Source organism: Gymnodraco acuticeps, unplaced genomic scaffold (assembly GCF_902827175.1).
Source record: "Gymnodraco acuticeps unplaced genomic scaffold, fGymAcu1.1, whole genome shotgun sequence".
Taxonomy (NCBI): Eukaryota; Metazoa; Chordata; class Actinopteri; order Perciformes; family Bathydraconidae; genus Gymnodraco; species Gymnodraco acuticeps.
In genome coordinates, this window is record NW_022991201.1 from 1203330 (window position 1) to 1453773 (window position 250444).

Consider the following 250444-nt stretch of genomic DNA (forward strand, 5'->3'; position numbering starts at 1 on the left):
TATGTGACGGAGAGTCATGGAGGTAACCCTGGGACACACGATGGTGCCCTTACATTTCTCTGGTGTTACGTGAAGCGGTATTACTTTGTAGCTATGATGACAATGCTCAAGAATACAAGCACACTCAGTCTTAAATAATCTTGGTTCAAAGTTGGTAACTTTATCCAATTATAGAAGCTTAACTAGGCGGTTGAAAAGTGCAGACTTCCACAAAAGCCGTTTCAAGGGGTGAAAATAAAGTGTGTTTTCACCCTGTGATTCAGATCTGCTTTTAAATTAAATGTGTTTGCCCTTGACCCAGGCTACTACCTCCCAGCAAGTTTCATCAAAACCAAGTTGCTAGTGCCACCAAATGTCCTTTATTTGTGTCACTTTGTTTTGCCTTCAAACTATGTGTCACCCTTTTCTTCACCTTGATAGACTGACTGAGCCCACATTTAATAATACACTCTGTATGGAAGATGTGCTTTGTCTCATACCAACAATTTTTCAGTCCAGCCTGATAGAAAATTGTGCTCATTAGCCATATTTGGAGCCAATATAACAAGGATGATTTGGAGATGGAATGTGACACTTAGCTCATGTGAGAAATCAATAAGCGCCAACCTACGCCATATGTCTGTGTGATGGTTGGTAATTGGACAAAAAAACCTGGGAGGAATATGGATACATACAATTATATATCACATTGGGTTTCTTTCTGCAAGTGTGTCATTTGTCAGCAAAATCACTGGCCATCTCAACTCACAACAGCAAGCGTTATTCAAGCTGTAAATCTTGATAGAAGCTTGTTATTCCAAGTGGTGGTTGTTTGCTGCTGAGAGGCAACAATCCCCTTGTTAAGGGACTCTTTGTGAATACGTCGGGGGGACTTTGGAACAGAGAGGTAGGCTGTGGTGCTGCACACTCAAAGATGACTGGAGATTTTGATTTGAGATTGCCTGTGGGCTTTACTAGTTCGCATTTGTTTGCATGCTGGAGAGGGATGGAAAGAGTAGGGGGAACAAAAGCTCAATCCATACAGACGACATTAGACCATGTCAAAAAGAAATGAGAATAGGTTAGTTTCCCACACAGCACTTTTCAATTCCAGGAATGAAAGGCACATGAGCATGCATGGGACATGTGGAGCTATTTTATAACAAGTGCAGAAGTAACAAAATGGAGCATCAAGACATGGAATATCGTCAAATATAAGTCAAATCTTACACCACAATAGTGGTTCAGCATATGTGTTCTTTACTCAGTTGGTCTCTGAAAAACGGCTGCCAAGGGATAGTCAAACATGAGAGCTTTTTCATCTGACTGCCACATCATATCTTAATTATATTAGGATAGTTGAAAGTAATAATATTAAGTTAAAATAAAATGTAGGTTCAACTTAATATTATTGCTAATACAATCATGTGTGATCTATTGACACAATATTATAGGCAACCTTTTCAGTGTACTATTCATTATTTTTAACATACCATATTGTTCTCACTATATCACCCAAATCCCAAATGTTAAATGGAAAGCTGCATTGATCGATACATTACATTACATTACATTGCATTTAGCTGACGCTTTTATCCAAAGCGACTTACAATAAGTGCGTTCGACCAACAAAATACAAACTTGAAGAAAACAGAATCATATAAGTACATCAGGCTTCATAGAGCAAAAACATTTCAAGTGCTACTCAACTGGCTTTAGATAAGCCAGCCCTTTATTAGTATATAAGTGCTTTGTTAATAGTTATATCGCTCGAAGTGGAGTCAAAAGAGATGAGTTTTCAGTCTGCGCCGGAAGGTGTGTAAGCTATCTGCTGTCCTGATGTCAATGGGGAGCTCATTCCACCATTTAGGAGCCAGGATAGCAAACCCACGTGTTTTTGCTGATGGGAACTTGGGTCCCCTTCGCAGCGAGGGTGTAGCGAGCCGTTTGGTTGATGCAGAGCGGAGTGCACGTGCTGGGGTGTACAGTTTAACCATGTCCTGGATGTAGGAAGGGCCAGATCCATTCGCAGCATGGTACGCAAGTACCATTGTCTTGAAGTGGATTCTAGCAGTTATCGGAAGCCAGTGAAGGCAGCGGAGGAGCGGCGTGGTGTGGGAGAATTTAGGAAGGTTGAAGACCAGGCGAGCAGCTGCATTCTGGTTGAGCTGCAGAGGTCGGATGGCACATGCAGGTAGACCAGCCAGGAGGGAGTTACTGTAGTCTAGGCGTGAGATGACGAGAGCCTGGACCAGAACCTGCGTCGCTTTCTGGGTCAGCTGGGGACGCATCCTCCTGATGTTGTAAAGTGTGTATCTGCAGCAGCGGGTTGTAGCAGCTATGTTTGCAGTGAAGGACAGGTTGTTATCTAGGGTCACACCCAGATTCCTTGCAGTCTGAGTCGGGGAAACAACAGAGGTGCCAATGTTGATTGTTAGGTCAAGAGTGGGACAATCTTTTCCCGGGAGGAAAAGCAGCTCAGTCTTGTCAAGGTTGAGCTTGAGGTGATGATCAGACATCCACTGAGAGATGTCAGCTAGACAAGCAGAGATGCGTGCGACGACCTGGGTCTCTGAGCGGGGAAAGGACAGAATTAATTGGGTGTCGTCAGCGTAGCAGTGGTATGAAAAACCTTGCGGGCTAATAACTGATCCGAGCGAGTTTGTGTACAAGGAGAAGAGGAGGGGACCAAGTACAGAGCCCTGAGGGACCCCTGTAGTTAATTGACAAGGGTCGGACTCGGACCCTCTCCAAGTAACCCTGTAGGTGCGGTCTTTGAGGTATGAGGTGAGGAGGGAAAGTGCAGAGCCTGAAACTCCAAGTGCTTGGAGAGTGCGAAGGAGGATCTGATTATTCACCGTGTCGAATGCAGCAGACAGGTCCAAAAGGATGATGACAGAGGAGAGGGAGGCTGCTATAGCAGTGTGCAGTTCCTCAGTGACAGCAAGGAGGGCAGTTTCTGTGGAGTGACCTGCCTTGAAACCAGACTGGTGCGGATCCAGAAGGTTGTTCTGATGGAGATAGCAGGAGAGTTGTCTAAAGACAGCGCGTTCAAGTGTTTTAGACAGGAACGGGAGGAGAGAGACAGGCCTGTAGTTTATAACATCAGACGGGATGAGAGTGGGTTTCTTTAGGAGAGGGTTTACTCTTGCCTCCTTGAGACTGTTTGGAAAGTGACCAGAAGTTAGAAAAGTGTTGATGAAATGGGTGAGAAACGGTAGAATATCAGGAGCGATAGTCTGAAGGAGGTTTGAAGGGATAGGGTCCAGAGGACAGGTGGTAGGGCGGGCAGAGGTAATGAGGGTAAGAACCTCACTTGGAGAGAGAGGGGAAAAGGAGGTCAGTGCACTGGTGACCCAGCGGTGAGTAGAGGTGAGTCAGAAAAAGAAGAGCGAATATCATCAACCTTTTTTTCAAAGTGGTTAACAAAGTCGCTTGACAGAAGGAAGGAGGGGGAAGGGGCTTTGGGGGGGTCTAGGAGGGTGGAGAAGATGGAAAATCGTTTTTTGGGATTGGAATAGGAAGATTGGATCTTATCTTGAAAGAAAGTGCTTTTTGCCTGAGAGATCGAAGCAGAGAAAGAGGAGAGGAGAGCCTGATAGGTTAGGAGGTAGTCACGGTGTTTGGATTTCCACCATTTCCGCTCTGCTGCCCTAAGGACGGTTCTATTAGCACGCAGTGCATCATTTAGCCAGGGAGCAGGAGGGGACTGACGAGCCTGCCGAGATGTGAGAGGACAGAGAGAGTCCAGAGTGGATGAGAGAGTAGAGAGGAGAGTTTCTGCAGCAGAGTTTGGAGGCAGGAGTTGGAACGAGTCAGAGGAAGGGAGGGCTGAGAGCACCGATGAGGCAAAGGTAGAGGGGGAGAGGGAACGAAGGTTACGGCGGACAGGTGCAGGATGGGAAGAGATTAGTTTGTTATGTTTGGAAAGGGGTAGAGAGAATGAAATGAAGAAGTGATCGGATGTGTGGAGCGGGTTTACAGTGAGGTTAGAAGTAGTGCAGTTCCTTGAGAATATGAGATCAAGGACATTGCCAGCTTTATGAGTTGGTGGGGATACATATAGATGTTTACAAAATAGATAGATGTATAGATGTGTGAAGATGTTTATTACCATATTGAAAATAGTTGGAGTAATTTCTACAATATTATTTTGCATTTATTTTAATTTAGAGGAGAACGTAATGCAAGGTGTGAAAAAACACACACACAGTGCCATCAACATTCAAAGATTTGAAGGGAAGTGATGCCAGACGCCCTCAGTAGGTGGTCTGGTCTCAGCAGGTGCTTGTGCGCTCTACTTGGTGTTCTCATTTGTGAGAGATTCCTGCCCTCTGGCTAGAAGACTCACTCTGAAGTTTGCCATCCGCTCATTAAAGAGCTCCTGCAGAATCTGTTCCTATCAGTCATTACTCCTTTCCCACATCCTCTTTTGGGTGAAGTGTCGCAGTGTTCATCATTTCAGTTGCCTCCTTCAGAAGTGTGATGAACATCTCTCTGTTCATTTAAAATGAAAAGCTGTACAGGATTCAATCTACCATCTTGGTGCCCTACATCTGCCATGTTCAGTTGAGATGGCCTCCATTCAACTGATGTCCTGCAAAAAAAGTAAGGTCTAATCAAAGTAAATAATACTTCACACAGGTAAGACGCAAATGTCTTTGAAATGTATTGATTGTACTGATCATTAATCTGAATAAGGGCATCAAACAGTTTACAAAGTCCCTATCCCCTAATGTGTCTTTACTGTATTTATTCCTAAAAAGTATTTTAATTTGTTTTGTAAAGCACTTTTAATTGTCGCGTACAGAAAAGTGCTATATAAATAAAATGGCCTTGTCAATTTGCATGATGGCAGACAAACTAATAATCTTTTACAAATCCCTAGGGGATGCTGGTCATGGCTGTCATTTTATAGCAATTTCACAAGATTGGTTGGGTAGATCTTCAGAGAATTGTTTCAAAGTATACTGGAGCATACATGCAACAAACTTTGTTAGAAGACTAACAGCATGTACATGTTTACATCAGAGTCACTCACAAGATGAACCTGAAATCAGTACAGCCTTCTAAAAAAGTTTCTTCAAATCCAAAGCTGTTTTAATTCATTCTGAACTTTCACCTTTTGCTAACCTCTTGCTCACAAACTCATGTCTGTCTTCTAAACCTTTCGGTAATCCACACTCACTTCTTTCCTATTCTCTCCGTCCTTTGAATATTGCTGCATAATCATCACTCTCCATCTGTGGCTCTCTGAGGCGCAGCACAACCCTCTGTCCTCATCTCCATCACGACATCTCTTTCAATACTTCACTCTCTCACTTTTAAATGACGAGGACAAGCGGTGAAAAGGACCTTGTCCCATTCTGCTTCATTTCTTTTGCAAATTAATTTTGTTTTGTTGTTTCTTGTTTGTTTTGTTGTTTTGCGACAATTTCTACTTTCAGTTCCTCCAACTCTTTGTCCCTCTTTTGTATCTTAGGTAACATGACATGGGTTATTGAAATCAAAGTGTAATCGCCATACATTTTGTTATAAATGTTACTGATATCCATTTGAGATGGGAACAACATCTGAAGGTTATCGTAGGTACACTGTGTGTAGACTGCGAAAAATATTAATTGGTGTGCACATATTCAGTCAAATCCCTAATCCAATTCAGACAGGCATCAGCACACTTGTCAAAAAACGGTCGAAAGAGAAGTTTATATTCACTACAACAGGATGGGAAAAGTATTTTAGTAGGGGAAATGAAAATAGTATTCATTGTGTATACAAGATGGTTATTTTAATGCCAGGCGTGTATGTCAATGAAGTTGTCTAGCTCAGTGTTTTTCAAAGTGAATCAATGTATGTGTCCTTTGATGCCAATCTTTTAATATATTTTGTTTTTGAATCACACGACGACCCTTCAAGCCAATCAGAATCGAGCTGCCGCTACTGAGAGTGAAACTGAGTATCTGCTCAGCTTTTGGAGCAAGTGAGAGCTAGTGAATATTTCGCTCTGCAGCTGGATGAGAGCATGGATGTAGCAAATGTCGCAGAATTGCTTGCATACATCAGATTTATTTCAGAAGACAACTTTGTTGAGGAAATATTATTTTGCAAAGCACTGGAAGGTAGGACCACATGAAGAGACATTTTCCAAGTTTTAGATGAGTACATCATCTCAAACAGACTTGACTGGTCTCGTTGTGTGGGTGTGTGTTCAGATGGGGCAGTGGGGCTATGACAGGCAAAGAAAGCGGAGTGACAGCTTCGATCAGGCAGAAGGCCCCAAATGTAGTGGCAACGCACTGCATGCTCCATCGCGAGGCACTTGTACACATCATTTAAAAAAATAAATTGCAACAGGGGGGGTCCCCGCCAGAGGATAATGCTATATGGGGGTCCTTGGCATGGCAAAGTTTGGGAACCCCTGGTCTAGCTCACACACATATGAAACGATTATATCCTATATTTCCTTTTTTTGTTTACCCTCCCCCAACCTCTCTCTCTCTCTCTTTCACTTTGGCTTTCTTTCTTGATTAAAGTAAATTATAGCGTGCCAACATGAAATCCATTGGAATTACTGCAAAAGCGACAACAGAAACAAACAACAGATGATTAAAACATGTATGACAGTGTCATATTAATAACAAATTGGTTCAATAAATGACACACTTAATCAGTTTGTTGTTTTCTAAAGCTGGGTATCAGTACTCTAAACCAAAACAAGAAAACAATGACGTTGTTTGCAGCCAACTACAGGCAACATCTACAACCCATACGGTGTGGTGAGGTCATGTGCGGTGAATTAAAGTGATGCCAATTCAGTAGAACATTTCAGAAAATTCAAAGACAGGTTTTGAATTATTCACTTCTTTATCAGTATACATCTCCCACCTCTCCCAGCTGTCTTCCTCACTTTCCCTCTTCCTTTCTGTCCGTCCCTCCATGTTTCGCTGAGCCGATTTCATGCCCCTGAAATCTGGCGCCGGTCGCCTGGCTGCCATATAGCTCCTCTCGTCCCCCTCCATATTGCTCCATCGTTCCGCTCCATCCATCCCTCCATCTCTTCTCTTCTCCTCTTCTCCTCCCCCTCTCCTTGCTACTCTTGCTTCATTCGGCTCATGATGAGGTGTCACCGCTCTGCCCTTGAGTGGGCGAGAATCCCCTCTGACAAAAAGTGTGTGTGTGTGTGTGTGTGTGTGTGTGTGTGTGTGTGTGTGTGTGTGTGAGGATGCCAGCGTGAGTGTAATGTGATTGCTTGTTCCTTTTCCTATATGTGTCTGTGTATGTGCAGTATGTGTGTGGCCTAGCCTGGCCTGTGGAAGTGACAGACATCAGGATTGTGCTGTCACAGCAGGAGAAGAGATGATTTACTTGTCAGGGGGTTGAGGGAGACGAAGGCAGATACAGAGTACAGATAAATTCACCGTTCTGCAAGAAGGATAATGTAAAAAGAGCTGGGCTATACTGCTGGGACGTACAGCAGTAAAAGGACCATCAGTGCAGAGTGAACTGTGGCACGTATTTGTTTTATCGGGTCTCACATCATGTCATCCCCTTGTCCCTATGGTTCTTCTGACTGGGTGTTACTCTCCACCCTGAATAGGTAGAGTCTCAAGGGATCCAGCGATGTGAGGTTTGACTGAAAGGACTCATTGCACAGTTTCAAATAAAGCTGAAGTAACATTCAAACTAAACTGAACTGGACTAATATGCTGACTGAACTGAATACACTCACTGGACTTAAAGACAGTTAACTGAACTATATTTACCATGAAATAGCTGCAGTGAAGTTCTGTACTGATATAAACTGTACTGGTGTGAAACCAGACATAACCTTGTTGGCAGTGAAACGTTTTTTTTATTATTATTGAGGCAAAGACCATAATATTCCCTTTGACTTTGATCTTGAGCTGAGTTCATGTCATGAGTGGCGGCAGGGGCTGTGGTTTGGATGGTGACAGACAGGACAAGATGGCGGCTGAAAAGACGAAATATTGGCCTGTCATTCCAGTGTCACATCCACAGTATCTGTAAATGATAGCCAGGCTGGGGCACATGATAGGTGGCTTGCTGCAGGGAAATGACAAACTAAATGTTATCAGGGGAATAAAGTGCCACATGTGTGAGATGGAGGTCGAGGAAGTGGGGAAGGAAAGCGGTCCGATAAGCCCCTTTTCTGCTTTGGAATATGAATATCTCCCATTTTATTAACACAGGATTTGGAAAGTCATTTCCTTTAAGCTTTCTGGTTTGATTTAGGTGAAAATACCATGCATAGAGGGTACTCAAGAAAGCAAATTACCATGCATTAATTCTCTTTTTAAAACTAAAAATGACATTGTCTTTATTTTAAGCTTCAGTTGAGGACAGTACACATTAAAGAACAGGAAGGTAAATCTGCCCCTGCAGCTAAAAGCATTGACTTTCATTAATTATCCTTGTTTAGAAGTTCTTTATCGGCCTATTTGTTTGCAATAAAGCCACACTAAAGAGGCATTGATTTGTGTAACTAACAAAACACAGGTGATCCTTAGCCCCTCGTTGAAGGAACAGGTAATAATTACCCCATCATGATTACCTTGTCATTGTTGCATAATTACATTTTAAATGATAATGTTGTTGACAAATTGAGTCATATTTCAATTATCTCAAAATGATCATGGCCATTTGGGGGGAGTTGCTGAGATTAATTATGGATGTAAGTTGCTGTTTAGCCCCGGGGCAAAGCAGTCTATTAACTTGTCATTGCTGGACAGGGGGACATAGCCTGCAGCAGTGCACACATGAAAATGTAAATGTCCCTTTAGTGTGGGATACACCTCATTTTAAGATCTAATACTTATGATATGTTGTGAACAGGTTCGTAGTAGGAGCAGGGATTTAGACAGCAAAGGACATGAAGCACATATCATTCCAATTGTATGGACTGGAACATAAATGTGACATTGTCTTGAAACGACTTAAAGGGGTAGCAGGATGAAAGGCTCATGTAGAATAAACCTAAAATCCATATACCTAAACTAACCTGACATGTTTAATAAGCAAAGGAATCCTAGAGATGGTAATTGCAATATTAGCAATAATGTATGCAGCATGTCAAGCCAGCTGAGCAGTTATCTCTCAATGCAAGAATCAGAGAATAGACCGTGCTGTTGGGAAATGAGATGCAAGCCGTCAACCAATTTGACATTTCAAGGATAACTATTGCCATGAGCCTTGATCACTATGCTAATGTGACATATAATATACACACCATTACAGTATAGACTGCATGAATCAGCTAAACAAACTTTGATCGTAGAAAAACAAATGGCATCGAAGCATGTGCAACTTTTTGAAACTATTCAATAGTACTATATTATCTAGGTAGACGAAAACCAACCAAGAACACCAAATAATTAAGGCAAAAAATCTAGTGTTACTGTGACATGTGATCACAGTGACAGCTTACATTTTGCCTTAAAGTTTTCATTCATTCACTATTCTCTGTTGAGGCACTACATTGTGATTCAGGAGAGTAAGGTGGCTGTAATTGTATATCAAAATCTTGCCTACTGCAGCTGTGATCATAGACCAGCTTAATCCACATTTCCTCTAAACGCCAAGAAAAATGACAGATTTGGGTAACTGATTTATTGAAGCAATATTGTACAGACCTCCAGCTAGCACTTCAGCAGACATTTCACCCAGGCCAGGGAAAGAAACCCTAATTCTCTTTGAGTGCATAATCTGGTTTATTATTTTTGTAGTTTTAGCTGCTTTGCTTTTGCTGGGACATGTAGCAAAATGATGGTCCCCACCCACACGGACACGCCCACTGTGTTACCTGAAACTACTGTAGTGACAGTTTTGAAAGTCAAAATAGGACTGTGAGTAGAATGAAAGTAGAGCAAATATCATGGGGAAATGGAACACGAACGCAATGTAACACTGGATAGATTATATAGGCTGTAATTTACTGCAGAGAGGGAAGTGTTATATGATTTGCAGTTGATATAATGTATACAGTATGCGCGATACTCGCACATTAGGCCATGGGAACACACACGTTCACACGCGCGCACACACATATAAGCGTCAAAACGACTGCAAGAGAGACTAATGTAGCCGCAACAATATGTCAGAATGGACAAAGAATTTCCCCAAGTCAAGGTTGGCTAACATGGCAAATGAAAGGCAAACATACATGAAATGACATACACACAGTTACACACACCCCAAGGCCAACAGTGGAAAGGTTGAGTGGCAGGTAGTGAGGTGAAGCATTTGTCACTGTTAAAACGGAATATGTGTATGTGTGTTTGATTACTGCCATGAGTGGTGATCTGTTGATCTGGGGCAAAGTAAATGTGCCTTCGGCAATCGTGTGTTTTTGTTTGTTTCTGTATCTACACTGAACAAAAATATAAACGCAACACTTTTGTTTTTGCTCCCATTTTTCATGAGATGAACTCAAAGATCTAAAACATTTTCTATATACACAAAATAACCATTTCTCTCAAATATTGTTCACAAATCTGAAAAAATCTGTGATAGTGAGCACTTCTCCTTTGCCGAGATAATCCATCCCACCTCACAGGTGTAGCATATCAAGATGCTGATTAGACAGCATGATTATTGCACAGGTGTGCCTTAGGCTGGCCACAATAAAAGGCCACTCTGAAACGTGCAGTTTTGCTTTATTGGGGGGGTCTGGGGGGGTCCGAAAACAAGTCAGTATCTTGTGTGAGGGGTAGGATTAGGGTTAGGGGTAGGGTTAGGGTTAGGGTTAGGGTTAGGGTAATGTTGTGAATCGAGTGGCCCATGGTGGTGGTGGGGTTATGGTATGGGCAGGCGTATGTTATGGACGACGAACACAGGCCACTCCATTCACAACATTACCCTAACCCTAACCCTACCCCTAACCCTAACCCTAATCCTACCCCTCACACCAGATACTGACTGGTTTTCAGACCCCGCCAGACCCCCCCAATAAAGCAAAACTGCACGTTTCAGAGTGGCCTTTTATTGTGGCCAGCCTAAGGTACACCTGTGCAATAATCATGCTGTCTAATCAGCATCTTGATATGCCACACCTGTGAGGTGGGATGGATTATCTCGGCAAAGGAGAAGTGCTCACTATCACAGATTTGTTTCCGATTTGTGAACAATATTTGAAAGAAATGGTTATTTTGAGTATATAGAAAATGTTTTAGATCTTTGAGTTCATCTCATGAAAAATGGGAGCAAAAACAAAAGTGTTGCGTTTATATTTTTGTTCAGTGTATATGGGAACGCAGGGTGCTATTTTGTGAATGCGTCCACATTTTTATTATTGTCATTAAGTGATGGGGCTGCAGGGCTGCATGGTGTGTGTGTGCGCGTGCGCGTGTGTGTGTGTGTGTGTGTGTGTGTGTGTGTAACTGTTACGACTGTATAGTGATGTGGACCCTGGAGCTTTCCCACGGCCTAGTTCAACACCATCGTGTTTTCTCTCCGCTTATTAAAACACCTCTGCAATCCACTCTGCCTGCACTTCCCCATGTGCACCTCAACTGCAGACCAGTGCATTCACACACACACACCTTCCCTGTCTATAATTGAATGATAAATGCCTTACAACTTTAATTGTGACTCTAAGGATGCTGACTGTGTCCCTGAAACTTCTCGGATGTAGTCAGTGCTCACTGTGTAAGTTCATGCATAGTATGTTTTGCTTCCAACACCATTTACTTGCAGAGCACACAGCCTAACTGGCAGCACTCACTGGGTTCTGTTAAACATTGGCTTGGCAGTGCCAGTATTTCTTGAAAGTAATTACATTTGCCCTATTCAGCCCAGAGCTCATTAACCTTCCCTTTGACCCCTAAAGTATTTGACGTTATACTAATAATGGTTATAGATGGCATGTTGAGTAGTCTTCTCAGGCCTGTTTTCTAAACATAGCACGCCCCTACACCTGCTGCTTTCTGCACCACTGTGCCTGCGCTCAGAAGATTATTGTTGGTCTATAATCTATTCCACCAAGTAAACTGGAAATCTGCTTTGGTTGCCAGACACCATCCAACTTGACCCAATAAATGTTCCCCATCTGAATTTGAAGGCTTCAAATTGCATTGATATCAGATGATACAAGGTTTTTGAGTTTTAAAAACTAAACCAGCTGGTGCCACATTAGGCATCTGTGTGTGGTGAGCTACGCCATTCCAATCTAGCCCACAAAAACATGATTGCCCATCTAGTGTTATGACAACCTTGGTTACTATAATATGTTAGTTTTAAAATGCACTCCCACCCCTGTTGCAAAAGCCAGTATCCAGAATCAGGATGGTAAGATGATACACCAACAACCAAAGTCCTTACTAGAGTTAATAGTAGCTAAACTAATTAAACATAAATGCAGTCAGTTGAGGGAAAAACACTATACAAATATGAAGACCTAAAATAAAACATTTATTGCAACCCCAACACCCACGCGTACAGACTCAAATGTAATATTGTTAATGACCTAAGGCAAGATTGAAGAAATTAATTCCATGGACACAGTGTTCATGAAACCAATAATAAATAAATAAAAGTGCTTTTTGTTGGCTTGATTTTATTTGTTCTATTATTTAAGCCTCACTGAATTAGAAAAGTTACAGATCCATAATTGTTCTGTATATGATGTTTGTTGGTAAGCTAGCTAAAAGTACATTTTAGGTCTATACCCCAGGACAGGGCTTCTGTTATTTTATTTTCACCATTAACACCCACCAGAAGATACTTGCTCTGACACTTTGTCTGAATGAGCTTAACAGCTCAGTCTGACAGCCATAGAGTGAGGAGGATGATCAACGGACGGAGATAAATGTTACAACTCTTGCTGAAATAAAGATCCAGGGTCCACCCGGCCAAAAGGTTAGATCATTTAATAAAAGTTGTATCTTTGTCATGATAGTTTCCATCTCACAGACACAGTAAAAAAAAGCTAAATTCTCCATCAATTTCTACAGTTAAGTCACCGGTGCTTTTCTGAAATATTTTCAATTGGAAGCATTTGGTGCTCAGAATAAAATGGTGCGCTCATTTATTGAGATGGCTGCTTGCGACTGGATGCGCTCTGTTGTCATTTAAATGACCTGAAAATATAAGCTAGAGAACAGAAAAAGGTGCAATGTGGATATGGGCTTTTCTAAACTCAATATTTTCTTTCACTTCTCCTTCATCAAGGCAAACTATTGAAAGGTATAATCTCTTCTAGGTACTGTATCAGATCACTAGACTGATTTATTCAGTTCACAATATTTTCATAATATAATAATGTCAAACATTCAGAGCAATGACAAAAAAGGATATATGCATCATATATTTAAAGTTTCCTGAAGTTCTTTGTAGAATGTGTGATCTGTTTTTCGGTTTTCACAGCTGTTCAACCATTTGGCAAGTTGTAGCATTTGTTATCAATGTAATGTCACCCTCAGTAAAGCCAATACATCATAGGCTATCTGATACCGTTTTCACATGCAGATGTTTTGAAGGCTCCATTCCAATAGGAATGAAGTCTCTTTGGCTCGAAGGGAGACGCGCACGTTCCAATGTTTGCATCTGCCACACTGGAAGCTTTTACAAACCTAACTGTCACCAAAATAAAATGTATTTCACACTACAGTTAATGCATGGTTTATGCTTGTGCTTGTTAGATGGTTAAACTCAACTGCTAATACACAGATTAGCAGTTGAGGGTTTTTCTCTGGAAGTTTTTCCTTGTACGATGTGAGGGTCTAAGGACAGAGGTTGTCGTTTTTCTCATACTGATATTCTGAACAATCTGTGCTGTTGTATTTGCTGTAAAGTGTCTCTACTGTAGGCTAATTGTATTATATGTACAGCACTTTGGCTCGACCAAAAATCGTTTATAAATGTGTTATATAAATAAAACTTGATTTGATTTGATTTGAGATGAGGAATTGGGCTTGCCTGAAGGTTAGAGGAAGGCTTGGGGCTGGCTGGCTTAAATGAATGAGTTGTGTTCTACCATCCCTCAGCAGCTACTGTTGAAGTGCCCTTGGAAGAAGCACTGAACCCCCAATTGCTCCAATTGAGCTGCTCAGTGGCCAGAAATGCAAAACTGTGACTGCACTGGGTGATTACCAAATGGGGCTGTTTGAAAGAGTGCAACCAGGGTGGGAACACGGCCACCATGCAAATGCTGGTTCATTTTGGCTCAAGTTGGTACCATAAGTTAGTTTACTTTGCCAGCCACTTTGGCAGGATAACTAACCATCAACCGGAGGTTCTGCTCTATTCTGCAAATCTAGTTACGATTAAGTGGAAGTATTTCACTAGTACGTCTAGACCAGGGCTTCTCAAACTTCGGACCAAGGTCCGGATCCGGACCGAACTGCAAATCAATCCAGACCGAACCCTGTGTCCCATTATAAAAAAATTGAATTATACAAAATAAATTAAAAAAACTTTCTGATTCTGATGTAAATTAATGTATATTTTCTTGTGTCTGACGTGTTGTGAGAATTTACTGGCATTGATCCGGACCAGTGACCTTGTATAAAATTCAAAGTGGACCTTTAATAAAAAAGTTTGAGTACCCCTGGTCTAGACTAGCGGCCACATTGTAAACTAGCCAATCATTAGAGGTCTTATTTCAATTTAAGGTTTTTGAATGGGTGGAAATATCAATAGAGGGCATTGTAGGTTGTCACATCACAATATTTTGTGTGATGCTATGACAGAATGTTACCGGTAGGTATTGACTTCTTCAGTTTAGTCTTTCTTGATTGCAGGGTTAATATATACGTTTGATCTTGCACTACCAAAATGAAACCACTCTTGGTTTTTCCAAGATCTGTTCCTTTTACAAGTTGAGAGCCTCTGATCCTGAGGGTCAAATTCAATCTGACTGCCTTTATTATACTGCATATAATTTATGGTGCAGCTATTACTAAAGATCAATAGCACTTAAACTACTCCATTGATATTGAAACCTGCACTGATTTACAAGCAGATAGATCTTTGGTCAAATCCAGACATACACATACACAAACACACTTTAGAGCAGTGGTTCTCAACTGGTGGGTCGCGACCCAAAAGTGGGTCGCGGACCCGTTTCGAGTGGGTCGCAGATGTGTGAGTGAAGAAAGAAGTCAAACTTTTATTTTGAAGGCCCGATTTTCTAACGCTGTGCATGCAGTGGGCGTTGGACTGGAAGTACCAGAGACGATAAACGGTTTTGAAAACTTCTGTCACGTAGTGATCATCTTCTCAATAAACATCTTTGCTGATGTTTTTTCGAGTCTTCTGGCCAATCAGAATCAAGATTGTTGCCGGAAGTCCCCACGGAGAATAACTTTGCGTTAGAACTATTCTTTATACATCCATCGGTTCAACTTCAGATAGAAATGAACACATAATGAAATATGTCACCCGGTTTGATGATTGACATGTCACAGAACAATGGGAGCTATCTACCCTTACCCACAAATGAAAGTAAGTCACACAGACTCTCTCCTCTTTGTTCTTATCTCTGTGTGGAGCAGCAAGTTCAGCTGTCAGAACAAAGTGAAAAACAAACGATGGCATAACATATTATTAGTATGTCGGGTAGTAATACATTTATTTATTTTCTTCTCAGAGTGTACCAGAATGCGTAGTTTATATGTTAGTATTTCTAAAAATCTCCTGGGGGAGAATCCCCCCAGCAGGGGGTGCTGGGGTTAGGTTTTCAGCATGCGTGCCTTTTTATGTTATACAGTTCAGTTTTGATTCCATCATCTCATTAAACCTTTTTTAAAAGCATACTTTAGTTCTGGGAAGGGATATAAGGGATATATGCACTGTACTTCACTTTAATTAATATTGTATGCTAAAAAGCGTATATATTACAGCACAATTTCTTGTTGAATAGATGTCAGTGGTTCAAAATTTCGGGTCGCGATTTATTGACAAAGGAAAAAATGGGTCCTGAGGCCTGACCAGTTGAGAACCACTGCTTTAGAGGACAATGTATTGAGTAGCATTAATAGCTAAATATTATATTTGAAAGTATGGTTGTAAGGATTGATACATACACAAGCAGGTAAACATGGCTACACCTACAAGAACAAAAACACACATTTATGTCCTTCACTGCAAATAGAAAAGACTGCAGAAGACTGTGAGTTTGTGTTTGTGTGTGTATGTATGTGTGTGTGTGTGTGTGTGTGTGGTGTGTGTGTGTGTGTGTGTGTGTGGTGTGTGTGTGTGTGTGGTGTGTGTGTGTGTGTGTGTGTGTGTGTGTGTGTGTGTGTGTGTGTGTGTGTGTGTGTGTGTGTGTGTGTGTGTGTGTGTGTGTGTGTGCATTTGAGTGCCAACTACCAATGCACTAAGACTCAGGGATTGTCAGCACTGCCAAGGATATGACACCAGCTCTGCAAAAAACAACCAGCAGATGGATAGATAGATGGACTGGTGAAAGTGGACGGAAATCCTTTACACTCAATGTGCAAAGCAATGGACTAACACTGCCAGGGTTCAGATTTGTTTGTTAGCAACCCGTGCTTTAACTTGGGGTTAAAGAGGGATATTGGGGCCCACAGCAGGAGATGTTGCACAATCATGTTGACTACTTTGCGTCTGAAATATATAACCCATCATATGGAATCACTAATCAAATTGTGACATGTTGTTATTGTATGTTATTGTAAAACTCTTGCATTTTGCTGAGTGTTTGTTTCATAACTGTGGCTTCTTTGACTATGGGGCATCCTCAGTCTGCCTATACAGTATGGTCTTTATGCAGTTCCCTAATCCAGGGGTCTAATTCCTGTGTATTATTTTGGTTATACCCATAAACAAGTGTTTAATTGTTAGTCTTCAGAAGGCTTATGCGGCCGCCCCGAACAATAAGTGAGTACCATCTTCTAACTCATTGAAATTGAGGTGATGAGTTCAAAGTAAGCAGTATGTTTAAGTCAGAGTGGCCACAATTATGGGAATAAGAGCCTAGGTTGAAACAGAAAACCAAAATCCCTTCAAGACATCATGATCTTGGAGTTTTGTTAGGCAGTGCAGTTCTGAGTTAAAAGTATAAAAGCAGGGATATAAAATCCTATTACCATTAGGTATTCACTTTTGTTATGTTCGACCTGCCAAGGTTCTTACAATAACACCAGTAAAGCAGGAATTTAAAAGATGACAAATGGTTGGATAACTCCGTTTTGAAAAATACAATTCAAAAAGAGCCTAATTTTAATCTCATGGGAAGAGTTATATTGAACTAAATGCAAGATATTAACCCTCTGTATACTTTATGTCTGTGCATGTTATACTATCAGATTAAATGTAGAGGATCAAACATTAGAGGATCAAACATCGTATACATGAGACAAAAACATCAATACTCCCACAGTTCTGCAGGTCAGGCTCATTGGCTAACAGTTAAGGCCACTTTAAAACAAGAATGTCAATTTTCATATTGGAATATGCAAACATCCAGCTGAGTGAAAGTCCAGCCAGGAATCCTGGTTTCCTTCTCAGAGATATGATCACCGAAAATGCTGAAATGTCAAACCCCTGGGGAATGTTATCGATTTGCTGATTTATCCAATCACTGGTTATTGGGATCAGCAGGGGCACTTAAAACATGGACATTTCCACCTACAACTCCTGTCAGCATTTCCTCTGATGTTATTGTTGCTTTTTCTAAACTGTAGCATGCATGTGTTTTTGATTCTACGTATTTTTGTAAGGATATATTGTTCTGTTTAAATGTATTTAAGTAAAACACACCTTGTTATTTCGTTTTTCTCATATTTTATGTGCAAAGCTTTTCATATTGAGGTAATCCAACAGTGAATCGAATCAAGTTGTATTATTTGTGTAGTGGTACTTATCTTAGGTTACTGATTACATGTTTTAAAGGTAACTATTAAGAAATTACACATGTTAAAGGTCCCATGTCATGCTTTTCTGGTTATTACCCGTCCCCTTGTGTGTTATGAAGGTTTTTATGCATGTAAACGAGTCAAAAACCCTCAAAGTACACCCTGTAGCGAGTAAAACTCTAACACAGAAAATACCTGTCTGCTGCCTCATAACGCCTCGTTGGAGATTTCTCTTTTTTCATTTGTTTCTTCCGGGAACCGCATGACGATTCCCGGAACCAAAATGGACCAATCCGTGGAGCACCTCACACACCAGGAGGGGTGGGGACCTTTAGCGTACATTTTCAACTAACCCTGGTTGGTAATAGATGGAGGAATGCTCTCCGCAGACCTATTCTCACAGCGTTTATAAACCTATTTCTTACTCAATATCAAGCCACACTTATTGTTTTTACTTCGGCTGTGAGTGTTTGTGTGTGCTCAGGATGAGTTTCGCGCTGTCCCGCTATATCGCCGACCCGGAAACCACACCAGTAAGCCAGCTCAGTGAGCAGCGAGCCTCGCAACGTCCCGACCAATCAGAGCACACTGGGCTCACAGGGATGGGGGTCAGGAGCTCCAACAAGCCGTTTAGGACAGAGTGAATACCGGTGAATACACATACTTTACAGAGATTCTGTATGAGAAACCAATGTGAGTTTGGAAAATTGCACAATATAAATCTATTTTAGTAGATCTCAACAATGGAATTATTATGATCCGTAGGAAATGGCCATGACATCGGACCTTTAAGTAAAACAAACAAACACACACACACACACACACACACTGTAAAACGCACGCGCAGTCACGTAGTCGACAGGCACCAGTGCGCACAGGTCGTATACTTATTCGTGCCAGTTAAGAATGAACGTTTAAGCAGCAACACATTACACTGAATTGGTCAATTACAAACAATGTGAGACTAAATAGAGAGTGAGACAGAGGAGAGAGAGAGAAAGAGGGGATGCTAGTGTCCCATTGACTTCCTCCACTCTGCTTGTAGGCTGTCTCACATTTTTACCCAGACACTCTGTACAAAGATGCAGCCACGTCGGGGAAATCCTCCCCGCTACCGAGCGTCCCACCGACGCCCACGGCAGCTCTCTGCATCAACTCTCTGTGCAAGCAAAGCATTTTGAAATTCACCCCACGCTCCGGACACCGACATGCAAACTCCCCCTCTCTATTCCCTCACCATCAACCTAGAAAGAGTGTGGATTTTTGTTTATGTGCGATGAAGGACCAGATGTTCTTGCAGAGTGCTGCATCAACCCGGAGCTGGGTTCTTCGATACATCATTCGTTTATTGAACCTCGAGAGGTTCAGCATCCAGGTGCCCTCCTTAGCATCCTGCCATTAGGTCAATAGCCCAAACAGCCACCCGTCACCCATCGAGCCACCCAGCATGACATTTGCACCCATCATCCCAGTCACTCTGCTGCGGATTAATCCAAACTGCCACCCTGTTATAACAGTTATCCGACCAGCCACACATCTTCCCCAGTCACCCATCAGGCCACCCAGTCGTCACCCACCCAGCGGAGGATTGCAACTATCTCCCCTGGAACAATTTCGTGAGCGTCCTTACCTTGAGCGCCTCTATATCCAAAGACGTCGACCGTTCCATGATAAAGAAGTGAAGTGCTGCAAATCAGTCACGAAAATAGAAGTCCCACTGGCGAAGAAGATGAGAGGGAAAGAGATTAATAGCGGAGACCAAAAAAGTTGGTGTGCTCTCTAGAGTCCCGAACTCTGCTGCAACATCCCCCGGATTATTGTCAGGATTAGGTTATTAATAATACTCCACCACGGCGACCGATGTTCTCAATTTCATTCCTCCCGGTGGGTCGCTTGGTAAAATCAGGACTCCATACAGTCGTCTTAACCTCCGCTCCCCGGTTTGTCCGTGCAGGGGATGGAAGGAATTGAAAACAATATGCAAATAAAACAATTAGCTGTGCGTAATGTTTCGGCCGCGGCTTTTGCACACTTGACAATCCTGCACGTCTTGTTTGTTGTTACATCTAAGTAATAAATATTCCCCCCACTGCAGGAATGACGCTCGGAAGTAGACTCTCCTGACCGTGTGTCAGCGGATAAATGCCGTTATTCCAGTTGGTTCCCAGTACATGTCACTGAGGTGTTGTGTCTGCTCGTGCAGTGGTCGGCAAGTGGAGAGAAGGAGTCCGGATCAGACAGATGATATTCTGCCTTGCCTGGGCGACTTCCATGCGGCAAACCGCCAGAGATATCAGCTCTCCCCGAAAGAAATAGGAAAGAGGGAGAGAGAGAGAGCGAGAGAGGAAGAGAGAGAGCGACCTGCTGGGAGAAACGTTGAAGAGGAGATGAGGAGGGCTGCGAGAGTTGAGACGAGAGGAGAGAAGGAAGGAAGGTTTATGCTGTATATTATTCCAATGACTGACGCACCGGTGTGTGCGCGAGTCTGTTAGTGTTTGTGTGTGTGAGAGAGAAAGAGGGTGAGGAAGGGAGGGAGTGAGAGGAGAGGTAAAGGCTTGCTCTAATCAAGTAGATGAATGGAAAATGCTGCTTTGCCACTGAAGACAAGAAGATTTAAATGCATGAGGCTGTTGGAAGGCTGTTTCAGAAAGTCTGGGGTTGGTGCCTGTGCCTGTGTGTGTGTGTGTGTGTGTGTGTGTGTGTGTGTGTGTGTGTGTGTGTGTGTGTGTGTGTGTGTGTGTGTGTGTGTGTGTGTGTGTGTGTGTGTGTGTGTGTGCGCGTGTGTATTGCATGTGAGTGTGTGGACATATTCCAAAAAAAGATTCATATTGAGGTAAAGAAACATAGATGAGACTTTCCTTTTCTTTCTTTCTCTTATACTTTCTTTCTTGCCTTCTCTCTTTCTTATGTATGGTCATTGAAAATGTGTTCTGATGTATGTTCTTCACAGAAAAGTTTTTTGAAAAAATAATGTATCATATAATTTTTCTTTTGTTAAATAATGAAAACTGGTCCCAGACCCAAACACCATACAAGGGTTAATGTAGGACAGCATATTTTCTTTGGCCTTGAATCCTTGAATAGTGTGCTGTTTTTAAAACAGACTTGGATTAGATTCTTTTTTTTCACCTACTGCACCGTGTACAAATCTGCAGAACCAGCTATCTTCATCAGTTGCAATTTCCTCATACACATTTACCCTGTCTTCCTTACCTATAGTATAAGATATGATGACTGCAGGCAAGGCCAGGCAGGCAGGATATACTGAATAATGTTCCCAGACTCAGACCTCCTCTGCCAGCCAAGCGGAAAACACCTTGCCATGCTGTAACAAGAAGGGATATGATTATCACTTCTAGATTACATTCTGCTGAGGATGTAAACCGTGAGGATTATTATCCGTTTTATAATTTATCAATATTTTGTGAGTCGGCGAAGCTTAACGTGTGTGTTTAGCTGCATCACCAGTTTATCTTTTATTGGCCAAAACAGGAGTGTATAAAACTCATTATGTTTGTCAGATGCAGGGGACAGGATACCAAAATGTATTAGATAGATTCTGAATTTGGAGCCACTATTATAGTATTTCTTTAGCTTTAACATTATGTTGTTGATGAACCTCCTCCATGACTTTTGCTGCAGCTTCAGAGCCTTTATATTATCACTTTCAATCCCTTTCCACTGTTTATGTGATGTCAAAATGCGGCTTCAAGTGCAGTACGCTTGTGTTCAATCTAATGAATATGGCAGTGAGAGAGGTCACACGCATGCATTTGTACAATATTGCTAAGATACCTAATGAAAACACACACACACAGCTATAGGCCTATTGAATAGCACACACAGAGGAACATTTGTTGAGGGAGTTGGTCAGAGATAACGAACATCATATTAATGAATGCCTCACTCATTCTCTCTGCTCCTCCCTCTCTGTTTCTATCGCTCCTTTGCTGCTTTCCTTTTTTCTCTCACTTCCCCTCTTCCTCCCTCTCGCTGTCTCTGTTGTTGCTTGCCTATAATCCCTCTCTACTTACCCCTCTCTTGCTCTCTCTCTGTTTCTATTTTGATGTTGCACTCCCCTGTTTCTCTCCCTCTCACTTGCACTGTTTCGCTATTTTCTGCTCCTGTGTAACTCGGGGACCCCCGCCACCTCCACCTCCCTCTCTCTTTCTTTTCTATAAACTTTGCTCTGCCGGGCAATTAATCATTTTCCCAAGGATTCGTTCTTTTTATAAGGGAGCGGCTTACATCAGATACAGGCACCCAGTCCTGTGCCAGCTGAATATGACATCACCCATCTCTCCCCTCCTCTCTCTCTCTCTCTCTCTCTCTCTCTCTCTCTCTCTCTCTCTCTCTCTCTCTCTCTCTCTCTCTCTCTCTCTCTCTCTCTCTCTCTTCTCTCTCTCTCTCTCTTTCTCCCTCTCTCTTTCTATCTTCCTCTGCCTCCACACCTCCCCTGCATTTTAAAACACCATAAACAGCTTTTCTCTTCCTCCATATTATCTCTCATTTACTTGGCTTCATCTGCTGCTTGTCCACAAATGCAAATGTTTAGCATCCCTCTCACATACATGTTGATGTCATAATGGTTCAGCAGAAACAAATATTAGCATTACGCTATTGTCATTTCCCATATGAATATGCACTTAGCTAAATTAATCTTGTTTGTCTTTGCATTTCTCCTCATTCCTTAATGATGTTAGACACCCTCAATACTATAGTGTGTCGTTTTACCTGCATGCCCCTAATTTGCTCTAAAGAGCCATGCAGCTGTGCACTGGCAGCAACTGACTTTAACAGGCTCTCTGTCTCTCTCTATGTCCCTCCGCTCTCTCCCTCTTACAACACTCTCCTAGGCTGGGATCAGATAGGAGCTGTATTCTTCTGCTTCATGCAAAGTGCAGCTGTTGGCTTTGCTAGCTGCACAGAGAGAGTAAAAGCCTATGAGGGTCACTCCATGTTGCCATGCAGAAGAAATGTTGACAGCAACTTAGAAGTTACTGGTTATCATTTCCTTGCTTACCTGAGATAATGTAGTGGATGCATGTCAAAATGAAGACGAGCAAGTTTAAGGAGGATGAAGGGAGCAGCACAATACAGATGTGCAAAATTCATTTCAACAAGTGAAACATTTATTTAAGTTTGCACATTTGGAACAAAAGCTAAACTGTAAAAAGTCCACTATTGCTTATTGTAGTGAATATGTTCTGCTTTTGGTAATCCTCTATGATCTTTGAGTTTTGAACAAAAGCTATTTTAAAATGTCAACTTGGATTTGGGAAAAGGTGCAGGGCATTTTAATTATTTTCTGATATGGACCAAATCATTTATCAGAAAATAGTAAATAATAGCCTGCCGTCCCTCAAACATAATGTTTTCCGAATCCAATCTGTGCTACAGTTTATTAACTCCTGTGACCTTTACATTGAAAAAGTTGTTCAACTTCCGTCCTATTCTAGCAATGCAAAGTAATGCCACGGGAGTCATTTGACAAATTATGCAACCAAACCTAGCACGTCTGGGGATTTTCAGTGATGGAGTTTCCATAGAGCGAATGAACTGTGGTTTAACAAGACTGCAACACGTTCTGATTGTTTCACGGTGCATTGGCTTTAATATTCCTACATGAGTTTCATTTCAACAGTGTGTGTGTGTGTATGTGTGTGTGTATGTGTGTGTGTGAGAACAAGAGTGAGAGAGACGGGGAAGAGCTTGAAACTATAGTAGACTTCATTCTTTATAAATAATCACTTCATACAATGCTTGCTGATTAATATTTTTTGTGTGATATTCACACCCTCCCCCTCCACTACCTCCGCATAGAAAAATACGTTTCTTTTGTCTGTATTTCTTTCTTTTTTTAAAAGATAAACAGGTCTATTGGTTTTCAACAATATTTACTACCTGAAAGTAATTTGATGTGGCTCGGAGCAGAAATGTTGTCAACAGAGGGGTTATCTCCTGAGTAGGCCTGCAAACAAAAAGACAGACAGAAAGCTGTTTTGCACCAAAGGGTAAATGCAAAAGTAAACTGTATTAGCCACTTCCTCTATCTTGACTCTTGGTTAGAGCCATAATACTACTCCAAGCAGCAGGACAAGTAGAAGCCCATGTACAATCTATAGAATCCCATACAATAACCACTGTATTTTATTGTTATTTATATATTGTATTGTGTATATTCTCCATTTATATGTATATGTTTTACTTGATTTAACTTTTTACTGTTTTGAAAATTAGTAATTTTATAAATGTTTTGTGTGTGCAGCATGGAGGGGGCTGTGACTGCATTACATTTTGCAATCCTGGTTTGTATAATGACATAAAGCTGGACCTTGAACTTTGTAAAACTGCCATATAATCATTTGCAGAGTTTGGGTTAGATCAATGAAGCTGTATTTTGTTGTGGTAATGGCCACAAACTGGATTATATGATATGTGTAAAGCATCTGCATACAAACATATCAATTATCAAAAATACAAACAAACTAAAACATAGCACCACTGCTCAGAATATGAAAAGTTATAACTGTTATAGTAATGTTTTTTGCAAGGCTAATGTACAGCACTGCATTAACCAAAAAAAGTGCTGAGGTGTAATTTCATGAGGTGACAGTGAGACATGTCAGCCCCAATGAGTTACCATTAATCATTTGTCCCCCTCAATTAACTCTATGAAGTGTCTGCGACAATCTCACCACTCCCAGAAAGTATTAGAGAGAGTAACAGAGAGACAGAAATATGCAGTCCTTGGTTCAGACGTTTCATTCCTTCCAACTTTTGATGAATAGCAGGCCAAGCTGAAGACCAGTAACTTAATCAGGGGGGACATTTTCGCTCAGTCATCCGTCTAATCTCTGTTCTAAGATTGAAACAAGTCTTGTATGGGAACATAATAAAATGAAGTAAACTAAAACATTGGCAGCATGTGGATAGCTATAATACCGAAAATGTGTTAAAGTTACCCTTTGTCTGCAACTTTGTATAAATGATGATGTATGCACGATTAATGTAATCTGTTACATTTCTATCTTAAATACTGACATTTGTTTGATATTGGAGCCCCATACAATTTATCAAGCATTCATTGTTATATTCAAATCAGTTTATTTAATCATCAGTGACAATAGGCATTCAAATGGGTGAACGATGCCTTTTTCTTTACTTGTTTGTATTTTCATCATTCCAAGGCGACAGATGTCCCTTTTCCACCTGACCTGTGCAGGCTTTTATACAGTAGCTTTCATAGTTAGGCTACTTATAGTGTTTTACAATTGAATAGCTTATTTTAATGAGGCTATACTAATCATGTCTTAAACTGTTCACATTAGATGCCTCACCCTAAGTTAAAATGAACAGTATGACATGTGTTTGTGTGAATAGAAAGTAGTATGTTGGTAAATTCCTGTTAGCCTTAACAACTACAAAACCCAGAGGCTTTCCACATTTAAACTCTCTTTCCGTTGATTGGTTGATTCAGCATCCAATCACTGGTCGGAGACGTGTCTCGCAGTCAGAGCATCCTTCCGTCATGGCGTCTGTTTGGGCTAAAACCTCCGTTAACCTGCCGGTTCTGTCTGTTTTCTTCCTTTTGCTGCTATGTATGCCACCCGGGGGAGGACAAAAGAAGAAGGAGGTAAAGATTGTTCTGCTTAAATACGTTTTCCAGTGAATATTGATGTGCTTTTATTGAGACGATTGTGCAGGTTGAATCGGCTGCTGTGCGTTAAGCTAGTGAGCATCAGTCAGGATGACCAGGAAGGATGTCGGAGTGACGTGCCCGTTATCTACTGTAAACGTAACTCTTTTGATGTAAATATAAGAGACACTGCTTACAGACGGTATTCTTACGTTGTGTGGTGGACTATTTCTTGTGTGATTACGTTTTGTAGGCGTTCTGCAAGGAGGAAACATCCGTGGCTAGGCATAGCAAGCTAATGTAGCTAACGTTAGCTAATGTGTGTACAGTGTTCCGTAAACAAGTACATTACATCTAAGTTGCCTACAAGACACACTTGAATATATTATAGCTACACAAACTACACAGGAATGCATTGCTGCGTTGATGCCAATACACATTTTATTCTGAAATTCGTGCAAGGAGGAAGTGCTGTGTTTTTACTTCTTGGTAGCTTAACAGTGTCATTCGACAATGCTGGCGATAATCTAGCATTAACCACAAAAGCTGCGTTATGCTAACTGAATGATGTTGTATTTTACCGGAACAGCATAAATCCTTCAGGTTTGCTTTCAAAGATCGTCATGTGGTTAGTTTTATTTGAATTATTAGGTGATGTATCGGCTTAAAGGGTAGTCAGGCGGAAGCTATTAGGCTTGAATGAGAATAGCCTTCTTCTTCTTCTTCTTCTTCTTCTTCTTCTTCTTCTTCTTCTTCTTCTTCTTCTTCTTCTTCTTCTTCTTCTTCTTATTCTTCTTCTTCTTCTTCTTCTTCTTCTTCTTCTTCTTCTTCTTCTTCTTCTTCTTCTTCTTCTTCTTCTTCTTCTTCTTCTTCTTCTTCACCACTCGGTTTGCATTTATAAAGAATGCACACATGTGTTTAATCGTTAATGTCAGATATGTACTAAGTAAATACATTTGTTCCTGCTCAAGATTAGATTCAACTTTATTGTTATTGCACATATTACAGGTACTGAGACAACGAAATGCAGTGTAGCTTCTAACCAGGTGCAACAAGCAGTAAAGTGAAAAGTAATGTACACAATCTACAGAATAAAATATAGAATGATGAATAAACAGTGAGGGGTATGAATACACTAGATACACAGCAGCCTGAGAGCAGTATGAACAGTGTGTATGAATATGCTAAGATATATAAAGTATGAAAACGGTAAGCAGTGCAAGTATATTATAACATATATAGATATTAATTTCATGATGATAAACATTGTGGAACAATGATGAAAAATGTGAATGGAAGTGGCGACGTAAAACTGACACAAAACAACAATAAACTTTTGCCGAGCCAATTGGAGAGTTTCATCAGCAGCACGTGGAAAAAACCACCAATGAGCGCTCAGCTCGAGATACCAGCGAGTCGTTTCCCATCAAGCATTTCGCTTCCGCAGCCCGTGGAGAGGAACTGCGCCGCCGCGCCGCGCCTCGCCGCGCCTCGCGCCTTTGTCCCGCGAGATTTCAACGTCTCATGTGGGCGAGCCTCCAGAGCAAGTCGGACAAAATGACTAACCATCATGCAACGCACTAGCAAGATGTTGATCGCAACTGCGCAGGTCTGCGTCGGTCTCGCTTGTCTCAAACAAGCATAGTATGTCTTATCTGCACGTGCTTTGTGTTGAATCGACTAAAAACGACGATTTACACATATGTTGATGTTGGCTAGATTAGTAATTTGCCATTTTCGAATGGAATCTGTAAAAACATAGTCTTTATTTGTATCCTCTGCTGGTTGTTCCTACTTTTTGTCAAAAAGACTGAAAAATATCACTGGAGCAATTTTAACCATCTCACATATTTATGGTAAATGTCAAATAACACGTTTTTCCACACTAAATGCAACATGTCCAGTCACAGGTTATATATTTGTGACTCATGATTTATGCCTTTGCCGCATACCAAAAAAGTGTGGTCCTCATCATAGTTTGTTAAAAACTCCATGGGGCTCTGGTCCCATGTGACTCCTAAAGGCTGCTGGCAGGGATTCAGACTGGACAGAGCCCAAAGAGTTGTTCCTTTGCTGTTAAAACAACAAAATAATCTTTGAAATCCAGTTGTAAGAAACATACCAATGTGTTTAAAGGCTTTTCAGACATAAAAAACACTTCGTAGTAGTTATATTCACAGAAAGGAATTAATTTCTCTAAATTGTTACCATGTGAATCGCAAGAAAAACAGCTACAGCGTATGTATCACTCAATGTTTTTGATTGTCCAACATAGCTAGAGGACCTCATTGCATCAAGTTGAGCTGAATATGTAGCAGAAGACCCTGCATTATTTAGTGCACTCTAATGGCGCATTTCCACTAGAGCGCGGTTTAAGCGTGCCGATGCCTGGCCCGTTTTTGGTTGCGTTTCCACTAGGGCTGTGCATCTTCACTGGTCTCACGATTCGATTCGATTACGATTATCCAGTCAACGATTCGATTCAATTCGATATCCCGATGCATCACGATTCATACCAATGCGTTGCATCCTCAATTTTCTATATTACTGCACATGGCTTATTTTTCATCAATGCATACATGCAGTAAATACATATGAACTATTTTTATTATTTAGAAAGTGCTTCAGAAATCAATAACATAAATGTCTTGACATTCATTTATAAACCAAAATAAATGAATTGTATAGGTCTAGCCTCCCTATATCTGTGTGTGAAGTTGTTCCATCCTCAAAAACAAAAAAATAATGCTTCTGCAGTCTAGCTGCAGCTTCTAGCAACGGTCTTCTGTTAAAAAAAGGACACTGAATGTCCTGAATGTGGCATCACACACAGGACTTGAGTCTGAACACAGCAGACAACAGGAGTATTTACAATAGCATATACAAACAAAAATACTGCATGTGGGTGCACACTTACATTCTCTGTCTTACTGTTACATAAATCCCATGAATGTATGAGATTAAATTAGCTTCATCATATCTCAGTGAATAATAAAGTTTCTATCGGGTCACTATCAGCCTGTCACTCATTATTTTCAGGAGGGGGCGGGGTTTGGAGGAACGGAGAGGAGACGGTGATCGCGGAAGCTTTTTTCCTCCTGCCTTCACAAACTTTACACACGTATATATCGTCTGAAAATTGCTAGAGGACATTCATACTTTGCAATCCAAGACTTAATTAAATCCACCAAAAACCTGACATGATTGTAACGTGATTATTTTTGAAAAACATAAATCCCTGTTCCGCAGCGACACGGAGTGATTCAGAGCGGGTCCTTCTGCTGTTGGTTCTGGACTGGTGGTGTTGGGTTGGTGGATAAAGCAGACTGCTCCGTGTTTGGTGTTGCTGTGCCGCTGTCACGTCTGTTCCCTGATCTCTGCGTCACCGACCGATTTGATATTAAAGTGACAGAAAAAAAAAAACGTTATAGTAAAGCCGCGGCCGGAAAATCAGGAAGCAACGTTACTACGCTATAACCGATTATCTTCTGTCACTGCATCGAGACCGAATTGTCCACGTCCGCATCGCAATGCATCGTAAAAACGATTATTTAACATTATTTAACCCTAACCCTACCCCTAGTTTCCACTAGGGGTAGTTCCGGCTAGCGGGTATTTTTTCACAGTTTTTCTGGCTTCACAAAATCGAGAACCTTTTTAAAATGCGTGTTTTCTGAATGGAGACCGGCTAAGCTAACGCAGTATATGCTCCGACCGTCCACACTCACAACAACGGCCTATACAGACATAAATAAACCAGCGACTGTATTCTCCATGACACAGACAGTCTGTGGTTTGTACTTGTTTAACTTTTGTCTAGTTTCTGAACAGATATGAGGAGCTGTGAGCTCTGAGTGCTAAGAGCTAACGGCTGATGTTGGTTTTCTGTGGTTCGCATTGAAGATGACGTCACGGCTCCGCCTACACTGTGTTACTATAGTTACTACCCCAGCTACTAAACTGTAATGGAAACGCAGCATAAAGTGAGCCTGGCCTACCAAGGCCTAACTATACCGTACTAAGCCGAGCGAGGCCCTGCAGTGGACATGCGCCATTAATGCACTTAGTACTTTGGCACCCAGGGCGCACGTCTGTGGCCTCAGTCAATATGGTAATCACATTAGATGGCGGAACAGGAAGCTGTGCCTGAGTCTGGTCTGGTTCAGGTTTATTGAGCTTCACTTGCTAGCTTGCTAGGAAAAAAAAGTGTGAAATAAGGTCTCCTCTTCCATCACCTTCTTCCCTAAAGGCAAGTTTGCAGCTAGGTCTTTTTGAGACAAGACTCAATTGGCTTGCTATACTGTTAAAATGTTTATAATTTAGCAAAAATGAAAGTCTGGTTCTTAAACTTCAACAAGAAGGTCACATTGGAGGCTGAAATAATCAATGTTTATTGGTTGGCCTGAGTTTGTTTTAATATTTGGTTATGAACTAAGGATTTTTAACCAAATAACAGTATGTTAATGTATGCACTACCTCATCTGCAGCTCTACTGCAATTCATTTAGCATACGAATATAAAATTGATGAGTGGACAGTACACACTTTGAAATTAATACATGATGGGATGCATAGACAAATACATGACAAGTGAGCAATTATTTGAATGAATGAATAAAGAATTGAACATGTCCACAAATGGATGAAGAAAGAGCTGACTGAGTGGAAGAATAAACTGTTGAATAAATGGACAGATTAACCACTGAAAGCATTTGAATGAAAGAGAGATTGAATGAATAATTGAGACTGACAAATTTGCCCTCCAGTTCGCTGTAAACACAATCTCGGCTTGCGAGGTGTATATGTGGTGAATATGTCCCAAGTCAACCACTGTGGGGATTCTGGGAACGTTTTAATTTGAGAGAGGGGACCATCTCTAATAATATAATAACATTTTAGCTACATTTATTTCATTTATATTATTTAGCATGACCTATAGAGATGGTTTACATGATTATGTAATGCCACAAATCATTTGAATCACTTTATTGAAGATATCATTTGTGTGTACAATTATACCTTGCAAATTAAAACACAAAATTCTGAGGAAAGTTGATGCAGCTAATGTATACTTTATTAACATTGTTTATTGCAGCAGACATATACTCTTGATGTCCTTGCATTATTTATTGTCTTAACAAACCTTAGAAAGTTCTTTGGTGTTCATATTTTATAGTTCAGATCTTTCATTTAATTTCAAACCTTTATTTAATCAGATTGGTCCCATTGAGATCATAGATCTCTTTTTCATGGGAGACCTGCAGCATATAGGTTCCACATGAAACATAAAACAATAAAGGACATCATACATTATATTTACAGGATGCATTTATATAGTTATAGACATTTACAAGTGCCCATAGTATAAACGAGCATTTCATTTAGCCTAGCTTTAAAAACATGCAGAGGAATGAGATTGCTCAGTTTCAATTATTGCTGAAGATTGTTCCAAGCAAGTGGAGCTGCGCACATAAAAGCTGTCTTACCTAAGACAGTCCTTGCTCTTGGCACATCTAACAATACTACATCATGCGATCTCAGACAATAGCTGCTTGCAACTCTCTGTGTTATCAGAGAGCAGATATAATACGGGAGTTTACCCAACAAAGCTTTATAAATAAACGTGTACCAATGACTGAGCCTCTTTACAGTAAGTGATGGCAAACATGCCTTGGTATACAGGGTACAGTGATGTGTAAGTGCTTTACAATTTGTGACAAATCTCAGTGCGCTGTGATAGGCGGCATCTAACTAGCCAGTACATAGCTGGCCAGTGCGGAGCTATCAGGATAAGTGTGTGGCGTTGCTCTCTCACTCTGGCCAGAGTTGGGGGTATCAGAGCCAGGGGTGGGAACGCGTACAGAAGGCCCGGGGGGCAATTTTGCGCGAGTGCATCCACGCCTAACGGTGCATTTAGATCGCGCATCGAAAAGAACAGCTGACACTGAGCATTGTCTTTCGATGCGAACAGATCCACCGCGGCTCTGCCGTAACGCACCCACAGCTGGCTCACAATCCTTGGATGTAGAGTCCAGTCTGCATAAAGTGGTATACCTCTGGACAGTAGATCTGCCCCGAGGTTCATCACTCCCGGTACGTGCGTCGCTCTCAGAGAGAGGAGACGTCTACCGCTCCATAGGATCAGTTTGCGCGCCAGTGTGTGTAACTGGAGAGAACGCAAACACCCTTGGCGGTTAATATACGATATTGTGGTCGTATTGTCTGTCCTCACAAGGACGTGATGTCCCCTGAGGAAAGGCAGAACGCGTTTTAGGGTGAGAAACACCGCTAAAAGCTCCAGGTAATTTATGTGCGCCCGCTGGAGGTCTCTGCTCCAGAGACCCCTCACCGGGCGACCTTCATAAATACCTCCCCAACCTGTCAGACATGCGTCCGTGGTGACCACTTTCCGTGAAAGGACAGCACCCATAGGCACACCTCGTACTAGAAAAGTCGGGTGCAGCCAGTGGCGCAGTGCCATTACGCATTTCACAGTAACCATCAGTTACTGTGTTTTAGGGCGGCCACCCAGCGCTGAAACTCCCTCCCCCTGTAAGCGTCCCAGTCGTACGACCAGGATGGCTGACGCCATGAGCCCCAGCAATCGCAGGCATGATCTGAAGAGAACATGTTTGCGCAGCTGGAAAAGAGCGAGACAAGCTCTGAAAGCTTTCACTCTTTCCGCTGACAAGCGAGCTGAAAAGGGCACCGAGTTCAGGTGTAAACCCAGGAAGAGTATAGTCTGCGCGGGGCACAACATGCTCTTCTCTGTGTTTATTATGAAACCCAGGTTGAGCAGGTGCTTTACGAGGACATTTGTCTGCGTAACAGCCTCCTGCTCCGACTGTGCGAGAAGCAGCCAGTCGTCCAGGTAGGTCGCCAGGCGAATACCCTGTTGTCTTAACGGGGCTATCGCGGCTTCCGTACATCGTACAAACACCCTTGGACTGAGAGACAGACCGAAGGGGAGTACTCTGTATTCATAACAGATCCCCTGAAATGCGAATCTCAGATATTTCCTGTGTGGGTAATATACTGGGATGTGAAAATACGTATCTTTCAGGTCGACTGATGTAAACCAGTCGTCTTGTCGCACGAGCCACAGCAGAGATGTGTGAGTGAGCATTCTGAACTTATATCTTCTTAGATATTTGTTCAGAGCCCTCAAATCAAGTATTGGCCGAATTCCGTTCCCTCCCCGTTTGGGAACGAGGAAGTACTTGGAATAGAAGCTGCCCTGACTCTGCTCGGCGGGTACAATAGATATAGCCCTCTTTTCTAGGAGAGAGAGAATCTCTCTCTCCAGAATATGGGCTGACTCTCCTCGGGCCTGCGAATGCAGAATGCCCGAGAAGCGAGGGGGGGTGACAGCGAATTGGAGTCTGTAGCCCCGTGTTACTGTCTTGAAAACCCAAGCAGATGATGTGAGCATCTTCCACTGCATGCTCCTTAGAGCCAGTGGAGATGTCACGTCTCTTCCCCTCTGAGTCTCTATTTGTTGTGTTATGGGGCCCTCTAGTGTCTGAACACAGTGGTGCCCCTTTTCGACAATCCCCACCGACACTGCGCATGACGGTGGTGCCTTCACAACCCCAGCCGGCACTGCGCATGCGCGTGGCGGTGGTGCCTTTAAAGCCCCAGCCGGCACTGCGCATGCGCGTGGCGGTGGTGCCTTTTAAAGCCCCAGCCGGCACTGCGCATGCGCGTGACGGTGGTTCCTTTAAAGCCCCAGCCGGCACTGCGCATGCGCGTGACGGTGGTGCCTTCACAGACCCGCCTGTAATCCGCCTTTTGAGAGACTCCGTAGCTGCTCTCAGAAGGGGAACAGTTGACGGGCTGTTTATTGGTTTTATTGTTTTTCTTATAATTTTTTTGAGCTGCGCCCTCGGCCTGAAGCCTGGATGCGTCAGCGGCAAATGTTTTATGACAGAAAAATCAACAAATGTGTGACATGTGTTTGTGCGGACTTGTTGAGGATGGTGTTGAGGCATCTCTCGAGGCGGCGGGAACACATTTAGAGCTGGGGAACCGTGGACTTCCAGCTCTGTCACAGAGGGGAGAAGGAGGGGCTGTCACGCCGCTCGCTTCTTCTTCCTCGACTGCTGGCCGAAATTCTGGGTTGGCTGCGCCTGAGCTGCAGCCGGAACCGGAGATTTTCTAGGCCAGCTCGCAAAGATGGCACTGTTTGTCAGAGCACTTCATCCTTCTGGGATTTCATGAAGAACAGCTCCAACGCCTGTGTGTATGGGAATGCCTCTGGTGCTGGTCCATTAACTGCCAGTGTTTCCCACAGATCTGAAATATACTTTGGGGGGTGGTGGTAGCGGGGGGGGGGTTGAGGTGACGTGCAACAACATTAACCTTGCTGTTGGTCGCTTGTTAGCAGACCCTTCACGCGATGGCAGAGCGAACAGGTACAGGTACAGGCAGGGTCCATAATGATAGCCCTATAGTTTAAATCTACTACCCACACATGAACATATGGAAATGGGTTACTATTTAAAAAAATATATTTAGGAACCTATCCATGTGATTTTTAGTGGGGGTCGACCTCAAATCCTCTAGGGGGGTCCAGGGGCATGCCCCCCCCGGTAAGATTTTATTTTTTATTTTGGAGTTAAATGCATCAATCTGGTGCATTTTGAGGGGAAAATAAAGAGACTAGATCTATGGAAACACCTATATTTAACAGAACTGTATACATTTCAATAATCATAAAATCAAGGCCATAACCAATAACATACCATTTCCAATATGAAAAAAACACTGAAACTTGTTTATTAATTTAGTTTTGGTTCATTTATAGTTGTGAGTGTGTCTGTGCTCCTGAATCAGCCTCTCCTGTCTCCCTCCTCTCCCCCCTCTCCATCCTCTCCCCCTGCTCCTCTTTGAGGCAGCAGCAAAGACTAGTTTTCTCTCAACAAGTTTTAAAAGTGTATCTTACCTTTTTTCACCTAGTTAACTTTTTATTTATTTATTCATGCATATTTTACTAATCACATTACATTTCATTTAGCTGACGCTTTTATCCAAAGCGACTTATAATGACCGATTTCAGGGACATTCTCCCTGGAGTAACTAAGGGCTAAGTGCCTTACTCAAGGGCACACTAGTGGTGGTGTTCCTGGCGGGATTTGAACTCACAGCCTTCCGATCTTCAGCCCACCTCACTATCCATTAGACCAATCACTACCCTCTCAAATGGAAATATGTGTTTACATAAATGGTGACCACACCGTTTGAGACCCACTGAGAACTTAGACTAAGTTAACTATCTAAACACTCAGAGAGTCCTTTACCTCACCTGAGCTGAGGTTATCCCGAGCTTGAATGACACACAGAGACCAATCAAGGGCTTTGATTTATGATCTGTATGACAGTGGCCATGTCGGCAGGCCACATCATGTGGACAGCCAGTCACCCTGTGTGAGGCAGGCCACTTAACAGGCCAGAAGGAGGCGAGATCAGAGCAAGGGAGCGAGGGATCATTGTCTACAAGTTAATCGATCGCAGATGGCGTCGTGGTCACGGACGAATAAAAAAAAAAAATTTATTAAAAAAAAACTAAATGGGTCGCGAAATATACTTGGGCGGCCGTTAATATACCTGGGCGGCCCGCCCAAGTATAGTCTATGTGTGGGAAACCCTGTAGCGGGAACCGGAGGTCTCCTTGGCCATTTCAGGCCACGGGATGTCGAGTCTGGCCGCGGCGCGTTTACACACGGCCTGCAGGTCCATGCTCAGACAGGGCGAAGCTGGTGTGCTATCGCCCGGGAGAGCAGCCCTCGCTCCAGGCTTTGCAGCCTGAGCCGATGACATGAAGATGTCCTCTTCATGTTCATCCGACTCGGACAGGAGGAACACCGAGGCGTCCTCTTCGTAGTCCAGCTCGAGGACATCCTCCGCGGGTGAGACCATGGTGAGGTCTAACCGGGAGCCCCAGCTCGGTAAAGCGTGGGGTCCCGTTCCTGCCGTCACCGGGTCCCGGCCTGCCAGGGCGCGGGATTCCGGTTCTGCAGCCATCGCAGATAATGAGCCCCAGACCGACACGGAGAGGGGTTCACTCTCTGCGGCGGACGCCCCCGCGTCTTGACTGCCGGCCGGCAGGTCAGTGGACATGGGGGGGTCCTGCTCCGACAGGCTAGCTTGGCGTGCTAGCCGTCGGCGGAGGCTCTTCACGGTGAAGCGGACACAATGTCCGCACGAGCCGGGGTTGTCGATAGCGCCTCGGGCGTGTTCCAGCCCGAGGCAGGACGAGCAGACCTGGTGTGTGTCTGTGCCCGAGATCTTCAACCCGCAGCCACAGAGTCAAGCCACCGAGTCCCTGACTCCTCTGGTGTGAGGGAGAGAGGCGTCCATCTTGTTCGCCTCGTGGCGTGGAGAGGACCCGCTCTCAACAGGTAGGTTGGGAGAAAAAAAGGTAACCACCCTGTCCTTAATCCGGAGAAAAGGACGGTGTGGGTCTTTTATTCCCGGAGAATACTGACTGGTGTGACAGTATGCTCCTTTAATCCTTTCCTCCTCCGTGGGGAAGAGAAAAGAAAGAGCTTCCTCGCTACCGTGGTGTCGATAGTGAGGGAGCGAGCTAACGCTAGCTTGAAAAAATCAGACCTACCTTACTTTCCGGGGAAAGAGAACGGCGAGGTCGATTTCAATACTAACTGGCGTTAGTATTACCGTCTTCCTGCGAAGCAGAAGGAGTAGCCGGCGAGCGCCCGTCGACCTAAATGGTTATTTGGGTTCAGTCTGTGGACCGTTAAGCTTGTCCGGCTACTATAGAGATGTGCTCTGAAGCGAGAAGAGGTGTTTGAATGACGCATGCGTCGTGGCGCAAGCTACTTATAGGGGGTGAATTCCCTGACGCTGACGTCAAGATCACCAGCCAATCAGGATTGGCGTAATGAGATTGATGCTTCCGTTTGCTCCGCGATGAGGCGCATCCCATAGTGAGACATTGAACGGAGTATTATGAATGAGAACAGGACTTGTTTCTGAAAAAGAAACCTAGTCTAACCCTCAGCTTTTTAAGCAGGTTATTGACATGAAGTTTAAAAGTAAAACGAATCATCAAGCCAGATACCTAGGTATTTATAACAGGCAACCACTTCGAGTATTATTCCTTGCGCAGTTACAATATCCAAAACAGGCTCTGGTGTCTTTTTAGCTTTTGAAAATAGCATTACCTTGGTTTTATCAACATTTAAAAGAAGCTTAAGCTCGGCGAGCTGAGTCTGAATAATGTTAAAAACAGCCTGTAATTTAACACTAGCCTCCTTAATGGAGGGACCTGCACAGTACATCACGGTATCGTCCGCATAGAAATATCTAATTTAATTGTTCCAACATTCTGCTTTAAATATATCTGTTTACCAACTCATCAAGCATAAAAAAGCCTACAATAGTGTCGATGAAAGCAAATTATAATATCTCGAGCAGTTGAAAGTAGGAGTTTAAAAAAAAAAGAAAAGTTTTTCAGTTATTAATACATTTTTCACCCAGGGACAGGCTGCTAACATCAGTGTTTTTTTATTTTATTTTTTTAATTTAACCAGATAAAAGCATTGAGATACAATCTCATTTTCAATGCTGACCTGGCCAAGAAGGCAGCAACGTTACATATAACACAAACATATAAAATACAGAGAACATAACTAAGAAAATAAAAGACAAAAAAGCAGTCACTACATTGTGCACATTAGGACAGTAAGAAAGGTACACTACTTATTACTGCAAGAGCAGCTGGTTGTAAGGACTTCAGACAACTTCAATTTAAAACATGCTATAGGGACAATTGCCCTCAGTTTTAGGCGTGATTGAAGGTCATTCCAAGACCAAGGACCATAATGAAAAAGACTCTTTTTTCCAGCCTCAGTCCGCACAGCAGGTACCTGGAACCGTATCCAGGCACTGGATCTGAGGTTGTAAGAGTCACAAACTGGGGCAAATCTGGCACATATGTACAGTGGAAGCTTACCTAAAATGGCTTTATACATTAATAAAAACCAATGCTGCATCCTACGCATAGTAAGTGAGGACCATCCAGTTAGACTATACAGTTTGCAATGATGAGTCCTATAGGGTGCATTTGATATATAACGCAGTGCAGCATGGTAGAGTGGGTCAAGTTTGGCCAAAACAGTGGGACAGGCAAATCTATAAATGGTATCACCGTAGTCCAGCTGGGACAGGAATAAGTCAGAGACCAACCTTTTACGGGATGAAATTGAAAAACAACATTTAAGGCGAGACACCCCAGGTGAATAGGGTAATTTTTTTAACTTAAAGGTATCAGCTAGACATTTCTCCAGTTAATTACTTACAATAAGGCAATTCTCTTTTGTATTACAAGTTTTCTGAAATAGCATGTTTAAATATGCAAATAACCATTATCTCATTAAATATGCACATATTTTAACACATTTCAGGAATCGAAATCTGAACTTTGGATAAAGCCAGGTTCAAAATTCTTGTTTAATTTTGTAGTCATATTAGTATCTAAGGCTTTTACAGAAGGGATATTGGATATCTCTTTTTATCACTCCATAAATCAGAAAATACTGTCAACAGCCCTAAAATATCAATTTTCGCCATGTTTTTAGGTATACAATGTTGTATAATTCAGGCTATGAATGATATATAAACAAACCCTTCTGTAATAGCCTTCATAATATTGATAGGAATATAACTGGAAGGTTTGGTGTCTCTACGTGCTACTGAAGTTGAAATTTCGAACTCAGAGTAGGAGAAAAAACTCATTTGGAGAAAACGACCTTAAAAGATTGGAGTGAGGCGCTAGCTAAACCCTCCTGTTCTTTGGATGATAGCTTGCACATCGACGCACTCCGTGAAGGTATTTCATGTTCGGGGTCATTTTTTTTTTGTATAACCTTGCTTCGTGCAAGTGACAATTGTTTTCGTCTTCTCTGTGAACGTTTTTTCGCCGTTCTTTTGCCATTTTGAGATTTCAATTTCTAGCGGAAAGCTAACCAGGAAGTGTTTTAGCACACCACGTGACGCAGCTGAACGAATCACAATGAGATTTCGTTTCTTGGTTTAAGACCCCTTTGTGCTTTCACGATTGGTTGCTGATACAAAGGAAATGACCATATTTCGATCCAATGAGATTGTGCAGGAGAGACACAGCTTTCCAACGATATCTCTGTTGACATGGTGCACACAGCGGTCGCGGTACTTTATGTTACGTTAGAATGCTAACTTTTGGTGAATTTTGGAGAAATCTACAGACGCAAATAGACAAACTATAGTAAAATAAACACTTAAATGTGTATTTTGTACGTTTTCCTTCCAAAAGCCTGAAAGAAAACATGTTATAGAATCAAAATAGCACAAAATCTCAAAATTGACCAGTACTTGAAAAACGATGTTTTTGCCTGCCATGTCTCGCCTTAAGTCAGCAAAGGAAGCCAAGAGTGAATTTCAATTTCTTTGTTAGAACTTCAATGTGATGTTTAAAGTTCAGATTACTGTCCAACCAAAAGCCCAGATATTTGAAGGTATCGACAAACTCAACAGAGAAGCCATCAAGGGTGTCAATGGAGAGGCAAGAGGACACTGACTTGGGAGCAAAAAGCATTGCTTTGGTTTTCTTACTGTTCAATAGCAGTTTAGAATCAAGAAGAGCATGCTGCAGGGTGATAAAATCAGATTTTAAATTGGAAACGGCCATATCCAGAGAAGGAGCACATGAGTATACAATAGTGTCATCAGCATACATATGAGAAGTAGAAAATTGCATCTGATTACAAATACTATTTACATATAATAAAAAGAGCATGGGCCCCAAAATAGAGCCCTGTGGAACTCCCTTCTCCAAGGTGACAGGGTCAGAGACAGTACTACCCAACCTAACGCATTGAGTACGGTCGGTTAGATAACTCTGAAACCAGCAAATGGCTTTATGACCGAAACGAGACACCAACATAACATTATACATAATGTGGTGATCTACAGTGTCGAATGCTTTGGCTAAGTCAATAAACAATGCAACACAAACAGATTTTGTATCCAAAGCAGCCTTAATATCGTCTAAGACTTTCAGACTGGCAGTCACAGTACTGTGCTTTGATCTGAATCCAGATTGCATAGGGTTAAGGATGTTATGTGAATTTAAAAAAAGTTTTAGCTGAGTAGAAACTAGGGACTCAAGAATCTTTGATAACACAGAAAGATTTGAGATAGGACGTTAGTTATTCAACTCTGTGGGATCACCAGCTTTCAAGAGGGGTGATACCAGAGCTTGCTTCCACACAGCTGGCAGTGTGTGAGTGGACAGGGAGAGATAACAAATATCAGTCACTGGTTGTGCTATAATCTGAGCTGCAATTTAAAAAAATAACGGGTCGAGGCCATCAAGCCCGGCAGACTTTTTAGGATCAATTGAGTACAAACCCTGTAAGACGTCAGAGACCGAGAAAGAAGCAAAATCAAAAACAGGGGAGTTCATCTCTTGACTAGGGCTGTGAGTACGACCATTTAGAGTCATGCCTTTGCTCATCGAAAATGTGACAAGCCTTTTTGAAGTGAGCATTGAAAGCATTAGACATACCATCTCAATCTGAAATAAAATAATCACTGACCTTCAGTTTTTGTGGGAAACTAGAAACCTTCTTGTTCTGAAGTGATTTAATTGTTTTCCAGAATTTAGAATGGTCATTAAAACAATCAGTGGTTAAGCTCAGATAGTAATCAGCTTTAGCTTTTTTAATAAGGGCTGAACATTTATTTCTGAGGACACGAAAAATAAGCCAGTCATCACTAGTGTTAGACTTTCTAGCTAAGGACCATTGCTTATTTCGATCATGAATTAGATCAGATAGTTCTCTAGTAAACCATGGAGTGTTCCTATTCTTAACTCTGAATTTTCTAAGGGGGGCATGTCTATTAATAATCGATAAAAAGCGATCAAGAAAAAATTGGACGGCAGCATCGACAGATGGAATTAACGCTATGAAGTGCCATTTAACCTCCGCCAGATCGTGTAGGAAAGCCTGCTCAGAGAAGTGTGTGTTTTCAGCAATGCATTGATTCATATTCACAAAACACCAGGGAGCTGCCCATTATAGCCAGGTGTGTAAATGAAGCCCTGTAAATACGATGTCCTTTTGTGTTCTGTTGTTTTATGTTCATGTTGTAACCTACTTGCTGCCATGTTGGACAGGTCTCTCTTGAAAAAGAGATCGATGATCTCAATGGGACCACCTGGTTAAATAAAGGTTTAAAACAAAAAAAAGTGCTTACATTTTTTTTTTTTTTTTAAATTAATTAATTAAAAAAAGAATATCGCGGTAGATTTTGTCAGTCTCACGACGGTCTTGGGACGTTTATTTACCGCAATACCGCGATATTCGGTATATCGTAACATCCCTAGTCAATACCATTTCATTTTGGCATAATGGTCTGTTCTGTATGACTCTGCATGACACGCACACACTCTCACTCAGTCACAACTCACACACTCTTTCGATGAGCCACAGGAGAGATATTGAGGGGTTATAATGTGAGAAATGTTCTTTCCCAGTTGCCTGCCTGGGGCCATGGTAGAGGAGGTGGAAAAGGCGGAGGAATATCTTATTTAGCTGAAAATGGACAAAATGGTGAAGCAGCATTTTGTATTCATCCCACCAACTGCCCTTCATCTTCCCCTGGCCATTACAAGCTTTAGTGCACACCTGTAAGGCTAAAGGTTAATTTAATTAAGTTAGTCCGAAAATGTTGAACATTTTACGTCTGGGACAAGGATATCCAAATTCTTAACCAGTATTGAAAGCATATTTTATCTAATGTTTGTCATCTTATCCTTTCCTCTACTTTTCATCATTTTTGCAGTGAAAGCTACATGGCAGGGACAAGATCATGTTTTTATTTCACTGTTTCTTTTAAATACATTTTTAGTCTGCCTTTGCGGTGAAGAGAAAGGGTGAGGAAGGACAGAAGAGAGAGTTTAAGACTTAAACATTTACACATTTCAGTTTAGTTGATGTATGAGTTGCTGTTGTTGCTATTTTTAATCAACTGTTGATTGAAAGACTTTTCACCAATCATAGTGGCTGCTTACTCTCCCGGGCGTTTGAAAGTGTAGTAAAGTTTACTGTGTTGTCCTTGAGCTAATGGTAGCCTAATTAAAGGTTATAACCAGTTTAATGTTTATCCTTGCATTGGGCTTCTTTAACCACAGGAAATCTGTATGCACTAATCTTATTAATCAAAGCTAATGAGGCATTAATGTTAATTTAAAGTAACTTATGTTTATTGGCAGAATAACATATTATTTGATAAGATTATAATTGTAATGTTACATTTGCTTTAGTGTTGTTAATGGATCTTTGGCAAATCATTTGACTGACAATGAGGTTCAGTGAAAGATGTAAATTACCTTTTTATGGTAAGGACATTTTCATTTAACTTGTTTTCCCTAATCAGGATTGATGTGCAGGTGTTTGAATAGATAGCTATACAAATTGTCTAAGATAAGGAAAAAGAGACAAATGATCCAGATTGTGAAAGGCACGGGGAAAAAATAAATCAATTTGAAAGGAAAAAAGGTTTGGTCAGCAGTGATAGACCCCTGCCTGTTTTAAATCCTGCTATATGTCCCTCAGGGGGTGGACAAATAGAGAGAAATGATATTTATATCCTTTCAATACTTCCTCATTCATCACCCCTGCTCTGCTAGATATTATATCTAGCTTGTGTTGTGTTTCTGTCTTAAGGCTGACTACAGCACAAAGTAAGAACCAATGTAAGCACTTCCTTTACCTAGGCCTATATAGTCAGGGGAGGTAGAGAGAATAAAAGTTGAGGACAGCAGGTCTGAGGCAGGGAGAATTATATATCTAGAGGGTTATATATCTAAAGAGAAATAGAGATTTCAAAGTAGTGGGCTTGCTACCACACCCAGGGACGAGTCAAATAAGTGGATCGGAATAATAAGAGCCTACCTCTGCACACAGAGGTGCAATAAACTACTGGGTTGGCCCTTCAGGGCATAGCCCAAGCCATTGCTGAGTTTAGACTGGGGCTTATGAAGCTAAACACTGCGTAAGCACTAATGACTCTCGGTTTTCTGTTTGACCTGTTCATTGGAGGATTAACCATAGCTCACAATTAACGCAATCTTTGTTCATGGATTTTATAGTACAGGCAGGTATTATAAGAAAAGGTAGCTCTTTCCTACTAATTGTTGCCATTTAAAAACCATGCTGTAAAAATGAATGCCTTTTATCATGCTGTGTGGGGAGCGTAGATTGTGGTTTCAGTATTGGCCCTGCTGTGAAGGTGCTGTTGTCAGTGCTTTGAGATGGGAGGAAGGAAGTTGTTGACTATGTGTGCAGTTTGTGTTAGTTACAGTCATCTATCCAATGTCAGGCACCATACTGGGTTTGATTTAGTCTAAGTGCTACCACATAGTGCTTCCTGGGTTTGTCTTTAACTTTCTGTGTCTCCTGAACTCCAGCTGTTTCCACCTCCAATAGTCTCTAGGCGACAACCTATTCTCTTCCCTTTGCATCTTACTTGAACACAGTCTTTGATTTATTTCTGACTTTTGCCAAATGGGAGTTTTTCTTTGGTTTTCCTGTTCATGGCTTCCATGCTCGCCAATGCTTGCTCTTGTGGATTCTCCCTTTTCCTCACCACAATAGATGTAAAGGGTTCAATGATTTGAGGGATGAACATCGTATCCAACCCATTTCCCCTTGTTGCCAGTACACCAAACTGTAGCTATAATGGTTTCTATTATGCACAGGAAATGTTTCAATGTTCTTCCAGTAAATTCAGAGGTGATTTGTTTGGATCTCGCTCATTAGCCGTAGTAATCTGAATTATTGATGCAGTGGTGTCAGGCCTGCTTTCTCAATGACTGATGGCCTGTGTTACCAAGTCATTTTCCTCCTCAGTTATTCCTCCCTCTCCTCCTCTTTCCCCCCCCTCCACCTTCCCAATACTTCAATAACATATTTTCTGTGTGGCAAAAAGGATTTCCATCTCTTGCTTTCCATCACCTTGTCCACCCCTTATCCATCCTGCATCACCTCCCATCTGTTTTTTTCTTTCAACCTCCCTTGTCTCTGAACTCCTTTGACATTTCTATAATCATATGGTGTCATGAAATGATTTCTCTCTTTTGCCTTGTTCCCTAATGTTCTCCTCCATTGGGTCCTTCCCTTGTTCCCTTTGCTTTCTTCTTACATCCCCTTGTCCCTCCTTCCTAACTTTTGCCATTTTCTTTACATATCTGTGGCTAATTTCTTGGCGAGCTCTATTAAATCTGAGAGAAGTGCAGCGTGTTTCCTTGCTGTTGTTAACATTGAGTTCTCAATGTCATTCTTCAGAGTTATTGGCAGCTGCTCCTTTTGAAATGTCTTTCTCTATTTTGCTTCGTTTCTCTATGAGTCAGTTATTTTCTCAATCAGGAAGTCAGTTACTTATTCAATACGCAGTCAGACTTCCTCTCGCTTAATCCCTATTCAGTCAGTCTGTTACTTTGACATGACCTCTTAATGTCACTCAGTTACATATTGTTCATCGCTCACTTATTACTTGTCGATCGCTTGGCCACTAGCAACAAGTATATGGTCTGATAGTTGATCACTTTCTTACTTGCATCCAATCAGTCACTCAAAAATTGAAGTCATTCATACAGTCAGGTTTTCCTTCACTTTTTAACCTGTCAAAAAATCACAAGACAGGGAAGTCAACTACTGTATAAGTGATTATTAATTTAGTGAGTTATTAAAGACTTAAAATTCATGTTAAAATGTTGGTATTTACTAGGGGTTTAGTGCATCACAAGTGTTTGAAATGCTTCAATCACATTCATTTTGTTACATTTTTGCTAAATCAACTGCATTACTATAGTCCTTGTCAATTTCTTCTGGGTTTTGGCCTGTATTCAGTGTTTTGCCCAAACTTGAGAGGCTGGAGGGCAACAGAGGACGCTTGGACAACTCAGATTCTTTCTTTTTGTCTTTATTTTCTGCACAGCAGTTATTTATAAGACACTTCATCAGATTCTCATCAGGTTGAAAACCTTCAAACACAGAGAACAAACAAATGTTAGCACACATGCAAACAAAATCACAAACATTTTGTATACCTAATTGCATTATTTCTAATAATAATAATAATAATAATTCAGTCACATTCCATTTTCAGGGTATTATAATTATAATGATAAATTGTGAGTTACCTACAAAACATCATTAACTTAAATGAATTAATAAGAAAGTCTCTTCTACTTGAAACAAAGCAACCCAGAAAACCTCACTGAACACCATCTGCGCTGCCTAAAAATATACACTAAACAAAACGGAGCGCACATCATAATTCCTGCCCCTTTTGTTGCCGTGTTACCGGAAGCGGCATTCATGTTTTTTAATAACAGCTTGCTTATCATTAAGAAAAATAGACTACGCTATTCAAAATAAAACAAATACCCCCTTGGTATTGAACAATACTATCACAATAATAACCTGAACGAAAATACATACAAATAATTATTTATCCGTCCGTTTTTCTCAGATATTATTATTTTTCTTTCAATATTGACTTTCGTCTCGACAGTCCTCGAGCTTCTTTGTAGTGACAAACAATAGATGACCAAAAAAACAAGTTAAAAACAACATACACCAAGAACAACAACTTGGGATCTCCTCTGTGATATTTAGCCTAACCCCAGTATTTAACACTTTTTGGCTTGTTAGCCAAGATCTCTCCTCCACAGTGACAGTCCTGGCTGTAGTGTGTGTGTGTGTGTGTGTGTGTGTGTGTGTGTGTGTGTGTGTGTGTGTGTGTGTGTGTGTGTGTGTGTGTGTGTGTGTGTGTGTGTGTGTGTGTGTGTGTGTGTGTGTGTGTGTGTGTGTGTGTGTGTGTGTGTGTGTGTGTGTGTGTGTGTGTGTGTGTGTGTGTGTGTGTGTGTGTGTGTGTGTGTGTGTGTGTGTGTGTGTGGTTAGAGATTTAAAGGGATATCTGGTCCGCTTTTCAAATCTCCGCGCGTCCCTATCAAGCTGGTTATAATACAGGAAGAAATCCAGAGCTACCAAGTAAACAATAATCTACTTTAATGGTAATATGACAATGCAATACAATCAATACAGTACAAATTCAATACAGTTATTCTTTGGGATCCCGAATTTACCTGCACGTGAGCCAGCCAGAGGAAAAAGGCTGAACACCGTGTGTGTGTCTGTGTTTATACTCTTTGACAATGGGAGGAGTTATCAGATCCTCCCATTTGGACCTCCTTGATTGGCAGCCCCAAATATCCCTAACACCTTAGACCTTAGGTTTCCCCAATCACTGTAGCTAGATCTAAGTTGAATGCAACTCAAAACATGCTCTCACCTTCCCCCATCTTCCTTTGTCCTCAAAAACACATGTCAACAGGCCCCACATCCAGCTCACAGTTTTACCCAAATTATTCCCATTTTAAGCTTATCCATAGTTTGCTAACATGAATACATACAAATATTTCACTACAAATCCCCCTTTTTATCTCCTTCTCCAGAGATAAACTTAGACAAGGCATTTTGAAATATACCCACTGTCATTCTTTTCTACTGTGTCCGTCCCCCAAACATTGTATAAATCCATCCGAAGCTGGTATTTAGAGTACTTGAAAACTTCATGGAGACAGAACACCACTTTCCATGGCATTGAAGGAACCATGAGGGGGCAGCTGAGTGCTAAAATCATCAGCCCCCCCCCCCCCCTCGGAGGAATAGCCCACAAGGACAGCTAATAGGGAGGGGGAGATGCGGCTTTCCCTTCACGGGTGGAACTGATCAGAGAGAAGTAGACTCCTCTGCTGCCTCGACAAGTCCCCTGTGCCGTCCTGGCTTGCCGTGTCTTTGTCCCCCCGATCCGCTGACAGCAGCTTCTGGGCTGCCTGCTAGAGAGATGTCTTCCTCCTCCTCCTTCTCCGGCCCGCTGATGATGCCTCCCGGGTCGTCTGCTGTAAGGATCTCTCCAGGGTCCTGCTCCTCCAGTCCGCTGCTTCCGAGTAGTCCACGTCTGCCAGGGCCACGTCCGTCCTGATGTCGTCCCCTGGTCCTAGCAGGTGGTTTCCCCGCCGCACACTGGCTCCCGTGGTACGAGCTGTCCCCCTTTTCTCCCAGGCAGACGGCATAAGAGGTCCGCTGGGTCACTCAGTCGGGGCCGGAGAGCCTGGGGTTGAGCCACTTTGTCCTGATGACCTTCAGCCAGACGAACTCTGCTGTGTCGGCCTCGTGCTTCTCGGGTCCCCCTTTTTGCGCCAGCAACCTGTGTGGAGAAATCTGATACAACTCCCTCAAGCCTACGCTCAGCTGTTTTGACCCACTTGGAGCCTGTTGGTGGGGTGTCTTGAAACAACAGCCGTCTGTGAACAGGTTTTCTAAATTAATTGTAGACCTCGTATCTGCCAGTGCAGCTTCAGAATCTTAATACTTGGATTGTGCCAACTAAATAAGAACCTCAACATCTTTAGGTAAACTAAATAACATATTTCAATAGCTCTGAATTTCTGACAAGCATCCGTGTTTATTTTTAAATTAAATCCTATTTAAAATCCAAATATAATATGAACTGCTAATGTTTCTGGTAAAGAAACACACTAATGTTATGGATTCAAAAACAACCAAAATCATGATACTAACAAAGTGAATGATTTCCTGGTGATACTGCTTCTACCTGTCAGTGCTTAGATATTATCACGCTGAAAAAATGAATACAGAATTCCAACAAACTGTCATCAAATGTCTTTCTATTATACATTTAGATGAAATGTATATCCCCATAATAACCTAAACAATAAAGTCTATGGCTTTTACTTCTTTACCAGGCTAGTTACATGATGTTGTCTAAATTAAATTCTGTCTCAATACACTACTATGTTTTAGCTTTAACTGTAATATGTTCTTTCTACATTTCAAACCTCAGTTACTCTAATGTCTGTTAAACTATTACAAAATTGTTTCATTATCACAGGTCAACTTCTTCGGTATTCCATTCTGGAATTACATCTCTCACAGTAGCCCCTTGGCCACTGCTTCTGTGTTACCTGTTATAACTCAAATCAATATTTAGAAACATCTCAACATTCATCAAACAGTATCTTATCCCCAGATATGGAGCAGGTTAATTACATTCAATGCTCAGTTTGAACATCTGGGTTGGGGCGGAAGGTTTCTGTCAATCCTTAAAAGAACAATTTAAATTGTGAATTTTACAGCCATGTTGACATTTATACATTATACACACTCCCTCCTTTTACACATGAAATCATGTGTAACAAAACCCTGTAATGGGAGGGGAACAAAAACTGTCAGGTAATTGGTTAGGGACATAACGAACATTATTTACAATTTGACATCCATTATCATTATTTCCACAGTAAACACTTCAGTGAAAAGAAGTGTTCCTCTCCGTCCTTCAGGCCTAAAAGAAACAGAATCTTCAGATTTTAGTTTTACATTTGCAAACCGCCAACTCATGTGAGAGTAAAATATAACCGGGTCACATGTGCGGTTTCCCCTTTTTGTGGAATTTTTAGGAAACCTCTCGTTTCCCTTGGAGCACCAAAATAATATGTTAGTCCAAAAACATGCTTGGTTGGTTATTGTTTTAGAATCATGCAGTTACACTGATCACATGGCGGCATTCATTCACACTCACACTGTCTGGTTGTCATGTCAAGTTTGGTCAGCTTCACCCCAGAGTCAGTCATCCACAGTGCCTTGTCAAGTTACACTGTCGGTCAGGGTCAAAGGTCAGTTGGTGTCATTCTTTTTTGGCCATGTGTCGTGCTCTGCAGAGACTTTGACATTTCAGCATAGGCCAGTATCCTTTGTCTACAAAAATATGTCACGATTTCAACTATGATTTTCAAGATGATTCTCACTTGTCATTGGGACTTCTGCCTCCCACTTTTCCTGAAACTTGGTACAAAACTCACTTCCTTCGAGTACTACTACTACTGCAATCCATTTACACCTAATTAGTATTAAAAATGTCTAATGATCTATTTCAGAAACTTGTGTACATAACTATTATCTTGAGTCAAAACATTACTAGGATCTGTGTCGCTCTGCATTTCATAGCTCATTATACTCATTTATCTTTAATTCTGCTCTACTTAAAAAACAATGTTAAACTCTTTAGCAGTGTGTGGAACCTTGGGTGTCCGAACATGCAACAATTACTCCCTCCTTTATCAAGGATTTAAAACCGAAGTTGTTTTATATTTCCATCTTAAAGCCCTCTTATGGTAATAACTATGCTACAATGGTGAAATCAACACTTTAGATTGGAATTTTATATGTGGCTTGGCACCAGCTCTCCCTTTAACATTATTAATACAAATAAAGATTTGTCTTATAGAGTGGTTCCTAAAACTATCCTTTTAATGGTGATCAATATTGTAACCAATGAGATCGCTACTTTATTCACACGTGAATAAAAATCTCTTAAAGAATGATTTGTTAACATGATGAAAATATTGAAGAATATGGTTCTACTCTGTCAGTGTGTTTTAGGATGATTATCCATCCATCCATCCATCTTCTCCCGCTTATCCGTGGTCGGGTCGCGGGGGTAGCAGTTCCAGCAGAGAGCCCCAAACTTTCTTTTCCCTGGCGACATCAACCAGCTCTGACTGGGGGATCCCAAGGCGCTCCCAGGCCAGCGAAGAGATATAATCCCTCCACCTGGTCCTAGGTCTACCCCTTGGTCTCTTCCCAGCTGGACGTGCCTGGAACACCTCCCTAGGGAGGCGCCCAGGTGGCATCCTAACTAGGTGCCCGAACCACCTCAACTGGCTCCTTTCGACGCGAAGGAGGAGCGGCTCAACTCCGAGTCCCTCCCTGATGACCGAACTTCTCACCTTATCCCTAAGGGAAACACCAGCCACCCTGCGGAGAAAACCCATCTCGGCCGCTTGTATCCGCGATCTCGTTCTTTCGGTCATGACCATAGGTGAGGGTAGGAACGAAAATGGCCCGGTAGACAGAGAGCTTTGCCTTCTGGCTCAGCTCCCTTTTCGTCACAACGGTGTGGTAAAGCGACTGCAGTACCGCTCCCGCTGCTCCGATTCTCCGGCCCATCTCACGCTCCATTGTTCCCTCACTCGAGAACAAGACCCTGAGATACTTGAACTCCTTCACTTGGGGTAAGGACTCGTTCCCTACTTGAAGTGGACAGTCCATCGGTTTCCTGCTGAGAACCATGGCCTCAGATTTGGAGGTGCTGATCCTCATCCCAGCCGCTTCACACTCGGTTGCGAACCGATCCAGTGAGTGCTGAAGGTCGCAGACCGATGAAGCCATTAGAACCACATCATCTGCAAAAAGCAGTGGTGCAATCCTTAGTCCACCGAACTGCAGACCCCCTCCCCCATGACTACGCCTCGAAATCCGATCCATGTATATTACAAACAGGATTGGTGACAAAGCGCAGCCCTGGCGGAGGCCAACCCTCACCGGAAATGGGTCCGACTTACTGCCGAGGACCCGGACACAGCTCTCGCTTTGGGAGTACAGAGATTGGATGGCCCTGAGTAGAGACCCCCTCACCCCATACTCCCGCAGCACCTCCCACAGTAACTCCGCATTGTTCCTCCTCAATCTGAGGTTCGACAATCGGCCTGACCCTCCTTTCGAGTACCTTAGAGTAAACTTTCCCGGGGAGGCTGAGTAGTGTGATGCCTCTGTAATTGGCACACACCCTCTGATCCCCCTTTTTAAAAAGGGGAACCACCACCCCGGTCTGCCACTCCTTCGGCACTGTTTCCGACTTCCACGCAACGTTGATGAGACGTGTCAACCATGACAGTCCCTCAACACCCAGAGCCTTCAGCATTTCCGGGCGGATCTCATCCACCCCCGGGGCTTTGCCACTGTGGAGTTGTTTGACGACCTCAGTGACCTCCCCCCGGGAGATTGGTGTTGATCCCCCGTCATACTCCAGCTCTGCCTCTAACATAGAGGGCGGAGTTGTCGGGTTCAGGAGTTCCTCAAAGTGTTCCTTCCAACGCCCTAACACTCCATCAGTTGAGGTCAACAACGTCCCATCCTTACTGTACACAGCTTGGATGGTTCCCTGCTTCCCCCTCCTGAGGTGTCGGACAGTTTTCCAGAACAACTTTGGTGCCGCCCGAAAGTCCTTCTCCATGTCTTCTCCGAACTTCTCCCACACCCGCTGCTTTGCCTCGGCCACGGATGAGGCTGCTGCCCTTCGGGCCTGTCGGGACCTTGCAACTGCCTCGGGAGTCCCCCAGGATAACAAATCCCTGAAGGCCTCCTTCTTCAGTCGGACGGCTTCCCTGACCACCGGTGTCCACCAGGAGGTTCGAGGGTTACCGCCCCTTGAGGCACCTAGGACCTTGAGACCACAGCTCCCCGCCGCGGCTTCGGCAATAGAGGCTTTGAACACCGACCACTCTGGTTCAATGTCCCCAACCTCCACAGGAATGCCCGAAAAGCTCCGCCGGAGGTGTGAGTTGAAGGCCTCCTGAACTTGGGCCTCCTCCAGACGTTCCCAGTTCACCCGAATTACACGTTTGGGCTTACCAGGTCTATCCAGAGGCTTCCCCCGCCACTCGACCCAACTCACCACCAGATGGTGATCAGTTGACAACTCCGCCCCTCTCTTTACCCGAGTGTCCAAAACATACGGCCTCAGGTCCGATGATACGATAACGAAATCGATCATGGACCTTCTGCCTAGGGTGCTCTGGTACCACGTACACTTATGAGCATCCTTATGTTCGAACATGGGGTTTGTTATGGCCAATCCATGACTAGCACAGAAGTCCAGTAACAAACCACCACTCCGGTTCAGATCAGGGGGGCCGTTCCTCCCAATCACGCCCCTCCAAGTGTCTCCATCATTGCCCACATGTGCGTTGAAGTCTCCCAGCAAGATTAAAGAGTTCCCTTCAGGAGCCCCATATAGGACTCTTTCCAGGGTCTCCAAGAAGGCCGTATACTCTGAACTGCTGTTGGGTGCATAAGCACACACAACAGTCAGAGTTTTCCCCCCCATAACCCGCAGGCGTAGGGAGGCGACCCTCTCGTCCACTGGGGTAAACTCCAACAACGAAGCACCTAACCGGGGACTTGTGAGTATCCCCACACCCGCCCGGCGCCTCACACCTTGAGCAACTCCGGAGAAGAATAGAGTCCAATCCCTATCCAGAAGTAAGGTTCCAGAGCCGACGCTGTGCGTAGAGGTGAGCCCAACCAGATCCAACTGGTAACGCTCCACCTCCCGCACAAGCTCCGGCTCCTTCCCCCCCAGAGAGGTGACGTTCCACGTCCCCAAAGCCAGCTTCTGTCGCCCGGGTCTGGTCCGTCGAGACCCTCCGCTTTCACTGCCACCCTTCTGGCAGCGCACCCGACCCCATCGATGTTTCCCGTAGGTGGTGGGCCCGCGGGACGGAGAAGCGGAGGTGTTGCCCACGTTGCCTTTTCGGGCTGGGCCCGGCCGGGCTCCGTGGTAAGCCCGGCCACAAGACGCTCGCCGACGAGTCCTCCTTCTGGGCCTGGCTCCAGAAGGGGACCCCGGGCTTCCTCCGGGCCGGGTATCCTCACTTCTTGTGTCGTCTTTCATGAGGTCTTTTGGACCAATCTTAGTCTGGCCCCTTGCCTGAGACCAGGCAAGTCTGGCCCCTTGCCTGAGAGGATGATTATCATTTTACTTTAATAGTTTCCTCTTTACTGCTATTTTTAATTTACCAATTGATTAATAAATCTTTCTGTCTTTACGTATTTATGAAGTTAATTCAAGTTATTTAAATGTGCGTTTTGTGAATAAGTGTTTATGTGTAAACTCACTCATTCCCGTTCTCCTTTTCTCCTCCCCTGGTTTTCTCAAGCCGTGACCCCGGCCTCCTCACTTCTAATCAACCATGCCAACTCCTCTGATTCTGTCTTCTCTTCAGTCCATCAGCTGTAACTTTTTTAGGCAGCCATTGGCCCAGTTACATCTGCAGCCCCATCATGCCACTGTTGTTGCACTCCTCCTTTACAGTCTCTCTGCTGTTTTTATGGAGGGCGGATTCTGCTCTCATGTCCTGTCTGAGGGGCTGATGAGAGTATCTCTCTGTATGTCAGCATGCTCTTTGGTTCTGGATGCCACAGGTGGAGATAGTTCTGGCTGCAGTCTTGATGTAGTCTTGTTGTTGTTGTTGGTTCAGCTCTGGTTCTCTGTCTGTACGATGGAGAAGGAGGAGTCTCCTGTTGGGTTAGGTCTTTTGTCTGCTTGGAGGGTCGGGATCGAAGCCTTTCTAACTCAGAGGGGGAGTCCAGGTCTCGGGACACCTTACCTATAAGAAGTCTAGCACACTGATGTTAAATAAATCCAACCCTTTCCACTCGGTCTCTTTCAAATCATACTATCTGTCTTAGTTGTTAAATGCCATCTAAACAACATAATTAATGTCTACTAATGATATTACAAAAACTCACTCCAAAAATGGTTTCATCCATTGCTACATATTTACCCAACACAACTCTGAAATACTTACATGTATCCAGCATCACATATTCCACACACTACGGAAAAAAAACATCCCCATATTTTCTCTCATTTTAAATCCCACTGTTACTTCGAACAATAGTAAACCTGCAGAGCACACCAATCGGATCACAGTAATGACATTTGAATCAAGTGTAGGCCTATGTCTACTTTCTGAACATTTATTTATATTGTCTAAATTCCTTGTCTATGATGTGCAAACAGTTCGAGTGTAAAATGTGTTTTTCACAATGTATTTACACTCTACAGATTCTTGAGTTTACTCATCTCCTGGTGCTGTCGTTGTAAAAAATGTTCAATTCCTTATTGTTTTGTACCAGTTTTCCAAAATCAGTTCTAATTAATATACTGGGCTATTGTCGTTGTTACTATTAACGTGCTTCCCGTCTTCAATACCGGCCAGCAATGTAATGAAAAATGTCAAGGGTGTGATACCCCCTTTCAGCCACTAGATGGCAGCAGCAGAAGTTTACAGATTAAACTCGAAGCTCGAAGCTAAACCATACAAATGTCAAGGGTGTGATACCCCCTTTCAGCCACTAGATGGCAGCAGCAGAAGTTTACAGACAAAGGGAAACGCTCTCCCCCGATTTAACATATAACAGACCTCTGGCTTTTAGCTTTCAGCCTTGGTCTGTTATTTAACCCCAGTTTTAAACGGCGACCCGATCTAAAATATCGTGTTTCCAGGTTTTGTCGTGCAGGAATCAAACCTCGCACCGAACAAACTGCACCGTCTCCACGCCACTCAGGAATAAACTACCTGCAGATCCGCGCCAAACTGCTCTATTTACGTTACGCAGGACTTTCTGTCTACCTGGCGATCAACGTTCACGTTTTGTATATAACTTTCCTAACATAGTAAAATATGCATTGTATATTCCATTTAAACTTTCTGGTCGTCTGGATTCTTCCTCAGCTTTGTTATATCTGGCACGTCCGGGTCACCATTTGTTAGAGATTTAAAGGGATATCTGGTCCGCTTTTCAAATCTCCGCGCGTCCCTATCAAGCTGGTTATAATACAGGAATAAATCCAGAGCTACCAAGTAAACAATAATCTACTTTAATGGTAATATGACAATGCAATACAATCAATACAGTACAAATTCAATACAGTTAATCTTTGGGATCCCGAATTTACCTGCACGTGAGCCAGCCAGAGGAAAAAGGCTGAACACCGCGTGTGTGTCTGTGTTTATACTCTTTGACAATGGGAGGAGTTATCAGATCCTCCCATTTGGACCTCCTTGATTGGCAGCCCCAAATATCCCTAACACCTTAGACCTTAGGTTTCCCCAATCACTGTAGCTAGATCTAAGTTGAATGCAACTCAAGACATGCTCTCACCTTCCCCCATCTTCCTTTGTCTTCAAAAACACATGTCAACAGGCCCCAAATCCAGCTCACAGTTTTACCCAAATTATTCCCATTTTAAGCTTATCCATAGTTTGCCAACATGAATAAATACAAATATTTCACTACTGTGTGTGTGTGTGTGTGTGTGTGTGTGTGTGTGTGTGTGTGTGGTGTGTGTGTGTGTGTGTGTGTGTGTGTGTGTGTGTGTGTGTGTGTGTGTGTGTGTGTGTGTGTGTGTGTGTGTGTGTGTGTGTGTGTGTGTGTGTGTGTGTGTGTGTGGTGTGTGTGTTGTGTGGGTGTGGTGTGTGTGTGTGTGTGTGTGTGTGTGTGTGTGTGTGTGTGTGGTGTGTGTGTGTGTGTGTGTGTGTTGGTGTGTGTGTTGTGTGTGTGTGTGGTGTGTGTGTGTGTGGTGTGTGTGTGTGTGTGTTGTGGTGTGTGTGTGTGTGTGTGTGTGTGTGGTGTGTGTGTGGTGTGTGTGTGGTGTGTGTGTGTGTGTGTGTGTGTGTGTGTGTGTGTGTGTGTGTGTGTGTGTGTGTGTGTGTGTGTGTGTGTGTGTGTGTACTCTGGGGAAGAGCCGGGACGGAAGTGCCCACACACTGCAGTTCATATATTGGCCGATAGGCGATGGCTGCAGAAAGGAGCAATTTCCATAGACCCCCATGTTAAAATACCCAATTTTACAGCAGAAAAAAAACATGTGTACCCCTGGCTCCATACATTTTATTATCGATATAGTTGGATTCCACCTTCATGATTATGGATCTGTGAGTGAATTGTTTTCTAACACGACCCTTTTATTTATATTAGGTCTTAACGTTTTTGCATAAATTAGGGCGTGGTCACATTGAGTGACGGCTCTGTCAAGTGACTGCTGCTGCTAGCTTCTTGTCTCTCTCATGGATGTATAATAAGAAATAAGAATAATAAGGTCTCTCTGCTAGCTACTCCGTGAAGCTAGCTACAGGGACTCTGCCTGGTCAGTTCATCCAGGAAACACAACTTGAAGCCGGCCGTGGTTGTTTGTTCTTCATGCTTATATATCGGACTATTGTGACTCGCTCTGCGGTTAAAACAGACGGTGCATGAATGCGGTTTTGCGGTAAGTGAAATTCGAGTGCTTTATTTATGTGTTAATGATTTTAATCAGCTACGTAATGAATGTTAAGGCTTGGGTTAGCGTGTAGGGAGTGGTAGCTACATCGATGCTAATCGTAGCCTCCAAGTTAAAATAGACTGTATATATAAAGGTTAAAACGAAATAGACGTTAAGTGGGATAATACTGTTGAACAAACGGCTTCTGTTTGAGGTTGATAAAATAAGGTCATCCTTGTAACGTAGAGATATGTTATTATGTATGCATAGCTAAAGTTAAAATAAATTGGCTATGCTCAAGTATGTAGACAAGTTAACGTTGAAGTAGTGTATGTGAAATCAACCTCACAATAAGATGTGTATATTACAATTATTAATGTCATATTTCAAGATGATTAGTTAGATATTACAATATGGTTGGTTGAGATTGAGTTCATTATTGAGCTTACACGTTAACGTTACAGTCATCTGAAGAACGAACCCAAACCTTGTTGTTTTTATTAATTGCATTACCAAATGGGTATCAAATAAACAGTAAGCATTGGTAACACAACTTCCAAAGTTACAGTAAAATAAAAAAGGACCCTGACTCGGACAATACACAATCCAACATGTTCAACAGAAGATAATCAGTTATATTGTTTGTTTGTACACATGGTACTTTACATATATATCTGTTTGTTTAAGGCAGGGGTGCCCACACTTTTTGGGCTGGTGAGCTACTTTTGAAATGACCAGCTCACCGAGGTCTACCAACCAAAAATAAAATCCCAAATTGCAAGGGTTGCTGAATAACACGTTTTATTTATACATGGGATAATAGGGCTGCAACAAACGACTAATTTGATAATCGATTAATCTATCGATTAATGAAACGACTAATCGACTATTCAGACTATTACTGTATGCCTTGCACAATTTCTCAAACCCTCTTGTTTAGCCATCAACTTTTAGATTTAGCTTGAGGTTGTTTTAGGCATGTGGAAACTAACAATGAAGACAATAAAGATGAATACTTGATTCAAAAATACATATATTATTAAATTAACAAATTGTAAACAAAACTAACATTGCTTTTTATTTCAATTAAATAAATAATATTTCACATCAAAAGAAACAACAATGTTTTAACAAATCGTATTAAATAATCTGATGACAGAACTGTGAACAGAATAGCTGAAACTTTAACAAAATAAAGAGTAACTCAGTTTCCTATAATCATTAACCCATGTTTGAATCATTGAGTTAACTGCGTGTGTTGCTGCTAGCATACATAACACCCAGTGACGTGCGGTGAGGTTCATGGCTGGTGAGGCACTGACTCTTTCAGAGTCAGATTTACAAATATTATATTCTGACCTTAATCGAAATATTCTGTTATTTTCAAAAGCTTTTTTGGTCTGATGTTTCGATTCATTTTAAACAGACCGTTCAACAAAAGGATACCCACAATCTAAATATTGGATTGTTCTTTCTTAGTAAGAACCAATTTTCATTACCAATGTGGTCTTACCTTGACTTGAAGATGAAGTCCATGCTATCCTTCTGGACAACAATCTCTATTACTTTTTTGTAAAAGTCCTCCGTATCTTCCTCTAGTTTCAAAAGTCTAGTTTGTTGTTCGCGTCTATACTGTCTCTGCGTAGAATAACAGTAGCAACAAGGACCTGTGGGCTCATGTGCGCCCCCTTCAGTGCGGCAGAGGTTATGGCTGCCTCCCCTGGTGCTTTTTTCATTGCCGTTAAATATCATATATACGTGAAATAAGTTATTTAGACTATGGATGGCGAGGATAAATGTAATAAAGGGATCTACAAACATTACATTGGTGACCTACAGTGAGATGGTGCAGGCATACGCTTAGGGTCCGCTTTCCAGCCAGTTTCTGTGAGGTGACGCATTTTGAGGTGAGGCAGAGCTCATCTGTGCCTCACCTTACCACACAGTAACTGGCTTGAGCGCGCTCACAAAATAAGTGCCCGCGCTAAATTAGTGCCCGCGCTCCAGCAAGTTACTGTGGGCTTACGTGAGGCAGAGCTCGTCCCTGCCTCACTCCTCATCGCTCCCATGTAGTTGTAGAGGAGCTCGGCAAATTTGCTGATTTTGACTATAAAAAGCGATTGGAATCATACAGAAATCACATTTACAACACAGATCAGTGGAGACATGTTATTATTATTACTATTTAGTTTTTCTTTAGTTGTTTTTCCGTTACATTGGAGTATGGCCAGTCTATGAGTATGACAGGTGAGGCTCTGCCTCCCCTGCCTCCCCTGACTGCACGTCGCTGATAACACCTGACGTGGAAACGTTACTCGTGGATGGGGCTGCAGAGCTGCTAGAAAGACAGTCGAACCCGGTGCATTCCTCCGTCTGGATGTGGTGCACTTTTGCTAAATGTTTAGACAAATTGCTCGTGTTACCGCCCTCACATGCTGAACTCTCTTGGCAAGGAGCATTGTCCACCTCAAGACGGGTAACATTTAACCACACCTTGGAGCACTTCTCTCCGCCATCTCCTCCGTGTGTTGCTGCTTGTAGCAGCCGCGTGTGTGTAAACTGCCCCGCCCCCTCGCGCACAGACGGGGGAGAGAGATCTCGTCTCGATTGGAAAGATCGAAAATACACCGACATTTGTTTGTCTTTTTGCATGTTAGAAACGAGTTGGCGACACTAAGACTGCGAGATAATGTTTGTGTAGCAATAATACATGACCTTTCTCTTTCTCAACTCGCTACTCGGAGGGAAGTCGCTGTCATATGCCTTGTGAACACTCCGATAATGCCTCTCCACGTTACCTTTCTTTGGCAGAGCGACGCTTGCTTTACAAATAAGGCAAATAACCTTTGAATGTGACATCACAAACAAATATTCTTCCTCCCATTCTGGGTGGAAGTGGTATGTCTTTAGCTTCTTGCTCGGTCCCGCACTCATTTTGTTGTTTGTCTCTTGTTTGTCTCTTTAACTTAATTTGAGTTTTCCCGGCACTTGACTGATTTTGTATCGCTTTGCATTCTGGGTTAACAGACTGGAAAGCAATAGGTCGCTTTTTCTGTCAATCAAGTAAACTCCTCAATTAAGTGGCAGGGAGGCCAAGGGAGGAGGGATCAAAACCTGTTTTGTCTATTTTAACGGAACAGGATTTTTTTTTTTTATGAATGACTCGCGATCTACCAGCATTGCCCCCGCGGTCGACCGGTCGCCCGCGGTCGACGTACTGGGCACCTCTGGTTTAAGGTGTCCAGGTGATGCAGACAGGCTGGACCAGAGAGTGAGAGACAGAACTGGACTCCTCACAGCAGTGAACTTCAGCACAGGTACAAAGACTCTTTTTTTCATACTGTACAAAGAATCAAGAAAGATATTGACTAAGTATTGACTTGAATAAACTGATATACATTCCATTAAACAATACTAAATACTAGATCACCTACACATCAGTTAAGTTGAGGGTTTTTTCCATGCAAAAAGTTACATTTAGATGTTAACAAGCACTATGATTTTGTCAGCTTTCTAATTTAATGTATTGAAGGCAAAGATATTTAACACACAGTGAGAACTGCTACTATTTATCACTCAATATTGTCTGTAAAAAAACGTGGTAAAAGTTATTCTTTCAGTGAGACAACAGAGCAAGCTTCTACAGTTGCACTACGTTTTGTAACAGTTCAATATTATTTTGATAATAACATATATTTCAATGTTGATGAACTTCATACTGTTCATTCGGTCGATCCTACGCTGTCATTGGAGGCAGTTGCAATTTCCATAGGCTCGCACTACCTGTTAGCATCTGGCATCTGTTAGCATCTAGCTCTCCTGCTTACAAACTTTTAGCCATCCCTGCTTATACAAGTAGTAGTTTTAGTTGTCTGCGATCTGCCGAGGCCTACTCCCACCTGTCGAGTACGGCTGTACTGAGGTGTTTTTCCTCCGGAGACGTCGCAAAGAGACGGAGCGGCTCCACCTGTTGCTGCATGCGATCTGCGATTTACGGAGGCCTGCTCGTCGCGAAGAGACGGAGCGGCTCCACCTGTTGTTGCCTGCGATTCTGCGATCTGCGATCTACGGAGGCCTGCTCCCACCTGTAGAATACGGCTGTACTGGAGAGGTTTTTACCCCGGAGTCGTCACGGAGAGACGGAGTGGATCCACGTCGTCACGGAGAGACGGAGTGGATCCACGTCGTCGCGGAGAGACGGAGTGGATCCACGCTTCGGGCTTGGCCTGCTTCCACCGGGCGTGTGCTGCTGTACGGAGGAGAATTTTACCACCGCTGGGGCCTGCTTTCCACCTGTCCTGGTTCTGCTGTTGCAGAGGCCTGCTTTCACCCCGGGGATACCACGGAGGGACCGGAGCGCTTCCACGCTGCTGTTTTTGTCAGTCCTTTGCTGCTGTGCTGATTTCGCTCCAGGAACATCGCGGATACTGTGTGCTGGTCTGGGAAAATGGCCCATATCGGGATTCTGCTGTGCCTGTTAACTGTTTTGGACTATGAGAAGATCTCTAGTCATTCTGAGAAGTCTACTGGATTCAGGTCTGTTCTGCCACCCGCAGTGGGCATCCCCTGCAAAGGTTCGGATGTGTTGCTCAAACAATTACCGGTTGCCTTGTCACAGACAATATGCTCGACAAAATATGTTTGTCTTTTTTGTTTTCCTGCGATGATGGTTCTTCAGGACTGCTTCTTAAGCTCAAATCACACTCTCGCAGACTTTTCCGGTGATTCTAAAGTAGATGACAATGTATGTGTGTCGTTTAAGAGGAAAAGATGCCTGTTTTTTGTTGTTGTTATTACTGTCAGGAAATGTACAAACTAACCCTGGTCCGCCCAGTAGTAGTAGTCAGATCGCTACTCCTGCTGATTTTAAAGCTAGGTCTGGGTTGGGTTTCATCCACTTGAATGTGCGCAGTCTGTTAGGTAAACTAGATTTTGTCCGTATCTGGGCGAGCTCAACTGACGCTGACGTCATTGTTTTATCAGAAACATGGCTAAACAAATCTATTTTGGCCTCTGACATTGCCTTAAATGGTTTTAATGTGTATCGTACTGACCGGCCTAATAAAGGTGGTGGCGCAGCCATTTATGTTAAGAATAAGTTCAGTGTAACCACATTAGTTTCCAAATCGATCAGTAAGCAATTTGAATTTTTAGCCATAAATATAGAAGTGGCAAAGGGTCAACAGGTCATGGTGGTGGGCTGTTACAGACCCCCCTCAGCTGTCAAATATTCCTTGTCTTCACTAGCAAATTTGTTATCACAACTAGACTACAAGGAAATAGTGCTACTTGGAGATTTTAACTGGGACTGGTTAACTGCAGTGTCAGAGGATTTTAAAAACCTTTGTATCTCTTTAAATGTTACTCAAATTGTGGACAGTTCTACTCGCCCTAATATTAAGTCCCCTAATAAATCCTCCCTAATTGATCTCATTTTAACTAATGTTCCCCATAAATATTCATCTGTGGGATTATTTGCAAATTATATGAGTGATCACTGTGTTGTAGCCACAATTAGGGACACTAAGGTCCAAAAGGTTAAACCTCGCATTATAAATAATAATAATTATTTCAATTTATATAGCGCCTTTCACGAAACCCAAGGACGCTTTACAATGGGAAGTAACACAACAAAAAGTAATAATAATCATACAGATACATAGGCTGAAGAAAACAAAACAGGAACAGGTTGCTGAGTACTGTATATTAGTTGAGGCCAAAGGCCTGAGTGAACAGATGGTGTTTGAGGTGTTTTTTGAAGGTGTCCAGAGTGTCTGCATTCCTGATTGCAGAGGGCAGAGAATTCCAGAGGGTGGGGGCTGCGACACTGAAGGCTCTGTTGCCAAATGTTTTCAGCTTGGAGCGCTGGATGGAGAGCAGCCCTTTGTCAGAGGACCGCAGGTGACGAGAGGGGGTGTAGGGCTGAAGGAGGTCAGAGATGTATGGAGGGGTTAGGGAGTGGAGAGATTTGTAAGTTAGCAGGAGGAGTTTGTACTGGATGTGTGACTTGACCGGGAGCCAGTGAAGGTGGATGAGGGTAGGGGTGATGTGTTGCCAGGGCTTAGTGTGGGTGAGGAGCCTGGCTGCAGAGTTCTGGACGTACTGAAGCCTGTCCAGGGCTTTGCTGGTGACCCCGAACAGAACTCCATTGCAGTAGTCCAGACGAGAGGAGATGAAGGTATGAATTAATGTTTCTGCGACGGGGTTGGGGAGAGAGGGCCGGAGTCTGGAGATGTTTCGTAGGTGAAAGAAAGCGGTTTTGACAGTAGACCTGATGTGGGAGTTGAAGGTGAGGCTAGAGTCCAGAGTGACGCCCAGGCTGCGAACCTCAGGGGAAGGGTGGATGGAGCCGCCATCGATGGTGAGGAGCAGATCTCCAACCTTCCGGAGCAGTGTTTTCGGGGCCACAACCATGAGCTCTGTTTTGTTATTGTTGAGTTTAAGTAGATTTTTTTACATCCAGGCTTGGATGTCGCGGAGGCAGTTGACAAGTGACAGTGGGGGTAGCTGGGATGATGGATTGGTACTGATGTAGAGTTGGGTGTCGTCGGCATAGGAGTGGAAGTTGAGACTATGTCGGCGGATGATTTCACCGAGGGGGAGCATGTAGATGTTGAATAGAAGGGGGCTGAGCACCGAACCTTGCGGCACACCTTGGTTGACAGGGGCTGGGGGAGAGCTGGATTTTCCGATGGTCACAAACTGTTGCCTGTTGGAGAGGTAGGAATGGAACCAGGAGAGGGCTGTACCAGAGAGGCCAAGGTAGACGGATAGGCGGTTGAGTAGGATAGTGTGGGAGACTGTGTCGAACGCGGCGGAGATGTCCAGGAGGATAAGGATGCTGACGAGGCCTGAATCGTTGGCTATGAGGAGGTCATTGGTTATTTTAATAAGGGCCGTCTCTGTGCTGTGGTTGGATCTGAAGCCTGATTGGAATGGTTCGTAGAGCTCATGGTCGGACATATGATGGTGGAGTTGGGCAGCAACTGCTCTTTCCATGATCTTACTAAGAAAAGGAAGGTTGGAGATCGGCCGGAAGTTGCTGGGATCCTCGGGGTCGAGACCAGGTTTTTTGACGATGGGGGTGACAGCTGCTATCTTGAGGACGGCAGGAACCTTGCCTGAATCCAGGGAGGAGTTGATAATTTTAACAATGGTGGAGCAGAGGATGGGTAGGCAAGTTTTGACCAGGGCAGAGGGCATGGGGTCATCATTAAGAGAGACAAAAAACATTTTGTGTAGCATGATCTGTTTGATTTTGATTGGGGTAAAATCGATCCGTGTGCTGATGTAGAAACCGCACGGTCTTATTTTTATCTTGGTTTTATGGAGATCATTGATAGACATGCACCCCTGCGTACATTTAGAGTAAAGGGACGAGACAATCCTTGGTTTTCTGCTAATCTGTCCAGTCTCCTTCATGAGAGAAACAAGGCCTGGGCAAATGCTAGGAAATCAGGCTCAGAGGTAGAATGGCTGCGTTTTAGGCAGCTAAGGAATAGCTTCACATCGCAAATCAAAAGTGCTAAGTACTATCTGTCAGTAACCACAAAGAATCTGAATAATCCCGGAAAATTTTGGAAAGCCATTAAATCGTTATCCACCAGCAATATCCGTAATGAGCTACCTCCGTGCATTACCACAGCATCTGGCACTATATCGGACAGGGCTACTATGCTAAATTGCTTTAATGAGCATTTTGTGTCCTGTGGTTCTCTTTTTGATTCTGTCACTAACTCTGCTTCTGTGAACACTACAGTATGTGACTCTGAAAAACGTGTGTTGGAAAACCCTTTTAGTTTTACCCCTTTTACTGTTGATGTTGTTCGTGAAGCTTTAACCTAAGTTAGATCCTAAGAAACCGGCTGGCCCGGACAACGTAGAACCTTTCTTTTTAAAGATAGCTGCAGATTGTATTGCTCCACCTCTCACTACTCTTTTTAACCTCTCCCTCAGCACTAACACAATTCCAAAATTGTGGAAGTCAGCGTATGCCTTTGCTAAAAGGAGGGGAGGCCACCTTATCAAATAACTATAGGCCAATCTCTAAGTTGTCAGTTCTGGCTAAGGTTCTTGAACGCTTAGTGAGTGAACAGGTAAAGGTGTTTTTATGTACAAATGACATCCTGTCTAAACATCAGTCAGGCTTCAGAAAACAACATAGCACCATCACTGCCACAATGAAAGTGGTGAATGATGTGGCGAGTATTTTAGATAATAAGCAGAGTTGTGCAGCTCTATTTATTGACCTTTCAAAAGCGTTTGACACCGTCGATCATCGCATTTTAAAGCAGAGGCTTGCCAGTATAGGCATGTCCAGCCATGCAGTAGGGTGGTTTGTGAACTACCTCTCTGAAAGGTCCCAATGTGTTCACTTTGATGGGCTGTCTTCTGAGTGGTTAAACATTGCTAATGGTGTTCCCCAAGGTTCTGTTTTAGGTCCACTTTTATTCTCCATATATATATATCAACAGTTTAGGTGAAAATGTGGATGAAGCTACTTTACATTTTTATGCGGATGATACCGTGATTTACTGTGCAGGTCCCTCCATTAAGGAGGCTAGTGTTAAATTACAGGATGTTTTTAACATTATTCAGACTCAGCTCTCTGAACTAAAGCTTCTTTTAAATGTTGAGAAAACCAAGGTAATGCTCTTTTCTAAAGCTAAAAAGACACCAGAGCCTGTTTTAGATATTGTAACTACACAAGGAATAAAACTTGAAGTGGTTACCTGTTACAAATACCTTGGTATCTGGCTTGATGATTGTCTCACTTTTAAACTTCATGTCAATAACCTGCTTAAAAAGCTGAGGGTTAGGCTAGGTTTCTTCTACAGGAACAAGTCCTGTTTCTCGCTTGAGGCCAGGAAAAGGCTAGTCACTGTGACCTTTTTACCTGTGCTGGACTATGGTGATTTGATGTATATGAATGCACCTGCCAATTGCCTGGTCAAGTTAGATGCTGCGTATCACAGTGCACTGAGATTTGTGACAAACTGTAAAGCATTAACCCATCACTGTACCCTGTATGCAAGGGCTGGTTTGCTTTCACTAACTGTACGGAGGCTCAGTCACTGGTACATTTTTATATACAAAGCCATGTTAGGGAAACTTCCATCTTATATCTGCTCCCTGATCTCACGGAAAATTGTAAGTGGCTACTGCCTGAGATCGAATGCTGTGGTTTTATTAAATGTGCCAACTGCTAGGACTGTCTTAGGGAAGACAGCTTTTAGATGCGCAGCTCCTCTGTCTTGGAATAGTCTGCAAATTAAATGGAAACTGAACAATCTGATGCCACTAAATGTTTTTAAAGCTCAGTTGGATGCTACTCAATCAGAAGCTATTGGTACCTGTTTATGTGGATAATTATGTAAATGATGCTGTATGATGTCCTTTTGTTGTTCTATTTATGTTTTTATGTTTCATGTGGAACTACTTGAGCAGGTCTCCCTTGAAAAAGAGATCAATGATCTCAATGGGATTTATCTGTCTAAATAAAGGTTTGAAATGAAATGAAAATTCATAATCTGATTGTCTTTATAGCTCACTGTTGAAATTAAAAAAAACATTACAATTACAAAATAATTATATCTACAGCCCCTAAACACACAAACACACTGCTTTCATAAATAACACACTTGTTCTGCAATAATATGTTTTATGTTTCCTGTAATTTTTGTTAGGAAAGGACATGCCTGAAAGACACGACATCTTCTCCTTCTCTGAGGGTCAAGAAGAACATCCAAGAGGAACATTAAAAGCTGATGTTATGAGATTTTAAGACCAGTACAGGACATTCACTAAGAAACTACTTTTATTGTGAAAACAATCAGCTGATCGAATGCACCTATTTCCACATCTACACTCCATCAGCTGATTATTTATATTTGCCTCACTTTATGAGCTTCACATCACTTGTGCCTTGTACTGCAGAGTTTGCAACGTCACAAATAAATGGGGCCAATCTTCAGTCAGATGTGAATGTGTAATCTAACATTTTCAGTAAGAATAATGGACAAAAGGAGTGCAAATACAATTTATTGAAATGTGAACCAAAAGTTAATCAAATGTTTTAAATAAAAAGCACATATGGACAGAAGGTGTAAACCTATTAAATGTATAAGTAAACACATTTAGTCAAATAAAGTGACAGACTAGGCCTGTGCAGTTGGTATCAGCTTTGCCCAGCATGGGCTCCTCCATCAGGCCTGGTCCTCCTCGCTGAGGAAAGACCCTCAGTCCTCTCCAAACCAACAGACAGGACGTCCATCACACGGAGGTTTCTCCCTGAAGTCTCTGCAGCTCTCTGGACACCATGCTGTCTCAATCCGTCCACACTGAATATGAGAGGGGGAAAATGAAAATAATAAATGCTTTAGACAATAAGAAACATAAAGTTGACTGTTGAGTTGCTCAGTTTTTTTAGATTGTCAATACTATTACTGTATAACTAATATCTCAGGTTAAGAGGCACATTCAAATAAAGATAGGTCTTTAAATACATGTTGTCTTTTGAATTGTTTGTCTAAAGTCAAGGATCTAGAACTGGTACTAAGTTTGAATGATACAGTCTGGTTATTATGCTGTTTGGAGGAGGCCTCACAGGTAAGAGCACTAACTAGCTACCATCACATGTACCTTAGCTTGACTTAAATGTATTACACGTATAGTTAAGTGATATCAAAATACAAATAACTAATGTCATGAAAACATATTAATATTTGCTTGATTCCAGTGTTGAATTTAGCACAATTGCATACAAACATTAAGGGGTTTTAAGATTCTGAAGTATTATGCTAAAAACTCAACTTAGATTATTATAGTTTTGCTGAGTAGTTTCATGTCCGCTTACCTTAGAAACGTAAAATGTGACGGCAGTGTGCAGATGGGGAGCATGTTAGCTTAGCTTGGTAGCTTCAGCTAGCTCTGGAACTTCCAGCTCGGTGGCAGCAGGTCCCGCCTCGGCTCCGCCTCTTTGCCCTTATTTGGAGCAGGCTGGAGCAGGCGGGAGTTGAACTCTGACGTCACTGTCGAGCCGTTAGTGGCCGACTCCGCCTACTAAGGGCTTCTCGGAAACTCTGCAGAATCCTATGGGTGACGTCACGGACCCTACGTCCATTTATATATACAGTCTATGATATGAACTAGGGATCGACCGATATGGCTTTTTCAAGGCCGATACCGATTATTAGTAATCAATGAGACCGATAACCGATATTTGGAACCGATATACATTTGCAGTAAAATCAGAACATCTTGGTGTCAAAATGTAGAATAACACAAACTCCAACACAACTCAACACAACTTCTTTGAAATGCATTTAAGCATATATTATGTTTAATTAACTTTTAAACATCTTACAACTGGTTTCCTCTCTGTGCCCTTTTCTTTAGTTCAGTCATCTGCAATGAGTTAGAGAGAGAGACAAGAAGTAGGGCTGCAGGCTGACATGCTTAACTAACAATAATGCTTAATTTATTAGATCTGTCTATCTAGCATAAAATCCCAATAAGCTGCTAGCAACTGCAAAACACTAGTGCTAGCTAATGTTTTGCAAACTATAGTGGTGTTTTTGCAACTTCAGCATAGGGGATAGGGATGTTTATTGAACTTCGGTTTTACACATGTATGGCTCTGCCGCTCAGCGCTGCTGCTTGCTTCAGTCTGTGTCTGTGTTCTTTCGCACCTGCCTGTAATCTGAGAAGGTCCCGCCTCTCTGGCTGGCTCCCGCCCGGAAAATCTTCAGTAATAGCCTATCAGATAGCGCTGTGGGCGGGACATTGCTCGTGTACACAGACTAGAGTGGTGACTGCAGCCAGAGAAACGGCCGCATCAGAGCCAAAGTTTTATCTGCAATTTGATAAAAAAAAGGCCGATACCGATAATCGGTCAAATGCGGAATATCGGCCGCAATAATCGGCCAAGCCGATTATCGGTCGACCCCTAATATGAACATACGACACATAGTCTTCAATATGTACTACATTGTGAGATTAAAAGCGATATACTGGAGCTCTGTGTACATGTTGCCTGTCTCAGATAACTGAAGATTCTGTCTTATTACACTCTTATTCTTTCTGCTTCACTGGCATAGAGCTCTGCACAGGGCTAAATACTGTGTCTGTTCATTTGTGTGTCTGCATGGTAGAGAGGCTGTCATCACACTGCCTTATTGAAAACACTTGTCATGAGATGGTGAGTACAGACAAGGAAAGGGGGAGAGCGGAAGTTAGCAAGTCCAATTTTTAGTTTTCCCAGACTCCTGTCTTGCCTCGTTTGACCTGAGGACAGTGCTCTTGTGGCCAGAAGTAATAGAGTCCTTGTTAGGTAAAGCTAGACAGAAATAATCAAACTTATGAATTATTGAATCATATCAAGATAGCGTTTGGAGTGCATCTATCTTCCCAGGGAATGTCAAGTAAAAGCCATGGCTCCTCTCCTGCTTCTCATTTGCTCAGTCAAACAGTCACACCAGGGAGAGGTTGGGCCTCAGAGCTGTTTTAGAGATGGAGCCAGAGGAGGTCGTGGGGGGGTTGTGGTGTGTGTCTGGCCTTAAAATGTTGTTAGATAATAAGGTAGACATCATCTGAATGTGAAAGTCCTGAAAGAAACAGTTGGAAAAGTGCTTATCCTCCCCCCTGATTACTTTGAGATTTATTATGAATTACATCTCCGTCTAACTGACAGGATATTTATGGAACCCAAATAAGTCATTAAATACACACACACTGAGCAATAAGGTGATACAACATGATGAACTGAAGCATAAAAGCATCAGGATAAAAGCTAAATGCCATTTCTGTCAGACCTGGTCTTTTTCTCTCTTCCTCTTAGTTTCTCACTTTCTTTGCCACCATTTTTTCCCAACAACGGTTTTGATGTTTTACACTTTAAGAATATCCTTAAAGTGACATTAACCTCAACAAACACAGGGGACATATTTAATTTGGCAACCACAATGCACTGAGATTTTTTTCAATAGCCTATACATGCATTTTCTCGAGGCTTTGAGATTGCAAGTCTTATACAGTGGCTACAAACTGCAAACTATTCAGCATCATAAACACAGGCACGCATATCGTTACCTTGGTTAGGATGCGTAAAGTTGTGAGTCAGTCGTTTTGTATCGCCTCCTACAAGGCCAATTCAGTTATCAATCCAACAGAGGAGTTAGGAGAGTCAAGTGATGGAACAAAATTAAGCATTTTGGGTTTAAAATGGTTGAACAACTTTAAATGCTCACACTTTTTTTTATCATTGGCCTTGGGAAATCTCCTCTTGAATAAAACGGGTCAAATTAAAGAGTGATAGTGATGAGAAGTACGTCTGTCTTTATTAACAGTTGTGGGGGACTGCGGCACATGAAGCAAAGGGTAGATCTGTTACATTTATCTTTTTATTTTGTATTACTGTAAAATATTTATACAAATTCGCAAGAGGACATCGGAATAGGAAATGATACAACATCTGAATGTATGAGTATGGTTAAATAAAATCATGGCCAAATCTGTTTTTATATTGAACAAGATTTGAATCCCAGAGTTTATAAAGCCCAGCTGGAATTCAGTAAAAGCCTGTTAGAAATAAACAAGGAGAGTACAAGGAGGCTCTTTGAACTATGGCTGACAGATCATGTCTTTAATGAGGAGCTTGATTTGTAATGATTGTTGCGCTCCTTGTTTGAACGGAGCAACTGGTGGTCACTCCCCTTCCCAGCTGTTCATATTATTGACCCACCAATTAGTCGAACCAGCCGAGCTCCATGCGTGATATGATAAGTGCAACTATCTCACCATTTCCCTTGTGAGACAAGGGGCAAGGGACATTACAGTTGGTGGTAAGACAACTGTAGCTTGCTAGCTTGTTATTTCAGAGAAGCTTATAATGCATGCATTTTTTTCCAGGCAACAAAATAAGTACATTTCTCGTATGCAGCTTTTCTTTTGTGCCTTTTTTTGTCGGCTGTACCCAAAATGAGTCAGTAGGCCAGGCCAATCAGGTCTGAATGATTTTCAAACCAAGGTTTTAATAACGCGGCACAAGTGTGTATTTGTAATATACAAGATGCTCTCAGCACATCATTTTGTACATTCTTCTGAGTTTCAACATTGTGTAACAACAACTTAACGAAAGCCATAGCGTAGTCGTTATATTATATCACCTTTCTTCATGTGTAATGTTTTGCTTGGGGAAAAAAAAAAACTATGCCTGACTATCCTACTTTTTCCAAAGCATTGCACAACACTTTTTAGGCAACAGGTACCAAAGGTAATATTTAGTTTTATGGCAACAATATGATTAATCACCGTTTCCTCTCCGTGTGAAATTAGTAGTATTTTCTCTCTGTGGGGGAGAGAACAACTCTGAAATACACTGTGGGAGTCATTAAACTAATTTAGCACTTTGTGGAAGAGCAAAAGCTTAAGAAGTGGCCAGCAACTATTGCTGGCCACTGGTATGATAGCTTTTTTTAGTATACATACATATTCTAATGTATGCATTGTACACGTAAGAATAACAAAAAAATGCTTCACAGTGACACAAGAGTTAAGAAACAGACAGACACTTACACATTATTAATGTAAGAATATGAATCGTGTATCAATCTATCTATGCAAAGCAGCTGTCCTTATGTTTTCCATTTTCACCCAATCATGCAACATATTGTTTATAAGAAATGGCTCATCCAACAAATGGCACACTGCCCATAGTTGTAGGCAGCACATTTACCTGAGGTGAAGATCTATCTTAGTTATGTATCCTTTTCACAATAAAGTCAGGTATACTTGTGATATTTTTAGAGATTATCCTCTGAAGGGCACTCAAAAGCTGTTATTTTTCTACATGTAATAGGTCTAGTGAGACTGAATGCTCACCTAAGCAGAACCAAATAATACATATAAATAGCTTATGAGGCTAATTAGAAGCACATTAGGCTCACATCTATTAGGCACCATATAAGTTGTAGTTCCAAAGGCTAATGAGGTAGCATACTAGACCAATTACACTTGTATTTCTAATATGCTTATATGTGCATAGTGCACTTGGCCTTGACTTCAACCATTAAAAGTGTTCACTGCTTGCAGATTGGCAGGTGCATGAAGCTCAAAGACAGACAGAGAGAGCTGTAAATGGAAGGTTCAGAGCTAAAGGTCACACAGTAGAGAGACACATCCCACCTGGGAAGCAGAAACGAGAAAGGCAGCTGACCTGGTAGTCAGACAGGACTAGGGATGGGTATCGTTAGGATTTTACCGATACCGGTACTGCTTATCGGTATCGGTATTTTTCCGATACTTTTCAATAATTTGGTGCTCAAAATTATAGACATGAATACAAGATGTGAAGATTAAAAAGTCATTTTATTGTAATTTTCTTGCAGAAATAACTGTATAACTTATACATTAGCTTCTCAGAAGCAGACACAAATAAATAAATAGCTTAAAGGGGCCTGGCTCGCCCTATCATGCTTTTTGGGGTTTTCCCTCAGACAGAGGATGAAAAGAGTAAATCAGTTACATCTTCATCCAGACATTTCAAACAGACAACCGAGCTCGACAAGAGATCCTTAAAACATTGTCCTACAGTGACATCATACAAAACTGTGATATGAAGAAATTGGTAAAAAGACTAAGATGGCAAAAAGATAAAGGCGAGTACGTATATTATTCTGGATTGTACTTTTAAATCATCACAAAATAAATGATGTGCTGAACTGAAACACGTCAACATGTGTCTGAAGGTTTAAACATAGAACAAAGTATTTGAGCTTAAAATATGTCAATTCCTAGAAAACGACCAACAATTGCTGAACCATACATTGAAACGTTGACCTTTAATAACATTTAAATGCAGTTTTCCAATTCACAATGACATCTGTAAGTTTAACTGGTTTATAAAGCATTCAATGAAAGGCCAAATTAGTATTAGGTGTAGGAGCTCACATTAATACACTGTCAGTGTTAATAAACTAAAAAAAGACAAGGCGATTTGCCTGCAAGACTCCACTCAATCAATCAATCAATGTTTATTTATATAGCTCAGGTAAACAACACATATTACCCGTACGAAGCAGCTAACCTGCCTGCGAGCCTTCGCTCAGGTCACATTTACACACGGCGCGGCTGAAGCCCGCTAGCAGTGGCGAAGTCCCTCCCCTTCCGGTGGACCTCCATGGGACCTTATTTCGAAAAAATTATGTATTGAAGTCAATGGAGAGAGAAAGATTATCTTTCGATCCCGTTTGAATTTTGCCACGAATTACACGTATGATGTTTGTCAATTTAAAAGATAATTTTGCAAGTCAAAAAAAAAAAAATGTGTCGTAAAACTGTGAAGTAACACATTTGTTTGTGTGAAACGCTCAATGAACTACATCTCTGGTCTCGCAGAACAACACACTTCACCAAGATGGCCGTCACTACTGTCTTGTCAACAAAACGATTGACTACCCTCACTATCACCAAAATGAAACACGTCCAGAATAATGTCATGCAAAGCTGCCTGCCTTCCTTCCTTTGATTCTCTCTGAACTGCCTAATCTTTTTAATGTTGAATGTCAACCATTTGTGCAGATAGCATGAAGTAGAAAAGATCGGCGATCGCCGATGCTAGCGTTAGCATTTCTCCCCCGGGCTTAAATTGTGTATTATAGAACGATCACACCGGTGACAGTACTTTTCAAAGGGTTCAAGAAATATGACTACTACTCTTACTGTTTAACATTTTGGGTTACTTAATGTTACTTCATATTAAGGCTAATAAAAATGACAAGGCTGTAATGCTAACTAACGTGCTAGTTACTAGCTAGGTAGCTAACTTGATCCAGCCACTCCTGGGTTGCATTCCAATAGTCCATTTAGCTTAGGAACCTTCCTAACCAAGTGAAATGACCCGGAAGTACGTCAGTGGCAGCCATGTTAAGTGCCGTTCCAATTCTCCAAATGAAAGGAAAGGAGGTTTCAAACTTCCTTTATAACTTCCTTTAGCTTAGGAACCACTGGACCTCCCTTTCCGAAAGGAGAGGAAAAAATGCTGCCCCACAATGCATTGCAGCCGCAGCATTTGCCGTCACTCAACAGTCGGCCGTTCAGGAAAACAACCGATTATGACGGAGAAATTATATCATAAAAGTTACGGTGCTTATTAAGCATTTTAAAACGTATGTGGTAAGTTGCCAAAGTGCTTTGTTTTGAACGTGCATCAGTATTATAATCAAAAAGAGAAATATGAACGTTAGTTTTTACTGAAATGATCAAATAAAGTCAACATTTCACAGTCTTTACTGAGCTGTGGGGTTTGTTCAACTTTTAAAAGATGTTTGAATGGTGATATACACAGTGATAGATGTTAAGGACTAACGTTTATAATAAATACATCTGTATTTATTTTAAGATATTTTCATAGTTCATACAATCATACGTATTGGGATCATTTGTATTAATGTGGACCGGAGGGAGAGGGTGACGAGCATAAGTTTCACTTTCCTTTTTTATTTCAATTCCAACTTTGGTCATGAAGAATATGTTTCTCTGTTGTCCACGTTCATAAAGCATAAAACAACAGCATCAGATCACGGTGCAGAGTCTCTCGATGAGTTTACAGTAGTCCCTCCTTCTTATTATACATCCATGTTGTAGTCCGCTCTATAGAAAACTGTAGTTTCCATAGTTTCCCCACAGCAGCAGCAGACACACACAATGACGTCCGCTGGCGCATCATAAACACGTCGGATAGTGAAAGTGCATTCGGATTCTCTAAAGTACCGCAGTCTCTTCTCCTAAGTCCTTTTGAATTCTCCTATCCACTATCCCTTAACCCCGTGACGTTTCACTCAGAGGTCAAGGAATAGGAGATAGGGTTAGAATTTAGGAGCTAATTTTTGGATTATCGGAACGCAACCCTGGTCCTTTCATCAGACGGGAAGCGAAAGAACGAGCAAGACCCATTGTTGGTACGATAACAACCTGGTACTAAGCACACAGGCATCTTGTTAAAGTTATCTTATCTTAGCCAGCGCCTTATAGATAGATTATATCTATATGGCGCTGATTTTAGCTATCTCTTGGAGGAAAACAATTGTCACATCACTTACGCGACTCTGGGATTTGTAGTCTTTCTAGTCTTATATTTCAACAGTTTTACGACAAACTGTGACTTTTTTGACATGGAAATGATTTTTTAAGATTGACAAACATCATATGTGTAATTCATGGCACAATTCAAACGGGATCCAAAGATAAGTTTTCTCTCTCCATTGACTTCAATACATTATTTTTCCGCCGATCCGATCGAGTGGGCGGGGCCTAAATGGAAGATTTAAACATCACTTTAAATCTTCCATTTAAAGTGATGTTTAAAACTCAGTTAATGGGGCTCATTCACTGGAGCTTCTACAAACAACAATCAACTTAATTATTACATTCAAATGATGTACATTATTCAAGTTTACATTCACTTTGGATAATAACACGGGAGAAATGAGCGGAAGCGCTCTCTTTTCCTCTCTCCCTCTCCCCCCTCTCCTGACAGCCTGTCAGTATCTCATGCGGCTCACTGATCCAGTAATGAGTGACCCGGCCGACAGTGAAGAATACATATATTTATAATGACTAGTTTAGCTTGTTCCAGAGGTAGATAAAATAGCTAAGTGTGTTAGGTCTAACTCTTGTGTGTATCGCTCCGCTTACCGGTCCGGCGGGCGGAGCTGCAGGATTTCTGCTTCACACACGTTGCATACCGCTATTTTACTGTCTTTTTCGGATACCTTAAAATAATGCCAGACCGATGAAGCCATTTTGACGAGCTTGTTTTGCCGCACACAGAGAAAAGTGTATTTTACGTCATGCGATCGGCTCTCGCGATTGGCATGTTTAGAGAGCACCGATCGATCGGTAGAGAGTGAGTATCGGCCGATCTCGATCGGAGCATCCCTAGTTCTTTTATTTGGGGTTAAGTAAATTGTCAGAATAAGTGAGAAATGAATTTAACTTCTGTTAGACAGATATATGCCATTCATTTTTGCATACATTCACAGTAAATAAAGTAACACAACCAGGTAGGTTGTGTTTCAGGTGCAGTTTAAGGTTGGTCGTATTGCTAGCTTTTGTTGCTACCTTTTTTTAAACAAATGCGACACACCGCCCGGCTCATTCAAGTCCGTAGGTTCGCCTCGTTGATTTGGCTTAAATCCAACATATTCCCACACCGGAGATGTGGTATTAGGTTTTGCAACCACTTCCATTTAACTTCAAATTCCCCTCGTGTCCACACAGCAGCTTTGACCAAATCTTGAAAATCCTGGAGCTGGGCGTGTCTGACAGCTTGGGGATTTCGCGACCAACAACCAATCACATGAATATCACATGAATATCCCGCCCCCGACATACAAAGCAAAAAAACCCGGTTCTTCTACACTATTGTCAAATAGGAAGGGCTATGATGAACATTTATTTTTTTAACATTTTGAACATTTATGAGATTAATGTTTATGGTGCTATTTTATGCTACATTCCATGCTGGCTAATGATACTGTCTATGCTTGCTAGCAACGAAGTAAACTAGCAACGAAGTAAACTGGATATAAAATCCCCAAACAAGCGAAAACCTACCAGTTTCACCCACTGCCTCTGCCACCTCCCGCCTGGTTCCTCCGGTGTGTATCCCGGTAAGTAAATAGGGACTGGTCATAAAGAACCGGGTGATTTGCTACCGCAATAACTAAGTTCTCCTCCATTTTTGTGGAATATAGAAATGAACTGCGGGTCTGGTTCTCCCAGCTTGCACGTGGTTTGATTGGCTAGCGCTTGAACTGTCAGATTTGCATAAACGGATCTGATTGGCTGTCGCTTCCAGCTCAGCCTCAAAAGTTGAACATTGTTCAACTTTGGAATCCTGAATATCCTGGAAATCCTGGAAATCTCCGCCTCGCCCCCCCACAATGCAGTTCGGCGACAAGCGAGGGAAAGTGACGTCATCCCCATTCAAAGTCAATGGGCGGAGACGCGCTGGAAGCGGTGGACAAATCGCCAAAAGCTGCTGTGTGTACGGGCCGTTGTCAGTACCAGATATGTTCGGGCTACCAGATATGTTCGGGTGTATTTCCGTCGCATCCGTCATATTCGTCATATTTTACGGCAACTCAAGAGGGCCATCACGGTCAAATTCCGAACATTTAAACATAGTCGACACTTAATTCTTTACTTTGTCCGTTATTATATGTAGAAGATTATACTTTTTCTCCGTCATGTTGTTTCCTTAGCAACAACTTCAAACAGGCATAGCCTACACTTCATTCTTTACTTTGTCCGTTATTATATGTAGAAGATATTAATTTGTTCTCCGTCATGTTGTTTCCATAGCAACAACTTCAAACAATAACAACTAACCGCTAGCCGCAAAGCTAGCATCACAGCCACTGCTCCGTTTTCGGAGACTTTGCACACGTTTTTCACAAACATTTTCACACGCTAGGAGTACTTCCAATAGCTTCGTCTTGATCTGTAGATGTGATTTGATGTGTCGTGTGTCCCCCAACTCCTCTCCAAAGTTCAGATATTTAATAAAATACTCAGGGGAGTTTCCTGAATTGTCATGCCCAAAGCCAAGCACTAGGCCCTGGGTAAATTAAGAGGCTGATCTCGGGCACTTTTGTCCACTTTCCCTGGTGGCCGAAACTCAAGCCAGACATCCATGGAATCGTCTCAAAGAGTAGATGATCAGTGGGGCCTTGTTTTTACTGAATGATGTGTTTTTTTATGGGGAATTCAAATATGAGCTTATTTTTAGGATTTTCGGAGACTTTGCACACGTTTTCACAAACATTTTCACGCTAGGAGTATGGGAGTACATCCATTCGCTTCGCCTTGATCTGTAGATGTGATTTGATGTGTCGTGTGTCTCCCAACTCCTTTCCAAAGTTCAGATACTATATAAAAATACTAAAAGGTAAATAAAACATTAAACATAATGACAAAATAACAACCTGAAATATATGTATTCTATCTACACATTTCGTAATGATCTAATCTAGTGGCCTTATAAAAGTGTTGGCTAAAGTAACGCAGAATATATATTTTTTTTAATTGTAAATAATTAGAAACATTATTTATGTGCACAAGTACATGGGACCCCACCATAGCACCCCACACATAACAAGCTGTCCCGAGTTCCTCCGGCTGCAGTTCCGCAGACGGCCGGTGTGTGGCAGCAGAGCGCTGGGAGCAGAGGGAGGTGAGTATATGACTGATATGACGGATGACGGATGCGACGGAAATACACCCGAACATATCTGGTAGCCCGAACATATCTGGTACTGACACCGTAAGTCACACGTTGTTTCCTGCTTGTCTCTATATTATTAATTTGGCTGCTGCACGCGGAGTGTCCTGACCTGGCTGTGTCATGGGCTGTGTGTGAGCCCCGCCCCTCACAGCGCGCCGGGCTGGCAGCCACAGCCGCCGGGTTAAAATGCTGGTCACATCCTTATGTAAACAAACACGCATGTAAACGGCAATTTATCGAGCTCAGAAAAGTTATCGAGTCAATTTGTATTGATCGTACGATAAGTCAATTTATTAATTATCGCAACAGGCCTATTTGTACTAACAGAGCCTCACTTTAGCACGGAGTGCAAACTGACCTTGCGACATGTGTTTGTGAGAAGAAGCATGGTCAATATGAGTCAACACAAAAAAGAAAAGAAAGAAAAGCTAAATCTCTCTGCTCTGTTGAATTACTCTAGTATTTGGGTAGTGCTCTTCTAAATCTTGCCTCAAACCTCATATGTATTTGTTGGTCTAACTCTACCCACGTATCCCCCTTTGAAACGTACTGAATATTTGATCAGTCTCTCCATATAGTCTCCATTTCTCTGCTGGTTACTTTCAGGGTGTCATATGTTAATGATAGCTTTTAATTGCTCAAAATACGTTTAAACACAGCCTTTCATTCCTTCACACACACACACAGCCTTTCGTAGCCTTGAGTAAACTTTTCTTTCTAATTCAAGTAAAATGGATTAAAAAGGATGTGTCGGTACATCAAGCATGGGTCTATTTGTTTCTCTTTTCTCTGCAGTGCCCAATTAAACCAAAAGAGCCTCCCCAGCTGACCCGTGCTACTAAAATCACTAAGCGAGCTGAATGCACAATTTGGACTATTTATGTCTGAATCATTGGATCACATATTGACATGTTTGAAGCTGAACTCTTATTGGAGGTAAATGAACACTTTGCACACACAGCCACGCTGAGTTGACCCCATGCAGAACGTTGAATTTCTGTGATTACTCACTCGCCCACAATTGATAATTATTTCCGAAGTGGAAAGAAAATGTATCTTTTACTAAAGCCTGGTTCAGGGTTAGAGGAGGAGTGAGCTGAAGTAAAGATGTTAAGGCACAGAAAAACTTGATGGTAGCATGTCCCAGAGATGGAGTACTCAAGTCCTGGACTCTGACTCGAGTCGGACTCGAATGCCGATTTTCGGGACTCGTGACTTGACTCGGACTCGCGCACTGATTGACGCGACTCGGACTTGGACTCATGAATTATCGCGTACGCTGACTTGGACTTGGACTCGTGGATTTCCCCCCCCCCACGATGACTTGGACTCGACTTGCACATTGACGCTCGGACTTGGACTCGGACTCGAGCAAATTTTCTCTGGAGTCTGATGTCCTCTATCCTAGCGTGTGCACCTGCGATGCGAGTTCACGTACTGGGCCCCGCTATTCCAGTCTAAAGATGTCTAGAGACACACCCTGCATCGTGCTGTATGCTTTCACACATTCTGCTTCCACATTGGAAAAGAGCAGCGCAAAATGCTCGTTATATGGAAACAATATTGAAGACAAGGCTCCGTAACACATTACTCTAAGGATCGAGTTCAGACATATATATAGGCTGTCTTGAACACTAGCATCAGAGTAACGTGATCTAATCAATAAATAAAGATTCAGCCGATAACACGAAAGCACATGGCTACTTAACATGCAGAATGACATCATTTTGCATGCTAAGTAGTCATGTGCTTTCTGGGGCTAAATATTTATCAGTAAACCCATTCAACCGGTAAAAGTTCCTTCAAAATAAGAGTCCCAATCTTATTACTATCAAAATAAAAGTGCAAAATGAAAACTTTACCATAGGAAAATATTGGCATACAAATATAATCACTTCTCTAAAAGGTAACTCATTTTAAATATAGTTTGATTATATATATATAATAATAATAATATTAATATTAGTAATAAGCTTTATATTTGTATAGCACATATTACAAGAATTGTAGCCAAACTCGCTTCACAGCAGTTCAATAGACAGATTAGTATAACATGACAGGATAAAAGCAATGTAGAGGAGCAGCTACATTTCAACACATATATCCACGAAGATTAATACATGAAGACTTGTGACTCGGACTTGACTTGGACTCTTCTTAGGTGACTCAGACTTGGACTCGGACTCGAACACAAGTAATGATGACTCTGACTCGACTCGGACACTCCTTGGGTGACTCGGACTTGGACTCGATTACGACTCTCCCTTGGTGACTCGGACTTGGACTCGAAGAGTGGTGACTCGAGAGTGACTTGGACTCGTGAATTGATGACTTGACTACAACACTGGCATGTCCCCTACATTGCGATGAATTAGGCATGTGTCGGGATGATGAAGGAGCCCCCAAATAAGCTTTATGCTCTTTCGAACTTAGCTGCAACCGACACATCTCTAGGGCTCCATTTATGTTCTTTACCTTCTTTTTCCTGAAGTTTCATAGTAGTTTTCAAACCGTTAAATTGCATTTTTCTTTATTTCTGAAGTTGCTATTGATTGTTTTGTTCCTTTATTTTTCTAAGTGCAGAAAAGCAATGTTAGTTATGCTGCTGGTGCTTTCTAAAGTGTCATTGTTAGCTTTGATCTGAATTGGAAAAGTTACTCTTTATGGTCAACTTATCACATATGACCTTCTCTGGGTTTGAAGTCAATCCAATAAATGTGTATCCATTGCACCAGCCTTGGGGATTGTTACACAGCTTGCCTGTGTTTCTTACCTTTTTCTCCTCACTCAAGACTACCAGAGATTGTGCGTTACGAGACAGAAAAAGCCTCCCTTTCTTTCCAGCCATGCATAGATGTTACTTCTTCGCCCCTGAAGGATTTTTGAATTACTTTTTTCAAATCCTGTGATGCACTTTTTTTATTATATTTTCACCTGCTGTTGACTGCTGTAAGCTTTCATAAAATTCCCCCAACCACTGTAAATCCTCCAGGAAACTAATTTACACACAAATGTGTTTTCCTTTGCATTTTGCTAGATAATCATGTGCTGACTTTTATAACATGCTTTTGGCTAAAAAAAAGAAAAAGTAAGCAAACAATTGTGAGGGCCTGAGATCGACAAAGTTGGAGAGAAGACCTATTGTGATTTTGTTTTGTTTTGGTATCATTTGAGCTTGTCTGGTTGTTGGTGCCAAGGTGAACACAGGGTATGTGACAGCACTGAGACTTTAGACAAACTGCAGGCTGTACATGTCATGGATTTAGTTGGAAATACGAGTGGGTTGCGTTGATATATAACTTGAAGGGAAGTAACATCTTAAGTCCTTAACTGTCACACTCCAATATCCAGTGGCGGAGCCAGGACATTTTCAGTGGGGTGGCCAGGATGGAACCAGTGATCATTTTGGGGTGGCATTGAAATTACTATTATATGAACATACAAATATATCTCACTAGAAAATAAGGGGTTATTTAAGGCACCTGCTACAACACACCTCTACATTATTTGGGATTAAGTGGTGGAATAGATCAAATAATATTCAGTATATCTAACAATTTTTTTCGTATTCCCGCAGGCAAAGTATCAACAAAGCTTACATTATACAAATGTAATGCAATATACAGACTGTTTAGTTTATGATGATCAGCAGCCCTATGAGCTCATTCTCTCAGTGTATCATCAGGAATACAGAGACACACACACATTAAATGATAGGCATCTATTGCACGTCTGTCCGTCCTGGGAGAGGGATCCCTCCTCTGTTGCTCTCCCTGAGGTTTCTCCCATTTTTCCCTTTAAACTGTGGGTTTTCTTCGGAAGTTTTTCCTTGTACGATGTGAGGGTCTAAGGACAGAGGGTGTCGTATTGTCATACTGATATTTTGTACAAACTGTAAAGTCCACTGAGACAAATGTAACATTTGTGATATTGGGCTATATACATAAACATTGATTGATTGATTGATTGATAGGTTAAGAATAAACATCTTAAAGTAAATAACAACAAACGATAGCCCTTAACCCTGTAAGTCCCCCGGTTGTAATTTTACAACATTACTTGAAGCTATCCTAAACAAGTCAGTAAATGTTTTGTTTTTTTAAAAGACTACATTTACATAGTCAAAAGGTCCTTTTGTTCAGCCTCACAATGCTATTGTGTAGTAAATGTGTTTATAGGTCCTGCCCTCTGGCCATACACACCAGGGATTTTGGGCCCCATGGAAATATATCACATTGGGCCCCACCACCAGGCCCAGGCCACGCAAACCAAGCACAATTGCTGTAACCACACCTCCAGAACCCAACCGACTCATTTATGCTTTAAATAACTCTACCTGTACAGGCTTGCATCTATCTTGTAGTCCAATACTAACTGCACAATATTTACTGACACTGAGCTGTGAAAATATAACACTTATGGGGGACAGGGCTGCTAAGTCTAGAGATGGATCTGTTGGTCCTAGCAGCAGGGGGAGGGACAACTGATTTAGTATGAATAGCTGCTAAAAATGTACCTGCATTTACTAAATGTCAGCTAAAAGAGGAGTGAAATTAAAAACCTGTATAGATATTAACAGTACTTAATGTCAGCTTACTAAAAAAAAAACATAACAATTATTATTTGCAATGGACTAGGTTTAGCTAACAGACACATTTCCACCACTCATAGACCACACCCACCTTTTCTTTGAAAAACTGGGTGACATACTGGCCGTTTCTCAATCGCAAGTAAAACTGCTGCAGAGCAACTATTTCAAGTATACTACGTCATCGAGTGGCGCCGAAGGACTGTTTAAATGCATGTTAAATGCCCAGCATTCTGCGCCACTCTGACGTAGTATACTTGAAATAGTTGCTCTGCAGCATGTGTACTCGCGATTGAGAAACGGCCACTGTCACTCTTTAGTCCCTCTCTCTTGTCTTTCTCTCCTTTCTTTTCTCTTTTGAAAGAGACATGGTTCACACGTAAGTACTAGCATCCCTGCTCCTAACATGCTCTCACTCTCTGCTAGAAAGTGCCGGCGGTGCTGCACCGCGTTTGGAGGCAGGACCAAACCATTACATGTAAATAGAAAGGGGTGTACAGAGGCTTGGATAATTAACTTTTGGAAGAAAATAAGTTAAATGAATTGTAAGTTTAGTGAGTACATTATCAATATAACGTCCTATTAGGTTACTAAACATTTTGTTCTTAATGTTCTAAAATTGTTTGGGCCCCCGTGGTGAGGGTGTTTGGGGTGGCCAATAGGGTGGCCAGGATTCAGCTGGGGGTGGCCGTGGCCACTCCCAGCCACCCCCCAGCTCCATCACTGCTAATATCATCTTTGCCCAGAAGCCACTGGGAATTAGGTATCTATATCCAAGATTTATCTTTTTCAGTGAACATTTTACCAGCATCTAATATTGTATGCAACACATAATCCCACACGTCACAGTTTCTGCATATCAGTGTCACCATATTCTGCTTATACAATGTTTGTTTCCACTATGATATCTTTATGTATTATACAACTACAGTTTATTGCTTTATGTGTGTCTGTTTTTATATTTGTTTCTCTCTTATTTACTTGATACTTTCCCAGGCAATTTCCCCTCTTTTCTTTCTCATTCCTCCCCCTGTGTCCCTTCATATTTTTCATTTACTTTCCCCTCCTCCCTCCATCTCTTGACTTTATTGTGGGGAGCTCCATAGTGACCATATGTTCCCAGAGTGCCTGCATTGGCCCCTTGCCCTATTCAATTCAATTCAAAACCTTTATTTATCCAGGTAAAATCCCATTGAGATCAATGATCTCTTTTTCAAGGGAGACCTGCAGCAGTAGGTTCCACAAGAAGACATAAAAACATAAACAACAGAACAACAAAAGGACATCATACAGCAAAATGTACAGGGATTACAATTTACATATTTAACCACATGTACAGGTACCAACAGCATCTGGTTTTGTAGCATCCAACCGAGCTTTAAAAACATGTAGTGGTACTAGCATGTTAGTGGAGCTGCACATCTAAAAGCTTTCTTCCCTAAGACAGTCCTAGCACTTGGCACATTTAATAAAACCACAGCATGCGATCTCAGGCAATAAGTACTTTCAATTCGCAGAGAGATCAGGGAGCAGATATAAGATGGTAGTTTATCCAACATGGCTTTGTAAATGAAAAAGTACCATCGACTGAGCCTCCGTACAGTAAGTGATGGCATAACCGCCTTGGTATACAGGGTACAGTGATGCGTAAGTGCTTTACAATTTGTCAAAAATCTCAGTGCACTGTGATACGCAGCATCTAACTTGATCAGGCAATTGGCAGGTGCATTCATATAAATCAAATCACCATAGTCCAGCACAGGTAAAAAGGTCACAGTGACTAGCCTTTTCCTGGCCTCAAGCGAGAAACAGGACTTGTTCCTGTAAAAGAAACCGAGCCTAACCCTCAGCTTTTTAAGCAGGTTATTGACATGAAGTTTAAAAGTGAGACAGTCATCAAGCCAGATACCCAGGTATTTGTTACAGGTAACCACTTCAAGTTGTATTCCTTGCATAGTTACAATATCCAAAGCAGTCTCTGGTGTATTTTTAGCTTTAGTTTTCGAAAAGAGCATTACCTTGGTTTTATCCACATTTAAAAGAAGCTTAAGCTCAGAGAGCTGAGCCTGAATAATGTTAAAAACAGCCTGTAATTTAACAACAGCCTCGTTAATCGAGGGACCTGCACAGTACATCACGGTATCGTCCGCATACAAATGTAAGGTTGCTCCTTCGACATTTTCACCTAAACTATTAATATAGATAGAGAATAATAGCGGACCTAAAACTGAACCTTGTGGTACACCATTAGTGATGTTTAACCACTCAGAAGACAGCCCATCAAAGTGAACACATTGGGACCTTTCAGAGAGGTAGTTTACAAACCACCCCACTGCATGGCTGGACATGCCTATACTGACCAGCCTTTGCTTCAAAATGCGATGATCGACGGTATCAAAAGCTTTGGATATGTCAACAAATAGAGCTGCACAACTCTGCTTATTATTAGGGATGCACCGAATATTCGGCCACCGAAAATTATCGGCCGAAAATGGTTAAAACGGCCCTTTCGGCCGAAAGGGTTTTAGCACCGAAAAAATATCACCGAATGTCAGAACAGGTTTACGTTGGTAATCTAACGTGTTGTTGTGATGACGTAATAAAGACGCGGCGACCATGCTCGCGGCTGGCTCACAGGGAGGGGGGGGGGGGGACATTGACCTTTGTCATCGAGATTGCCCTGAGCCTTTAACAAATCGTATTAAATAATCTGATGACAGACTGTAAACAGAATAGCTGAAACTTTAACAAACTAAATAACTCAGTTTCCTCTAATCATTAACCCATGTTTGTATAATGTAGTTAACTCCGTGTGTTGCTGCTAGCATACATAACACCTGACGTGGAAACGTTACTCGTGGATGGGGCTACAGAGCTGCTAGAAAGACGGTCGAACCCGCTACATTCCTCCGTCTGCATGCGGTGCACTTTTGCTAAATGTTTAGACAAATTGCTCGTGCTTACATGCTAAACTCTTATTGCACTTATGGTAACAAGTATTCTCCACATCGAGACGGGTAAAGTTTAACCACACCTCGGAGCGCGTTCTCTCCGCCATCTCCGCAGTGTGCTCCGCTGCATGTAGCAGCTGCGTGTGTGTAAACTTCCCCGCCCCCCTCGCACACAGACGGGGAGAGAGATCTCGTCTGATCGAAAATACATCATAGACGCATTTGTTGTCTTTGCATATTAGAAACGAGTTGGCGACACTAAGACTGCGATATAATGTTTTTTAGCAATAATACATGACATATATAAATGTACTGTATGCATTCAAAAGTGCTGAATAAATGTTTTATGGACCCATAATAGTGATTATTATTTAAGTTAAGTTTTGCCATAATCATGTCTATTTCCATAATCAGGTAGCTGAACAACATTGGTAAAAAATGTATACATTATATATATATATATTTCTATTAATCATTTTCGGCCTTTCGGCATTCGGTTTTCGGCCAACTGTTTCCTATTTTCGGTATCGGTTTCGGCCAAGAATTTCCCATTCGGTGCACCCCTACTTATTATCTAAAATACTCGTAATATCATTTACCACTTTCATTGTGGCAGTGATGGTGCTATGTTGCTTTCTGAAGCCTGACTGATGTTTAGACAGGATGTCATTGTTACATAAAACACCTTTACCTGTTCACTCACTAGGCGTTCAAGAACCTTGGCCAGAACTGACAATTTAGAGATGTGTCCATCCCCAGTTTTTATTGGTACGCCTTTATAACAAAATATCCTCCTCTGATGCTCCGTAACCCAATTGGAGCTATGTGCTTCCTCAGAGAAATTATATCTGCAAAGAGGGGAAGAAATACAAATAAGGCTTGGGTTATGGGGGGTTGGATTAGAGGTTGAGCACAGTGAATATTGGGCTGTGCCAAATACAATTTTTCGGGCTCCGGACATTCGGTAGTAATCGGCAACAAATATTCGGCACGCGCTTCAACACGTGTATTTCGGTTTATTCACGGCATTCATTTAGTTATTCAACAGTATTGTTGTTTTATAATTATTTGTTAATGTATATAACCCAATTTGTGTTCTTTGAAATTGAAAAGGATATTGCATTGTGTTTGTTACTGTTCATTGCAGTTGTATATATGTCTTAAGTGTAATTTGTCTGGCTTCCTATTTTGTATGGACATGCTTTTATTTTTAGTTAGCGCTGTTGACAGGAAGTTGTTGTTGCTATGGAAACAACGTGATGGAGAAAAGGAGCGGAGATCAACGGAGAAAAGTAATATCTACATATAAAGACGGAGAAAGTAAAGGATAACGTTTATGGTTAAGTGTTAGCACCCTCCGAAGAGGAACAAGCTCTTACGTTGATATTGGAGATTTCAATCAATTCAATTTGGCAGCCGCAGTGCCAAAGAAAATGAAAAAAAAAAAATATCCGAATAACGAAATTGAAAACCGAATAGTAGACCAACGACCGAATATTCGGATATGCTGGTACAGCCCTAGTGAATATACACAAGACGTGGCTTTCTACTCCTATTTTCTAACTGATAAAGTGTTCATAGAATAGATGAGTGTGTTGATGATCTAAATGACTGGGATAACTTCTCTGTTTGTGGTGAATCAGCATTATTCTTCCCTTACTCCCCAACACCTGTCTTGCTCATGCTGTACGGATGTAATTAACAAATAAAAGCTTTAAAAAATCTAAACCTAGCCCATCACGCAAAGCATATTCATTCTCCATCATTTTCACATTGGATTCCAGCTTCAATATGAGTCTCTTCCTAACGTTTAAACAGTCTGAAAAAGTTAACGTGATGAAACTCACAGACATCCTAACCAACAAACACAAAAGATTTAGACAGGCGGCCTAGGGAAAGGAAATGACAAGAGATTCAAAATGTCACCACATGCCTGGGAGGTTTAGAAAGGAACTGTAATCTGTAAGCAAAAATAAAAGACACACATCTTTAGATATTCTATAAGCATCACTTAGGGAGAAATAACCGCCAGTGCTAATGTGGAGAAGATAAAAATAAATAAATAGATAATTCACCAGAGGGTGACGGACAGAAAGACGCATGGACAAAGGCAGGGGAAATATGCATTTATTTCAAATAATTGTTATTAGACAGATAAGCTGACAAATCCCCACCCCCAACCCCTCCACAGACAAGTCAGGATATTTTGGGAATTGCAGATTATAGGCTTACACATTTGGATCTGTCACTATGGAAGCATGTGAGTTTGAGTCGATGAAGGTGAATAATGGAAACACTACATCCGACAAGCAACTTTAAAAACACACACTATTCAAACGTGGGATGGTTTGTGTACTTACATCACCATATGAACTGTATTCCCCTGCCTTTATTAGCACAATCTTATTTATTGCCTCCAATGTTTTTGTATGGTCTGCTAGTTTACATACACATATTGGGGTAATCTGTGTTATGAATGTCAGTATGGAAAGACCACCCGTATATTAGTTGCTCTCTTTCACCCCCTTCTTTTAACCTATTCCTTCTCTGCTTAATTTGCTTTCGCCCTCATGGATTCCTTAGCTCCTTCTAATCCCGATTTACATTTTTCTATCAACACTGTTTACTTTAACATCTCAGTTATCTTCTCCCTTCTCTATTATTTAATTAAATCCTTCACTTAATTTCCTGTTAAAACAAAAACACATCCAAATCAGGAGAAATGTGATTTTCTCTCCTTTCTCATTTGTTTTGTTTCAGTCAGTTACGTGTCGGTTTGTTTTTAAAAGGGCAGCATACTTTCTGTGGGTGTGTGTGTGTGTGTGTGTGTTTTTTTGTCTGTCAGTAAGAGAGAGAGAGCGATGAGCTTTGTTCCTTGTTACACCAAGCCAATTTCCTGTAATCCCTCTTTCAATGGGAGAATTGGAGGAAACTGCATAGGAGCGTGATGGCCAAAGCCGAGACCCATTCACTTACAATAAACCTCTGTTTACACTGCTCGGAGCAAAGGATTGGGGATTGAACAAATGCTGTAAGCCTTTCATGGGGAAGGTACAGCGATCAACCCCCTGGCTGGCTGGGGGACATCTTGGCTGTCCCCATCAAGTAACTACAAACCACTTAGATATCCTGTGCTGGTGTTGGGTTTCAACAACAATGGAACTGTAAAGCAATATAACAACAAGCTGGCCACCATGCATACATTTCCTAGCACTGTATTCTACTGTTACCTTTTTCCAAACCTGAGTGGAGGGCAGTGTGAACCATCCTTCCTTTTAGTTTTGCCTCTATCGCTGATGGCATGATTACCACCTATGAAACTATAACCCGCTGTGTCAAACTTCTCCGATGGCTCTCGAGATAAGGGGAAGTGAATAACTGCTTGCCCTCTAGTCAGGGAAAATCAATGTAAGAAATCTAGGTGGCACAATAGATACTTACATCTGGTAACAGTTGGGATTTCTCTGAAGTGTAGACCACAGTTTGAAGAGCAAGGTCAAGCACTTCTCTTCACAACAACATGGATTTTGAGAAGAGATTTGCCCGGAAGCCACAGTAGAAATCTTAACATTCCTCCACTACTGCGAGTATGTGCTACAGCTCTCCTTATACGATTGAGATGTTTTATTTACTTAATTGTAAGGTGGCAGGAAGTGCCATTTGCTCTGGATGCAGTGCAGGTCAGATGTGATAATACTTATTTGGCTAATTGCGTTGTTGAGCCAATCAGCTGATTGACAGGTGCACTTACTCTGCAGCTTAATGCCTGCTTTGTTCATTAATTGACTGTGTGAGTGACTGGCTTCCATATGTTTACTGATTTACTATTTAGCTACCTTGATAACTAAATACATGAACTGACGGGATACTAGCTGGTTGAGGGACTGATCGGCTGACTGGCTTGCAGAGAAGAACAAAAAAACAGTCTTCTTCATGCACTCCATGACTTCTCGCGGTGTGGTCATCAGTGCATGAGTCAGTTCTGCCTTACACTCAATGAGTCATCTTCCTGTTTCTAATTTTCTCTTCCCTGATCCTTTTCCCCCTCACTCGGAAGTGTTTCTTCTCCTCCAGTGGTTTAATCTCATCGAATCGCCTCAGTTTGCAGATGCTTTGTTTGCTATAATGTTTTTCTTTGAATAATAATAATAATAATAATAGCTTCGATTTCTATAGCGCCTTTCAGGGGACCCAAGGTCGCTTCACAAGTAATAGTGCAAAGACAAACATAACAAAACAAAAGACAGACAAACAGAACAACAGATCGATTTAGGGGCCGAAAGCCTTGGCAAACAGATGGGACTTGAGGGCCCTTTTGAAGGCTTCAAGTGTGGGGATGTTGCGTATCTCCGCAGGGAGAGCGTTCCAGAGGGTGGGGGCTGCCACACTGAAGGCTCTATCCCCATAGGTTCGCAGTTTGGTGCGGGGGGTGGTAAGCAGGCCAGAGTCTGAGGACCGCAGGTTCCGGGGTGGGGCATGTGGGTGAAGGATGTCCGATAGGTACTGGGGGGCAAGGGCATGGAGGGATTTGTAGGTAAGGAGGAGGATTTTGTAGGATATGCGGGACTTGACCGGCAACCAGTGTAGGTGGATGAGGGTGGGAGTGATGTGCTGCCACGGTTTTGTGTGCGTGAGTACCCTAGCAGCACAGTTTTGGACATACTGGAGCCTGTCCAGGGTTTTGTTGGGAACCCCGAACAGGACACCATTGCAGTAGTCCAAGCGGGTGGTGACAAATGCATGGACAAGGGTTTCGGCAACCGACTCCGAGAGTGATGGTCGGAGTCTGGCAATGTTCCTCAGGTGATAAAAGGCCGATTTGGTCACAGATTTGACGTGGGAATGGAAGGAAAGGGTGGAGTCGAGGATGACACCCAGGTTGCGGGCTTCAGGAGATGGGGAGATGGAGCAGCCGTCAACCTCAAGGACGAAGTCACCAACCTTCTGGAGCAGGGCCTTGGGTGCCACAACCATGAGCTCTGTTTTCATGCTGTTTAGTTTCAGATAGTTGCATGACATCCATGCTTTGATGTCATGCAGGCAGTTGATGAGAGACTGAGGGGGGAGCTGGGAGGATGGAGTGGTGCTGAGATACAATTGGGTATCATCAGCGTAGCAGTGGAAGTTGAGTCCATGATGTCGGATGATCTGGCTGAGGGGGAGCATGTAAATGGTGAACAGGAGGGGGCCAAGCACAGAGCCCTGGGGTACACCGTGGTGGACTGGGGCCGGGGCTGAGTTTGAGCCACTGATGGAGACAAACTGTTTCCTGTTGTGGAGGTAGGATGTCAACCAGGACAGCGCTGTGCCAGTGACACCTAGGAGGTCTGAGAGGCGGGTGAGGAGGATGTCATTGTATTCATCTTTATTCTGCAGTGTTTCCCCTAGGTGTACTGCTTTGGGGGGGGGGGTGCTGCCTGAACGGGGGGGGGGGGGGGCATTTGGATATATATTTTTTAATCCTATGGAGCAGAGAGAGGAGCTGTGGATTATCGTTATTGATTAATGCATCAGTGTTTCTTAGGGTCAAAAACACTAAACTCACAATTTAAAATGAAAGCGTTTAGTTTATTTAATAAAAGAGCACATTTTCAATGTGAAAAGTGACAGTAGATATAGATTAGTTGCAATTTGGTGCTATATATATATATATATATATATATATATATATATATATATATATATACACACACACACAGTGGGGCAAAAAAGTATTTAGTCAGCCACCAATTGTGCAAGTTCTCCCACTTAAAAAGATGAGAGGCCTGTAATTTTCATCCTAGGTATACCTCAACTATGAGAGACAAAATGAGAAAAAAAAAATCCAGAATATCACATTGTCTGATTTTTAAAGAATTTATTTGCAAATTATGGTGGAAAATAAGTATTTGGTCAATAACAAAAGTTCATCTCAATACTTTGTTATATACTCTTTGTTGGCAATGACAGAGGTCAAACGTTTTCTGTAAGTCTTCACAAGGTTTTCACACACTGTTGCTGGTATTTTGGCCCATTCCTCCATGCAGATCTCCTCTAGAGCAGTGATGTTTTGGGGCTGTCGCTGGGCAACACAGACTTTCAACTCCCTCCAAAGATTTTCTATGGGGTTGAGATCTGGAGACTGGCTAGGCCACTCCTGGACCTTGCAATGCTTCTTACGAAGCAACTGGATGCTGAGTTGGATGCAATTCAGCATTCTTTCTCCTCCAAACACGTCTAGTTGAGTTTTTACCAAAAAGTTCTATTTTGGTTTCATCTGACCATATGACATTCTCCCAATCCTCTTCTGGATCATCTAAATGCTCTCTAGGAAACTTCAGACGGGCCTGGACATGTACTGGCTTAAGCAGGGGGACACGTCTGGCACTGCAGGATTTGAGTCCCTGACAGCGTAGTGTGTTACTGATGATAGCCTTTGTTACTTTGGTCCCAGCTCTCTGCAGGTCATTGAATAGGTCCCCCCGTGTGGTTCTGGGATTTTTGCTCACCGTTCTTGTGATCATTTTGACCCCACGGGGTGAGATGTTGCGTGGAGCCCCAGATCGAGGGAGATTATCAGTGGTCTTGTATGTCTTCCATTTTCTAATAATTGCTCCCACAGTTGATTTCTTCACACCAAGCTGCTTACCTATTGCAGATTCAGTCTTCCCAGCCTGGTGCAGGTCTACAATGTTGTTTCTGGTGTCCTTTGACAGCTCTTTGGTCTTGGCCATAGTGGAGTTTGGAGTGTGACTGTTTGAGGTTGTGGACAGGTGTCTTTTATACTGATAACGAGTTCAAACAGGTGCCATTAATACAGTTAACGAGTGGAGGACAGAGGAGGCTCTTAAAGAAGAAGTTACAGGTCTGTGAGAGCCAGAAATCTTGTTTGTTTGTAGGTGACTAAATACTTATTTTACCGAGGAATTTACCAATTAATTCATTAAAAATCCTACAATGTGATTTCCTGGATTCTTTCCCCCCATTCTGTCTCTCATAGTTGAAGTGTACCTAGGATGAAAATTATAGGCCTCTCATCTTTTTAAGTGGGAGAACTTGCACAATTGGTGGCTGACTAAATACTTTTTTGCCCCACTGTATATATATCTTTTTTTTTAACACCTTGCATTTCAGGGGGGGGCGCGGGGCTCCGTTGGCGGGGCGCTGCTCCAAGACAATGGTAGGGGAAACACTGTTCTATATTTAGCGATAATATGGCTTTTAGCTTGCTGTAGTGACTTGCGGGAGGACTGGGAGTCAAGGATGAATTGAAAATGGGAGAAAAGACTTACAAAGATCAAGTATAAATTGACATAATTAGAAAGGCGAATGAGAGGAAATGGGGAACTAGAGAGAGATTTCGTCCACAGTAAAGTGCTACTGATACAGTCTGCCGCCCACACTATGACCTTGTGTGTGTTTGTGTGTGTGAGAGACCGAGGTTATGACATTCAAAGAGTGAGTAACAGAAATACAGATGGATACAAATGAATATCTTCCCACCATTTTTGCATCTTATTTATATATACACACACACACACACCCCCCCTAGATGTGATTCATTTTAGTGCCCCCTGTGCTCTGGGGTGTTTTTAATGGTCATAGGCCATTCAGGGTGTGTGTGTGTGTGTGTGTGTGTGTGTGTGTGTGTGTGTGTGTGTGTGTGTGTGTGTGTGTGTGTGTGTGTGGTGTGTGTGTGTGTGTGTGTGTGTGTGTGTGTGTGTGTGTGTGTGTGTGTGTGTGTGTGTGTGTGTGTGTGTGTGTGTGTGTGTGTGTGTGTGTGTGTGTGTGTGTGTGTGTGTGTGTGTGTGTGTGTGTGTGTGTGTGTGTGTGTGTGTGTGTGTGTGTGTGTGTGTGTGTGTGTGTGTGTGTGTGTGTGTGTGTGTGTGTGTGTGTGTGTCAAGTAAGAGAGGGGGAGTCACTTGAAGGTCTAACGTACGGCATTTAAATACCTCTGCATGAATCGATCCTAACAAGTGATGTTACTACTTGGTAGTTCACATGCATCATTATGTCTTGATGCAGACAATAATGATTTCTCTAAATGGTCTAATATTGGCCCTTTAACTCAACCAACATGTGAACTAAACCTTTTATTTGAGACAGTATATTCTCATTAGTGACCGTCATTTATTTCTAATTCCCCCTCTTTTTCTTAAATCAAGTTTTAATTAGAATATGTTCTATTTTCTGAATGAAATTGCCGTCTGCTAGTAAAGTCGACTTTCCAGAAAAGAGACTTAATTCCTACGAGTAAAATTGATGTTTATTAATGCATCAGTCATGTTTTTTTACTGTAAAACCAACGTTATGAAGTTATAGCACAAGGTATTAAGCATATAATATAAAGAAAATGTTTGATCCTAAACTTAGATTGAGGATGATGTGTCAATTTGCTATTATAAATATTTGTTTATATATCAATTTGATTTTTAAACCACCCAAAACGAGAGCGTATACTCTGAGATAGTGTGTGCGTGTGACCCGTGTTTGTATTGTACTTCATCGTGCTATCTTAGTAAATCCCGTCTCTCATTTTACATGGCCCATTAACGCTGGAGTGTGAATTGTGTGAAGTGAACAAGCAGTACGGCAAAAATAGTCTGTCTCATTCTCTTCTTTATCTCCTCCACATTTTCTTTTTGGCTTGTCTTTGTTCAGCTTGTCTCCAGGCAGTTTCCTTGAGATATGTTCTCTATCTAATGCTTTGCTTCGTGTCTGAAGCCTGGTCGTCTTTTGTGTATGTATGTTAGTGTCAGTGTGTGAGAGTGAGATGTTGTGCTCGATTAGCAGTAGGAGTACGACGCAGTGTTAAATTATTTAGCTACTGTCTACTTGATAGCCAATAGATTCAAAGAGGAATGTAGGGAAAAAGAGTGAGAAGTCGCTGTGCATGCTACAATGCATTAGCCATATAGCCGGTGTAAAGTGCAATCTCAGAAAGCCACTCTTCTGTGCTGCACTCGAGCCCTGCATCAAATTCCCTTCTGTTCAATCCAGACCGGCTGCATATGTTGTCTGGCAACTGAGAGCGAGACGTATGAATTGTGTTGAAACCATCAACTCTGCTTGCTCAGTGAGCAAAACATTTTAATAATTGATGTAGAACCAACAAATAATGTGTGCACAATATGCACATATTTATGTTCACTGCTATGTTTATTACAAAATAGAGCTCGTTCAGCATCTAGCCTTTATCAACGTTAAGAGTAGCATTGTGTTTGTCTGGAATTGAAACCATTCATACACCTGTAGCTAATTTCATCTCTCTACTGGTGGGTACAAGTCTTACTCCTCTCAGCTTTTTTACGAAAGTAGCTACCTCTCTTATTCAATAGAGAAGCAGCTTAGAACTGATCCATCACACATAAGTCAATTATATTACTACTGATGGTAATCTACACTGAACAAAAATATAAATGCAACACTTTTGTTTTTGCTCCCATTTTTCATGAGATGAACTCAAAGATCTAAAACATTTTCTATATACACAAAATAACCATTTATCTCAAATATTGTTCACAAATCTGAAAAAATCTGTGATAGTGAGCACTTCTCCTTTGCTGAGATAATCCATCCCACCTCACAGGTGTGGCATGTCAAGATGCTGATTAGACAGCATGATTATTGCACAGGTGTGCCTTAGGCTGGCCACAATAAAAGGCCACTCTGAAACGCGCAGTTTTGCTTTATTGGGGGGGTCTGGGGGGGTCTGAAAACCAGTCAGTATCTGGTGTGACCACCATTTGCCTCACGCAGTGCAACACATCTCCTTCGCATAGAGTTGATCAGGTTGTTGATTGTGGCCTGTGGAATGTTGGTCCACTCCTCTTCAATGGCTGTGCGAAGTTGCTGGATATTGTCAGGAACTGGAACACGCTGTCGTATACGCCGATCCAGAGCATCCCAAACATGCTCAATGGGTGACATGTCCGGTGAGTATGCTGGCCATGCAAGAACTGGGATGTTTTCAGCCTCCAGGAATTGTGTACAGATCCTTGCAACATGGGGCCGTGCATTATCATGCTGCAACATGAGGTGATGGTCGTGGATGAATGGCACAACAATGGGCCTCAGGATCTCGTCACGGTATCTCTGTGCATTCACAATGCCATCAATAAAATGCACCTGTGTTCGTCGTCCATAACATACGCCTGCCCATACCATAACCCCACCACCACCATGGGCCACTCGATTCACAACATTGACATCAGAAAACCGCTCACCCACACGATGCTACACACGCTGTCTGCCATCTGCCCTGAACAGTGAAAACCGGGATTCATCCGTGAAGAGAACACCTCTCCAACGTGCCAGACGCCATCGAATGTGAGCATTTGCCCACTCAAGTCGGTTACGACGACGAACCGGAGTCAGATCGAGACCCCGATGAGGACGACGAGCATGCAGATGAGCTTCCCTGAGACGGTTTCTGACAGTTTGTGCAGAAATTCTTTGGTTATGCAAACCGATTGTTGCAGCAGCTGTCCGAGTGGCTGGTCTCAGACGATCTTGGAGGTGAACATGCTGGATGTGGAGGTCCTGGGCTGGTGTGGTTACACGTGGTCTGCGGTTGTGAGGCCGGTTGGATGTACTGCCAAATTCTCTGAAACGCCTTTGGAGACGGCTTATGGTAGATAAATGAACATTAAATTCACGGGCAACAGCTCTGGTGGACATTCCTGCTGTCAGCATGCCAATTGCACGCTCCCTCAAAACTTGCGACATCTGTGGCATTGTGCTGTGTGATAAAACTGAACATTTTAGAGTGGCCTTTTATTGTGGCCAGCCTAAGGCACACCTGTGCAATAATCATGCTGTCTAATCAGCATCTTGATATGCCACACCTGTGAGGTGGGATGGATTATCTCGGCAAAGGAGAAGTGCTCACTATCACAGATATTTTCAGATTTGTGAACAATATTTGAGAGAAATGGTTATTTTGTGTATATAGAAAATGTTTTAGATCTTTGAGTTCATCTCATGAAAAATGGGAGCAAAAACAAAAGTGTTGCATTTATATTTTTGTTCAGTGTATAAGAACAATCACCCAAAAGCATGACATTCATCCTCGACTAGAATGCTCTTAGATTTTAAATTAAAACATACCATACCAGGAGATGAACAATTAACGAGACCCTCAGCATCAATTGTGTGCAGTCTTGTTCACACACACAACAACAAGTTGATTTTTAATGATTTTAAATGTAAACATGTTTCTCGTACTGATTTCTTGCTGTACAGTTTGATGAGCTGGAAAACAAGTGTTTCATCAGCAGAGTCAGTATTTCATCATTCATCAGTTCAGAGTTCAATTCGAGCAAACATGATGCTATTGAGTAATAAGCAGTGTCCTGCTGAGAACTCTACACACACACACACACACACACACACACACACACACACACACACACACACACACACACACACACACACACACACACACCCACACACACACACACCAACACGTTCTCACTCCCATCCCGTCACATATTGACGGACGGTCAGGGCCCCTCCCCGTCGCTATGTGACGTACAGGGTACCCCTTGCCCGTCAGGTTTCTACGGGCAGGGCGTCCCATAGACCTTCATTGCGGACAGCGGACCCCTTGACCGTCAGGCTTCTACGGGCAGGGCGTCCCATAGACCTTCATAGACCACGTGATCAACAACAATGGCCGACCTTCGTGTTATTCTCGGTGGAAAAGGCCTATTTTAAGGTTCATTTGGCCAATAAAATGCGTTTTGATGTCATTTTATGCGATTAATATGAGTTGTTATTTCTGATTATTTGTGCAGTACATGTACATGATGTTTAGTTTGCTAGTTATGACGAAGATTACTTCATGAATGTGTACACATTCATGGTTGCTATGGTGGTTGCTATGGACGCTGCAACAGCTCCCAGACCACGTGATCAACAACAATGGCCGACCTTCGTGTTATTCTCGGTGGAAAGGGCCTATTTTAAGGTTCATTTGCCCATTAAAATGCGTTTTGATGTAATTTTATGCGAGTAATGAGTTTTTATTTCTGATTATTTGTGCAGTACATGGACATGATGTTTAGTTTGCTAGTTATGACGAAGATTACTTCATGAATGTGTACACATTCATGGTTGCTAACGTTTTTTTGGTGGAAATGTGTTTTTTCACAGCAAAGTCACCCTCTGTACTTGGACTTATTGGGAGAATTTAAAGGCAAGAACATCCCAAATATTCATTTAGGTCTTTATTTTAGACCTTTAGTGTTGCCGTCTGTGAGGAAAATAAACGGGGCTCAGAGCCTCGTATTTTTAAAATCTTTTTTTCCTTCTAATTTGTTATTCTTCTCAAAATAGCACACTGTTATTTACTCACCAATAACACACAATTATCCTTGCTTTTATTTATTGGTTTAATTCCATAATCTCGGGCTTTTTTGGCGTTCGCCAGGAACTGAATTTCAAAATAAAAATAACCGGAAACAGACGTAGGCCTATAAGGGACATTTCGAGCATCATTGCGATTGTCAACATTTTTGAGTTTAGGATGGCCGAAGACACTACACTACCCATAATCCCCAGCTATCGTTTAGGACTACAGTCCCCGTGATTAATCTTCAAGGTCTGGGATTGGATGTTGGAGTGGCAGTGCGCCAAGGTTACGCAGAGCGTCAAACAGCTGTTTGAAATGGAACGAAACCACGCCAGACTATCCAAAACTGGAATCGAACGCCCCCCCAGAACTATACACTACACTATTGTGTTTCGCAAAATGTTCTATGGGACGTCTCTACTGAACGTTTTCCCCACAATTAGAAGTTGCCAGTATTAAACACATTGGTGTTATCAAATGTAAAACATATAATTAATAAATGGGTGCAAATCGCTGTCCATAATGCGCAGCATTAATATATAGCATTAATATATACCCACATGACAGCTCATTGATACTTTGTAATTCTACTCAACTACAATTCAGAGGTTAACCTGGTATTTTTACTCCACTACACTTATTTTAGTTACTTTGCAGATTCTGATTAATGATGTGAAATATAAACAACCCTTAAATCAGACTTTAGTTACACCTGAGTAAAATTCAGGTAAGGTGATTGTCAAGTGCCAACAATCAGGAGAGATATTTGATAGTTGGTGCTTGAGAAGACTAAACATGTATCTGCAATTGACATGAATGGAAACGAGTAATAAAGTATATTAATTACTCGTTATTCTCTACTAATAGTTAATTAAAGACTGTATATTATGGCTATTTTGCACATCCCTTTCAAGATTTTCAAAGGTTTATTGACATATGATATCATATACACAACTACGGTGTAGTTATGCAATCAACAGTTTATTATCATATTCTGCACATTTCTTATTCTATCTATCTACATAAGAGTATAATCCATATGTATAATATCAGTTAAAAATAAGTGCTTCAACATAGTTAACATTGCAGGAAAGCAATATATTAGACGTTATGTACTTTGTCAGGCTTAATATTTATCTGTAGATAGATACCCCCAAAGTTTTTTTCTTATTTAAAAGAAGACCTTAACCTGTTATTTAATGTTTAAATAAAGGTTAATTCGTTTTTCTGTTTTGCACCTCCTCCTATTAATATCTTTGTACATTCTGCACTAAACTGTTTTATTGTAGAGATCACTTATAGTATCTTCTTGATTTTTTATATTCTATATTTATACTTTTCCCCCTATGAAAGTATGTACTCTTAATATTTTTTTAAACAAATAAAACACATAAAAACAATAATTCAATAACGTGCTTTAACCACTAGGCGGTGCACACAAGGTACACACAGCCATAATAACTTTGTATTATTAGTAGGGCCGGGACTCGATTAAAAAAATTAATCTAATTAATTAGAGGCTTTGTAATTAATTAATTGAAATTAATCGCATTTTTAATCACATATACATATTTGACCTGAGAACAGTGAGAAGCAATTTTTTTCACATGGATTTTAGTATACCATTAGGCGCATTCACACCGCAGTACTTTTCCCACAAAGGTTCATGAGAATTTAGTTCATGAGAACTCTTTGAACCTGGGGGAGGATTAGGCAAATGAAGCCGCTGACGTCACTTCTTCTGCTTTGGGTTTACTGGCAGGCCGCAAACCACTTCACGGCGTATACTGCCGCCCAAAGTCCCCGGCCGGAAGTCCCCGGAGTTGGGGACTGGCATCAGTAGAAGCTGCTGGGAGTCCCAGCAGCTTCTACTGAAGCCTTCCGAGTAAATTGCCAGAACTCCGACACCTCCTCATCTCCACCGCTCCCATGTTTTATTTTGTGTTGCCATAAGTTAGTCTCTCTGCGTTTCTGCGCTGGGCTAATGCTAATAATGCTAATGCAAGGATAATAAAATGGCGGCTTCACAAAACTTTTTGGGAGTTTTACGGGGCGTGGTTTGCAATCCGCCCAGCCAATCAGAAATATAGCTCTTTTCTCACAAGAGAGCCGTACGAAAGTCCCTGTTCTCTAGCAGCTCTCTGCTCTCTAGCAGGGACTTTCGTGGGGGTAAAAAGGTTCTCATGAACTAATTTTAGTACCGGCTCTTTTTGGTGTGAACGCGATAAAAGAGGCTAACGTCCACGCTAGCTTCCACGCTAGCTGCTATATGTTTTTGCATTGAGGTGATACTTGAGGCTTGATGTGCTGCGGTGATATGCGAATTCCTTTTTGCATAATTTGCACACAACCGTGCTCTTATCGACGCTTCCATCCGTCCGTTTTTTAAAACCAACATTTCCCACTGTTGTTCACTGTGGTTTGTTGTTGTCTGAAGTCATGAACGTTAGTTGGTGCTCCAGTATAATCGGTACGCCTGAAACTCATCCAGTGAGAAACGTTCCGCGGTGCAAAAATAAGTGCGATTAAAATGCGTTAATTTTTTTAACGCGTTAATTTTTGTGTAATTAATTAATCTTAATTAACGCATTAAAGTCCCGGCCCTAATTATTAGTGTTGGACACTTGTATGTACAACATCTGAAGATGTGTAGTTTTATTCATGCTTTCACATAATTTTACAGCATATTGCTATACTATTTCAGACTCAGTATTTACATTCTTACATTCAAAATGCAATCCAATTCAAATCAGTAATATCTTTAAAAACTACAAATCCTTTTATATAAGCTGTGCACCGTTATGGTGTAAATATAACCTATCTATGAATTATATCAAATGTAAAAGTCTGCCGAATTAGTGTTGATACTGCAAGGAGACGTATTGTGTGAAGAGAAATTGAAGATGTTGTTTAATTGTTGAAATATTTATGATCCACGTCAAGTATTCAGTTTCGGCGGCATTTCTTCAGTTTTTCCAAAGGTCTTCTCATCAGGGCTCTATAAATAAAGAACTACGGCAGATCTGTAATATACAATGCAGCCGAACCGTGTATTACAATGCCGTTATGTGATGACTTTCAAAGAGAAAAGCAAGAGCACTCGGAATTAAGTATTATTTTATTATTTTAAAATGTTTTCCGGATTTCATATAATATAAACACCAAATCCCAGCATGCATTGCGGCTAAAACATCCAATCAGCGTAGCTGAGGATCTTGGGTAATCGCTCGAAATGCCTACGTCTGTTTCCGGTTATTTTTATTTTGAAATTCAGTTCCTGACGGACGCCAAAAAAGCCCGAGATTATGGAATTAAACCAATAAATAAAAGCAAGGATAATTGTGTGTTATTGGTGAGTAAATAAAAGTGTGCTATTTTGAAAAGAATAACAAATTAGAAGGAAAAAAAGATTTTAAAAATACGAGGCTCTGAGCCCCATTTATTTTCCTCACAGACGGCAACACTAAAGGTCTAAAATAAAGACCTAAATGAATATTTGGGATGTTCTTGCCTTTAGATTCTCCCAATAAGTCCAAGTACAGAGGGTGACTTTGCTGTCAAAAAACACATTTCCACCAAAAAAACGTGTACACATTCATGAAGTAATCTTCGTCATAACTAGCAAACTAAACATCATGTACATGTACTGCACAAATCATCAGAAATAAAAACTCATTACTCGCATAAAATGACATCAAAACGCATTTTAATGGCCAAATGAACCTTAAAATAGGCATTTTCCACCGAGAATAACACGAAGGTCGGCCATTGTTGTTGATCACGTGGTCTATGAAGGTCTATGGGACGCCCTGCCCGTAGAAGCCTGACGATCAAGGGGTCCGCTGTCCGCAATGAAGGTCTATGGGACGCCCTGCCCGTAGAAGCCTGACGGGCAAGGGGTACCCTGTACGTCACATAGCGACGGGGAGGGGCCCTGACCGTCCGTCAATATGTGACGGGATGGGAGTGAGAACGTGTTGCACACACACACACACACACACACACACACACACACACACACACACACACACACACACACACACACACACACACACACACACACACACACACACACACACACACAGACAGACACACTGAATCCTTACCCAGTCCCACAGTATGCATTTGCCATCATAAGCATTTCAGCTTTATAAACGTTGCCAAGGCACTAGCTGGTGTTTTTGTGTGTGCATGTATCCTGTGTGTTGTTCATCTTTAGCGTTATGTTCCGATGCTGACTCTGTTGTGACCTTTTCGCTAAGCCGGACCGGATTAATTCAGCACCTACAATTCACACACAAACAAAGCCTGGAACTGTGGCTCTCCTGCACACACACACACACACACACACACACACACACACACACACACACACACACACACACACACACACACACACACACACACACACACACACACACACACACACACACACACACACACACACACACACACACACACACACACACACACACTGTGAAGCCAGAGATCCTTCTTTATTAATAATGGTTAGGTGTGTTGTATTTCTTTGTTTGAATACCATTAGTCACAACAGGCAGAGAGTCAGCCTATTTAAAATCATGATTCAGGAACTGGCATTCAGAAACACTTTTCTGTGTACGAGCCTTGGACTTTTTTTTTTTTTTTTTAATTCTTTATTTATTTGGGGTCACATTATAATACAAGTACAGTTTTTCAAATCATATATTTTTAGAGACCCGAAAGTGACAAATGAAATAGAAAACAAAATTAGTCAAAATAAAATAAAAACGAAAAAGTACACAGGGGTTGTTTGAAATAGCAAATGTCTACACATGTACATATGCATTCATATCAACATGCATATATGCATACAATACACACACACATACATGTGTACATACATACACATCTATATACATTCAATCGGTGTATAGGAACAGTCAAACAAGGGATGGTCGTCTTTGGGATATGTAAATTCTCCACTTTTTCCATATTTCCTCAAATGTGTTTTCCTGTTGCCTCATTGAGAATGTGATTCTTTCCATGATATAGATTTCATGGATTTTGTCATACCAGTTGTCAAGAGAGGGGATGTCTGCTTTGAGCCATTTTCTAGTTATTGCTTTTTTTGCTGCAACAGTAAGAATTCCAAATAATTGTTTTGTTTTTAAGTTTGAGGGGATTGAATGTACGAGCCCAAATAGAAATTCGTCCCAGTTTAATGGGATTTTTTCCTGTAGTATTATTTCAATTTCTACATGGATCTTTTGCCAAAAAGTTACTATTAAAGGGCAAGTCCAAAACAAATGGTAGTGATGTGCTAACTGAGAACCACATTTCCTCCAGCAGCTGGGGGGCCCTAGCTGATGTGATGACTGGGCAGGGCTGAAAAAATACCTGCTCAGCATCTTCCAACTAAACATTCTGTAGGTGCCTGAGCTAGAGATCTTCCATTGAAAAGTACAGTAGCTTGTCCAAACTTCGTCAGGTATGGTTTTTTTTGTTTCGTTTTCCCATTTGTGTTTTATATAGAAAGTATTTTCCTTTTTAATATCTTGAAGAGCTTGGTAAAGTTTGGAGATTACTTTCATCCCTGTGTCTGATGTGTATGCACTGGTGAAAACTATTAATAAAGGGTTTTCAAGGGCCTTCTGGCTGTCTGACAGAGAACTATTTAAGTAATGGCGTACCTGTAGAAATCTAAAAAAATCACCGTTATTCAACCCATATCGTTTTTTTAATGTTTGAAAATCAAACATAGTTCCTTTGCTGAAAAATGTGCAATATGAAGTAAGGCCATGTTTGGCCCAGCCTTTAAATGTTGTATCTAGCTTGCTTGGGGTGAAATCAAGATCATGTGAGCACCATCTTAATATCTTCATTTCCTCCAGAAAGTCACTCCTGGTGATGGCCCTCAGCCATAGTTTTAAAGAGAGGTTGATCCAGCGGTTATCTTTTTCCAGTAAGTTTTTAATATGTTTTTTATCCCCTAACCTTGCCTCGATTGGTACTTCTCCTGATACATTATTCTCAATTTATTTCCATCTAGCTCTGTAGTCTGGCTTGCACCAGCAGAACAAGCTTCTTAATTGGGCTGATATATAGTAGTCCTTCAAGCAGGGGAGCGCTACTCCTCCCTTGTTTTTTGCTAGTTGAAGAGTACAGAATCTAATCCTTGGTTTCTTCCCTTGCCAAATGTACCTTGATATGGTTTTATCCCATTCGTTAAACTGTTTGTCTGTGATTTCAATTGGTAGATTCTGGAAAAGGTATAAAAGTCTAGGTAGGATGTTCATTTTCACTGATTCTATTCGAGATTCAAAGCTCAGCACTGGGATCAAGTTCCATCTATTTATGTCTTCTTTTATTTTCTGATTTAGAGGGTTGAAATTTAGTGTATACAAGTCCTCTGAATCTTTAGAAATGTTTACTCCCAGATATTTTTAGTGGTCCAGTTCCCAATTAAGAACAATGGTCGAGTTTATATGTTGGCTTGGCTTGTAATTAAAGCTCAGTATTTGGGTTTTTGTTATATTGGGTTTGTACCCTGAGACAGAACTATAAGTATCCAAAAAGGTCAGTAAACTCAAGAATGATTCATCTGGGTTTGACAGGTATATTAATATATCATCAGCAAATAATGATAATTTATGTTCCTGCCATATACTTTTATGCCGGTAATATTGTTATTTTGAGTAACCCCCAAACTCAGAGCTTCGATATAAATTGCGAATAACAGAGGGCTAATTGGACATCCCTGTCGTGTCCCTCTCTCAAGGTTGAAAGAATTTTTATATGGCTCCATTTATTTTTATTTTTGCATAAGGGTTGTCGTACAATGCTTGAACAGTATTAATAAATGTCTTGTGAAAGCCAAACTTTTCAAGAACTTGGTATAGGAATTTCCAATTAACTCGATCGAAGGCTTTTTCTGCATCAAGGCTCAAAAGTACTGCCTGGAGTTTGTTTTTGGATATATGTTCAACTATATGTAGAGTTCTGCGGATATTATCTTGAGTTTGCCGTTGTTTGATAAATCCTGTCTGATCTAGATTTATTATCTGAGGGAGGATTTCTTCGAGTCTTTTTGCCAAAATGTGGGTAAAGATCTTATAGTCTTGATTTAGCACACTTATTGGACGATAGCTTCCACAGTCACATTTGTCTTTCCCTTCCTTTGGTATCAGGGAGATTACTGCTTCGCCCCATGAGGGGGGAGCTATACCTGTCTGAAGCACGTGGTTAAAAGCATCCCTCATTGTTGGGATCAGTAGATCCATCATTTCCCTGTACCATTCAGAAGGGAAACCGTCTGGGCCTGGGGCTTTATTGGGTTTTAAATCAGCGATTGCCTTTTCTATTTCTTTTCCCGTAATTTCTCTAATTAAATTGTGATTTTGCTCATCCCTCACTTTAGGGAAAGTGATCAAGTCAAGGAAACTCCTGATGTTGGTTTTATCTATTTTAGGCTGTGTGTATAGGTTTTTATAGAAACAGACAAACGTTTGTTGTATGTATTTTAGATTACTATGTATAATACTTGTTTCAGGGTCTTTTATTTTGTAAATTGTGTTTTCTACCTGTTGTTTTTTTAGTTTGTAAGCCAATAGTTTTGCTGATTTACCTCCTACCTCATAGTAACTTTGTTTTAGAAAGATCATTTTATTTTTTATGTCGTTAGAGAGGATTTCATGGAGTTCGTTCTTTTTGTTATCTATTTCCATTTTAGTTTTTGTATTTAGGGCTTTCTTATGTATATTTTCTAGATGTTTTAGTTCTGTTTGAAGCTGATTTGTTTTCTCTTTTCTTTGCTTATTTATGTTTGAGGAATAGCCAATTATTTTTCCTTTTAGGACAGCTTTGCATGCATCCCACAAGATTATTGGGGACACTTCTCCATTGTCATTGTCGTTCAGATAATCTTTTATATGGGTCCTGATTTGAGGCCTAATTTGGTTCAGAACTCCTGTGTTCAATCTCCAGATTGTGCTTTTCCTTTCTAGTCCTAGATTTGGACTTTTCAAAGCAGCCATCATATCAAGTACAGCTCCTCGCTGGTCATTGAATAGTTGGAATATATTACAAATAAATAGACTATTTTAGGGCGAAACCAAATCAAGGACTTTTATGTATTCTGTGGCAAGCTGGGTGATATTATTTTATTATTTTTCAGAATGTAAAAGCATGTCTTTCATCTTCTCTTTGGAGCTTTTTCTCCTATGACAGGAGCGATAGCAGAATACATATTATTAAAAGTAGTAATGCCACAGTATGGAACTGCAGCATTATGGGAATTACATGAATACGAGTAAAAGTATTCCTCTTTATATATTAGCAACTATTTTTACCTAAAGCATCTTTATATTTTCTATCTTGAGCTTAAAGGTGGGGTAGGTAATTTTGAGAAACCGGCTCGAGATACACTTTTTGTTATATTCCATGGAATGCTCTTAACATCCCGATAGCAATGAATATCTTAAGTGCTTTGACAAAAAATCCATAACAAAAATTCAACTGTGGAAGCCGTGGTACTGTAAAGAGCACGACCAATCATTTGAGCCGGCCCGGCTAAAGTAACTGGATGGCCTACCTGCCTGTCAGCCTTCCATCTGTGCACAAACTTATCTCGTGCCCTCATTGGTCATGTGCGCGTTCGTGTGTGTTGGAGGAGGGGCTCTGTAAGGAAGTGGCAGATTTTTTCCGGCTGTGTATTTTCAAATTCTAGCGCACTCAAACTGGTTTCTCCAAAATTACCTACCCCACCTTTAATTGTAATAATATGTAACATTAATATTTTTGAGGAATATCAATCGAATAATGTATCATATTTAAAACTGTCTTTGTATGTTTATATGCTCATTTTCAACATGGAAAGTAACTACAACACTTGATAATAATAACACATTTGACATTTCTCTCTGAAATGTAGTTAATAAAGCTGCACAAACAAGTCGGAAAACAAATGTAATGTACTTAGTGGCATTCCAACTGAAGAGTTTCTTACATTTCAAATAATCTAAATTCCTTTTTAAAATCTGCTGTCGCTTAACTCTGTTGGACTCAAAGGAGTAATATTCCTGTTTGAATCTAAGGTCTTAATGATATGCATTTTCCTCACTGCCCTTTTCCTTGTGTGTTTTATTCAGAACCTGCTGTCGGAGAAGGTGGACCAGATGATGGAGTGGTCCTCTCGGCGCTCCGTCGTCCGGATGAACGGGGACAAGTTCCGTCGCTTCGTCAAGGCCCCGCCCAGGAACTACTCTGTCATCGTCATGTTCACCGCCCTGCAGCCTCAGAGGCAGTGCTCTGTCTGCAGGTATACACACACACACACACACACACACACACACACACACACACACACACACACACACACACACACACACACACACACACACACACACACACACACACACACACACACACACGCGATCAATGCACCTCACTCAGGCCATAATCTGCGTTCCCCCTGCTTTAATAGCCATCCCTCTCTGCTTCTAAGAAGAATCAAACACAAAAGCACAGATGTCCTAGAACTCATCTGATATTTCATGTACTTTCCTTCCACATACACACATTCCCTTGCACACCTCTGGAAACACAGAAAACAGCATTATATAACAACAACCTGTGGGTCACGTTGACATTTGGATCAAAGGAACTACAGCCTGCCGTACTTCCAAAGGGGCTGAATACATTCCACAGGACAAGGCCAACAAGACCTACTTTCACACTTGCAAACTCAAAGCATTTCATACATCAGGAGATGTTCCCAAAGTCCCGGTAGCAAGCTTTACATTTGATTTTTATTTACAAAAGCAGACTTGCATCATGTCAGGGTCAAACATGCCAATACAAGATTAGAAGTTTGATTGACGTTTAGAGTTTCATTTAATTCATATTTGAATCTAGCTAACTTCCTGACAATCCCAGTATTTCAGGACCACGGACAGCTCTGCACACAGCACTGGTTTTCATATTGCGTGTAGAGCTTTCCGTGGTCCTGAAGCTGTTTGAGATGTGTCAGTGCAGTTATGAGAACCACCATCGGATGTTCAGGTCTCGTTGTTCATAGCAGATCATTACATTAAAGGTCCCCTATTATACTCTTTTCATCAATATATTATAGGTCTCAGATATATACAAAACATATCTCTGAAGTGTTTGGCTCAAAATACCAAACAGATCGTGCATTTTAGCATCCCATAATCCCCTCTGTTTCAGCCCTGTTTCAAAAGTGCTGATTCTCTGTCTGTTACTTTAGATGAAAATAAGGAGCCCCTCCCCACGCCCCTCTGAGAGAGATTTGGTTAAAAAGAACACAATGGTGCTCTAGGAGGAGATTCAGGTGATAAGGTGGCGGGGGGGGGTTACCTCGGTTGGTTGGTTATTGGCTAATGGTTACACAAGCCAAATGCTCGTTATGACATCATAAAGTGGCCAAAATCTGATCAGCTCATTTTCAGACATTATTTTATATAAATGGATCAGGACAAAAAGTGAGAGAATGTAGTAAACGCAGGAGTAAGTTAGCTATTCAGACAAACTCACGTTTTTATGTAGACATTGTTGTTTACCTGTTTACGATGATAGCATTGTTACAACCCGGCTCGTGGGCTGTAACATAAAGCAGGGAGGCGAGACGAGAGGTAAGAATATACGTTTATTTGTTAAACACGTCAACTAAATAGACACCAGCATCAGGTCCCCGAAACTGGCGCAGAGAAAGTGCCCAGAGGAGTGAGAGCGACGTAACCGTCTGGGCTCCTCCTATATCCTGTTTCATCAGGTGTAGCTCATCTGGCAGGTGCGCCTCATCAGACAGCTGCAGCTGGAACCTGCAATCACACACAAAACACACACACAACCAGACGGCACCCCACGTGGTGTGGAGGGGTCGTCACAGCATGCACACTTTACTCTCCCCCATAAAATGTTGAAAACAAACATAACCTTTTGTTCAGATTGCATTCAGCATGTACATACAGGGGATCGACTTTCCTCAGGGTCACTAGAGTTACATTCAGCATGTACATACAGGGAATCGACTTTCCTCAGGGTCACTAGAGTTACATTCAGCATGTACATACAGGGAATCGACTTTCCTCAGGGTCAATAGAGTTACATTCAGCATGTACATACAGGGGATCGACTTTCCTCAGGGTCACTAGAGTTACATTCAGCATGTACATACAGGGAATCGACTTTCCTCAGGGTCACTAGAGTTACATTCAGCATGTACATACAGGGAATCGACTTTCCTCAGGGTCACTAGAGTTACATTCAGCATGTACATACAGGGAATCGACTTTCCTCAGGGTCACTAGAGTTACATTCAGCATGTACATACAGGGAATCGACTTTCCTCAGGTTCACTAGAGTTACATTCAGCATGTACATACAGGGGATCGACTTTCCTCAGGGTCACTAGAGTTACATTCAGCATGTACATACAGGGGATCGACTATCCTCAGGGTCACTAGAGTTACATTCAGCATGTACATACAGGGAATCGACTTTCCTCAGGTTCACTAGAGTTACATTCAGCATGTACATACAGGGGATCGACTTTCCTCAGGGTCACTAGAGTTACATTCAGCATGTACATACAGGGAATCGACTTTCCTCAGGGTCACTAGAGTTACGTTCAGCATGTACATACAGGGGACCGACTTTCCTCAGGGTCACTAGAGTTACATTCAGCATGTACATACAGGGGATCAACTTTCCTCAGGGTCACTCGAGTTACATTCAGCATGTACATACAGGGGACCGACTTTCCTCAGGGTCACTAGAGTTACATTCAGCATGTACATACAGGGGATCGACTTTCCTCAGGGTCACTAGAGTTACATTCAGCATGTATATACAGGGGATCGACTTTCCTCAGGGTCACTCGAGTTACATTCAGCATGTACATACAGGGGACCGACTTTCCTCAGGGTCACTAGAGTTACATTCAGCATGTACATACAGGGGATCGACTATCCTCAGGGTCACTAGAGTTACATTCAGCATGTACATACAGGGAACTGACTTTCCTCAGGGTCACTAGAGTTACATTCAGCATGTACATACAGGGAATCGACTTTCCTCAGGGTCACTAGAGTTACATTCAGCATGTACATACAGGGGATCGACTATCCTCAGGGTCACTAGAGTTACATTCAGCATGTACATACAGGGGATCGACTTTCCTCAGGGTCACTAGAGTTACATTCAGCATGTACATACAGGGGATCGACTTTCCTCAGGGTCACTAGAGTTACATTCAGCATGTACATACAGGGGATCGACTATCCTCAGGGTCACTAGAGTTACATTCAGCATGTACATACAGGGGATCGACTTTCCTCAGGGTCACTAGAGTTACATTCAGCATGTACATACAGGGGATCGACTATCCTCAGGGTCACTAGAGTTACATTCAGCATGTACATACAGGGGACCGACTTTCCTCAGGGTCACTAGAGTTACATTCAGCATGTACATACAGGGGATCGACTTTCCTCAGGGTCACTAGAGTTACTTACAGCATGTACATACAGGGGATCGACTATCCTCAGGGTCACTAGAGTTACATTCAGCATGTACATACAGGGGACCGACTTTCCTCAGGGTCACTAGAGTTACATTCAGCATGTACATACAGGGGATCGACTTTCCTCAGGGTCACTAGAGTTACTTACAGCATGTACATACAGGGGATCGACTATCCTCAGGGTCACTAGAGTTACATTCAGCATGTACATACAGGGAACTGACTTTCCTCAGGGTCACTAGAGTTACATTCAGCATGTACATACAGGGGATCGACTTTCCTCAGGGTCACTAGAGTTACATTCAGCATGTACATACAGGGGATCGACTATCCTCAGGGTCACTAGAGTTACATTCAGCACTATCCTTTTTGGGTTTTATTTGTACTTGCTTGCTTTGATTTTCTTTATTATATTTACTGTCGATCTCCTTTCTCACATTTATATTTAGGCCTTAGTAAAGTGCTTTGTGACTCTGCATAGGCAAGGTTGCAATACAAGTGTGGCTAGTTTAGAAATAAATATGTTTTTGCATTCTCACAAATCAATGTCTCTCTCTGTTATTATGTGACTAGGTTTGAGTTGTTTGCTTCTGTATGAACAAACCGACTTTCATAAAAACCAGATTTGTGACTCAAAGTTGAGGTGTGGAAAATTACACGTCTTGAGTCTGGAAAGGCAAACACATAATCATCACAGTAGTAACACAACAGATGGACACATTTCTTTTTTTTTCATTGCAATGCTCCATAATCAAACTCCATATTTTCTTTATTGGTATAACTGCAAATACACACACAGATGTAAAAGCTATCCGAGTTAATCTTTTTATCCCAGAAGCTATTTTTCTCCCTTTTTAAAACAAGGAGCCGGACTACTTATTCCTATCTAATTGGCAGATGCCCTCATTAAGGTCAATAATGGGTTGGGGGGAAATATAAATCTATTTATGTAAGCTTTGAGATTTGTATCTAAGATTTGCATATTCCAAAACAAATATTTTATTTTCCTTCAAAAGAAAGTAAATATTGCTTTTCATAATCCTATCAGTAGTCCCCAAGTTATGCTAGACACCAAGTCAGAACTGTGTCGATGTTTATTATTGATATTGTATAGTGTTGCTAAACTAACTGGAAAAGATACTGTAAGTATGTAATCAATCAATACTCTATTTAACCTTCCAAAATGTTCCCACACCACGCCGCTCCTCCGCTTCCCGTAACTGCTAGAATCCCCTTCAAGACAATGGTACTTGCTTGCCATGCTGCGAATGGATCTGGCCCTTCGTACATCCAGGACATGGTTAAACCGTACACCCCAGCACGTGCACTCCGCTCTGCATCAACAAAACAGCTCGCTGCACCCTCCCTGCGAGGGGGACCCAAGTTCCCATCAGCAAAAACACGTGGGTTTGCTGTCCTGGCTCCAAAATGGTGGAATGAGCTCCCCATTGACATCAGGACAGCAGATAGCTTACACATATTCCGGCGCAGACTGAAAACTCATCTCTTTCGACTCAACTTCGAGCGATAGAATTACCAACAAAGCACTTATATAAAGGACTGGCTTACCTAAAGCCAGTTGAGTAGCACTTGAAATGTTTTAGCTCTATGAAACCTGATGTACTTATATGATTCTGTTTTCTTCAAGGTTGTATTTTCTTGGTCGAATGCACTTATTGTAAGTCGCTTTGGATAAAAGCGTCAGCTAAATGGGAGACTTTTGTTAGACGGTGACCTGAGTGTCTATGTTAAGAAGACTATCAGGCCCTGAAACATATCATATTTTTAGATAAAAATGAATAATAATAGAGGTCCTCACTCCAACATTACTCCTCCCAGTTCCATAATACATTGTAATTCTTAGTAGGCAATTTGTAAGCATGTCATTTATGGTTTTTGTGACAGATGGCTACAGAAAATTACGGCAGCAAAGTGATGCAACAGTTGAGAGATCGCTTAGACAATCACACACTTGTAATTTAAACTGCTGCACTAAACAAACTCTATTCTGAATATGACCGTAAGGAAATAAATAATATATATTATTTACAAAAACATAAAGAAAACACAAGGAAATGTAAAAAAACAAGGAGACATAATAAGTACACAGCAGTATACTCACAACCTTACTCAGGGTTCTTACGGTCATTAAAAACCTGGAAAAGTCATGGAAATTCAAAATGCTAATTCCAGTTGGAAAAGTTATGGAAAACAATATTTTTCCCAAAGTTTTGGAAAAGTCATTGAAATGTAACTAAAGTTGCATCAAATATAATTTATATTTTATCTAATCGCCAAAATAGTAATACTATAATGATAATAAATACTGTAGAGTAATGAAACGTAAAATGGCATTTAACTGTCGAGATATTTTGCTGGTGAGAGATTTTAGTTGCTTTAGCCTGTAGAAGCTAGTAAGCCTACTATTTGATTTGTTTTAGATAGGCACAATATGTTTCATATGCAGACCTTATTTTCCTGTTCCATGTTAAAATAAACCATTTTCAGTGGTACCGCTGAGACAGTCATTTCTTTGGTCATGGAAAATGAGGTAAAGGTCATGGAGAAGTCATTGAAAATCATTGGTGAAAAAGTGTATGATTTATGTTGGTCCAAAAATGTCATACAAAAAAGTATAAATGTTGGAGTTCAAAGCAACTTGTAGCATGCGCATTAGCAGAATAAATAACAAAAAGTCTTTGTCATATTTTAAACCATTCAAGTCCTTATTAATTCATGCTCCCAAATGGAGCTTTTCCCTCTTCAAGCTACCTAACTTCACTCCTTCCACCTTTGAATTCCATGCCGTCACAGTAACCCATCCTATACAGCTAACCATTGTTGTTCTCTACCGTCCACCAGGCGCCTTGGGGGACTTCTTGGAGGAATTAGATAATCTCCTCTCACTCATCCCTGAAACTGGCCCTCCCGCTGTACTTCTCAGAGACTTCAACCTCCAGACGGGGAAGATAGACGAACTAACATCTCTGTTAACCGCCTTTGCTTTCTCACTGTCTCCGTCCCCACCGACTCATAAAGCTGGCAATGTCCTTGATCTCATATTCTCAAGGAACTGCACTACTTCTAACCTCTCTGTAAACCCGCTCCACACATCCGATCACTTCTTCATTTCATTCTCTCTATCCCTTTCCAAACATAACAAACTAATCTCTTCTCATCCTGCACTTGTCCGCCGTAACCTTCGCTCCCTCTCCCCCTCTACCTTTGCCTCGTCGGTGCTCTCAGCCCTCCCTTCCTCTGACTCGTTCCAACTCCTGCCTCCAAACTCTGCTGCAGAAACTCTCCTCTCTACTCTCTCATCCTCTCTGGACTCTCTCTGTCCTCTCACATCTCGGCAGGCTCGTCAGTCCCCTCCTGCTCCCTGGCTAAATGATGCACTGCGTGCTAATATAACCGTCCTTCGGGCAGCAGAGCGGAAATGGTGGAAATCCAAACACCGTGACGACCTCCTAACCTATCAAGCTCTCCTCTCCTCTTTCTCTGCTTCGATCTCTCAGGCAAAAAGCACTTTCTTTCAAGATAAGATCCAATCTTCCTATTCCAATCCTAAAAAACTATTTTCCATCTTCTCCACCCTCTTGGACCCTCCAAAAGCTCCTCCCCCCTCCTCACTTCTGTCAAGCGACTTTGTTACCCACTTTGAAAAAAAGGTTGATGATATTCGCTCTTCTTTTTCTGACTCACCTTTACTCACCGCTGGGTCACCAGACCCTCCTTCCACCAACACACTAACCTCCTTTTCCCCTCTCTCTCCAAGTGAGGTTCTCACCTTCATTACCTCTGCCCGGCCTACCACCTGTCCTCTGGACCCTATCCCTTCAAACCTCCTTCAGACTATCGCTCCTGATATTCTACCGTTTCTCACCCATTTCATCAACACTTCTCTAACTTCTGGTCACTTTCCAAACAGTCTCAAAGAGGCAAGAGTAAACCCTCTCCTAAAGAAACCCACTCTCAACCCGTCTGATGTTATAAACTACAGGCCTGTCTCTCTCCTCCCGTTCCTGTCTAAATCACTTGAACGCGCTGTCTTTAAACAACTCTCCTGTTATCTCAATCAGAACAACCTTCTGGATCCGCACCAGTCTGGTTTCAAGGCAGGTCACTCCACAGAAACTGCTCTCATTGCTGTCACGGAGGAACTGCACACTGCCAAAACTGCATCCCTCTCCTCTGTCATCATCCTGTTGGACCTGTCTGCTGCATTCGACACGGTGAATCATCAGATCCTCCTTCGCACTCTCCAAAAACTTGGAGTTTCAGGCTCTGCACTTTCCCTCCTCACCTCATACCTGAAAGACCGTACCTACAGGGTGACTTGGAGAGGGTCTGAGTCCGACCCTTGTCAATTAACTACGGGGGTCCCTCAGGGCTCTGTTCTTGGTCCCCTCCTCTTCTCCCTGTACACAAACTCGCTCGGATCAGTCATTAGCCCGCATGGTTTTTCTTACCACTGCTACGCTGACGACACCCAATTAATTCTGTCCTTTCCCCGCTCAGAGACCCAGGTCGTTGCACGCATCTCTGCTTGTCTAGCTGACATCTCTCAGTGGATGTCTGCTCATCCCCTCAAGCTCAACCTTGACAAGACTGAGCTGCTCTTCCTTCCGGGAAAAGATTGTCCCACTCTTGACCTAACAATCAACATCGGCACCTCAGTTGTTTCCCCGACTCAGACTGCAAGGAATCTGGGTGTGACCCTAGATAACAACCTGTCCTTCACTGCAAACATAGCTGCTACAACCCGTTGCTGCAGATACACGCTTTACAACATCAGGAAGATACGTCCCCAGCTGACACAGAAAGCGACTCAGGTTCTGGTCCAGGCTCTCGTCATCTCACGCCTAGACTACTGCAACTCCCTCCTGGCTGGTCTACCTGCATGTGCCATCCGACCTCTGCAGCTCATCCAGAATGCAGCAGCTCGTCTGGTCTTCAACCTTCCTAAATTTTCCCACACCACGCCGCTCCTCCGCTCCCTTCACTGGCTTCCGGTAACTGCTAGAATCCACTTCAAGACACTGGTACTTGCTTACCATGCTGCGAATGGATCTGGCCCTTCCTACATCCAGGACATGGTTAAACCGTACACCCCAGCGCGTGCACTACGCTCTGCATCAGCCAAACGACTCGCTGCGCCCTCGCTGCGAGGGGGACCCAAGTTCCCATCAGCAAAAACACGTGGGTTTGCTGTCCTGGCTCCAAGATGGTGGAATGAGCTCCCCATTGACATCAGGACGGCAGATAGCTTGCACATCTTCCGGCGCAAACTGAAAACTCATCTCTTTCGACTCCACTTCGAGCGATAGAACTATTAACGAAGCACTTTTATACTAATAAAGGACTGGCTTACCTAAAGCCAGTTGAGTAGCACTTGAAATGTTTTTGCTCTATGAAACCTGATGTACTTATATGATTCTGTTTTCTTCAAGTTGTATTTTGTTGAACGAACGCACTTATTGTAAGTCGCTTTGGATAAAAGCGTCAGCTAAATGCAATGTAATGTAATAATGTAATGTTGCCTCGATGTGACGGATACGCTGAGTGGTATTGGTTGGTTGTGATGCTCACATAAATAAGATGACATTGAAAGCAATGTTACCAAAGTGAGATAATGAGTTGAATTTGTGGATCACATACAGTAGTTAGACTGGTTGGGCTTGAGGAATTTACTAAGAAAAGAACAATGATGTATTAATGAAGGTTACAATAATAATGTCTATCGTTTAAATGTGCTCATCTTTAAATATTCTGATAGTGTTTAATAAAATAACACAATAAGGAAATGTGTTTGCTTCACTACTGTAAAAACACTGAGGTGTGAATGAAGCGTCACAAACACAATAGGTTTAATATCTACATGTCTGACTTCTTTAAATTCTTTATAAGTGTGTTGTATTTGTTTGTTTTTTGTGGACATTTCAAAACTACAGGATTAGGACAGTTGTCAGAACCTAAATGAACGGTAAATAAATAACATGGACTCTCAGTACAGTTACAATAATTTCTCATGACATGTTGACAACTCCAGCACAGTGTAGTGCTTACTATACTGATGAGCATCCCTTTAATCCCCTGACAGTCTGCCGGCCTGAGTGTCAACTTCATCTCGGGTGACTTTTGAAACGGTAGACACTTCAAAGAGAACATCCTAACATTAGCTGCAAAGATAACAATGTAACGTCACCGCATAAAACACATCCTGACACATCATTTCCCTCTCATTAAAGCCAGCACAACAGGCAGTTGACGTAAGAATCAATGTCAAAGTTAATTTTAGCAGAAGGAAAAGAGACATATAGCTAATATTAGAGACATGTATGAGAGAGATAATGTGAAAAGGAGACGTTTAGGTGTTTATCTTGTCGTGTAGGAGGTGATAGACTAGACTGATCATGCCTGATTAAAATAACAACACCATGAGAATATAATAGAGATGCAATGGGGTTCTGGTAAAAGGCAAATGCAGTATATTCACATGTCATAAAGACCACTATACTGTAGGATAGAGAAGTATGTCTTCTTCAAAAGGGAGACACCGTCAATAATGCAGAATTCAGATCTTCTCTCTTTTCAGCCCCATTTTCTGACTCTGCATCTTTTCTGAGTGGAGTGCAGTCTTGTACTTTGCCCCTCTGTCTTGCCTCTGCTCTTTTTCACCTTCTGTTTTTGTGGTGATTTTTTATTTTTGTGGTGATGTGACCCTCCTTTTTTTAGGCCGCTATTTGTGTCTTCATTAATAAATGCATGTGTTGCATTCACTGTGCAGAGCCTGAACGGGGGACATCTTACTTCTTCCTTCTCTCTGTCTATACCTGTGTACTCTCATGTTCCGATTAACCCAGCTTCCCCACATTTCTTTCTTTTTGGTGTCTATATACGCCGGGATCCGGAGTCATGGATGATCCTGCGCTCCTCTGTCCTGGATCGCGAGCCCTGGATCGCGAGTCGTGGCTGTGGTCCTGGATCATAGGTCCTGGATGGATATCCTCGTGGATTAATCTTCCTATTATACACACATGCATTTCCAAACATTTGGACTACCTATGTTGCAAATGTATTATCTTTTCGATTTACACACGGCATCTATTGCACGTATGTCCGTCCTGGGAGAGGGATCCCTCCTCTGTTGCTCTCCCTGAGGTTTCTCCCATTTTTCCCTTTAAACTGTGGGTTTTCTCCGGAAGTTTTTCCTTGTACGATGTGAGGGTCTAAGGACAGAGGGTGTCGTATTGTCATACTGATATTCTGTACAAACTGTGAAGTCCACTGAGACAAATGTAACATTTGTGATATTGGGCTATATAAATAAACATTGATTGATTGATTGAACCCGTTTTTCCTCTACTAGCTCACATTGTGTATAGCTTTGCAACAAAAAGCATTCATCAGAGGCAAATCAGCTCTTGCTCCAGCGATAAATGCACTGTTTCAGTTTTCAAAGCCGTGACCGGAGAGATGCTGCGATGCCTCACAGATACAGGGCGAGGAAAATATCAAGAGGAGGAATCAAAATCATTTATGTACAAATGTTCCTCCAATTCTCTGCAGCTTTCGTTTTCTTAATAATTTCTTCCTCCATATTATTTTGTTGTTTTTCTCGTTGCAATCAGCGCACAAACATCCTGGATCGCTAGCTTCCTGCAGACTTCCATTTGTTCTCATTTTCTCTTTCGGCTGCCACAGTATTGGTTCAATTCTGATAGCATCATCTGCCTCCAAGTGTGCAATTCATGATACAATTGTTTTTTGTGAATAATAAATGAATAATGACTTTTTTTAAGATTGGAATGATTTGTCTCAAAGAGTATATCAGACTTAAATGTAGATTTGAAACATGGAGTTGTTTTATTTTGCCTTTCTTTCATCAGATGTGTGTTTCTTATTGTTCTAGGCAGGCCAATGAGGAGTACCAGGTCCTTGCAAACTCGTGGCGTTACTCATCTGCATTCTCCAACAAGCTCTTCTTCACGGTGGTGGACTATGATGAGGGGGCTGATGTTTTCCAACAGGTAATTATTTAATTCCTAAATGGAAAATGTCCCCCTGCATCCTTTATTTTCTTCCCTCCAGCCTTTCCTCAGCCCTCTGCTTGGCACACCTCTCACATTAGGTGGGTCTCTCACCCTCACCAAACCCTTCACTTTAATGAAACCCATTCACACAGTAATGCGACAGCCACAGTAAACCCTAGTTAGCTTAGCATTGTGTTGACTGTTGTCACATGATATAGTGTGTTTCCTATTAGTATAGTGTTGTGTTGACTGTTTGCTCCATGTTACAGCTGTGTTTCTTAAACATTATAAAATAAACGCCTATAATATACCTAATTCCATACTGGGGTGTGTTATTTCCTTCTACCCTAGAGAGGACGTAACACCATATTACACGTTGTGCTGTTTAGGTGTGTATAAATACTCTGTCTGTGTATGCTTGTTTTGGTTTGTACCTGCCCTTTGTTTATGTGTCCATGTATGCCTTTCTGCCTTTTCAGGATGTTGCGTTTCATTGTTTTCTTTTGTTGTGCGTGCTTTTTGCCTTTTCCTCTAAGGTTTTTTTCTGTAAGGTTAATTGCTGCTGAAGTCCATCTTGACAATAATGGGAAGGAAGAGGGAGATTGGAGAATGGGAAGCAAACTGACTTTGCCCTTGAATTTTGGCCCCAGAATATTTCTTCGATTTTCAGCCATGGCAATTAACAAAGGGAGTTTTTTTTCTTCTGCTGTTTGCAGCTAGAAATAATATCTTAAGCATTCTAGCAAGTCCTTAGATCAAATAATCCTAGGGCACAGAACAGTAATTAGCCTTTGGTGTTAAATGTGTTTTTCACAAGGAACATTTATATAATATTTAATATTTAATATTCCATCTGTCACATACTTATGTATATATAATACCTTGCTTTATATCCTGTTATTGTTAATTTGTAAATTCAACATGTATATTTTCTACTTTCTTGTTTATTTCTTGTCTTTTAATTGTGATTGTACAATGCCATGTCTTTTTATGCTGCTGCAACACAAACATTTCCCAAATTGGGATCAATAAAGCCCTATCTTTTCTTATCTTATACCTTTTTGAGTAAATGTACATTCTTATTTGTGTACAGCTCCTTCTTCTTATCTTTAATAGAGCTGTAACCAATGATGCCTAATGTGTCATCAGTCACTGGCTTTGACATAAACAATGGGTCAATAATAATATATATTAGCTTGTTTGCAGTGCAATAAACTATCATTTATTGTTATGACTTGAAAATGATTGATGACTGAGTAAAGCCTGCCTAATTAGAAGACATGACCACTCCTGTCAACAGTGTTAAATATGAAGACAGAAGACCATTTTATTTATCTTATGATCCAATGACAGGCTTTGAAGCGAAGACAAGCAGACTCAAATAGCAGACTCTTGTGTGCTGTCATATTAATGGACTACTGTGGACTAGGGGTGTTGAAAATAATCGTTTCTACGATGCATTGCGATGCGGACGTGGACAATTCGGTCTCGATGCAGTGACGGAAGATAATCGGTTATAGCGTAGTAACGTTGCTTCCTGATTTTCCGGCCGCGGCTTTACTATAACGTTTTTGTTTTCCTGTCACTTTAATATCAAATCGGTCGGTGACGCAGAGATCAGGGAACAGACGTGACAGCGGCACAGCAACAACAAACACGGAGCAGTCTGCTTTATCCACCAACACAACACCACCAGTCCAGAACCAACAGCAGAAGGACCCGCTCTGAATCACTCCGTGTCGCTGCGGCACAGGGATTTATGTTTTTCAAAAATAATCGCGTTACAATCATGTCAGGTTTTTGGTGGATTTAATTAAGTCTTGGATTGCAAAGTATGAATGTCCTCTAGCAATTTTCAGACGATATATACCTGTGTAAAGTTTGTGAAGGCAGGAGGAAAAAAGCTTACGCGATCACCGTCTCCTCTCCGTTCCTCCAAACCCCGCCCCCTCCCTGAAAATAATGAGTGACAGGCTGACAGTGACCCGATAGAAACTTTATTATTCACTTAATCACTGAGATATGATGAAGCTAATTTAATCTCATACATTCATGGGATTTATGTAACAGTAAGACAGAGAATGTAAGTGTGCACCCACATGCACTATTTTTGTTTGTATATGCTGTTGTAAATACTCCTGTTGTCTGCTGTGTTCAGACTCAAGTCCTGTGTGTGATGCCACATTCAGGACATTCAGTGTCCTTTTTTTAACAGAAGACCGTTGCTAGAAGCTGCAGCTAGACTGCAGAAGCATTATTTGTTTGTTTTTGAGGATGGAACAACTTCACACACAGATATAGGGAGGCTAGACCTATACAATTCATTTATTTTGGTTTATAAATGAATGTCAAGACATTTATGTTATTGTTTTCTGAAGCACTTTCTAAATAATAAAAAGAGAGTTCATATGTATTTACTGCATGTATGCATTGATGAAAAATAAGCCATGTGCAGTAATATAGAAAATTGAGGATGCAACGCATTGGTATGAATCGTGATGCATCGGGATATCGAATTGAATCGAATCGTTGACAGGATAATCGTAATTGAATCGTGAGACCAGTGAAGATGCACAGCCCTACTGTGGACACATGTAGGCCTACTGGCACATACTGCATTGTGTTGAACCAATGAAACCAACATGGAGACGATGGCTGGGCACAAAATAGAGACAAAAATATATAATTTGAAATACAATCTTTATATGTCTTTGCACTTTGGTATCAAAGCTAATTAACTTTAGTGATATTTGTATTACTACAAAACGTTGTTTCTCTGTGTTTCCCTCTGGTGTGGTTTCTCTATTATATGAGAGATGCAAGACAAGTCGAAAAGTTATCTTCAACAGCAGCAAATAGCTCCTGTCAGCAAGCACTGTTGGCTAAACACAGAAAATTCAAAATTACAAAGGTAAATTCCCAGTTAGCCCTTTTTTATTATATTCTCTCAGAACTTTAAATAGCAGTCCTCTGTTAAAAATAGCCTGGTTTTCTTCTTCTTCCTTTATCTATTTTAGACCACTTAGTCCAGGAACGATAACATTAAAGCAGTATTCTATATGGTCCTTTAAACATTGTTTATTTTTCTTCCTACTTGCTATTGTGAAATATATTGTTTTCTTTTATGGGTTTAATTATTATTCATGCCCTCTGGATGTCTATTGACTCTCGTACCTTCCCTCAAGGTTTTTTTCTTTTCACGATTCTATCCACATCTCTTCTTCTCATACAACAATTCTAGCAAAGTTTTATTAAAAGTGAATTACATTCACATCCTTTTGTTCTTTTTTCTTGCCCATGCATGAATGCAGATTTTTGTATTTGTGTTCATGAACATGTGTTTGCATCTACACGTACAGAACTTTAACACTAAGAGCAAGAGGGTGACTACTCTGAAACAGAACTTTAAACTGTTTCAATTAAAAAAGCCACAAAAAAAATCTAAACTAAAATAAAATGTTACCCAAGACGTGATCAATGATAGAGATCTGTGAGACATATGATGCTAAAGTAAACTCTAAAGAAGTAAACCTAGAAGACTTAAATCTGTTTATTAAGACAATCCTGCTGCTGCTTCTGCTGATATGTTTGACAGGTCAGAGATGACATTAACTTGACATAACCCTCATTATTTTGCTCTTTCTCTGTAGTTGAACATGAACAGCGCTCCAACCTTCATGCATTTCCCGGCGAAGGGAAAGCCCAAGAGAGCCGATACGTTTGACCTGCAAAGAATTGGATTTGCTTCAGAGCAGCTGGCCAAGTGGATTGCAGACCGCACAGATGTTCAGGTACCACTCACACATTCACACATTCTTTAAAAAAAAATCATTAACAGTTGGGTAGGGCTGCTCGATTATGGCAAAAATCTAAATCTCGATTATTTGGGTCGATAATTGATATCACGATTATTATAAACGATTATCCATTTACTTTGAAAACATCCATTTATTGGAGAAAACTAATTTGAACAGTATGTTTTTAACAGTTGATTACCCTGAACTTTAAGTATAATTCATCTGAAAAACCAATAAAAAAAAAATTATTATTTGAAGAAAAAAATAAATAATTTGTTTTATTTCGATTACGTTGTTTTCGTAATCGTTGCAAGCCATAATCGTAATTGCGTTTTAAAATACGATGAATTGAGCAGCCCTATAGTTGGGACATATGTGGATTTTTGTATACATACAAAGGGAATTGTTGGAACATATATTACATTACATTGCATTTAGCTGACGCTTTTATCCAAAGCAACTTACAATAAGTACATTCGACCAGGAAGACACAACCTTGAAGAAAACAGAATCATAAAAGTACATCAGGTTTCATAGAGCCAAACATTTCAAGTGCTACTCAACTGGCTATAGATAAGCCAGTCCTTTATTAGTATATAAGTGCTTTGTTAATAATTCTATCGCTCGAGGTGGAGTCGAAAGAGATGAGTTTTCAGTCTGCGCCGGAAGGTGTGTAAGCTATCTGCTGTCCTGATGTCAATGGGGAGCTCATTCCACCATTTAGGAGCCAGGATAGCAAACCCACGTGTTTTTGCTGATGGGAACTTGGGTCCCCCTCGCAGCGAGGGTGCAGCGAGTCGTTTGGCTGATGCAGAGCGTAGTGCACGCGCTGGGGTGTACAGTTTAACCATGTCCTGGATGTACGAAGGGCCAGATCCATTCGCAGCATGGTAAGCAAGTACCAGTGTCTTGAAGTGGATTCTAGCAGTTACCGGAAGCCAGTGAAGGGAGCGGAGGAGCGGAGTGTTGTATGAAAATTTAGGAAGGTTGAAGACCAAACGAGCCGCTGCATTCTGGGTGAGCTGCAGAGGTCGGATGGCACATGCAGGTAGACCAGCCAGGAGGGAGTTGCAGTAGTCTAGGCGTGAGATGACGAGAGCCTGGACCAGAACCTGCGTTGCTTTCTGTGTCAGCTGGGGACGTATCTTTCTGATGTTGTAAAGCGTGTATCTGCAGCAACGGGTTGTAGCAGCGATGTTTGCAGTGAAGGACAGGTTGTTATCTAGGATCACACCCAGATTCCTTGCAGTCTGAGTCGGGGAAACAACAGAGGTGCCGATGTTGATAGTCAGGTCAAGAGTGGGACAATCTTTTCCCGGAAGGAAAAGCAGCTCAGTCTTGTCAAGGTTGAGCTTGAGGTGATAAGCAGACATCCACTGAGAGATGTCAGCTAGACAAGCAGAGATGCGTGCGACGACCTGGGTCTCTGAGCGGGGAAAGGACAGAATGAATTGGGTGTCGTCAGCGTAGCAGTGGTATGAAAAACCATGCGGGCTAATGACTGATCCGAGCGAGTTTGTGTACAGGGAGAAGAGGAGGGGACCAAGAATAGAGCCCTGAGGGACCCCTGTAGTTAATTGACAAGGGTCGGACTCAGACCCTCTCCAAGTTACCCTGTAGGTGCGGTCTTTGAGGTATGAGGTGAGGAGGAAAAGTGCAGAGCCTGAAACTCCAAGTTTTTGGAGAGTGTGAAGGAGGATCTGATGATTCACCGTGTCGAATGCAGCAGACAGGTCCAACAGGATGATGACAGAGTAGAGGGATGCAGTTTTGGCAGTGTGCAGTTCCTCAGTGACAGCAATGAGAGCAGTTTCTGTGGAGTGACCTGCCTTGAAACCAGACTGGTGCGGATCCAGAAGGTTGTTCTGATGGAGATAACAGGAGAGTTGTTTAAAGACAGCGCGTTCAAGTGTTTTAGACAGGAACGGGAGGAGAGAGACAGGCCTATAGTTTATAACATCAGACGGGTTGAGAGTGGGTTTCTTTAGGAGAGGGTTTACTCTTGCCTCCTTGAGACTGTTTGGAAAGTGACCAGAAGTTAGAGAAGTGTTGATGAAATGGGAGAGAAACGGTAGAATATCAGGAGCGATAGTCTGAAGGAGGTTTGAAGGGATAGGGTCCAGAGGACAGGTGGTAGGGCAGACATACAATCCAAATATAGTTAATAGAAATATAAACAGAAATATTCTTTAAATTGTTTGATTTAAATTGTTTAATTTAAAGGAACTAACTAAGAAAGTAATTCAATTGATGTCAAAATACTTCATTCAAAAATATAGCTATGGTTTTTCTTCCCGTTTACACCATAAACAAACCGTATCAGATTCAGCTAAGAGGTGGTCAGAGACCTACTTTTGCTCAGAAGGATTGTCCGTAACAGCATTTGATTAACAGCCTTTACTTCAGCCTAAACTCCACCAAGTCCACAGATCAATGTCTGTTTACAAGCCTTGTGAAGTACTGCTGCATGTTATTGGAGTGCCTTGATACATTGGTGGAGTAATCCATTAACACACCGCTCCAACAGCCAAACCCACCAGGCGTTTGTTGCAAAGAGCAGGATAGGTCTGAAAGCTTAGATGGATGGCACCAGAAAGATCAAATCCCAACCATCTTACTTTAGTTTATTTTCCCTGAACAACCTGTCAGCCAAGTACAGCTGACATGCTGTTGATGGATCTGGATTCAAAAAGCTGCCATTCAGTGAAGGTCATGGGGAGCACTTACACTAAGTGCTAGCTTTCAGGCACTTCAATGTGACTTAATAGCATGAATTACGAACAGTACAGAAAAGGGGGGAACAAAAGGACAGACATTTGATGAAAAGATTGTGAACTGAATACCTTGGTGTGATTGAGGAATGTATATGCAATTGTTTAGCGGAGTCAGTGTTCACATTCGGAGCCACTAATGTCCAAATGTGACAATAAGTGTATAAGGGGAGTGTGTAAGAGCTTTTACTGTTGTGTTGTGATGAAATATCAGCCATTAAAACTTCTTGGTCTTTTATGTTCTGTTCTTGGATAAAAACCGATATGAATTACTTCATGTACGCTGTCATACACTTTCTTGGATTTCATTTTCAACTACAATTGAATCATAAAGGTGATTTATAGTACATTGTGTTATTCATAAAGCAATCCTTTTTTTCTATTATCCAGATGAAATTAAAGTCTTTAAAAATACAATACAAGGGAAGGTACTACATATTTGATTGTTGCCATTGAACGTACTTTCTATAGTATCTTTAGAAGAGATTCATCCTCACATGTCTGACTTGTTCTTTTCAAACACACATACAGTATCAGCACACACGACTTGTGCCAGAGCCTCAAACCAAGTCTATTATCCTTCTCCCTGAATTATGCATATTGGAATTTAAATTCAATAACACTTAGCAGCAGCAGATGGTAGACACATTTTCACCAACATAATCTGTGTTGGTGACACACACGCCTGTTGGAACATGTTACCCTTGCATCTGTTAATAGCTCACACAGCATGTTGTGAGTTTGGCTTCATGGCCACAAATGCTAACACACACACACACACACACACACACACACACACACACACACACACACACACACACACACACACACACACACACACACAAACACATACACATACACTGACACACAGACAGAAAGATGGTGGGAACAAAACAAACGGAAGTAACAAAATAAAATATTTCAAAATACATTTGCAAATCCATTCCTGAAAAGATCAATATTGAGTTTTTAGGCAAGGCAAGGCAAGTTTATTTATATAGCACTTTTCAACACAAGGCAATTCAAAGTGCTTTACAAAAAATGAAAGACATTAAGAAAAGGGCATTTAAAATCAGTCATTAAAAAGAAAAGATAATAAAATAAACATTAAAAGAAAAAGTACATGGATAAAAGTTACAGTGCAGTCTAAGATATGAATAGTTCAATTAAAAGCAGCGAGAAAAAGAAAAGTCTTCAGCCTGGATTTAAAAGTAGTCAGAGTTGCAGCGGACCTGCAGGTTTCTGGGAGTTTGTTCCAGATATTTGGAGCATAATAACTGAACGCTGCTTTACCGTGTTTAGTTCTGACTCTGGGGACAGAAAGCTGACCAGTCCCTGAAGACCTGAGAGATCTGGATGGTTCATAATTAGTTGTTTCTTTTTCAATATAATTATTTTAAATCCTTCTTAAATTGTGCCCAATGTGCCGCAACTTTCCACTGATTAAACACATTCCAATTGGGGAATAGTTTGGGCTTTTGAAATCATTCGATCTGTTTTAATTAACAAAAAATAGAATCATGATTTGCTTAAACCGTATACAAAAAAAAGTGCCAACCATGCCTTTTACCGTGTTTTTGTTCAAATGACCTTTTGTTGAAGGTAACAGAACATGTTGTACGTATTGGACTTGATTTAAGACTATGCAATGGGATTTATATTTCTTTAAGCTGTCTAAGAGTTGGTAAACACTGGTACTTGCTTACCATGCTGCGAATGGATCTGGCCCTTCCTACATCCAGGACATGGTTAAACCGTACACCCCAGCGCGTGCACTACGCTCTGCATCAGCCAAACGACTCGTTGCGCCCTCACTGCGAGGGGGACCCAAGTTCCCATCGGCGAACTTGGTGTCCTGGCTCCAAGATGGTGGAATGAGCTCCCCATTGACATCAGGACGGCAGATAGCTTGCACATCTTCCGGCGCAAACTGAAAACTCATCTCTTTCGACTCCACTTCGAGCGAAGTACTTTTTTTTTTATACTAATAAAGGACTGGCTTGCCTAAAGCCAGTTGAGTAGCACTTGAAATGTTTGGCTCTATGAAACCTGATGTACTTATATGATTCTGTTTTCTTCAAGGTTGTGTCTTCCTGGTCGAATGTACTTATTGTAAGTCGCTTTGGATAAAAGCGTCAGCTAAATGCAATGTAATGTAATGTAATGTAAACCATATTCTTCATTGAAGATAAAATGGTTTTGAATTTGCTCTTTGGCTCACAATTGGCAGATTTTGACATAGAAGAACAAATATATAATACTTTGTCTGTGTGAGTAGCATCAGAATTTCACTAAGCCTTTGATTTTAATTTAAGAAAGGCAAAACTAGTTTTCCTTTTCAAAGAGATTTGAAATAACCCTTACCCAGCTGTTGGAGCTTTGGAGGTTTTTGTTGGTTAGATAAATTGTTCTCAAAAGTGAAATAACTGTTTACTTCCTGTTGAATGCAGAGAGAGGTTATGTTGAAAACAGAAATACAACCAGTTAAGGTCCACACACACACACACACAGATGTTATTTTCTTTTTTTCCTAATACACGCTGTATTGGAAATGTTTTCACAAAGGGTAAAGGTTCAAGTTTAACTATTTTGTTGAAAACCTGGTTATGTGAATCTGGAGTTCTATAAACGGCTTTAACATGTTATATTTCAAGAAAAGACCATACCATGTTCAAGGTTTGAAAACGTACACAATAGAGTAATACACATGAGTTGTGAGCAAGCCTAGAACACCATTTTGTTGTTTCAAACTAAGAAGGAAAGAATAAAGGATATGTACCTAACCATTTTCAATGCATTGGGTTTTTCATCCAATTATTTTAACTCTGTCTCTCTCCATCTCGCTCTCCGTCCCCACAGATCCGTGTCTTCCGTCCCCCTAACTATTCAGGGACTATTGCTCTGGCTCTATTGGTGTCTCTGGTTGGAGGTCTGCTGTATCTGAGGAGGAACAACTTGGAATTCATATACAACAAGACTGGATGGGCTATGGCTGCACTGGTATGACACACAAATACACGTAAAAAACACATAAACAAAAACACAGTATTTTTACGGTGGGACAATTTTATTCCACTGGGAGAATGGAGAAATGTGCGCCTTCACAAGCCAGAGACGTACTGTAAGTCAAGTGAAACTGCTCTGGGAACAGATTGAGTGGAGTGATCTCACCTCATTAGTAAAATGTTCTTCATGTTTCAACAACACTTTGAGTCTTAAGTCTCAAAGCCATGTTAAGATGGATACATTTCAGAAACTCAGTTAAACATCAGGATAATTATGCTAGTACTCCCATGCTAATCATGTTATTTCTTCATTCTCTGTCCCTCTTTTCTTTTTGTCGCTGCTTTTAATTGAACTATTCATATCTTAGACTGCACTGTAACTTTTATCCATGTATTTTTTCTTTTAATGTTTATTTTATTAGCTTTTCTTTTTAATGACTGATTTTAAATGCCATTTTCTTAATCTCTTTCATTTTTTGTAAAGCACTTTGAATTGCCTTGTGTTGAAAAGTGCTATATAAATAAACTTGCCTTGCCTTGCCTCTTTCTCAATCTCTCTCTCTATCTCTCTGTATTAGTGTGTAGTGTTTGCGATGACATCTGGACAGATGTGGAACCACATTCGAGGTCCTCCCTACGCACACAAAAATCCCCAGAATGGACAAGTGGTATGAGTCATTTTTCCTATGTCTATATATAAACATATCTCAAGTTGTTGTCATTCTTTCTTACTGCCCTTCCATCTATAATTTTCCATCCCATCCATATCTTTGTTGTCCTTCTTTTATCCTCCCCTCTTTTTTCTATTTCTTGTTTTACCTTTTCTTCCTTGAATCTTGCCCTGCAGGCTGCCCTCTTTCCTCTTGACCATTATTCTTGTTTTCTTACATGTGTTTTCAGCCAATACAACAATATTATTCAGGTTAGTACTAATGGGATTTGCATTGTGGTGGGTATTCAATCAATGGAAGGTACACTATGTAAAGCCGTTGGCCCAGAGTAAGATGCACTCTGTACCATTATCACAGCTAACAGGCCAGCGCTGGGACAGTGTGTATTATTGAACACCTGGGAGCATTCAGTGTGTGTTAATATCACCTTGGAGACAAGTCAGAGTCCTCATGGACCATGCAGACAGGAAGGGGGCGAGGGAAGAGAACGTTTCTGTTGCTCTCCAACTAGGTACACACACACACACACACACACACACACACACACACACACACACACACACACACACACACACATAAAAAGCAGAGGGAACAGGGAGGCAGTGCTGTTGATCCTCAGAGTCTTTCTTTCGCTCCCTCCCTCTGTTTTTTTTAACATTTGACACTTATTACCAATATCTGTACTCCACACACACACACACACACACACACACACACACACCCACACACACACACACACACACACACACACACACACACACACACACACACACACACACACACACACACTGCACCTGCAGATTTGGCTGGTCATCATTTAAGTTTGTTCATTCAAGTGTGAAATTAAAATAACAATAAACCTGAGAAAATAAGGGGAGTGTGAGAGAGGAATAAAGTGGAGGACATTTGCCTTAAAAGCTTGATTATGTGTCTCCACTATTATGCAGTCTGATACGTGACACACATGCACACACCCTTCCACAGTGAGTGTTGCATGAGGTCACAGACCCAAAGTATACAAAGCAGTGTTGTCGGTGTACGGTGTAAGTCAATTCAGCTCATGCAGAGACTGAAAGCGATTGGTTTTCCCTGAAGCCAGCACTGCTAGAGAACACCCTCTAACACACAACAGAGGGAAGTGCAAAAACACACGGTCTTACAATAAAAACAATTTTATTTTGTTTTAAAACATCACGACTTTCCATCCTTTATTCCTTGCAGCATGCTCCCGCTCTCATGTTCGGTTTAAAAGTCACTCTACTGCTCAGGCTCTGTTGACTCTCATTTTTCACAACAAATAGGTGACACCCTCATCCTACGTAGCGCTCAGCTGTATCTCCCTGCTGTCACCCCATATTTCTCTTCCTCTGTTATCTCTCCACTACCCTCTCTTTGCCACTTACTTGCCTGTGAAGCGCTATTTTTTAACTGTGAGGACAATCATCTACCGACGTACATGCTACTTTTTGTTGGAGAAAGAAATACAAAGAAAATCCTAATTCATCAAAAAAAGACATGGAATTTCACACATGACACAGAGGCTTCACTTTTTCAGTCTTTGACTATTGATATATTGTACAATTGCACAAACAATATCACTCTTTACAATATATCTGAGAAGATCATGCTGTTTCCTTCTCCGGCTCATCAGTTGATTCCTCCTTCCTTATTTCCCTCCTACTGCTTTCTTTTCTTCTCTTTGCCCCCCCTTCCCCTCTCTCACATATCTGTCTGTCCTCATGCCATCTGGTAGTCTTCATAAGAATGAAGTGCAGTCAGCTAGTGTGAAATACTCCTTCCTGCTTTCTAGTATTTCCCTCTCTTCCGCTCTTGTTCTTGGCTTTGTACGAGCTGAGCAGAACGATGAGGGCAGCATTAAAGCTTTTGACATAGTGAAGTGTTTAAAGAACATTTTGGATTAAGACTGAAATTAAATCCCTAACAGTGACGAGCGGTAGCCATAGGCATCTGTTTCAAATGCAGAGGTGCATGGGTCATAAATGATTTAATAGTGAGCATACAGAAAAACAAATGATACAAGATAGGAGCTAAAATGCTTAAGAGCTGGCAGAGGGACCGTTTTATGCTCTGTTCCAGCTTGGAGGCCGAATACTATAAAACGTAAGGCTTTTATACTCTGTGATTGATTGTAGCAAATGAAAAGTTACAAATTATGATTAATCTTCATTTATTTATGTAAAAAAACACTGCATGTTGTGTTTGTTTCTTCACCGAAATAAATGTGTCATTAGTGACCACTGCAAACATCCATGCGTGCACCTTGGAAGTCAAAATAACAAAAGTAACCAACTTCACAACCAAGCTCCTTATATGTAAATCACGAAATCTCAGCACTCTAAGTTTATACTCCTTTTGGTTTATATGTTATTAACCATTTGGATATTTTTGTCCTTATAAAAAGCAATGTCGGCAAGTGGGAAATATATAAGTAATATTCTCACAGTCATAATGGTTTCATACTGCAATTTAACACCAACATGGACACTGTCGAGATTCACTCCCTCCCACATAAGATGAAGTTAAATATTAAGTGATCTACCTTCAATTTCCACTTTATTAGGTATTCCTGTCAGTCAAATGCTCCCCAATATCTACCTTGCAAAAATGTCAACACTATGTGAACAGCATGAGCTTTTTAAAGATATCAAATATGGCAGAGCTTTTGTATTATATTATAAAGGTTAAAATAATAAAAGGAACACATCGTATGAACCTAATATGAAAAACCTAGAGAGCTGGCTCCATAAGGCTATAACCTGCTCCAAAGTCCCCTACAGCTTCACCTTAATCATCCCTCTTTAACAGCAGGATCCGCATTGATAATAGTGGCTTTGACATTTTCTTCATCTTCCATGCCACATTGCTATTTTCTTGTGAAAAAAACGCTGCAGAGATAGGTTCATTAGATCTTCTGCAAATGGCCCTCATTTATCTCTTAGTTCCTCTGTCCCTTCACATATTCTCCACATACATCCTCCACCTTTTGCACTCTTTAAATCCCTCTTTTTCACCTCCGATAGCAAATGGGTTGAACTGGCCAGATGATAGTAAAAAGATACCTGCCTTATCTTTTTCCAGTACATCTCTCCTCTTTTCGTGTTACTTCCTCTCAACTCCCCGTCTAATCTTCCACCCTCCTCTCCCTCCCTCTCTTCCCAGACAGTGTAATTCCTTTAAAATGATGAGAGAGCCGGGCCAGGTAGACTGTAGTGAAAGGATTTGTCAACTGACGAATGGAACGACCAAGCAGATTAAATTGTAGTGAGCGTTTTACTGTGCAGCCAAGAAAATACTGCTAGCCCATTTTTGCTCTGGAACTCAACACATACACTCTGTATGCAAAATGCACTTGTGTAGGTCTTTTATACATGAATATGTGTCCCCGGTGTGTCAAAAACACAACCCTCTCTCTTTTCCTCCATACCCAAATCTCTAAAGACGGGGCTGCAACGGATCTGATACAGACTGATCCAGATTTTAAATATCTCTGACGTCAGAAACGGGGTGCTCCGCCTATATGGGCAACTCTCCACCTATCAGGGGAATGAGAGGTTGCCGTGGCATGGTAACAGCATGGTAACAGCATGGTAACATGACTCTCATGCCTCGCCCCCCTCCTTTGCAGGGGGGCGTGGTCAGCTGCAGCTCATTTGCCACAGAATCAGCTCTTGTGAAGACAGGGCTGGAATAGAGCAAATAGAGTGAAATGAGGTATGGCTAAAATGCATGATCTGTTTGCTATTTTGAAAAAGAAACTTCACAGACATGTTTTATATAGGTATGGCCCTACAATATATTATTCAAATATAGCATGATAGGTCCACTTTAAGATACACACTCACCCACATGAAACAAACATAAGCCTTTACACAGCTATTATTACAAACGGGCACACAGAATTTAGCCAAACCCAAATATTAGACAAACCCTATCAGAATGTTGCAAGCAGCAACAAACACACACAGTCACACACACAGTCGCACACACAGCTGACTGGATTTTGAGGCGCTTGGGTTTGAAGGAGGGATTGAATGGTGAACGTTTTGTATTGAACATTGTCTTGAACAAGTTCTATTATTAACTGTCTCACAGAAAGGGGATCTTGGGGAAACGAACGGGCTGCTATTATTAAGCATTTAAGCCAGCATTTAACCTATGACCACACTATTGACTGATGACATTTCAGTATCTCCAGCTGATTTCACATGATTTGGTTGATGTCTTTTGGCAGCTGTTGGCAGTAGCCATCTCGACATTACTGCTAACCTTTCATATTATATAGAATCTCCCCTGTCACTTTTATTGGCTCTTTGCAAATTGTTGACTTTTGACTTACAGTGTGTGTTAGTAAGTGTGAGTGCTGCTTTACGTTTTGCGTTGCCTGCACACCTGTTTGTGTATGTGAGAGAGATCATTTGTGACAGTATGCATTTTATCGGGGAAGGGATTTATTGTGTGTTTGTCTGGGTGTTTTAAGCCAACACAGAAATAATGGAATAGAATAGTAAAGCAGTGAAATAATTGATCGTTTCAAATCAGACACTAACCATCCCTCTCTAACTCCACGGTTACATCCCCAGACGCACAACATCATTGGAACATTTTCTAACTAGTAATTAAGAACCACATATCAAACACATTTGTCCTGGGGAGAGAAAGAATGAGAACATGAGAGCAGATTGGTGTAAAAAGAAAAGATGGAATAGATGGGGAGATTACAGGTAACACACTAGCCAGTCACAATAGCCCTCTAACTATGCTCCTGCATATCTCTCTGTGCTGGGCTTTTACTCCTTTTGGCCTTTTGTTCTCAGGGTTGTTCATTATTAACCTACATTATAAAGAGTTGCTGAAGAGAGAGAAAAGCTCTCTTGTCTACCTACCTGTCGTTTAGCAAGCTGGTTATCTCTCTTTCTAATGGGACAATAGTTTCACGACGGCTCACATTCCTAGTTCAGAGTCGACCTTGATGATTCTTGAGAAATCCAGTTCCTTAAAAAAACAAAACACTAGTATTAGACAAAGTGTTTTGACACACTGTAAGTGTTATCCTGTGGATCGAGCCAGCAGTTGTCTTAGTCAAAAGCCTTCATTATGTTTTATACACAGCACACTGCCACTTGATCAAATCCACCGCATATCCTTGAAAAATAAAACCCTAAAAAGTAGTCTGAGGAGGAAATGATGAGTCACTACATTTTACTGACTGACATGTTTAAAGAAATGAAATAGGTTTTAAATGGCTTTAATTGACTCTTGGGTAATTAAAGTGAAGAGTGTGTAAACATTGAACTGCATAAACAGTGTGTGAATAATGAGTTTTTAAAGCATCACCTGAATCCTTAAAATAAACTGCCATATTTGAAGGGCTCAGTAAACCTGCCCATAGTCCCTCTGCTGTAGCTGCTACATCTCCCTCCATATGCTCTCAGATCTGGTTAGTTAAACATTAAATCATTGGTGTGTTGCAGCATATTACAGTTTTTTATTATATCAAATTCTGCTGCAGCTATCAATCAAATATAATGAATTGTTTTTTTGCCCACTCTATAATTATCTACAACATTTTTACAGGTCTGTTTCACTTTAGCTCTATCATCCTGCAAAGAGTCATTATCTCCTTTAGTTTCTCGTTCATGCTCCTGCTCTCATTTTATGTTGTAGGTATTTCAGCACTCTTACCCAGAGTACCTTGCAAGGTTCACTTATTAGATCGCCCATAATTATACCCATTCGCAACATGACACAAAGTCATACCTAACTTTAGTTTATATAAGTGAAGTAGATATGTGTCAGCCACATACTCTTTCCCTCCTCTGTTCTTTCTGCTTTGTTGACTTTTCATGTATCCCTCTTCCTGTCTGAGTGACTCCTGACCTTTACCAAACCAAACACATATTCAACACACAATATTATACACACATCACACGTGCGTACAGGATACAGGATGGAAAAGGATGAATACAGCTATTTGTAAAGGTTATCTGGCCCGCAGCTATTAACAGCTAGCACAACAACAGTTTGGTTTTAGAGAGAGAAGGTGGGTCACATTACTTATAAACACTGTGTTAGCAGTGTTCATATAACTTGCCATTGATCCCAACTATTACAATTGTATTGGTTCTGATGTTCCTGTCATGGATGTTTTCTGTGACATGCAGCACACTAGGATCTAACAAACTTGAGATGACGTTGACCTTCATCTGTGTGTATGCATGTGTATATGTTATTGCATATTATATACCTGCATTGGTTTCGACACCTAATTCCCTTCAAAGTCTGACACATGGGCTGTTATATGAAGTTCTTATAAAAACAAGGCTTTATAATGTCAATGTATTCAAATGAGTAAACACACACACACAGAGTATAGTTCACATCTACGTTCTTGAATTAGAAGTAAGGTAAACATGTTATTTCATACATCTTGATCTTAGGGCATACGAATGAAAACAATACATTAGCCTCAGGAGAGGTGTTTGGTAAAGGTCTAGACCTTTTTTAGAGTTCTAACGTTGATATTTAGATTTTTGATTGAGATAACCTTTCAGTGTTTATTTTCTTAAAACCCTCTGGAGTAGTTTTGTGTGAGAATAATTGAGTAAATTCGAAATATGTATTATATCAAGGGATTTGTTAAATTTAAAAAGGTGAATGGAATTCTAATTATTTTCCGAATTGCCTTAGACAAAGTATGCAGTGTGGCATGCAGAGTGTTTATACCAACCCGGTCTCACAGTCTGCATACAAATGACACGACTTTGCAAAGGCGTGCAATAGATACGCAGTAGTCCGATTTTGCGTGCATATGATACGCTGATATTGCACCTCAAATATTAAAACAAAGAGCTCTGTGGCTTCAGGCTTGATCGCCGTTCCAATGACAGTTTTAATGTTTGCGGTGCAATAAACGACACAGCAGCTTATTGGGTTATGGTTAGGGTTAAATAAATGACAAAGATATGTAGAAAATAAACGCATTTAAGATACATTCATAACAAACGTAACATGGGAGTATCATATGCACGCAAAATTGGACTTCTGCGTATCTATTGCACGTCTTTGCAAACTCGTATCATTTGTACGCAGACTGAAGAGAGTGGGCTGGTTTATACAGTGAGTTTCTGTATGCTGAAAAATGCCCAGCATAGCAATTGATTGTTGCCTTGAAAATATGAAATGTATCAATACGTTGTAGAGTAAACTGACCATGCAGATTCAGACCAGTCAGTCTGATATTGTACACATATACATCATGCCACGTTATTTAAAGAGAACTATGTTTCGAGCTCATTTGCAGACACGGTTCTCTTAAAAAAACGAATCAATCAGATTAATTGGACCGGTAGCAGATGAAAGTTGTACTAGACAGCTCCACAGCATGAATCTGCGTAAATGTATGAAGGTACTCAAAAGTGAAGGTATTTAAAAGGAGGAGAAAAAAGTGTGTGTCAGCATGTTGGGCAATAACACTACATCGCAAATGTGTGATTATAAAACAGCTTGGTATCGTTTTGTGTGTGTACAATGAGGGACCTAAATGTGTGCTGATATTTGATATGTTCTTTATTAAATTACCATTGACTAAAACAATGAACTGATCCTACTAACAAAGTTGTGCCTATATCCATTGGTATGAACATGGGCACTGTTTTATTTTTGAATGGATCCCACATTCACTGTCCTGCTGCCATTTTTGCAAGTTTTAAGATAAGGATATACCTTGGTTGTGTTGTTCTTTCAATCAATTATTTAGGCCATAGGATATCACAACCAACTTTACAATAAATACAAAAAATGTTTTTCAGCATAACAAGATCCCAGGGATAATGTTCATATATTTCCAGACTGGGTACATTAAAGGTCAGGCTCAAACGTTTGTTTAGTACAGTGAGTCCTGAGAGAGGGATTACATCATCTGTAAAACACCTATAAAGTTCAAGAAGGTTATAGAAGGTGACTGTTGCGTTTGCATCTGTTCAGCTCAATGTTAAAGTGGACCTATCATGTTATATTTGACAAATATATTGTAGGGCCATACCTATATAAAACATGTATGTGAAGTATTTTTTTCAAAATACCAAACAGATCATGCATTTTAACCACGCCTAATTTCGCTCTATTTGCTCTTTTCTAGCCCTGTTTTTGCAAGGGCTGATTCTGTGACGTAGCTTTAATGCAAATGAGCTGCAGCTGACCACGCCCCCCTGCAGGAGAGGGGAACGTGCTCTGAGATCAGCTGCTGGGCTGGAAAAGAGAGGCTGCGTCCTCCGTGTTTTATTCTGATATGATTATATAGAGTCGTTATTCATTTGTTTTAAAGCTCAATAAATAACAAAGAAGACCTTTGACCGGCACTTTTCAAATTTTGTCCGGAAGATTTAAACTTTAACGGACATGTTGACCGGCGAAAAAATATCTAACTGAAACTCTGCCGCACTCTGCTCGTTCCTTTGGAAGAGGCTTTTGCTTTTGTGGCAGACTACAGCGCCACTTACAGATCCGGCATATGTACTACAGCGTCTCCAGCGCTTTCGAGTGGCAATGGCCGTGGCAACCCCCCATTCCCCTGATAGGTGGAGCGTTGCCCATGTAGGCGGAGCGTCACCGCCCAGTATTCCGGCCTGACGTCGGGTCGGATGGAATCTGTATCCGCTCGTTGTAGCCCCGTTCTTAAAATATTTGGGTATGGAGGAAAAGAGAGGGTTGTATTTGATGACACTTGTTGAGTTCCCTGGAACACCGGGGACACATATTCATGTATAAAAGACGTACAAAAGTGCATTTTGCATGATAGGTCCACTTTAACTTAACAAATTGTGGCTGCTTTTACTTCCAGACCACCATGATGTTTTGGGTCTTTCTCCTGAACACACACACTTCCTTTCACACAGACAAAGCTCCCTAAAACATTCTAATTTACAGACACACATTTACTTACTGGTTTAAAATGCAAAGCCTACGTACACCGAGTCCGACACACTCAACGCTCTGCACACTAATGAATGGAACTGCTGCCTTCTAATCCATCAGATTAATTGGAAGTGCCTGGCCATGGATTGAGGAATTGTTCCTCCACCAAGCACTGCTCTTGCTCTTAGCCTCTATCTGCAGTTACTGTTTATGTTTAGAAGGCACCATGCAGAGAGCGGTGTCTTGAAAAAGAGTGTAAAGTAATGTTTGTTTAGTAATGAAAGAAAAAGTTCACTGTGAGATACTGATGCAGTAGTTTTCATCTTTGTTTTTGCTAAAATATTCAGGAGTTGTGATCTTTTTTGTAACAATTTTTCTCTCTTTCTTCTTCCTTCACCTGCCTAAGTAGTGTACTTGATTTAGTCACACTTTCCAAGAGTAACTTTAAAATCCACTGAAAAGAGGTTGTCTCATTGAATTAAGGTTTGCACGTGGGCTAGTTAGCAAGCTTTTGTAAAGGCAAAGCTGTTCTACTCCCGCCCTCTACTGTTATTGACCATTTTACCGTGGTGCCCTTGAAACTTGCGTATGGTGCGTATTAAAGTTTGGATAAACATCCAATTGCAGTGAGTCAGCGCTGTTTAAACATTTGAAATGCGCTTCTTGACTTCTCCTTGTTTCCTTTTTTTCTTTAGATAATTGACGCTTGTTATTATACGAAATGTCAACAATATTTACGTGCATATCTCTGAGTTTGATCATTACGTATACAAAGTTACCTGTATATGCAGATCAACTTGCTTAACCTTTATGAATCTTTTTATATTCAGTTTTGGTTTACAACGGATAGTTGGTTCAACGGTGGTCAAAAATAAATCCCATACAAACTTCTGAATATATTACCCACCAACCAAAACAAACTTTTTCATGGAGGTACTGAAGGAGCTTGGGTTAGTCAGTCAATAAAGCAAGTGTCTTGTAAAAAATGCAAAAACCCCACTTAATGCAAAAATAACAGGTTTGTGTTGAAGACAAAGGGATCTGTTTCAGCCTTGAGTCTTAGTTGTCTTTATGTCTGCTTTCAATTGCAAAAAAAATTCATTTATATCCACTGAAGCAAGAAAAAGCTGTCCACCCTTTACTCCTCCTCCTTTGTCATCTTCTATTCATCTTGCCATCCTTATTCCTGTCTGATAGTGAAAGAAATGAACACTGAGGCAGTCAAGTGGAAAAACAGGCCCTAGATGTGCCGTAAACCCAGACACTCATAATCTGCTGGGATTCAACAATGTGAAACACACTGAAAGACTTCCTTCCTCCTGCCCTGCTATTTTTCTCATTTCCACAAGACTTCCACTTTGTCTTCCTTTGTCTGTGCTCTTCGCCCATCACACACAGACACATGCCAGTCCAATTGGGCCTCTGACATCCAATTGGAGAGCCTCGCTTGTGCAAAGCTTAAGCTGAGTGCTGACTCTCTTGCAGGGTTGAGACAATTGATACAAACTGTAACAGAGATCTGAACAGGAACATTGTCAAGTGGTTTATAAATACAGTAAGGCCAGTATCACTTGTGAGTGTAAGGACTTTGACTAAATGAATGTCCTTTGCCTTAACTGTAACCAAATACTAATTAATCTGAATCTTTCTAAGTTTTAACTAGAAGTAAACTCGGTAAAATCATCTCCCTTTGCAAAAAGTTAATTCCTAGTACATTTCAAATTCAAAAATATCATCAGACATTATTTCACAATGTTTCCATTAAAAATAGTTGTTTGCTGTTACCTAAACCTTAAATTGCCATTAAAGTCAACCTATTCTCTTTTGGTTGTGGGCAAGTAAAAATAAGAATAATACATGATGGAGTTTCTGTACATGAAGAAGAAATTAATTATCTCAAATCCCTACTACATACCACCAAAGAATAAGAGCATACATACAGTTATTATCAGAGGGCCTATTCCATTGACAACATGGCCTGTTCCCTCAACAGCACACCAGCCTTCTCTCTTATTTTTCCTCTCTCGGGTCATTTTTCAGACCTACATGCTTGAGAGTTGACAACCAATTAAAAATGACAACCTTTGGTTGCACCATAACTGATTAAATGGGAATGAATGAGACTTTAAATCAATAGATACCTGTATGAATGCTTTCTGAGCCAAGCAGGGGTTTTGATATTTGTTTCACTGAACTTACATTGTTTTCTCTGGAAAGATGCATTAAGATAGAGTTGCATAAACCCAGAAAGTTAACAGTGGGAGGCCCCATTTGGAGCTTGGGCAGTCAATAAGTGTTAATACAATATGTTCTGTTCCTGAGGGTTAGATTGACCTATCTGCCCATGGAGACATCTTTATGACTCCTAATACACAAGCATGCACACATTCATACACAAACACGTATACACAAACATATGACATATTCCTGATAACACAAAAGCATCTTGTTGCTGATAAAACAAAGTATGAGATTAAGCCAGAGACTGGATGCCATTTTGTCTACCACCAAGTCTAGGTTTGCTTATATTGATGACAGGTAATGCTTTGGAAAGATAAAGGGAATGTATGGCATCATTTGAAGCCAGGTTTAAAACGGATGGTACCAGATGTTAAATCTTTCTGTAACTTTATATACAATTTAAGAGGTTTGTCACAAAAAGTAATCAACTTTTTATTATAGATTTTTTTCATACCCTCTTTTTTTTATTCACTATTACTAACTTGTTTTGGGATGTCGCCCACTTTGCAATGCTGTTCCTCATCATTCTTAATGCAATCCCTTCATTTCATTACTGTATTTTTCTTTATTTCTTCAATTTGGAAATTTCACTCAGGATATTTTGTGTGACTTCACATCAATGTAAATGAAAAATGTTAAACTATAATCTGTCTGTCTCTCTCCCCCTCTCCTCCACAGAGCTACATTCATGGCAGCAGTCAGGCTCAGTTTGTGGCTGAGTCCCACATCATCCTTCTTCTGAGTATCCTTTAACCAGCTTGTCTCTGTTTGGATATTTAATGTTTGGATATAAATTGAAACAAGGTGTTGCAAAAAGTCATCTACAATTTAACTTTATGAAATTTCTCACAGCACGTCTTGGCTAAACATTTATCTAATTCACGATTTGTTTACACACAGCACATAGCAAACCTCCCTTATGTGTCTGAAACCGTGTCCAATGTTTCCTGTCTGGTACATTTATTTTCCCAACACAAATGTTTTGTCGTTGGTGCTCATTCTCCATAGGGAGGCTGCCTGCTGGACTGAACACACAGACAATACAAAGACCAGAGATTGTCCTCTTTTAACTTCACCTCCTAGCCTGATTTGTTCCAAATTCAACTGTGTGGGTGTGTGTATATATATATATATATATATAGATGCTTCTGTTTGTCTTATTTCCTGTCTGCTTGTATACCTGTGTGTACTTGCACTGGTGCTTTTGTGTGTGTGTGTGTGTGTGTGTGTGTGTGTGTGTGTGTGTGGTGTGTGTGTGTGTGTGTGTGTGTGTGTGTGTGTGTGTGTGTGTGTGTGTGTGTGTGTGTGTGTGTGTGTGTGTGTGAGGGTAATCATACCGTTTGTTCCTAGCTGTTGTGTTTCTCCCCATGGGAAATAGCAGGTCCAAGGTTGCACCTGCTGCAGAGCAATATGTGTTTGTCCGTGCCAACACAGTTTTTTTTTTTTTTTTTTTTTTTTTTTGAGTCCATCTGATTACATCTAAATGAAACACACACACCTGCTGAAAGGCTTACACACCTATCCTTGTAGTCTGATCTGCGCAGGTGGTGTAAACACATTTTATGACTGTGATAGAGGCAGTTTCCCCATGGATGTAACCCTATTTAATTCCTGATACACAAGCACACACATCCAGGTAGCACACAGTCGCATAACTTTGCCATTTAAGGGAGAAATAGAAGCAAAGAAATTCATTCTTACACAGCGACATGAAAAAAATCGTATTATTTACCAACATGAGGATGTTAGATAGCATCTGTATTGTGAATTCACATACTTCGTTACACCATCAAATTGAAAATGTCTTCAGGTATGCCAATTAAGTGTTTGCTCAACCCCTCATACAGCTCATATAATATCAACATTTCAATACAAGAACATGGATTTCAGCTTTAAAGCAGACGTTTCAAAATCTAAAGCTAACATGCCTATGTGTTCTAAAGGCTAGACTACTTTAACACAATGAACTCATATGAACTAAACATAGTAGTATTTTGGGAAAACTAACTCACTTAATAAAGCACTTCTCTGTGCCCAATGGTATTTGATCTCTTCCCTAACCTTTGGCACTCTCAATGTAGTGGAATGGAAGGTTGAAATGCCTAGGAAAACTAGAAGTGTCCGACTCTAAATTATCCCATTCCTAATGTAATATCAATCAGAAAAGCTTATATAAATATGTTTATTTCAATTATATAAACAGTATGCGGATGTAGTGTAAATATTTTCTAGAACATTAGGGTGCACCATGCCAGGCACAATAAACACAGATGTCAGGACTGGCTATATGATGGCCAGATGACTTAATTATCACAGTGTGGCAAAGCTTCCAATTACCCAAATGGTTCAATCTTTGGGTTGTATGGAGATATTTCTTATGTGTGTGTCATGGCAGCATAACATGCCTGCTACCATATCATCAAGGGGACGCCTCAGTTTCCACTCTGTTTCTTCCCATGTGGCAGCCTTTGTTTGTGCACCCCATCAGGTTTTCTTCTGTAATTTGGATTTGAATGCAGCCCACGCAGAGGAAAAGAAGCTGTAATTATATGCCACCTGAGGCTGTGCTTTGCAGTGATTTTAGAACAGCTCAAGTGTTGAGAACTGCTTGCTTCTGCAAAAAGAAATATTTTCTCAATGAACTTTTAATAATGAACTAAGTCAGCCTATTTTTTTTAATAACCAAATGATTGTTCAGTTAAGTCAATATGACAAAAAGTCTTAATGTGCTTTACCACAGCAGCAGTGGTTCCCAACCCAGAAACCCTTGCAAAGGGAATTCTAAACATGGTGTCCACCCTGTTATTACAAACATTTAAAAAGTATTTGCATGTAATAAATAAGTTAGGATTAGAAGTACAAAACATATCTAACCTTCACACATTAAAAGTGAGTTTTTTTCACAAAATATTGGCTGTTTTTTTTTATCTCTGCGGCAATTACATTATCATTCTCCAAAGAGATTCAGATTTAAGATTCAGAATCAGCTCTCTCAAGTCATTTGTTTGACCTTGTTTACAAATGTGTGCTATTGTTATTATATTTGCCGAGTTGCTTTGATATCCCCACACTGTGAGGTGTAACTTACATTAAATTGGGAATCTATTATAATGTATTATATACCAAGGATGAGACCAAATCAGTGCAGATTACAATAAAAAAAGATTGATTTGGTTTTCCTGAAATGTTTTCTATTGCAACAGAACCCTGTTTGATTCATTTATAAAACACAGTTTCTCCTTTCTTTATAATTATATTAGAACACATAAAAGTAAATTGACATTTCAGGGAAGTGCTTCTTATTAACATTTAAGTTTAAGTGCAATACAGTCTCAACACAACTCGATTATTATGAGCCTTATTTAATAGTTACTCGCTGAGCCCTTGTATTGTATTGCTTTATGTTTAATACATCTGCCACAGAGGTACGTTTTTGGCTCAGTTTTCTATGTTATACCTTTGTTAACATTGCAAGATAGAACGATTGTGCTGCATTCAGGTCATAGCGCAATCTGTTGGAAGACTTAGCTCCCAACTCAAACAATTCAAGTGAGTCCCCCCTAATTCCGAACATCATCTGGGAAACAGAAATCAATGGGTTGTGTACGTACTTTAAGTGATATAATACAACATGTCGTCTTTGTAGTTCCCAAGTTTGTTCCACGTTAGGACTTTACGTCAGACTTCCAGACCATCTGTGGTGTATAGTAGTAAACCACTAGCCTCAGCCATTTCAGTTGTTCATGTTATTGTGTCCACACCCTTTAAATATACTTAGTGCTGTCAGAGTACTAGTGACGGATGATCTTGCTAATCTGATTGATTGCTTCTATGCACAAATGTGCGTATTTGTAAGTGCATGTGTGTGTCAAGCAGTTCTCCTCTGGGCAGTGTGTACTTCCAGTTTCTCTCTCGCCTGTATGCAAGGGTGTTGTTTCCTTGACAACCTTTTCCCAGATGCTGCAATCACCATGGGGATGGTGCTGCTAAATGAGGCTGCCACCTCCAAGGGAGATGTTGGCAAGAGGAGAAGTAAGTATAGCAACGTTTTAGTTTTTTTACATTATTTTCTTATGTCCTTTTGTGTGTGTGTTGAGTTTGTTGTGTGTTTTATGAAGTGTGGCAGGTGTTATAACTATTCAGGAATGTTATTTCTTCTTGCTTCATCCAATGTGTATGCATTGAAATATGTGTTTGAAGAGGTAGTTCTGGAGTTGGAGAGGTTAATGAGTTACACATTCACCCACAGATATTATTCACATATATGTGTTTACTAATTAAAATGTCCTATAGTCACATTCAAGAGGTATTAACAAGAAAATGCATTCGGCTGCTGTTTGCAGTTTGGCCTCGGTGATGTCTTGTGATCTAACTGCTACATTAAAAGAGGACACGATTATCCGCTCTGGAACTTATCTGTCAGACTTACTGCGAGTGCTGAGAGGATTTTCCTTCTTCAAGATTTGACTTGCACTCACCAACCTAATAAGCACTTTCTTTACAAGGCCCCTTGCTGCAACCCTTGATCGAAAGAAAATAAAATGTCATCACCTGTCTTCCCACCCGCTCCAGGCTATACTGAATAAGACAGATGTCTTTAGAGCTGCCTCTGATGCTTTGTGCTCACTATACTGTGCTTTGTTGTCGAAAGACGTCCTAGTTTCTGAGCGTACTGTAATTCAGGCCTTGACACTTGAAAGTAGGCACACAGAAATACTATTTAAGAACTTGTAATAAGATGCACTTTCTATATGGGTTCAAAAATTGCACCGTAGTGTTCGAATTCTTCACATGCTACTTTGAGGTGATTTAATATCTATCTTACAAATGAAAGAGCAAAGAAAACTCTGGAATGTGTGCCATTACAAATATCAAGAGTTCTCTTTAACAGGTTTGCTAATGTGGGTGCAGGCGTGCGTAAACAAGTACTCACGCACACAAACCATGTTTAACTGAACCATCATTGCAGTGCTTTCATTAGTGTGAGGTGTATTCACATGCTGTCAATGATATAACTGCCTCTGAAATCACAACTTCCTAAGTTAGATGTGCTTAGTGTATCTTGATGCTTAATAAACAGATAGTTTTATGTAGGGTTGTCAGAATATTCTGGTTTCTAATTGACCTCTAAATGATTTAGTTTGTATGAAATTAGTCAAGTTATTATATCGACCATTTACAGTTGGTTATCTAATACGCTCAGATTGACTGCTGGTGCTTTAACATCACAGCCTTTGAATTTATTCTGATGAATAGATCAAAGTTGTAATTAATATTCACAAATACCACCTGCACAGAGAGTGCTGGGAGAATCATAGAAATCAAACTAAATTATTATATAGCTAAAAAAACAACACCTGATTGATGCAACTACTAACCAACCACATTTTGAGAGCTTTAAGGTTACATTCAGTGGATTCCAACAAGCTTATTTATTTATCAAGGCCTCAAAATTAAGTAATGACTCGCATCTAAATTAGCTCTAAGGGTGTTTCTCAATGTCGTGGACGCTTCCTTGGTAGGACAAGTCCCTCCGAGTCAGGTCCTTCAGAAGCGATGCAAGAATCCTTCCTAGCCTCGGAAAATGAAGAATGGTGGAACAGGCTAACAGGTGTGCGTCATATGCGTGGCCCCGCCTTAAATGGAGCGCGATTTCCGCCAAAGATTTGGAAATTGGTCCGTGCGCAAAGCATTGTGGGGATTTTAAGACCGCGGAGGATACACATGTGCAGCCTCGAAATGTCCCGCAACGAAAGACGCCGACCTCTAGAATTCCAAGCATCCTGGACATTGGAACAGTCGTTCGGTGGGACTCGATGACGTAGCATCCTTGAAATAGTGGCTCTGGAGCAGTTTCCTCGACATTGAGAAACACCCTAAGGCTCCCTTTCAGCTGACCCTTGAAGCCTTTGTGTGACTCTTACTCAGAAAGTAGTAAGAATACTTGTTCAATGTTCAATTGGGAACAATGTATTTAAAACCATAGGTACATAATAAATGTAATCATCATGCTAATCACAAGGATTGACACATTGTCATGCACATAAAGCAATGAAAAATACTCACCAGCACTCAAGGCAGCAGATCAGCTCTTCAAATGAAAATGATTAAAATCCATCTTGTACAGAAGCTCATAAACATATGCATAGTATGTGTTGTTTGTCAAGAGATAATTATCTCTACTCTTTTCATTTTGTTTGTTCTCCTTTTTCAAAATGTCACTCATTTATAATGTTCTCTTAACTACAGCTGTTTTTATTCATTCAAAATATGAATCATACATTTTATTTGTAGTGTGTTTTCTTCACCCAAAGCCCCATTATACAGGATACTAAATTAAGAAAGCAGAACATGAGGCAGGAGAATGCAATGCACAACATTCCAAGCACAGGCACTGGTAGCTAAACATATGTAATGGGTGTTATTCAGAGTATGTTTAAAAAATGTGTGTTTCCTAAAAACTAAGGAGTCTGGGTGCATTCCTAAACTGTTCAGGCAGAGCAATCCGAAGTCAGGGGCCACTGCAGCAGAAGGCTCTGTCCTTGTTCCCGTTGCTATAGAGGAGAATGATTATATATGCAAACCTGACTGAGTCAGTCCAGCACAATGCCCAATCAGCCGCAGAAACAGTGAGTGGTAGATTTGCACTTCACTGATTACACTGAAGGTGAGTCTCAGAAACAAACGTATTCTGTACCTGTTTTACACTGAACTGAATCCCTTTGATATTACAACATGATGAAAGAATCTTGTTTGAAGCACCAATTGGCATCCTAAGCTTCTGGAAGTTTGGGGTGGGGTTTTGGAGGCAAAGTGTGGCAATGAAGCTGCAACCGATGTGGGCGTTAGCCATTGATAGACATTGATAGACAGATGGTTCAACCAAACAAATGCCAATGCAAAACAATTACAACTTTTTTTTTTGTTACTCTTATGTTCAAGTTAAAATGATATAATAACTACCCTCTAGTTTTTTTTGTATTGGAACTATAGTTAATAATATAAAGTTGTAAAAACGTTTTGGGGGGGAAATTGTATTCTAATTACATTAGAATTAATTAATTAATTGTCTATTACAGTCAGATGAACATCATTATCCACTGTCTTCACTATAGGGAATATAATGAGTGAATTTAATCCCATTTTCTATTTAGAAATATATGTTTCGGGGCCATACATAATAAAATGACAACAGGATTGTGAGGTTGTGAATGCATAAGAAATTTGTGATGATGTAGTTAAAACAATATTGGATGATAGTAATTATTTTTGAATGTCGTGGACTGAAATAAATCATGAGAACACCATGAACGTAGACAGCTTTCGAACACAACACAAGGGTTAAGTGTGATCACTAGTTGCCAAAGTTCTGGATTTGATTATTTACAGACACAGAAGTAGAAATGTCATATCATTTGAAAATGCTACCTACATTTGCTGTCATTTCTTGTATATACCAATACAAATGTACATATTTTGTGATTTAGATTATTCCTGATGAGTCTGGTGTGGAAGTGATGAGCACAGTTAATCATTAGAAATATGGGAGGTGGTCCTTTAACCACACTAATGACAAATGATTGCTTTCAACCTTTTCCTTTGCTGCCCAAGCAGAGTGTCTGCATAATCTCTAGATTATGATAAGGAGACTTAGATATTAGATGGCCCATACTGATAATTACCTCAAACACGGAGATACAGTTACACACAAGTGGATTTTAATTAGAGAGGGTGTGATGAAAAAGCAACTCCAGAAGCCCTTCAATTGCCTCTAAGGGACCACAAAATCATGCACACACACAGGGGAACACACTTATAAAATCTAGAGGCAAGATTATCAAGTTTTTGTTCTACTTCCTCTTTGAGATGTCGAAGCTTGGCAATTAAAATGGTAATTACTTTATAACTACCTCAAGACTTGTTCCAGTCTGAAAGAAGAACACTCACACGTCATCGACATATATCTTAGACGTGCAGGAAAACGTGGTCCCATAATGTCACCTGTTTAAGGCTTACATATCACATGTTCACAGGACTCATCTATTATGCTCCTTTTATCCTCCACCTCACTCTAACTTGCCCTTTCCATTCCTTCTCTTCTTACGTGAAGAAAAGTCTATTTAACCTCTTTCTATGTGTAAATTCCACCTGCTAATTCAAAAACATGGAAGAAAACACATCATGCATATTGAATTGCACAGCAGTGCAAGCATACTAATGCTTACACAAACCTGTTACGTAAAGCAAACACAGTATCCAGACAAGATTGAATGGAATAAACCGTGTTATATCCCACACACCACGGTCACTGCGGTAACAGTCTCACACACACACATGGACACACAAATTAAATAAATGAATTATAAAGCAACATAGCATCTGTCAGTAATATCGAAGGGGATTAGGTGTGAATGGTAGTATAATCACTGAATGTGGGTGTTAAATCCTTGGCATATAGCTTCCATACTGCCGAGTGCAGCCACAGGAAGTTATCTTCTGCTTCCATGGGCAAATCACAGCGCACACACTCTTTCTCAGCAAGGGAGTTACTGAACTAGTAAATGAAGTTACGAAACGAATACATTTGCAATAGTATTGGCTCTGGGGGGCAGTTAGTTAACCCTAACACTTGATTTACACAAAAGCTACGTGAAAGTGAATACAAGTGAAACATGAAGCCGGGTTTTGGGGGTTAAAATAAAGTGTCAGGAAAAGTGAAAAGACAAATTAGAGTAGATGGTTATAAAGCTAGGCTGTGACCGCAAAAATTACCATATCTCCTTTATAATATAACATAATGGAAATTTAGAGAAGTCTAAATTAAATCCATGATGACCCCAAAATAACCTGAGGCTGAGACACTTAATGCATCTTGAAACCGGTTAATAATCAAAAGAATAAACTGTGAAGAACCATTTAGCCTTCCAATATCTCTTCATATTTGTCCTCTTAATGAGGTAGGCTTAACCTAATATGTTTATTGGCTTCCCGGGAAATGTACATTTATTTCTTACCATGCCAATATATCAGGATTTGAATTGAGCCAAGTCATTCAGTCAAAAGAGGGATTACCACCTTTGTCACTGAGGGAAATCATTCAGTTTAAACAACTTGTCATTTTGCCAAGGTCATAAATCACGTTCATTAGCATGCTTAGCGCGTGTGTGTATCGGGAGTGTCATTATCCATGGAAGCATACTGAGATACCTCTCAGTCATAACTGATGAGCTGTGGGAAATACATCCCACTATACCTAATGAAGATACACAGACGTTCTGTCGCTCACGTAATCCCCGGCACATATGTAGATGTGGCAACTCAGGGAACACGGGGCCACAAGGGCTCTCCCTGGAGACACTCAAATATGCAGTGCTCTCAATCAAGACCCTAAGACAATGTCATACACACACACACTCACACACATACTGATTTGTATTACAATACTCGTCAGGACATTGTCTTGAATTAGTTTTCAGGGTAACCTTTGTTCAACCCCCAATATGACCTCTCAAAATGTAAAGTGAAGAATGAACATGTATAATACATGTGGTCAACCCTTGTGGTTGATTAGTCCTAATAAGACTAGCCGTATAAGAAAGCAAACACATACACTGATTGCTGAGTGGGTCTCCTGTGTGTTTGTGTACAGTAAGTAAATGTGTGTGCCTGTGATCAATACATTAGGAGTTGAATGTCATTTACACACACACACTCACACAAACCAGGGTTTCCGTTAGCCGGTAATTACTGTTTGTTAGCTGGTAAAATGTATTAAAAACCGGTAAATTCAAAACCTGCCGGTCAAAATATCCGGTAATAATTATGCTCCGATCGATTGGCCACCAGTCATTATCGGCCGATATTCACTCTTAATAGTTTGATCGGTGCTCTCTATAAAGGCCGATCAGGAGAGCTGGAACTGATCGATATGGACATAAACGCGAGTGAAATCCGGACGCGAGAGAGAGATCAGATCAGCTGCTGAGTCTGACGGAGACACGCAGCTCTGCATGATCACCTGAAGCCCCTCCCACTGTTTAGCGAGCTACGTGAGATACAGATTGGCTTTCAGGAGAGAGAGAGGGAGAGGATCCGTTCTCATTCATAACACTCCGTTCGATGTCTCACTATGGGATGCGCCTCATCGCGGAGCAAACAGAAGCATCAATCTTATTACGCCAATCCTGATTGGCTGGTGATCTTGACGTCAGCGTCAGGGAATTCACCCCCTATAAGTAGCTTGCGCCACGACGCATGCGTCATTCAAACACCTCTTCTCGCTTCAGAGCACATCTCTATAGTAGCCGGACAAGCTTAACGGTCCACAGACTGAACCCAAATATAACCATTTCGGTCGACGGGCGCTTGCCGGCTACTCCTTCTGCTTCGCAAGAAGACGGTAATACTAACGCCAGTTAGTATTCAAATCGACCTCGCCATTTCTTTCCCCGGAAAGTAAGGTAAGGTTTTGATTTTTCTCAAGCTAGCTACGCACCTGTTGCTAGCTAGCTTCCCCTTACTACCGACACCACGGTAGCGAGGACGCTTTTATTTTTCTCTCTCATGGAGGAGAAAAGGATTAGAAGTATATTGACACACCAGTCAATATTCTTTGAGAACAAAGGACCCACACCGTCCCTTTTTCTCCGGATTAAGGACGGGTTGGTAACACTTTTTCTCTCAACGACGTACCTGTTACGAGCGGGTCCTCTCCACGCCACGAGGCGAACAAGATGGACGCCTCTCCCCCTCACACCAGAGGAGTCAGGGACTCGGAGGCTCGGTCATGCGGCTGCGGGTTGAAGATAGCAGGCACAGACTCACACCAGGTCTGCTCGTCCTGCCTCGGGCTGGAACACGCCCAGGAGGCTATCGACAACCTCGGCTCGTGCGGGCATTGTGCCCGTTTCATCCGAAAGAGCCTCCACCGACGGCTAGCACACCAAGCTAGCTTGTTGGAACAGGACTCCCTCATGTCCACTGATTCGCCGTTTGGCAATCAAGACACGGGGGCGTCCGCCGCAGAGACTGAGCCCCTCACTGTGTCGGTCTGGGGCTCATTATCTGCGATGGCTGCAGAACCGGAATCCCGCGCCCTGGCAGGCCGGGACCCGGTGACGGCAAGACACGCGGGAACGTGACCCCACGCTTTACCGAGCTGGGGCTCCCGGTTAGACCTCACCATGGTCTCACCCGCGGAGGATGTCCTCGAGCTGGACTACGATGAGGACGAAGAGGACGCCTCGGTGTTCCTCCTGTCCGAGTCGGATGAACATGAAGAGGACATCTTCATGTCATCGGCTCAGGCTGCAAAGCCTGGAGCGAGGGCTGCTCTCCCGGGCGATAGCACACCAGCTTCGCCCTGTCTGAGCATGGACCTGCAGGCCGTGTGTAAATGCGCCGCGGCCAGACTCGACATCCCATGGCCTGAAATGGCCAAGGAGACCTCCAGGTCCCGCTACGAAGGGAAACATTTTCCCCAAGCAGCGCGGACAAAGAGGCAACTCCTTCCGGTCTTCCCGGAGATGTTGGATGAGGTGTCGGTCTCGTGGAGAGACCGGCCCTTCAGCAACAAGGTCCCAATCCAGTGTGCCTCCTCCCTAGACTGTGACGGAATGGAGAAGCTCGGCCTGCTCCGCATACCGCCCATGGAACCGCTGGTAGCGGCCCACCTCCTACCGAGGATGGGCCCGTCACCAAGCAGGAACCCCACGCTGCCAGCAAAGTCGGACCGATTTCAGTCGACAATGACTGAACGGTCCTACAAAGCCGCAGCGTTGTCCGCCAGGGCCCTGAATGTGTCCTCGCTGCTAACCGCTTACCAAGCGGAGCTCTGTGAGGACCTGTCGGGTAACCCGGGGGCAGCCACTCTGGACGAGATGGCAGCGGTCACGGACATTTGTCTTCGTGTCCAACGCTGCGCCGTCCAGGCCACGGGCAAGGCAATGGGGATCATGGTGGTGCAGGAAAGAGCGAGATGGCTCAACCTCACCAACCTCCCAGACCGGGAAAAGAAGGATGTGCTGGATATGCCCATCGTTCCCGAGGGAATTTTCGGCTCCGCTCTTGCTTCCATGCAAAGGAGGTGTGAGTCGAAAAAGAAGGAGGACGAGGCACTCCACCTCTGCCTCCCTCGAAGGGTCCAACCGTTGCCTTCGCAGCAGCAGTCCTTCGCCCAAGCTGCCTCGAACACTGCTCGGTTTAAAACACCGAATACGCAGAGGTCGCAGCCCGCCCCGAGTCCCCAGCCCAGGCTGGAGACGAGGGCGAGCTGGCCTAGAAAATCTCCGGTTCCGGCTGCAGCTCAGGCGCAGCCAACCCAGAATTTCGGCCAGCAGTCGAGGAAGAAGAAGCGAGCGGCGTGACAGCCCCTCCTTCTCCCCTCTGTGACAGAGCTGGAAGTCCACGGTTCCCCAGCTCTAAATGTGTTCCCGCCGCCTCGAGAGATGCCTCAACACCATCCTCAAGTCCGCACAAACACATGTCACACATTTGTTGATTTTTCTGTCATAAAACATTTGCCGCTGACGCATCCAGGCTTCAGGCCGAGGGCGCAGCTCAAAAAAATGATAAGAAAAACAATAAAACCAATAAACAGCCCGTCAACTGTTCCCCTTCTTGTTTGTTTGTTTGTAGCCTTTATTTAACCAGGTGAAGCCCCTTGAGATCAAAAGATCTCTTTTTCAAGGGTGACCTGCAGGACATTAGTTACACATGTAACATAAAAACAACAGAACAACAATAAGGATGACATACAACATAATGTGCAGGGTACAGTTTACAAACTCTATTTACAGTGACAGGTACCATGAATATCAAACAGCATGTCAGCCAGCGGAGTTTTAAAATGATGCAGGGGAACCAAAGTGCTCAGTTTTAAACATGTTTGCAGACTGTTCCAATTTAGTGGAGCTGCACAACTAAAAGCTTTCTTCCCTAAGACAGTCCTAGCACTTGGCACATTTAATAAAACAACATCATGAGATCTCAGGCAATATGTACTTTCAATTCGTCGAGAGAGCAGATATAAAAAGGTAGTTTACCCAACATGGCTTTGTAAATGAACATGTACCAATGACTGAGCCTCCGTACAGTTAGTGAAGGCAGACCTGCCTTGGCATACAGGGTACAGTGATGAGTAAGTGCTTTACAGTTAGTAACAAATCTCAGGGCACTGTGATAGGCGGCATCTAATTTTTCCAGGCAATGGGCAGGTGCATTCATATAGATCAAATCACCATAGTCCAGCACAGGTAAAAAGGTCACAGTGACTAGCCTTTTCCTGGCTTCAAAAGAGAAACAGGACTTGTTTCTGAAAAAGAAACCTAGTCTAACCCTCAGCTTTTTAAGCAGGTTATTGACATGACGTTTAAAAGTAAGACAATCATCAAGCCAGAGACCTAGGTATTTATAACAGGTAACCACTTCAAGTACTTGTCCTTGCATAGTAACAATATCCAAAACAGGCTCTGGTATCTTTTTAGCTTTAGAAAAGAGCATTACCTTGGTTTTATCAACATTTAAAAGAAGCTTAAGCTCAGCGAGCTGAGTCTGAATAATGTTAAAAACAGCCTGTAATTTAACACCAGCCTCCTTAATGGAGGGACCTGCACAGTACATCACGGTATCATCCGCATAAAAATGTAAAGTAGCTTCATCCACATGTTCACCTAAACTGTTGATATATATAGATAATAAAAGTGGACCTAAAACAGAACCTTGAGGAACACCATTAGCAATGTTTAACCACTCAGAAGACAGCCCATCAAAGTGAACACATTGGGACCTTTCAGAGAGGTAGTTCACAAACCAACCCACTGCATGGCTGGATATGCCAATACTGAGTAGCCTCTGCTTTAAAATGCGATGATCAACGGTGTCAAATGCTTTGGAAAGGTCAATAAATAGAGCTGCACAACTCTGCTTATTATTCAAAAATACTAGTAATGTCATTTACCACTTTCATTGTCGCAGTGATGGTGCTGTATCTCTTTCTGAATCCTGACTGATGTCTAGACAGGATATCATTTATACATAAAAACTCCTTTACTTGGTCACTCACAAGTCGTTCGAGCACCTTAGCCAGAACTGACAATTTAGAGATTGGCCTAAAGTTATTTAAAATAGTTGCCTCCCCTCCTTTTAGTAAAGGCAAGACATAAGCAGACTTCCATACTTTTGGAATTGTATTTGTGCTGAGGCAGAGGTTAAAAAGAGAAGTAACAGGTGGAGCAATAAAATCTGCAATTAACTTTAAAAAGAAAGGTTCTAAGTTATCCGGGCCAGCCGGTTTCCTAGGATCTAACTTGGATAATGCTTCATGAACAATACCAATAGTTAAAGGAGCTTCTGAGAGCAGCTACGGCATCTCTCAAAAGGCGGATTACAGGCGGGTCTGTGAAGGCACCACCGCCACGCGGATGCGCAGTGCCGGATGGGGTTGTGAAGGCACCACCGTCATGCGCATGCGCAGTGTCAGTGGGGATTGTCGAAAAGGGGCACCACTGTGTTCAGACACTAGAGGGCCCCATAACACAACAAATAGAGACTCAGAGGGGAAGAGACGTGACATCTCCACTGGCTCTAAGGAGCATGCAGTGGAAGATGCTCACATCATCTGCTTGGGTTTTCAAGACAGTAACACGGGGCTACAGACTCCAATTCGCTGTCACCCCCCCTCGCTTCTCGGGCATTCTGCATTCGCAGGCCCGAGGAGAGTCAGCCCATATTCTGGAGAGAGAGATTATCTCTCTCCTAGAAAAGAGGGCTATATCTATTGTACCCGCCGAGCAGAGTCAGGGCGGCTTCTATTCCAAGTACTTCCTCGTTCCCAAACGGGGAGGGAACGGAATTCGGCCAATACTTGATTTGAGGGCTCTGAACAAATATCTAAAAATATATAAATTCAGAATGCTCACTCACACATCTCTGCTGCGGCTCGTGCGACAAGACGACTGGTTTACATCAGTCGACCTGAAAGATGCGTATTTTCACATCCCAGTATATTACCCACACAGGAAATATCTGAGATTCGCATTTCAGGGGATCTGTTATGAATACAGAGTACTCCCCTTCGGTCTGTCTCTCAGTCCAAGGGTGTTTGTACGATGTACGGAAGCCGCGATAGCCCCGTTAAGACAACAGGGTATTCGCCTGGTGACCTACCTGGACGACTGGCTGCTTCTCGCACAGTCGGAGCAGGAGGCTGTTACGCAGACAAATGTCCTCGTAAAGCACCTGCTCAACCTGGGTTTCATAATAAACACAGAGAAGAGCATGTTGTGCCCCGCGCAGACTATACTCTTCCTGGGTTTACGCCTGAACTCGGTGCCCTTTTCAGCTCGCTTGTCAGCGGATAGAGTGAAAGCTTTCAGAGCTTGTCTCGCTCTTTTCCAGCTGCGCAAACATGTTCTCTTCAGATCATGCCTGCGATTGCTGGGGCTCATGGCTTCAGCCATCCTGGTCGTACGACTGGGACGCTTACACATGAGGGAGTTTCAGCGCTGGGTGGCAACCCTAAAACTAAACCCCGCGCGGAGAGTGATGGTTACTGTGAAATGCGTAATGGCACTGCGCCACTGGCTGCACCCGACTTTTCTAGTACGAGGTGTGCCTATGGGTGCTGTCCTTTCACGGAAAGTGGTCACCACGGACGCATGTCTGACAGGTTGGGGAGGTATTTATGAAGGTCGCCCGGTGAGGGGTCTCTGGAGCAGAGACCTCCAGCGGGCGCACATAAATTACTTGGAGCTTTTAGCGGTGTTTCTCACCCTAAAACGCTTTCTGCCTTTCCTCAGGGGACATCACGTCCTTGTGAGGACAGACAATACGACCACAATATCGTATATTAACCGCCAAGGGGGTTTGCGTTCTCTCCAGTTACACACACTGGCGCGCAAACTGATCCTATGGAGCGGTAGACGTCTCCTGTCTCTGAGAGCGAAGCACGTACCGGGAGTGATGAACCTCGGGGCAGATCTACTGTCCAGAGGTATACCACTTTATGCAGACTGGACTCTACATCCAAGGATTGTGAGCCAGCTGTGGGTGCGTTACGGCAGAGCCGCGGTGGATCTGTTCGCATCGAAAGACAACGCTCAGTGTCAGCTGTTCTTTTCGATGCGCGATCTAAATGCACCGTTAGGCGTGGATGCACTCGCGCACAATTGGCCCCCGGGCCTTCTGTACGCGTTCCCACCCCTGGCTCTGATACCCCCAACTCTGGCCAGAGTGAGAGAGCAACGCCACACACTTATCCTGATAGCTCCGCACTGGCCAGCTATGTACTGGCTAGCGGAGATATATCAGCTGCTGTGCGGGCAGCCATGGCAGCTCCCACTACGCAGGGACATACTGTCCCAAGCGGTGGGGGGGGGCGATCTTTCACCCACACCCAGAGCGCGTGGCTCTATGGGCCTGGCCCGTGAGTGGTACAATCTGAATACAGTGTGACATGAAGCTGACCCTGGCAGCTGCCAAGCGAGCCAGTGGCACTCATGCACTATCTGTACAGTCTTCATGCACTCAGTTCGCCCCAGGGCAAACAGAGTGTGGTTGAAGCCTGACCCTGCCTTTATCTTAAGGCGGTTGGTTCAGGTACCACATTTGACATTGAGGCATCCTCCCCGCCACTGTATTCTTCCGGGTAACAGCGGCCGGATTTGCGTGTCCAGCCCGTGCTTTACGCACGTACAGGGACAGATCAAGGGTGCTTCGTCATAATGACCAACCCCTTGTGTCCTGGGCTAACCCTTATAAGGGCAAGCCTGTTACTAAGCAACGGCTCTCCCACTGGTTTGTGGAAGCAATTGCTTTGGGGCTCATACGAGTCAGAGTTCACAGGCACCCTCGGGTCCGCGAGCTCTTTCGACTCAGGGTCTGGCTGCATCCTGGACTCTGTCCAGGATGTCTCCTGTTGGAGATTTGGAGGGATAACTGGTCCGCTTTTCAAATCTCCGCGCGTTCCTATGAAGCTGGTTATAATACAGGAAGGAATCCATAGCTACAAAGTAACCGTTAACAATAATCTACTTTAATGGCAATATGACAATGCAATACAATCATTACAATACAACATGATATATTACAGTTATATTGCAATGCTTAAGGAGTAATGCCGGCTTACTCCTGCTCTAGTCCGCATACTACAGAGCTACTTTCACCCGAGGGCAGCATGTGAAGAAGAGGCCGAACGCCAGAGATCCACCGGAGATATACCAGAGTAAGAAGGAGGGGTTTGGTGTTAGGTCAGCTGGTCATCTTTTCAGGTCATCTCATTGGGAGACGCAACGCAGCAGGAAACCAAACAGGCTCACTTTCCAACAAAAGGTCTCAAGGCCTGCATACCTACACCTCCCCCACAGAGCCATAAAACCCTGTTTACTCCAACCAGCCCAGAATGTTTATAGCCATTTGTAGTCCTTACATTTATGAAAGGATAAAACAGAGAAATCAATATAAAACACAAACACAGGTATTGTTTGAACAGTATTCACTTAACTGCTACTATTGATAAGCACCAGAGAAACCCAAGAGACCTCTCTTAACCTCACAAACACTGCAGCTAGATCTAAGTTGAATGCAAATCAGGACATGCTCTCCCCTTCCCCCATCTTCTTTTGTCCTCAAAAACACATGTCAACAGGCCCCAAATGCAGCTCACAGTTTTACCCAAATTATTCTCATTTTAAGCTTATCCATAGTTTGCTAACATGAATAAATACAAATATAACTCTACACTCCACATTGGTGCAGCGGCGAGCTGGTCCTCGCCGCTCACTTTTGTCCGCCTCTTAACAGGCTGGACGTTCTGCTCCCAGTGTTACTCAAGCAGTGCTGGGCACCTGGTTGAGTCAGAGCTCTACCTGTTAAGTTCTGGTTGGTTTGGTGATTTTCGAGATAAGCTCGTCTGACAATACGGGAGCTACAATTTCCCATAGTGAGACATCGAACGGAGTGTTATGAATGAGAACTATAGGTTACTTACGTAACCCCAGTTCTCAGAGTAACATGAAGTGAGATGTCTCACCAGACGGCCCTCCTTGCTATGGTGAAGCGAGAAGAGGTGCTTATTTTGAATGACGCATGCGTCGTGGCGCAAGCTACTTATAGGGGGTGAATTCCCTGACGCTGATGTCAAGATCACCAGCCAATCAGGATTGGCGTAATGAGATTGATGCTTCTGTTTGCTCCGCGATGAGGCGCATCCCATAGTGAGACATCTCACTTCATGTTACTCTGAGAACTGGGGTTACGTAAGTAACCTATAGTTTCTCCTGTGTTATTATTCAAAGTTAATGTAAACTTTCGAATAATGTACTTTATCTACTATAAGTAGTTTGTTTGAAAAATGAATCTGAACTTTCGATCTGTTACGATTATAAACTGAAGCAATATAAAAATGAGCCCCATGAACAGAGTTTTAAACATCATATCCGGTCATAGTCCGGTAATTACCTGCTAACGGAAACTCTGCTACACAATTCTTATTATTGAAACATGACCGGCTAAGTTTCAAATTTGTATGGTAAAATAAATTATTTCCGGACACTTGACCGGCAAGAAAAGATCCTAGCGGAAACCCTGACGGCCCGTCCACACAGCGGCGTGCGTTGACGCTTGCCGGCGGGCGTGTCTGACACTCGACCAACAACCAACCACATGAATCTCCCGCCCCAGACACACAAGCACACGGTTTGATTGGTAGAGCTTGTACTGGCATATGATTCCATTGGCTGACGCCTCCGTCGAGGCGTCAAAAGTTGAACATTGCTCAACTTTTGAAGCGAGCAACGCCAGCAACGCTCCACGTCACTTCCTAAAATGCAGTTCGGCTAAAAGTGACGTCACCCCATTCAAAGTGAATGGGCAGAAGCGTTGGAAGCTTCAACGCACGCCGCTGTGTGGACGGGCCGTGACACACACATACATACACACAGTACAGCCCCTGAGTTGTGTGAGCATGTTTGTATATGTGTGTATGCAATGATTGATATGTTTCATTGTAAATGCTAGATTTAAGTTTAAAGAACAAGAAAAGAGAACAGTCTTGTTGGAGCTGACACTGAACAATAACACACACACGCGCACACACACACACACACACACACACACACAGAGCGAGAACGAGAACAAGCCCATATCTCACTATTTAGGCTCCAGGAGAGGTCCTCTTCCTAATCCCTGATTAACAATATCAGTCGGTGGTGACAGTTTAATTTAACACAGTGCCTCTCAAGGATTAGCTGCTACATGAGGGTGTGTGAGTTTGTGCACACGCCCACACACAGCCACTTACAATTCCTCTGCAGATTAAAGATCATGCTTATGTATATTTCACTTTAGAATAGCCACTGAGGAAATAAGATGATAATACTTGCAAAAACTATTTTCTGCAGCACAGCGGGGTTGATAATGAGAAAGGGGCAACGTCACATAGGTTGAGGGATTGCCTAATAAAGGTAAATATTAAAAGTTTGTGGCGTGATGAGGAGCAAAAGTTTATGTTTTGGATATCGTTTACACCAGCATACTATTTATCCCTCGCCCTTAGGCTGCCCTAGGGCCTAACAAAACTCTGCAACTGACCCACATTTACCACAGAGGACAGCTTTTTAAAAACAATTAAAGCCATTGAATTTATTTACATAGACATGAAAACAAAACAGTGTGAGTTCTCCCCTGGAACAGGAGCTTTTAAACTCTTCCTACCCCAGATAGGTGCTCCTTGTTGAGCAATTCATACAACAACACAGGTAACACATACAAATGTAACAAATGTCAAATGTGAATTTTTCTCATCATTTGGTCGTGTGTATGTAGGTCCTTTGTTGGTGAATATGTGTCTGTTTGTGTGTGTGTGAACATGAAGATACGAGGATGCTTTCAGTGTGTACCATGTCTAAACCCTGCAAACAAATTCAATTTGAACTGAGATCAAACGGAGAGAGTGTCGTCAGCAGTTATAATGAGCATGAAGTGATTTAAATGGTTGCCGTTAGCCAGTATTCAATATTTCTCACAGGCCATTGTCTAATAAATATTATGAATATATCAGGTTGTCTGCAGGACCAGTGAACGGTTGGGAATATATTTAAATTAGAAATCAAGTGTAGTTATAAAAACGTTGTTACATAACTGTTAGAGATCAAGTCACCATTTCTTCATGTCAGTTTTTAAACTTGAAACTCTATTAACTGTGTGTGTGTGTGTGTGTGTGTGTGTGTGTGTGTGTGTGTGTGTGTGTGTGTGTGTGCGTGCGTGCGTGCGTGCGTGCGTGCGTGCGTGCGTACGTGCGTGTGTGTGTGTGTGTTTCTCTTTCCAGTCATCTGCCTGGTTGGCCTTGGCCTGGTGGTGTTTTTCTTCAGCTTCCTGCTTTCCATTTTCAGGTCCAAGTACCATGGGTACCCCTACAGGTAACTATAGCAACCATACAGTACCACTGTACAGATGCTCACACAAGTTTCACCCAGCTTACTCAAACACAATATACAATGAATCTTAAAGTCACTAAAGTTGACAGGAAATCGCTGGGAAGTTATTGCAGACGCAGGGCAAACATCCAGGCCAAAAGCGGATCCATCCATTCCCATTATTTCATTGATCCGTAGACAGCTGTTCGATTGGAAACACCGCCTACAAAATTACAAGCCACAGCGCCATTGTTTTTTTTTCTCGAGAGCAATGTGCCAAAACTTCAACTGAGATTTGCAGTCTGACTTTGTTGCACTGAATATTAGAAATCATGGATGTTTTTCTTAGGTCATCATACAGTAAATGTGTTCAGATACTAAAGCGCTTCAGCTTAGTGAGCTAGAGCAGCAGCAATTTGGTTCCACTTTGAACTAAAGGTCACCACTACATAAAATAAGATTTAATGTGTGACAGAAAACACTCTACAAGTCCTCAGAGCCTGGGTCCAATTCATCGCCAATGAAGCAGCTGTAGGATATTACAGCAACACCAGAACGGCTCCAGCTTCACTTCTGGAGCTGGAAGTGATTTGTGATTTTGCGGGCACTTTACCGAGGCATATCATTTACTATCCTGGGGGCTTTAACCCTGTTGTGGCTTGGAATTGGACCAAATTACACTGTGTCACCTCAGTGGAGGGGCTTAAAGTTCAATGATTGTTGTTGAGTGACTTTGATAGTGAGTTAAGTTTTGGTATGAAACTGGTATTGCCTTATCTTCGGTTCATAAACTAGTTTTCTTCCAAATATCCCAGATGACTGTCATGTGTTGACAATACGGGGGTCGTCAATTACAGCACATAAATTTAACCCTAAGATTATTAATCATTTGTTACTTCATCAGGAATCATTGAGTTATAATCACAAGACACTAAGATATCCTCTAGTTTACACTAGCAATTCATTGGAAATGATTTATTAGAATTGTACCGATCGAAGAACACCTTAATGGTTCTTATAATGGCCAAATTACAGCATTAATTTCAGGAAACCTTTGGGAAATTATTTAAAATTTAGAGGCTCATAAATTAAAACATAAAACCTTCAGTATTTGAGGTATGAATGATTTGAGAGAGCCTCTTTCTTCTTTGCTGCTTGATACTGAATGTATCCAAACAGAATGTTAAATGAGATTTTTTGAGCAGCTAAGTTGTGGCTGTTTTTTGAGATAATACAGCCGGTTTAAAACCCAGAAGTACTTTTATTAAATATTGTTTCATATTAAATATTAAATATTTGGTCAGTTTAGCAACACAAACTATAATAAGCTGTCAGCATCATCTCAGAATTGTAAAGACAGGTCTTCAGGAAGCATTTTTTTTTGCAATTTGCCTGATTACATGATTCTAGAAACAGTCATCTACATTAGCCACAGTTTTTAGTTTGTTATGGTAGCCTCTGCAGGAAAAAATAACTCCCTATTATCTTCTTGTTTCTCCTCTCTTCTCTTCTCCCTTTAATCCTATGTCTATTAGCTTCCTTATTAAGTGAAGAAGAAACCTGAAGAGGAGGTCAGAGAATGGTGAGCATTCGGTAGTTGAAGAGACAAGGAGTTGAAGATACTTGAAGAGGAGGCAGCGTCAATATTCAATCTGGAGTTTCTTTATTTAGTGTGTTCCTCCTACCATCACATCTGCAAGTTGAAAATATAATAAATTATTAATTCTTACACTGGAACATCAAGGTGTTTGACATGTCTTTGTATTTTGTCTTTTTTATTTTTTAGTTGTTGAATATCCTGTGTGAGTAGATAATACCTGTGTCTGTGGAATGCTGTTTTGTATCCATATATTCGATGTTATTTATAAAACCTGTGTTGCCGGTCAAAAGAAGCAGCCGGTTGGAAAGATGTGATGAAAGTTAAACCGATGGACAGATAATTAAAGTTCCTTTGATTAGTTATTAGAATGGCTTATATTACCAGTTACAAAGTGACACTCTTTTCATGGTGCGGCTAGTTTTAAATTGATAAAGCTAAAATATGAATGTCATTTATCACACAGGTCCAAGCTACTTCTCTATTACACTGCATGTTTACACCTTTTGGTCTTAGACTTTACATTTTTCGGACCTGGACCAAGTTATTTTCCCGTCTTCAGCCTATACTTTCATTAGGCATCTACATTTGCTTGCATTTGGGACCGAATGTCAAAGGAAATACATGTTCTCAAAGTTGTGAATGTTAAACAAAGTCACGGTCTTACTTTTTCTTTGCACTAAATGAACATTTACTTTTTCCCCTAACCGACACTGATCTTAAATCCCTTAATGCAAAATAGTAGCTCATGAGCTGAGTTTACAGAAGGCCAAAAGCAAGTGATGTAACCTTTCTTGCAGAATGTGAGAAGCATAGGTCATTTAGAGAATACATACATTTCTAATTCTATCACTTGTGGACTGCCCACTAAAACACTGAGTGGGCTGGAGCATTGAAACCATTTATGTAACCCTTCTTTGCGTGGGCTGTTGCAGAAATGTATCTGCAGATAGACCAGTTACCAAAATGTAATAAAAATATTCCCTTTCAGACTCTCCCAATTTTGAGTGAACTGTAATAAAACTGCAAAGCCCTTTCAGATGTTGCTCCTTGTCTTGCTGTTTCATACAGTAATTCATCGGGAAATAATGAACCTTTTTTAAAAAGCTAAATATTCAGTTGGCTATTGAACTGTTAAATAGTGTGTTTGAATGTGCCACTACATACAGGAAATAAAAAGAAGACAAAGGCTGCCAAGAGCTCCCTCCTATTTTTCTGCGGAGAAAGTATATATAATTAGGATGACAACGTTCAACAAGATAGTAATAAACATAGCCCCCTTGTAAGAGATGAGAAATAATTATAGGTTGTAGCACCTGCCCTCTTTATGCTTGGTAATGACGTCCTTACTTTGAGTGGGTAATAAGATATACAGCCTATTGATCACCCCAGAATAATGTTTTTTGTTTTGTTTTAGGATATTTTAAGGCAAAGATAAAGGAGTTAAATATATAAGAATGAGCAGAATTTCCCATCTGTTTCCCCTCAATTGTTGGCCTTTACGGTTGGGAGGAGATAAGCAGAACAAATGTCACCTTCAGGGAGGGATACAGTAAGTATTGGCAAATGGAGCTAAATCAATGTGGATTAGATATAGGGCAGCTGTAGAACAAAAGACATAATGACATATAGAATAATCTCCACTGCTTCAAAAAGTCACACTTGCATGCTAATTTAAGGCACAAATCTTGTAAAACTAATTAAAGATTTGAATTAGACTGCTTGCCACTACTAATGTACAAAGTGTAATCCTTGTAGGCTGTCTATAAATTGATTAACTTTTATTTATTTATATAGCATGTGAATGCTAGTTTTGCAATTAAGAAAATATACTTGTAGAGTCACAGACTGAGCAGGTAACATGAAAGCAAATCATGGAAACACTTTATTATAAGTTAGATGTATCCACCCCTCTAAATACTCTTCCTGGTATGTAGGATATTGAAGTAAAAAAAAAAAACCTCCCTCCCCCTCCCCTGCTACAAACTGAGCTTGCAATTTAGATTGAGGTGCTGTAACTTGTGTTTGGTGTGAATTAGAATTTAAGGGAGGTCAGATTCCCTCTATGAAAAACTCCAATAAGAGGTATTATGCATAAAACTGAAAAACCCAATTACAGATGTATTAAAATATATAAAAACTAATTGTCTCTTAGATCTTAACGGAATAAATGTATCTTATTTTGCAGCAGATGTCTGTCTCTGATGTAAAATCATGTTTGTATTTACTAGAATCGTCATAAAATTAAGAAAAGTCAAATAGAAAAATTAGCGTTTCATCACATTTGATAAAGGAATATATCACATGTTCTATTATTTAAAAGGCATACCCAAAAAAACGTCATAGTGACATTTAGGGATAACGACGTTTTAGGAAATAAGTTATAAAAGTATGCATCATGAGGGGGATTTGTTTACATGTGTGATTAAAACTCACCTATTATGTTATATTTGAACAATATATTATAGGGCCATATCTATACAAAACATGTTTCTGAAGTGTTTTGCTCAAAATACCACAGATCACCCACTCATATTTTAGCCCTGCTACAGAAGTGCTGATTCTGGGACTGGCCCTTAAGTGTAACCGAGCTGCTGCTGGCCACGCCCCTTTGGAGTGTCTGCATGCAGGCAGTGAGCTCTGTGAAAAGAAGGCTGTCTACTACTCTACCAGCAGAAACTCAGCTAAACGCTGCCGTGATTTAACTCCATATTATGTTCCAAACAACATCAAGCATTATTTCTGAAACAGTGTGGAGCTCAAACGCTTTCTCTCTCACGGGTTTATCACAAGGTGAGTACCTTTTATTTCAAATAAAATCAAGTTTAATTTATATAGCACATTTTTTAAACGATTTTTGGTCGAGCCAAAGTGCTGTACATACAGTAAAAATACTTTGCAGTAAGGACACTTTACAACAAATACAACAGCACAGTTTGTGCAGAATATCAGTATGAGAAAATGACACCCTCTGTCCTTAGACCCTCACATCGTACAAGGAAAAACTTCCAGAGAAAACCCACAGTTTAAAGGGGAAAATGGGAGAAACCTCAGGGAGAGCAACAGAGGAGGGATCCCTCTCCCAGGACGGACAGACGTGCAATAGATGCCGTGTGTAAATCGAAGAGATAATACATTTTACAACGTAGGTAGACCAAATGTTTGGAAATGCATGTGTCTGTAATAAGAAGATGAATCCACAAGGATGTCAGCTACAATCCTGTGGAAGCCATCAGGGAAGCAGCATGACGAGACCCAAGGCAGGACCGCAGAGACAGGTTCAGCCACGACCCGAAGTCCACGACTTAATCCAGAACTCAGGATAGAGGATCCAAGACACAGGACTACAGCAAGAGGATCAGCCTCGACTCCGGATCCCGGCGTAGATATAGATACAAAACAAGAAAAAAGATTTGGCTGGGTTAATCGGAACAAGAGAATACACAGACACAGACAGAGAGGGAAAAGGTCATTGGATCAAAGTTATCCTTGATAACCCTCTTGAAAGATCTCATGAACTTCCCCACTCAATCTATCAAGACCCGAGCAGTTCTATTAGATATAGGATAAGAAACAGAGATAGGGAGCACAACAACCTATCTCTTCGTCAGATGCACTCCCCCGCTTATCTAAGCGACTCTGTACCCCGTTACCCTCTACAAGGCCATAGACCAGCAGAGGGAAAATGGGGGGTGGGTAAGGGTAAGGGTTTTTAAGAATAAACCGCAAGGGTCTAAAGGGAAAAAAGATGAAATATAAGGTACTATATTTTAAGTAATCCTATCTACTATTCCTATATTCGAATAATGTATCAACTATTTTAAAAATACTTTATGAAATCCTATGTTATGTTATAAATATTAAAATAAAGAACTAAATAAATGAATAAATAGATAATTAAACAAAAGCCAGAGAGAAAAAGTGAGTTTTAAGTGTTGATTTACAAAACCCCAGGGTCTGGGCCGACCTCACATGGAAGGGCAAAGTATTCCAGAGCCTAGGGCCAGCCGCTGCGAAAGCTCGATGCCCTCGAGTTTTAGGCTGATCTTAGGCACTATCAACAGCAGCTGATCAGCTGACCTTAAGGCTCTGCCTGGGGTGTAGCGATGGAGGAGTTTGGCTATATAGGCAGGAGCCAGCCCATTTAGGGCTTTGAAAACAAATAAAAGGAATTTAAAATCTATTCTGAACCGAACTGGAAGCTAGTGCAATGAAGCCAGAATTGGGGTGATATGGTCGCGCTTTTTATGGCCAGTGAGAAGACGTGCAAGCAAGGCGTATAATTGAGGCCTGGTCCATACCCACATACAGAGCATTGCAGTAATCCAGTCTCGAGGTAACAAAGGCGTTAATAACCCTTTCTAGGTATTTAAAAGATAAAAACGACTTGGTCTTAGCCAATAGTCGTATTTTGAAAAAGCAGGTCTTGACGACAGTGCTAACCTGCTTATCAAATTTAAAGGCGCTGTAGAAGGTCACTCCAAGGTTCATGACACAGGGGAGGATATTTTTATTGAGGGAGCCCAGAATATCAACCGGGGAGACTGTTGGTTGGGGTCCAAAAAAGATGACCTCGGTCTTGCTCTCGTTGAGGGTGAAGAAGTTTTGGCTCAGCCAGGATTTAATCTCTGTTAAGCAGTCCTTCAACTGCTGTAGTGAGTTGGCATTTTGATTGAGAGGCAGATAGATCTGTACATCATCAGCGTAACAATGGAAGGGGATATTATGTTTTGTGAGAATTTAAGCTAGGGGCAGTATGTACAATAGAAAAAGGATGGGGCCCAGAATCGAGCCTTGGGGCCTTGGGGAACTCCACAGGTAAGAGGGGTCAAGAGAAGGCACCTAACTGCACTGAGAAGCTACGGTCCGTCAAATAAGACCTGAACCATGCAAGGGCAGAGTATGTAATGCCTGCGGACTGTTCAAGCCGTGACAACAGGATACTATGATCCACAGTGTCAAAGGCAGCAGTTAAATCTAACAGCACCAAGACAGCTGGGCTGCCTGAGTCGGCGGCTAAGAGCAGATCATTAAAAACTCTTAAAAGGGCTGTTTCAGTACTATGCATAGGTTTAAAGCCAGACTGAAACTGTTCATGGATGCCATGCGTGGTTAAAAATGACTGCAGCTGGGCGTAGACTACTAGCTCCAGGGCTTTAGATAAAAAGGGTAGCTGGGAGATGGGCCTGAAATTTGCGAGAATGGAGGGATCGAGATTTTTCTTTTTAAGTAGTGGCTTAACCACGGCATGTTTGAAGGCAGCTGGGACACATCCTGAGCTAAGAGAGGTGTTTACAAGCAATAAAACACTTGCTCCAACTGATTCAAAAACATCTCTAAGGAAGCGAGAGGGAATGCTGTCTAAGGTGCAGTTTGTCGGCCGCAGGTGCTTGACTACATCCGAGAGAGAAGAGAGGGATACAGGCTCAAAGTGGTCGAGGACAGCAGGGCACAGAAAGGGAGCAGGATCTGGGGTAGCACTAGTATAGGCTAGCCTACGAGCAGATACTTTTTCGATAAAAAATGTAAGAAATGTATCGCAGAGAGTAGTTGATGGCACAATTGGAGAAGCATCACAAGGATTAATGATTGAATTGAGGACATTAAAAAGAACTTGAGGTTTATGGCTGTTTTTGGAGATTAACAGAGAAATATACTCTGTTTTGGCTGCTTTGACTGCCGTCTGATAATCGGAAAGGCAAGCACGAATAATTTCTAAGGAGACATGAAGTTTATCCTTTTTCCATTTTCTCTCTGCACGCCTGCAACGCGTCTAAAAGCACAAGTACAATCATTGAGCCACGGCTCTGAGAGAACTTTGTTGCGTAAAAGGAGCAACGGAATCCAGTATTAGTGTGCATGTCGAATTAAACAAAGAGATAAGCTCATCCGCACTAAAAGCACAGTTCACCTCTAATTTACAAATCGGATAAGTATTAAAAGTATCTGAAAACTGTGAGGCAGTCAAGGGGTTAATTGAACGCAGACATAAGACATATACAACTGCAACGAAAGTAACAAACACAATGATTGATATATTTTTCAATTTCAAAGAACACAAATTGGGTTACATTAACAAATAACTATAAAACAACAGCCCTGCGCGGGCCGAATATTTGAATATTCGCTGCTGAAGCAGCGTTCAGTTATTATGCTCCAAATATCTGGAACAAACTCCCAGAAACCTGCAGGTCCGCTGCAACTCTGACTACTTTTAAATCCAGGCTGAAGACTTTACTTTTTGTCGCTGCTTTTAATTGAACTATTCATATCTTAGACTGCACTGTAACTTTGATCCATGTACTTTTTCTTTTAATGTTTAATTGAACTATTCATATCTTAGACTGCACTGTAACTTTTATCCATGTATTTTTTCTTTTAATGTTTATTTTATTAGCTTTTCTTTTTAATGACTGTGACGAAGGTAACTTCGTCACTGTGGACGGATGGCTTCGGGCCTTGCATGTGTGCACATTTGTATACAATTTATACTATTGATTGATGTAGTGTTTATTGTATTTTATTTTGAAATGTGTTCCCTTTTCCCCATGTCTGTTGCCGTTGATTGTGTGCACCTGGTGTCCTGTGTTGTCTCCTCCCCCCTCACCTGTGTCCTGTTGGGTTGATTGGGTTGGGCATTTAGGCTCTGGGGTTTTGCTGTTTGGGAGTGTTTTTGAGATCCTTGTGGCTGTAGGATGGGTGCAAGGTGAACAGCAGGATTGAGGCTGTGAACTTTGGGCCCAGGATTTTAATAAATGCCCACGTCGGGTTATATTTTTGGACGTTCTGCCTCTGCCTCCTTGCTTGGTCTGGGCAGCTCAACGGTCAGCTTCACAATGACTGATTTTAAATGCCATTTTCTTAATGTCTTTCAGTAAAGCACTTTGAATTGCCTTGTGTTGAAAAGTGCTATATAAATAAACTTGCCTTGCCTTGCTGATTACTACCGAATATCCGGAGCCCGAAAAATTCAAACCAGAATAGTTTTCCTTTGTTAATCTACGTGAAGTTTTTTCAGTATTCTGCGGAAAGACTATATCTGTTTCTTTTATTGGTCCTCTTGTTACTAGTGCACACTTTTCACTATCATTTAGGACATTTGGCCATTGTGCAGGGTCGTCTGATGTGATCAAACCTTTTGTAGTCGTGGTAGTGCTGCTGGAGGTAGGGGTTGACGTGTCATCTTCATGATGAGAAGATGTTGCTGCCCCACTGGAGGCAGATGTTGACGCCTCACTGGAGGCAGATGTTGCTGCCTCACTGGAGGCAGATGTTGACGCCCCACTCAAGGTAGATATTGACGCCTCACTGGAGGCAGATGTTGACATCCCACGGGAGGCAGATGTTGATGCCCCACTCAAGGTAGATATTGACGCCCCACTGGAGGTAGATGTTGACTGAACTGCTATGACCAAAAAAGAAACAGGGAATATCATGTTACAAGGAATCTTTGGAGTGTAATGCACAGTATAATCAATTAAAAGTGGAATACTTAACTTACCATCATCAGCATTTGGAGGGGGCACCTTATCCTTTTCCGTTGCTGCTGCTGGTGCCAGAAACTTAAGACAGGATCCTGAGGATAGATAATAAAGTGAAACTTATAACAGTAACATGTAAACAATTCAAAATGCTTTCACTTTATATAATTCAAATTCCTCATATTGAGCTTTCGAATGTTGTTCTTGGGGATAGCTTCCACAATTGTTTACTATTTGCATTTCATTTAAAAGGGACAATGTAAGGGAAAATGGTTCCAATACAGAGGATTGTGCTGGAGCCTGCACTATGGTTGAAATATACAGTTTTCAGTATCATCATAAAACAACTAGGAGTACACTACAGAGAAGGAAAATATAATAAAATACACTCAACACATAGCACACTAACTTAACAATAATTTATTTAGAGCAGGGTTGCCAACTCTCACGTATCTGGCATGTGACACACGCTTTCACTCTCAATCTCACGCTCTCACGCTGCCCAAACTATTCTCACGCCAAAAACAAGAATACCGAAGACTAGAAACGGTTTTGAAAACTTTTGACACGTAGTGATCGTCTTCTCAATAGAACATCTTTGATAATGTCTTCTGGCCAATCAGAATCAAGATAACGGTGTGTGTGTGTGTCACGGCCCGTCCACACAGCGGCGTGCGTTGAAGCTTCCAACGCTTCTGCCCATTCACTTTGAATAGGGTGACGTCACTTTTAGCCGAACTGCATTTTGGGAAGCGACGTGGAGCGTTGCTGGCGTTGCTCGCTTCAAAAGTTGAGCAATGTTCAACTTTTGGCGCCTCGGCAGAAGCGTCAGCCAATGAAGTCCCGTTTATGCAAATCTGCCAGTACAAGCGCTAGCCAATCAAACCGCGTGTATGCTGGGAGAGACTACGCAGGTCATTTCCTCATATTTCAAAAAATGGAGGGAAAATTCATTATAGCGTTAGTGAATCAGCCGGTGCTGTATGATCAGTCTCTGTTCATCTACCGGGATACAAACCGGAGGAGCGAGGCATGGAGGGAGGAGGCAGAGACAGTGGGTGAAACTGGTAGGTTTTCGCCTGTTTGGGGATTTTATATCCAGTTTACTTCATTTTAACATTGCTATTGCTTTGTATGTCGGGGGCGGGAGATTCATGTGATTGGTTGATGGTCGTGTTGCTCGCAAAAAATCCCCAAGCTTCAGACACGCCCACCGCCAAGCGTCAACGCACGCTGCTGTGTGGACGCTCCGTAATGGCGCATTTCCACTGCAGGAAAGATAAAAAATTCAAACTACCATAGACGCATTTGTTTGTCTTTTTGCATGTTAGAAACGAGTTGGCGACACTAAGACTGCAAGATAATGTTTGTGTAGCAATAATACATGACCTTTCTCTTTCTCAACTCGCTACTCGGAGGGAAGTCGCTGTCATATGCCTTGTGAACACTCCGATAATGCCTCTCCACGTTACCTTTCTTTGGCAGAGCGACGCTTGCTTTACAATAATGGGGCCCCCACTATTGTAGATTAACTGAATTTGATGAAGGCTTACAGTATGGCTCGAGGTAACAAAGGCATTAATTACCGTTTCTAGGTCTTTAAAAGATAAAAACGACTTGGTATTGGCCAGTAGTCCTATTTTAAAAAAGCAGATCTTGACTACGGTGCTGACCTGCTTATCAAATTTTAAAGCGCTATTGAAGGTCACTCCGAGGTTCATTACAGAGGGGATAATGCTTCTACAGTATTAAGGGATCCCAGAATATCAACCGAATATTTCCTGCTTTTTTACACATATTCTCTCCAGTACAGCGTTAGCTCTGATAGTTAGCGATGCTTGCTAATGTAAACACAGACCATATTACTTCAAAACGTAGGCTACCGGGTCCAAAATCAAATTAGAATAACAAAAGAACACATTCAAAAGAAAAGGAGCCTTTCAAGAATACATGTGTACTGTGTGACACATTGTTATTGTTCTTTTGTATCCGCTAATGTTTATTTCCATGCTTTGATCTGAAAAAAAAAATTCTAAGAATTCCAATTGTCATTTGGATGGTGAAAGCAGGATTGACATTTGCAGGGGTCATGGAAGACATTACTGATAGCAACTTTTTTGATTTCTCCTTTCTGTAATCCCTTTTAGAGAGCTTCTTGTTTACAGCTAACAAACTCATCTTGCTTTCCCCTAGATATAGATTAATGAGGTGACTGCAGGTTGCTCCCAATTCTTCATCTTTAATAGTTCATTATTCTTCTCGTTCTATCTCTTTCAACACTTGTGCCTTCATCTTAGATTTAACCTTTAAACAGGCACTCCTGCTGATGTTGCTTTGCACTGTCACAGCACCTCTTCAGTGCTTTCTCATTGTAAGATGTGCAGTATATAAAAGTGTTTGCATTAGGCATTTTGCGACCTTTACAAGTAATGTAACCCTTCTCTTGCTCTGAGCTTGCCATTCACAAACTGCTGTGCAGTGAGGTTTTTCTTATCATTGTCTCAAGCCTTGTGTAACTTCAGAAAAAAAGGGTTCTAGGAACTTCTAAAATATATCTTGCAGTTGTAGTGAACTTTTTAAAATTCCATTCAGCTTTTAACAGTTAACTGGGGAGTCCTCTGGACACTGTGGAGGTGGTGGGAGACAGGAGAATGGCAGCCAAGCTGTCCTCCCTGCTGGGCAATGTGTCCCACCCCCCCCAGGACACCCTGTCCTCACTGTGCAGCTCCTTCAGCGATAGGCTGCTGCATCCCCGCTGTCTCACGGAGAGATACTGCAGGTCTTTCCATCCTGCAGCGGTTAGACTATACAACCAGCACAGCCCCTAGTTGACCCCCCCCCCCCCACACACACACACACACACACCACACATATATCACCCCTTGCTGCTACATACCAACAAACTATGTGCAATATGTGCAATATATGAATGCCGTTAATAACTGTGTAATATACCTGGCTGCTAAATCCTTAGAACTGTTACAAGGTGTGTATTTTGTCAATTGTGTAACTTGCTGCTGTTAAATACCAACCACCTGTCAATGTGGGGGCGGGGGCTTTTATACGCGAGTAGTGAAAACACTTCCGCGTAGTCTGCTCTCGTGTATCCTCTCTTTCGTCACCTCTGGAAGCCTCCTCCCTCACCCCTCCTCGACTCCTCCGTGTGCATTTCAGCGATTGGGACGTCCTTCAACATGGCGTGTCTTGATCGATTTCCGGGTCAAGTCCCGGAGGAGGGGGAGAGAGGAGTCGAGGAGGGATATTGAGATGAACCTCCAGTGTCTGATGTTCCTGTCTTACCTGACCTCAGTGTCGGCGTCCTGCTGTGCCACGACAAACCTTAAAGAAACTCATCTGCTGTGTGTCTGTTCAGGGCATGATGCCACATCACTCTCCTCACATCTTCAGTCCACAAACACTTTCTCCAGGCATCCTGACCACGGCTACTGGAATTATTATCAGAGTGCTGCTTCAGTTGTTGCTTTTTCATTGCATCAGTGTCTGTATTTTGGGTTCATGTTCATCAGAGTGTGTTCATGGATCAAAGCGTGTGCATGTGTCTGTGAGCACATGTGCATGTGTGTTTTCTTGTTATTTGTTTTGTAAGTGTTTGTGTGATTTTTTGAAGAAAAACATTCATGTTTGATAAAAAGGGATGTTGATAACATGGGGACATCTCTAACATGTTTAAACTCCTTTAACTTTGACAACTTTATCATCTCTGGTGATGCCTTGCTGCCTCTTTTGAGCACTTGCTGTAGTACAGCATATGTGGATGCCGTTTACAGTGACCCAATAAAGGGGGAAAACATGATAATTTAGAGAAAGCGCTGTGTAGTGTCCTCGTGGATTCCCTCCCAGTGCAGAACATGTAAAGCTGTTCCTTAATGGGTTTCCGTAAAAGGAACAAAAACATGATGCAGAGGCCTCTTGGTACACCCTTCCAGATGAGGAAATGTGACGTGTAAGTGGCCATAGGGTGCCTTCCATTGGATACAAATGATAGCAGTGGGACCTTTTAAAACGGATAAAGTAAGATGCAGGGTCTTAAGTGGGCATTCTAGTAGAGAAAACATGATGCAGAGCACTAGTGGGTGACCTTTAAATTAAGAAAGTGGGGTGCAGGACCCTCTCTGATACCTTCTAGTGGAGAACACATGATGCAGTGCACTATTAGGTGCCCCTGAAGGAAGAAAAAAGTAATGAGTCTTCTCTGCAAAGTTTCCAGTGGAGAACATGTGATGGCCTTCCCGGTTAGAAAACAGAATTCAGTGTGACATACAGTAGGCTGCCCCACCTGCTAGAAAATGTTCAGCACACTGAGAAAATGCAGTTGGCCCACAACATTCAAATACTGCCATTTTTATATTTGTTGTCATCTTATCAACCTTCACAGACGAAATATACGTTATTTTGGGGTTTTTTCTTTCATTCTGTGTCACTTCAGGGTATAAAATGATATTAGCATTTTAGAAATGTTTGTTTTGGTAATATTGGTAATTGTGAATGATATAGCATTTATGTATGTCAGTTGATTCAATTATTTATATAGTTGTGGAAGAGTCATTCTGTGTCTTCAACAAAAGAGACGATTCAAATGTGTGAGGTTTTGCATTAACTCATGGAAGCAGTCATGTATCATGTACGACAACATTCCCAGATGCCTTAGAAACCTCATTTATTTTTGTGAGAATAAATCTCTGAAACACCTTAAAGGGCCTACAAACACCTTCTCCATCTTCGTTGAATAGTCACACCACTGATGAGAAAAAGGTACTTCAGGAAACTCATTGCCATTTATTTGATTCCATCCCCAACCTGACGCCCACCACTGATGCCACTATAACCATTTCAACAAGATTCTGTCTGTGGATAAGCCAGGTTGTGCCCTGAAATATAATCACTAAGATGTACAGCAATCACAGCATTATTACCTGAGAAAGAAAGTGAGAAGAAGGTACTGTAGGAAAGGAGAAGAAAAAGCATCGAGAGTCTGTTAAGGGAATAGGGAAAAGGCATACATAAAATGATAAGTTTACGTGACAGCTTGAGAAGTGCAAGATTCAGAAGTAGCATCTACCAGATAGGACATTCCCTAGTTCTACAGTGCAAGGAATTTCATTCTAGATATTTCAGTTCAGGTCTATTCTTCTGATGAAAAATACATAATCACAAACAGTAAAGGAAGAATCTGCAATTGTGCATGTGGCTGTCAAATCAGGTGGAGAGCATATTTTGTAAAACTTCCATTATCTTTTTTTTCAAAACGCTGCATTGAAACTTATCGTACTATTATAGTTTGCAAAAGTTCTTCCGAAATGTACTCATTTATTTTCATAACATTTCATGATTAACAGAAAGCTTTTCTTGTTGCTCAAGTATTATCGCTTAATGCAATCGTCAAAACTCTGAGGTCAGTGAGCAGTGCTTTTAGGACTGAGTGCACATGTGGAAAAGCCTTGGGTGCCCCTAAAATGAAGAAACATATTATGCAGGACCCTCTTGAGGTCATTCTAGCTACGAAAACATGATGCAAGGTTGTGTCTTAAAGTTTCCAGTGGATAATAATATGATGAAATGTCCTCCAAGGTGCCCCTCCAGTTGAGAACAAATGAATCAGTGCCATATAGGCTGTTAGAAAATGTTCAGTTTGTGTTGCCTCAACACAGTCAGCTGATGCCTTTTGAATATATGTTTTCATATTGTTTTAGCCTATTCAAAGGGTTGCTCTCTCCTCTGTTGTCATAGTCAGGATGTTATCTCTTCCAATATAGCCAGGGTAGTTCAGGGTGGTTTATGTTTCACAGTATCATTTCATGAAAGTTGCAATCGATAACATTTTACTCAAATGTATCATGATGAAGAGAATGTAAGTTCCACAATGTATTGGCTGCAGAATAACATCACGGAAACTGTCAAGAGACAGCACTTGACTTCCCCGGAGAGTCTTTAAGTTTTCCTACAGAGAAATGTGAAGAGCTGTTGTCAATCGAGGGCATCAACCCCATGACACCATAACACTGTATACATGGCAGCAAGTGCCTACAGACCAATATGAAGTGCACTTATTTCAGAGTAACAGCTTATGCGTCTTATTTAAGTGATTTGTATGAGATATGCCGGGGAAAGGTTAGAGGATAAACAAGGTAGTTACACAAGCAACCCGACCAAAACACCATTTGCATTTTCTTCTCATGTTTTCTAAATATAACTTTTACAGCTTTTAATTACATTGCGTTAAAACAAGATTTCCCCACATTTCTTTCTTTCCCTTTTTCAACAAACTCTTCTTTTCAGTCTGAGACTCGGAGAAGGTTTTTTTCTGGTGTAACAGCACAATTCACTTTGTAAAACACATGCATAAACATAGACACACATGCAGACACCCACACATATATTCACACACTGTACGATGCAGACTGTTATTACAAGCTGTTACCGTGACGGACTTACGACCTGTCAGACTGCCGTTTGTTGCAATACCTCAAGCATTGCACAGAGATAGTCAGAGAAGTCTCACGCGCACACAGTCAGTGAGACACAGCTGGGGCAGGACAGTTAGGATTTAAACGGTTGGCTCTTGAAAGCCCCGATTCATTTCCTGTGAAGTGTACTTGTCACGCAGTAACATGTAAGACACAGTAATTGTCACTCTGTACTCCTCTTCCTAACACTTCCCGGTTCCAACTATATTATCATCGTCGCTCAATCTTTCCCTGCACTTCCCCTTCCCCTGCCCCTAAGCACACGGAAGAAGACAACAATCAGAACTCATCAAATCACCCTCAGCCCCTAATTAGCTGTATAATTGTGGCTAATTAATAAATTGATTAAAGTGCCTGGGAAGAAACCAAACATACCCCACCCTTCGTTTCCCAGAGGGCTAACAGCAGAGAAGCCTCCTCCTCCTCCTCCTCCTCCTCCTCCCAACACAAACAAACGCCTCTCCCCATGACTTCAGAGAAAGAAATTAGATAAGTCAGTGGCCGTCCTACGAGGCAGCAGCAAGCTAATTCTCTCTCGCAAACAAACTGTCAAAACACAAGTTGCATACGACGACCGGAGGGTTCTGAGATCATCATCAGAGAAGTGCTTTTTTAGCTCGCGCAGTGTCTGGGTGTTGAGAAAAGAGCCCTTCAAAGGGTATCCTTCAAAGGGGGTTTAATTATTACATGGAGATTCCAAGTCTCTGTTGTCATCTATCCCTCCCTCGCTCTTTCTCTTAATATATATTTTCACTGTCTCTTACTCAGCAACAACCTGCCAAATAGATCAAATCTGGTGAAAAAGCAATAACCCTCAAAATTAGTTTTTAATGATATCATCACACTGTATCGCTTGTCACCAGCCACCGGCTCATCCACCACACTTGCCAGATTCACTAACAAGGAAGAAGAAGTATAGTGACACTTTAAAATATCTCACACACACACACACACACACACACATATTCATTAATGAATAATAATAAACATTTCAGGATTCATTGAGTTTACCTATTTCTAGAAAGTTCAAAGTCTTTGCAAGACAGGTTTATTAATTAGTCAACTCATGAGTAACAATAAGACTGTCACGGTGTGTGAAGCAGGTAGGACCCAAATGCAGATTAAAGTGCAAATTCCTTTATTTCAAGGCTAGGTGATAACACAGACAGAACAGAACACTCACCGACGAACTAGTCATGACAAAAGACGAACCGACAAAGACAGACAGAAAAACCAGAACTTAAATACACACAAGACTAATCACACAAACAAGACACAGGTGAGGAGGGAGGAGAAAACACAGGGACACCAGGTGAACACAATCGGGTAAATTAGACACACCAGGGAAACTAACGACCGGGAACCACAGACAAATCCAAACAAGACACAACGCAGACAGAAACAGGCAAGACAGGAGGTGAAGACCTTTCAAAATAAAACATGAAACAAGACAAGACAAAACACCATAAAGACAGATCGGGACAAAGACATTTGCAGTCAACATGTCGAAGTGTCCTTGGGCAAGATACTTAACCCCCAAATTGCTTCCGCAGGTGTCTACGCTTTTGAAGTGGATTTAAGTGGCTTTGGATAAAAAAATGTCAGCCACATGACATGTGGTATAATGTAATGTAATGTCACCCATGACCTGTTTGGTATTTTAATTAATTGCAGATACCACAAACAAGCAAGACCATTGCCAAGAATAGCAGCCATACCAGTGGAATAATGGTGTGATTTAGTATAAGATGATAATTTGATTCATTATCATATGTATCGTTATTTCTTTATGTCATAAAGCAGGAACAAGGACCCTGGCTTGCAATGCAGATTTCACATTTTTAACATGACAGATATAACATTTTAATCACATTTTCAGTACTTCTATTATTCTCCTTTTCTCTTTTGCAACTTGTATAGAGAACATTGTTCCTTCCTGGCTTGCTAGTGTCCCTGCTCTTTTCCTCGTCTACTCAACTCTTACAAAACATTTCCCAACTCTCAGCGACCCTGCTCTCACTCTTTCCCAGCTTCCTCCTCTGGTTTCCCTGGAGACGCTTCCTTAACAACCCCCCTGGGCCCTAATAACTAAGACAGCTGCAGACAGTGCGGGGACAGTTGCCTCACACCTACAGCGAGATGCTGAGCAAAAATAGTTATTCCAACTAAGCCAAATCTGGTTTAGGCCTTAACAAACACACGCACGCACACGTTATAGCCTGTTAGGAGCTAAATAAAGTGTTGTGTCTTTAGTAACCGCAGCCACAGGAAGTCCTGGGTAAAACATGGGGCCTTATTTACATATTATTCTACTTTGCATAACACCGTTGCCATTTGTTGTTGTTGTGTTGTTTTTGCAAATTAGTATGAATCTGTCTCTAACTCCTTCTCTCTCACAAAAATGCTCTGTAAATATACTTTTTTGATTTTGATTGCAGGACTTGGTTTCGCAACGGTTTATTTCTACACTGCTGTATTCATAATAAGAGATCTGAGTACTCATCACCAATTTCGAACAGGTCCAAAGTATATAGGTTGAAACGTATTTTACACCTGTAAGTCTGAACTAATAGACCGATTGGTTTGTAAACCTAAAGTATAATTGGTTGTTATCTGATTTGTTGGCTGTGTGTGTATGTGTGTGTGTGTGTGTGTGTGTGTGTGTGTGTGTGTGTGTGTGTGTGTGTGTGTGTGTGTGTGTGTGTGTGCTACTTTGTTAAGTGCTCTCAAACTAACATCCTCACCATGGTACTGTAGCTGTCACTCATATACATTACTATCGTTCCAGAAAAGATGTGCAAAAGAAAATCAGGTGTGGAGAAAATCTGACATTTCATTATACTCTTATGAAAAAGGAATTTGAACCCAGTCATATATTTTTAGCCGCATTCTGAACATAGGACTGGCCATGCTGCCATCTCACTGAGTTTGCTTGAACGACAGAAGCTATGAATGCTATAAACTGACAAGAAACACAATAAAATGAAACATATAAACAAGAGAAACAAAAATAACCCACCAGGATGCCATCTCAATCCTATTCTGCATTAATGATCATCCACCCACACAAACATACACACAAATATATACACAGGCCAAGAACATCCTGCTGAAACTGAGCTATAGATATCAATAAAACACTAAAAAACCCACACATTGTACATATGATAATCTTGACACAGGCCCACAAATACACAAAGATAATGCATATACTCAGAAACATGTACAAACCAAGCGGCAAACTCTGGGGAACAGCCGGGAAGCCAATACGGAAGTGCCACACACTGCAGTTCATACATGGGCCGCTAGGGACTGGCTGCAGAAAGGAGCAATTTCCATAGACCCCCATGTTAAAATGCCCAACTTTACAGCAGAAAAAAACATGTTTCTACCCATGGATCTAATAAATATTAATATCGATATAGTTAGATTCCACCTTCATGATTATGAATCTGTGAGTGAATTGTTTTCTAACACGACCCTTTTATTTATATTAGGTCTTAAAGTTTTTGCATAAATTAGGGCGTGGTCACGTTGATGGACACGTACATGCCTCACTGTCAGCTAACAGCAACTTGTCCACTCTGCTAGGCTACAACGATAGGGGCTACATGTACTGAATACATATTTACTGTGAATGTGTGCAAAAATGTATGGCATATAGCTGTCTAACAGAAGTTAAATTCATTTCTCAATTATTCTGACAATGTACTTAACCCCAAATAAAAGAACCCAATAAAAAGAGTTGTTAAATAATAGTGAAGTCACGTTGTAATAACAATAACTAATCTCTTTCGAGTTTTCCTTTTGAGCTTTGCCAAAAGCAACTGTGTCAATGTTGTCCTACTTCGGTTGCCGTCCGGCGTTGTCCAATATGGCGGACCATCTCGCACATGCGCACTGCAGATCGGGTAGTGACACCCGTTCGCAGGTGTTTGTGTGCTTGGTAGCTTAGCTTGTTACTTATTAGCCAGCTAAGGACGTAACCCTTTATGCATACATATACATTTTAGTTTATGATTCAGCCTTGGGTAAGACTTTTATAGTCTATGGCTATGACGCCCATAATGCTAAACGGGAGCAAATGTTAATAGGGGACCCAATTATCCCAGTGGTGGCCGCCGGAGCTAACGGAGCCGCAGGGGGCTAGCTCCAGCTGGCGTCCCGGAGCTAGCCCACTGCGGCTCCGTTAGGTCCGGGCGGTGGAGTCCGTCTTTTCTCAACGTGTGAATGACAAGCATTAAGAATAATAAAATATAGCTAATTCTCTTGCAGATTGTCTCATTTGATTATGAATGTAACGTTTATATAGGGGAACTACACTGTTAGCAGTAACTTGGTATGCATGTATTTCATGTTAGCTTAGCACGGCAACTCTGCAGAATCCTATGGGTGACGTCACGGACACTACGTCCATTTATATATACAGTCTATGGTACAAACCCACACAAGCATACACATGCAGACTCATTACAGAGTGAATACTGCCTCATCTTCTGACTTTATATCTTTCTCATTAGTTCAAATATCTGTTCAGTGAACAGAATGGTAATGGTAGATGGAGCAAGGAGTTGAATGTCAGATGAGAACAAAGCAAGAAAGTAAAGGGTGAATGGACCTCGTGAGGGAAGAGGAGAGTGAGCAAATAGACCCTGCTAGTGATCTAACACCTGTTGGAAGCTATATTTCTGGATAAGGATGGATGAAAAGGGCCTGTTCAATTGCAAAACATAGCCTATTAATTTCCTGTCCTCACAAGATCCATAGTCAATGTAGAAATGTGGTGTTTATTTTTATATCGCACATATCTTTCATAGTGATTCTGAGCTGATTAAAATGTCAATATGGCAAGGTAGTGTTTGGATACTTTATTTTAATTGTCCTTCCTTTTAGTGTATTCGTAACATCTAATTCCTAACTTCAAGCATTGGTGTGAAGTCTCACTAACCCCTGGAAGCAAATGGCCCTGATCAGTGGCGGCTGGTCCAGCGGGGACTCTACCAAAATGTAAGCAAACTTATACTTTTCAAAAACTCAAAACATATGTCATATTACAACGCAGGACTAGCTCAAAGGCACACAGCACTTGATACAGTCTATTATTTTAGTGCCTGTTTTTGTCAACCTCCTAATTAGTGTGAATGCTGTTGCACAGCATTCACAGTATTGAGTACAGGGCCGCCCCTCCCTAGAGGCCAATCACGCGGGCTGCATGGGGCCCCGCCTTGCAGGGGGCCCCGCCCAGAGGGCCCCGCCCAGAGGGCCCCGCCCAGAGGGCCTCAGCTGCTGTGCGCAGTTCTCCGCGCACCCCCCGCTGACACGCGAGAGTGAGAGGTGACAAGGGGAGCACGTCTGTAACCCGACACCGCAATGAATCGACATCTGACCAATCACGGCTTTGATACGGCCACTAGTGCAGGTGAAGAGATGTCGGTGAAAAGACAGTTTCAGTCCGGCGCAAGCAAGAGGGACAAAAAACAAAACATGAAGAAACTAGAGCATCACTCGAAGGTGGGTTATTGTAAGAGTCAAATGTACAACTTGCGAATGTTGTATAAAGGCCCTGACACACCAAGCAGTCACCAGAGGACTCGCCGACGCCGACGTCAACGTCGGCTGTTGCGTCGCGGTGTTCTCCTGCGTCTTGGCTATGTGTCGCACGGGAACACACCGCAAAGACTTCAGTGCGTGAGTGGCAATAACTCTCCTTACCAGCAGGCGGCGGTAGTGTGTATTCGTCATTAAAAATAGGCAACAACCGGAAGACAGAGAAGAAGAACAGACTGCGTGATATAAACAACAACAAATAGCGTGTGCAAACTGCAGCCTGGTTATGATCCACTGCTGTCTGCCCGTCGTTGGTGCTCCACAACTACCCGAAGGGGCAAGTCTCCTGTACCGGGTGTACTGGGTTCGCAGAGAATCCCACTTCTTCCTCAGCTCTTTCTCTGAAGCACACAAATAAACGATGTAAGCATTGTGGCTAGTTAGCATGTCCAATTCATATCTATATGCAGTGCCAAACTGCACAGCTAGCAACAGCTAGCAACAAGATAACAACAAAACACAAGGTTGAAATAACAAATTACATTTCACGTTAACGTCACTGTACGCTGGCAAACAATAAAAAGCCAACAATATCTGCTAAAGAGCTCAATTGATGAAAAAGATAATCTTACCCGAGAAACCAAATTGCGTTTCAATCTCTCGCCAGAGTCCGGTTTTCACTACTCGGTTCGAGTACCTTTTCTCAGTGATATCGTACAGAGCTGGCCTCTCCTGGATCAATGTGATGAGCAGGTCTTCGTTTGCGTCATTCCAGATCGCCATGATGAGATGAAAATGAATATCAGTCTGTGTGTGCCTTCTTAAATCATTTGTTTACGTCCCTCACTTCCATTTCGCTTCTCATGCACTGATTCGTTAGCTGAACAGCCAATCAGAGTGATTGTTTGGTCCGACTGCCAGACCCGATGCATGGCCGATTCAACATGTTGAATCGGCCATGCATCGGGACAGGCAGTCCAAATAAGGCGTGTCACGGTCGACGGTGCGGGACACACCAAATTGAGTTTGGGCGACAGGACACGCTTCGTCTCCCGACTTACGAAAACAGCCGAAATCGGCCTGGTGTGTCAGGGCCTTAAGTCAAATTGCCAATTCCCATATTAAAACATCTGCTGCAATTCACGACATGAAGAAGGCAGGCTCTGCATAGCATATAGGCTAATGGAGATGCAGTTATTTCCAGCATTCTTTATTTACCATTCATTCAAGTATGTTATGCCTTTTATCTGCTAATGTACAGGAGGAAGATAAACTGTCTGTCTAGTTGGCTTTAATAACAGTTAAAGTTTACAGCCTAAAAAACCTGGAGCATTTTTTCCCCTTTTATTAATTTGTATGTCAATTTGCACATTTCCTGGTGATGCTCAGCCTCTCCCCTTAACTCCTAACAGTCATCATCATGTCAACCACAACACAGAGAAATACTGATAGAAATGTGTGTGTAGTTGTTGATACATTGCTGACAGAGGGAACTACATTTGAATACAGATTTAAGAAATATCAGTTTTTGAGCATGTAATAAGCATGTTTTGTCTTGACTATATTACAACTATATTATAATAAAATAATATAGTATTTATATTATTGAATTGATTATGATTATTATTAGTAGAAGTAGTTTATTTGCATTAATTATATTTTAATCTTTTTGAGGCTAGTATTTGGCAGGAAATGCAGACGTATTCACCTGTAAACGCATACTGAACGACATACATGCACATTTACCTCACTGTATAAACAAGTAACTGTGTTGATAATAATAATAAACAGGAATTATATTTGCAAAGTAGCCTACTTTGTTTCCAAACATTTTTTTTTCACTCCTGTCGGTTGGGGGGGGGGGGGGGCCTCATCTCACAATGTCGCTTGGGGCCCCAAGTTGGCCTGGGGCGGCCCTGATTGAATATGTAAGTCGCTTTGGATAAAAGCGTCTAACAAGTAACATCTAATGTAATGTAATTTACAGAGACCATTCAACTAATAAAATATTCAGCTTTTTCTGCATTTTCAGCTAAATTCAGCAACAAATGTATACATTTACAGCATTCACACGCATTTTCAGCAGGAAATGCATGTTCTAGTTATGCTTACTGATAGCCTTCATTGGACAGCTGTGTTTACTTTCCTAAACATGGCTAGTCGCATAGCATTATCCATGTGGACTCTAGTTTCTTCATGCTTTTTAGTTTGTTCTGATATGTGCTTTAAGTCACTCACATCTGTCTGGATCCATGCTGGGTCTGGTCCATAGACTGGTCTGATCCTGACGTTTGGAAAGGGAGGCAGGGGATGCAAAATATAGCACTGGTGTTGCTACAGGTAGTAGTTAGCCTTCTTGCTAAACCATGGGTCCTTGAAAAAGAGCACGTATACTGCCTTCCTCTGTCCTTAACTCCTGCCTATGTCAGGCTGATCAGGTCCGAGCTCTTTTACTCTCAGCTTTCCCTCCAGTATCCTCCTCTCAAAGGGTGTTTCTTTATGTGATTAAACATAATTTTCCTTCTCCATATTCGCTATCTAGTTTTGTTTACACTCTGTCTCCATCTATCTCTCTCTCATTCAAACGTCAATCACTCATTCTGGCGCTCCTGCTGCCCCCTAGTTGTTGGCGGTGTCAACAGCTGCTTTGGGCGCAGTTTGGTGCACCCGAGCTGCTCCTATCACTTGCATTGAAGAGTGGTGCACCACTTATAACGAGAGTCAATAGAGTAGAGCAGAGCCATATAATAGAAGAGTTATGACATCTCCGTTCACTCCAATGGACCACTTTTTTACAGCAATGGCAAATCGTGGAGCCTCTCAATCGTTCCCCGGAAGTTAGCGCCAAGGCTAGCAGAGCTGTGGAGTTGCAGCATAATAGACCGTTCGTGACGGACTTTTAAAGGTAAGAAGAAGTTTAAAGATTTATATTGCGGATATTATCAGTACATCTGATTCAATTGAACATGTGTATTAAAGGATGTCAGTGGATTATCCCTAAATTAGTAGATTTAGGGAACGTTTACAGATAACAGATCAAGCTAGGATACCGAAGCAAGTTAGCAACACACGTTGAACAGCCTTTTAATTGTAAATTCCGTTCTCTTAATGTCTATTTGGTCCAACGTTGTTGAATTAGAGAAGAGGGGCCTCTAAACGGGATTGTATGCGGGGGTGGAGGGAGTTAAATATTAGATAAATATAACTTTGGTGCGTGTAAGAGTGAGTGTTTTTAGCAGAGCCATATTGTGTCCTTGTGATTATGTTGATTATTACCTGTGTGTATAATGTTGAAGCTCAGCTGATTTTGGATTGATGGCAAAGGGAGAGGGACTTAAGTGAGAGTGAACACACAAGGTAAGTTTAATACTACTGTTTTATATAAGTAAGCATACTAAACATGTATTATATCACTGTATTATATAAGTAATCTTGTTAGTAACCTACTGTATGGCAGGTGGAGGGGCAGTGATGTTACAGGTGGAGGAGCAAAACTGCAAGACTGCAAACTCACAAGACAGAGAAATCAAAGTTTGTTCTCCAGAGATGAGGTTGATTTCACTTCAATTTTTTCATATTTTCTAAAGATGTGGAAATGGCACAAAAAAAAACTTGAGAGCTGTAACCAAGACAACTGTAACAACATGAGTAGACAGCCACCAAGGTTTTAAGTCCCTCTCTTACTCCATTTTGCCAACCCAAACTTCCAGGTACATGACGGGACACCTTGCTTGTTTTTGTTGTTTGCGCTCCTCTGGCAGGTGGAGGGCAGTGATCCCTTCCCTTCTTCCCTCAATCTTTGAGATTAATGTAAGTAGAAGAAATGGTACTGTAAATGTTCGAACATTTAAAATATTATACCACTTAAAAATAAGAAATATTATTTTTGTTACTAAGAGTTCATACTTATTATACCTGTGTCACCTTTCACACTATCACTGTGATCATGGGCTATGGGCTTTGTAGATACAGGTCCCGGGGTGAATCGTGGTGCAGGGGCCCTTCTCTTTTTGACCACAGGGCGATGCACGAAGATGGTGGGTATAGCCTCTGCTCTCAGCCTAGTCTTGCCCTTTTTTGTCTTGACAAACTGGTCTGCATCAAAATGTGCCTGCGGAGTGACTTGAGGTTACTTCACACACAGAACAACTCAGTTTTGTCTGCCCACATACATATTCCATAGTGGTTGAATACACAGTATTAGGAAACACTTTATACTTACTGGACATGTTATACTCATTACATACTGTATATACAATATGACCAAGAATGTGAGACAACTTTATAGAAATTCATATCACATATGTTACTGATGCCATTTGTCATACTTTGTTAAACTCACAAATAATAAAGTTCCATAACTTCAGTTGGGAACAAAGACCACACCTTATCTCCCCAAGGCAATTTCCCATCCAATAGGTGTGCTATATAGGTGTGTATAACCCTTTCTCCTGTCTGTTTATCCCTCTTTCAGCACAAGAACCAGAGGGGGATTCAATGGAGCCTGAATACCTGCACTGAGACCCTCACCCTGCACCCTGAGTCTCAACTCTCAGTGTTTTTCAAGCCTTTCCCTGTTTTTTGTATTAAACAAAACATTAAGCTTTCCCAATGGTGTGGTTTTCGTTTTGTGAAAAAGTGCAAATGCAGTGTTTGTATATAAATCACATATTTGTTTGCTGTTGGTCGTGAAATTGCTCCTGCTTCCTCCGCTCTGTGTCAGTGGGGAAGCTGTACATTCGTACTCCTTTCTCTGAGCGATTGGAGCATCCCCAGGCAGCACAGCAAACCATGGTGGCGACTAGGAGGCAGCACAGCAAACCATGGTGGCGACTAGGAGGCAGCACAGCAAACCATGGTGGCGACTAGGAGGCAGCACAGCAAACCATGGTGGCGACTAGGAGGCAGCACAGCAAACCAGGACAACAAGGAGGAAAAGGCACAGACAAACTGCATGATATGCTATTCAATCTTTATTGAATTCCATGTATTTGCAATGGATGTTCCTAAAACAACACATTTAACATCATCATCATCATCATCATCATCATGCTGCTGCTGCTAGTCCTTTGATAGTCACCTGTCGGTCTCCTGTCCTTTCTGAAAGCCATAAAGATGACATTAGTCATTTAGATAACTTGTGTCCTCAATTACCATGGGATTACTGAAACTACCATGAATTTAAGAAAATGGTAGACATTAATCTAATCTGAATTTTAAAGCATTACTTTAGATCCCCTCCCTCTAAATATATCAATAAACATTAGAAAGTGATGCTCCTGACTACCATACAAGTTTAAGAAGATAATATTGGTTTTAAAGAATTCAAAGCTATAAATAAACAGCAACAGGCTCTTTAACCAAGGCACTGTTAGCCTAACATGTAAACTAGTTGTTCACACTAATCCTAATATTATCACTTAATATTAGCAAATTCTATTTTATTTTTTAAAACATATTGATGTAAATACATACACATATCGATTTGTTGTATAAATATTGCAAATCAAAACCTTTATTCACTAATAATTACCAAAAATCATAGTTCTATCTCCTGTTATCAATGCATTCACGTTGCCCGCCATGAACTTCCGGGGAACGATCCTCTTCTACATGAACCACGTGACGATAACCGTTTTTGGACTTCCGTTGTCGTAACTCTTCTATTATATGGCTCTGGAGTAGAGTAGTGCAGGGATGACGTATTTACCCGGAAGTAAACTGCGCATGGGTTCCCTCGTAAAAAATGCAATGAGATTTCTCCATAGGATTTTGGAAAATAGCTCGAAATAAGGTCTGTGGAAAACGAACCTGTTTGATGAATGCACGTTTTGTTCAGCCGGATAATATCCACATGTCTACCCTACTTTTATAATTTTCTAATCTTAAATCTAATCGCCCCAAGGAAAATGCTAACGTTATACTATAAACGAACTACAGCCGAGTACAGTAGGGTCGCATGACTTCAACGTCACGCCAACTTAAGATCCATATTCAAAAAGTGTTTGTTTTAACAGTTTGCAAGAGTGTTTACGTGTTCGGCGTAATGACGTACAACGTCCTCGACAACTCTGTAGTCCTATTCAGCCACTTGTTAACAACCATAATTTTTCAGACACGTAAACTTCAAAAATCACCAGCGGGGTCACTGCTGATGTATTTAATGTCGTATAACAAAACGTGATCTGTCTCATAAATTTGTGTCAACCACAGTCCTTATTTCGAGCTATTTTCCAAAATCCTATGGAGAAGTCCCATTGACTCTGAGACGAGGGAACCGGAAGTGGTAAAATGCTAACTCACTTCCGGGTTTTAGGACTCGTCACTGCACCACTCTATGGGCAAATATTTCTGCACCCCAAGCAGGAAACACGTCACTTATCAGCAGTGGCGAACCGTCAGGGCCTTCAAGGTATTCAGAGAATACCCTGGAACACTCAGATAAAACAAAAAATCGATTTAATTATATAAATAAAATGTAATAAAATGTGCAGAAAATTAATAAATGAGAATCGTATATGTGTTGTTGATCTGTAATATTACAGTGTTACGTTGATTTGTTTGTCCTTCTCGGTCCATGCAATACGCATTTCAGTGGTTTTGTGTTAGAAAAAAAAAGCAACCAATCAGATCTTGTTCTGGGTCTCTGGGTAGAATATCCTTCAACCAAGGTATTCTATATCCTTGATAGAATGCCCTGGCCGTTGCACTGAATGAGAGCATACCTTTCGATTGACAGTTTGGCGGCGGAGGGTGTGTGTGTGTCTACAGAGGTCCAGTTGTGATAGACACGGTTTGCCACTACTTATCAGTAACTTTAGACATCGTAAAACAATTGTTATAGATATTCTATTGTAGATTATAGATTTAACTGACACCAACTATAATATGTACCTTGTTCATTAAAAATATTATGCATAAAATTAATTTAAAACATTTTTTTTCTTAATGACAATCTAGAATGTGGAGAAGAGGTGGGGCGGCACCACTAGCGCCCCTATGGGCCGGCCGCCACTGGCCCTGATTAAATGTTTTAACTTTAACCAGCCAGTTATTGAAAGAACAAGTAGCTTCTTTAGCAACATGGATGAAGGCAAAATGTGGTTATTTGTAAAAAATGTAATGGACACATTTCTAACTTGTCTCAAGTGCGGACTTGTTGAAACATTTCCATGTTAACACAGCACTCTCTATTGTCTATAAACAGGCTAACACTATCAGGTCCAAACCTGACACGAGCCCCAACCATTGCAGCTGTTTTCGGCCCCAACCCGACAACCAGAATTTCCACTTTCGATAAAAAAATATATAAAACATAATTATATTTAATAAATGCATTAGAAGCTACAGACAATAAAAATTATGGTAATTTACATTTGTGAGGTGTTCTGTATCACAGACTACGGTTTGCATTTAATTCAACTAATGATCATTGTTGTTATTGGCACAAACATGACCGGATTCAACCCAAAGGGAATTTTTAGAAGGTATAGTCTGACCCGACCCGAATCCGGCCCACAGACTACAGCACTTACAACTACTGATCACATAATCATGTTTTCATCGTGGCTATACAGAGTATAACAACTCCATATTATATATATATATATTTACTCCATGGCAAACCCTATTTACAGAAAATGACTAACTATTGCACAGTTGCACTTTAAGTTTTGCTAAATTGGTGGATTTATTTTGAGTGCATATGTTGCTTCAATCCTTGACACTGTGGTGAATCTCTGCCTGACACTGCCTGACAGTTGAATGAGTAATAGGATTTTCTGGTATAATCAGGTTTAGCAGGTATTTTCTCTGGTGAAGCCTGCATAACACTGTTAATTTGGCACTTAGATTAGGAGTGTTTACACTCACTCTTGTTGTGACACTCTCCACTTAGGCTGGAGCCACACGAGGACGATAACGCAAACGGACCGAAATTAATATCAAAAAAGTATTCCGTCCACACGCAATAGGCACCAGAAACGTGTCCGTTCACACGAGACCGCTCGAAAGCGCTGGAGACGCTGTATTACATATGCCGGGCCTGTAAGTGGGGCTGTACTCCTGCCACAAAAGCAGCGAAGAAGACTTCCCGCACATGGTTGCCATGGTTGTCCTTCTGTTTATTCTCCGCTGTGGACGCTCTGGCTCTTTTTCTCCCTCCCCGAGGCAAGCGTTTGCTCCTGTTATAAATCTCTCCGGTAGTCCACCAGCAGATGAAAAACACCCACCTCTCCGCCTCTTCCAAGGGACGAGGGGATCGTGCGGCAGAGTTTCAGTTAGATTTTTTTCGCAGGTCAACATGTTCGTTAAAGTTCAAATCTTGCGGACAAAATTAGAAAAGTGGTCTTCTTTGTTATTTATTGAGCTTTAAGACAAATTGATAACGACTCTATATAATAATAAAAAACGGAGCCTCTCTTTTCCTCCCCCTCTTATGACAGCCCAGCAGCTGATCTCTGAGCAGGAGAAGTGGGAAGAGGCGGGGCTATTGCTTCAACTTTATCACGACATTATCGTATAGGCATAAACACGGAGCCCTTTGCCCCCCCAGAGCGTTTCGTTTGCGGATCTACCCACCTTGGGACCCGTTATCGTTATCGTTTTCTGCGTTTCCATGTCGGCCTCGTATGGCCGAACCGTCTATCTGATAGTGAACTGTAGCAGATACGACCGTTATCGTCCTCGTGTGGCCGGGGCTTTACTCTGCCTTTAACAAAGTACAGTTGAAGTTACGCCTGACACATATCTGAATATACTCTGTCATTAAAGGATTACTTCACCTCAGACAGGCTCAAATATATTACGAGAGAGAAACACTATACCCATCTTTGTGTCTTCACGGAGCCAATCGTAATGCACATCTGAAGTTTGATCAAATTAGTTACCTTACTCACTCTTTTTGCAGAAGCTTCAGCGTTTTCGTTAAAGGGTAACCACGGGGTTTACATAAATGTCCTGAAGTAGAAAATAATTACCATGCTTTTCAAGAATGACATTTGCGGTTTTTCTGTGCTTCAACAAAATGAGTTCAGGTAGAGTCACTTGGTTGTATTGTATTATGAGATTTGTTTTAAAGTTACACTATCTACATTTTTGATCTAGCTAAAGTACAATACACAACCCCACTATGTATAGCACAGCATTACCTGACATACTGTATGTCTAAGTCATCGTGCTTAAAGAGATCTTAAACATTGATTCACACATCTAAATAACATCACACATACCCTGCTTTTACATGGACTGAATAGCTAATTGAATGGCCTCCACAGGATTTTTAAGATATGATTGCTTAATTAAAAATGTTTTGATCATATCCTCGTCTGACATTGATAAAATAGAATAAGGACTATAGGAATTTTTTTCATCCGAATGTTGTGCAGATAACTCATGAAAGAAAACCTGAATCCATGTTCAGGTGTGCGTTCTGTAAACTACAGTTGGGAGAATATTGTTAAGATGGCAGGAAGTAATATGTTCCAATGTTATTAATGCAATGATAACCTCAGAAGACATGGAAGACATTATTATTTTGATGATTTTAATATTTTGTCATTACAATGTAGTTAAAGCAACAATGTTCTTGGTAACAACCATTCAGAAGTGGATTAAGATTAACATAAATTATTTGTTTCATTGCAAGCCACTTAGCTCAAGTTAATGCTACAGAAAACCTACAACATCTGAGCTATGGTAATATGGTTTCGTTTAAGACTTTTTCCTCTTTCCATTCCTTCCTAAATCATTTTTTAAACGTCACTTTTTCTTCCGTTTGGTCTTCCTCACCTCTCGCTCAGCCCTCTGGCCTCTCATTGTGGTGTTTCCTTCTTAATATTCAGAGGATCCCGTCAGGTTTGACCTTCGGGTGAGCCTCTGAAAATATCTCATTTTGACTCAAGGTAGCAATAATAAAGTTGTAAAGTAAGGCTGATAATAAAACTCTTATGCAGGCAGACTCTACACACATACAATACATAGGCCTACATAAGGAGCAAACATGTTTACAAAAGCATACTGCGTGTGCATTCAGTCATAAGACACTCAACCACCGGAGGACTTCCTGAGTCTGTGAAGAAACATATATATGGTAAATCTCTTGAAAGGCAATAACGGGGCTCTCAACAGTAAATTACTTGACATAATATATAAATAATTACACTGGGAATACTGCAGCGGATAATTTTAAGATGATGAGCTTTATTTAATACTGTTGCCTGTTGTTTGGTCTTGATGAGGAATGACGAACAATGACTTCAAACAACATGAACGTTTCCCTCTGAGTTGCTCCTGAAAAAGTTTCCATTCCTGCATACAACAATAACAGGAACACGTTTGTTTTTATATCTATAATATCTAATAATTTCATAGACTAGTTTGGGCAGGTTTGGGGGGCTTATGGCTTTTATTTTAGAATGTTGCAATCAATTATGACATGTGTGTGTGCTTGTCTATATGTGTATCTGATGAAACAGGATGCATGTGGGCGGATGGTGGTGTTGAAGAATGTTGCAAGAAATTGCCAGCCTGAATAATTGCTGTTTTTCTTGATAGCTCTCAAATATCAGGCTTTGTTGTTGCCAGGTTACTAAGCCTAACATTAATGTTCACCAGTGCTACTATTCAAACTAAAGCCAAATAGATAACCACTAATGTGTCATAATGCAATAATTCAACTATTCCTAACAAATAGCTGTTTCTGAACAGCTACAGGCTCATGAAACTGTCCCTTGCTTTGAGGGATTTAACTGTTTTATTTGAGGTGTGTGGTGCAGTGTAAATATGGGTCCATGGTGTGAGCATTTTGCTCTTTTATCTATATTGAGTGGGATATTTAACTTCACCTATTGGTGAAACTCTGTGTTTGACTAAAGCATTTGTAATTGTAGGATCGATAACTCTCAACTGTTTATTTTGCCTTACTATTGTCTTTTTGTTCAACTCAGTAGAACATTGTTTTTTGTTTACTTGTTTGGCCTTAGAGACACTGATGCCTTATTGGATTCTGTTTATATTAGATGATTTCTCTTTTAACCTTTTTTTACGGAGATAAATGTCGCTTATTGTTGCACTTAAAGTTCTTCCGCAGTCCTTGAGATCATCATTTTGTTCAGATATTAATATAAATATTGATTAGAAGGGGCAGATTTGTAACACCAGCAATGGCTATATAACAAATTTCATTAAAAGTCAAAGTGATAACTCACACCCGCCATCCTATGACAGTCCAGCCATTTCTTCACACTACAAGAATATGTGTGTCCCTACTATGCAGCAAGTGCAATAATCTGTGTGGGTGTGTGTGTGTGCGTGCGTGTCCTACTGTATATGCTGCAAGTACAAGAATGTGTGCAATGATTTTTCTGGCTACTTACTTAAGTAGCACCTTAACAAGGAAAAAAACCTAAAATCCTCATTCAGACGATATTACCATCAAGTCTGCGGCGTCTATGTAATGGGAAGAGGGAATGTGTGTGTGTGTGTGTGTGTGTGTGTGTGTGTGTGTGTGTGTGTGTGTGTGTGTGTGTGTGTGTGTGTGTGTGTGTGTGTGTGTGGAGATGGGTATCACTGTAGGCCATGAAGGCATGGGCCGTTTATTTAAAGAGCCACTATAAATGTTGAAGCAGTGATAATGGCTGTGGGGCCGAGGGATGACATTTTGACAAACACGGCTTATTATAGAAATGGTTTTATCAATGTGTTTATAGTGCCATCCAAGTTGCAGATTGTGTGTGAGTGTGTATGTGTATTCTACCGAAGGCTGTGTATATATGAAAATGTATGTGCTGAAGTGTGAAAGGTTAGGTCTGCTTGTGTGTGTGTTGCCACTAGCCCAGGGGTCGGCTCTTTAAGCCCTCTACTCTGGCTCCCTTGAGCTTAGACAAAAATAAGAAGGAAATATAAGGACTATTTTGATTGTGTTGCATGGTTGAAAATGTTTCATACCTTGTATTTTGAGGTGATAGTTTTAATTAGGTCAACTAAAATATGAGTCATATCCTGCTACGGTCCCGCACCAGCGCCTTTTCTTGCAGGCGAATAGCCTGACCCCCGGCTCGATGAGCAAACTGTGGATAAATCAAAGAAAATAAAAGTATCGGAAGACAGCTGACGATCTTCAGTCCTTATTCAATCAGTTAACTCTTTTTAGGGTGCAGCTATATGTTTTATTTATTTCAAAGTGGGCCCATTTGAATTATATTCATTTTCTTCAAATGTGCAGAGGACTCCCCAAGTGCTGTGTTGATTTATTTTAAAGTAGGCCTGTGTATTTTTTGTATTCTCCTTTTAAGAGTTATTTGTTTATTATTAGAGGTAAACAGTTGTATATAATGTAATAAATAATAAATGCAAAAAATATGTAGTTTTTGTCTATGATGTAACAATCTATACAACTTTATAAGCTATCAAATATGTTTTGCGGCTCCAGACAAAGAAAATTGGTGGAAAAGGGGGCAAAAAGGCTCTTTTGGTCAAAAAGGTTGCAGACCATAGGATTGCGAGACCATAGGATAGGATTGCGAGAACTGGAGAGTGAGAAAGATAATAACCACTGAACGTGCTTGTTTTCCCTCATTTATTTTCTGAAGTGGGAAGATAGATGGGGAGGAGATGGAGAGAATAATCTAACGGCTAAAAGCTCAAGATGAAAAGGCGGGGTGGTTGGAGGAATGGAGGAGGCGGGACGGCAAATTGAAGCATAATACTTTTATACATCTTATTTTCTTTCTGTCGGCAACTTTTCCAGTTATGGTTTCTGGAACTAGGATGAATTGATTGTGAAGACCCAGTCCTCCACATACACACATACACACAGCCTCACACACACCAAACTAGACATGCATGAAGTCACGTTCACGCTTCACATACACAAGCACTGCATGGATCTTGCAATAACTGCTATGGCAATGTAACTACAGAGCTATTGCTGCCAGCTCTGTTATCGAGAGTGTCATGTCATTTTAATGTCTTCTGCATTGTGTGTGTGTGTGTGTGTGTGTGTGTGTGTGTTTATGAGAGGTGAGGCAGCTTTAGTATTATTATAGTCACATTACTGAAGCATCATTACCAATTATCTCCCTGCCATGTCAGGGCTTTGTATAGTGCTCAGGTTTGTGAGTGCACACATGTGAATTAGCCTCCCATCTCTGTGGAGTAGCTGATCATTCATTTGTATTGTGTCTGTCATGATTTCCCCTGTTGAGCTGTCAAATGATGTTAGACACAGTCAGTCATAGGTGTTTTGGTTGCTCATCCTGAACCTGTGTTGTGGGCCATTAATCTGTCTACATCTGCCTATATTTTCCTTTCTACCAGTCACTTTTGATCCTCCATCTGCATGCACTGCTTCTGCATCCATAAAGAATGGTGTGTCCTTAGTAGGGATGGGTATCGTTAGGATTTTATCGATACCAATACTGCTTATCAATACCGGTATTTTTCTATACTCTTATCGGTACTTTTCAATAATTTGGTGCTGAAAATTATAGACATGAATACATGATGTGAAGATTAAACAACAGTCATTTTATTGTAATTTATTTGTATTTATTATTTAATGTAACCTTTTCAATGTCAGACCAAGCAGGTATGAGTGTGTTTGACAGTGTGTCTCTGGAAGGGTGGCGGTAATTAGGGGCAGTTAATAAATCCATGTAAACATGACCATGTCTTTTATACCTAGGCCCTCTGACCCCCCATTCCCTAAAAAAAAAGAAGAGATACGTCACAGTGTATACTTCAGCGGAATATTAAAACAGCGGCCCGGGGTGCAAAACGCATCAATGACAGCGACCCTCTACCACACAAAACAACACCATTTATATAAACACCTATCATGACAGGGCACCCACAGCCAAGTAACAATTACAAATGAATTAAGTCGGCACGGCGGCCCACATTGAAAATGACTTAGTGATTTGATGATCAAATCACTGAAACACAAAGTCCATCCTCCTGTCCTTTTGGATGAAGTAGCTACTTGATGGTGGGTTCATGCAGCTGATCCTTTGCCACTCCAGTTTATCATTGTAACTCAATCTTGAAAATGACTCGGTTAATAATTTCACAACGATGTAATCACTATCACTGACATGAGCCATCATGGACGAACTTAGCCTACTAATCATAAATCTATCGATCATAAATCTATCGATTAGATTTAGGATTCGAAAATTATAAAAGTAGGCTAGACATGTGGATATTATCCAGCTGAGCATAACGTGCATTTATCTAACAGGTTCGTTTTCCACAGACCTTATTTCGAGCTATTTTCCCAAATCCTATGGAGAAATGTCATTGCTTTTTTGTCGAGGGAACCCGAGTGCAGCTTACTTCCGAGTTGTAGGACGCGTCACTGCACCACTTTATACACATAAACTTCACAGCGGGCAGAACTTGACATAAAGTCCGCGAAAATAAAGCCCACCCATTTAGAGGGAAGATATGATTGGTCAATTGTACTGTCATTTGACATTACTCTCTCGTTGAGTTACTATAGAGGGCCCTCTGTGAATGTAGAGAGCAGGGGTGCCCAATACGTCGAAGGTAGTGTGGGTAGATCGCATGACATTGAAAAAAAAAATGTATTTAATAAAAAAAAGGTTAGTGTTAAGATCACTGTACGGATTGCGGAAAAGGTAGGACCCAAAAGCAGACTACAAAAAGGGTAAAGGTATATAAACAAAAGACAGTTTTATTACAAAAGCTGATGACAAAAAAACATGACATGAAACAAAACGAAAGCACAAGGAAAAAACATACCGAAGGACTGACCGTGACCAACATGGAGGGAGACAGGAAAAACAAACAATGAACCGACGGGGAACACAGGAAGAGACAAGACTAAATACAGGGAGGGGTAATCACGAGACGAGAAACAGCCGGGCAGGGAAGGAGAAACACAAGGGCAACAGGTGAAAACAATCAGACACACCAGATAAACTAAAGACAGGGAGAAGGACCAGACAAGAAAGGAGGAAAACATGAAACAGGGAGAAAAGAACAGCAAAACAAAACCCATTACCAGACACATAACACTAAAACCGTGACATAACACCAAAATCCTGACAGTTAGCCTATCATCCATCCTTATTATGGCATTTGCCACTTGATTGCCGTACAGGTAAGCCAGTCTGAAATCTCATATGTTCTAACACGCAGTTCACCACGTATTCGCGGTCAACCACTGCAAATCACCGGCGAGCTGATTGCCTAGCCTTCCAATTTATACAATTATATACTGAAGAAAGGGTATAAGGGGGGCCTCACCTCCTCATCTGAATCGCAAATGCAGCACATTAAGTGTAAGCGTGCCACAGTTTCTCCGCCGCTTCGAGGTTCCGGTGCTCGCAGTCCACTAGCACCCCCCCCCCCCCCCCCCGCTCGCGACACACAGGGCCTCACCACATGACTGTGGGCAGCGGCGGCCCTGTAGGTAGATCAGTTTTGGCGCGTTTCCACTGCAGGCCTCGCTCGGCCTCGCTCGGTTTGGTTAGGCCTTATTAGGCCCGGCTCACTTTAATGCTGCGCTTCCATTACAGTTTAGGAACTGGGGTAGTTACTATAGTAACGCAGTGTAGGCGGAGCCGTGACGTGATCTTCAATGAGCGCCCCAAAAAACAACACAGCCGTTAGCTCTTAGCACTCAGAGCTCACAGCTCTTCATATCTGTTCAGAAACTAGACAAAAGTTAAACAACACAGACTGCCTGTGTCATGGCGAATACAGTCGCTGGTTTATTTATGTCTGTATAGGCCGTTGTTGTGAGTGTGGACGGTCGGAGCATATATAATGTTGCGTGAAACATTATATTCAGCAGAAGTCTCCACATTTGCAGTCAACCAAAGTAGCTTGTAAGTATGCTAATGGACAGAAGAAACACACGACCACATCGCTTAGAGTTTGGCCTGGAGTACTGGGCCGTTTATTGTAACTGCGCATTTTCATTAGCATCACCACGTTTCAGGCACATTCTGATGATGTCATACACATGAACTGAAACATGACTTTGTTATTATACAAATATGCTCAACACTCCCACTCAAAGACATGTTGATAACTCTCTACCGTGGTACACAGAATCCAAATAAACAAAACAAAAGCTTCTCTAGCAGTGTTCAATTTTTATACCTGCAATTTACATTACTCTCCAAACAAATACCCTTTGAACTTGTCAAATTGTGCCTTTGTCAACGGCTTGGTTAGGACATCAGCTACCATATCTGCAGTAGGACAATATGTAATAGATATCTTCCCCTCAGCATGTGCAGATCGTACAAAATGGTATTTGATGTCTACATGCTTGCTTCTCTGTCTGGATACAGGGTTTTTTGATAGAGCTATTGCTCCCTGGTTGTCCTCATATATCTTCACTGGTACATGTGGGCTATTATGGTCTACCCCTTTTAATAACTGTACAAGGTACATGCTCTCTTGAGTAGTAGCCGCTAATGCCATGTACTCGGCCTCACAGGTCGATAGCGCCACTGTTGGCTGCTTCCTGCTTTTCCAGAATATAACTGGACCATTTTCAGTTAAGCTGAAACAATATCCAGTTGTGCTTCTCCTATCATTTTGATCGGCTGCCCAATCAGCATCACTGTATCCCTCAAGCTTTAGGCTTTCCACACTTTTCTTGTAATGTAGCTCTTGGTCTATTGTACCCTTTAGATACCTCAACAGTTGTTTTGCTGCAGCCCAATGTTGTTGTTTTGGTTCTGCTAAGTGTTGTGATAGTTTACTCACAATCCAGCTCAGATCAGGTCTAGTACATGTCATAATGTATATCAAGCTACCTACTATCTCTCTGTATCCTGTTGAATCGATAACTTCACCCTCAGTGTCAAAATGTAACTTTTGCTCGCATGGAGTTGAACTTGGTTTGCACTCTGACATGCCAAACCTCTCTAGCATCTTTGCTATGTGTCTCTCTCTTTTGGCTCATTTTGATCTCCCCCTCACTCTGTGTAAAGTCGATACCTAGGAAGTGTTTAAGTTCACCCAAATCTTTCATTTTAAACTTCCTCTTCAACATCTCTTTGACATCACTGAGTGAGCCGATGTTATTGGCCGCTATAAGTAGGTCATCAACCCATATCAACAGAATCACTCTTTCTTTCTCAGACTCTTTTCTGTATACACAATGATCAGCATAATTTTGCACAAACCCATTATCTGTAAGATGATCATGCAGTAACTTGTTCCAGTTTCGCCCGGATTGCTTTAAACCATACAATGACTTGTTAAGTTTGCACACTGAGTGTTCCCCTGTTTTGGATTCTGCCTCAAAACCTTCGGGCTGTTCCATATATAACTCGCAGTCTATTGGTGCATGGAGATAAGCTGTCTTCACATCCATTTGGTGTAGGATAAGATCCTCCTGTAGCCACCTGCATTAATGTACGTACAGAAGTCATATTTGCTGTCGGTGAAAAAGTTTCCTTGTAATCAATTCCCTCTACTTGACTATAGCCTTTAGCTACATATCTGGCTTTAAAAATCTCAGATCCATCTGGGCTTTCCTTTACTGCATATACCCAACGACCTCCCACTGCTTGCTTGCCCTTTGGCAGTGTGGTCAGACTGAAGGTCTCATTCTCTGTTAAAGAGTTTATCTCCTCTTTCATTGCATCAGCCCACATTTTTGATTTCTTAGAGCCTACATCCTGCATGTATGTTTTGGGTACGTCACAAGCAACCCTGTAGAAATAATCTACATTTTCACCTTCATCATTACAATCAGCCTTACACTGATACCCCATTAAATATTCTGGAGCGTTTCTTTGTCTAGTGGGATAGCGTCGTGCACTCTCTCCCTGTTCTCTTTGAGTACCATCTGTCTGGATCTGACTAGCCTCAATATTCTCCTCACTATAGGACTGTACACCCACATTAGGCTCTCTCTGATTCTGGTTCACCATTTTTATCCCTGTTGGTGTTGTGGGAATAGTTTCTCCATAAGTGTCAAAATCCATATTATGATTTGTCTGAGTCTGACTATCTGCACTACTTTTTGTGATACATTTTACCAGCCTATGTTTCAGGACTTTCCCTGTCTAAGGATAAAATACTTGGAATGCTGGGCTATATTTGTCGTATCCTACAAAAATACCCTTTGCACATCTAGAATCTAGCTTCTTCTTATCCTGTTTATACCCGTAGCATTCAGAGCCAAATATTTTCATGTTGGACAAGTTGGGTGTTTTGCCAGTAAAAACACGGTATGGTGTCTGCTCTAGATGCTTACAGTAACACCTGTTACGTATCTGAGCTGCTGTCTGTACAGCATATGTCCATAACTGCTTTGGGAGTTTACTCTCCAGTAGCATGCATCGTGACATCTCAAATAAGGTCCTCCAACCTCTCTCAGCAGTACCATTCTGGTGAGATGAGTATGGGGCACTTGTCTCGTGCCTTATCCCTTTCGTCCTAAGTAAAGTTTGAAACTCATGCCCAGTGAATTCAGTACCGTTGTCAGATCTTATGCACTTAATGTGTCCATATGGAGCAGTATCCGCTATGAATTTTTCAGTAGCTTTTGCTGTATTACTCTTTACTTTGATAAAGTAGGGACAAATCATCCCACTATAATCATCAGTAAATGCTATTCCATGTCTGTACCCGTCTTTATCTGCTGGTTCTATTGGACCGCATAGGTCTGTATGTACTAGCTCTAGTACTGTCTTAGCTTTTGCATCTGCCTGCCTGTTTCTGCTTTGAGTAAATTTTCCCTGCGTACATGTTTCACAGTTATGGTTAGACATGTCATGTTTCCCTTTGATCGACATACCTTTAACCACTTTCTCAAGTTTAGACACATCCTCAAAATTACAATGACCAAGTATTCTATGCCATGTCTGGATGTCATGACAACCATTACAAACATCATCAGTATTTTCATCCTCTACTGTGCTAAGGTAATATAGCCTACCATACACATCCATTTTAAACTTAGTACCATTTTGATGAATCTGCCAATCATCACCGTCCTTAAAACGGACCTCAGCTCCGCTGGTTGTCGCTGCTTTCACGGAGAAAATGTCCTGTGGAAAAGATGGGATGTAAAGCGCTCGTTTGAGCCTCGTTTTCACTTGCCGTCCCTCGCTGTCGAGCAGAACAACTTCGGCTTCTCCTCTCATCTTCGCCATCCCGGTCGTTTTCGTTCCATCTGCCAGCTCTATCACATGGTCCTCGGGTCTAAAGCTCTTATCGATTGTCTTAAACTTTGCCGGGTCATTAATCATGTGTGTCGTGGCACCACAGTCGACCATAAGACCTCTCTTATTTCCTACTTGATTTTGACAGTCACTTATTTTGAAAAAGAATGATGCACCGGTATCATCCTCCGTGTCTCCGTCTGCCTTCTTCACCTGATCACGGCCCAGCCCTCTGCCTCGGCCTCGCCCCCTTCCTTGGTGTGGCGTGTCCCACCGTCGCTCCTCTCGCCTCGCTTGGATCTCGTTAGGGCATGTCCTAGCCATATGCCCCATCTTTCCGCATGTGTAGCAGTCAGTGTCGGCTAAGTCCATCTTCTTCCCTCTTCCACGTCCTCGTGTCCTCGCCCCGCTAGTCCTCATAACGCCATCCTCGTCCGCATTCATGTCACTCGTCCTATATTTGTCAGTGCTCTCATAGCTCCGCAGTTTAGCTTTGAACTCACCGAACGTTAGACGGTCGTTGGTTTGAGTGACGTGCACGACAAACGGGTTGAATGAGTCCGGTAACCCCTTCACTACCATGGCAATCTGCAACCCGTCACTGATATTTTCTTCGGCCCTTCTCAAAGACGTGAATATAGTCTCCGCTCGAATAATATAATCAGTAACAGTCTCGTTGCTTGCTTTGTGGAGAGAAGAGAGTTCACAGTACAGGCTCACGACTCGTGGTTTGTCCTTTCCTGTGTAGTGCTCTCGGAGTATTGCCAACGCTTTTCTTCCATCTCGTTTTGCGTCTCTCATTATGAGTGATAAACTCTTATTATCTAGACACTGCACTAATTCAGCATATGCCTCTGCATTCTTTGTTGCGTCTTCTTCAAGTGCTTGTTCGTCGTTGTAGTCTATCGTTGGCTCTTCCAGGATAACTTCACTGAGGCCGCGCAGTTCCATGTGCGCCAAAAACCTTGTCCGCCATAACTCAAAGTTTTTCTCGTCACCGTTGAATAACAACTTAAACCACCCTTGGCCTCCTTGACTGGGCCCATAACCTGTTGCGTGAGACATTATATTCAGCAGAAGTCTCCACGTTTGCAGTCAACCAAAGTAGCTTGTACGTATGCTAACGGACAGAAGAAACACACGACCACATCGCTTAGAGTTTGGCCTGGAGTACTGGGCCGTTTATTATAACTGTGCATGCTCATTAGCATCACCACGTTTCAGGCACATTCTGATGATGTCATACACATGAACTGAAACATGACTTTGTTATTATACAAATATGCTCAACATATAACGTTAGCTTAGCCAAGCTCCATTTAGAAAACACGCATTTTAAAAGAGTTTTTCGCCTGCCGTCTGTCTGCAGACTTGTCAAAGCATTAATTCATGGTTTTTACTAACCGGTATCAGTATGTTGTTACTTCGGCATCATTTTGAAACGTGTATTACAATTAAATCACGGTCAAATATGTTCATCTTGTTGTAGTTGTAGCCCCCTTGCCAGCGATTCTCTCTCTAGTTTAGCATACTCAGCCCGACTCAGCCTGGTTGTTCCTGGCCCTAGAACCACGATTTAGTCGGGCCAGAAAAAAGGTGAAAAAGTAGCCCCGGGCCAAAACTAGGCCAAGTGGAAGCGCAACCAAAAACGGGCCCCGCACGGCTCGGCACGCTTAAAGCGAGCTACCCGCTGCAGTGGAAACGCGCCATTAGACTTGGTCATTTTAAAAGTAGCTCCCAAGCTGAAAATGTGTGGGCACCCCTGGTACAGAGGGACCAACAAGCTCTCCCGTCTCCACATCACTCCAGAGACAGCATTTAACCCTTCACATTCCAACAGAAACTGAACAGGCAGATTCGAAGGATTTATTTCTTTGGAAATGTTATTTTAAATACAGTTAAATCAAGTTATTTTTGGTAAAACTAATGAAAAATATAACAACAACAATTTTTTTTTTTTTAAATATTTCTTTTAATGTTTTAAAATATAAATTTTTTGAATATCTTAGGCCTAGAGGGCCCTGACGGCTCGCCACTGTTCAGTTAAAACGAGACGCTGCGTGCGCACCTCCTAAACCGGAAGCTCCGGTCGGCTAACCATTATAATCCTGTTATTGCGTTTATTATTTATAATTGTAATGATGGATTATCAGTAATCATTTTAAAGTTACACAGAGACATTGGACTAACCGTTTTTATGATAAAATTACATAGAAAAGATTGCCAATTATGTGCTAAAGTAGCCGTTAGCCCTGTTAGCCCATTTTGCTAAGTGTTGATTTAGACTCTTGGTGTTGGACTTCTGTTCCGTGTAGGTAAAATGGTTAATGTCGTCAGTTAGCTGAGTGTTTCTCGTTAAGTGGGTATGCATCATTAATAGGTTGTTAAATGTTAAGAAGCCTTGAGACGCTCTTTCTCGCAAGATGTTGCGTCTGCCCCTATGGTCTGCCCCCAGGAGTCTCACAATCAGGGGCGGACTGGGACTACAAATCAGCCCGGGACTCTCGACCGGCCCACTTCGGTACCGCAAGTAATTACCGCTAGTAAATTGTCAACGGGGGGGGGTTGTGCTAGTGACTTCTCCGACCGGCCCACATCGTCCGACCGGCCCACTTCAGTAACGTCCCGATGGCCAGTCCGCCCCTGCTCACAATAATAAGAGCGCTGTTAGGAGAGATGACGAGTGGCATTCACAGTGGCCAATCAGAGTGGTACTCAAACCGGATACGTCACACGGGATGAGGGTAATTCATATACCGATAGCAGCACCGATAGTAGCACTGATTGTCCAGCGGCTTAACGGTATACCAATACCGTCCAACCAGGTACCGGTACTGACTTAGTACCGGTTCTCGATACCCATCCCTAGTCCGACTCCTTAGTAAACACTCATTAGGCTAGTTAATTTAGAATCAGTGGCGGCAGACAGACCCATTTCCAAATAACTATTCTGCAGTGTCATGAGGGGCTTGATCAAAATAAACAAAACACATCTGCACAGAAGTGGTACTGATGACTAAATGCATTGCAGGTAGAGGTCAGAAAAGATTGTAGAGACTTGTTCAGTGAACAGGTGGCCTGCCAATATGCAAATAACAGCTTTATAGCACAGTGATGCTCTGAAGGGCATCGCAAATCCCACAACATATTCTGTCTTGAGAAAAAAAAGGGACTAACTGTTCTTTTTTCCTAAGAACAATAGGATAAGGCTTTACTGGATGAAATTAGGGCTTCTTGCTTTTAAACTTTTTTGTACATGAATGTAGACATCTTTCCTGTCTTTCGAGATGACCTTTTTTTTCCCACACTATTGGTGCATCTTGAACACAGATTTCGTCCAGTGTGCCATGTAAGGTTACCTATTATATCAGACTGCATGATAACAAAGAAAATACACAGATATTATGACCTTTACTCCTTTTCATTGTTGTCCTATGACCTTTTCCATGCACTGCTCTTTACAATGTAACGGCACTGTAAATTGTGTGGATGTGATATCTCATTATCAAGAAACATTTAATGGGGCACCTAAGCAGCCCACAATATAAATGTAGCTTGTCCACCCTGTGAGATAAGGCTGTAAGTTGAATGTGGCTACAAATTGTAGGAGTTGAAATGTCAACACAGAGATAATAGGTGAGGTTGTGCATTGGAGCAGGGAAAAAAAGAAACATCAAGGCAGGAGAAACCAGACTTAACCCGGGTAGTGGACACAAATGGCAACAGGATTGAAAGGTTGGTGAAAAACAACATACTAAAAGATAGTGTTTTGTTTCATGTGTACAAATAGAAATGTTGGCTCGTGGCAGTGATAAGGGATACCACTAGGATGTTTGGGATCCTATATTTAGATCAACAACTCAGGGAGGTTTTCACATACAGCACCTTGTCAAGTGCTCATCAAGAAAAATACTCGACCTGACAGTGCCTGACAGAAGATTCAGTGGAACATAAAACACAATAGAACATTTCAATACTATGATTATCCAGAGTAAGTCTGATTGCAGGCGGGCCAATCATTTCAGAGACGTAATTGATTCATGGAAAGGATCAACACCATTATCTTTCAGCCTTCAGAATCTTTTTTGAGAAGTGAATACATGATAAGCATAAGCAAGATGTGGAACTGAATGCCTTTGAAATTGGATAGCCAAATTAAGATAAAATAACAAATAAATGACTAATAACTTTTACAAGTAGATCAAGAGGTTAATCCACTTTTTTTGTTTTAAGGACAATATTGTCCAAAGTTCAGTTTGGACACAACACAATATAAATTGTGCCGATGGATGACACAATGTTGGTGCACATTTGCCTATTAAGTGGTGTATTTTCCACTGATATTTAAGATTAAGATGATTTAAAAAGATGACCTTATTATGATATTAACCTTTATTGATCTCCAGGAGGAAATTCAGTTCTCCACTCTGTTTATATGTTTTTACACACAGTACATAGCCTACACAAAGTACAAATGCACACATGCATTGGGATACAGGTGACATAGGGACTTGAACCTACCATCCAGTAGGCGACTATCAGGTTACAAAGTCCCTACAGAGATACTCCAGCCCTATTTCAAAGGAAGTAAAACACAACTGCTGCTAAATGTCTGTACACAGGAAATATTGGTGAGTATTTTTTCCAGAGTAATTAATATTTTGCTCTGAAATAGTGATATTTAATCATTTTGGAGTGTATTTATTACTCATAGCTTCTAGAGTGCGATCAAAAATGCAGAGTCAATTCTATTGGAGTCAAACCATGACCACGCTGTAACGGAGGTGATCTCTGGGGGCGTAGATCTCGGTCTCTTATATTATATAGCTTAATTATTGGCGAAGTATATTACTTTGTTCCACGCTAAAACATTGCACAGGAAGCATGTGAATCTATGTCATTTATGCATCTATTTGTCACGATCTGTCTATGTTTTAGTTTGTCTGTCTCTGTTTCCTGTTGTAGTTTGAAAAGTGTTCCCCCTCCCGTCTTGTCTGTTGCTGGTGATTGTGTTCACCTGGTGCCCCTGTGTTTTCTCCTCCCTCCTCACCTGTGTCTTGTTGGTTTGATTAGTCCTGTGTGTTCTGTTTTCCTGTTAGTGTGTGTGAGGTCCTTGTTGCTGGTGACTGTGTTCACGTGAGACAGTCATATTGAGGCTGTGTATCATGAACCACAGCGATGAATAAATGCCCACACCGGGTTGTATTTTAACTCTCTGCCTCCTTGCTTGGTCGGGCCGCTCAATGGTCAGCTTCACACACGCCCACTCGTGTTACTTAAGCACTTTGGATAATTGACCTTTTTTATTATAAAGATCATTATGGTTCATTTATTCTATTCTGAGTAAAATTACCTTCTATTGGGAGTAAAATTACCTTCTATTGGGAGTAAAATTACCTTCTATTGGGAGTAAAATTACCTTCTATTGGGAGTAAAATGACCTTCTATTTGGAGTAAAATTACCTTCTAGTTGGAGTAAAATTACCTTCTATTTGGAGTAAAATGACATTCGATTGGGAGTAAAATTACCTTCTAGTTGGAGTGAAATGACGTTCGATTGGGAGTAAAATTACCTTCTATTATGAGTAAAATGGCAGTAGAGTTGTTTTTAATATACACTACATAGAGTAAATAACCATTAAGCAGAGTCAAATCTAAGCACATAATAGAGTAAAATGAACTCTAAAAATACAACTCTGAACAAAGAGTACATTTTACTCTATATAGGTTGGGACCAAATGTAATATTTTTAGAGTAAAATGTTCTTCAATTTTCTTCAATTTTACTCAGAGAAATGTACTGTGTAGGTTTAATTAAAAGATAATTGGGAACTTCTAGGTAAAGGGTTCAATTCAACAGAGCAGAATTGTGCTCTGTTTATTAATGTGGTATATTGTTGATAACAGGATTACTCCTACAGATGGACTTCATTTGGTATACGCTCTCTGTTCACTAATGCACATTTCTCTTGCTTCAATCACAAACACCACATTGACTCAGTCATTTCACACAGGTTGTTCAAGAGCTGTTGATAATTAGAGAAAATCATCGTAGAAAATATATTTAATTGTAGAAAACAAGAACTGTAGTGCACTAATTAAAATCAAACCGAAGAAACATTGGGTTGTTTCAGGATTTACCGCCATGAAAACTAGTTTATGGACCTCAGTTAAGCTATACATTTTAAATAAGTATGTGGGCCTTTTTATTTAATCCAACTGTGGTTAAAATGCCATTTTGGTATAGTAACAGTTGCATTATAAGTAGCCAAAATAACAAGATTGCCGCACAAAACCTCAAGGCTTGAGTATGAGATGGCATTTCATTATGTAAATGCAATCTGCTGTCTTTTCGGGGCAGAAGGTATGTGATCCTCAATTTGCACATGCAGAGCACTTTTTAGTTCCAGAGAAATGGCTTTGAGTATTTAAGCAGTAAGCAGTTAAGAAGTGAACAATTGGCCTGCTGATCTTAGACTTGCTTCAACACTGTGTTTCTTTAAATACAAAATAAAGAACATACTTATCTCTCAATTCATAAATTCGAGCAGTATTCTTATTTGTATGCATAGATGCTTTAGTTGTATGCACGGATACATTGATATCTCAGTTTATTTGTTAAGTTAATTTTGCAGCTTTTTGTTTTTGTTTTGATTTACCCCTCGGCATTGCAACTAAACAATATGGTGTTATCGAATACATTTGAATTGAATGAAGTGAATAGCCCGGAGGGGACATTTTAAACAAATCTGCGAGGCAGAGTATTTTTTGTTGTATTTTTGGACATTTCAGGCTTCATACTTAAACTCCTCCAACAAATTGAATCCAATCGATTTCACATTTGATCTGTGCCTTCCTAGACCATAAAGATCAAAAGTTAGCAAAAGCTTTCTATAACATGGAAAGCCCTGGCTGTATCTTGGTGGCCACTTTAAGACCCTTGCCATGACACTGGAATTTCTTGTAACCTGGCCATACAATCTCAAACCAACCCCGCATTTTTTGCATGCGATTAGAGTCCCTGCCTGATAACTTTTACGGGTCAAGTGTGAGCCCTAGTGATAGCGCCACCTGCTGTTAACAGGAAGTCAGCTTTAAAGTATGTGACAGACATCTAATTTACATGACAATTACAATGTGTGGTCCTCACCTGGTAGGCATAACACAACAGTTTTTTAAGATTGGGTTCTCTGGAGGCGCTGCTAGATTTGCAACATGTCATTTTACGCGCATCACACTCCAGGAAATATGTATTTGTTTATCCTTTGCAGTCTGTCTCCAGCAGTCATGGCAATTCACTGCTGCGTTTAAAGGGATCCTGGAAGTATCCCGACGTGCGTGGATGTGCGAGGGCCCGATCATCGCTGCTTGCAGCTTTAATTTATATTGTTTTATATACATTTTTTAAGAAAACAATCTATGGTGTGTTTTATTTTTGTTTAATGACATACACACTTTTTATGATATACATGTATAACTCCAATGGCAATATGGCATTTGCTATATGTGGGCAAACAGATATAAGCTTGACAGAGGCATTTTTTATGACTTCACCAACACTGCTTTATGCTTTATGTGCTTTATGTCCAAATAGTGTTTGCTGAGCCTTATTAAAAGCACTAACTATAACTCTAACGTGCTCCAGATCTTATCTTTTCAGATCCTGTCTGTCGAAACACATGGGTTGACCTTTAAATTGGTTGATGAGCTGAGACTCTGTCAACCTCACCCTGCAAAGCTCTATCTGCTTGGATAAAAAAGCACTTTCCAAGTTTCCAATCCTTTATTAAACGTTATGGCAGAACAAATCATTTTCTTGGTTATATTATTGCCAAAGGATTTGGTGTGTATTAAGTGAGAGCTTTGTTTTTTATCCATTTGTGTTCTGGCAGGCCTTCATTTCTAACTGATGCTAAATGGTTTGTTTACACAATACAATATGAGAAACTGTTTGTGTAAGGGAGGTCCCTTTGAAAAATACTTGGCATGTGATTGGAAGAACAATCTGTCATTCAAAAGTGCCATTCTTTGCCCTTCCACCAATGCAGAAAGGATTATATAACTGACGCTATTGCAGCTTCTTCTCTAACTGCTTTAGGAGCCTTATTTCCAAATCAAAAACCCTTGCAAACCAGTTTGTATGGCCGTGCAGCGCCTTTAAAATAGATCCAAGAGGAAGGTCTGCAATAGGGCTATTACATAAACATATTATATATATATAATATATATATATATATTAGTGACTGTTAGTGAATTCATATTTTTTTGGTTCTGCTAGCCATTAACATACTGACTGACTGGACTTATTGAACCTGTCTGTGCACCCTAATCTCAGACAAGGTTTAGTATAGCAGCAAGGTGGAGAAGCAGGGAGAGAGAAAGTGTCTGTTTTGCTTCACGGGTGACTGCAATACCACTTTTGTTTCCTGCTCAAAGCTTGGTGGATTGGAAACACATTTTCACCCAGAGTCTGCACCTCGTCCCTGAAGGCACACACACAAGTGCAACCCCCCTACATACACACACAAACACACACACACACATGCACACAGGATCTCATGCAAAAAATCATACAAATTCACGTGACTCCCTTCCCTTTCTTAAGCGCACACACTTTTCCTACCTCTGTTCCACACAAAAAGCCAAAGGCTAGTAGTAAACAGTCGTTTGCATTGGCCCACCGTCCTGATAATCAATCTCTAATCAAGGGCTTATAGGATTGTTAAGGCTCGTAAGGGCTCGTAAGGGCTCGTTAGGCGCTGATTTATACACTGTGTATGGATGGTTCCAACCCACTGCCTCATATTCATTGGGACATTAGAAGATAGACATTGGCATTTGCATTTATATATTGCACTTCAATCCAATAACCCCTCAATTTGGTCCATGGTCTTATATGAGTGTGTTCCTGTCTTTTATCCTCAACAGCTGTATGTGGAATGGTAATCTTGATCCTGTAATTTGCTAATTACAATAATTACACATGACATTGTGAGGGTAAAACAGGCCCGGTTCTACGGGGGTGCATAAGGGTGCATTGCACCCTCAGTTGAGTCGTTATGCACCCTCATTTGAATTAAAAGTGAAACAAAATGTTTGTAATAAAAAGTGAAAATATTACATATATAATAACAATAATGATATCAGTAATAATAATAATAATAATAATAAGAAGAAGAAGAAGAAGAAGACTTTTTTTGTACTTTTGCAAAAACACTTTATTTACATACGATCAATTATACATTCGATCAATAAAGTGCTTCATTGTGCAATAAAATAAACGAATCACTTAAAATAATACATTAAAACCTATGTTTTAAAAACTTGTGCAAAGTGCAAATCCTCATCCACCACAGAACACACAATATCCTCATAACACCAACGCTGTTTAAAAGCGTCCAAGTCTCCAATGTGTTTATAAAAACGATGCTCCAGCCAGAGTCTGGCTCTGATGTTACACAGCCAGATCGCTTTTGCCTCTTCCCCTTTCTTATTTTCAACCCTGTGTTTCCTGCTTAAATAAATGGCAATTTTTGCTTCGCCAGAGAGGTAATTCAGGAGCTGCCACTTTTCCTTGCTCGTCTTTTTATATGGAGCCCCCATGATACAAACACTCTCGGTAAAAGCTATACTAAAAAGACTAAAAACCAATGTTAAAAGAGAGAAGAAACTCGTGAGTCTCTTGCACTCTGTAAAAACATGGAAAACAGTCTCTCTAAAACCACAAAATGGACACTTGTTAAAAACAGCAGGATTAATAATGGAGATAAAAGAATTACAGGCGATGGCACCGTGTAAAATTCTCCACTGGAGGACGGCAGTACGTTTTTTAATGGGAGGTTTGTATAAAATCCTCCACTGTGGGCCTGGTCCGCTTCCTGCACCCAGTCTGGTGCTCCACACAGTGGAGGCCCTGTCCTTCAGTGCATTTTTGTTGGTCGTCTTTACAATGTTCATGTATATTGTTTTCTTGTCAACTTTGTGGATGGTCATTTGTCCTTGGTTTGCGACCTTGAGCAGGGGGCCGGTCAGTTCTCCGAGCCCTGAGCTCAGGTAGATCTCCGGGAAAGGGTCTGCTGGGTCCGGCTTGGCTCTTCCCTGTCCGTAGTTCCTTAACAGTCTTTTTTCATCAGGGGAGAGGATCTGGCTCCAGAGTTGCAGGATCCTCTCGGCCACCCGGACAGAGTGCAGACCCAGCAGAGAGCCCAAGGCCCGGGCATCGCTCAGCTCCGGCCCCACTGCATCCACCAGCTGCTGAAGGCACAGGGTCTTGGATCGGCACAGCGCCACCGTCAGGCCGGGTGTTTCGCTGCTGCTGACGTCCAACCTGGCTTTGTGAATCAGAGGCTCCTTCAACAACCAGTACAGAGAGTCAGTCTTTGGACACCTTTTATGGTTAAAAAGGGCCCAAGATTTAAAAACACCCTGATAAAAAGGAGGTAGCCCACTTAACTCACGCGTCGGAGAATGCAGCTGCTCACATCTCTCCACACCAAATCAGCTGGGCCGGTCAGATACCTCTGTAAAAACTGTATCCTAAAAGTGGCTGTTCGGCTGGCCAGGTGGATAAGGCCCTGTCCCCCCTCCTCTCTAGATAAAAACAGCACCCCCTGTGGCACCCAGTGTAGACCCTCCCAAAAGAAATCTACCAACTTCTTTTGTATTTGGGCTAGTAAGCCTGAGGGAGGGTCCACACAGGTATGACGGTGCCACAGTTGGGATGCCACAAGGTTGTTTAAAACCAACACTCTACCTTTAAAAGACATCTGAGGGAGCAGCCACCTCCACTTGGACAGCTTTCCCTCTATCTTTCCTATGACGTCCTCCCAGTTCTTCAGGACTATGCTTTTATTACCCAGGAACACACCCAGGTACTTTAGCCCATCTTTCTTCCATATCATGTTCTGGGGAAGAACTGGGAGACCGCCACTCCACTCACCGACAGCGAGGGCCTCACTTTTCCTCCAATTCACCCTCGCTGCCGATGCTGAACTAAAATCCCTCACGATGTTAACTAAAATGTCTGTATCTTTTTGGTCTCTAATAAAAACAATGATATCATCCGCATATGCTGATAAAACCATGCCTCCACTAAAACCAGGTAAAAACAGCCCTTGCAGTTTGGAGCGTATTTTGTTGAGGAGGGGTTCTAGGGAGAGTGCATAGAGCATGCCAGACAGAGCACAGCCCTGTCGGACCCCTCTACACACTCTAAAAGGAGCACACAGCCCACCGTTGAACTTCAGCACACTCTCAATCTTATTATACAACACCTTGATCTTGGCTATGAAACCAGCGCTGAACCCAAACTTCTCCATTACTTTCCAGAGGAAGCTGTGCTCAACGCGGTCGAAAGCCTTTTCCTGATCTAGAGAAATCAGACCAGTATTAATGCCCAATGAGCTGGAGACCTCCAAAACATCTCGAATTAGGTGAACATTGTCCACCATGGACCTGCCGGGCACACAGTAGGTCTGGTCCCGGTGGATGACCTGCTCCACAGTCCTCCCCAGCCTGGTGGCCAAAGCCTTGGACAGATGTTTGTAATCCACACACAGCAGAGACAAAGGGCGCCAGTTTTTGATGTCCTGCAGGTTTCCTTTTTTGGTAGCAGCGTGATCACCGCTCTCCTGCAGGACATCAGCATCGAGCCAGAGGCCAGACTTTCATTAAAAACGTCTAAAAGGTCATATGACAAGACGTCCCAGTAGGCTTTATAAAACTCTACGGAGAGGCCATCGATACCAGGAGCCCGCCGTCCCTGCATGCCTTGCAGGGCGGTCTGCAGCTCCTGGATCGTTAACGGCCCTTCGAGCTGTGAGTTGGTCTCCTTGGAGACCTGAGGTAGTTCGTTGCAGAACTCCTCGGACAGAGTTTCCCCCTCCTCATACTCGCTTGTGTATAGGGTGGAATAAAAGCTCACAGCTCGCCTCCTGATCTGGCTTGGCTCTGTTATTTCCTGCCCTGTGTCTGACAGCAGTGAGTGGATCACTCGCCTCTGCCCATTATTTTTCTCCAGGCCGAAGAAGAAGCTAGTGGGAGCATCCATCTCATTAGTGTTGAGGAACCGGGACCTGACTAGTGCACCCTGAACTTTAACGTCCAGCAGGTTGGCTAAAGCCATTTTTTTCTCTTTGACGATTTGAATATATCCTCGATCTCCTGTGGTCTCACTTATTGTTTCTAGTTCCACTATATCACTCTCCAGGTCTTTCATAGATCTAATGATGTCTTGTGTGACATTGAGGGTGTGCTGTTGGCAGAGCAATCTTATCTCAGTCTTACCATGGTCCCACCACTGCCTAAGACTGCTAAAATCTCCCTTCCTCTGCCTAAAAACACTCCAGAAATAAATAAGGGCCTCTTTAAAATGTTTATCAAATGTTAAAACCGAGTTAAAATGCCAATATGCACTTCTGGGTAAAACATTTCTAGTAAAAACATTACATAAAAGCAAAGAGTGATCCGTAAAACCAGCAGGTGATATGCTGCACATTTTAAAAGTATTAAAATGATGCTTGAAACAATAAAAACGATCTAGTCTAGCTGATGAGATTCTATTCTCTCTGATGTGGGACCAGGTGTACTGCCTGTTGTCTGCGTGCATCCTTCTCCATACATCCACCAGGCCGTGGGAGTGGACCAGCTGCCTCAGAGCATGCTGGGATGCTGGATGCGGCTCTGCATGGTTGCGATCTAAAGATGCATTTTCTGTACAATTAAAATCCCCACCCAAGAATAAAAAATCCTCTGTGGCACAACCGTTTAAAACATCATTAACTTTGAGTAAAAACAGCTTCCTCTCTGTACCGTTTGTTGGAGCATACACATTTATAAAAACAACTGTAAAAAGGTCAAACCGTGCTTTTATTAAAACCAACCTCCCATTGATAAAGTGCTCGACCTCCAGTGAGACAGGATTAAAAGACTTGGAGAGGAGGAAGCCCACCCCCCCCACTGAGAGAGGTGTTGTGGCTTAAAATGACTTCCCCCTCCCACTCCTTTCTCCAGTCCGTCTCATTAAAAACGTCGCTGTGCGTCTCTTGTAAAAAGAGGACATCGATATGTTTTATTTTTGAAGTCTGAAATATTAAAGCTCTCTTTCTTTCCTCTCTGGCTCCATTTACATTTAAACTTCCCACTCTAAAAGTATCCATTTCGAGTGAGATGTTAAAAGCAAAAATAAAAACAAATAAATTAAACACAGACATTGAGGTTTTTAAAATCAACGCTGCCCATTTGCTTCCTTACTTTAGAAACAATTCTTTTTAGTCTGTATATTTCCAGCTCATCCAGGACAGACTGCTCTGTCCGGCTCACGTGGAGTCTGGCTGAGGCACAAAAAATGGACAAATCTGGGAAATATTCTTCTATGATTACATTATGTTGGTTTTTTGTCTGCACCAGGTAATTTTTTATCATTTCAGCTGAGTACATTTTTTTTTGTTGGCTACTGCTCAAAAAACCCGGCACACCACTGCTGTCAGACACACAATCATCCCAACTCTCATCCGCCTGTCCTTGTTCTCTTTCTTCCTTTCCCTCACTCACTACTTTACTGTTTTTTGCAACGGTTGATACATCTTTTTTATTTCTCCTGCGTTTAGTAGCAGTCTTTTTTTTATTTATCATTTCTGTTGCGACCTCCTCTTCCTCCATCTCAACAACCTCCACCTGCTCACCCCATGTTTTCTTCTCCTCTCTTGTTTTGTCCAAATGTGTTTCCCTATCTATATCCTCCTCCTGTGTTCTCATTCATAACACTCCGTTCGATGTCTCACTATGGGATGCGCCTCATCGCGGAGCAAACAGAAGCATCAATCTCATTACGCCAATCCTGATTGGCTGGTGATCTTGACGTCAGCGTCAGGGAATTCACCCCCTATAAGTAGCTTGCGCCACGACGCATGCATCATTCAAACACCTCTTCTCGCTTCAGAGCACATCTCTATGGTAGCCGGACAAGCTTAACGGTCCACAGACTGAACCCAAATATAACCATTTCGGTCGACGGGCGCTCGCCGGCTACTCCTTCTGCTTCGCAAGAAGACGGTAATACTAACGCCAGTTAGTATTAAAATCGACCTCGCCGTTTCTTTCCCCGGAAAGTAAGGTAAGGTTTTGATTTTTTCTCAAGCTAGCTACGCACCTGTTGCTAGCTAGCTTCCCCTTACTACCGACACCACGGTAGCAAGGACGCTTTTCTTTTCTCTCTCACGGAGGAGAAAAGGATTAGAAGTATATTGACACACCAGTCAATATTCTTTGAGAACAAAGGACCCACACCGTCCCTTTTTCTCCGGATTAAGGACGGGTTGGTAACACTTTTTCTCTCAACGACGTACCTGTTACGAGTGGGTCCTCTCCACGCCACGAGGCGAACAAGATGGACGCCTCTCCCCCTCACACCAGAGGAGTCAGGGACTCGGAGGCTCGGTCATGCGGCTGCGGGTTGAAGATAGCAGGCACAGACTCACACCAGGTCTGCTCGTCCTGCCTCGGGCTGGAACACGCCCAGGAGGCTATCGACAACCCCGGCTCGTGCGGGCATTGTGCCCTTTTCACCCGAAAGAGCCTCCACCGACGGCTAGCACACCAAGCTAGCTTGTTGGAACAGGACTCCCTCATGTCCACTGATTCGCCGTTTGGCAATCAAGACACGTGGGCGTCCGCCACAGAGACTGAGCCCCTCACTGTGTCGGTCTGGGGATCACTAACAGCGGCAGTTGCGGAACCGGGATCCCACGCCGTGTCAGGCCGGGACCCGGTGGCGGCAAGAGACGCGGGAACGGAGCCCCACGCCTCACCAGGCGGGAGCTCCCGGCGAGACCTCACCATGGTCTTGCCCGCAGAGGCTCGGCCTGCTCCGCATACCGCCGATGGAACTGCTGGTGGCAGCCCACCTCCTACCGAGGATGGGCCCGTCACCAAGCAGGAACCCCACGCTGCCAGCGAAGGTGGACCGTTTCCAGTCGACCATGACTGAACGGTCCTACAGAGCCGCAGCGTTGTCCGCCAGGGCTCTGAACGTTTCCTCACTGCTAACCGCATACCAAGCGGAGCTCTGTGAGGATATGTTGAGTAATCCTGGACCGGCCGTTCTGGATGAGTTGGCCGCGGTCACAGACATTTGTCTCCGTGTCCAACGCTGCGCCGTCCAGGCCACGGGTAAAACAATGGGGATCATGGTGGTGCAGGAAAGAGCTAGATGGCTCAACCTCACCAACCTCCCAGACCGGGAAAAGAAGGATGTGCTTGACATGCCCATCGTTCCCGAGGGGATTTTCGGCTCCGCTCTTTCCTCCATGCAGAGGAGATGCGAGTCGAAAAAGAAGGAGGACGAGGCCCTCCACCTCTGCCTCCCTCGAAGGGCCCAGCCGCTGCCTTTGCAGCGGCAGCCCTTCGTCCAAGCTGCTCCGAACCCTGCTCGGTTCAAAATACCGAAAACGCAGAGATCGCAGTCCGCCCTGACTCCCCAGCCCAGGCAGGGGACGAGGGCGAGCTGGCCTAGAAAATCTCAGGTTCCGGCTGCAGCCCAGGCGCAGCCAACCCAGAATTTTGGCCAGCAGTCGAGGAAGAAGAAGCGAGCGGCGTGACAGCCCCTCCTTCTCCCCTCTGTGACAGAGCTGGAAGTCTACGGTTCCCCAGCTCTAAATGTGTTCCCGCCGCCTCGAGAGATGCCTCAACACCATCCTCAAGTCCGCGTAAACACATGTCACACACTTATTGATTGTTCTGTCATAAAACATTTTCAGCTGACGCATCCAGGCTTCGAGCCAAGGGCGCAGCTCGAAAATGAAAAGAAAAACAATAAAAACAATAAACAGTCAACTGTTCCCCTTCTGAGAGCAGCTACGGCCTCTCTCAAAGGGCGGACAATTGACGGGTCTGTGAAGTCACCACTGTCACGCGCATGCGCAGTGCCGGCTGGGGCTGTAAAGGCACCACCGTCACGCGCATGCGCAGTGCCGGCTGGGGTCGTGAAGGCACCACCGTCACGCACATGCGCAGTGCCGGCTGGAGCTGTAAAGGCACCACCGTCACGCGCATGCGCAGTGCCGGCTGGGGTCGTGAAGGCACCACCGTCACGCACATGCGCAGTGCCGGCTGGAGCTGTAAAGGCACCACCGTCACGCGCATGCGCAGTGCCGGCTGGGGTCGTGAAGGCACCACCCTCACGCACATGCGCAGTGCCGGCTGGAGCTGTAAAGGCACCACCGTCACGCGCATGCACAGTGCCGGCTGGGGTCGTGAAGGCACCACCGTCACGCGCATGCGCAGTGTCGGCTGGAGCTGTAAAGGCACCACCGTCACGTGCATGCGCAGTGCCGGCTGGAGCTGTAAAGGCACCACCGTCACGCGCATGCGCAGTGCCGGCTGGTGTTGTGAAGGCACCACCGTCACGCGCATGCGCAGTGCCGGTTGGAGCCGTAAGGGCACCACCGCCACGCGCATGCGCTGTGTCGGTGGGGATTGTCGAAATGGGGCACCACAGTGCTCAGACACTGGAGGGCCCCATAACACAACAAATAGAGACTCAGAGGGGAAGAGACGTGACATCTCAGCTGGCTCTAAGGAGCATACAGCGGGAGATGCTCACGACATCTGCTTGGGTTTCTCAAGACAGTTACACGGAGCTACAGACTCCAAGTCACCGTCACCCCCCCTCGCTTCTCGGGCATTCTGCATTCGCAGGCCCGAGGAGAGTCAGCCCATATTCTGGAGAGAGAGATTCTCTCACTCCTAGAAAAGAGGGCTATATCTATTGTACCCGCCGAGCAGAGTCAGGGCGGCTTCTATTCCAAGTACTTCCTCGTTCCCAAACGGGGAGGGAACGGAATTCGGCCAATACTTGATTTGAGGGCTCTGAACAAATATCTAAAAAGATATAAGTTCAGAATGCTCACTCACACATCTCTGCTGCGGCTCGTGCGACAAGACGACTGGTTTACATCAGTCGACCTGAAAGATGCGTACATCCCAGTATATTACCCACACAGGAAATATCTGGGATTCGCATTTCAGGGGATCTGTTATGAATACAGAGTACTCCCCTTCGGTCTGTCTCTCAGTCCAAGGGTGTTTGTACGATGTACGGAAGCCGCGATAGCCCCGTTAAGACAACAGGGTATTCGCCTGGCGACCTACCTGGACGACTGGCTGCTTCTCGCACAGTCGGAGCAGGAGGCTGTTATGCAGACAAATGTCCTCGTAAAGCACCTGCTGAACCTGGGTTTCATAATAAACACAGAGAAGAGCATGTTGTGCCCCGCGCAGACTATACTCTTCCTGGGTTTACGCCTGAACTCGGTGCCCTTTTCAGCTCGCTTGTCAGCGGAAAGAGTGAAAGCTTTCAGAGCTTGTCTCGCTCTTTTCCAGCTGCGCAAACATGTTCTCTTCAGATCATGCCTGCGATTGCTGGGGCTCATGGCGTCAGCCATCCTGGTCGTACGACTGGGACGCTTACACATGAGGGAGTTTCAGCGCTGGGTGGCCGCCCTAAAACTAAACCCCGCGCGCCATGGCGCGTGGAGAGTTATGGTTACTGTGAAATGCGTAATGGCACTGCGCCACTGGCTGCACCCGACTTTTCTAGTACGAGGTGTGCCTATGGGTGCTGTCCTTTCACGGAAAGTGGTCACCACGGACGCATGTCTGACAGGTTGGGGAGGTATTTATGAAGGTCGCCCGGTGAGGGGTCTCTGGAGCAGAGACCTCCAGCGGGCGCACATAAATTACCTGGAGCTTTTAGCGGTGTTTCTTACCCTAAAATGCTTTCTGCCTTTCCTCAGGGGACATCACGTCCTCGTGAGGACAGACAATACGACTACAATATCGTATATTAACCGCCAAGGGGGTTTGCATTCTCTCCAGTTACACACACTGCCGCGCAAACTGATCCTATGGAGCGGTAGACGTCTCCTCTCTCTGAGAGCGACGCACGTACCGGGAGTGATGAACCTCGGGGCAGATCTACTGTCCAGAGGTATACCACTTTATGCAGACTGGACTCTACATCCAAGGATTGTGAGCCAGCTGTGGGTGCGTTACGGCAGAGCCGCGGTGGATCTGTTCACATCGAAAGACAACGCTCAGTGTCAGCTGTTCTTTTCGATGCGCGATCTAAATGCACCGTTAGGCGTGGATGCACTCGCGCACGATTGGCCCCCGGGCCTTCTGTACGCGTTCCCACCCCTGGCTCTGATACCCCCAACTCTGGCCAGAGTGAGAGAGCAACGCCACACACATAGCTCCGCACTGGCCAGCTATGTACTGGCCAGCGGGGATATATCAGCTGCTGTGCGGGCAGCCATGGCAGCTCCCACTACGCAGGGACATACTGTCCCAAGCGGGGGGGGCGATCTTTCACCCACACCCAGAGCGCTTGGCTCTATGGGCCTGGCCCGTGAGTGGTACAATCTGAATACAGTGTGACATGAAGCTGACCCTGGCAGCTGCCAAGCGAGCCAGTGGCACTCATGCGCTATCTGTACAGTCTTCATGCACTCAGTTCGCCCCAGAGCAAACAGAGTGTGGTTGAAGCCCAACCCTACCTTTATCTTAAGGCGGTTGGTTCAGGTACCACATTTGACATTGAGGCATCCTCCCCGCCACTGTATTCCTCCGGGGAACAGCGGCCGGATTTGCCGTGTCCAGCCCGTGCTTTACGCACGTACAGGGACAGATCAAGGGTGCTTCGTCATAATGACCAACCCCTTGTGTCCTGGGCTAACCCTTATAAGGGCAAGCCTGTTACTAAGCAACGGGTCTCCCACTGGTTTGTGGAAGCAATTGCTTTGGGGCCCATATGAGTCAGAGTTCGCAGGCACCCTCGGGTCCGCGAGCTCTTTCGACTCAGGGTCTGGCTGCATCCTGGGCTCTGTCCAGGATGTCTCCCATCAAAGACATTGGTGCAGCGGCGAGCTGGTCCTCGCCGCTCACTTTTGTCCGCCTCTTAACAGGCTGGACGTTCTGCTCCCAGTGTGACTCAAGCAGTGCTGGGCACCTGGTTGAGTCAGAGCTCTACCTGTTAAGTTCTGGTTGGTTTGGTGATTTTCGAGATAAGCTCGTCTGACAATACGGGAGCTACAATTTCCCATAGTGAGACATCGAACGGAGTGTTATGAATGAGAACTATAGGTTACTTACGTAACCCCAGTTCTCAGAGTAACATGAAGTGAGATGTCTCACCAGACGGCCCTCCTTGCTATGGTGAAGCGAGAAGAGGTGCTTATTTTGAATGATGCATGCGTCGTGGCGCAAGCTACTCATAGGGGGTGAATTCCCTGACGCTGACGTCAAGATCACCAGCCAATCAGGATTGGCGTAATGAGATTGATGCTTCTGTTTGCTCCGCGATGAGGCGCATCCCATAGTGAGACATCTCACTTCATGTTACTCTGAGAACTGGGGTTATGTAAGTAACCTATAGTTTTACTGACTTCACCTGTCCCTACATTTTCTTTTGCCAAATCACCTTGTGGTTCATTGATTATTCCAGGTTTTTTTTCACCATTTGTATTTTATTTATACAAATGTGCCCCTCCTCCCCGCAACCAAAACACTTCATAACTGATGATGTTGCAAAAATCACATAGTCATAATCATCTACTTTAACGTAAAAACGGAGGTTAAGCTCCGCATTCCGATTGTTCAGTATCATATACACTTGTCTGCGGTGAGACACTACGTGTTTCAGTAACTGAGACTTACATCCAGACAGCATCTTTTTTACGGGAGAAACAAGTTTCCCGTGTCTGGACCGTTCTCTACTGAGGAACTCATCAGTTATGAAGGGAGGGACATTAGACAGTACAACTTTGGTTGCGGGAAGCATCAGCGGCTGTACTTGTACAAACATTTCTCTCAGCACGATGCCCGTCTCGATGACGCGGTTCACCTTCTCCACCTGATCCAGAAAGATCACCACCGCGCTGTTCATCCGCGCCAGGGACTTAATGCTGCTGTGCCCGACCTTCTCTCCCACAGCCAGCCCGATCTCCTCCACAGTGCATGGGAAGCCGGCTGAGATTTTAATGCCGTGCTTCCTCGTGAGTTTGGCAAACTCTCCATTTACCATGGCGTCAGACGCCGGCCGGCGAGACACCGGCAGGAGAAGCCCACAAAACACCCCAAAAACACCACCAAAATGCCCGAAAAGTAAAGCAAATCAAACCACCACCGATAAACTATATTAAATGAACACCCATTACACCAAAATAAATGGAAAATATAACGAAAAAGTCTCGCTCTTCTCTTTCTGTCGCACCTCACAATCTCCCAGCATGCACCAGAAGAAGAAGAAGAAGAAGAAGAAGAAGAAGAAGAAGAAGAAGAAGAAGAAGAAGAAGAAGAAGAAGAAGAAGAATTTAGTTGAAATAAAATAAATTGTAATTGTGGTTAAATAACATTGTCTGCTGCATTTATTTGGTCAATTGAAATGGTAAGTAACGTTATTATGTCAGGTGCGCGTGACCTGTGCCGCTGCGCGTTCGTCATCTGCAAGCGTGCTTACACAGCAGTCAATGATGGACATCAGAAAATGGTTAAAACAACCAGCCCTTATCGCCAGCAGTAATACTGCATCTACTGCAGGTAATAACAGTTCAGATAATGGGGACATTACGTTACCCGCAGCCACTGTCGTGGACATTAACGTCCTCCCGCCCGACTCGCCAGCTTTGCCCGCCTCGCCCACGGAGGCGGAGGCGGAGCAGCCGCAGCCGTCTTCGTTGCCCCAAACACCGCCACCCTTCGGCGGCCCGCAAGTGCCAGAGGACCTCGGCAAAACAGAGCCTGCCCAGGTATATTTAAAAAAGTACCCAACTCGCCTGTACAGTGGGGTAAGGCGCTCATTTTGCAGCTCATGGTTTCAAAACAGATTGGCTGGAATATTCATGTAAAAAAGATGCCATCTTCTGCTATGCATGTAGACATTTCGGTCTTGAAAGGGGAGTGATTTGTAAAATATCCATAAAGAAAAATAAATCTGTTTCCAGTTCTGTTTCATCTGGATGTTGAGAGATGCATCCAAAGATCTCTCATGTTGCTCTCAAAGTGCACCAGATTGATGCTTTTAACTTCAATATTTAAAAAAAAATATCTTCCCCTAGAGGAGGTTAGGACCCCCCTAGAGGGTGTTATTGTTGTTATTGTATTCCTGGGGCAAAGTTGAAAGTGGAGGAGAAATTAAAGTCTAAGGACCTTAATGGATGCTAAATGCTGCACTACTTTCCTCCAGGTACTGGCCGACATTGCATATATGTCATTAGGCACTAGACAGGTATGATGTAAAGTGGGATTATCAGATTTTATTGAAAAGAGCTGACTGACGCATCTCCTAAATTAGATTGAGGAGAAATGTATGATTGTGTGTGAATCGTGTGATTGGACCACAAACCAGTCAAGTGAATCATTCAGGAAATGAAGCAGTTGCTGCTTCGGACGTCATATGTCACATGATTTGAAGCAAGCTTTGAAGCACTGCTTCTATAGAATAGGAAGTCCAGGGTTTGAAGCACATATCGAAGCTTGAGTGTCAAACTGCCATCACTACCTTGTTTATGGATTCATGGTTTTGTTTTGTTTTTACATTGTCATCAGCTTTTTGTAATTAAAGCTAGCCTTTTGTTACACTTTGAAACCCGCTTCTCCTCAATCTGCATTTGGGTCCTGCCTTACCACAAATCATGACAAATTCTGGTCGGTAAATTGTATTGGAGCAACACAATCTATTGCCATTATATTAAATGTCTATATACACTGAACAAAAATATAAATGCAACACTTTTGTTTTTGCTCCCATTTTTCATGAGATGAACTCAAAGATCTAAAACATGTTCTATATACACAAAATAACCATTTCTCTCATATATTGTTCACAAATCTGAAAAGATCTGTGATAGTGAGCACTTCTCCTTTGCCGAGATAATCCATCCCACCTCACAGGTGTGGCATATCAAGATGCTGATTAGACAGCATGATTATTGCACAGGTGTGCCTTAGGCTGGCCACAATAAAAGGCCACTTTGAAACGTGCATTTTTGCTTTATTGGGGGGGTCCGAAAATCAGTCAGTATCTGATGTGACCACCATTTGCCTCACGCAGTGCAACACATCTCCTTCGCATAGAGTTGATCAGGTTGTTGATTGTGGCCTGTGGAATGTTGGTCCACTCCTCTTCAATGGCTGTGTGAAGTTGCTGGATATTGGCAGGAACTGGAACACGCTGTCGTATACGCCGATCCAGAGCATCCCAAACATGCTCAATGGGTGACATGTCCGGTGAGTATGCTGGCCATGCAAGAACTGGGATGTTTTCAGCCTCCATGAATTGTGTACAGATCCTTGCAACATGGGGCCGTGCATTATCATGCTGCAACATGAGGTGATGGTCGTGGATGAATGGCACAACAATGGGCCTCAGGATCTCGTCACGGTATCTCTGTGCATTCACAATGCCATCAATAAAATGCACCTGTGTTCGTCGTCTATAACATACGCCTGCCCATACCATAACCCCACCACCACCATGGGCCACTCGATTCACAACATTGACATCAGAAAACCGCTCACCCACACGACGCCACACACACTGTCTGCCATCTGCCCTGAACAGTGAAAACCGGGATTCATCCGTGAAGAGAACACCTCTCCAACGTGCCAGACGCCATCGAATGTCAGCATTTGCCCACTCAAGTCGGTTACGACGACGAACCGGAGTCAGGTCGAGACCCCGATGAGGACGACGAGCATGCAGATGAGCTTCCCTGAGACGGTTTCTGACAGTTTGTGCAGAAATTCTTTGGTTATGCAAACCGATTGTTGCAGCAGCTGTCCGAGTGGCTGGTCTCAGACGATCTTGGAGGTAAACATGCTGGATATGGTGGATGACAGTGGTTACACGTGGTCTGCGGTTGTGAGGCCGGTTGGATGTACTGCCAAATTCTCTGAAACGCCTTTGGAGACGGCTTATGGTAGAGAAATGAACATTCAATTCACGGGCAACAGCTCTGGTGGACATTCCTGCTGTCACTATGCCAATTGCACGCTCCCTCAAAACTTGCGACATCTGTGGCATTGTGCTGTGTGATAAAACTGAACATTTTAGAGTGGCCTTTTATTGTGGCCAGCCTAAGGCACACCTGTGCAATAATCATGCTGTCTAATCAGCATCTTGATATGCCACACCTGTGAGGTGGGATGGATTATCTCGGCAAAGGAGAAGTGCTCACTATCACAGATTTTTTCAGATTTGTGAACAATATTTGAGAGAAATGGTTATTTTGTGTATATAGAAAATGTTTTAGATCTTTGAGTTAATCTCATGAAAAATGGGAGCAAAAACAAAAGTGTTGCATTTATATTTTTGTTCAGTGTATATAGACATTTAATATAATGGCAATAGATTGTGTTGCTCCAATACAATTTACCGACCAGCATTTGTGATGATTTGTGGTAAGGCAGGACACAAATGCAGATTGAGGAGAAGCGGGTTTGAAAGTGTAACAAAAGGCTAGCTTTAATTACAAAAAGCTGATGACAATGTAAAAACAAAACAAAACCATGAATCCATAAACAAGGTAGTGATGGCAGTTTGACACTCAAGCTTCGATACGTGCTTCAAACCCTGGATTTCCTATTCTATAGAAGCAGTGCTTCAAAGCTTGCTTCAAATCACGTGACATATGACGTCCGAAGCAGCAACTGCTTCATTTCCTGAATGATTCACTTGACTGGTTTGTGGTCCAATCACACGATTCAATGCACTGCCTCATCTCGATTCTGACAGGTGACAGGTTGAAAACCGTTTTGAGCGCTTCAAACACTTTGTAACCGCTCTAAACAATGCGCAATGTGTGGGTTGTTGTCGTAGTTTGCGTTGTTGCTCTTGAGTTGTTGTTGGTATTATATTTGTATTGGATCACCATTCGATTTGTTCTAGAGCCGACCCTGGAAGGGACTTGAGTAGGGACTTGAGAAGGGACTTGAGTAGGGACTTGAGTAGGGACTTGACTAGGGACTTGAGTCGGCAGGACCACCGAAGGAGTAGGGACTTGAGAAGGCCGGACCGCCAACAGGATACGGAGAGCTGGAGTCGGCCGGAACACTGACAGGACACGGGGGGCTGCGTCGGCCGGGGAACCGGTAACGGAGCCAGAACTGGAACAGGGGCCTGAACTGAAGCCGGAAACATGGCTGCTGGGGCCAGAACTGGAGCTGCAACCGTGGCTGCATAGCCGGAAGTGGAGCCGGAACTGGGGCCGGAACCATGGCTGCATGGGCCGGAACTGGAGCCAGAACCATGGCTGCTGGAAGCCAGGACTTGTGTCTCCTCTTAGGAGCCTTTTGGAGGCTCCGTGGACCTCCAAAAGCCAGACGAGACCCATCAAAAGGGTTCTCGAAAGGAGCTATGTTGGGAACTGTGGCAGGCAGGGGGCTAGCATGCCTGGGGCTAGCAGGCCGGGAAACGGATGTCTGGAGGGAGTCCATAATCCAGCCAGGTAAGAACTTCACTAAACATTAGGAATGTAATGATATTATCGCGATAAATAAACGTCCCAATACCGTCGTGAGCCTGACAAAATCTACCGCGAGTTTAAAAAGAAGAGACATTTTTTTTTTTTTTAAAAACCTTTATTTAACCAGGTGGTCCCATTGAGATCAAATATCTCTTTTTCAAGAGAGACCTGTCCAACATGGCAGCAAGTAGGTTACAACATGAACATAAAACAACAGAACACAAAAATACATCGTATTTACAGGGCTACATGTACATACCTAGAGACATTGAAGTACCAACAGTATATTTATATCTCGCCCTGTCAATAAGCCTCACCTTCTTGGCAAAAACTGTATTGTTTTTGAAGTGGTGGAGAGACAATGCACAGTTTGACCCACTGCAGTCACCCATGGCCAAAGCATATCTCTCTGTCCCACTGAGGTGGCGTTAGACTTTTTCGCTGTCCGTCATTTTGACAGACAGGATCATAAAATATCCGTCATAATCCATTATTACCCGTCGGGTCTAAACTCGCCACTAATGTTATGCATGCCCACCGAGATATACATTCACCTCGCGGGAGCGCGCACAGCGTAAAGCAAAAACTCCCAGACATTTCAATGATCTGTACGGCAAAGTACGGTTTGGAAACTATATAATTTCCTTTTGGAGGGCATTCATAACACGGCATAACACCAGAGCCTCACTGCGGGGAAACTTTGGCGCTGTTCCGAGTTTGTTCTCATCAAAATCAAAATGACAGACTGCTTTCAGATTTGTCCGTCATTGTTAAAAAAAATATTCAGTTAACGCAACCACTGCTGTCCCAGCAACATCAGTACCAAGCGAGAGAGTTTTTTACACAGCAGGGGATATTGTAAACGCCCAAACATCCCAGCTTCTACCTGGAAATGTGGACATGCTCATATTCCTAAAAACCTGTCTGATGATGCTGAGTGAGTGACTTATTGAGTTTGAGTTGAGTTACTTGAACAACTAAAGTGAAACTTAATTTATTTTATTGCAGGGTCTGATTATTAAATGTCCTTGTTTATTTGTGAGGTGCAGTGGCACAAAGAAAATGCTTACTTTGTTTGGTAGTACTAGTAGGTACAAAAACACTGGTTTTCTTGTTCCAGTCTGTTACTGTCACTTTGTTTTTGACACTTTAAAATACTGCTAAAGAAAATGTTTCCAAGTAAAACATTTTAAAATAAAAAAAATAAAAAATGTTTTCTTTATTATTCAATATCGCGATAAATACCGTACCGTGGACTTGTTATCGCGATATTATCGTACCGTGAGTTTTTGGTATCGTTACATCCCTACTAAACATAGTTTCTCTGTTGTCATCAGGGCAGCCCTTTGCTGCTCCACACTGGTTGCTCCCCTCCACTTACCATAGCAGCAAGCCAGCAAGTAGGTAAATAATACAACCCCACTTCAAATGGATCATTTGCTGGGTCCATTCTGGTCGGATCGTTCTGTCAGGATTTGTGGTAAGGGAGGACCCAAATGAAGATTGAGGAAAAGCGGGTTTCAAAGTGTAACAAAAGGCGAGCTTTAATTACAAAAAGCTAATGACAATGAAAAAACAAAACAAAATCATGAATCCATAAACAGGTAGCACGAGGTAGCATCAAGACAAAAACTGACAGTGACAAACATGGAGGGTGACAGGAAAGACAACGATCCAACCTTCTTCTTCTTCTTTGCTTTAATGGCGAGTCGCAACCACTTGGAGCATTATCGCCACCTACTGTTGATTTATTGAATCTTCATGTTAAATCTTTGTCCTCAGACCAGTGTTTTTGAGAAACTTGAAGATCAGTTTGTTAACTTCATTTCTTGAGTTACTTGCGAATATTGACTTGAAATCCATGTCCTTAATATTATGTTGTTCCATTGCAGTTTTCAGAATGAGTCTTTGTCTAGTATATTCCGGGCAGCTAAATAATACATGATGTATTGTCTCTGATTGTTGGCAACCATCACAGTTGCCAGTTGGATGTTTTCCAATCAGATGCAGTGATGAGTTTAATCCAGAGTGACCCAATTGTATCCTGCTGATAATGTTCTGTTCTCTTCTATTACTCCCCCAAGTGCTTTCCATTCCTACTTCCCTTTGTATCTGGTATAAATGTCTTCCTTTGGTGTTACTGTCCCATAACTTTTGCCATTGTTGCTTGAAAATAACTTTCGTAACTGATTTGAAGTGTCAGAATCAATATAGATGTTTTTATTTTAAAGTAAATTCAGATTGAACACAGTAAAAAAATGTAAATGATTGTGTCCGTCCAAAAAAAAAAAATTACTTATAGTGAAAACCACCCTTGAATGATGGGATGGTAGACTAAAAGCTTTAGAAATCCAAACTACAACATATAATAAGTACCCTGTATCAAGATTGATGCAACACAAGTGAAATTTGACCTTTTTAGAGAGATTTAGCACCAAAAAAAACCACTTCTGGGGTCATTTGAGTGGATTTGACCTATCTCTGGCCCCCCTTGCTCGATTTTGCTGATTGACATCTCTTTCTAACTGTCAGAGCCAATGGGATCGAGGGGAACTCCCACATACTCCTTATTTGGTAATGTGTGTGTGTGAGACTGACGCATAGCCAAAACCGGAAGCTGCGATAACTCTGGTGGCTACCATTAGCAGCTAACTTTTACTCTCCGATCTTTACATAAAAATTGAATTATGGATTATAAATTAAAAAAATTATTCCACAGAAACATTATCAACCTATGGATTAACCGATTCAGCCGCGTTTTTTCTCGTTTTAATGCCATTGAACAAGTCTTTTGATCAGATTGACAGCTAAGGTGAGACGATCTCCTGTAAAAGCTACGTAAAGGTATGTGTTGTGATGTCTGTGTTTGCTTTCCCTGTCGCGAGTTCGTATCACTCAGTGATGATATTATACCTAAATAATCTGTGGAACCTCAGCTTTAATCGGATATCTTGTATGTGCAGCTACGATAAGTAATAAGGGTATATTTTATCTTGAGTTCTGTGCCAAAGTGCGTTAGCATTTTTCACTCAGGGGTCATTTAGATGCTTCTTATGAGACTTGTGTTTTGGTAAAAATGGTTTGTATCGTCAGTTAGCTGAGATTATTCCCGTTAATCTGGTATAACACATTAATAGGTTCTTAAATATTAAGATCCCCTGAGACACAGTGTCGTGAAAAAAAAAAAAAAAAAAGTATCCGCCGAGGGGGACCTTGGGGCTTAATAGGTTAACACTGCAAACACTTGCGTGATTTATTGGATGATGATGCGTCAGGTAATAAACTCGATTTTGGGGAGTTAGAAATATTTATAAGCTGCATGTTTCATGTTGGAAATGAATTGCGTTTTTTTAAAGATGTCTTCCGCATTTGTGCAAACTTAGTATACATGTAACAGTCATAAATAAATAAAAAAGGACATCAACTGTATTTTTAATACCCGAGACTCTCAACAACTTTTATCAACCCCTTTAACACTTGCCAATCTAAGTAATTGGCCTTAAAAACAGCACTGATATGATGAAAACATGATTATTGAATCCCCTTTTATAGATTAAAATGCAGCACTGTGTAATTATTATTGTGACCTTAAAATGATGCCAACTGTTTTTGTGAACTTTGTAAAAATGCATATTGGCATTTAACAAGAGGCAGTCTATCCAAACTTTATGCTAACTGATGTGTAGCTCATTCAGGCCCGGCCAGTGCGCTCATGGGTGCTCGACTAATGGCCTTTTAAGCTTAATGACCTAAGCCAAGCACAACTGAATGTTTATAAAACTCTCATTTATCAGTGGAGTTTATCCAGCCGATCCTAATGGATGTATTCTCAAGGCATGTTAAATGAGGTGGTTGTTCTTTTAAATCTGCTGGCTAAATGCTATTCACATCTTCGGTGGGGAAGAATGTATTTAATTAATTCCCTCTGTTTGTTTTTCTCCCTTTAGTTTATCAGCAATACGTTTCTCAGACTAATGAGGTTGTAGGAGCAGATGAAATTTGACAACCTTAAATCTAGTAAAACATAAACTTTCCAGCAGTGAAAGAACCCCAGCTGAGCATGCTAGCAATTTTAACAGCATTTGATTTTGGCATAGTGAGGGTCCTTGGGTCATAAATCGCACCGAGCACTGCTTAACTCTCCCAGGACTACATAACCTTTTAATTCATCAAGAAAAAGAAAAACATCATGCTTTGATCCAGCAAAAGGCGATAAGAGAGATGTATGTTTGGAATGTAGAAATCCACAGAGTATAACAGCCTTTTTCCTCCAAAGCCTTATGGTGAGAAACTTAACAAGATTGCATTGATTTTAAGCCACTCTGCACGCGGTGCAGTCACAGCAATGAGCTCTGAACAACTTACTTTTTGTCCACTTTCCCTTTAATAGAGTTTCGAAGGGTAAACAGGTAAATCAAAGGAAATAATGGTGATGAGAAAAAATGTTGCATCAAATGAAGCTGTGGGAAATGTTGCAAGCTTAATTGGCTGGGTGATTCATTGTTGTTCTTAGTACTTTAAAACACAGATATGTTTACCTTTTCTTTCTCTCTGTTTATGTCTCCCAAACAAAATACATAGAAAGAGAGCAGCAGAAACACGGACAGGGAGTTACATAAGAAGCTCCAGGAGTGCAGCCTTTAATGAGCTGTAGAGGCTCCCTGGCTCTGTCTCCATCCTAGCCTCCGTCTAAGTGTTCCAGTCCATCAGTCGCTGTATGGCTTGGCTCTACTTCATGCGAGGGGTCAGGCAAAGAAGGAAATAATTTAGCTTTTGTTGTAGAGTAATAGATGGAAGCAGTTTAAAAGTAGTATGCTAGTTATTGTTTAAAAACCCATGAAGTGTCCTAGGGCATTCTGGCTATTTCTTAAAATGAATGTATCCTCCATTCCACAGCCCTGACAAATGGGTAAAGAGTTGAGATATGACACTTCTGGCGGTGAAGATGGCATTGGAGGAGTGGCGACATTTCTTGTTTGGACTGACCACAAAAACCTAGAGTACATCCAGTCAGCCAAACGACTAAACTCCCGACAAGCCAGATGGGCCCTCTTTTTTGGTCGTTTCAATTTCTCCCTAACATATCGCCCTGGTTCAAAGAATGCCAAGCCTGATGCCCTGTCCAGGTCGTTTTCGTCTGTGGGACCAGTAACCTCCTTTGACTCAATTCTCCCCCAGAGTTGTGTTGTGGGTGCCCTCACCTGGGAAATCAGTAACTTGATCCAGGAGGCGCTTTTGGAGCAACCTGACCCTGGTAGCGGTCCGCCTAATTGTCAGTTTGTCTCCAACTCAGTCCGTTCCACAGCTCCCGATTCGCCAATCACCCAGGTGCCAACCGCACACTCTCCCTTCTCCGGAGACATTTCTGGTGGCCAACAATGGACAAGGACACTAAGGAGTATGTTTCTGCCTGTACAACATGTGCTAGCAAAGCCTCTCATCAGAGACCTGCAGGATTGCTTCAGGCCCTTACAATTCCTAGTCGACCCTGGTCACATATTAGCACTGGACTTTGTCACCGGCCTATCTCCCTCACAAGGTAACACAACAATTCTAACTGTTGTTGACCGTTTCTCCAAATGTGCCATTTTGTAGCTCTGCCCAAGCTCCCCTCAGCCCTGGAGATCTCCCAACTTCTCACCCAGCATGTATTCCGCCTGCATGGAATCCCGGCAGACATCATCTCCGACCGTGGCCCTCAATTCACCTCCCAGGTTTGGAAGACTTTTTGTCATTCTCTTGGTGCATCAGTCAGTCTGACTTCTGGTTATCATCCCCAGTCAAACGGCCAAACTGAAAGGGCCAATCAGGATCTGGAATCTTCTCTCCGTTGCGTTGCCAACCGAAATCAGTCAACCTGGAGTTCCCATATACCCTGGATTGAGTATTCCCACAATGCTCTCTCTTCTTCAGCTACTGGTGTCTCTCCATTCGAAGCCTCCTTAGGGTACCAGCCACCCCTGTTTCCTGAAGAGGAGAATGAGTTGGCAGTTCCATCCGTCCAACAGGATGTTCTCCGTTGCCGTAAGGTTTGAAGGGACACTTGCTCAGCTCTTCTTCGGACTTCCACCAGAAACCAGAAGTCTGCCAACCGCCATAGACATGTCGCTCCCCCTTATGCCCCTGGACAGTCAGTTTGGTTGTCTTCAAAGGATGTCCCCCAACTCACCTCTTCAGCTGCTGCTCATCATCCTGATTACAACTACTCACCTACACCTGCTTATATACCCGGTTTTCGTCATCCAGTATTCACCAGTTCGTCGTTTCACCACGCTGGTAATACAACTTGGTATATTTAGCTATTAGCAAAACCAAACTCTCTGTGTTCCTGTTTATCCTTACCTTGTGCTCTCTCTGTTCAGTATCCGTCTGCCTACTGTAGTGGACATTTTTATTATATCCGTATATGCTTAAACCAAATGCTTCTCAACACATTGTAAAACACCTATATCATTTCCTGAGATGTGCTGTTTTCTTCTTATACTCCACTGTGGGTTTATTCCCAAGCACTTCAAGGCCACACTTCAAGGCCACAGAGCTGATTTGGCTACTAGGTTGAGACTCACACAAAGTCACACAAGAACCGTTATACTATCTACAGCTCAAGGACAGGTGTCTAATAACAATATGACCGTGTGAAGATTGATTTCTGAACTTCCTACTCTTTCTTGTATATAAGCTTTGCTATTTTTGTATATCTGCGCACACTCACGCAGACTATTCTATACTCTGTGAGACCTGTGTCTATTTTATTGTATCTTATGTATTTGAAGCTTCAAATAAATAACCAGAAAGACAACTCTGTCTGATTCACCATTTATTTGTTTTTGATCACTCTGACTTGTTCTCTCCACAGTGTTGGGTCTCAGATTTCCATAACACTACTCCTCTGCCTGCCACGTCCAGCCATCTACCCCTCGTCTGTGTTCCTCCGTGCTTCCATGCACACCTGCCCCAGCCTGCTTGCTCTCACCAGCTCTGGATCCCCGGCTCTCCTCGCCTGTGTTCCGCCGTGCTTCTCCGCACACCTGCTCCATCCTGCTCACTCTCGCCAACTCAGGATCCCCGGCTTCGGACCTCCGCTCCTCCTCTGGTGACACTCCCTGGCCCTGGACTTTGTGGATTATCTAATCCCTCTTTTGTCACTATAAAACGGTTTTTGATAATAAACATTTTTGCTTCATAAACTCTGTCTCCTCTCCATAGTGTTCAGTATTGTGGGTTCACTCCTGTAAGCTCTCGGAAAGCGTAACATTGATGACATAATAGTTTTATTCAACACACTTTTAATGTACCTTACTTTTCATATAATTAACAAAACAATGAAGCAAATAAATACAAAAAAGGTTTGAGACTGTACCATTTAGTCAGAATGAAACAGATGTGTTTTATCGTTGTTGAATGTGTGCCTGCACCTTTTAAAATGTATATTTATTACATGATTATCTTTTCTCATAACACTTACAGTATCTGCTTGCAGGCATGAACAACAGCCACATATATTTCCCTGTTGCATAGAGAAGAACCTCTATCAAATAAAATAAAACACTTTTAAGTTGTCTCCATTTACCACAGCCCCTTTCTCAAGTGCTACAAATGCATCGAGGGTGCCCTGACTGTCCTTAGTGATTGAGTTTAGGTCTTTAAATAACACCGTTGTTAATGTGATTAGTGCTAATTACTGCAGAAGTCATGGCCACGGCTCAGAGTCTGGACCCCCAGGAGCAGAGGACATGCCTTGTCCCCCCCCTGAGGGTAAAGTGGGCCGACAGGAGGGGCCATGCTATTGAACACATGCATAAGTTATGTTGTATTCACCTCAGATGGCCTTTCTCTCTTGGACACATTGAACCTCTGAACCATGGGATTTGAAGCAAACAATGTGCAAGGTTTTAGTTTATTCCGGAAGGTTTGACATCATTACTTAATTTGACAGCCTGGAATCAAATCACGTGAGTTCCAAAAATCTACTCTGATTTTAGGGGAAATGTTTAATTCATGGTAGCATTCAGTGTTGGGCAAGTTACTTCCAAAATGTAATATATTACATATTACTCTCTTTTGAAAGTAATAAGTTACATTACAATATTACTGTCCCTGAAATGTAATGAGTTACACTACTTTTTAGTTACTTTTCACCAAAATAACCGCAAAAGAATGGCTAGGTATTTTAAATGCTAAAATGTAGTTTAGTGCAGCTCATTATACATCCAGTGAAGGGCAATGTGGTATAGCATAACAGCTGTGTAGGCCCTTAAGGCTACTAACAACTTATATTACACGGTTTAGTTGAATACTCGATTCTGATTGTAAATTCTTAATATGTGACACGTTGTTAATCCAGTAGTACAGACCACTGTCAAGGACTATAATGAAGGTTGCTAAGGAGAATCAAGAAAGAGAAAGGAAAAGAGGTTAAAAGACGGAGCGCTGGACGTCAGATAAATCACCAGAAGAAGGCAGACAGGAAGTAAACACTAACAGGAACACGGAATGGGCTCTGTAGTGTGTTTAGTATATGGCCGTGTACAGGCCCGGTTCCAGAACAAAATGACTCAGGGTGCCTCTGAGATTACAGGGGGCGCAGCAGTAGTAGGTTTACATGAGCAATAGTGGCCGGCAACAGCAATGAAAAATAGCTTTGATGGTCCCCAATGAACAGATTATGGCATTTGCTGTTTTGAAACCAAGCAAGTGAGAACATTTCACGTGAGTTAAAAGTGCAATCCTGAAATATCTCATATATTCCAAAGTAGACTATGGCAAAGAAAAGCACAAAAGCTTCAAAACTGTACTGATAAAAGAAATGAGAACATATTGTAAATCAAGGAAAATATTATTTAAACCAGCTCATGGTTTGAAATGGCAAACATTGAAAAGCAAAAGTATTATTAAAACCATGTACTAAATCATCACTTTGGTCCCATCATATAACCTGGGAAGAGGATATTTACTGTGCTTGAAAACTGGTATCACATCATCATGTGAGGTTGACTTTGTGACCTGGAGAACATGTCAGCTGCAACATTAGCTTGTTGATAAGCTTGGGATATGAGATCTTTTTGTAGCCATTCGTGGTGAAGGCATCTGTGCTATTGTAGGCATTATTATTTTTGACCCAACATTTCTACAGGCATGGCAAAAAATGACCGCCTTACCCCACTGTACTGGCAGGTACTTGTTTAGATATACCTGGGCAGGCTCTGTTTTGCCGTGGTATCCTGGCACCTGCGGGCCCATCTGACCTGTTGCTACTGTCTGCAGTAGATCCAGTGTTGCTGGCGTTTAGTGATGGTTGCTTTAACCATTTTCGTATAAATGATTATCCACAGATGTGTGTCACTGCTGTGGAAGCACTTTGGAAATGATGCACGCGCAGCAGAGCAGGTCAGGTCTGGAAGCAAACAAGAGACAGAAGTATTTTAATTTGATTGGACACCGAATTTATAGCATTCAAAATAATTACTTTGAAAATCATGTATCTGAATGTTTTTGCTCCGAATTTACCTATGTGAAATACAAATGTAAAAATTCAAGTGAAAAAAATTCGAATGTTCAAATTCAGATCCCAAAAATTCAAGTAAAAAAAATTCGAAGTCAAAAAATTCGGTGTATAAAATTCGATGTCCAAAATTGTGATGCAGCATCATCCGGGCTACTCAGACAGGATAAGCAATCGAGCCCTAATGCAATCTAACCGACTTCTGGCCTATCAGAGCACGGCTTTGTCAGTCATGTGATCACAACAACCCGGGAGAAAAATGACGGCGAACAGTGGGGCTCGGGTAAGTAGTCAGTTTGTGCTCTTTATTTTACAAGCAGTGAGGGCTCGACAGCATTTGTATCTTACATTAGCTAGCTAAATGAGTGAAGTAGCCTTGTGCCTTGCTGTTATCATTAATTGAAGTGAATCACAACGTTACCGTGTCCTTTTGTGTGTGTGTGTGTGGGGGGGGATGTTTTATTGTTATTACCGATGCAAGAGTTGACTTAACTGTTGTAGTTGGAGCTCATTTTGAACTAATGATTACTTTCATAATGGTTTAATGTGCTGACTATTTTCTACATTAATAGATGAAGGTCTGGTTAGTTCAAACCCTCAAAATAGTAGGACATGCTGTCATAATTACCCAGAGTCCGAAGTGACACCTTTATAATGTTAAAGCTGTTAGATAAATGTAGTGATGTAAAAACTAAAATATTCAAGATAGTGTAGTGGAAAAGAGATAATGTTTTAAAAACATGTTACTAAAACAAAATCTCTTGTTTTGGACTGACAGTAATGATTCAAGAAATAGTAGATACATAAATACACACATCAATCTGTTGTGGATGGAACACAACAAATGGTGCTCTTACCTGTGATGCCTCCTCCAAACATTATAACCAGACTGTATCATTCAAACTATAAGTAACAGTTCTAGCTACTTGACTTTAGACAAACAATTCAAAAGACAAAATCAACACAATGTATTGAAAGACCAATCTTTATTTGACGGTGCCTCTCCTTTTGTTTGTATTATTAAACCCTTTCAATCTAAACAACTGAGCAACTCAACAGTTAACTTTATATTTCTTATTGTCCAAAGCATCTATTACACTATTTGTTCCCCTCTCATATTCACAGGATGGATGATTAGAGACTTTGGGGGAGACCTCAGCTTTATGAACGTCCTGTCTGTTGGTTTGGCCAGAGAGGGCTGAGGGTCTTTCCCTGCGAGGAGGACCAGGCCTGGGGGAGGAGGACCAGGCCTGATGGAGGAGGACCAGGCCTGAGGGAGGAGGACCAGGCCTGATGGAGGAGGACCAGGTCTGAGGGAGGAGGACCTGCACCAGCTGCACCTACAGAACTTAGCCCATGCTGGGCATAGCTGTTACCACCAGAGGCCTGTACTACGAAGCAGGATTTTCTCTTAGCCGGCTAACTTCAGGGAAAACTCTGGGTTTCCGGTCCTACGACGCTGGTTCTCTTTTTAGCGGGCTAGATCTCCATGGTAACTGATGCTGAGCGGCTAACCTGCCCCGGAACAGGTTAGGTTGCAGGCTAAGAGCTCAACTCAGTGAAAGCACCGCCTGCTGACCAATCAGAGCTCAGTGTGCGGAGTTTAAAGTGATCAAGTCATATTACAGGAGAAAGGAAATACAGAAAAACTGCCGGCGAAAATCACCGACTGTGTGAACGTGAACATTAATAGAATATCACCTCCCATCTTCAGAGCAATCTGACAATTATAAGATTAGCGTCAAGTAAGCTTACTTAAATATCTGCCACAAGATAAGTAACCAGATCAGAGTAACATTAAGTACAGTCCGCAGCATATCACATCATAATGTATCATACATTTCCTTATCTGAGTCAGCTGAGCCGTATCTGGCCGTGCAACACTCACAGTGTCACATAGGCCTACTGTATGTAGAAGTATTAAGTATTTAAGCAACACATTAAGTTGACGAAACACTCGAGTCAAATGTAATTAAAGTCAGATCGTGTCTTAGACGGAGCAGTGATATCAAAAACCTGTTAATGTACGCATTCAAACACTTGTTCTTTTACCAGCTGTATTCACCTTGCTTTGATCCTGGATAAAGTGTTTAAGTCATGGATGTTTAAAGTTTAACTTCTTAGTTGACTTTTCATTCAGGAAGTATGACGCTGCGCTGTCAGTACGCTTGTCCATGTTTGTGATTGGTCGAATGCTCCAAATACCACCCCTCATGTGAACGCGCACCTAACTAGATAGGACACGGCTGGCTTGAGCGATCCACTTGATAACCCGCGTCCTAGAACCGTTTAGCGAGAGCGCGTATGTTTTGGATTAGGCCAACCGGCTAACTCAAACATATCCAGGTTAGGTTGAACCAGCTTCGTAGTACAGGCCCCTGCACAGGCCTAGCCTGTCACTTTATTTGACAAAATGTGTTTACTTAATCAATTAACAGATTAACATTTAGTGTAACTTATGTATATTATTTCATTTTTATTTAAAAAAAATTGTGATGGTTCATGCTTGATAACTTTTAGTTCACATTTCAATAAATTGTATTTGCACTCCTTTTGTCCGTTATTCTTACTGAAAATGTTAAATTACACATTCACATCTGACTGAAGATTGGCATTTGGCACCATTTATTTGGGTATATCCAGTCTCTGATAGTGTTACGTTATTACAGTATGAGAGTGCTCTGTTTGATTCTGAAATTGTATATATTTATATAAATATATACATAGGCTATATATGTGTGTGTGTGTGCGCGCATCTGTAGCCTGTTATTGTCTCATTATACCGCACTGTCAATTAATTAAAAGTAAATATATAAGTGGTCATGAACACATCTGTCCATCAGACAGAGTGCTGCTGTGCCTCCTGTCATCATTAATGGACGTCTCTTTAAAATGACCGCTCAGAGGAGAGGATTTCTCATTTCTCTAACCGCCTGCTGCTTCCACTCCTCAGTCCTCCGATCGCATCTCCTGTGGGCGGGACTAAGTCTCGAGGATAGGAATCGAGGAGGGGAATTAGTGAAATGAGAAAGGGCCTAAGTGTCTCTTAGTGAATGTCCTGTACTGCTCTTAAATCTCATAACATCAGCTTCTCCTCTCCCTCTTGGAAGTTCTTCTGGACCCTCAGAGAAAGAGAAAATGGTGAAGCAGTCCTGTCTCTCAGGCATGTCCTTTCCTAACAGAAATATTAAAAAACATATTATTGCAGAGCAAGTGTGTTATTTAAGAAAGAGATGCGTTTGTTTCTTCAAGGGCTATAAATATAATGATTTTTTTAAATCCAACAGTGTACTACAAAGATAATCAGATTATGAATAAACCATTCTAAATTCATCAATATTGAAATAAATGTATTATCAAAATAATATTTAACTGTTATCAAAACTTAGTGCAACTGTAGAAGCTTGCTCTGTTCGGTTGTCTCACTGAAAGACAAAGGGTCGCAGTTCTCACTATGTTCAATAATATTGGCCTTAAATACATTGAAATGTGAAAGTTGAACAAAAAAGTGATGTTGCTTGGTAAAAATGTAAATGTAACCTTTTGCTAAGAAAGTACACTCAACATCACTGATGTGTAGGTGATCTAGTATTTAGTCATGTTTAATGGCATGTATATCAGTGTATTAAGAGTCATTACTTTATTTTTGAAAACCAATAACTTTATGCATTCTTTGTAAAGTATGAAAAAGGTGTACCTTGGAATCCGTGCTGAAGTTCTCTGCTGCTAGGAGTCCAGATCTGTCTCTCCTCCTCTGGTCCAGCCTGTCTGGATCACCTCAAGGACACTTTGAACAAACAGCTGTAAAGTTACATGCATGGGTTAGACTTCTTTACATGCAAACAACTTTGTATCTTCTTTTAAAAACAGGTCATAATCTTATTGTTATACTTAAGAAATGGCTGGATATCACAGTCCTTATACTGTATCAGTTTGATTGAGTATTATTGTGTAGGTCCTTTTTATTTTACCGTTACTTTGGATGAGGTTTTCATGAGTCAGTCAAATTAATTTGTTTTCATATGCCATATTCATATGTATCACACACGTAAGGGTAAGACACAAACCTATTTAACAAATGCAATGCAATGGATAAGCTTCTGAAGTCACAGATAACGTCATATCTAATATTTAAACAAATAATTTCCTTGTCACTAAAGCATTGACTACGCTATTCATCGTCCTTAAATGCAGGCATTAAGTTACATGTTCCGTTCTACAGCCACGATGAGGCTGTTTCTCAAGTGTGAGGATAATACAATTAAAAGAGGCATTGGTAATAATATTAAAAACAACAATGTTTGGGTCGTTCGTCTGATAGACGACGCTGAAGTTGGCTTCCGATTCAGAGCATCTGATTCGGCAGTTAAGGGGAAAGTTAAGGGACATTTAATTTACAGCGCTGAGCGAACAATCCTCCGTGTTTGAACCTCTTAAATCGCTGCATAGTCGATTTATTTGGACTGGATTATCCCAGAAAGTCTAATGATTCTTTATAACCCAGTTTGAGATTTTTGAAACCTTTATTCTATTTGTGAACATTTAAAAAAGGGAGATTTCAGTGCTTTTTTCGCATCTTCACCACATTAGACCAGGTCCTGATCTAAAACCACTAGACCTAGACTCATCAAATCTGGACTGGATTATCCCAGAGGGTCTAAAGATTCTTTATAACAGTTTCAGATTTGTGAAATCTTTATTCTATTTGTGAAAATACAAACACAGGTGGAAGGCTGAGGTTGCTGCAGCAGGCCAGGATCAGAATCAGAGAGTGAACCTCCCAGCTGGGCAAGCCTTTATGCCTTCTTGAGGCTCCGCCGCTAGATGGGCGGGCACAAACAGGACGACACTCCCAGTACCTGCCAGAGGACAGCAAGGCAGGGAGCACAGACAGGCAGAAGGGGGAGGGGTCGTCACAACATGTTCTTTTGTTTTGTTTTATTGTTCTGTCTTTTTATTTATTTAAGTATTCAAGTAATGTATGTTGCATGTTTTAATTTGATTGTATTTACTTGTTTAAATGAAATTTGTTTTAGGTTCACTTATAAAATCTGTCCAGGGACAACAGATGAAAAATAGCCTCTTGGCTAACTCTGGCACATTTACAGGAATGTTAATTAATGTGCACTGTCCCTGTTAAACAAATGAATAAATAAATAAAAATAAAAATAAGTGTATGCTCCTCATTTAGGTGATAATTCTTTATCTACAAAGTTTTCGTATCTTAAATACTGTTTCATAGCAAACAAAAAAATGAAAAAGATGTTAAAGGAATTCAGGTTCATGAGATAAAGAAAAAGGCTAACCTTCAGTCTTTCATCCACTTTGAACAGCTTCTGCTGCTTTGTCCTAAAGCAAAATATGAATAGCAATTATTTTTACCAGTGTTATTTTCTAATCTTGTAATGTTTTTCACATTCCAAGCAATCCTAGTACTCAAGATGACATACTGTAATTAGGCAAACAAAGCTTGTTGCTTAAAGTAAACTTGAACAATGCTAGTTATAGACTATATTTAATTTCCTGTTGAAATGTTTTGCCTGCAACTGTAAATAAATTAAGTTTATATAAGTATACCTACTTATCTATTGAATTTTTATTTGCAACACAAAATTATAATACATTTGAGAAGTAAAGACTTTATTCTTCCTTAATTAGCTGTCCATACTTACCCGATTTGATGAGTGTAGGTCTAGTGGTTTCAGATCAGGACCTGGTCTAATGTGGTCTACATGTAAAAAAAAGCACTGAAATCTCCCTTGTTTGTATTTTCACAAATAGAATAAAGGTTTCACAAATCTCAAACTGGGTTATAAAGAATCTTTAGACCCTCTGGGATAATCCAGTCCAGATTTTATGAGTCTAGGTCTAGTGGTTTTAGATCAGGACCTGGTCTAATGTGGTCAGGATGCAAAAAAAGCACTGAAATCTCCCTTGTTTGTATTTTCACAAATAGAATAAAGGTTTCACAAATCTCAAACTGGGTTATAAAGAATCTTTAGACCCTCTGGGATAATCCAGTCCAGATTTGATGAGTGTAGGTCTAGTGGTTTTAGATCAGGACCTGGTCTAATGTGGTCTACATGTGAAAAAGCACTGAAATCTCACTTTTTGTATTTTCACAAATAGAATAAAGGTTTCACAAATCTCAAACTTTGTTATAAAGAATCTTTAGACCCTCTGGGATAATCCAGTCCAGATTTGATGAGTGTAGGTCTAGTGGTTTTAGATCAGGACCTGGTCTAATGTGGTCTACATGTGAAAAAAGCACTGAAATCTCCCTTTTTTTAATTTTCACAAATAGAATAAAGGTTTCACAAATCTCAAACTGGGTTATTTAGACTCTCTGGGATAATCCAGTCCAAATAAATCGGCTATGCAGCTATTTAAGAGGTTCAAACACGGAGAATTGTTCGCTCAGCGCTGTAAATTAAATGTCCCTTAACTTTCCCCTTAACTGCCGAATCGGATGCTCTGAATCGGAAGCCAACTTCAGCGTCGTGTCTGATAGGCGGTTAGCTGCAATAAATAACTCCAGTTCAACAAACCCAGAGCTATATAGAGAGAAGAGTTACGACAACGGAAGTCCAAAAACGGTTATCGTCACGTGGTTCATGTAGACGAGGATCGTTCCCCGGAAGTTCATGGCGGGCAATGTGAATGCATTGATAACAGGAGATAGAACTACGATTTTTGGTAATATGTAGTGAATAAAGTTTTTGATTTGCAATATGTATACAACAAATCGATATGTGTATGTAGTTACATCAGTATTTGAAAAAGTTAAATTTGCTAATATTTGAGGATTAAGATAAAATAAGAAGTACTTTATTGATACCAATTTGGGAAATGTTTGCTTTGCAGCAGCAAAAAACAAGGCATTGTACATAAGAGTTAAAAGACTAGAATTAAACAATCGAAAATGTAAACATCTCAAATAGAAATAAAATAGCAGAAAATATTAGGGCCGGGACTCGATTAAAAAAATTAATCTAATTAATTAGAGGCTTTGTAATTAATTAATCGAAATTAATCGCATTTTTAATCACATATAAATATTTGACCTGAGAACAGTGAGAAGCAATGTTTTTCACATGGATTTTAGTATACCATTAGGCGCATTCACACCGCAGTACTTTTCCCACAAAGGTTCATGAGAATTTAGTTCATGAGAACTCTTTGAACCTGGGGGAGGATTAGGCAAATGAAGCCGCTGACGTCACTTCTTCTTCATTGGGTTTACTGGCAGGCAGCAAACCACTTCACGTCGTATACTGCCGCCCAAAGTCCCCGGCCTGAAGTCCCCGGAGTTGGGGACTGGCTTCAGTAGAAGCTGCTGGGAGTCCCAGCAGCCTTCCGAGTAAATCGCCAGAACGCCGACACCTCCTCATCTCCACCGCTCCCATGTTTTATTTTGTGTTGCCATAAGTGAGTCTCTCTGCGTTTCTGCGCTGGGCTAATGCTAATGCTAATAATGCTAATGCGAGGATAATAAAATGGCGGCTTCACAAAACTTTTTGGGAGTTTTACGGGGCGTGGTTTGCAATCCGCCCAGCCAATCAGAAATATAGCTCTTTTCTCACAAGAGGCTCTCTTGTGAGAAAGTCCCTGCTCTCTAGCAGCTCTCTGCTCTCTAGCAGGGACTTTCGTGGGGGTAAAAAGGTTCTCGTGAACTAATTTTAGTACCGGCTCTTTTTGGTGTGAACGCGATAAAAGAGGCTAACGTCCACGCTAGCTTCCACGCTAGCTGCTATATGTTTTGCATTGAGGTGATACTTGAAGCTTGATGTGCTGCGGTGATATGCGAATTCCTTTTTGCATAATTTGCACACAACCGTGCTCTTATCGACGCTTCCATCCGTCCGTTTTTTAAAACAACATTTCCCACTGTTGTTCACTGTGGTTTGTTGTTGTCTGAAGTCATGAACGTTAGTTGGTGCTCCAGTATAATCGGTACGCCTGAAACTCATCCAGTGAGAAACGTTCCGCGGTGCAAAAATAAGTGCGATTAAAATGCGTTAATTTTTGTGTAATTAATTAATCTTAATTAACGCGTTAAAGTCCCGGCCCTAGAAAATATACATAGTGTGAACAGCTATCTTACCTGTTAACATATACATGGTTAAAGAGCCTGTTGCTGTTGTTTATTGCTTTGAATTGTTTAAAACAAATATTATCTTCTTAAACTTGAATGGTAGTCAGGAGCATCACTTCCTAATGTTTGATATATTTAGAGGGAGGGAAGGAAGGTTTCAAAATTCTGATTAGATTCATTTCTACAATTTCTTTAATTCATGGTGGTTTCAGTAATCCCCTGGTAATTGAGGACATAAGTAATCTAAATAAGTAATGTCTTCTTTATGACTTTCAGAAAGGACAGGAGACCGACAGGTGCCTATCAATGATTGTCAACTGACAGTAAATAAATGGAATTCAATAAACATTGAATAGCATGCCTGCAGTTTGTCTGTGCCTTTTCCTCTGTGTTGTCCTGGCATATAGTCTCCCCCATGGTTTGCTGTGCTGCCGGGGGATGCTCCAATCGCTCAGAGAAAGGAGTACACATGTAAGGTTTCCCCACTGACACAGAGAGGAGGAAAGAATGGCTGGCTCAAGTCAGCAGGAGCAATTTAACTATCACAAAAGACAACAACAGCAACAACATATGTGAGGTAATCATATTTTTCACAAAACGAAGACCACACCATCGGGAAGCTTAACGTCTGTTTAATCAAAATAAGGAACAGGGAGAGGCTTGCAAAGCTCTGGGAGTTGAGACTCAGGTGCAGGGTCTCATTGCAGGTCTTCAGGCTCCATTGAATCCCCGTGGGGTTCTTGTGCTGAGAGAGGGAGACAGGAGAAAGGGTTAGATACATTTAGCAACCTATAGGATGGGAAATTGCTGACCTATTTTAAACGTACCTTGTGTTTTCACTCTCACTTAAGTCCCTCTCCCTTTGCCATCAATCCAAAATCAGCTGAGCTGCAACATAATACAGACGGGTAATAATCAACAGAATCTAATATTAAGTCCCCAAATAAATCCTCCCTAATTGATCTCATTTTAACTAATGTTCCCTATAAATACTCAGCTGTGGGAGTATTTGCGAATGATCTGAGTGACCACTGTGTTGTAGCCACAATTAGGGACACTAAGGTCCAAAAGGTTAAACCTCGTATTATCATCAAGAGAGACATCAAACATTTTGTGGAGCAGGGTTTTGTGCATGATCTGTTTGGGTTTGATTGGGGAAAAATCGATCTGTGTGCTGATGTAGAAGCCGCATGGTCTTATTTTTATCTTGGTTTTATGGAAATTATAGATAGACATGCACCCCTGCGTAAATTTAGAGTGAAGGGACGAGACAATCCTTGGTTTTCTGCTGAATTATCTATTCTCCTACATGAGAGAAACAAGGCCTGGGCAAAGGCTAGGAATTCAGGCTCAGAGGTAGAATGGCTGCGTTTTAGGCAGCTAAGAAATAGCTTCACTTCACATGTCAAAAGTGCTAAATCTAAGTATTATCTGTCAGTTACCACAAAGAACCTGAACAACCCTAGAAAATTCTGGAAAGCCATAAAATCGATATCCACCGGTGATATCCGTAATGAGCTACCTCCGTGCCTTACCACAGTATCTGGCACTATATCGGATAGGACCACCATACTAAATTGTTTTAATGAGCATTTTGTGTCCTGTGGCTCTCTGTTTCATTCTGTTTCTAATTCTGCTTCTGTGAACACCACAGTCGGTGACTCAGAACAATGTGGTCTGGAAAACCCCTTCAGTTTTACTCCTTTTACTGTTGATGTTGTTCGTGAAGTCTTAACCAAGCTAGATCCTAAAAAGCCGGCTGGTCCAGACAACGTAGAACCTTTCTTTTTAAAGATAGCTGCAGATTGTATTGCTCCACCTCTTACTACTCTTTTTAACCTCTCCCTCAGCACGAACAAAATCCCAAAAGTATGGAAGTCAGCTTATGTCCTGCCACTACTAAAAGGAGGGGAGGCCACCTTATTAAACAATTATAGACCCATCTCTAAGTTGTCAGTTCTGGCCAAGGTTCTTGAACGCTTAGTGAGTGAACAGGTAAAGGAGTTTTTATGTAACAATGACATCCTGTCTAAACATCAGTCAGGCTTCAGAAAGCAACACAGCACCATCACTGCCACAATGAAAGTGGTAAATGATATTACGAGTATTTTAGATAATAAGCAGAGTTGTGCAGCTCTATTTGTTGACCTATCCAAAGCTTTTGATACTGTCGATCATTGCATTTTGAAGCAAAGGCTGGTCAGTATAGGCATGTCCAGCCATGCAGTAGGGTGGTTTGTAAACTACCTCTCTGAAAGATCCCAATGTGTTCAGTTTGATGGGCTGTCTTCTGAGTGGTTAAACATCACTAATGGTGTACCACAAGGTTCAGTTTTAGATCCGCTATTATTCTCTATCTATATTAATAGTTTAGGTGAAAATGTCGAAGGAGCAACCTTACATTTTTATGCGGACGATACCGTTATGTACTGTGCAGGTCCCTCGATTAACGAGGCTGTTGTTAAATTACAGGCTGTTTTTAACATTATTCAGGCTCAGCTCTCTGAGCTTAAGCTTCTTTTAAATGTGGATAAAACCAAGGTAATGCTCTTTTCTAAAGCTAAAAATACACCAGAGACTGCTTTGGATATTGTAACTACGCAAGAAATACAACTTGAAGTGGTTACCTGTTACAAATACTTGGGTATCTGGCTTGATGACTGTCTCACTTTTAAACTTCATGTCAATAACCTGCTTAAAAAGCTGAGGGTTAGGCTAGGTTTCTTCTACAGGAACAAGTCCTGTTTCTCGCTTGAGGCCAGGAAAAGGCTAGTCACTGTGACCTTTTTACCTGTGCTGGATTATGGTGATTTGTTATATATGAATGCACCTGCCAATTACCTGAGCAAGTTAGATGCTGCGTATCACAGTGCACTGAGATTTTTGACAAATTGTAAAGCACTTACGCATCACTGTACCCTGTATACCAAGGCGGTTATGCCATCACTTACTGTACGGAGGCTCAGTCACTGGTACTTTTTCATTTACAAAGCCATGTTGGATAAACTACCATCTTATATCTGCTCCCTGATCTCTCTGCGAATTGAAAGTACTTATTGCCTGAGATCGCATGCTGTGGTTTTATTAAATGTGCCAAGTGCTAGGACTGTCTTAGGGAAGAAAGCTTTTAGATGTGCAGCTCCACTAACATGGAACAGTCTGCAAAAAGAATGGAAAATTACCAAGCTAGTACCACTACATGTTTTTAAAGCTCGGTTGGATGCTACAAAATCAGATGCTGTTGGTACCTGTACTTGTGGTTAAATATGTAAATTGTAATCAATGTACATTTTGCTGTATGATGTCCTTTTGTTGTTCTGTTGTTTATGTCTTCTTGTGGAACCTACTGCTGCAGGTCTCCCTTGAAAAAGAGATCATTGATCTCAATGGGATTTTACCTGGATAAATAAAGGTTTTGAATTTGAAATCACAAAGACATAATATGACTCTGCTAAAAACACTCACCAATCAGTTACGTTTTAGTTTACTGTTTAGAAGTCTCAAATATCCACTCTAAATCCAAATAAATAGCGATGTATCACAAAAATAGCTCTCTTCCTTATTATTGTGTAATGTTAACTATATTATACTAGCTTGAACTCCAAGATGGATATCCTCATTGGTCACCACCTCCACCCACTACAATCACACGCCCCAATGTTATATTTAACAAATATGTAACTCCCTCCACCCCGGATACAAGCACGTTAAGAAGCCCCTTTTCTCTAATTCCACAACGTTGGAGGAAATAACATTAGGAGAACGGATTAATAGGCTGTTCGTGGTTAACGTGTGTTGCTAACTTTATCCGGCATTCTAGCCTAATCTGTTATCTGTAAACGTTAAATATACTGATTGAAGGGATAATCCACTAACGTCCTTTAATACACATGTGTAGTTAATTTGATTCAGATGTTCTGATAATATCCGCAATATAAATCTTTAAACGTCTTCTTACCTTCAAAAGTCCATCACGAACGGTCTATTATGCTGCAACCATAGACTGCTAGCCGCAGATCCTCTCAATCGTTCCCCGGAAGTTAGCGGCAAGCTAACTTCCGGGGAACGATTGAGAGGCTCCACGATCCGCCATTGCTGTAAAAAACTGGTCCATTGGAGTGAACGGAGATGTCGTAACTCTTCTATTATATGGCTCTGAACAAACCATGTAAGGGATAATGTGCAGCAACGCGGTCATTATGGGGAAAAGAACACCGACAGGCTGATCAGGAGCCCGACGCGGAGCGGAGGATCTCGATCGGCATGAAGGTGTTCTTTTCCCCATAATGACCGCGTTGCTGCAAATTATCCCGCTTATTACATGGCCACATTCTCAACAAAGTAACATTATGAATCCCAATATTAATTGAAATGCTTTTATGGATTTAGAAAATTATTTTATTGATTTAAAAAATAGTTGTATTGATTTAAATTGACATGCATCCGTTAAGAAAAATGGTCCGTTGTTACCGTTTGAACTAATGTAGCAACGGCAGGAAGTGCTTCGATAGCGTTTTTGAGGAGCTTTTTGATTACAGATTTGAAAACATCGCTGCTTGCTTTAAAAGTAGCACAATTCATTAAGTCAAACCTTGGGAAATATCTAGATATCCCTGCCCTAATGCCAAAGGAACTGCACACTGAATATGTGTCGCCGTTTGATGTCTATGTCTGGACCGCTGCGTAAAAAGGAGGGTTTCTGCCCCGTTACTTCTCCGCTGTTTTCTTGTCCCTCTTGTCTTTTTCTTTTCTTCACTGGGGACTCATCAGCCACTAACCATCAGAGGTGTGGACTCGAGTCACATGACTTGGACTCGAGTCAGACTCGAGTCACACATTTTATGACTTGAGACTCGACTTGACAACATCACAAAAGACTTGCGACTCGACTTGAACACCAATGACTCGGGACTTGACTTGGACTTGAGCCTTCTGACTTGAGGTGACTTTGCTACTTTAATTCAGAGGTCTCCAACACGCCGATCGCGAGCTGCCGCTAGAAGAGCAGACTCCCGTCGGGGAAAGCAGAATCTTCAGCCGCTCCTACTCATGCTGAGAATCCTTGCAGGCAGGGGCGGGTCTTTATTTAGCTGGCCCACCATGCGGCCAATCATATGCGAGGACACACTAGGATCATACCATTATGTGAAAGAAGGGTGGGGGGCACAGCATGTGTAGTGGTACAGGCCAGCTGCACAGAGCGACGGGGAGACGGATTTAAATGCAAGCGCGTCGGAAAAAGTCAAGAAATGGAGCGAAAACCGAAAAAAGAAGCAGCATCTGGCTGCTTTTCAATGATATTGGAGAAAGCAAAGCTGAGTGCAGGATTTGTAAAATGAAAATAACCTTCAGAGCAGGGTTTTTAAGGCCTTAAAAAGGTCTTAAATATGATTCAGAAGGTCTTAAAAATGATCGGATTTGAAAGATACTTCTATGTTGCGATAGCGTCTAAATGTGTTTTGGGGGGAAATGTCCGGGCTGCAAAGTAACCAGTAATAGCCTTTCAGTTCCCCCCAACAATTTGTATTGAATTAAATCAACATGGAACCAGTAATCACTAACTTTGTTTCCCCCGGCCCCTTATTGGAGAACACCCAGCTAGTAACCTAGCAACCAAGCTTCAGCTCATGTAGCCTATCTTCGAATCTACTTACAAATAATATGGGGAAGTGTCAGTTCAACCGTATTTTGTTGGAAAACATCTAATTTAGTGCTTGGTTGAAACCAGTGGAGGGAACATGTTTGAAGCCCGCTGCACCTTTTGCAAAATAAATTAGCGTTTGTTTTGCTAATGTAGCGTTAGCTAGTGGAGTGTTAGCTAGTGCAGCAGCTCCCGCAACAACACCGGGGGACCTCCGGGCGAAGTTTGGGTCTACGTCAACCCTAAAAGCGGAGGTGCTGTAGACGCTAAATACCGTAGCTAAACACCAATCATACAACAGCAACGATGAAATAGTGTAGCCAAGGCAGCAGAGCTCTGAATATAGCTCACTCTCTCTCAGAGACAGAGACAGAGACAGAGGACAGAGACAGAGACAGAGACAGAGACAGAGACAGAGACAGAGACAGAGACAGAGACAGAGACAGAGACACACACACACACACACACACACACACACACACACACACACACACACACACACACACACACACACACACACACACACACCGACACACACACCACACACACACACACACACACACACACACAACACACACACACACACACCACACACACACACACACACACACACACACACACACACACACACACACCACACCACACACACACACACCACACACACACACACACACACACACACACCACACACCACCACACACACACACACACACACACACACCACACACACACACACACACACACACACACACACTTTTTGTCTAACACGCTAACAACAGTTCTGTACTGTTACGCTGTTGTGTTCAGTCATTGTTCTTATGTTGAACATGAATACATTTACTTTTGTAAGTGATTATGGGACGTATTTCTTCTTTATATGCATTTTCCTTCATACTTTAATTGCCGTGAAATAGGTCTTAATTCTATTCAAAGTGGTCTTAAAAGGGTGTTAAAAAGTCTTACATTTGAGTTGGCGAAACCTGCAGGAACCCTGTACAATAAAAAGTCCTGCATTCAAAATGTTACAAGTAAAAGTACAAAGTATTAGCATCAAAATATACTTAAAGTACCACCTGCAGAGGGATCTAGATTCAGGTGTCTTTCCCCATAGAGACCGCCTCGCTGCACATTATCCTTGCATAAAGATAGATTGTGGTCCATTATAACATGTACACAGTGGAAATAAACATTCTGGTTACCTCAACATCAGGGATCTTATACATTAAACTCCTTCTGAATCAAACCGTCACGGTAGCCTTACCTTACTGATCCCTCTTAAATTAGAAAAAACACACGTTACTTTACCAGCAGAGAGAAAATGGATTATTAAATTATTAATGTGACTAATAAAGAGCAGTTTGATAATTAAGTATTATTCTGTTGATCAGTGTCATTACATTTGGTGAAAAACACATAATGACTTGTTTATGACTCGTTTTGTCAAAGTTAGGACTTGACTTGACTTGAACTTGCCCATCCTGACTTGAGACTTGACTTGGACTTGCAAAACAATGACTTGAGACTTGACTCGGACTTGAGCGCAAAGACTTGAGACTTGACTCGGACTTGCAAAACAATGACTTGGTCCCACCTCTGCTAACCATTACTCCAAATTACTGTGCTCTCTAAATATATTCAAAATAATGTTAAAATACTCCATGTTGCTATCACACGACAGCGGAAAACTAAAGACAATCAGACAGTTTGCTTGCTTTTCAAACTGTTACATTTGAAAAACAGTTAGAGCGTCTCTTGTCAGTTTGAAAAGCCAACGGTAGGAACTGCTTGCGTTTTTGAGGAGCTTTTTGATTACAGATTTGAAAACATCGCTCCTTGCTTTAAAAGTAGCACAATTCATTATGTCAAACCTTGGAAAGTATCTAGATATCCCTGTCCTGATGCCAAAGTAACTGGCAACTGGGAATATGTGTCGCCGTTTGATGTCTATGTCTGGACCGCTGCGTAAAAAGGAGGGTTTCTGCCCCGTTACTTCTGCGCTGTTTTTCATGTCCCAGTTCGAAAAGCAAACTGCATGCAGTTTGCTTTTCGGCCCAACGGTATACAGTTAAATCGACCGGACTTCTTTCTGAAGATGTGAGCGTCCTTAACAACGGTCAATAAGTCCTTGACAGCGGTCTGTCTGTTCGGTATTAACAACGTGTCACGTGTTCTGAATTGACCAATCAGAATCGAGTATTCAACTAAGCCATGTAATAAATTACAATATCTAAGGGAGCGTTATTTCTGGACCATCTTGAAATGTGACGTTCATATTTTAAAGATACACACATTTTATTGTGAGGTTGAATGAATATACACTAAGCCTCTCTTCAACAATACGTTGACGTTAGCTAGTCTATTTTATGCGAAAGTAGAGCATAGCGAATTTAAACGAACCTTAACAATGCATACAGTAACCTAACTAGCAAACTAACTATCTAACGTACAAGGATGACCTTATTTTAGCAACCTCGCACAGAAGCCTTTTGGTATACAGTAGCATCCCACTTCATGTTTTACACTCTTGGATGCTACGCATAGCATCGTTAGCACAGATGGAGCTACCGATTGCTCAAATGCTAACCCAACTCTAAACATTCATTAACGTTAGCTTAATAAAAACACCAGTAACATAACATAAAGTACGCAGGGTTGACTTACCGAAGAAATTGCATTCATGGACGGTCTGTTTTAACCGCAGATAAATCCTATATTTGCAGGACGAATAGTCCACCGGGAGCCAACACAACAAACACGGCCGAGTTCAAGTAGTGTTCTCCTCATGAGCTGAGCCGCTGTAGCATCACGTAGCCAATGGAGCTAACGGAGCTAGCAGTGAGACAGAGGAATATGAGCAGCAGTCCCGTTTGTCATGAAGGGGAATCTATTACAGAATATGTTTTTGTGGATCCAGGCTAGAAACATGTTCATTTTCTGATGTTAAGTTGGACATTTTAACATAGGTCTACGGGAATTGCTCTCATCTGCATCCATCGCCTACAGTTTTGCAGCATTGGGCTTCACCGCACTATGTCCCCCAAGACGGTTTGATTGCATTTGGGCTCGATTGCTTATACTGTCTGAGTAGCTCGGATGATGCTGCAATCGCAATTTTTTGACATTGATTTTAAACACACGAAATATTTGACGTCGAATTTTTTTCACTTGCATTTTGGGATCTGAATTTGAACATTTTTATTTCACATAGGTAAATTCGGAGCAAAAAAAATTCAGATACATGATTTTCAAAGTAATTTTTTCAAATGCTATAACATTTGGTGTCTGATAAAATTCAAAATACTTCTGTCTCTTGTTTGCTTCCATAGTCACAAGCATCTGACACAATTTGTTGTTTGTATGTTTCGCTCCGTTCTCTTTTTTAATAGAGGGTGCATAACATTCAACTGCCCCGAAGATCCCGACCTGAAGCCTGAAGGG

The 250444-nt window shown here is 41.8% G+C and overlaps 2 protein-coding genes and 1 long non-coding RNA gene across 3 annotated transcripts in view; 1 reads left to right on the plus strand and 2 right to left on the minus strand.

Annotated features, from left to right (window-relative positions):
- The window catches only part of LOC117561282 (zeta-sarcoglycan), a 488658-nt gene extending 468435 nt beyond the window's left edge, over positions 1-20223 (minus strand). The window contains exon 1 of the mRNA XM_034238581.1: positions 19444-20223. Coding sequence (XP_034094472.1) covers positions 19444-19482 — 39 coding nt within the window. The 5' untranslated portion in view covers positions 19483-20223. The remainder of the gene's footprint in view (positions 1-19443) is intronic.
- A 5086-nt stretch (positions 20224-25309) lies between these two features.
- On the plus strand, positions 25310-161574 carry tusc3 (tumor suppressor candidate 3). Its single transcript, XM_034238570.1, has 10 exons — positions 25310-25449; positions 105721-105890; positions 117031-117148; positions 120802-120942; positions 126579-126719; positions 127303-127392; positions 139249-139312; positions 142528-142602; positions 158894-158984; positions 160517-161574. Exons 1-10 carry the CDS (start codon positions 25345-25347, stop codon positions 160530-160532), a joined length of 1011 nt encoding a protein of 336 aa, XP_034094461.1. The 5' UTR covers positions 25310-25344; the 3' UTR covers positions 160533-161574.
- A 5230-nt stretch (positions 161575-166804) lies between these two features.
- Positions 166805-182649, minus strand: LOC117561289. Its single transcript, XR_004571330.1, has 3 exons — positions 182330-182649; positions 168080-168154; positions 166805-167983 (listed from the first exon to the last, which is right to left on the minus strand). It is a non-coding gene; the product is annotated as an uncharacterized LOC117561289 (long non-coding RNA).
- Positions 182650-250444: the final 67795 nt, after the last annotated feature.

Excerpts from the sequence above, each read along its gene's own strand:
- tusc3 (XM_034238570.1), top strand. The coding sequence starts at position 25,345 with ATGGCGTCTGTTTGGGCTAAAACCTCCGTTAACCTGCCGGTTCTGTCT. Across the intron at positions 25,450-105,720 it reads GAGGACAAAAGAAGAAGGAG|AACCTGCTGTCGGAGAAGGT; the intron begins GTAAAGATTGTT and ends TGTTTTATTCAG. Across the intron at positions 117,149-120,801 it reads GGGCTGATGTTTTCCAACAG|TTGAACATGAACAGCGCTCC; the intron begins GTAATTATTTAA and ends CTTTCTCTGTAG.